The 286,026-nt window shown below is 41.4% G+C and overlaps 11 protein-coding genes across 20 annotated transcripts; 6 read left to right on the forward strand and 5 right to left on the reverse strand.

Annotated features, from left to right (window-relative positions):
• Positions 1 to 6,890: 6,890 nt before the first annotated feature.
• IMPG2 (interphotoreceptor matrix proteoglycan 2) lies at positions 6,891 to 61,958 on the reverse strand. The gene is made up of 21 exons (XM_032208020.1): positions 61,880 to 61,958; positions 60,337 to 60,588; positions 49,336 to 49,502; positions 40,710 to 40,741; positions 40,576 to 40,599; positions 31,256 to 31,302; positions 30,740 to 30,831; positions 27,863 to 28,024; positions 24,917 to 24,975; positions 23,178 to 23,195; positions 20,904 to 21,148; positions 20,269 to 20,351; positions 16,157 to 16,481; positions 14,759 to 15,628; positions 13,698 to 14,635; positions 12,637 to 12,856; positions 11,258 to 11,468; positions 9,297 to 9,485; positions 8,939 to 9,137; positions 8,077 to 8,156; positions 6,891 to 7,218 (listed from the first exon to the last, which is right to left on the reverse strand). Exons 1-21 carry the CDS (start codon positions 61,956 to 61,958, stop codon positions 7,206 to 7,208), a joined length of 4,305 nt encoding a protein of 1,434 aa, XP_032063911.1. The 3' UTR covers positions 6,891 to 7,205.
• Positions 61,959 to 66,989: 5,031 nt separating this feature from the next.
• On the reverse strand, positions 66,990 to 107,252 carry SENP7 (SUMO specific peptidase 7). 5 transcript variants are annotated; one of them, XM_032204193.1, is made up of 24 exons: positions 107,229 to 107,252; positions 106,265 to 106,309; positions 102,786 to 102,893; positions 100,066 to 100,160; positions 94,392 to 94,589; positions 92,650 to 92,847; positions 88,554 to 88,669; positions 86,959 to 87,128; positions 85,987 to 86,344; positions 85,270 to 85,448; positions 84,380 to 84,526; positions 83,205 to 83,238; positions 82,249 to 82,416; positions 80,484 to 80,746; positions 79,291 to 79,424; positions 78,284 to 78,400; positions 76,629 to 76,748; positions 75,255 to 75,347; positions 74,279 to 74,457; positions 73,795 to 73,847; positions 73,423 to 73,460; positions 73,118 to 73,186; positions 71,108 to 71,258; positions 66,990 to 68,647 (listed from the first exon to the last, which is right to left on the reverse strand). In XM_032204193.1, the coding sequence occupies exons 2-24, from the start codon at positions 106,298 to 106,300 to the stop codon at positions 68,510 to 68,512; spliced, it is 3,162 nt and encodes a 1,053-aa protein (XP_032060084.1). In that variant the 5' UTR covers positions 106,301 to 106,309; positions 107,229 to 107,252; the 3' UTR covers positions 66,990 to 68,509. The 5 variants fall into 5 exon arrangements, with proteins under 5 accessions (XP_032060084.1, XP_032060092.1, XP_032060101.1 ...); XM_032204201.1 differs by lacking the exon at positions 102,786 to 102,893; XM_032204210.1 differs by lacking the exon at positions 94,392 to 94,589.
• A 42-nt stretch (positions 107,253 to 107,294) lies between these two features.
• Positions 107,295 to 111,658, forward strand: LOC116492740 (putative protein FAM172B). The gene is made up of 3 exons (XM_032193734.1): positions 107,295 to 107,325; positions 108,373 to 108,425; positions 110,597 to 111,658. The coding sequence occupies exons 1-3, from the start codon at positions 107,295 to 107,297 to the stop codon at positions 111,656 to 111,658; spliced, it is 1,146 nt and encodes a 381-aa protein (XP_032049625.1).
• On the reverse strand, positions 111,617 to 114,125 carry TXNL4B (thioredoxin like 4B). Its single transcript, XM_032194196.1, has 3 exons — positions 113,941 to 114,125; positions 113,436 to 113,587; positions 111,617 to 112,983 (listed from the first exon to the last, which is right to left on the reverse strand). The coding sequence occupies exons 1-3, from the start codon at positions 114,070 to 114,072 to the stop codon at positions 112,818 to 112,820; spliced, it is 450 nt and encodes a 149-aa protein (XP_032050087.1). The 5' UTR covers positions 114,073 to 114,125; the 3' UTR covers positions 111,617 to 112,817.
• Positions 114,126 to 114,238: 113 nt separating this feature from the next.
• Positions 114,239 to 117,764, forward strand: TRMT10C (tRNA methyltransferase 10C, mitochondrial RNase P subunit). The gene is made up of 2 exons (XM_032192459.1): positions 114,239 to 114,299; positions 116,251 to 117,764. The coding sequence occupies exon 2, from the start codon at positions 116,282 to 116,284 to the stop codon at positions 117,524 to 117,526; it is 1,245 nt and encodes a 414-aa protein (XP_032048350.1). The 5' UTR covers positions 114,239 to 114,299; positions 116,251 to 116,281; the 3' UTR covers positions 117,527 to 117,764.
• Positions 117,765 to 117,996: 232 nt separating this feature from the next.
• Positions 117,997 to 127,301, forward strand: PCNP (PEST proteolytic signal containing nuclear protein). The gene is made up of 5 exons (XM_032190947.1): positions 117,997 to 118,060; positions 121,643 to 121,863; positions 123,891 to 123,965; positions 124,486 to 124,541; positions 125,499 to 127,301. The coding sequence occupies exons 1-5, from the start codon at positions 118,003 to 118,005 to the stop codon at positions 125,626 to 125,628; spliced, it is 540 nt and encodes a 179-aa protein (XP_032046838.1). The 5' UTR covers positions 117,997 to 118,002; the 3' UTR covers positions 125,629 to 127,301.
• A 3,691-nt stretch (positions 127,302 to 130,992) lies between these two features.
• ZBTB11 (zinc finger and BTB domain containing 11) lies at positions 130,993 to 149,338 on the reverse strand. Its single transcript, XM_032187159.1, has 11 exons — positions 149,029 to 149,338; positions 146,926 to 147,161; positions 146,036 to 146,267; positions 144,070 to 144,887; positions 141,601 to 141,780; positions 140,902 to 141,138; positions 140,340 to 140,484; positions 138,892 to 139,009; positions 136,196 to 136,354; positions 135,553 to 135,728; positions 130,993 to 134,193 (listed from the first exon to the last, which is right to left on the reverse strand). The coding sequence occupies exons 1-11, from the start codon at positions 149,336 to 149,338 to the stop codon at positions 133,667 to 133,669; spliced, it is 3,138 nt and encodes a 1,045-aa protein (XP_032043050.1). The 3' UTR covers positions 130,993 to 133,666.
• Positions 149,339 to 152,902: 3,564 nt separating this feature from the next.
• RPL24 (ribosomal protein L24) lies at positions 152,903 to 156,123 on the reverse strand. Its single transcript, XM_032187171.1, has 6 exons — positions 156,071 to 156,123; positions 155,869 to 155,944; positions 155,034 to 155,144; positions 154,033 to 154,169; positions 153,571 to 153,634; positions 152,903 to 153,030 (listed from the first exon to the last, which is right to left on the reverse strand). The coding sequence occupies exons 1-6, from the start codon at positions 156,073 to 156,075 to the stop codon at positions 152,950 to 152,952; spliced, it is 474 nt and encodes a 157-aa protein (XP_032043062.1). The 5' UTR covers positions 156,076 to 156,123; the 3' UTR covers positions 152,903 to 152,949.
• A 104-nt stretch (positions 156,124 to 156,227) lies between these two features.
• On the forward strand, positions 156,228 to 168,474 carry CEP97 (centrosomal protein 97). Its single transcript, XM_032205248.1, has 11 exons — positions 156,228 to 156,273; positions 157,846 to 157,988; positions 159,356 to 159,514; positions 159,916 to 160,017; positions 160,599 to 160,712; positions 161,641 to 161,807; positions 163,056 to 163,220; positions 164,668 to 164,801; positions 165,338 to 166,094; positions 166,871 to 166,946; positions 167,667 to 168,474. Exons 1-11 carry the CDS (start codon positions 156,243 to 156,245, stop codon positions 168,381 to 168,383), a joined length of 2,565 nt encoding a protein of 854 aa, XP_032061139.1. The 5' UTR covers positions 156,228 to 156,242; the 3' UTR covers positions 168,384 to 168,474.
• A 9,027-nt stretch (positions 168,475 to 177,501) lies between these two features.
• Positions 177,502 to 199,971, forward strand: NXPE3 (neurexophilin and PC-esterase domain family member 3). Of its 4 annotated transcripts, none has more exons than XM_032187765.1 (8): positions 177,502 to 177,767; positions 178,221 to 178,388; positions 182,393 to 182,484; positions 182,817 to 183,029; positions 190,119 to 190,879; positions 192,826 to 192,899; positions 196,727 to 196,933; positions 197,874 to 199,971. In XM_032187765.1, exons 4-8 carry the CDS (start codon positions 182,937 to 182,939, stop codon positions 198,422 to 198,424), a joined length of 1,686 nt encoding a protein of 561 aa, XP_032043656.1. In that variant the 5' UTR covers positions 177,502 to 177,767; positions 178,221 to 178,388; positions 182,393 to 182,484; positions 182,817 to 182,936; the 3' UTR covers positions 198,425 to 199,971. The 4 variants fall into 4 exon arrangements, with proteins under 4 accessions (XP_032043656.1, XP_032043646.1, XP_032043638.1 ...); XM_032187755.1 differs by having other exon boundaries at positions 182,396 to 182,484; XM_032187747.1 differs by lacking the exon at positions 178,221 to 178,388.
• Positions 199,972 to 217,217: 17,246 nt separating this feature from the next.
• On the forward strand, positions 217,218 to 225,283 carry NFKBIZ (NFKB inhibitor zeta). 3 transcript variants are annotated; one of them, XM_032207787.1, is made up of 12 exons: positions 217,218 to 217,297; positions 217,678 to 217,817; positions 218,719 to 218,755; positions 218,860 to 218,966; positions 219,084 to 219,847; positions 220,284 to 220,389; positions 220,721 to 220,867; positions 221,197 to 221,260; positions 221,861 to 222,030; positions 222,648 to 222,758; positions 222,872 to 223,039; positions 223,740 to 225,283. In XM_032207787.1, the coding sequence occupies exons 2-12, from the start codon at positions 217,689 to 217,691 to the stop codon at positions 223,791 to 223,793; spliced, it is 1,857 nt and encodes a 618-aa protein (XP_032063678.1). In that variant the 5' UTR covers positions 217,218 to 217,297; positions 217,678 to 217,688; the 3' UTR covers positions 223,794 to 225,283. The 3 variants fall into 3 exon arrangements, with proteins under 3 accessions (XP_032063678.1, XP_032063680.1, XP_032063679.1); XM_032207789.1 differs by having other exon boundaries at positions 217,219 to 217,297; positions 218,863 to 218,966; XM_032207788.1 differs by lacking the exons at positions 217,218 to 217,297; positions 222,872 to 223,039; positions 223,740 to 225,283 and having other exon boundaries at positions 217,452 to 217,817; positions 222,648 to 222,833.
• The last annotated feature ends 60,743 nt before the right edge of the window (positions 225,284 to 286,026 follow it).

A 286,026-nucleotide genomic window follows, 5' to 3' on the forward strand; every position in this document is an offset into this window, starting at 1 on the left:
GAGGGTTGGAGTTGGGCAGTAAGTGTCTGAGTATTGCGTAATTATGAATAAGGAGCAAGAAAAATAGAAAAGCTCATTATGGAAATTAGAGGACAGCCTGTAATAACAGAAAGAAAAAAAAATGGAAGTGTTTTCTTTTTCTCCACATCTTAGTGGAAAAAATGTGGAAAGGTAGAGAGATTTCAAATTGTGACTTTTGGCACCAGCAAGGAACTTGAGTGCTCTTCCCCTCAGCCCTCCCTCCCCCAGTTTGAAGGTATTCTTTGGCTTGGCTCTCGTTCATTCCATAGTTCATTTCAGAGGTTAGATTGTTAACTCTGGTTTTACCGTGCTCTGAGTGTGGAAAACCAGAGCAGATGTTTCAGTGCACATGCCAAACAGAGTTGAAATGAGTATTTCCTAGAGCACCTTGTGTTCTCCAGTGCAAATGTCCCTGCAGGCTTCTTCTGAAGTTGGAGGAATTGTGCTCCTGTCACTGCTGTTGTGAAAACAGATCTGGCATTTCTCCTATCCCTAGAAATTGTCTTTAAAAGAAAACAGGGGTGGATTTGGGGGACAGAGGGGTGAGCAGGGCTGCTTTGCTTTCTTGCTGTAGTGTGCCTAAGGCTGCAGTTTCACTTAAGCTTTCGTTTCTGATTTGCAGTTGCTGACCCAGGCATAGCCAAGCTTCGTCTTCTGTCTGGTTTTCTTCCATTCTTCCGTCTCTTCCTCCCGCCCTCTCAGAAGCATCCTGAAGCAAGGTCCAGTGGACACAGGTGTAGAGCAGTAAGTACCACTGTTGCAAGTGGGCTGGGTTGAACACTTCTTTAATTAGAACCAAGTTCTAGATCAGGCCTCTCCAAGCTGAAGCCCGGTGCCATTTTTTCCCACTAACTAGGGGGAAGAAAGCTCGCAAGGTGTTGAAGCAAGTGCTGTGTAGGCAGCAGAAGTCCTGAAATGAGCAAATAACTCCAGCTGTGTGAGACAGTTGATGGTCTTAGAGAATCCCATCTGAGCAGGTAATTGTATTTTGCTTTACCAGCTCTGTTTTTCAGAATTAATTGCATGTAATTTTCTAGTGTGGTCTGACATTTAAAACTGGATAAATACTCTTGGTTTTCAAATTTGGTCCCCAAATGTGTCCTCCATTTGCTGGCTGGTCTTGGCTAGATTTGAGGGTTCCCATTTCCCAGAGTGGAATGAGGGCTGTATGCAACCCTGTGGACAACATCCTGCAAGAGACTGGAGCTGTTTTGAAAAACATTCATGAGAGACTCATACGGAGGCTGAGTGGGGTTGGACAATTCACATCTCTGGCTTCCTATATCACAGGAATGAATCTCTTCTTTTTTTTTTTTTCTTTTTTTTTTGTTTTCTTGTGGGTGTTTTCCCCCTCCCCCATGATCTGCCAGCTCAAGTTTTTCATTTTATAAAATCATCTGCTTTTTGCACACAAATAACTCAACAATGGCAAGTTTTGTTATATGTTTATGGAACATACCGATCAGCATAGCTCATCAGGTTTTTAGATCATGATGTGGAACACTGCTTGCAATGCTGCATCTGGAGAGGAACAGCTGATGGCTTACAAGTCTATTAGCAGACTGCTGAGGGCACTTGATACGAGACAGTTCTTAAATAGGTGCTGAGCAGTGAAACTGCAGAACTTCTGCTGTACGCGGTTGTGCATGCCCCTCACTGATAGTTCAGACATAAAATTTTGGCCTTGTCCAGTTAAGCTCGTTTGCCAGATGCACGTTTGGTGGTTCATCCTTCCTTCCTGCTTATCCCTGGATGTGGCAGCTGCAGGCTGCAGAGGGTTCTTCCCTCTCCTCTGCAAATCAATATTACGTACACGTAGCCAGGAGCAGCTTATTGACTGGAATGGGTATCAACCTATAGCAATTATGGGATAATTCTCTTCTTCCTTGTATAGAAAACAAGTTAAAATAATAACCTTAATTTACTGGATAGCACCTAACCCTTCTTTCTTCCTTCTTTCCAAGCCAAACAATCCCTTTTTGGAGACTGGTTTGTGCTGCCTGAAAATTGTGGACTGGTTCTCTACTTCGAATGCCTTACCATGAACTTCATTTTTCTTGGCAGGTAAGTGCAATGCTCTTCTGTGGTTAGCCTTTCTAAAAAGTCAGTGGAGTCATGTGGTGTCTTAACAGATGGCCCCAAACCACTGAACATCAGCCTGCTCAATGTCATCTGTCCACTGATTCTGCCTTCTGTTAGCTCAGTGTATTTGGTGTTGGCATTAGCCACAACAGCTCCTATCAGGAGCTGTGTGCGTAACCCAGGAGATTGGGCTCTTCTGAAAAGTCAGTCTCTGCATGTGTGAGGCTCACAGTTGCATTCACTGCAAGCCCTGGGAGGGCATTTCTCTGTGGGCTGGGTTGTTGGTTTGCTGTCTGTAATGTGGGCAAGCATGAGCTGAAATTATAGATGCTGGTGTGGTGGGGAGAGAGGAGCTCTCTAGCACCACGCTGCATTGTTACGAGGGCTGGTTGTGGGTTTCCATCCATACTTCAGAGGAGCTGATGGAAAGCAAACACTAAAAAAGTAGTTGTGGGAAGGTGGGGTGTGGCGGTGGTGGTTTTGTTAGTTTTAACCAGAACTTTAAGAAACAACACACATTGTGCATTTTTGCAGATCAAAGACCTCTAATACTCCACTCTGGAGATTAGGAAGGGAACAGCAGCCGCTCCCTAACCGAGCAGATGACTGGAACTGTGAAGGGCAAAGCACAGCCAGCAGTTACCTGTATCTCAGGCTAGGAGACTGGAACCCTGTGCTGCTACTCGAAGTGTTTTGCATTCCCCTTCCTCTCTGGTATGTGAGATCATTTAGTCACTGCATGATCCTTTTTTAGGTGGAGGTGAGTAAATTCCCTTGGAGCTGTCTCCCCTGAGTGGGTGGAGGTCTTTCAGTCTGGGGACTATTTGTATACTCTCTACTGAGAGACCGCTCCTTCTCTTGCCCTCTTTCAACCAGTCACATGCCCACATAAAGTCTTGATGTATGGCCGTATCCATTGTTGTTGCTGCTTTCAGTTTTGTTCAAACTAGGTCAGCCTTTCCAGAAAGGCATAGTTTCCCCATCTGGTAATCAGCTGTGGAGATGCAATCACAACTGCAGTTAACACTAACTCTGATTTGTGTTTAATATAAGACTTTTGGCTAACATTTCAGCCTTCTATGATTCAAGACAGATTGTATTTTGTATTTGTTGTTTGGGTTGTGTAAATGAGACCTGGTGAGGGGATCTCCCGAAAAAAAGAAAAAAAATCGGGAAGGCTTTAACTGTAGCTGACTGCAACTTTTATCTTTAATGAATACGTTAATGTAGTCATTAGATGTGCTAACAGTAGAATTGATTTAAAAAATCAATTGGCATGTGTACAACAAAATTCCGGTACTGTGGGCATTTTTCATTCTGAAAGAGGGCTTTCCTGTGTTTTCAATGCAACATGAAGACAGATCTCAACGAAGAGCACACGTTTTGAACTGCTCCTGAGATGGCTCCTAAACAACCGTAGCACCTCAGGTGAGCTGTTATTTTAAGTCCTGCAGCCTGCTGGCATTCTCCAGCCAGAGCTGCCTGCCTGCTGAAGGTGTTTCCTCCTGCAAAGTGTTGTGAGTGAACCAGCAAGGAGGGTGAGGCGCAGCAGGGGGGAGTATAAGAGGACAGGAACTGAACTAAAATTCCTGGGGCCATTAATAATCCGGAGCAGGGGAGCCAACTAGTGTTGAATGTGGCAAAACAAAATTTCCCAGCTTGGACTGACAGATGAAAAAAAAATCCTTTCCTGGCCCAGAAATAGCTTTGGATTTGTTGATTTATTTTTATTTTTTTAATTTGAGAAACCAAAGCAAATAGATGGGTATTACGTAGAACATAATAAGGCTTCTGTTCTCAACCTGGATCAAGTAGTGAAAAGATAAGAGAGCAATGCTGCTGGGGTTATAGGACATTTGGAGTAGAAAAAGTACCATGAAACTGCTGGGCGTAACTATTAATGTTTAAATGGCAATAATACTCTGTTGGATTTCATATACTGTGCAAAGTCAGTTTGTGTTTGTCCAAGAGTGCTTACAGATAGAAATTGGCATTGCTGAGTGTTTTCACAGGATGAGGTGTCTGTCCCTGCTCTGGAGCTGTAGCACCGTGGCATCCCCGCTGTCCACAGACCCCATGTGGAAGAGTTGTCCCATGCTCCCTCTGCTGCCTTACATCAAGGACCAATTCCAGCAGCTCTGACCAGGAACGTGAGTGAAAGTCTAAATTGTTAAAGGCTGAATTGTACCCAGTGGTTTTTGCAGTACAGTGTGGTCCAAAACGTGTTGTTATGCGGCTGAGAGCCTCTGTTAAAGGGGCAGCTGACAGTGTCTTTCAGGGCCTCATTTTCATCTTTTTCAAGCCTGGGGGTGGCAAGCAATCAGACCTGTCAGTGTTCAGCAAACAGTAACTGCTTTTGTAGGTGTTCTCAAATTAATCCATCATTCAAACCTGTGCTTTTTACTTGAAGCAAGTGAAAAACTGCATCTTGACTATTAACAAGTACTGGTAGATGTATATAAAGAGCCTGTTGTGATTTCTATTAGGATATTTAGAGGTTTTTCAGTAAGTCCTTCTTGCCATGTTGTAAGTTTATGTGAAGACATTTGGAGGAGGGGTCAGGTTTTTTATGTCATCAAGATCACCAAAGTAACAGCACATTTTGCCCATTTTGAGGCTCTAATCAAAGAATCAAAGAGCATTAATAGAAGTCAAAGCACTCAGTTGCATGCTTTCCAGCATGAATTTTCAGAATATAACCATGCAAGTGATAAAGACCTACACTTGGCACGTGCTAAAAATGAGTTCAACAGCTCAACCCAATTCATTAAAAAAAAACCTAAAACGTTTCTGATACTAAATTCATGTGTCTGTGCCTAAGATAGATTTCTTCATATCAAATAGTCTCTACATGAATTTTCTAGGAAAAAAATATTTTGGAAATTGTATTTTTATTGTAGTGAAAATAAGATAGCATTATGTTTATATGTATACACAAAGAAAGGAACAATACACTGTATATACAACAAAATGCCTCGTGCTCAGCATAACCAATAATTTCCTCAGTTTGTGCCCAGCAAATACCTGAATACCCTGTAGCAGGTGCCTGGTCCCAGCTGCCGTACCCAGCTTAGCAGAGGCAGCGCAGAAGCTCCCCGGGCCAACAGCCCAGCTGCACAGAAGCGAACCCCAAGCCCGGCGTCTCCCCCCGCTGTGCAGTGGTGGTGACCACGAGGCCTCAGTGTCCCAGGACGGCTCACCCGTGTCCCTGCAAGAGTGGGGCTGTGCCTTACGAAGTCCGGACCAGCACTGCACTGCTCTAAGAGCCCAGGGTCACACAGCACAAGGTAAGCTCTGCCTGATAACATCACATCCCAACAACATGAAGCTGCACTGTATTGCTTTCAGCTGTCTGGTGTTATTTGGACTTACAGTGGTTTATGTACGCATTTGTTTGACAGATTCATGGCTCTGATGACCATCCCTGCTACTCAAGGCAAGAAGACACCAAGACACCATGCAAATGATCCACCGAGGCTCTCCAGAAGAGGAAGAGGAATCACACTGAAATCTTTACTGGTTTAGATATGCAGCCTATAGACAAGTAAGTAAGTCTCACTATTGTTGAATTCTAATAAGTATCGTTTGGCTGTTGGCACACATGGGCTGAGAACTACAAATAATTATCTTGGTAAAGATAACAATTACCTTGGCCTTCTTTGTAGGTAGAGGCTGATTTGAGACTCTTTGTGCCTTAATCCTGACTGCAATGTTAATGCCGTAACAACAGATTTGGTGACTGAGCACAGGTCCCACAGACCTTAACATGCAGTCAAAACTCTTTTCTTAACTTCAAGATAAAATTCAGTTTCTGTACCTCAGGACACACAGTTCAGTTCAGCTATTTTAAAATGCTTGAGGCTGGCTGCTCCTGCTAGAGAAATTCTACCCTGACTTCCATGTAGCTGAGATTACCAGAGCTGGGGTGTTTTGCTTGTTTGTTTTTCCCAATAAAAAAAATATTGCCGTCTACCAAATATGCATCCATTTAAACACCACAGCCTGATTTTGAAACACAGCCCACAGCAGGCTATTGCCCAGTTCAGTAAAGAAAATTTAACTATTAGTTGGCTGAATTCAACGTGGAGTAAACACTAAATAAAATTTTTAAAACAATGGGCACCAATGCCACTAGTATGTCGTCATTAAACTATTAATCGTTCTATTTCAACAATTAAGTGCACTCTGAAAATAAGCTGTCAGGGAAATAAATAACAGATAAACAACTCATATTAACAACAAATTGTCTATGTACAACAAAAGTCTATGTTAGTCACTTAACCTTTACAGAATATTGTTATAATGGAAGCCCTTCTGCGCCCCAGCTTGTGTCTCTGTCAGGAGCAGCTGGAGAGCCAACTATCTCGACTTAACAACACGATGCTGCAGAATTACAGCCCTGCCTTGCTCAGGCACCAGATGTGGTGACTGAATATCAGCGGTGATGCTTAGTGTTTGGGGAGAGTACTGAGAACCTCAGTACTGGGTTCTGTTTTGCTAATGCCAGCTGACAAAAGTTAAAGCAGGCAGCCATAGAAAATAACAGCCTCTGCAGTGAGGTTAGGGTTGTATATATAACAGGAATGCTTTACAATAATGCTGACACCATCTTATCATCATGGTTCTCTCCTACAAACCATTCATGTGCAAACCAAAGAGCTCTTCCCACTACTGCTTTATACCTGCTACAGTAGGCTCCAGTGAAGGGGATAAATGCCAGACAGGAATTGTAAGGGTGCATTTTATTTTTAGTTTGTGCATGTATCTTCTCTTTTTTTTTTTTTTTTTTTTTTTTTTTTTTGCATTGGTATACAAACTCACATTGTCCATTTCAGAGTTAAAGAAAAATGAACTTTCATAACCTCTGCCACTTCGGATCACCTCTTTAAAATGTCACTTTACGCAGAAAAGCCAGAGGTAATTGAGATAAACAGACATCTGTACATTTCAGCCAGTCATTTAGAAAACATCTGTATCCATCCATGCAATGTTAAGACTATAAGTAACTTTGCAGTTACATCTGAGCCCATTGCTATGGCAACAAGGTAGTCTTTATCTCCCACATGCTTTCTACTGATTCCTTTTTTTTTTTTTTTTTTTTCTTAAAGCAGCTTCCTGAAATGAAAAACAGAGAAGCAATGATTAAGTTAGTCTCTTTCAAACTTTGGATTCAAGGCTCATATGAGGCAGCCCTTTCTATTTTCCAGCTGTGGAAAATTTAGAAGCTGATCTGTCTCAAGATGAAAAAATGAACAACTGACATGGAAAAATGTGAACTGCAGTTATTTTCAATTAAAAGAAGTGGAGTTGGTGATCTTGGAACACAAGGGTTTTGCTACTGCAGTTAATTTTAATCTGATCCCAAGGAATTGTACTGCAGTATCTTTCAAACTAACAGAGCTATCTGTAATTTGCTGTTTGCTACAGTGAGAAACCAGTTCAATTCTGCGATAGCCTTTTCCTTGCTTAACTTGCATCAAAGCACACAGCTCAGCTTGACTAACTGTTTGGAACTGTAAGCTTTTTATTCTGATAATGACTTCACAATATCAGACAGTACTGTGCTAGTGGCCTGCTAGTTTTTGGTTAGCTGCCAAGTCTTGAGCATGGAAGATCAATTAGTATGCTTTTAAAATTTGTATTTAACACCAGGTAATATTAACGATGCTAAAAAGAGTTAAGAAGGTTCTATTTGTACTTTAAGGGCCTAATTGTTGTCCGTCAGCGCTCCTCTGACACCCATTAACTTCAGAATTCTTCAGTACTTTGAACGTAGCTGCTGGGGATACCTACTTTTGACGGTGATTATTTTAAGTGCTCTAGAAGGGTCAAACCTCTTCAGCAATAATGCTGAAATCTTAACTTCTAGTGCCCTAGCATTTCTAGACCCTTCATATGAAGAACATAGCGATGTAGTGAAGGCTTCATGAGAAAACATTAAAAGGAATTAGCCAGACAAGATATTTTACTCACATTTGATGCTGCCTAACGAACTCTGCAAACTGACGGTCTTTAGCGTAGAGCTCTATAATTCGAATTCTGTCCTGAATTTCCTAGAATACAAGGAAGATAAATTTAGGTACGTAACAGAAATTAGAATACTCCTGAAATAACTAAGTTCTTTTTCTTGGAAAATGAAACTCATATGCTTTGTTATTTCAATAAGATCTCGAAATGGGGCAGCCCAGAACTAAAATTCTTTATGCTATTTTTAAAAGTGAAGCACTTCATTTTTGGAGGCCAGTAGTACTTAGCTGTTAAATCAAAACCAGGGCTTGGAGGGAATGTGGCATTTAAAAGGCTTTAACAAAACCATTTCTCTCTCACAGATACTTTTCCCTACACCCAAGCTGGATTCACACCTCTCACCATTGCTTAAGGATTTGCGGTTAGCTCGTGGATGTAAATCCCTTCTCTTCAGCCTGCTAGAGTGAACGCTGGATACCATGTACACATAAAGGAAGGAGAACAATATGATCCATCTCACAGGTCAGAAAGATCTAAACTTCAAAACCCCTGTATTAAAGGCCTGGAGGCTCTGGATTTTCACCATCTCACTGCAACTGTCTTACATGTGGTAGTTGGCATTAAAAGCTAAAGACTATATCTAGCACTAAAGCAAACCACTCCAGTCCTCATGCAGCTACTTAGGCAGTCAGCTCTCTTATCATGTGAAATTCATTACTCCTCCAAGCACACCCATTCCTTTCCATACACTTAATAGCAAGCAGGTCAAGAAAGCCTTTCTCTCTCCTCCTATGTAGTTGCAGCAGCCATAGCTGTGACTTATTTAGCTATTGTACATCTCTGCCAGTATAAAAGCCATGTCACTTACCTCCTTTGTAAGCTCACTGTTTTCATAAATGTGCCTTATCTCTTCACTGCTGTAGTCGGTGGACGTGTCTGCGCTGGTGGAACTGTAGGATGTTAGCTGAGGGTACCTGCGGTAGTAGTGGCTGTAGCCGGTCGTATCACTTTCGTACATGGGGTTGTACTTAACGGCATTCTCAATGGACGAGAGGCTGTCACCCTGCCTGGGGGAGCAACAAACAAACCGTGAGCTCTGCAGCCTGGCATTGGGAGGTGCGTATATATACAGCTTGTCACTTGTCAATGACATGCTAAGACTTATGACAGAATTATTATCCTCATAGTGACAGATGTTCTTTAAAATATTAGGTGGCGTCACTTACCCCTGAGAGTCCTCGGTGTCGCTCTTCGTATATTGGTCTCGAAGGGTCCTGGCCAAGAAGAAGATGACAGCAGATGCCACAAGAAGGAACCCTGCCACAGAAGCAATGGCGATACCCACAACTAGAGGCTCAGACACGTATTCCTCACAGTGCTCCCCTCTGTACCACCAGTTCTCTCCTACACGACACCTGCAAAAAGGAAACACTGGGAATTCAAACACCAGCCAAAAACTATGACTTCAGTTAATGCAGATGTATTTAATTTCTTCTTATGACAGTGCCTTAGTTATCTTAAAAATATATTTATATGCTTAAGCACTAACATTTTATTATTATTGTGAACAGCCTCTTTTGTTATTGAGGAGTTTAGTGAAAAGAGACAGAAAAATAATAAAAGGACAAAACGTTAGTAATGGCAAAAAGCCTGTGGTTTTTGCTATTTAGAGTATCCTGCAACATGTTAAAACTGTAAGGTGTTTAGACCAAGTAAAAAGTTTGGCAGTGATAGAGCCTTGCACATGATGTAGTAAACACTGTAAATGTAGTCTTAATGATATTGTAATGCAAATACACATGAAGGTGTGTTAATGAACAGCATGTTTCTTATATGTAAACTCCACAATGATTAAATACACAAAATAAGTGACTAGAAAGATGGGGGTGCCTAAAAGTGTATCTTTGCAACTGCTCCCTTAATCAGCAATCATTATTTCTGCCTCGCCGTGGTACTGAATATGACTGCTATAGCTAATATCACCTTTAAAACATATCAGTAAAAATAATATAGCCCCATTATAGGTGTTGGGGCCTTTTTGCTATTTAAAAAAAAAAATCAAGGAATTGTAAGGTATTACAAGCACTCACCGCACTGAGCCTTATTAATACTACACATTAGATATTTATGTCAAAAGACTTAATTTACTAAGATAGTTAACTAAATTAGTAACCAGTATTTGAATTTCTTCAACCTGCTTTTTTCAAAAAAATATTTCACAAATATTTTTCAAAGTATTTTTCAAAAATACTGGCCAGAGCATGCTTGAGCTCAGATACTTGTTTCTTATTCATCTATTATATAAAGAAGATAAAATTTATACTATGTCTGTGAAAGTATCCATCCTCACAGCATTAAAAAACATCATATTGTTTTCCTGTTAGAAGCCAGGACTGTAAGATTGACTTTAAAATTTAGAAGTAAGTTTTTTAAAAAAAAAGGACCTGAACTAATAAACAATAACCAGTAGTAGCTATCATACCTTTTTTGTAATCATTTTCCTACCTTTTGTGGAGGGCTGTACTTAGTTTCTAAAAATAGACGGTTACATTGCTGGAAAGGGAAAAAAATAAGTGCAGTATTGGAGTGCACATCAATTTATCTGTGTCTTGTAGAATCATTTCACCTACCTGTAAAATATAGGCATCCCAGTCACATTCATCTGTATCTTAAAAATCACAAAATTTAAACCAGGAGGCCTGTGTCTTGAAACCACACATTTTTTCTCAGGTTGCCAATGCTTTACTTTTATGATGTTTTTCTTAATCAAAAGCACCATTTTTAATACATATAAGGATGCTTTTCAAATCTGAATTTTTGCAACAGAATCAACTCATAGATGCTTTATGACATTATCTAACACTTTGCTACTTAAGGAAACTGCCAGAGAGAAGTTCCGTCTCAAAAGGTCAATGAAGGTGATTTTAACAACTGAATACATTCATTGCTATTATTTTCCCTAGATAGTTTTGCTGACTGGCATTTCTGTTCTACTAAAATACGTTTGTTACTGTCTCATTTCCAAACTTTACATAAGCAAACTAACCCTTCAGCAGTATTACATGGCCGATAACCATTGGCATCTCACCTGTTATGCGTTACCCTGGGGAATTTTGCACAACTCTCATGGAAGGCTAGGACAGAGGAGGCAGCACGGCTTCGCCTTGTGTTGAACAGGATGACCTACCTGCATATGGCGCCTTGCCCGGGGCTGATGTCGCACTTGCCATCGTTCAGGCAGAAGTTGGGCTGCAGATCACAGATGCTGTTGCACGGCAGCCCATCGATGCTCAGGTAGCCAGGATTGCAGACACACTCAGCCTCCCCACTCCAGCGATTCACCAAGCACTCGGAGAACTCATTGCAGGCCTGGAACTTGCAGGGATCTGCTTGCTCACCTGAGAACACACAAAGCAGAAAACGTTAATAGTCGATGAGAGAGTTAACTGAGGCAAAGCACTGTTGCCATTTTCTCTAATGACCTGGTTAAAATAATCTGCAGAAACCCAGCGTGTGTCTTTCCTAAGTCTCAAAGGGTTCTGCTAAGGTGAACAAGCGCTACAAAGTGTTCCTGTCTGCACAGCGCATGTGAATGGTATGGCTAAGACCACCCAACAAGCCAATTGAAAAAGCAAGCATAAAATGTTATTTTTCTTACTGGAACAGGCAGTACCTCAGATGTTCTCTGTCTGCTGGAACTGTATTTTGCAAATGAATAAAACACAGTTGATCTCCAGTATTTCTTGTTACAGAAAACCTAGGCAGCACACAGGGAAGGGCAAGGGGACTTGGGACACAGCGCCCACTGTGAGGTGATTTGCTTTTGTCTGCAAGGAACACAAGCTTGTAGCATTTGTGGCATTTCAAGCTTGAGAGGGCTGGCATACAATCACACGATCAATATCAGAAGATTTTTCATGCTAAAAATGACTATCTTCATAACAGAGCTACCTCAGAAGGACAGCTACCACTTGCCATCAGCTCAGCACTGTTATTTTCCTTAACTTTAAAACAGGAAATATTTCCAGGCTGCTTATATGGTAAACTGCTGGCTAACTTGGGCAGCAAAGAAACTTCCCCGTATCAGAAGAGTAAATTAAGAGGGCCAGTAATGTTTTACTGCAATCAAGCCCTAACCACAAGAATAAGGCAGCAGAAAGTATCACTGCAGACTCCTCACAGCTAAACGGGCTGCCACCTGTGGGAATAGACCCATGGAGCAACTCCAAACCATACATGAAGATAAGCTCAAGAGAGAAGGACACCACTGCCCTTGCTGACCAATCTTCCTCCAACTCCTTGGTAAAAGCACAGTGACAATTACATAAGCAAGTTTTTTTCCCGTATTTGTATACAGGCCCTCATACAGTTTGCTCAGTCTGTGTCCCATTTTGCTTTTCATATCTTCAGTCCCATAACAGACTTCTGTTTGCGTACTTCAACTCTGTGAAAGTCTGTCCTAAACTCCAGTGGTCAATCTGAGCTGCCAGGATCCTAAGCAAGTTCTTAAAGCAAAAGTAGCTCTAAATCCCTTGCCCCAAAACTGCATTTTTCTGCCATCCTTACCTGATTCCACATCCAGGGAATATTTATCGATGGCCAGGTTCATGGTGTGATATGCAGTGTTGCAGAAGTCTTCCAGGATCATGTACACAGCATTGGTGACATTCCGAGGCACGGGTTTGGCGAATTTCATTCGACTGTTCACCACGATGCTGCCATTTCTGAAGTTCAGGATCTCCAGATTCTGGAAGCCCGTTAGGTTTGACTGAAGGTACGGCACCAGCTGCAGCACAGGGACAAGGACAGAAAAGCTGAAACTTCAAGTCTCTGCTCAAGCCAGTTGCACTGGTATTGCATCAGGCAGCGGGGATCTGAATCGGTTTATCCAAATCTCACAGTAAGAGTATTAAAATTTTTCCCAAATATCAATTTGCAGATGGTTTCTTAGCCTGCAAGTTATATGCACAGTTCTTGTGACACACACGGTGCTCTCCCCTTGCTCTAAGCACTAGGCATACTTGTCATTTCAAAGGACATTTCTGTCGAGCCCCTTCCCCTTCTGTCTCTCTCCTTTACTCCCTCCATCTCCCATAGCAAAATACTGATTTCAGTCAGGAGATGGGAACTGTCAGGTTAAAATTTGGTAATTGTTGCTGTATTACTCCTATGAAGCTTAGCTAGCTAATGGCTTTTTAAAAGATCAGTCAAACTGCCTCTTCCTTAGGGTGGGTTGAACATGTTGCAGAAAGGTTATCTCCTGACAGGCCCAATTTATTTACTTCTCTCTCCCCATAGACTAAATCCAGAGCACTCCAGAAGCAACTGAATGGAATGCTGTACTGGCTTCAGCTACCCTGCTGCATCTACTGACACCAGCAGAGCATCTGGCACGTATCACAGTTAAGATAATAAGCTTTGGAGAGACAGAATTCTGACTGAATAAAAACAAAACAAAAAACTCCCCTCTCCCCCATGTTCCCAGACAGCACTTTCCTGTAGAAAGACACACATAATATCTGGACACACCTGTCTTGTGTTTGTCTCTGCAAAAGAGAGCATACCAACTGGGACTGACCAACAATTTCTACCTGGCAATGGATATTTAGCAGAGAAGCGCTTCTTACCAGTTCCAAGAATCGTTGCTCCAATGCTTTATATTCAGGGGAATTTTTGTTGAACAGGTCCTCTGAAAACATCATGTTGGTAACCCGAAGACTGAAGAACACGACCAGAGCTCGTGATGGGACAGGAGTGCTGTTGTGGTTCTCACGCGTGGCCCACGCCACGCTGGCCATCTCTGTGGATTGGGCATGGGTGGTGAGCTCCACGTGACTGTCAGTCAGGCTCCTTCCCTCCTCACTTGGCTCAGGAGAAAAGCTGACAACGCTGACGTGATCCAGCCCCACCGACACATCCAGGACCCTGGCTGTTTCATCTCCCACCTTTGCTGAGGTAACCACCGATGGTGACGCTGTGGATCCCATCGGTGGGAGATCGGATGGAAGCTCGGCGATGTTTGCTGTGATGCTCACAGTTACGTAGGAGTTCCTAACAGTGCTGATGCTCGTAGAAACAAGCGTGCTGTGGTCTGTACCACCCTGTCCAGCAACACCCTCTAGAACAGTGGCTTGCTCTGTTACAGAAGGAACCGTAGTTGCAGCTTCAACTGCAGTTGGTGTTGCTGATTTTACTGTCTGATCTAATATATTTTCTAGCACTCTGTCAGTAGGCCAAACATCAGCTGGTTTCTTTATTGCTGAGCCAGTGTTTTGGCCTGCCAAAGATGTGTCCAGGGCTTGCTGCTCTTCAGTGGAAGTATCAGTGTTCACCACAAAAGGATCTGCAGTCAGAATAGTTTCTGAACTGCTTGTGTCCAAGTAGCCTATCGTAGCAGATTCAGTCAGATCTGACTGCCCTGCTGTGAACAGTTCTGATGTTGGCCTGCCTTCGTTCTGGTGTTCAACTGCCTCAGAAACGATCTCCTGACCTACACTGGACTCTTCAGGTTGCTCCACGCTGAGGCTTACAGTAGATGTGAGACTATTGTCTGTACTGAGGGTTACTGTAGGCATAAGACCATTGTCCACACTGAGGGTTACAGTAGATACTAGACTACTGTCCATATCGAGGGTTACTGTAGATGTAAGACTACTGTCCGTACTGAGTGCTGCAGTAGATGTAGGACTATTGTCCGTACTGAGAGTTACTGCAGGTGTAAGGAGACTATCATCTTCAACAGACAGATCTGTGTTGTGTGTTGAGACAGGGGCTTCTCCAGTTGGCATGTCTACAGAGGAATAGTCCTCTGATGGCTCCAAGACGAGGGCTGGTTTAACAAAAGAAGAATCGTATGTGCTCGATGCTTCTGTCTGTGTAGATGGCTCCACAGGTAATGGCTCCTCCGTCTGAAGCAGAGATACGTGCTGAGTTGTAGTCTCTGGAAAGACAAATATTTCAGATTCATCAAGAAAATTTTCTTCTATGTCAGCCATACCTTCATTTTCATCTTTGGAAGGATCATCATCTAATTTATTCTGAGAGTTAAGAATATAATCTAAGATCAGGCCTTCAGGAATATCCTCAGTTCTGATTAACAAGGACTCATTATCATCATCAAGCCAGCTATCAGGACCAGGGTAGAAAACAGGTTCCAGCGTTGCTTCTTCCCAAGGCCAAATACTTGATTCCATTTCTTTTCCTGAACCATCAAAAGCTGAACCAGACCCATCTTCATATGTAATTCTATCTCCGAGATAAATATCAGTTTCAGCTTCCACGGGGTGTAATTCTGAGGGAAAAGGATTTTCTTCCACAGAATTATGCAACACAGAGTCTGCGTTGCTGCTGTCTGCAGGACTACCCTGAGTTACTTCTTCCACCTCAGCAGAGGCTGTTGCTTTAGTGTCAGTCTCCGTGACTGACGAGGAGGCCACTGTTGATGCAGGAAACAGGGGAACTACGTAATCATCTGTAGATGGAGGTTCTTCAGGCACGAGGTGAGAAGGGGCACTCGAAGGCAGAATAAAGTCTTCTGATAGTCCAGTATCTTCAAACCCTAAAAATATAAATGAGTTTCCACTCAGTTTTTGTTTATACCAAAAAAGAGTCAAATGTAGTTCATTTTGTTGGCTGTGGATCTGCATTCAGCATGTTTCCTGTGATATATACTGACCTTTGTATGCTGAAGTTGGAAGGACCCCTGTTAACCTCTCCACTTTTCCTTATGATATTCTATGAGCCAAATCAGGGCTGCAGAGTATGCAATAAAACAATTACTGTGTAGTATGTCCTTAGGCTAATTAGTCTGCTTCAATTACCTCTGCATGGTATCATGCCCTATATGAAAATATTTCTGTGCAATTAAAGAAGCATTGTACATGTAATTTCCTGGAGAGGCAAACAGGCATTATCACCTGTTACCAGCATTTGATCAAAATGAGTAGGTAAAAACAATCAGAGAAATATATAGGTCTACTATATTTGTAGACCTTTCTGAAAAGCCATTTTGGTAAACTACCCTTTTGGGGAGTGTCACAGGACACTTGTGTCCAAATTTAAACTTCAGTCAATGGCATGAACTTACCATCTGAAGAATCAGGGGCTGACAGCCATTCCAGGGAGTCCACAGAATCACGCTTTAATGCTGGTGCAGTGACCAAAGGAGGAGTCTGATTCCCATCTTCTAATTTCAGCCTGTCAGGCGAAGAAGTGACATCAGCGTCTGAGGAAAGTGAAGCTTCAGGTGTCCAGCTGGCCTCAGAGTCCTGATGTGCTGGTCTTTGGTGGATTTCATTGTCATCGGACTCTTCACTATCTGGAGTGGAATCTGGTTTGGTGGAATCAAAGGGCAAGGTATTGCTGACCGTTGATTCATCTGCTGAAGGCCGTTCAGCTAAAAAGGTGTTATCCTGAAACAAAACCACAGCCATTATTACAGGGGCAGTACGGTCTGTCCACGTTGGGCTGAACGTATCAAAGGTGTTAACCAGCAGCAAAATCTGGTAGTATTGCCTCTGTGAGGAAGTAACAATAACAACAGGAGGGGCCCAGCTGGAAGGATTGGCAAATGTGCCCTTTGCTAATAATGTTCAAAGTACATGTACAGTGCACGTCCTTGCGACATGCATTTTGTGTCCAGTCATGGCCACTTCTAAAGGAAAACAGCCCTTCCAGTTCTTTGGAGTGCAGCTTCAGTTAGCGTATTAAGAGACTTGCCATCAATACCCAAACCATGTCCTTTCCTTTTCCTTACTGAAAAACTGAACTATTTCTAATTAAATGGAAGATACACACAATACTGCCTTCCTTCCTAAAAGCATGAAGAGGTCGTAGCAGCTATTACTCATCAACTACATAATCAATGCAGTAATTATAACATTATAGTTATTATCATACATAAAAACAGTTTATAAACTGAACTCAAATGCACATAGGTATGTATGGTTGGTAGTCATTTATGTTTTGGTATGTGAACCTGGGAGGGAAACTATAACCATAATGTAACTTAGAACGCAGAACAACTTCAGTCTCAAAGCTGAAATACTTCTGTGGAAAGAAAACTTTTTGTTCAGCAGTAATGATGAACAAAGAGTATACAAAATGAAATTTGCAAATTATATGAACTGTGAAAAAAGAATGTCTTTTTAAGCCTCTAATCTGCACACTATGTACTTATGTGCCATGCTCCAGTCACTATTTGGTTTACAGCTAGAATACCAAACACGTTTTATCTTTGAATATTAATCTACTCCCACAGTGTCTCATGAGGTAATGATATTGCAGAATATCAGTGAAGAGATTAAGTTACTTGATCAAGACTACAAAAGCAAGCTCACTGCCTACAACTCAGGGATTAGCGCTTTGCACGGCTACCTGTCCAGCTATCAATGCTGTGCAACAGTCAGAAATGGGGGAAAAAAAGCCTTGAGGTATGAAAAACTGTCAAGTGAAGAAAGAAGGATTAATTTACTAAGAACTAATTGCTGATGGTGGCTAGTAAAGCAGACACTAGACAAAGGTTTCAGTAGTACGTATTACAGTTCAAAAAAACTATTGATTTAATCATTCTGTAGCTCACTGTTCCTTTCAAATCCCTCTCTTTTACTTTAGAATGAATAATAGGAAAACTCCAAATACTTTTCAGATTGAAATTTTACTCCTGGTAGAAACATGAGTGAATTAAATTTTCAACTTCATTCAAACTGTATCTGAACATTTTAGAAACAACTAAGTTATTTTCATCTGATTATTTGTCTACCTGAATTGACCATGGTTTTTATAGCTGGTTGTTCTATCACCACAGTCTTCTCATATTTCTGAATGTATATGGTAACAATCAGTTGAGAAGTATATATACCATACAGACATGTGCTCCAGCAATTATCTTTTTTGGCAAAGTTGGCTATTATAAATAAACCTGTGAAAAAAGTTACTGTGCAAGATTAGAAACAAATTACACATATAAATTCCATAAAGAATGAAAAAGGACTACCAGCAATAGCTTCTCAATACATTTTTTATGTGAGCATTTAGTTGCCAGGAATTGCACCTCATCATTTATTTTAATGTGGATAGATGTTCCTATGACAACTAACATTATTCAAAGATTCTTGTTACAGTGTTATATATTATATTAACAAGTTTAATATCATATTGGCAAGTGCTGTTTTTTTGCTAATGTCTTGAAAGGCTTACAAATATGACAGATGACTGCAAACACAGAACACCCTCCCTGATTTTCCATTTTCTGCTGCCAGAAATACATTGTGCTCAATAAGCTAAGGCATTCTACCTGTTAGAGCTCAACAGAAATAACAAGAAAATACAGATTTCAAAAGCTACACTTCCATTTTTTCTTCATTTTTAAGAGATCTGTAAAACTCAAAGAAAGGAATTAATGATTAGTTGGTACCATCTGCTAGCAATAAGATGGTGAAGTAATGATAGTTCCACATTATGTCATGACCCTGTACGATAATACAAATCCAACTCATTCCCAAATCAACTGCAAAAAATAATAGCAAAACTCTTTCTCACAGGTAATGGTTCTACTTAACAGCATCTACTTGAACCGTGAAGGTTTGATATCTCTGCAAATAACTGACTAATCATTTTGGCCTTCTTTACTGTTTTAGCAGCTTATGATTTTCTTAAATTTATCTGAAATTACTTCCCAAATTATCTGTGTATTGCAGATTGTACACAGCTGTTTTCTTGGATATACTCAGTATATTTGTATATACTTTGTATATAACCACAATTTTTGACTGAAGACAGAGATAACATTATTATTCATAGGCCATGATTAGAAAAATGTAACATCCAGTATTTTTTCCTGTACATACTATTCCCTAAAAATGATTTAAAATGGAGTAACATTGCAAAGCTATCTCTACTCTGAAACCTTCTTGCCTGTATATGTCCAAGTATCCACAGAAGAGAATGTGAAAATGGCAGAATTATCTTACTAAAATAAACATATGTAACATTGTAATCCTATTAGATAGTTCTTGAAAATAGAAAAAATCCCTTCCTGAAAGTTACATTAAATTCCTATTTATTCACATCATGATGAAACCATTTATGGCAAATGAATGAATTTGCATTTTAGATACTAATGGTTAATTTTTAAAACTCTGGGAAAACTGGCATGAAGTTAAGGATATTGTACCTATGACCATTAGAACAGGAATCGTTGGCTTCTGTGAAGTCACTGAAAATTTTGCTTCTATAAAGATTTTAGAGGTTGGCCTGAAATAAAGCATGTTTTTTTTCACAACAGTATCTCGTAATGAGCTTTGTGAAAACCTACCATCAAACTTAGCTGGATCTGGGTTTTGTGGCATGAACTGAACTCATTTCTTTTTGGAAGGCACGTCTGTGTTACTCAACAGAGCAGAAACCTACTGGATAAATTCTTAAGCCCAGACAATGTTCCACCATCCAGAAATTCTAGCTGTCAGCAAAACTCACTCAATCTTAGCACTGCTGGCACCTAACATGGCACCTCTGCTTGAAGCCCCACTGCATGGTACAAATATGTTCCGGGATACTAACTCCTCCTGTCCAATGAAGAGCCTGATTCTATGTCCGGGGCACATGAGATGAATGCACACTTTTAAAAATGGAATACAATAAACCAGTGGCTATTATTTTTTTTCTGTTTTTCCTTTGCTGGCATCAAGGGGATGGACATCTAAAACCTGAAGTAAGAACTTGCAGGGAAAATGAAACATTTACAAAAGGAGCATGTGAAATTTACCCTTTTATCTCTTCTCATACGCCGCCTTTACTGCTTATGTTTATTTCTCACTTTCCAAAGAAAGGCAGTATTGTGGAACAAATTATGTTTTTAGAGCAATTTACAGTCTAATTAAACATTATGAAAAAAAAACAGACAAAGGAAGCCTAAAGAACAAGACACGGCTGCACAGCCAGGAACACAACAATGTGCCAGGTAATACAAGATGATCACAGAAAAGTATTGTGCACAGGTAACAAATTATCAGGTGAGAGATTTCACCAGAGGTTTTTTTCCACTATATGGTGTGCCTTTCCTGACTCTATTCTGCATGATCAATAGGACAGAGAAGCTCTGGGTGCTGGCTTTAATTCCATTTTGCTGAATTAAGCTGTTCAAATGCGTGCAAAGGACATACCTCAAATTAAAAGGTCATTGCTCAGAACCATACTCACATCAAACTCCGCACGCTCCAACACACCTGGATGCTCAGTAATCCATGATGGATCTGCTTGGGTAGGGTGTAGTATTTCTTTCACTGGGAAAATATAAGTACATAGGTTCAAAATGCTGCAGTAGCAGTGCAAAGAAACTGTTTTAGAACAATTTGTTTAGGCTGAAAAAACCTTCCTCATCTCAGATCTGTGAGACCTGTTCAGCAAGTTTGCCAGAAAGATTTTGTCTCTGGAAATACCCACAGATTACACACAAGTGCAGAGAAAAGATGGGAACAGGGGAGTGGGACGGCACTGCTCTACCAACTATGGTAGGATCTTTGAATATTCAACAATAAGCCAAGTATTTTTTTTGTGCTGCTCAAGGCCAAGGCAGAGGTGCTAAGCTAAAGTGCTGAAAGCAAACTGCATCACGTGAAACACATTTCCCCTTCTCTTCCTGTTAATTGCTGATAATATTACAGCACACCACAAACCAAAGGAAAAAAAAGAGACAAATCTAAGGGATTGACAATGGGATGCTACTGCTATTGACTTGACCTGGTTAAAATCAGAGCAAAACCAACTGCAACACCATCGTGTTTGTGATTTTTTTTAGTTATTCAGAGGGCAGATGAATCATAAGTAATACTCACCATTAATAAGTTGGAGAGAGTTTGGGTCTAAAATCAAGGAAGTGTTTTCAAGCAAGGCATTTTTCTGGAGAATTTCAGCAATATAATCTTGGAAATCGCTGATGGTGTAAACAACTGTTGGATTATCCTCTATGTCCATAAAGGAGTTGTCCTCCACCTTGTTGGAGTGAAGGTTAATCAGGTCCCAGGTGGCATTGCTGATGGCTTCTCCATCAAAAGTAACAGCATAGTGCACTTCCACCCCACTTTGGTTTCGCAAAGAGAGAAAACACACATGAGAGATGTAAGGCTTTCCATGGCAAATGCTATGATTTTTTTTTCCAAAAACCTGTGTCCCTACCCTTTCTTTAAAAATACAAATACATTGCTTTTAAGGATTCTAGGTAAAATTAATTAATTAAATTACTTTTCACACTTGTGTCTGCCTGCCTGTGCTTTCTCATGGAAAAGGTTACCAGAACACAACATCTGGCCTGGTCACAGCCCTGTATTTCTACTTCTGAAGGGCAGAAGGACTGCCAGGAGACCAAACTAATGGCTTTTTGCCTGTATTATCAGTAGACCCGCCAACATGCAGTGGTGTGAGTGATGCTTTTAAGGTCGTCATGCCCATGATGGGAATGGATCTGTGGTAAGAAAGGAGCCTGGGAAAAAAGGTTGTGTATAGTAGCAATACCGTAGCAAGCGGGAGCCCTGATCACTGTCACTGTGCAGTGTCCATCTGCTTGAAATAATGCCTCTAGCAGAACTCAAATAGTATTTCATACACCTTATAATTAGAAGCATTTATTCTAGTCTCATTTGATCATTAATTCTCTAACAAAGCTTCGTATCTATGTACAGCTTAGCTTCTTCATATTAAGTCTCCTCCGTTTGGTCCATGCTCTTCTCCAACCTATGTCTGGATGTCCTCTTCCACGTGACAGAGTTGGTAGCAACCAGATTTGCCGCACACTGGGCATAAGCACAAGGGAGTCTTAGAAAATAGAGCATACTTTGGCTGTACATGGGGCACAGCAAGAAATGAAGTAATCTATGAAGTGCTAGGAAAACGTGCTCCAAAGATGGGTTTCCTTCATTCCACAAAGCTGGACTAAAAGTAAAATTACCAAATCAGTGGCTCTGTTCAGAGAAGGCTCTAACGCCCCAGTGCTAGGTACAACAAAGACACAATCAGCAAGCACATGAACTAAAACCTGGAACCTGCTGGAGTTTTGCTGCTGGCCCTATTATTGAAATGAGCCCACTGCAGGCTCATCATGAGCACTGAGTGTCAGTAGAGGAAATGAAGAAGGACAGCAGTAGCAAAAAGGCACGGCAAAGATGCCATACAGCATGCTAGTCAGAAAGTAACATTTACATTTAACACAACTTTGCTGTCAGTTGCAGTTAATAATTGCTAAGTAATAACAATGACACCACCATCTGTCTGGAAAGGGCTATAACATCTGGTATTTGGGACATAACCTCTCCGAATTGCTGCACGCATCTTAGTCCGCAGAAGTGCAGAGTAACAGAGGTTGGCTGTCAGTCACAGTTGCTTGTGAACAGATTTGTTCAGAAACGTTCTAAAATTAAAACGCTCATTCTCTGTACAACTGTTTGTGGACACTGGCTAGGGCTTTACTGAGAAATATACAAAATAAAATAATACTTCCAGTAATTTAAAGGCCACAGATCTTTTTTGTTTGTTTGTGAAATTCTTCAAATAATATTGAAAGAGGAAAATTTAGGATGCTTAACTCGCATATATATGCCAAAAAAACAAGTCAAGACTGATGTCATCTTCTGCTAAGAAATGTTTGTAAAATTACTGCTAAGATGCACAGCAAATCCAGCCTTGAAGGAGCTTAAGCCAGTTGCCTTTGCTGGATAACTATGGTTTTCTTACTTATTTTAATTTATCTAATAATAATCATATCTATCCAACATTGTGCTGCTAATTAGAAAGACCTTGAGTCATCATTAAACAATTTTGTTTTCTTCACAGAAGAGGCTCCTATACACAAGCTAGCCCAGTAGCTGACTTGCGTTTAGGATGGCTTTCCTCAAGAAGTTTCTTATCAGCAGCATTTAAATGAGCAATATAAGTGTATTCATAACCAGAACAGATGAGTTACTTGCAGTTGCTGGTAGAACCCCCTCACATAGTATTTATGCTGGATAACTATCTCGCTGTGGAGCCAAAACCACAAATCCCCGAGACAGTCAGTGTCATCCAGCTAAGGCGCTTTTCCATCTGCTTTATAACAATGTGTATAAAAATGTCTTTACCTGTCCTCCTCAGGAGAGCTGAATACAAAAACAAAACACAACAGCAAAACCTGTTAAATCAACGTCACCAGTTCCTTAAAGTCCAGCTTTACCAAATTTGCTTTTATATTCTACAGGGCACACAAATTTCAAAATCCATACAGCAAAATGTTTATAAATTGCAAAGTCGATCTGCTGCATAACCAATTGTTCAGCTTTTACTGAACTGAAATACTTCCTATTGGTCACAAGGAACCAGCAGAGCAGAGCCACTGCACAGTACTGCAAGTAAGGCAGTTAAATTGCCATCAGTACCAAGAGAAACAAGGCTCACTAATTCTACCTGAAGGTCAGTTTACAAACACATTTTTTCTTCATGCGCAGCAGAGCACAGAAAGAATCTCTGGAATTTTCCAGGAATACCAACCTTTTATTTCACTTCTGAAATGAACGGAGGGCTCTCAAACGTATTAGACTGCAAATACTGAGAAGGAAGGTTTTGCTACCTCCCAGGCAGAGCTTCAGCAGAGTTTCCCCATGTCATTACCCCAGTTTGCTGTGGTTCTAGACAGAAGTCAAAGTAGAAACTGAAAAGCCAAACCTGCCTCTGGGCTACTGTGAGGGCTGAAGACAGTGTCATTCTGTTTTCCTTGCTGATGCAGGGATAACTTACATATCTATCAATCAGTCTTATCAGGCCAGGTAATTATTCTACTACAGTGGTCCACAACAAAGTGGAGTTTATCAGTCCATTTGGGCAATTAGCACGGGGAACATTCCTGCCTCGTTGTTTCAGGCATTTCATAATTTGATTTCTGTACCATCCTTTTTTGGTACTTCTGACAATGTTGCTGGAACAGTGCCCAACTGTATGGTTCCACACATAAAACCTTCCTCACTATAACTGCTTTGTTACCCGGAAGTATCCTGGCTCAAATTTATTGACTGGAATATTTTAAGAAATACAGCTTACAAAGTCCCAATAGAAAACATTATTTAGATTGACCCATGAAAAGCCTGACTGGATTTTGAAAGTCATATCCAGTCCATTCAAGTCCAGTCATAATTTGTGATCCACGTATACAAAAACTCACAGATCATGTTTGATACATAACACGCAGAATCTCCCCCTTTTCTTCTGAAATTAACATAAAATGCCATTTTGAAGTAGAAACTGATTTGAGGAAACTATTCCTTTAAGCAGTATTTATGAGACTGCAGAGAGTTAAAGTTTTCAGATCATTTATCAAACATTTATCAAACATTTATCACACCTTTGGTTTGAGCAAAAGGAGAAAAACCTTTACATACCTCAAATGCCAACCAAATTAACAACCAAATTAAGTCATCCCATTAAGAAGTTGCAAAGAGATGAAAATATATCATATTTTTCCCAACAGATTCCCATGTTCTTCCTTGTTTAATACTAGGACTGTCTAAAGTATTGAGGAAGTATCAGATAGTGATTTTCAGTTAGAAAACACCTCTTATAATTTTAGGTCAGAATCTTAAACTGAAGGCAAACGTGTCATGGGAGCTTCTCTGACGGGTGCCAGCAGCAGCCAACTACATTTATATGCATTTCTGTATTTCTATTTTGATTTCTGTACACATGAAGGTACCAGCCTGAAAGCACTTGTTCTTTGATTAACACATCCTGGAAATCCCTTGCACTGACATTCTTCCAGGTGTGGTGCTAGCACATCGCACCTTCAACAGGATAAGTTTCAACCACCACATATGCACCAGTATCTTTTTACCTGAATTCCAGGACACGGATGCTTTTGTATCCAGGTAGTCCTTCAAATACCTTCTGGATCTATTTTGAGGGGAAAAAAATATTAACACAAATTTCCTCCACCCTCCTCCTTAGAGTGAAAAAAGCAAGAAGATTTTTCATCATTTTCTAAAATTCTAAAAATGCATCTGAGCTGCTATTTCTGTTAGGAAAAATATGGTTAAATATTCTCTGTCTTTAGAGAAGAAGAGTTTTGATGACGTTTCATTATTGCAAAAGGAAAAGAGAAAATATGAAGCACAATATATAGCATTCCCCAAGAGGTGTATATAAATATTCATAGGGAAAATTAAAACAGAAAAATGCGGAGATCTGTACAACATCTGTGATGAGCAGATGATATTCTCTCTCTTATATATGCGGCATAAACCCCTTTTTTTTCCCCAAAGGTTTCCATTACTTCCCAAACTTCTTCAGATTAAAACAAATTCAGGAAAAATGCTTCAGACCTTAGCAACCTAAACAAGTGAAGCAGCAACAGCCACCTTAGGAACTGGGGCCTCAGACTCCTAAGATGCCCTAATCCATTACCTAGTGCAAAACACGGCCCATCTCCTCTGCCCTAAACATACAGAAGGTGCAGGAGTGACTGGCACTGCTACTCAGAAATGAAGACCGGGGGCAGCAGAATGGTGGTATGTCCAGGCCCAATTCAATACTCAACTGTGTTGACAAAAACAAGAAATAGAATACTGCAGGTTCATGCCAGTTTCGTATTTTTCCTCCCAAAAGATCCTTGCCAGTTGAGGATTATTTTTTACTCCTCAAATTCCCCTTCCCCTCTCCAGTCTCCCTATTTTTAAACCGTCTCTGGTGAGAGTTAAACAATTTGAGTGCTGCCGGCTGACTTTTTTTTTTTTGAAGAGCTTCTTTATCCAAGCAGAGAGAAAACCAGGCGAGGGATCAAAGGAGTGGAACATCCATGTGCCAGGTGGACTCCATCCCATCTGACATTTCTTCCACACACACACTCTATGGCATTGCTACTTGGCCACACAACTAGGAAAATTAAGATGTCTAGCCTATGCTAGCAACTTGTGACAGTTGTGGTGATGCTTTTTGGCTCCAGGGGTGAGTACATCTCTTTCCCATCTGGCCCAGGATCTGGCACAGGGTTAGCACCAGTTAAAGGGATTCAACAGAGAACCCCAACTAAATGGGATGAAGAAGGAAGCAAAGCTAGAAAAAAAGACGACCCTACCATTTGGCACCCTAGATGCTTCTCCCAAGAGAAAGGAAAGACAAACTTTCTGCCCCAAGAAAATTATGGTTGTAAGATTACCATGATAAATGAAAAGTAAAATAAAATAAATGAATGGGAACAGTAGGGAGAGGAAAGACATTAAAACATTCAATTTAATTCAGATCAAGTTAACTTGAAATGAAGATTTAATAAATCATGCATATATGCATATGTATAGATATGCTTTATATATATATATATATATATATATATATATATATATAAATATATATATATATATGTGCACACATACAATTTTTCTTTGAAGTTGGTGCCTAACAGTCTCAACCGTAGTTCATTCCCACTGACTCCAGTGGGATTAAAGGATGTGCTTAAGAATTTTTCTGAAGTTGGAGGGTTTTAAAATGTTCTCATAGGCACTGCTGATTCTGGACATAAATGATGATCGAGAATTGTCTTAGCAGCCTAGATTTCAAAGAGTATCTCCCTGCAGTACGCAGTGATTCTTTCAACGAAATGCTGCTCCTGAGTGGAAATCATGGACAAGTTCTGTTGTTTGTGACTTCCCCACCTGTCACCTACTCTGCACAGACAGATGCTCTTGCTTGAAGCTGGAGTCTCTTCTACAATCAGAAATCTGGATACTGTGTAACCACCAAGATTTCCTAAATCCCACTGAAGTGCTCAGCTCCTGCAGGAAACCCAAGCCATGCCCACATGAGCAGATGCTGACAGACCTGAATGCCTTCTGCCTGCCCTGCACACGATGCTGCACTGTACCTGACCTGCCAGAGCTGTCTTCCAGCACTGCCCCAGCTTAGGCTGATGGTTCTGAACTGCTGCTGATTCACGTCCTGCCTTTTGGGAGAGTGCAGGCAGCCTGGTTTGCAAAGACCTTCAAATAATCTTTTTCACTCCCCGGTTTCAAAGCAACAACATTATGGAAGAATTCAAAACTAAACAAGATGGAAAAGCTCTGAAAAAAACTCTAGGCAGACTGGTCACCAGAGAGATGTTAAATACATCTTAAAAATTAAAGAGTTTTAAGACCCAGAACTTTAAGAACTGACGGAGTTGCACCAAAAGACAAATGAGAAACTTGTCACTTCTTTGTGACTTTTAAACCTCTACTGCTGTAACGCTGATAGGGAGAAAGACTTAAAAGTTCTGCAAGGATGGTAAGGCCAAAGTTAGCCCTGGTAAAAGCAAGTCTTTAAAAGAACTAAATGAAGAGCAATTTTCTTTCATTTATTAATAACACCTGGCTTAGTTTCTTCTGCTAACATAAGGCAAAATAAATACGAGCAGAAAGGGGCAGGAGCAGGGGAAGTGCCTCAGAAAGGTCTCTTCCTTGAGTAAATATGCAGGAGCTTAGCATAATTTTCTCATCTCCCCAAAACCATATGTCTACCTCTGCAAAAACCGATAGCAGGCTATTTCATAAGAAACACAGTAAGAAAACTGGATTCGTTGGCAACTGGTATGTTGCACAGAGCCCCACTATCTCAAAAAGGCAGCATGTCAAACAAAAGAGGGTGTTCTCACAGTGAATATTTTCCAGCCTGCCTCAAGCAACAAAAGCCCTAAGCTGGTTCTGCAGAGCAGTCCTGGTACAGGTGCTACTATTGCTTTGCAGAGAGAGTAAAAAGAAAGAGACAAAGAGAGTAAAAAAATAAAGAGAGTAAAAAGAAAGAGGTAAGTCACCTGAGAAACAAATTGTTCAGAGAGCAGCTGACGCTTCACAGTGTCTGGGTCACTCAGCTCCTCGCTGTACTTTTCTCCAACGATCACAATGCTGAACTCAATCATCCGCTCAGTTACAGGCCTCATGAGATTCTCATCCTCCTTCTTTATCTCATTATTGATCTGGAAGAAAAGGAGAGAAGGGAGAAAACAAGAGGTGATTTAGTGACTTTTTCCCTCTGTTTTTTTTTTTTTTTTTTTCCTGAAGAAATAAATCCACTTTACTCACTGCAGACCAGATTCCTACCTAACCTGGATTTACTCCATGTAGAAAGCATCCCCAGATATATTTGCATGTAGAAATGGTCCTGTCAGCAATCAGCACACTCCATTACTCAGCCTGGGTCCAAACATCCTCTTTTACGCGGGCCAGGAACTTCTCCAGCCACTGCAGACCTGGAGTTTTCTCTGGCCCATGATGTGGCAAAAACCCTGAGCTTCCTCCATAAATGCTATAAGGACAGCAACACACTGGGGGATGACTGGTGGGCCAAACAGATGGCCTGATGAATTTTTTTAATGATGTGGGAACTGCCATCCAAAGCACAGCATGTTTCCTTGAGTCCCCAGCACACCTTTTGCCTTACGCTGGAATGGAGTGCTCAGGGAGCCTCAGGCACAGAGATGCCAACTAATGAGACAACCTGGTGAGCAAGACAATTTTATAGTATTCTCATGTTGCTGTTAGTGCTGTTCTCCCTTTGCACATCTAAGTGCAAGGTTATCTAGTTGAATGGAGTTACAAACAGAAAATCAGCTGGGTGGGACATTCGTCAGGCAATTTCAAGTGTGAATGTGGATACACCAACAGGTCACCTGAGCCTAATCAGCAGGGGGCTGACTTAACCAAAATGTACCTGTTTATCACAAGGTTCCTGTTTCCTGTCCCACTTGGAAGATGAACCTCTGCCAAGTTCTACATTCCACATGTCCAGGGTGTACAAACACCCTGGGATGTTCAGCTTTGGCAACTGCCACGGCTGCTGCGAGCAGCAGTGAATTCCAGTCCAATTTTCATCTAACTTCAGTCAGTGAGCAACACAGGAAGAGCATTTCCTGCTTAGTTCCCTGGCATTTTACAACCAGGATACTATATTTTTGTGGTGTACTGAAAGGCAAGAAAAAACAGATCTTGTTTCATGGCTTTATTCTAGAACAAAAATTTGGAATTTGCAATTTGAGAGGGAAGGCTGGTGTAAGTTAACAAGAATGTCTTTGGCTATTTACATGCAACTGTTGCTTTTTCCCTATTAAAAAAGGAAAAAAAATGAGCCAGCAAAACACACTTTTTCAGCAAAACTGCAGTCTGTATTATGTATGGAGCCTGAAATGGAGCTCCACAAAATTTAGCTGCCACCTGTGAGCAACTTGTATACCATTTAGGGCCCCTCCAATTTTATTTATTTATTTATTTACTTACTTACTTACTTAAGTAAAGTTTAAGTTTTACTTAAATTCTCTTCTTCCCCACACCCTTTTTTGACTAATCAACTTCGTTAAGAACCAGAATGATTGGCACCCTGCTTAAAGCTGGTTACTATTTGGCAAATATATAATCAGCTTGCATGTATCTGCTGCTCCTACATGACTGTTTGCAACTCCACGTAGTTTGAATCATTTATCAGTCCCTCAGAAACAAAAGTCCAGTCAACACGTGAGTGCAGAAGATGAGCTTTGCTCGCTCTTGGTCTTGTAACCTGCAGTGCATTTTGGCTGTTCGGAGCAATGATGAGGTGTGAGGTAACTGTAGAGAGTGAAAACACTGTAGGCAGCAGCAATCAAATTCTGGGTTCTTTCTGATTTACTGAGTGGTCTTACTCTCTGCTCAGGCAGTTCTGTTTCAAAAAAAAAAAATAATGGTGTACATGGGACCAAACCACTCGTTTGTGGTACATAAATATAAAATCAGACCCTGGACTTGAGTCAGAAGCTGTCTGCCTATTTCATACTCAGTGTTTATTCCTGGAATCACAATATCAGATCTCAGCAGTCAGCTGTGAAAGCTCTAGCAAAAAGCACAGAGTTTGGCCCAGCTTTGTTTCATGGCTGTGCTAGGTTACAGAACAGTGCACAGTTTAACTCAGTACCATAAATCAGCTTCTACTTATATGCAGCATGTGCAGTTTTGTAAGCTTATCACTAAATCCAGTGAGAGTTTCACACTTACATTAAAAAAAAAGTGCCAGCTGATGCATACTATTCGTTTGAAAAATTTTCTTCAGGGGGCATGTAGGCTGACAAATATCGCAGTTGGAATCTAGAGTTTGGGCTTAAGTTTTAATCCCGAGGAGCTGTCTCCTGGAAGCAAATACTTCCCTGGGACCTATTTGGTGGTCAGCACTTTTGAAAGCCAGCTCACTTTTACAGAGGCACTTCAAGTACTTGCTCTAGGCTTCCCTGTGTTAGAGTTTTGTTTTAGGTATCAAGGCGAGGGTGACTGTAAGACAATAAATAAAAATTCATCTATGTCAGCAGGGGAGAAGAAGCAGGGAATCAGAAGGAATCTTCCAGGCTATCCAAGCTACCTCTGCTGCCTTAGCAACTGTACCACTCGGACCCTTCTAACACTAGGGCAGCAATTTAAGGGGCATTGTGTTTCCATAGGAATAACAACAATTCACATTCTTCATGGAGCTTTCAAAAGCCCTAGACATTCACTGTCTAGTTCTACATCACTATCAAAATCTTCATTTGACAGCTCAGCTGATTTGCTCTCTCATTGAGGGGGAAGCTACACTGCAAAGCCACTGCAAATGAAAGAACACCTACCTAGGAAATTATTTAAAAGTTTCTAAGGCTCATGCCCTGCTTTTATGAAATCTTAATACAAGCACTCACAGTTGTGTCTGCGTCTTCAGTTTCAGGGATGGTACCACCTGCAGGACTCTCAATGGACACCTCATGAGGGGGAGGAACGTTGGCAGCTGCATCTGAGTTTGCAAGAGAGCAGTAGTATTATTTTTTTCTCATGTACACGTAGATACGCACGAGTTCAGCAAGTGTAAGCTGACAGTAACACTTGATTCCCATCATCATGACAGAAATACCACAGAAAACACCTGAAGAGCCTCAGAAAAAGCATCAAATATGCTAGTCAGAATCAAATGCTAATGTTCTAAGAGAATGTATTCTGGCGAACATGAAGTAAGTGCAGTAAAAACTGCACAGAAGTAATTTTTCAAGTAGCATTTTCAATTAATTTCATGACAAAATAACAGCAACATATAACCTGATCACCAGATCACAAACAGCATTATTTGGAGATGGAAGAATTCACAGCTCTCAAATCCACAAGCCATCAGGTTGGTCCATTTTCAAGTAATCAGTCTTGACATAATTTAGCTGAAAACTGACCTCTCAGCGTGGTAACATCAGCATCCGAAGCTGGAGTTGGAGTCCCACTCCTGTTAAATAAAAGTAAAACCAAAAATTGAAGTTGGACATTGTAAGATAGATCCATTCGTTTTTTATTTCCCTGTGATTCTGCTGTAACACCAAAAAAGCACATTGGCAGTAGAAGTTTCTCATGGTACTACTTTGCTGATAACTTCATAAAAATTAGGCTTTGCAGTATTTTAGCTTTCTTTTGCAACTCAGATACCGGGTCATGTGCATCTCTGGGGATGCAAACTTCCTTTCATTCCAAGTGACTCGGAGTCCCCTCCAAAAGTATACATTTGGCCTTCTAGTGGTTCTGTAAATGAAGTAAATGCAAAGACCACAGAGATACAGCAAAAAGATACCTGTAATGTTCTATAAACCCCCCAGTTTTAAAAGTACCCTACAGCGCCCCAAAACATCCTAGCTGTACTGAAATCACTGCAACAAGGTTGGGCCATCATGAGTTTTACCCTGCTCATTTGGAAAACTTCAAAAGCATCAGTTTCCAATTATTATTATCATCCAATTACTACATTCACACACATATAAAACAATGCCAGGCTAAATGTGAAAAAGAAAAACATTTCAAATAAAAATCAAATGTAGACTGTTAGCCTGAGGAAAAAACAACAGCTCTGACATGGCTCTAACAGTAAACCCAAGCTCCTTGGAGCCAATTCTGTGAGCCCTGAGTCAAGTTACCAGGAACAGGAGACACACACTGTCAGCAAGGAGTCTTTCCTGAATAAATTAAAAATGATTTTTAAGGTTTGTTATATTTTCAGTATATACTGCCCAATATGTGAGATAGGAAACTTCAGTGCTGCAGAGAAATCAAACGCTAAATTCAGAACTCCAAAAATCATCAAAGTTCACTGCACTGAGATATTTCTCCCATTTCTACAGGAACTCTTTCTGTTATTTGTGGACATACTCTACTATAAAATAAACATGGCAGCAAGTAGTCTTCACTGTAATGTATGCAAGTGCTTATATTAACAGAGCCGTGCTTTCCTAGCCTTGCCAGGTTTTTGATTCACATACTAGGTCTTGCTGTCTGCCTTCAAACAAAACTCAAACCAAAGTTGATGGGTATTTTGCCTTGTTCAGGATTTATAATGAGTCTCTGTAGAACTCCAAAAAACAAAGGGTTCCAGCACCAGCCAGACAAACAAGTTAGATACTGAGATAGATACCTGGACGTGAGCATATGACAAAACACATGACAGTGAATTCACGTCTCAAATTTTGTTTCACCCCCCGCCTCTCTCAGACATGCAACACTTAACAATAAACAGATTTAAGATCAATCTGGTTTATTTTTCTATTTAAACCAAGAAACTTTTCACCCATCCTTTCCCAGGAGGCATAGGCTAGTGTGCACATAATGACTACCAATGCCAAACGACAGCAAGTTCAGAGAAAATTAAACTGCCAGGGTGAAATCTACATAACAATGAGAAAATATTAATGAAAAATAAAATAAATAATCTCCAGGTGAACACAGCAGAAAATACTGATTCAAGAGTTTAAACAGTACCTTCATATATTTGCTTAAACAACAAAAGTCTACGAGCTCTATGCAGGCTTTGAAATGTCCAGTTATTTGTGTCTGCTTCCATCTCGTGGACACTGCTACCTGTTTTCAGCCAGGCACAAGGTAACTCCCTACCAATTCCTCAGGAACTCGTGGAGAGATTCTCACGAATGGTAAGGCAAATTTTACTAGAAAGCAAGCAGAATTCAGACAACATACTCTCTCTGCTGCTGCCATCACAGGTACAGTCACACGTAACTCATTCAGAAAACCTCAGTTGCTTTCTGCTAGCAACAAGTAATCAGTAAAAGGATTTACATTTTCTTAAGAATGCTGATTTAATTTTAGAGTTTCCTTATTTATTTATCATATTAGAACCAGATTCAAAACTGTTGCTTAATTTTCATTCGTCTGATGAAATATTTTCCAGTTCAACTCACTTAGCTCTGAAAGACACACCACTCTTACAAATTACAATAGCTTTTAGATTATGTAATATATAAGCTATACTAGTTTTATTTATTTTACAGCATCAGTAATTAAAGCATTTTAGTGTATTGTATTTAATGACGATACGTTCAGAAATAAATATGCCACTGCTTGTCAGAAGAGGTGAAACACTGGGAATTCACTTAACACAGACTCTTAATGTAACTAACGAAGGTTACAGAATAAAAACTCAACAAAAGCAAAGTGATGTGCAGTAAAATAATGCTGTGACAAGACTTGTGGTGGTCTGATCCACTGAAGGGCTCAAACTCACATAAGCACATCAGCTAAGGCTTTTATAAACCCCCTTTTCTTCAGAAACAGACAGACAGAAACCTGACTTGCTGTGGCAGATCTAATCATGTTCTGAGCTCGGCCTGAGGCTCACAGGACTCAATTCGGCTGCCCACATGTTGGTCAGTGCCTCGTACAATTCATGGGGCCTCCAGGTTCTCCTGACCTGTCCCAGAAGGCACAGATCCCACCATGTTATACCTGTCAGCTCTCTGCAATGCACGTGCTGTCTCAAAGAGACTTGAATGGCTGTTTAACCCAAGCGAGCACCTAACTTCATGCAGGGTTAGGCCTGGCTAAGGGCCAAATGCCCACTCAGCCATTTTCTCACTCCCCTTCCTCACCAAGACTGGGCGGGAAACCAAGATGAGAAAGCTCACGGGTTGAGACAAAAACAGGAAGACCATTTGCCAGTTGCCAATACAAGCAAAACTGACTTGGTTTGGGAAACTTAAGTCATCTTAATGCCAATTACAACAGAAATGGGTAGTGAGGAACAGACAGACATTAAAACAACACCTTTCCACAGGGAGGCACGGGATGGCCCCGGCCTTGCCTCACACAGGAGCACCACAGCCCCTCAGCGACCACCCGGTATAATTTCACCTGCTTATGTACCACAAGATCAATTTTAACAAAGTTGGTTTTTGAGTGAAACACCCTCAAAGTAAGCAAGAAAAAAACAGGGAGAATTCTGTGGTATAAATTACACTTCAGATAGAGGAACAGTTTGTAAATGGAAAAGCCTAAAAGAAATGTTCTAGAGTAGCGTACTACTTCCTGAGTAGATTACTGGTTTTAGACATATTATAACAAATTTTTCCTATTTTCAAAGGTCCCAGAGCACTCTCCCAGTCACTGACTTGAATGATACTTAGAGAAGCTCAACAGGAAAACTCAGCCTGCTCCAGTGCACCCAGCAGCAAAGCTCAGGCAGGTGAGCGTGTCGGTCAGCCACACCGACTTGTGCGCTGGGTTAGCCATGGGCTGGGAACCACCAACAAAGCTGGGCCATTCAGCAACTGTGAAAGTGACAAAAATCCAGGGAAGAATATGGCCTTTATCTTTTAGAGCGTAGCAAAGCCATCACCTAAAGCAGTAACAGGTCACATGCTTTGTCAGCACCAAAGAATACATTCTTACTGAGCTTTTAAATACAGGCCTCCAAAGCCCAGCCGTTTTTTGGCAAACTTCTGCCTCATAACAGGCTGAAAATTAAAAGCCAAAGACTTAAATAAAGCCCCACAAAACACTAATCAATCTAATCAAGCAAGACCAGTCAAGAACTGCATTTGGTCATGTTAACAGTTACCACTTTCACTGTTTTAAGTAACCCTGCTATAACCAGCCTCACTTTATGCACTAATTTGTTTTTTCTTTTTGCCTTCTACTTCCCCTTAGCATTTTAATGTTTCAAATTAATTAATCTCCTCAAAAACGGCACTAATACTACTTATCTCTTAGGAAGCCACTCAAAATACTTATCACAGCACACACACTGATCCCCAGGCTTTACTTTTGGTCATACTTTAAACAAGCAAGCCACACCAACTGAGGAACTATATTCCAGCAAAAGCTTATGGTGAATTTGAGAAAAATAGGTATGAAATGTAATTTCTATTGTCCTACCTGCATAAGTGTTGCTCTGGACCACCTTGGCTGAGCAGTAAGCAAAATACAAGCGTATATACATATAAGTATGGAGAGGCAGGAGAGAATATGCACAAGCAGATGTCTAACCAGCAAAATGCACAACACCACACTACATTTCGCTAGTTGGCAGAAATGACTAGTTTCAGATCACACAGGTGTGCTAGACACCTGGATCTAGGCAAATTTAGGACATTGCTTGTAAGGATCTCAAGTTGATTTGAAACAAATGGTGCTTATGGATAGCCCATACATTTCAGTACAGCAAACACAGCATGCAGATACAGCCTATATTGCCTCTTTTCAAATCCCCTTGCAAGAACTTTTGCATGACATCAGTCATGTCACAAAAAGACTCAGCAGTTTCCAAGTCCACCAAAGAAGAGTCTTGTTGACCCGCAAGCAATTGAAGAGCCTCAGAAAGTCCTTATATGCAGCCATGTCATGTTATTAAGGACAAGCACCACTCCGGACCTGTCAAATGGTGCATCAGCAATACCATTCTCCCTCATGAAAATTTTTTAAGTGTATTAGTTATGATCGTCTCTGCATTTTTCTCTATATTTTTCCTCCAGGCTTAACTATCACCTCAACTCCACTGCTGAAGGTACCATCTTCAGATCTATACTACAGGTTACAGATATTCATCAGCTTATTTAACAATTTGAAAGTCCTATGATTTGCTATGTCAAGCATTTAATTTTCTTAAACATTATTATTTCAATGCTTATATTGAAAAACCTTGCTCAAAGAAGGGAAAAAATAACTTCATGGTCTGATTTTCTTCTTTTTAAAACTTTTAATCGCAGGTCCTTGAACTAAGTAAGTATGCAGTTTCAGAAGTATTTTTATCTAAGTATAGAATGGAAGACTGAGCCTTGTATTTAGATTCCTTTTCTTTTAAATTCTACTTGCACTTATCTTAATTTTTATTTAGGTTGTTCTTTAATTTTTACCTCTTTTGTTTTTAACTAAAGCAGGACAAATCTTTCATATTGCTATCTGACAGTAGGGAGCACAAAAGAAAATACACAACTACAGAGAAGCAGCCTGGAAATCTTCACATAGGGTAAAGCTGTGCAGATGCTCAAAAATTTTTGAGACAAGCAATATTGTTGCCAAGTCCGAATGCAGGCAGAAAAGGAGTTCAAGTATGTTTCTACCCCACTGAAGGCAGTTGAAATGATTCCGGCATGAAAGACAAACACTTTTTCTTTCATGAAGCCCACTTAGAGGAAAAGGCTCAATACTTGAGTTGATATGCTATCAACCATTGCTGCTACTGCCAATGAAGTATGGATCCTAAATTTGAAATATGGATCCTATTTCAGATCAGACAACACAGACAGAAAGGAGGAGGTCTGGACATGATTTATCATGCCTAATTTCACTAAGTCCACAATCAGCAAGTACCCCTCAGAAACGACAAATGTTTCCATTTATTTCATTTTATTTGACATTAATAGCCACTTCTGAGGAACTGAAAAATAGCACATTATTACATTCAACCTTTCCAACTATCCCATACTCCTTGTATTTTCTTCCTTATGTTATTATTCATACAGCATTCACGAAACATCCTGACATAAAAGGTATGGTTTTCTACTGCAGCTTTTTTGTGCTACTCCTTTGCCTTCAGTTGATTCTCAAGATCCAGCTTTTGACTTTGCATGAATGAGACTGTCCTGACTGTCCTATTGTCACGGGGCATCCTCCAATATTATAACACAGCAAAATCCATTATGCAAAGTTACAGTGGCCTAATGAATAAAGAAATCATTAAAAGCCTTTTGCTGATGCAGTGCTCCCACATTTCCGACCTAGGCAAGACTCCATGATTTCCATTGGGCTGCTCTATACAAATCTAGATTGTGTCCCGTATGTTACTTTTCCTTTGAGGTTTTCTCCTCCCTGGTACTTAGTTTAATCTCTCAACTCCTTAAAAGGCCAGGCTAGCTGAGTGTTTAACCTACGTGGATGCAAGTGCAAGTCTTACAGGAACAAACTCCCATCCTGCTGTTACGTAATTGTCAGTAATGCCGGATTGTGAGTTATTCTGGGAAGTGAACCACGCGAGTACAAGACACCTTCCTGTAGGCTACACTGGAACTAGCTTAGCATTTAACTAGCTGAAACCAGCTTTTGACACCTAGACAGAGGCACAGCACTGACATCATGGTAGGATATTATGAGATATATTAAATTATTTAAGTCACAGCTTCAATTCTACAGCTGATGATAGCTTTCAGCACAGTTACACTTTGATCTAGAAAGGCAGTGTAGCTAAAATAAGTGATAGATATCAAGGCCCTGTCTTCAGTTCCAGATCAGCTCTAAATTAAGGAAATGAACCCAAAGTTCTTTTACAGAAAAAACATGGTCAAGGCTCATAAAAAGGAAACACTCTTTGTAGTCTTGTGTGCCTGACCTACGCTCTAGAAGAGAAAACAATCCTACTGCAAAAATTCCTATGTTCTTATCAGTGGGAAAACAGACTGAAATCTAGGTCCCCAAACTAGTACTTGTTTCTACACAGTAATTCAAAAAAAATTGAGTTCATCAGAGGACCTCTGTTATTCTTCCACTGTAGGCATCTTCTGGAAGCCCGTTGTCCCTGGCAATATACAAGCCTCATCCAAGCATTTCATCTAGATACTGAAAACTGGTGCTTTAGGGTAGGCCCTCCATCCCTTGAGACATGAGACCAGGTCAATTCCCCATTCTGACGGTGATGTCACAGCCAGGTTGTGAGACAGCCAGGTTCAATTTAATGTCCAGCCCTGCACACATCTGCAGGACCAGTCTCTCTGCACATGTAGGTCAGACCCCAGCCTCAATGAGATCTGCTGCAGAAAAGCCCATGGGCAGGTAGTTTATCACTGCATTGCCCAGGAAACAGCAGGACTGCACTCACATTTCTTCCTGTGCAGGAGGGACTTGAGGCTAGACTTCCCTCACCATGCATGACTGAGTGATCCTGGGTTGCAAACTTACTCTGATGTCTTACAGAAAAAAAAAAATAAAAAAAATTTAAATTTAAAATTAAAAAATCAAAATAATTCAAAATTTTCAGTATATTCTGATGTGTACTGGAAGGTCTAGCATATTTTTGCAGGAAGTAGTATGTTGGCTGGTGGTGATGCTCAGATGACTCCCTCACTCCTCTTGATGGAGAATACCTGAGGTATCTTCTACCCATGGCAGCCCATAATGGCTTTGTTTTTGCATGACCCTGGCTTACAAACTTGACATCTTAAACCTTATGGTGCAGAGGTGTCCAGAATGCTCTTAGAATTATATATATTTTATATAAAATATATATATATTATATAATATATTTTTATATATATATAAATATATATTATATATAATATACTGTATATATAAATATTACATAATATACATGTATATATATAATATATTTATGTAATATTTATATATATACACTATATTATACATATATATTTTTATATATATATATAATTATATATATATAATTATATATAAAACGTTGCCAAACTAAATTATACCAATTTCTTTCTGATGCTCCATTATCTGGAGTAAACCTACCTGTTTCTAACTCACTATTTCTGTCCTTTATCACTCTGTGCTATAGAAACTACCATATACAAGCACAAGTCAAACAAAAATTTTAACAGGAAAAAGATACAGCAAAACTTAAGTTTAAATTGGCAGTGATAACAAAGATCCCATCCTAAAGCTATGAGCAACCTGAAGGTATATATATTTGGATAAAAGCAGTATTTTTGAGGGAGAAGCAATATAGCTCCACAAGTAATTGATTTGGGTAAAATTGCCAATTGTTTGCTGGAGCCCCTTTAATGTCTGTCACAAGGCACTCGATGGATGGCTTTTACATGAGAGCAACATTAATCACTCCAACACACCTTTCAATCAAATGCTGGCCTTTTTGCATGGTTAGGATGTTTAGCCCAGTGCACGTAATGACTCTAGATATATTCGTGTTGACTAATTCATCTCATATAGCTCTACATTTACTAGTTTTCCTGAACAATCACAGTGAGGGATATAATGGCTTTTCAAATTCAATTTATTTTTTTTTTTCAAATTGAGGTAACTGCAACTCTGAATTCAGATTTACTGATAAATGAGATCTAGTTCCATTCACTTAAGGAGCCGGTCTAGAGAACAACTGACGCTAATGGGAAAGAAATCATCCCATTAAGTTTACAAGAACAAGATTTTTATTTTTGTTATTATCTCTTTGAGAAAAAAAGCATATACAAGTTTGGTCAATGTTACATTCTCAATGGAACAAGTTCTGTACAGATTTATACTACTCAATTGACCAGTGGGCTTAGGGGGGTCCTCATGTCAGAGGAAACTTCAGCTTAATAGGACAGAGAAAAAAATCTTTTAGGCATTGCCTTTGCCCTTACCATCTTATGTTATTAATTTTAATTTATAATATTGCGGTTAAAAAAAATCATTTTAAGAATAATTACTTTGGGATGTCAGATGTTTTTTTAAGAACTGTTAAGTGACTACCCTTTCCAGTAAATGAATTACTCATTTGTCATAGCTTCACAGGGTCTGTAAAGCAGGGAACTGAAGCTGCTTATTTTTCAGACAAGTTCAGCACTAGGTTGTTTGGGTTTGAGTTGCTCTAAAAATAACCGGTTAGATTAAGTTCTGAGAATGGAGTAATAATAGTTTGAACTGGTTTGCCTTCCAGTTCAAAAAGACAAAAATAACAGTTCAAGTTCAGGTTTGCTTTGGTAAAAACAAGTCAAAATTCAGACTAGTTTTCCTTTTTATTCCCTTCTTAAAAATGTGAGAAGCCCACACAGACAACTTCCTTGTGTTTTTAGAGCACCTCTTTCAAACGTTTTCTGAAAAAGCATTTCAGAAACATTCCCTTTTTTCTTGCTTTTTGTAGCAGTGACAAGGTCTACCTTTACAAAAGGTTCACAAGATAACCAGAACACTAACACAATTACTGGGGACACATCTCTTTCCTGAAATAGATTTTCCCCACTAAACCTCTTCAGGTAAATAGCCTGCACACGCGCCTGACTGCCAACAAGGTGATGACATACTTAAGCAAAAGTACAAGCCCCAGATTGACTGAGTTATTTTCAGCACATCAAGCTTGCTAGGATAGCCTGTGAGAAGTTAACATACATGACAGGATTCCTCCAACATACTGAATACTTTTCTATAAGCCCTTTTGCACAGAGGTGAATTTTGTTCATCTTCAGTTCGTTAATCAACTCCAGCTGCAGCAAGAACTGGAGAAAGGACTGACCAAGAGGCTATTTAAAAAGGGAGAATGACTTACCCACAAGACCAATCATTGCAGGAGCTGACAAGAAAGAAAAAAAATAAAAAAGAGAAAGGGGTTACAAAATGTCACAATCAACTCTGCTATTATCTCCAAACAGAATAAAACGCAAAACAAATGTAGATACTCACCCAGCCATTGCTTCCTTTGTATAGGACAGTTTCTGGAAAACAAAGAAACAGACCCTTATTACATTTGAGAATCAAAAAGTGGAAGGAAGAAGTCAAATACAGTTTCTTTCCTCCTCTATGATGTAAGAATGTTTTTTTCTTTGTTTTATATTCATTTGCTAGGTTCAAAATTTATTAATGAAGCTTTTGCTGAAAATATAATGCATTTCCAAGATACAACTGAAACACAGCAACAGACGCTGTAAAGAGCTTTAGGTTTGTCAGAAGATGCACTACATTTCTACATTTTCCTGCAGAAACAATGTTCTCTCAACCCCATGGAGGCTAGGAATGAAAACTTTTTCAGTGAGAGCTCTTAAGAAATACATTATTTCTGCTACTCATCTATTGATTTAAAACCATCTTTTTCTAAGTACAGTTACAGCTTAAATTAATGTAGTAGGATTAATCTGAACACTTTGGTGAGGATTATACAAGTGACAGGGGTGACATTTTTTCATAAATTGATGTATAAAGGCTAAGGCAGGGCTACACAGTTGACAATTTTTCACCAAAATCCTCATAGCAGTGGTGAAATTGATTCCAGAAAGAGGTCACAGGAGTTTCTGTGGGGTCCCCACAAGAAGTGGAGGAGATCCTGAGCATTCTGCAGTGTAGAGTGCTGCTGAGGAACAATGCTGTGTCCTAACGCTGTAACGATGTAAACAAAACATAAAATACTTACATGAGCGTTGTCCACACAGAATTTGTGTTTCTCACTGCTTTCTGGGGAAAATGGATTGTTTGGTGATTTATTGGGCTGGCTTTCTTTACACAATCAATGCAGGGCTAGTAAATCTACTGGAGTTTTGATATTTTCAAGGAATATGCATGGTGCCTGCATTCAGCTTCAGTGCACTGGGATATGCAAGGAAAAGAGAGACTGATTCCCTCTCTCCAAGCTTTTGGAAATGTATACACAAGAAGCAAGTTTTTTAGTAAAAGGTATTTGTTCATTAAAAAATGCAGTTCTTAAGTGCTACTAAAACCAAACCCAGTTATTAGGGTCCCCCATTTTTTTAATACCAACAGGTAGTCTGTACTCAATGGCTGTGCTCCATAGGCCACAAAGGCCACTGACAGCAGAGGTCAGTATAACCCTGATCATTTTGTCATTTTGTAGAACAAGGAGACTCCCCAGCAAGGGGTATAATTGGCCAAAACTCTGTTGTGGGGTTGCCTGAGGAACTGGTGGCACCCAGCTTTCTCAAGCCCAGGTCGCAGGACCTACCCAGTACATCCTGCTATTGCAAAATCTTCTATCTGATAAATTGTAAGAAGAACTGACCAAACCTGAAATGCCTCATTATTATTTTATAACAAACATAACACATTTTGTCTCCGCATCTATATTAAAAAAAAAAAGCATCAAATTCTTCAGTCCTCACCCAGTTTTGTAGTATACTAGGAAAGCCTAATACTGCATGAATCGAATTACAGCCTCTTCATGTGGCTGGATTATCCCTTAATTCACCTCATTCAGGACAGAATATTCACTCCATGGCAAATCACCTCTTTTGTGAAATAAAGTAACTTTGATGGATTACATGCTTTAAATGACTAAATGACCTGTCTTCTCGTCATTCTTGCTCAGACAAAATCTCCCATTGGACTTAACAACAGCTTTGTTTGAGAAATAAAGGTAAAGATTGTCACCCTTTGATTTGCTTCCTACCTGTGCTGTGCAGCTTTATGAAAACAACAAAAAAAACGCACGAACTGTAAGTTAGAGATGAGTTGATCAATGAAATATCAGGCATCCATTAGAATCCATATGCCACTACAAAACTTCTAGAGAGTTTATCATCTTGCAAATTATGTCACAGGTAAAATCTCATGGTTTACTGTAAGTTAAAAAAAATATATATTATTTCAATACTCACTCTGAAACATAAGACTTTTTGTATAACATTAAATGTATGTGTTTTTTTTTGTTGGTGGTGGTGTGTTTTTTTGTTTTGTTTTGTTTTCAGCTGGAAATGTGCAAATGAAAACGAAGCATCCCCTGTGGCTAAACTAGCACAGTCTGCAACACGTTGTAGTGATTGCCTTCCTCTCCCTTAAATCTCTAATTTGCATTCCAGTCTGGGGTGAGGGCAAGCACTGATACACTTGAGTTTTAAGGCAAATAGGCACCTTTTCCCTCTAATTAGAATCCAAGAGCTCCAGAGTTCTAGTTTGGGCTTGGTTTCTCACTTAGTACAGAAGAGCCTTTGCCAAATTACCTCGCCTCTCTGACTCAGTTCCATCATCTGCAAGATGAAGTTACAAACATGCTCCTACCTACCGCAAAAGGATCTGCAGGGATTAATTAACATCTCTACCCTTCGAGTACTTGAAGTCATCTATAAATAGTTCCACATAGCAGCGGTAGCCACACCACAGCTTGAAGGCTTGGCTTTTACTCAGTGAAGCTGCCTCTGGCAGATGCTTTGCATAAAATCAGTTCTCCTGAGACACTTGTAACATAATCATACGTGTACCAATTCTTCTAAAGCTGGGAGCTGAGTTTTGTGTCAGTTGCACTCGTGCTTACCCTTCTCAACACATTGCAGTTAGTTTTATTTAACGCAAAACTATCACAAAATTATTTAGAGTCCCTAGCATTAAATACAGACTAGCATAAACTCGCATGCAGTACTGACCATATGGATGAGCTTCTCTTATGAACCTGCAGAAAAGCAGCTGTATCAGATACTCTTGCCTGATCCTAAGAGGCAAACCTTATGCACAGGAGATAAGATATCTTTCTTGGAGGCAATTCCAGGCAGGAGAAAAGGGTGGAGGAAATGTCAAGGAGATCTTTGATAATCTCATATTAGTTTAATCCCATCTATGCAGGACTGTAGCAAGCATGTTTGATTTAACCCACCTGTTCACATCATTTGCCTTAGGAACGTCATACCAAGAAATGATTCTTTGCCTGCCCTGGTCCTCCCCACAGTGTGCTGCAGAATCGTGCTCTCACAGAGGCAAGGCCAAGGCATTAGTTGGGGATTCAAGGAGGTAGATAAAGTCCAGAACTGAAGCTGGTGTGAAAGAGCAGAATGGATAGCAGTACTCTGCAACACAGTCCTGACAGATAATGAGAAAATATTGTTTACATTGAGCAAAAAAGAAGAGAGAGCTGGAAAGCCTTAGTGTAAGAGAAGTAGTTTTAGTCACATCCAACTTGAAGTGAAAGCTAGAGACCCACGGTAAGGTGTCAGGAGCTAGCTAAAGGTCCAGTCTGTCCAGGAGGAATCAACTGCACAGCAGAGGTGAACTCCCAGCACAGAAATGATTCCTCAGCATGTCTTTGGGAACGCTGCCTAGAAACAGGATGCAAAACAGGGAAAACAACAACTCCAGATTTGCAAAGGAAAGGAGCTGATCAGACAAGGCTGATGAGGATGAAGTATTGTTTTTGAGCTCTGCACGCAGAGATAAGCATAGACCTCATGGCTGACAGTTTCTGAACTGTGTCAGCAGTCAAGGGAGACTGAACAGCAAGATGTATGCTGGAACTAGATGAGAGTGGCCACAGAGAGAATTTACACAGAAACAGTTTTTACTACAGAGTTTAAGAAGTGGAAAGGAGATGAGGCAAGATTTGCAGAAAGAACTAGGGTTTATAAATTTGCATATGTGGGAAGTTTTGTGTTTTGCTGTCATTGTTTTATTTAAAAGTTAGATAAGCCTACATTTTGCAATGCAAGAAGAGCCAAAGTCAATAGGAGAATAGGACAACAGTAAGTGTGAGGGTAAGAAAAAGGTGAAGGGAATATGAAAGAATCACTCAAAGGAGGGTGATGGAGGAAAATTGTATCCTTAAGCAGGCAGGGAGAGAGGAAGAAAGGGTGTTGAAAGAACGGAAGAGATCTGCTTTTTTTCAGATTTAGAAGAACTTGGAGATACAATATATAAAGAAAAAAATATTATTGTATCTCAGTCAGTGATCGAAAAGATCCTGGAAACTAATTAAGACATTTGATTAAACTGTAAGAGACACATGGTTAGCAAGGAGGATCAGGCAGAACACAAACAGGCAGAGGAGAGACAGCAGAAGAGGTCTTTCTGCCTCACAGAAACCATAGGCAGACAAAAGCACCTACTGCATGAGAAGGTCAGAAACTACAGCAGCACTGGAAGACAGCAGTTAAAAATGACTGGGATCAATGCGGTGCTGCCTCCTGGCTTTAACACAGCTCAGAATCCAGGCAGGATCAGATGCTGTTGCTACGTGCCCACTTCAGCGTGCTAAAGGAGGCGTTTTGCTGTGGTAGCCAGGAGCATTTAGTCGGTGCTCCAAACACAGACTGAAACATACAGGGCTGCTGATGGACTGGAAAGTCAATACCGAACAAATGCACTGCTGAGTCAACACAACTGCAGTGTTTGTTTCCTGGCCCAGGAGCTGTCTGAGCTGACCTTTAGCAGCTCAGTGCCTCCTGTCACTGCTTAGGGGATTCGTTGCTTTCTTGTCTGCCTTTTGGCTTTCAGACAAAGCTGTATTACAAACTTCACTGTCTGTAAATACTAGAAGAAAACAGAAGTAAAAAAAAAAAAAAAAAACAAACAAACAAACAAACAAACAAAAAAAAAACACCAGTTTGGTGTTTTGCTCAACCCTAACGCCTTAAAGATAAAGAAGTTTGTGTTGTCCTGCTGAGCATCTTGTCTGTGAAGGCAGGGCACTGGCGGAGCCTAGCTTGGGAGCTCACCGCACACCCAGGCCACCTCGTGATTGCACTCCTGGTGAGCAGGCACCAGCAGTTAAAAGACACCATGGAAGCACCAACAACTGGCTCACCGTTAATCCTATTTACTACAATAGGCTGCATATGAAAATTCAGACCCCCCATTTTCCTTCCATGACAAAGGTTGCACAGAATTAAATAAAAACTGTTCAGAGAAATAGCCAGGGAAGCCAATTCTTATAGATGAAAGTCCTTCCTTGAAGAATCCCCAGAACACACAAATTCCTCCCTCCCCTAAGAACAGGGAAAGGAGGTGTCAAAACAGTCCCCAGCTACTCCAGAACTGTTGCATTATTTCTGTAATTTATAAAGCCAAAAAACGTGCCCAGCACCTCCGTGGGTACCTCATGAAGAGATACCATAGCCCAGCTGTAGATGTTCCTATGAATGGCATGCGGATTGCTCATTGGGCTGCAGTGCCTCAATCTCACAGCAAAAAGCACGTGGCCCTTGGGAAATCCATAGATACTTCTGCTCGCTTTTCTCCCCTCTGAGATCTTTCAAAAACTATCTGGGCTTTTTTTTATTAAAGAGTAGCAGAAGCACTGCCTTCTGAGGCACACCTCCCTTACCATAGAAACCACCTGATGACCGATGAGTGTATCCAGCTATGTAAGCCTTCACCTCTACCAAATTAGTCAAGCTTCTTTGACTACTAGAGATTGAACATCTTCCTGGGGAAAAAAAAAAAAAAAAAAAACCAACAAAAAAAAAAAAAAAAACATGTGAACTGGGACCAGAGCTGCTCTGAGAGCTTGAACTGGAGTTCAGGCTGATACCAGTAAGAATGTGCATCAAAAGTAAGAGAAATAGAATTGTTCTTTACCTGAACTAACCCACACTGCAGAGGATATTGCAATACCTGTAGGTGCAATTATCAGGGATTCGAGGAAAGGATAAGGAATAAAACCACAAAGGAAGGCTAACAAAGTGTCATTTAATTGCACCACTCAACACAGAAAGCCTTCACCACAACAAAGTTACCATGAAAGCAATCATTTTGCTGAACTGCTGTTTATTAAAAGCAAACTCTATTGATTTTTTTTTTTTGCCTAATTTTCAGATATGCTGAACTCATTTTGAGAGGGAAAATTCATGGCATGCAGCACTTCTGAAAACTGATCTTGTTACTATCTACCAAAAAGCAATAATACTTAGAATAAGATTTAAGTCTTAGAATAAGACTGCCAGAAACTGCCAGCATACAGAATACAAAAAAAAATTGCAGATCAATGCTGGGGCAATAATAGCCAATATACAACACGAAAAAAAAAAAAAAAAAAAAAAAAAAAAAGCAGAAATACTTTGATCAATTGCAGGCTTTAAACTAAACTGTTGAAATTAACTACAGATGATTCACAAGACACAAGAGAGCAAAGGAAGATTAGAAAGCAGTAGGCATTTAATGAAGCACCTAATGGCCAGATGAAGAATTTACAGGCTGAAGTGCCACCAACCACGTACGCTGCCTTCCTTCAGTGCAATGCAGAAGTGATTCTTCTTTCAAGCAACCGAACTGGTGGGCTATTCACACACATCACCCTACAGGGTACTGTGCGTGCTGTGAAATGGCAGCCCTTAGGGGAGAAGTGCTTGGTGCTTTGTAGAATCAAGCCTAAGGAATGGAAAAGTATATTTGGCAACAGCTGACTAAGCAAATGAATGAACATGCTGTAATGAAAGGATAAAAATTCCCACAAATATGGCAATGGCTTAGCCATGCAATGTGGTCAACTCAGCTGGTGAAAGAGGCAAGAAGAGGATAGGACACAGGGCTTTAGAAAGTGCACCCGGTCCCACAGGCTGAGCTGGACCCCAGCTCTTAGCAACGCATTAAACTGGAGCAAGCAACTAGCAGGAGGAAGGATATTCTGAAAAGCAAGTCATAAGTGCTTTGGACTTAATATTCTGTTTGGACTGAATATTCTCAGAGCTGCTTTGAAGAGGTTTCCACACACTGCCAAGCATGTTATGCATAACTGCCTATGAGAAAGAGTGACTCAGTACTACAGAGAGAAATTAAATGCACGCTCTGACCTATATATTAAAAAATACACCGTGAGACCTTTTGAAGTTGGCTGACCTTGGATGGGACACAGCACCCTCACCTTCAATCTGGCTCAAATTTACATTGAGTGAGGGTGGTTGTTCTGTTTGTTTTTATTTGTTTTCAAAAAAGTCACCTGGTAGATTTGTGACATTTTGTGTGAAACACACTAGTGATAACATCAAATTCCCATTCGTGCAGACTAGCGTCCCATCAGATCAGCCCATATAACAGTCACCTTTTACTGACTGTGCTGAAAGCAAATAAAAGGATGAGCAGTCTTTTTCCAGAATATTGCAAAGCAGAGGGGAATGTGTTAATCTACAGGAGAAAGGAAACCTAAATTACATGGAAATATCTGAATAAATCATCAAATGCAGACCACTTTTACCTGCTTTCCACCATAACATTGCAGGGCAATATCCAAATAGGAAAAACAGGAGCAGAAAATTAGATGCCTCATTCTACATCCAAGAATCATCCTAATTTCTTTTAGTAAATTCTCACTATAGATCACCTCTTTACCAAAATCTTACAGAAAGCAATGATACGCTTACTGGGCACATAAAAAGTTCACATGAATTTTACGTGTCTACATCTTTTTGCAGTCTTCTAAGGACAACAGTACCATGGGACATCACAGAAGCAAAGTTTGGCTAGCATCAACCTGTGAAGACTAGCAAGCAGGCTCAGGAAAAAAAAATCTCTTCCCATTAGCCACAGCAGTTTACATACTCACATCCTCAGTGCTCATTCCTAGCACAACAGTCCACAAGAAAGCAGAAAGGAAAACGTCAGCACATCCATACTAGCAGAACGTTACTGATTCTACAGGATCATACATTTAAGAGATCTCAGAACTTTCATAAAACTACTCATTCATTAGCTTCCAAATATAGGAGAAATTGTAATTTTAAAGAAGATCCATAAACCACCATACACATTAAGACAGCCTTTTATCCAAAGAAATTAAGATATCTACTTTATCTTAGATGTGTACAAAATTAAGTGTTTAAATTTGTAGTAAGGACTTAACTTTAAAATTTAATTAATTTTAATTCATACAAACTCCTGAACAGACATCTTCATATTGAGATAGGACTCTTTAATTTAGCTTAATGCTCCTTTTATTTTCTTTAACGTAAAATAAGCTTGCTTCAACTGAAAAAACAGAATACACCAAGATACCCAGCAATTTATTAAATTATTTTACACTTGTGCTCTGCTTTTAATTTCTGCAGCTCCTCATGGTGACAGTGCTATTCACTGCCTCCATAGGACATCAAAGTTTTTTGTATGTTTAGCCACAGTCAGGCTGCAGTGCACAGACATCACAAACCTAAAGCAACATAAAACATCACACAGGTAATCTCTCCATACATCTTAACAGCATCAGAAATTTAGCTCTGAACCTCTGGCTTTGAAGCACCACTTGAACTGAAGGCATCCTCATGTGCAGTTCACAGCAGGGAGCCAGCTACATGCTGCAGAGGGCAATGTGCCACAGCCTGCCTGAGGCCGTGCTGCCTTTTCAGACAAGGATCTGGACATCCTCTGCTTGTAAGAAACACCTATTGAAAGCAACGTTCTCTGCATCACTGTTACTTTTCCATCCATCAGATCAGCTACAACTTTGTGTTTGGAACTGATCTCTGAACTACAGACCCAAAAGATGGGAATATTTATGCCTGTGTATTTCCAGTGCTCCACACATTGCTGCCTGCCATAAGCCAAGCAGCTTTGTGCAATGGGACAGCGTGCCCTTGCTCCTGAGAAAATGCCAACGTGGTGCTGCACCTACCTTCACAATCAGACTTCGGTGCTCCTCAGATTGACTGAAGTTCCTGCCCATTTCAAAGATGCTCATCGTTCCTTCCTCACAGAGGCTCATCCAGGTGTGATACTCCTCACGCTCTGGCAGTCTATCCCAGAACGTCTTGAAGACCTCCCAGACTGTTTCCTGACACACTGAAGGCACAAGAAAGGTCTGGTGTTAGTAAAACAGGAGTGCTTCTGGGGCACAGGTGGTCAGGATAATACGGTCCAAATGCTGTCTGCTTTTCAGTACATTAATATATACAATACAGTGACTATATCAACAACTTGTAAATGTGTTAGACATTAAATGCACCAATGATGATCTGGCAGATCTTCCACACTCGTACTACTTCCCTCCTTGATTTTTTACTGAAGTACTTATTTTATTAAAGACAAAGAGAAGCGAAGCGAGCAAGAGAGAGCAACTTGCCTCCTGACAGCCATCAAGAACAGCAGTAGTTTGACTGAGTGAAACTGCCTTTGATCAATCAGGCAAAATTTTAGAAAATTCAGAAATCCAAAATAGTAAGGCAAACGTCCTCATGGAAAGGAGAGCTGAATCTTAACTTGTAAGAGCAGTAGTTGCACTCAACAAAACTTTAGAAGCTCAGTCAGTAACAATTCCTTTAGACTCAACTTCACATAGAATTTAAAATGGATTTCAGAAAGTATAATTGCAGTAATCATTGAAAACTGAGGCATTATGATGACAAAACTATATAATATGCTAAACTATAAGTCAATCTCTAACCCTATTGCATATATGCACTGAGAAAGAACTGGGTATCCGTGGCCGACCAGACAGCCTGTGAATTAAGGGTTAAATTATCTTGTATGCCAGCTGCTTTAATCTCCCTCTTGAACGTGCTCTTCGTCGATCAGAGCACTTGGTCACATACCACTTGCTTAAGCAAAAGCCTCTCCCTGACCCAGGATAATTGGGAGAGATGAAGATTTATAGGATTTTCCTTGTGTCCTGGAAGAGAACAACGTTGAAAGGCGAAAAACTCTACAAATCGCTTGCAGCAGACGCCAGCTTGGAGTAACAGCAGACAACCCTGCTTTTCAGCCCTAATCTGATTTCACTAGTTATATATATACAGTTTGGCAGAGGAGCACTTTGCATTAGGAGAAAGTCTTGACATCATAGGCAAGACCCTAGAGGAGAGTGACCGCGAATCTATATTCGGAAAGTCATTTTCGTCAATCAGCTTAAAAATGTGCTCCAGGCTGCCAGAAGCAGTACCTTACTACCATTTCTTTTTGGTACTCTGTATGCTGAATTCCAAACTGGATTAAATGTACTTGTGTAAAATTTAACACACAGATCGCATGGAAACATCCCTTCCTTCAGCCACGAGAAGGACATTTTTCTTACATCCAATGCTTTTATAAGTAACAACTTTAAGGAACTGTTTCATGTGTGCTTACACCCCTTAAAGCTTAGCTGATTCTGGTGCTGGATGGCACCAGGCAGAAAAAACTCTTTTCTCCACTCCAAATTTCAGTTTATCAGAGAAGTTAAGACCATTTCTCCCCTGCAGAGTATTGGAGATACTTTCAGTTTTGCATATGCATCTTTATTAACCAGAAATAAATACCCAATGTACAAGCATGGGACCCTCTCACATCCCCCCTCAAGCTGTACCGGCTGCCTCAGCAGCTGAGGAAGCAAAGGCCACGTTTCCGTACAAGTTTCCACAGACCTCAAGCAATGAACCCATAATCCTGCTCAGGGATTTCTCGATCCTGCTGTAGTATTAATAAGCTCCCTGAAGCAGAAGGACATCTGCAGTATCCCCTCTACCATCCCACTCCTAAGAGCTGGGTGTCCAGGAAAAGACAGAAGGCTAGTTTCAAATCCAGAAGCCTATTCCAGGCGACACCACCCTCTTTAATTTCTTTGTGGGGAACTTGTGTCCTGCATTCTGACTAACGGGCCTTTTACTCCAGGTGTAATGATGTACAGCAACAACCCTGAAATGAGATTATTCCCTGTGGCTGGGATAAGTCTTCAGCGCACTATCAGCGAGAGATGAAGCCATGGCAATGCCTTGTGAATACACCGCAGTGGCACTAACCCTACAGTTTTCAAACTGCAATAGGCAAAGGATTGCTCTTCCAGTCACAAATAATAACTGGCAGTAAATAATTGGCAATAAAAGTTTTCCTTAATGCTCTTAAGTAAATTTAATTTCTCTTTTTCTTTTTCTTTTTTTTTTAGTGGGTGTGGTGAGACAGTACCTTGCCTGAATATAAGCTACTGCTGTATGAGCAGTTGCCCCAATCAGCTCCCAGTAGATTAAGGATTTGTTGTGTGTCCATTTGCCTGGAATTAGATGCTCTGCTCAATTCCAATCCCAAAGACTTCTGTGACATCTGTGGGGTCCGAGCCCACTAATCAGACATAAGCTGTCAGAATAGGGTCATATTTTCAGGGGATGGATAGGGGATGGCAGATAAGGGGTCCTCTCTGGCCTTTGCCCTGCCTTGGTGTCTCCACTGCAGCAAACGGTAACACACCAGACCACAAGGTGCCACCTGAGCTGCTTGTCACACAGTCACACTGCAGCCTTGCTGACATTGAGTTCATTTTGTCATTGTCCCCTTTATTCCATATGGCCAGGCTGTACAGCAGGGGACTGCTTTGCAGGACAAGTTTGGGTTGCATGCAGCAAAACCCAAGAACCATCCCCTAGTGTGCTTACCTATATGGTGTTCAAGAGCAAACCCATAGCCTGGCTGAGGAAAGGACCAACTTTGTTTCAGTCTCTCTTTCTCATATACTTTTCTCATGTTTTGTAGTCCGAGCACAGAAAAAGAACAGCGGGGCCCAAATCATGCTCATATAAAGAAACAACCAGACACAGCTCCATCTCCCATCTCTCCTCAAAGAGGGAGCCAGTTCTTATCATGACATAACTGACGTGGCCACCCAGGGAACTGAAGAGACACCGGCCTCATGCTGTGTTCAGTTCCATAATAAAAGTTTATATCCTTCTTTCGACTTAAAGCCAGAGCCCACCCCTGCGGTAGGTGTTGAACTATCTGCCAGCCAGGGAGGTTTATTCAACCTTTCTTGTTGACGAATGCCTGAGAACTCCCACAAAAGAAAAACATGTTCTTCATAAGTAGATTATAAGCATGCTGAAACTATGTAGACAAAGCTTAGAGTTATAAAATTGCAAAGTTTAAGAGACTTAAATGGAAGCTTCATCAAGTAACTACATTTTACTGTATTAAAAAAAAATCACCGTTTTTCCTCTCTGACCTTCCAGCAACTTGTCATTACCTGTGCCACATATACCATCTATACATTCTCATAATAAATGAAGCAATTTTTAGCTAAAATTTAAAATAGCAACTCTGTCAAGCCAAAACAGAAAATAAAATAAAATGGGCATCTAGGAAAAACACAGATTTACCAGTACGCTTTTAGACTCGCAACATAACTTTGAATTTAAAGTGTAAAATTTTTTAAGAAAATAGGGAATGGAAAAAAACTCCACAGCATCAGAGCTTACAGTGAATGGACAGCAAACCAACAGCTCATAATTATGACTGAAGTTGCTTGCTTAATGAGATACACTCTATTAGCATTCTGCAACTATTAAGAAAAAAAATAATTTAAAAAAAAAAAAAGCCTATTGTACAGGCCTAGATTTTCCCAGGAATTAGGTTTTGAAGACTAGCTGCAAAACCCTTGAAAACAAACCAGCCAGCCCTGCCAGGATAACAGGGGAACAGCTGAGCAGACCCAGCACTTCAATAGAAGACTCAGGGCAGCCTGAGGCCATGGGACAAGAGCTCGTTTTTACTGGTAGATCTCACTTAAAACTTTCTCTGGTCTGCTACAGGGGTAGCCACAGTCACAGACTACGTGGGACAGCAGCAGCAACATCAGGCCCTGGAGGAACCAGGATCAGGCCTCTAATCCAGGCAAACGATACCGATTAAATCATCATCAAATCGAGATCAATCTTTTAAGGCAGCGGGCTTAGAGCCTTGAAGTTCCACGTGGGTGGGAAGGTAAGCTCCTCTACAAAATGACTTCCTGCAGCCCATGGCCACGGTAATAAATAACTTGCATTTTAGTGCTAACCTGATTGCTCGGCTACTTTACAATTGTCCTCTGAAGAATCCTAAAAATTAGGTTTAGAAGATAAATTCTCCCTGCTATAGAGATGTGATCATCCTGGTCTACAGGAAAGAAAGCAGGTACACAGGTGATGCGTGACTGATCGACACGACAAACTGCAATTCAATCCAAGACCAGAAAACAGATGGCTTGTTCTGCAATTCTTCCCCAGAATACATTTTGCATACAATTCCTCAGAAATTAGAAGTCACTTAACTCATCACTGAAATGCAATCATCTTCAAGATGAGAGAGAGAGCCAAGGCAGGAAAAATGGAAAGAATGACATGTTTGGCCCATGCCCTTGTGCAAATTTCCACAAAGTGTCATAGGCACATAAAGTAGGCAAGGTCTTCATTCTTGAAGGCCATAACGGGTTTCAATGGCTACCTCAGAAAGCTGGACATGTACTAAGACCATGTGAGTCTCAGCATACCTGTTCTGAAAGCCTAAAAGCCAAGCCCTGGGAGCTTACCTGCTTTAAATGTAGTGTTTACACTCAGGTAAAAACTTACAAATGATACAGAATAATATTCTGAAAAGCTAAAGACAAATTGTGTTTCAGCCAAAAAGAAAATCCACACAGGCAGGCTCTTTTCAGTCCTACAAATATGTACAAAGGGGTGAAAAAAGAGCTTATTTGAAGTTTCCTTTCCTAAAGACATTATTGCTCTTTTCAAAGTCTCCAGGTAAGATGTGTGATGAGATGATCCTTCTGTCTGAAATTCTCTGGTACAGCTACCTCGTATGCACCTGGGCAGGATGCAGCATTGCTCTGGCTCTAGCTTCACCACCCAGGACACATTTATCTCTCTCAAAGGAGAAACAATTAGCCTATTACATCTCAGCCCGTGCTCAGGGATTTCTGAGGTTAATAGGAGGGGCAGCACATGACAGCACCGGGCACCTAGCGGGGGGTAGGGTGGCTTTCTGGCCATTTGTCTAAGTGGGGACTGCTGGAGTTTAATCCCAGTTAAATCCCATTAGCGCTTCTTAAGAGTTGAGTTGTGTACAGGGGCTAGGAGCACTGCATCAGGCAGAATCTTCTATTTTGAGGCAACGTGAGGACAATTCCTACTCCTCTCTAACGTCTCCACAACTGAGTGGCCTAAAGGCAGTGGGTTTTGAGGACTATGGTGACAGGGAGACTGAAGACACCTCCTGAGAGACCTTCCTTGCAAAGATTTCACTAGAACTTGCTAAACAAACTAATAAAGACGTACGCAGAGCAATCACCTCATCTCCTGGTGAAATGCTGCTGTGTAAGGGCTAAAACACAGCAGACCTTAAACAACACTTGCAGAAATCCAGGATTTTAAATTAAAAGAGTTGAATGCCAATTAGCTAATCCACATGAAAGGTTTTTTCCTTGAATGCTGACATATTAAACTCTAGCACAAACTATTCTCACTGGTAATATTTCAGTAATACAAAGGATTCTCTTTCATGAGAAAAGTCAAGCTTTTTAGAAGCAGAGCTGACATCTAATCATTCAAATGTAGAGGGAGGCAGAACTAGAGGTTTTACAAATAAACTTCAGAAATTTATCAGCTGAGTATGAGCTATGCACAACGTGTGCCAGGGGAGAGAGGGAAAGAAGCAGAGATGGCTCACGCAGCCAGACTCTGATTTATTGCTTGCTCCTCTGGCCAGGTAGTTGTCATGAATTTTGACTGGTTACTTTCATCATTATTCAGTACGATTTGAATAATTTGTAACGTGTAAGGTTTCAGCATCAGATTGAAACTTCTCTCTCAACTCTGTCCATGTGCGGAACATAACATTATTTCTGCTGCTTCAGTAAATACATCTGAACCAACCCAGGAAATGGGGAGAAAATCTGGATTCTGACTTTAATGTTAGGAGCTCGGTGCTACGCCCAAGATTACCAAATTGAGGGATTATAATCATGCACACAACTTAATTCCTCAGAAATTAATTTTATTCTTTCCAAGTACCAAAATGTCCTTGGCTCCCATTAGCTATGACACGCGAGAATACCATCCATCTCCTTCTTTGGTCAGCATCTTTAAATAGAATCTTTAGGTCTTCAGCTTCATCTGAAGCTCTGGCTGACAAAAACAGGTCTGGCAGAGAGAATATCAGACCTACTCACCTGAAAATACGATGTTAAACAATACACCCAATTGTTTAAGGGAATGGATGACAGCAGGAAAAAAGGCAAATGCAATTTAGGAATGGTAGCCACCGGAGTAGTTACATCTCAGACATACCCAGAACAGCAGCAGTGTAACCCTGAACCATCGTGCCAAAACCCCAATCCTTTGTTTTACTACACATGGAGGGGACAACAGCACAAGCCATGCAACCTCACAATTCTTATTTTGTTTCTGTTTTACTACTAAATCTGTTTTTCAAGTCTATTAAAATCCTCAGCCATCTACTGGCAACTTATACCAAAGGAAATGGACAGTCAGCGTGGGGTGACTGGTCAATCCCATAGCCAGGAGTGGAAGAGGCAGGCTTTTGGGCTGAGGAAGCGTGGCTATCTTTCAAATAATAATTTTTATTTAACAGAGGACTGAGCCACTGTCTCTCTGTGAGCAGTAAAACCATCATTCAAACTCAACATTACCATACCCCGCACACTCAATATCTGAAATCCACGCTGTTAGACTTGCACTAAATCTGATTCGTGAAACCTCCAGCTGCCTGTCGGACACCCTTTGTGTTCATCACAACAGTCCAGCTACCAACCACCGCTAGATTGACATGATTCTTCCAGCAGCAGCAATAGCACTGCTACAATTCAAAAGGAATTAATGATTTATTATATATTGTTGCATCTTGCTTTTTTTTTTTAAGGCTACAAAAATCCAGATGTTGTAGGCTGAAAAGAAGGAGCATGCTGCTAAGCATACTGCTATATGGCGTAAGCACTTGGCTTAAAGCCTATGACAGAAATGTTCGTCAGTCTCTAATAAAGGTTTTAGCAAGCTAGCAAAAGTAAATAAAGCTATGAGCTACAGCTAGATAATTATATTTCCACCTGTTTCCTTCTAAGGTAGACGGAACAAATGTACCCCAGATGACCAGCACATGCAAATCTTTTTTTTTTCCCCCAACAAGCTCTTATGTCAAAAAAGAAAAGAACATTCCTTCCATGAGAGCTGCCTTTTTTTGGTTGATAATAAAACTAAGGAAAGAATAGATTTTATTAAAGCCACACTTTCAGAGAAAAACATCTTCTCAGACAAAGTATGGGATATTAAAGTCATTCCTTACTTCAACAGGTACAGATTAAAAGATTCTAAATATGCAGACTGAAGTTGGAAAAATCAATAGATTCTGGGTACCATCATACTTATCCCCCTACAGAGCTGTTTTTCTAATCACCGATACTAACTGGTCCCTAAGAGACAAACTGTGACCACACTTTTGCCTAGGACTGTTTTGTTGACAGTGCAAACAAAGTCCGTCTTATTTTTTTGTTCACTGTACTGATTTAGCTAGCTAGGAAAAATGTATTTCCAAGAAAAAGCTGGTATATAATTTGAGAACACCCAAGAAACAGCTTTGTTGTCTATCTGGACTTGTGCACAGTATTTGACACTGTCCCATATGACATCCGTGTCTCTAAAATGAAGAACCATGGATTTGACAGATGGACAACTCAGTGGGTAACGACTTGGTGGGCTGGTCTCACTCCAAGACTCGCAGGCAATGGCTCCATGTCCAGGTGGAGACCAGTGACGAGCAGTGTTCCTCAGGGGTCAGTCTGGGGCAGGCGCTGTTTAACACCTTTGTCAGTGACATGGGCAGTGGGACTGAGCGCACCCTCAGCAAGTTTATGGGTGAGGGAGGTGACTGCCCCCCTCTGCTCTGCTCTCCTGAGACCCCACCAAGAGTGCTGTGTTCAGATCTAGGGCCCCCAGCATGAGAAAGAGATAGACCTATTAGAGCAGGTCCAGAGGTGGGCCATGAAGATGATCAGGGCTGGACCAGCTCTCCCGGGAAGACAGGCTGATTGAAGCTGAATTGAAGCCAATTCCCAACAATTCGGAATTGGGGTTGTTCAGCCTGGAGAAGAGAAGGCTCTTCAGAAACCTTATAGCAACCTTCTAGTACCTAAAGGGGGCCTGCAGGAGAGCTGGGGAGGGACTCTTTGTCAGGGGGTGTAGTGATAGGACAAGGGCTAATGGCTTTAAATTCAAAGAGGGGAGCTTTAGATCAAACAAAATTCTTCACTGTGAGTGTGATGGAGCTTTGGAACAGGCTGTCCAAAGAAGCTGTGGATACCTCATCCCTGGAGGTGTCCAAAGCCAGGCCGGATGGGGCTTTAGGCAGCCTGGGCTGGTGGGAGGGGTCCCTGCCCATGGCAGGGGGCTGGAACTGGATGGGCTTTGAGGTCCCTTCCAACTCAAACCATTCTGTGATCTTATGAAAAAAAGTAACAGCACCATCAGCTCTCACTTACCTCAGGTGCATTTACTCAGGATGTGATTAACCAAATAGCTATGATGCAGTGTATTGCTGCTAACAGAATGAATATGACAGGTTGCTTGAACCAGGCCTTGCCAGACTTGTTGCTAATTATAATTCTCTCTCTTGTAGAGATCTTTTTCAAAAGTTTAACATGCTAAGGGTGAACAAAGCATCTCTGCTCAAGAAGTCATTGAGGACTGTGGAAGCCAGAAGTCCCGTAGGAAAGCAGAAAGAAAGCCTAGGTGGACCTTTGGTTCAACCTAGGATCATTAAGTTTTAAATAAGCTTTTACAACCTAATTTACAGATTTTTTTTCTTTACTATCATTCAGACTTTTGCTTACTTGGTATTTGCCTACACTCCTATATCACATATAATTGAGGGGTGACTGCAGTCAAAGTACATTGCAGGGATCCACTTGGAGCAAAACAACAGCTGAGTGCTACTGAACAGACATAAACAAGACGCTTGCAAAACCTGTCAAGCTGCATGATCAATGTCAATGTCTCACTCAGGCTGGGCACAAGTCGATCTTTGGATGCGGCTCTGATCCCACATAATTCCACTTTGCTCTCCAAATACGTTCTTTATGTTTACTTTTACACAGACACTCAGTAACTCCTGGTTTTAATTGTTTTTGACTGCTCTGAAGGGAGGAGAAATACAGAATGCATGATTCAAACTACATGAAGCCAAACCTCCCATCTCTAACAGGCCTCAGAAGAAGACGTGTCTTAAAAGACAAAAAGAAAACAAAAAGCCCAACTGACTCAAATATACTTCAAATACCTTTGCTAGGCCTAGATGCATATATACTGTGGCTCAAGGGAGACTTTACCAGAGCAAAGTAAAACTAATTCCTAGACAGTGGCAATAAAAGAAGCTAGGAATTTGCTTCTTTTTGCACTGGACCGTAAACAGACCTCTCTACAGACATCATTTTCTGTCACTTTAGTCCAGCTGTAATTTTAAATGCCCAACATGATCAAAGCAATGCAATATCATTAATCCAAATAAGAATACAATACAAATGTCCCAGAGCTGTAAAGATCAGCCCATTTGCTCAAAACTGTCTCTTTAAGTCCCTGTATGGTAGCACACTGACACTAATACAGGCCTCCGGAACTTTATTTGGAAAGAGGAATTTTCACTCAGAGCGTAGCATCATTACCACAGCTCATGCTGAAAAGACAAGTCTGCAAACGGGGCTCCCACAGCCCCGGAGTGATAGAATGGCTTTCATCTTGTGACGGCTGAGAGAGAGAGGCATTCATCTAGTGAGCAGAAAGGCTGATCCAGCACTCATGGTGGAGGTGTGGGACACAGAGATTACAGGCTGAACACCCTGCCTCATCTCAGGCTTTGCGGAAGGCCTTAGGCAAGTCGTGTAGGGTAGAATTATTGGTCAAAGTGATTTAGTCATCGATGATCAGTGATTTAATGTCATCGATGACATTAGTATGATGACATAAACATAACAGCAATGGGGGCACAAAAGGCAGTATGACCTTTTTCAATTTTTTCTTAAAAAACAAAACAAAACAAAAAACTAAGTTACATCTATTACATTGTAATAAATGTTAATTAGAAATGCAAAAACACATCTCTGAAGGTGTTTCCTCCACCTTTAAGTGAGCGCAGCTCTTCCCTGTTTAACCAATAGACTACGGGAGAACATTGTAAGATGCAGTAATGTGTTTGAATACTACTCTGCAGAGATCCACAAATGCCAGAAAGCACTTTATTCCAATCATCTCAGACAGGACTGTTAAGATACATCACGCCGCTGTAATATCCCAACTCACGAAAGAGGCTGTTACTGAGAATATTTCAGATTTTCAGAACAAACTCTTTCACACCAGCTTCTGTATCTTAAAACAAAGGCCTCAGCTCTGTTACACCACAGCCTGACACACGAGATTGGCTTTCTAGGCAAGAGAACAGCCAGCCACAGCCAAAAGTCACGTGCATGAGAGACCAATGTCTCTGACTTGACTCTTTTCTGAAAGATCCCTTTCTGAGTTCTACTAGCACTTCAAAAACACTAAATAAAAACTATCAGCTTTGCCATTTAGCTGACTTGTACCTAGTGCCCATTTTTCTGAGCGTTCAAATTGTTCTATGAGAAAGGTTGAACAACTATTAACAACAATTAAATGTTAACTGATATCAGGAACTGAGAGTTTTTATGATATGAGTGTAGCCAGAAAGTGATTTAAAAAAAAATAGCTCAGAACAGCTGTCATAAGGAAGATTGTCACAGAAGATTTTTTTTATTTTTTTTGTGTGTAATAATGCATTTCCTATTGCATGGCATTATGTTTAAAAGTTTCATCTATTTTTTATTACAAATAAATGCTATCAGTTTCCAAAGAGCTGTATGATCTTCATGCTCACTTACCTCTGAGTCTGAAGTATTTCAGGTGGTTGGCAATAGCCTGTTCAATAGATTCATCGGGGCAGATCTTAACTCCGCTGGGAAACAGAATGGACCGCTTCCTTCGAAACAGCAAACGCTTGTTGACCTGTTCAGCCTCCACCATGCCATTAAGCTTTTTCAACTCAGGAGGCAGAGAAGGGCTCGCTAACTGCCAGACACTGAGCTGAGGGGTTGGTGAAGCTTGATTTCCATCTTTAGCTTGTTTTTCTTCTGCTGTAAAATTGAAACCACATACAAATTTCTCAGATGCAATCATACGTATCTTAATGCCATCGCTCCGATCTCTGAAGGACATAACTGTTTTTTTCTGTTAACAAGCCAAAAGCTATCCATATGACCGCACTATTATAAACAAACTTCACTTCTTTTACAGTATCCCATCAAACAATAACACGCCCTAACCCTGTGAATGCTGATGTTTTGTGTTTAACTTCCCTTTTGCGATTTGGCTTAAGCCAGTGGGACTATACGTGTCAATAAGCATGTGCTTGAAAGTTTCAGGGCGGGGAATGGAAGATATAGTTAATGTAAAAGCCCCCTTATTCCATACATTCTTTCCACACTTATAACCTATGCATGAAGAAAGCTGCCTGAACTGACAGAAAGCAAGTTCACCTTCTATCATCATTTGACAGGTGCCTACTTGACAGCAGAGGAGGGAGTGGGAGAAGAAAAAAAGGGGTTTAGCTTTTTAGCTCTTTTAAAATTTCCTCTCATGGGAATTGTTCCACGTCACTTCAAAGGAAACTTTAGAGCACAGGGGAGAATGTGTCTATTTAGTTTTAGTCTGACCATCTAATTATCTAACCTCCACAGACAGCTGATCTGAAATTAGTGAATGCAACCTTTCTACTTCAACTGTTTCCCCAGAAAACAACTGAAAAAGAATCAAAATTAATCATTAATTACAGAAAGAACAGTAGCAATTGTACACCATTTTTCACCCTACAGATTATGACTTCATTCTGCAACTTCAAAGTCAATAGCACCTTTGACTCTGATGACCAAAAGATGATGATTATTTTGATGCTAAATTAATAATCAGCTCTAAAGCAGAAGGTCACCACCAGATGGTATGTTGGAGGGAGAAGGAAACATCAAACAAGGTCACTAAGGCAGAACTCCAATCTTTACCCAAACTGACACATCTTCATTGTCCACGTAGAGGAAATAGAAGATTTGTTGTTGTTGTTGTTTTTGGTTTAATACAAAATTACTAAAGAAAAAAGCACCAAATAGAAAACTCGCTTATCATTATTAAAGTCTCTCAAAGTTGGGAAAACTTGCATCCTGTACCTACACTCTGCTCTTAAAACAACAGTCATCTCTTTTGGAAATCACTCTAACAACTCCGTATCTACATCGATATCACAGCACAGATTTGAACAAATGTTTTTCTGTATTATCCTCCTTCAGTTCAATTAAGAGACATTTTTATTTCTACACACTGCTATATTAGGGTAGAACCTTGAAAACAAGCATATAAAGAAGATTTCTGCATTACCTGCAACTGTTTGAAGATCTCCTTTAATCACTCCCAAAACCAAAAGAAAGAGAGAGATTTTCCAAATGAAGGCAAACATAGTTATTTGTGTCCAAAAACCAATAGGCAAAGATGAAAATAAAATCCCTTTTAGCAAAGAGCTGTTGTCTTTAACGTCTCCTTGAAACAACCAAGCACATTGCCCTTCTTGAAAATGTCTTGATGTCACATATAGTTAGTTATCTTTGGAAAAAACATTAGGTAAAAAAAGAAGACATCCTGGGAATGATCTTTTCAAGGAGAGTATTCCACTTCAGTGAAGAAACAAGGAAAGGTGATGGAAGTAAATGCCTTGGAGCTAGCAGATGGACTGAGACAATTTTTTAATTTTAATCTGGCCAGCTAAGCTCTTTACCAGAGCTTGTCATACCATTAACCGACAGTCCAAACAAGGACAGCACCTTTCACACTTAATTAACCATGTTTTTGCCTTGGCCCTTCAATTTCTGTCCATTTTTAAAATCCAGCTGACCACAAAACATCAATGTGAGCACACTACTCTCCAGCAGGTCTCAGTGAGCTTTATCTTTTGCTTGTACAATTATATATATCTAAAAATGCAGCAACTGGCTTTAGCAATGATGCGTATGTGGGTAAGACTGAAACAATCTTTCCGTAGGTTTCTGCTGGTGACAGAGGTAACACAGCCCTGCTGCCTGAGTCCATGCTAAAGCAGGCAATCTTGTGCTGCTACCCCACTGCTTTTTGCATCCCACAACATCTGCTTCCCCCAGGATAAAATCAGGGCAAATCGCGACTCTTTCATTTCTGTTCAGATATAATCTGAGATGAGCATTAAGAACAGATTTGTGCTGATACCTGAAGAGGCGATCAGTTAAGAAGAGCTGCAGAGAGGACACAGGGTGTAGGAAAGCAGCAGCTCTCTCAGTTCCCTCTTGTCCAGGCGTCAGCTCCTTGTGGAAACGTGTACTGAGGCCAACCCGCAATGGCAGGCAGCATTCACACCACTACAAAAAACGTGTCAGGGCTGCCTCCTGGGTGGCATTACCTGGAACTAGCTGGATACTGCATTCAGATGTATCTGAGCTAACAGCTGGTTTCACTGAGGTGACTTTTGGGCAGTGGTTTTGCATAAATATTCCCAAGGCTTCCCAGATGATGGTCTGCTGAGCAATAGCACAGGGCTCCTGAGGTATACAGTGCTGACTCCTCTGTTCTGGCTGCTCTGCTGAACTCTTAATGATTCAGGTAACACTGATAATCCCCGACATTACAAACAGGACACTCACAGGAATCAAAGGAAACCACCCTTTTAAACTCTGTCTTATGACATCTAACAGACTTTAGCTGGTATTTTCGATACCAAAAAGAATGCTTTTCCTTTTTCCACAGAACTACTAAACTACACTTTATATTAAACCACTGAGCTGCTCCGACACCCTTGAACAGTTTTCTTAGAATCAGACATTTCAGATACATCAAGACCAGCACTCTTTACCCTGGCTGGCTCTTTTAAGCTAGCTACACAACTGGCAGCAGCAGTACACGCACACTACACCACACCAAAACTGTAAATTGAACAGTCCCTCTGAGGTGAGGCACAGGAACAATACTGCTTTCCTGCCCATAAACTTTTGAGGCTAGCTTGGGTACCTGTACTACAATGTTGGATTCAGCAACACACACCAGCCCTTCTTTAATCCTCTGCAGATGTAGGTGCTTTCGATGTCATGACTGCCATTGCTTCCATTACCCTGAGAAAATGCAAATGATCAAGACTAGAATTACTTTACATATTTACAAAGGCAGAGGCTAACTCATCTAAAGAAAGCATGGTAACTAATCCATTTAGAAAACATTCTCAGAATGTGTGAGCTTGAGTAAGAGTATGAAAAATAGTACAAAGCTTTCCTGGAGAGTTTTCATATTTAGTGTTGCTGGCTTTTTCAAGTACTCAAACGCAATCAGAATTTGGATAGTATAAAAACTACCTGCTTTATCTCTCTGTCAAAATGTAATAGCTTTTCATGGTACGGCTATGTCAGCCTCTGCGTGACAAAGTATTCTAAACATTTAATTTCATTTTTTTTTGTATTAGTTCAAAGCATCAATTTTATATTCAATGCTGATTTCAGCACTGCAATTTGAATTTGCAACAGCTACAAATCTCCTTCTAAGCCTTTATGACAGCAAAATGCATAGCTAAGAAAGCATAATCACCATTTAAAGTTTATTAAAAAAAACAAAACAACTCCTGGAATAAATTTCTCAAAGTAACCCTCAAAAATGAATGCCTCCCTTGATTTGGCTAGGACCTTTAGAGAAATATGTTGCATAAGAATACTGTTAATTCTTCATTTCCATCAGCCAGATTGCATCTGTTCAAAAGTATTTAGGAAAAGTATATTCTTGCTGGTAAAAAGAGGGGAAAGTAAAGACCAAGGTCCTGTCAACACCTCTGATAATAAAAAGCCAATTTTCTAACACTGTATTTCTGAAAAGGATATGTAACAGATGTGATTATCCAATTCATAGTACTTTACAGGATAACAGTCCTGAAATTCTGCTATAATGCACATAATTTAAATTTTAGTTTTTCAGATACACTTTATTCAAAAAGCTAAATCCATCCATCTGTAGCTAAACAATGCAACATAGAAGTATACCTTAATTAAATACTTCTAACAAGGGGTTGCATGATGGCTTAAAAGCTCCCTGTTTTTCAGGAAAACAGCATGACACCAAGATTACAAATTGTCTCCTGTGCCTGCACTACAGCAAGCGACTTCATGGTATGTGACAGGATTCTCCAGCAAAATTCCTGATCAGTTTAGCCGAGACAATCAGGTTAGACTAAGTCTTTTCACTCATTAGGTTTCTGTGCTTGCTGTTGCCAGCATTTCTCCATGACTGCCTTTTGCTTGTGTCCCTGGTAGCAGGAGCTCTCTGGTGAACCATGTCCCAAGAATAAGCACAGCCTGAAGCTGCTTAGCCTTCCAGCTGAGCAGATCAGCCCAGCACAGCTTGTCCTACTACCACCTCCTTCCATCATCTAGTATTGTAAAATATTTAGACAAGAAAAATCAGGAAGTGAGGTCAACTGAAGTAATCTAACACTTCATTATTTACTCTGGCCATAATATATAAACTTATTTCTAGCATTCCTCCTTTTCTGAATCAGGTGAATACATCTTACCTTATTCGACAGTCTAAGGTGATCCCCATGCCTGTGCTTCATCTTCGGTGTTTCCCATTTCAATCCTCCTGGACAGATTTATTGCTGTTCGTCTTGGTTTTATTTGACCATCAACAGAAGCATTTTCTGCTCTTTTGAGATCTTCCATGTCTCATTCTACAATTCTTGCTTTTAAATCTAGAAGCCTATGAGTCCTTCTATTTTTATTTTTTTTTGGAAGGGGTTGCCAGAGGAAATATTACAACTCCCTTCACAACCAAGACAAGCGTGTTGCCACTGTAACTTTTGAGTCTTCGTAATTTTGTAAGGTATAGTACTTACTGAGTATTGTGACCTCATTTCAGGGTCAAATCCCAGGAGGGGAGTCCCAGAAAGAGAGAGATTGCTGTGAATCTATGTCTGCCAGTTGACAGATACCTTTTAAAGTACACTCATGTTTTCATGATTCAGTCCTCCAGTGCTTGATGAAAAGCAGTTGTTGTGTTTTTTTTTTTTTTTTTTTTTTTTGTATATATATTTTTCCTGGAAGATTTATTTCCTACAAGTTATTTCTCTTCAGCCTTGTTTCTTGTGTCACGCTTGCCAACAGTACCCTAAATCAAACTCCATGAGTCAGATCTCTTTATGGAAGCCAGTTTCAGGTCCCACACAGCCAGATCGTAGCAGTTTCTTTTAGCTATGTTTAACATTTCATGAGTACAATTGAAAACAAATTGCAAAGTATACATTAAAGAGCCCTACAAAGATTGGTTTGCTTTTAAGTATCACACCACTCTACCATTTCAGTTAAACAGGGATTGATACAGGAAATGGAGACACAGATGTGTACAAAGAGCCCTGAGTCTGTCCAGTACTCCGCATAAAAGAGCACTGCCAGAAGTTATCTCTAGAGAGTTCTAGCAATTAAAAAGAAACAAACAAGCAAACAAAAAAGCAAACAAACAAACAAAAGCCACCAACAAAGGTACATGGAGTACAACTTGTCCCATGAACGCTTCTAGTATTCACCACGTTATCTGTTAAATGCTTATGGCTGGAACAATGTGGGCTGAGGCTGTTGGATCCAGGCATTTCCCCAACTATCACTCAGGCTGTCCACACTGTTAAGCAGAAAACTGAAAAGACTACAGAAAACTATGTCTGACAAGCCAAAAAGCAGACTTACTTGCCACAAACACTGTGAACTAGCTGTGTGCCTTTTTAGAAACATATTTGAATTAAGAGAGACATACTAAGTACATACCTTAAATGCAGTAAGATGAACTATCTTACGCTTAGCTCACCAGTTATTTGTGGCAGAAGGGAAAAGAATGGTTGACAGTCGTGTTCAGCAACTTCTGGAGATTTTAATATCAAATGTATTGGCATTCGCATAGCACGTATCTAACATCAATCTACAAAGGTAATCCTTTACTGTTACAAAATCAATTTAGAAAAGTGTATACATAACTTTTGTTTTTAAATATCTATAAAACAGTCAATCTAAAAGAGAACAAATATTGCTTCATGATATAAACTAATTATACCGTAAGAAAAGTCCAAAGTATTTGTAGTAAGGGAACATTGAATATATTCATCAATTGAAAAGGTGTAGAGAAAGGGTACACATTTCTGCATTTTATCATTTATCTCTTTATAATAAATACAAAGATTATCCGTGTAAGTAATGGTGGTGATGAGATTTATTGGATCTAAGTCACAAAAACTCTGGGATGAGAGGGACAGATATTGGTGGGGGGTAGTGATAAGGATACAGAATTAAAGCAAAAACTAAGTCAAAAACACAAGGTAATTGAACTAGGCTGCCCACAGTTATACATAAAGTAACTGCACTCAGCAAATTAGGTTTTAAAATTGTTTCTATTCTCCAGAAGGAATGCTTCCTGGTTTGAGAAACAATGCTGGTTTTTGTCCTTTTTTTTTTTTTTTTTTTTTTTTTTGGATGACAGTACAGAACCTGAAATAATGACTGGATTTTCCAAACATTAGGTATCGGAGTTGCCGTGAGGGAAAGGGCCCTGAGAATTCTGTGATACCATAAAATTGTCCACACCTTTGGGTTGCCCTAAATTTTTATTTTTACTCTCTAGCCTACCTCCAGCTTTAACATCTCTGGTTTTGAAGATACGCTTATGACACAAGGTGGTTTTGGTGGTTCTCTGCAACATGGTTCTTCTGAAGCTTACTATGATACAAAGTTACTTACAGTGAGGAATAGGAGAAAGCATCCTCTTAAAACAGCCACCTTCTATCGTGTAGTAACTACAGAAAAAAAGCGTGCACATATCAAAATGTTATTAAAGTTTTCCATGATCACTGTCTGAGAAAAACTACGTAAGTCTATATGTAGACCACGATAAACTTGTGCTAGTTTATCAAATCAAGTCCTGAGTTCAAACACTTGAACATTTGGGCATCTTTACTCAATTCTCCTGAGCAAAGTATAAATCCTGTTTGTCTAATACATAAATGTAATGTCGTCAAGATATTATATGTAATAATGTCCTTTCTAAATAAAAACAGGCTTTCAGTGAAGTATCTCAAACTTATTGAGCCACAATCTACTTGCCTTTTTAATGCAAATGATGCCTTGATATTCACACGAATAATTCCCAAAAATAAGGCAAAGAAGAGTAAAAACTATTGCCTACATGTATTGTAACAGCATGTACTTTTAGAGCAAGATTTCTATAATTTGACATAAAAAAAATCACAGAAGACATTCAGAAGAGTCTACTTCTGGCTTTAAAAGATTTCAGATCTCACTCTCAAGCAAATGTCTTCGCTTCACTGAAATCAATTTTTATGATGAAAATGCTCAGGGAGGAAAAAAATCAAAACCCAGCAGTCTCAAATCTCAGCAGAATATTCTGAAACATGCAGACTATTTCTGTATGTAATCAGAAACCAAACTAAAAAAAATACAGCTCTAAAAAGAGTCAATATCAGATACTTAAATTAAAACAATACATAGTATTCATTCTATCTGTACGAACTGCAAAGTAGAGACACAGTCTAATAGGGTCAAAATCCTGTCTTCAGGCCTGACTCCTACGTGCTCATCCAGCTCTGAGCTATGTTTAAGTAGAATTACAAAGAACAGGCTCCAAAAGATCAAAATATTTTTACATCTTTGTGGCACATACCTGTACACATTTTCATACTCCAAGTAAAAAAATCAGTTAACAACTTACATGTATTAGCTTTAACTTACATATTTACACGTATCTACAACATTCTCTTTTCAGCCCACAACTGCATCCAAATTATAATAATTCTTTAAATAAATATACAACAAACAAACAAAATACTTCTTGTGGTAATTTTTTTCTTCCTTGCAAGGGAGAAAGAGCCCAAATTCTGCTATGCAGAGTTCTAGTTACTTCATACAGCAACATCTTTGCCAGGTGAATCAAATCTGACTGATTCGATTATTAGCTACTGCTGCCACTGTGCTGTTGAAAGTGCAGTTGCAAGATCAGGTCTCGGATTTCTTCTCTTTTGCTTCTGATCAGCTGACGAGGAAACCACTTCTCCAGGTGCACTGGCTGTTCAAAGTTAACTATGGGATTCTAGTAACAACAAAAAAAAAAAGAGAGAAATATTTACAGCTTGAATTTCCTAGAGTGACCTTCAAAAACATTTTCAAAGCCTTCCATTACTGCTGAGACCATGCATGCACAAACAAGTTACCACAAGACATAGTAACAGAGCTCAAAGCTAAATTCTCGTTCCCCCACGGTAATCATATACATACAAACAACAAGCTACTCATGGTAAACACAAAACACATCATTTCTCTTAAAGATACTTCAGTTTAAGCTCATATTCAAGACTGATTCCAAGTACTGTAATACAACTGGACATGCACACTTCAGTCACAAGATGTGTACAATCACACTATTAGGAAGGGTCAAGCATACAGCAGCCAAGCAAGAGGAGGTTCTGAGGCCTCACACATGTTTTTTATTGTCATGAGCTGGTCTGTCTGATAGAATGGAACAAAGAAGCAAGAAAACTGCTAGCAGGTCTAGCAGGCCATGAAAGGGGAAAATTCGGAACAAAAGAGGATAGCAAATTTAAATGGATGGAAGAGGTTGTTAGCTCTGGCATTAAGACTGCAATACCACAGCTCAATTGCCAAAGTTGTCTTTTTTTTTTTTTTTTAGCTCCTCTCTCCCCTTGTCATTCTTTTACCATGCTTATATTTCACCTTCTCCTTCCTGTGAATAAAGTATACAATAAATTGAAAAAAAAAAAAAAAAAAGTGAGAAACCACATCATGATGTGCAGTCTATAAGCCATGTTCAGAATGAACTACAACCACCTGGCCTTGCTTCTGCAATGAGAACACAGCCACACTGCTAGAGAACAGGAAGCTCAGTAGCTTCGGTAAAAATAAAAAAATGTCTTCTACCTACACAATAGCTCAACCCCTCTACCAAAGAATAACTGAATGGATGAGGCTGTAAGAAGCTTCTGGAGGTCACCTGGTTCAGACTCCCTCTTCAACAAGGGCCAACTAGAGCAGGTTGCCCAGGACCTCTCTAAAATGAAGAACCATGGATCTGACAGATGGATATCTCAGTGGGTAAGGAACTGGTGGGCTGGTCGCACTCCAAGACTCACAGGAAATGGCTCCATGTCCAGGTGGAGACCAGTGACGAGCAGTGTTCCTCAGGGGTCTGTTTGGGACAGGCGCTGTCTAACACCTTTGTCAGTGACATGGGCAGTGGGACTGAGCGCACTCTCAGCAAGCTACGGATGACACCGAGCTGTGTGGTGCAGTCAACACGCTGGAGGCAAGAGATGCCATCCAGAGGGACCTGGGCAGGCCTGGGAGAACCTCATGAGAGTCAGCAAGGCCAAACACAAGGTCCTGCACCTGGGCTGGTGCAACCCCAAGCACGAATATAGGCAGGGTGATGAGTGGACAGAGATGAGAACCACAGAGAAGGACTGAACTGGTGGATGAAAAGCTCAACATGAGTCAGCAAGATGTGCATGCAGCCCAGAAAAAGCCAACCATATCTTGGGCTGCATCAAAACCAGCGTGGCCAGCAGGGTGAGGGAGCTGATTGTCCGCCTCTGCTCTGCTCTTGTGAGATCTCGCCTCGAGTGCTGTGTTTGGCTAAGGGGCCCCCAGCATAAGAAAGAGATAGACCTGTTAGAGCAGGTCCAGAGGAGGGCCATGGAGGTGATCAGAGGGCTGAAGCACCACTCCTACGACGACAAGCTAGGGGAGCTGGAGTTAACTAGCCTGGAGAAGAAAAGGCTCCAGGTAGATGTTACAGTGGCCTTCAAGTACTTAAAGGTGGCCTACAGGAAAGCTGAGGAGGGACTGTTTATCAGGGAGTGTAATGGTAGGACAGGGGATAACTTGTTTAAAACTAAAGGAGGGTAGGATTTAGATTAAATACACATTAGGAAGAAATTTTTCACATGATTGAGTGATGAGGCACTGGCACAGGCTGCCCAGATGGAAGAAGAGTTGGGGAGATTCTAGAGACAATGTCTGAAGCCCAGTGGCTGCAGATGCTTAAACTTATGTGCTGAACAGGAAAGAGAGGCTCCCTTAGCTCTGTGCATTCTCTCTTAAGGATTCAACCTCCTTGCAGATGCAGTTGCCTGCACAGAGACACTCAAAGGCAAATGGAAAAGCTGAACAAAGTTCAAGAGGCTACAAGAGGACCTGCACAGGAAATATGTCTTTGTACCATCTGTAAGCCAGAAATGTGTAAACTACATAGGATCCAAATACATCCATATAGTTAGAGATCTTACATGTTTCAATGTAAATGCAGTATTAAACCACAGGGTCAGAAAAGCCTGCCTAAGAAACACAGGAGAAATTGTCTGTGCTCCAGATACAAAGACACCCTGCTACTACATGAAGAATGGGTTTTATCTATTCCTCATATGCCTTTGACAATTTTAGAGTCTGAGCATCATGTCTTCTATCTGAGCATTAGCCTAAGAAATAGAGGATTGAGGTAATTTTGGGAAAAAGGGAAGGTAGCTTCCATTAGCACCTGGAAGAAGCTTTCCACATATTGCAGCAAATACACCCCACAATCACTGCTGTTATCTTGTTTAGGCACCCGGGGACAGAAGTCAACCATTGTTGATTTACTGAATTCCCGACGTGTTTTTCGTTTAGCTTCCCATTCCACTTCAAGGTACCTATTGGAAAAAAAAAAAAAAAAAGACTAAGTTCAATGCGTTTTGGGATACTTCTCCGTATTGCCCTGGAGCTGAACAAAATGCTAAAATAGCTTTAATCATTTTCTTTCACAGAATCTGACAAATAAATTGGTGCAACAAAATTTCCAATACTTAGTATTCTATCACACTCAGATGCAGCTTTACCACATAATAATGCAACACACAAAGGAAAGGATGTGTGAATTATTTAAAATCATAAAAAAGTCATTTGCACTGAGTTTATTCAAGCTTTTAGGATACTATGACGTTTTAAAAACTGAGCTTAAGGAAGAACTCAAGTAATCTTTCTTGGCTATCACCCAGATTTTTCTTGGGTTCAACTGAAGAAGCCAGCAGTATTTTTCTACCCTAAAAAAATTAGACCATTAAAAATTTAGAATTCACCTTTCGAGTAACTTCAGTTATAATTGCACCATTATAACCCTTACATAATACCATCGACTGAGTGCATCAACTTCCGCGTTTATTGTCAGTGAAATAAATCATAAGGAACCACTTGTATCAGCTCAATGTTCCTAAGTCCACTGGGCCTAATAGGATTCATCCCTGAATACCGAGGGTGTTGGCAGATGTTATAGCAGGACCTCTCTCAATTATCTACCAAAGGTCCTGAGAGTCTGGGGAGGTCCCCTCAGACTGTAAACTAGCCAATGTTATCCCAGTTTACAAGAAGAACGCAAGAGAAGGCCCTGGAAATTACAGACCTCTTAGATTAACTTTAATACCTGGAAAAATTACAGAGATTATCCTGGTTACCACTGAAAGGCAGTTAAACGATAACACAATCATCAGGCCCAGCAAACACAGGTTCACAAAAGAAAAGTTCTGTCTCACTGATTTGATATCCTTCTATGATAAGATCACCAAGGGAAAGCAGTGGGTGTATTTTTCTGGATTTTACTAAGGCTTTTGATACCGCCACCTCAGGGTATCCTTCTGCACAAATTGTCCAACTGTGAGATGAGCAAGTACACGCTACACTGGATGATGAACTGGCTCCACGTTAGGCCCCAAAGACTCGTAGTGAATGGGGCTGCATCTGGCTGGCAGCTGATCACCAGTGGTGTTCCCCAGGGCTCAATTCTAGGGCTGTTTTTCACATTTTTATCAGTGACCTGGATGCAGGAGTGGCAAGTTTGCCAATCATACTAAACTGGGAGTTGATGTTGACTTTCTGGAGGGAAGAGAGGCCTTGCAAGAGGGATCTGGATAGACTAGACCATTGGGAATCATCAACAGCATAAAGTTCTTGAAAGGTAAATGCCAGATGCTGCACCTGGGACACAGTAATGCCAGACAGAGGTAGAGACTGGGAAACGAGTGGCAGAAAAGCAGTTGTGCAGAGAGGGACCTGGGGGTGCTGGCTGACAGTGGGCTCCATATGAGCCAAGAGGGTGCCCCAGTAGCCAAAGTAAACTACAGGTAACTACAGCCAGGGTAAACGACATTTTGGGATGCATTCAATACAGCATGGCTAGCTGGTCAATAAAGGCGATTATCCCACTGTATTTAGCATTGGTATGGCACCTTAAAAACACTTTCCAATGCTGAACTGGAAGGGAAAAATTACTTTTAATTATTATTTATTCACAATTTCAAAAAGACCGTTCACATTACAATTTTTGCATTATATCTATTGCAGAACAAAGACAGCTTTCTGGCATAAATCTCTGTAATGCTGTTATAATATTGTTGTGGCTGTTTATGGGTTTTCTTTTAGCAACAGAAATATACATCTTTATAGAGGAAAGCAATTTGAACATAGAAATATGACCAGCAGCATCTCTTTCACATTAATAGAAACTGTAGTTACTTACTCTCTCAAAACCTGAACTGTTTTCTGCACGGAACCAGCTTTCAAAGAATCTAAGATCAGTATACAAGGCCTGTAGACAATGACAAAAAAATCAGTTTAGTGTTTCACTACCAACACAAAGATTTTATTTTGAATACGGCTTAACAAGAGCATCAATAGCTGAACAAACCGACAAAAAAAAAAAAAAAGCAAAACCAGACAAGTCCCTACATTTGTAGCTGTATGACAAATAGCTGAATCAATCACTGCAGAATTTCTTAATAAGCCCTTTAATGATACAAAAGTACTATGAAAACAGAAACATACCTTTTACAAATTTGCCTTTTGGAACTACTCAGGGAGATCTGGGAGAAGAGAAAATAAAATTAACCTTACAAAAATTACAACAAGTATAAACCCAAATGTTTTTACAGATTCAAAGGTAAAGCCAGAAAGACTCCCATTTCAGAAAGAGAGAAACTGCTAAGAAATGATTTTTTTAAATGTGAAACCATAGCATAGGCAACATAGATAGGTAAAGGACGATGCCAGGTTAATTCAAAGTGCCTTGGACATGCTGCAAGCCATGCAAATAGCAACAGCAGCTGCAAAAAGGATAATGCAAAATCACTGGTCAAGTCTCAAAGCCTTCAGAAATTGAGTAATATGTTTCCTCTGTCAGCACAGAAAGGCACTTACTTTAGAAATACCTGCATCCAGGACTGAGGCAGAAGCAGCAATTTCATTGCCACCTAGTACAAAAGAACAAATGTATTAAGTCTTAAGAAAAGATTTCCTAACTGAAATATTTTCATTTTCAAATTCATTATTATTAGCATTCAAAAAACACAGTAAAATATAAACTAATTTTGTTTCCCTTCTGAATGTTTCAAAAGCAAAGTTACTGTGGGCATTCCTTCCTGATAAAATTCTTAATGAAATCAAAGAACTTTCTACTCATGATGGGATCTGAGCCACTGCTTTACATGTCCCTTCCATTATTTTCCACACTTGCTGGCAAAAAGAATGCAGTGCAGTCCTTGCTATGCATGGTAATACAAAAACGTATTACATCTGTCTTAACATAAGAGATACTTTTACAGACATTATCTCTCTCCCTCAAGGATTAAGAAACCATTAGAACTATATACAACTTAACGTAATTTTCTTCTAGGTCATTTACCTTTTGAGAATAAATTTCTGTTTGCGTCCATTTCTTCTTCTTCAGGAAAAGCCAACACTGAATCAGTTACAGTGTTCTCACTCCCCTTCTCTGACTGAAGTGAATTCTGATAGGGACACTCCTCATATACAGCTTCTTCTAACCAAGGAAAACAGATAACTGCAATGTACCAATGAGACCTGCCCAGCAATGGGGAGAGGGGGGAAAAACGTCAAAATTCTATAACATTTGGTTCTGAAAAGGATATGAGAAATTTTTATAACATTGAGAACTCATAGATAACTGTTGGACAACACGTAACTGGTGTTGCAATGTTACTTCATGGCATCACACACAAATCCTCTCACTCACTTTTTACTTTTCATTATGGCATAACTGCCAAAATAAATATTAATTCCTTCCACAGCAAATTATAATTCCCTTATCACCCATCCAACTGTAAATAAAGTAAGGTAATAAAATAACCTATGATGGTAATCTCAGCTTTGAATACAGCTGAGGGTATGGCATGCCTCTAGCTTTATCTCTTTCTGCAGATACTTAACATATGCAACTCGCAATTACTATTCATCTTTGCTGGAACTTCCACATGCAGGACAGTTCTTCACCCAGGCCTAGGCACAGTATTCCTCCTGCTCCTTTTACCAATAACACCATGAGCTGCTGGAATTTCTTTATAGAAATATAACTTGCATGGGAATCATCATAATTATATGCAATTTATTTTGAAATATATAAAAGCATTTTGCAGTAAAACCAAGAAAAAAGATTAATAGTTTACTGAAAATGATAATTAATAAGTAACTTTTGGAAAGACTTTAAAATTACTCATCCCACACTTTGTGGTTACTTCTTCAAAATCTAATGTGCTCATTTCCAATTATCCAAGTCTACAGCCATAGATTTTAAATCATTGTAACATTCAAATATTTAACCTTTAAATATCAGAAAAGGTATTTAAAACACAGAGACTTACTCCTCATTCACAGGCACAAAGATATAATCTTTATTGAAGATGTTTATGTGGCGAGTCCATGTTCTTACTCTTTTGTGTCTTCTTTGTGCTGCTCTGCGGAAACCAAATGACAACTACTGTTCAGTTTTGTTCTTTTTAGCTAGACTAAGGTACATGGATTAGCACTCCTACATATTCCCAATGCCTATATGCTTGTTCTATTTGTTCTTGACATTTCTCTGAGTGAAAAAATATACCAGCAGAACATTAAGCCCGTGACTAAACCCAAACAGAAAACCTGAATTTCTACATGTATCTCCTGATTGAGAACGGCTACAGGCCTTGAAATACAGTGAATTAAGTGTCCGTCTAGTTCCATGAGAAGGGTACGGACAGTCCAGCCTTGTAAAAGGAATCAGACCAAGGCACAACAGCTTTCTTAACATGGATCATTTTGTCTTCACCCCAGAACATTCAGGGTCAGAAGACAAGCACTTAAACTGATGGGAGACATTCTTAGAAACACAACTTGTATTTTTGAGACTTCTTTGAAAATACTTGAGAAGTCGCATTTTTCCTTTAACATAGGTTTCATGAGCAATGACTGTGACACAGAAACAAGATGGCACCCCTCTTTCTGCAAGTGGCCTAGTTCACCAAAAAATGAAAAAAATGGGGACTTCATTAATAGAAAAAAAATCAGTTCAGGGATAAAAAAACAACAAAACTTTGACAAGCGGAGTGATGAAAACAATATGAAAATACTTGGCAGATGATCACTCCAAGAAGCTTCACTCTCAAACACCAGTGTTGAGAAGAAACTGCAAGCATGCTACGGACAGTCCCAATGCTTGTATAGACTTAGCTGGAAGCGCAAAGCAATACAGGGTTCTTAAGCTCTTATTGACAACTTTTTGTGAAACTGTCCAACTCCAGGATGTTAGTGTAAAAAAATCCCATGTGTATACAGTTGATGTGCAAGAAAAATTTCTTAGTAAAATATTGGACAGCAATTTATTAGCAATATGTAGCATGAATCATGTGGTAAATCTAAAATTATTTCTAGATGTACAACTTCTTAAAATTATGTGCTACCTTGCAAAACTCTGAGTTTATAATAAAATGATCAAAATCTAAGTAATTGCCTAAAGCGAAGACTCTCAAAGTTGGAGAAAGGTGATTAACACTTTTATTCCTACTCTGTATGAATTGTGTACAGATTTTAATGAAGAACACAAGAATGCTTAAATAGTGAGCAACAACATTTAACCACTAGCCCTTTGGAGAACACTGATTACTGTTTTATGTGCTAATTTGGAGACAATCTGTGGAACGTCTGAATAGCAGCAACAAATAGCTTACTTCTGGTCAGCATGCCATCTGAAATTAACTTACGAAACTTTGGGATCTCCCTCAGAGTTCTTTTCTGTCCTGGTCAGGCACTTATAGAAAAAGCTGCTAAATATGTGTGTACGTTCAGCTAGATGTTTTGGAGCCTTCTCCAACAGCAGGTATCTACCAAAGAAAAAAGAAGGAAATTGTTATATTCCCTTTTTAGAAAGTATTATTACTGATAAAAACAAGAACGATTATTTTAATGATTTAGCAAACTCAGATTATACTTATCAGTTGTCTTCACAGCTGCTAATCATGCCAAACTTTTCTGTCTGCTCTACTTTGAACAGGCACATGGATGGACACCAGCTACTAAGAATACAGGTACATTTATCTCAAGTTTGTGCTCTGGTATCAATGCTGCTACGTTTATCTTCAAAGTTATGTTTCTGGGCTTTTCAACTAAGCCAGGATTAAAAATCTGGCCAAATATAAGCCTATGCAGTGCTATACTTCTGCATTTTCAAAAAGCATTGAACAGGTTAGTAGTACAAATTGTCCATTTTACTTCTACAGACTATGCGCATGAAAGTTGAGACATACATTCAGGAACTCGCTTTTTATGATTTTACTGTTGACCATTTTACTACCAACATTATCTTGAGTGTTTACTCTGTAATCCTAGAAGGCCAAAATTTTAATGATTTCAATGATCTTAAAATTTTAGCCACACTACACAAGGTGCCTCCAGCTTCACCTGATGACTTATGTAACACTGTCATTGATCATACAGTTTGCAGCACGATGAAAACTGAAAACATGGGAAGAAGTCTAAGAAATTTAAAAAGCAGAGGGCTTTCTGCAATAATTGCATTAAATTCCTTATTCAAATCTTTTTCTGGTAAGAAGGAGCTTTAGCTATTACAAGGGTCACGCTATGTGGTTTATTTTAGTTTAGAACAGAATATAGGAGGGCTTCGCTGTAAAACTACATCAAAACACTCTGGTACATGTTTCCTTCTAGCCTAAAGGAATGGGAAAGTTTTATCTGGCTTGTTATTGGTTACAGTTACTACTGACATGCTGGATGCCAAGCTAAATGAAATTCTTGCAGACAGTCCTCAAAAAAGCCAGAATTCTGCTTAGGTTTAAGTCAGCACCAGGAAAATAAATCTCAGCTTTAGGGAATGGTGGCCTACAATGCCAGTTCTCAAGAAGTTACTTTCACAAGTCACTTAAGTAGGATGGCATGAAGCTGCTAAGGCAACCACAACTTCCTCAAAAAGTGTTAGCTATGTTCCTTTCTGCAGGAGCCATGTATCAAAAAAAATCCCTGAACTCTTGCAAAGAAGAGCTGAGAATACTTAATTTCATGCAAACGTAGTAAATAAACTACCTAGTACAGACCCTCTGCTTTGCTCAATTGCCTGATGAAAACTGCTCAGCACTTTCTGTTCTGTGAGGTCCCCATGCAGCCTTTTTTCTTCTCCAGCTTTTCGGTATCACAGCCCTTTTGAGGGCCAATGAGAATGAAATCGAAACAGATAAAACTGCTAAGAGTACACAAGAACTTTTAAAAAAGCCAAACTTACCATGTCATCATACTGTTTCTTTTTAAACTGTTATAGCATATTTAGTGACAGATATTTACAGTTACAGTTAAGTCCAGATCAAGTCCGAGGAAGAAGGAAACAATTAGGTCCCTGATTACTTACTTAAGATAGAAGTCAATGATGACATCATTAAGAAACTCCCCATATTCTAAGCACTCTAGATCTTCTCTTGTGACTCCTAGTCCTCCTTTTGCAGGTGGGGGTGGATAAACAATCAGACTAGAAAATAAAAATCACATTATAACAGCAAAAAACACATGTTTTACTTGACACTTCCTAGTATGGCTGTTCTGCATGGAAAATAATTTCTAGAAAACAAATGGTAGTTCTTAAAGCCATTAACTACCTCAAAAGCCCTTCACCCAATACTAAGAGTGTTTATAGAAGTGTAAGTGTGTTTACACTGCACACTAGAACACAGGAATTTTGAGAAAGCTTTTGAAAAGGAAACTGTTTTTCACCTTCACCTTTTTTTTTTTCTATTGATAGAAGTAATTTACAAATGGTTATACAAAATGAGAAGAAATACTAGGGGAGGTACATACTCAAAAGGTATGAATGAACAGTAATTTTCTGTTCATTAAGACTCTGTTACTAGCTTGCTGCATTACACATTCATGTGCTCATTTTCGCATGTCTTTTGTTAACCAAGGGCCTGTAATAAGTAGTGAACTGTATGACCAACTAGTTATACATAAATCAAATATGACAGAACAGCGAAAGAAAACATTTTTAGAGGAAAAAAAAAAGGACTCAGCTTAAGTTAGCAGTTTTGCTGTGATATGGACTTAGAGGACACTCACGGAGGTCAGAAAGTCCCTACCCTCCCACTGATGCATCCATGATATGACCTAGCAGTCACAGTTCAGGTATTCCCTAACTTCTATGAGATTCTTTTTCCTTTCACCCTGTAATATCCATCTTGTTTGTTAACTATTAAGATTGAAACAGGAATAGTTACATTTACATTTAATGGTATTTTCCATTTCTGTAACAACTTTCACGCAACACTCTCAAATCAACTCAAACATGCCAGGGCTTTCATTCCATCAACTTTTAAAATCAATTTGCTCCATCTTCATCTTCTCATTAAAATGAGAGATACATACTTCGTAACTGCTCCAGTTTCTCTTACTTCTTCCCATTCTTCATTCAGTGCGGAGGACAGAGAGATAGAATAGCAGCCACTACTCTGCTTATTTGCAAGGGCGTAACTGGGCCTGGACACTTTTGGTTTTGATTTCTACCAGAAAAAAAAAAAAAGGCAATAATAAAAAGCATCAAACAACTTGATATGTAACACAGCACACACAAAAATCAAGCCTGAAGCCTGCAGGACTACACTGCATCACTGAAGAGGAACTTTGCTGGAGAGCAGAAGCATACATGAACGAGCATTTAGACAGACGTGCCAGAGCTCAGACAAAAAAAAAAAAAAAAGCCATGCCCCTTTAATATAGTGACAGGTCTTCATCTGTTTCTAACCACTCTCTTAAACTTTTTATATGCATTACTCAGCCAACTGAGGCGGAAGTAGTTTTGGAGAAGAAACAGGGCCTGAAAGGGTGATGGAAGACAAATATCAAACTGCCTTACTAGGAGCTGTGTATCCTTGGAAGCCTTAAAAATCTAGTTAACAATTCGCCTTGAAGCAATACAGATTTGAACTGGAAGCAGAGCAGCTTTACTTTTAAGTTCCAAGTTTCCCACCCAGACTGATGTGTTGTCTCTGTGCTTTTTACTGATGAGAACAAACACATATAATATCTGAAGTGACAATGATGTGGGGTTGTGCTGAGACATCTAACTATTCAGCGGGGGCACGCACAGTCCCAACTCCTTAGCAGGCTTAGGAATCCTTTAACATTTCAAGCTGTGAAGCCCCCACAGGGAAGCCTAGAGGTGTCTGGAATGAGTAAGATACACAGCTCCTCCTCTGCTGCACCCATTCACTTCTGCCTCAACTGAAAAATGGCTCTATTGCTATTGACTCCTGGCTTGCTGCCCTGGAGACAGCACAAGGGCAGGGAATCCCTACTTGTTCTAAGCTTACACAACCATAAGTGAACTGAAAGCTTCAGTATTTGCCACTTACAGATGAGGTCTACACATTATTCCTTCGTGCATACAATCTAGTTCATTGCAAATCTTGCCTCTTGTGAGAAATAACAAACATTGTTGTGTTGTTTTTTTACGCTATGGATAAATAAAACTTATTTTCTGCACCCGACTGATCTAAAACTTACTGGAATATGCAAATGCCAACAAGTAGTGATGAATCAAGCAACAGCTACTCACTAACCTGAAATGCAGGCTCATGAGCATATGAGGTATTCTCTTTTGTGACACATAGCTTTAGTAGGTCTTTACTGGAACTCATAAAAGAGCTTTCTTCAGGAGACAGGTCCTTAAACAAGGGTAAAGCTTGCTTCAAAGATAAAAATTCAGGGAGATCTGGTGCTCTGTTCTTCTTGCTTATGTCTGCAATTAATTCAGACAGACTGGCTTCTTCTTCTTCAGTGAGTGGTCGGGACAACTCAAGAAAAACAAATTCGCTAGATTTGGCTGGAAAAACGAGAGAATGGATATTATTAACAATTAGGTTATGTGATAAATGCTTGCCTGCACACCCACAGAGGAGCACAGAGAGGCAACAGCAGGAGGAGCCCAGGCAGTATCCTTGCTGGGCTCACCATAAGGCCATCAGCCCATCCAGAAGGCCAGAGGAGCAGAAAGCGGACGTCAGGTCACTAGTGGGCCTCCACCCTGCTCACACAGGGAGGGAAACAGGATGAGACTGTTACTGGTGTCTGTCTTTATATGAACACTCCGTGCCTGTCTGTAGTATGCACTGTCAGCTGTGTACATGTGGGCATGCCTGCTGGGACTACGTCTTCAGCCTTGCTACAGATTGAAGCGGGAGACACGGAGCTGCAGCAGCTTTCCTCCCTGAAGTTGTTTGATCTGGCGTGATATATTTTTCTCTAATGTTATCACACTAAGAAAGCGGAGCAGAACTGTGGCAACCATTTACACAATCTGTAAAACTACCACTGATCTGTGTCTACATTCATTTCAGAAGATTTACATTGGTGTGTATTTAAAAGGCTTAAAACATTCAAGCATAGAAATTTAATAATTCCTGAAGGTTTCCACCAGAATAAATACGTAATCAAGATACATAAACCTAATACTAAGAAACGTCCCACAGCTTCATACTTAGATACCGCTCATTTAACTGGTAGCTGTGTCTATAGACACTACCAGTAACTTTAATAAACTCAGATATAGAAAAGTGAAGGTAACTCACTGCTAAAACTTCACTTAATGTCTCATGTTAAAGAACTCCTGCTCCTCAGGTAAAGTTAGCATTACATACATTTTATCTTTATAGAGGTAGTGACTGTACAGGGTAGAAGTACTGTTAAATTTCACAAAGGCAACTCTGACATCATAATTTTGCTAGATGTCATTTTGTAATGACTTTGCTAATGTAAAAACATGGCATGATTCAAACACTCTGAATTAATTGAGCAAAAGTTATACTCAGTTCTTACAGACCTTCACCCTCAAAAAAACAAACAGCTAATCTGTAAGATCCTACACACTAACCATCCCATTTGGCATCTAGTCAAAATTTTCTCCAATAATAATCCAATTGCCTTGGCAGTCTTGTCAAAGAACCAAATCAACATTTATCTGCCATGCCATTCTTCTAGCATATACACTACTCAAGAGTAAGGATACTTACCATATCCCATTTATTTTTGAGAGGGGTACTTCTTACACAAGCCTAGTTTTTAAAGACCTTGACACACAAAATTGAACAATGTTACAAGATCTTTTATTTTATTGATTTATGTAGCAGTGATTTCGAATCACATTATGCTGGGGTTTTCTTCTAAGATGTCTCGTTATGCTCATATTTGGAAAAGCAGAACTGACTGATTTTTGTCTTAAAAAAGCTATCGGTTTTCCTTAAAATTCCAGAAGTGCAAATGTAAAATAACCCCGTTACTGACATGACATGTACTAGACCTTTTCATTTAGGGAAAGTGATTACTCACATGGTTTGCTGATAACCCGCTTTCCTAATTGGGTTTCAATCTTTTCTACATAATCCGCAGACAACCAAAGGAAAATTATTGTTGAACAGCCACCATCACTTCTCCACACGCCAAACCTTCTCAAATCCAGGGTATCCACTGTCAGCTTGGTATTCTTATTAAGTGCCACTGTAGAAAATAAGATTTAAATTAACTTTATTTCGCTACCATAGATAATTGAAGTCATGCATGTCATAGTAATTACATACTAAGACCTCAGTACTATTAGAGTGCATTAAAACTGTATTCACATATTTTATTCCTAGCACTATACTAAATGTGTTGAGAATTTAGTACTTAAATCACTTATATCAAACCAGGTAAAACAAAGATACCAAACAATAACACCAAAAGTTAAACATAATCTTCATGGAAGAGAAATCTTATTCTTGCTCAGAATAACCACAATTAATACATACACATTTCATAAATTTGCAAGTCATGAACTCTTATTTTCTTTTGGTCAATCCACCTTAGAAATGCTATGAGATATAGTAAACCATACATCACCTTTGGATAACAGACTGATAGCAAATCCATACTTATGTTCCTCTTGGCTTTAATCAATCCATACATTTTTAATAAACCTTAGGGTCTAAAAACCCTAATCTGAAAGGATTAATGTTTCACCTCAAAAACATGGTTTGGTACATTAAATACAGTTCAGCACTTCATATACGCAGGAATGTACAAGCAAGCCATTAAAACTAAAAGTTACCTTAAAAATGTAAAAACCTGCTGTTATTAATGCTTACACTGTAGACACCAACACTTTCATTTACTGAAAAATGTGCATTTTAAAAATGAATCAGTGTTTTTGCGAAAGTAAGATTATAAACTATTCACAATATAAATATATGCTGTGTTGTACTCTAAAGATATGGTTAAGAGAAGGCTAAATAAAAAAAATTTCTTACCTTGAAATGGTATCGTAATATACTTGGTCATAAACTGAAATAAGATTAAAAAGAATATAGGTGAGTTTGCTTTTTACAAATTGTTTAAAACTAAGTAAGAATATTTTATTATCTCCACATCTTTTACTGCTTATAGCCAAATAAACTGAAAACAACAGACCTAATTTGAGACTTAACATTGTCTATTCCACATAAAACAACACTCTTATATATGTATTACAGAATTCGAATGACACTGAGAATAAGCAGTAAGTTAGAGTTGCCTACAGACTCCTTAAAAAAAAAAATCAACAAAGATCTATGCTTAGACAAAAGGAACTTATTATTAGATGCTCCATGATAAAGACTGTAAGTGTAAGCTGCACTATTTGAACTAATAAATACCACATAAACAGTCGACACTGGACAATGACCTTGGTATTTATACTAAGTTTTGCACTGAAGGCCTCTAAAGTTTCTACTGCGACTATGCTAAGAAGACTTGGCTAAATAAAGAATGCTTTATGATCACTTGGACTGAAGGCTGTCATATACACTCACAGAAGAGGTTGCTCTTACTTTACTGCAACCACTAAGAATGACTTTTTTTTTTCCCCCAAGGAAAAATTTCACTTTCCACCTAAAAGCATTGATTCTAAAATATTTAAACTGGTCCCTGAAATGTTTTTGGCATATTCATTTAAGAGATTTCATTCATTTAAGAGATTTTCATGAGATGTTTTCATTACTGCATAAGAACTGCTGCACAAAATTGCTGCTTTGTGAAAAGCTTAAATTATTATTACAAGTCAGTATTTCGATATGTCTAGCTATGAACAAAAAAAAATACACATGCTTATACTTTTATAACTGCAATAAATACAATGAACATAGTCAAAGGCCTGTGGAAACTTCTGGAGCTGGTACTGCATTTAAAGTACACCTTCACTTACGTTTCTATGCCCTTTTGAGTCACATGTTGCCTATGCACTAATGCTTTTAGTATTGTTTTAACGGTCTTTGAAGCTACAAAACGATGACTTTTCTGTTTAAATGCTAACATCAGTGCATAATAAACATCTCAACTCTGATCACTATGATTATTTTATTCTAAAATTTGTACTATAACCAAATACCATAACCAGAATTTTCATTTTAAAATTTTATCAAGATGACACCATAATACATCAACTTACCCTAGCAGGACCTGTTGATAACCATTTATATTTCCCGATGTACAGATTATCAAATTCAAAATCTAATCTTGGGTTCATCTGTTCACTAGGTTTGCTTCGAGAAGATAAGCTGATGGGACAATTAACTTCATCTGACTCTGTTAAAAGCTGGAAAAAAAAAGTATATGAGTATTAAATGAGGCATTTCCCTTCTGCAGTCTTACAAATTCTGTTTTTAAGAATTTACTCCCAAAGCCAAATTCTAAAATAAAAGCCGTAAGTTTTTATCACAGTCATTACTGATAACCTCCTCAAGGGTTGAATCATATCTTGATCCGAACCTTCTATTATCAAGATACAACCTGCTCTCTTTACTTATTTACAGCCAAGTTTACAGCCAAGTGAAAACTTGTAAAACAGAGCAACAGAAAACACTCCTCTTCTGAGACTGAAGGTACAGGATCCAATTCAATGCTTATGATCAAAATGATGCATCTGTGAGAGGAAGCAACAATGGCTCTCTTGGCCTGTTTCCGGATTAAAGAGATAGCCCAAATCCAGGTCAAACAAGGCAACACAAAGCTCGTCGTTCATTTAAAAAGGGGAAACAACTTTCATGGTTTGTTTTAGATTGTAATTCCACTGCTAGACCCACAGGAAAGGAAACTTGAACCTATCCTGTTCTGGTGTCTACAAAGATGCTTCAACTTCTCCAGGCAATGAAATACAACAGTGGACCAGATAACAAAAGAAACTACCATGAAATATGTTACTACAGCTACGCCTTGGCTGGGGCTAATGGTATCTGCACTAAGCATTTCACACTTGTCCTAATGTGCAAGCAGAAATAAACTCTGTATAAATAAATTAAAGGGAGGGTATAACAATACATAGGCCAAAAACTGGACTACCTGCTCTGTACAGCTTTCCACATTGTCTTCCAATGGCTTTTCTGAGAAAAGGACGTCAGACTCTTGATCTGTTTCTTTAATATCAGTACTATTACCCTGCAGCAGTTCTATACATTTAGGTTCAGAAACTCCATCATTTGGTTCGGAAGATCCATCTTCATCATCACTGGAAAGGACAACTAAAGAGGGGAAAAATAGATACATATACTATAAGATGCCGACTTGAGAATACTTCTTTCGTTGTAGATTTCAGATTAGCAAAATCCTCTCTCTCTTCCAGATGTAATACCAAAAAACATGATCCCAGCCAGCCATGGCCTGTGTGCACAAAACTGTATGTAACAAGATGTACTGTGTTCTATCTTTATTATCGTTTCATACTCAATTTTCAAAATTATTAAAAGACTATTAAAAGAGGTAAGCCACAACATACCTGCTTCAACAAAGAGAGAGTACTTTTCTCAATTTAAAGATCATTAAAAGGCACAATCTTTATTTTCCATAGCCACAAAAGCCAGCTGCAAGATAAGGACTGGAATTTGAAAATCCTGCTCTCTGCCTTCTTTACCTTTTACCATCTGTACTCCAGTAGATTGTACTGGACAGTCTGTTCTCAATCTTTTGTTCCATATATTTCAATTAGTCAGCCATGCGTGAGCTCTCCCAGTACCTAAGCGTATCAATAGTAACAGTCAGCAACACAGACACAGTACATACTTGGGTCAACCGAAACAACTGGCCGATCACCCCTGCAGATTCTGTTCCGGAGCCTGCTCAGGTACTGTGACGGGGCTGCCTTTGATTTCCTGATGGCACTAATTTGTGTTGAAATCACATCCTCGCTAGAGGCAGGAAGCTGTTTCTCTGACATATTTCTGGGAGGAGACTCTGAGCCAGGTTTCACTGTGCAGCTGTGAACAGGGTTTAAATGGTTGTGGGTGAGAGTGTCTAATTTAGAGTCTCTCTCCAATGTCCGGGCAATGCAACCCTGCACCAGGTTAGATCTGTGATCTTGTTCATCCTCACAAGGAGTTCTGCAGCCAGGACGTGGAGTTGAACTCAATCTTTGCTCTTTCTAGAAAATATGAATCAGACAAAAGATATGTATTGTATATTTATTCCTTGACCTTTCTGTGACGGTTCAGATTAGTGATAACTGACTTTGCTATGAGCTAGATAAAATAATTATAGCTGATTCAATAAGTCTTTTTTTTTTTTTTCCTACATAACTGATAAGAATAAAACTTTCGGAAAGGGTATGACAGATGGAGGAGGAAGAAGGAATTCACCATCCACAAGATTTCAGTAACATCAGGTATACTTCACAAATTTTGTACAGAAGTTCCCCAATCAGTTATACCGTCTGTGAAGAGAGCTTCACTTTAGCTAGGTAACTTATTTCCCAAGTTATTTTACTCCATGCTCCTGTCTGAAAGAAACACTGTCATTCCTCTCTCTCAACCTTTCTGCTACAACAGGCATATTCTGATACCGCGAACAGATGTACATACTCGCTCTTCTTGATGCATCACTGAACTCAATAGATGCCACAGTTCTGCTAGATACCCTATTTATCAGTACAATTCTTGAATTTTGGATATTGCTACCGCTACTACAGAAGTGCATGCAAGTGCACAGCATGGGCAAACATGTATACAAATGTATAAATTAAAATTAAATGCAACTTACAGGCTGTAGAAGTGATTTTTCTGGAATGTGTGCATTACAATCATCAGAAATATGGCCACTATATCTTCTTTTCCTTTTCTCAGAATCCAAACAGCTTGATCCCTTCCAACTAAGAGAAGTACTGTTTGTGTTTCTTTTCCTCTTATCCAGTTCATCACAGTTCTTGTTTTCTGTGTTAAAAAAAGAAAAAGTGATTTAATGGGTTACACTTTGTATTTCTTTGCATGTATCTTTGTATTTCTTGGTATCTATTACATTTTATATAAATCACATGGCAGCAGACAACTTCCATGAGAGATAGTTCTTTTCTAATTGTGTGTAGTTGTCAGAACATATTCCCTAAAATAATATGGGAAACATTATCGTCACAAGAATAGATAAGCATATAACCAAAGTCACTACTCCCAAGTATGAATTAGTGCTCTATATTCCGCGGTCTTTCTTTTAGTTTCTCCTGGATGCAACATTCTCCACCTTCCTGTTTGCATCCGCAAATGTTACTAAACGGTATTGTCGTGGTTTAACCCGGCTGGCAGCTAAACACCACGCAGCCGTTCGCTCACCCTCCCCCCTCCCTCTCTGGGACGGGGGAGAGAAATGGAAAGTGAAGCCCGTGAGTTGAGATAAAGACAGTTTAATAAGACAGGAAAATAATAATAATAATAATAATAATAATAATAATAATAATAATAATAATAATAATAATAATAATAATAATAATACAATGATGATAATAGTACTACTACTAATAATATGTACAAACAAGTGATGCACAATGCAATTGCTCACCACCCGCTGACCGATGCCCAGCTTAACCCCGAGCAGTCCGGCCCCCTCCCCCCAGCTAGCCACCCCTATATATTGTTTAGCATGACGTCAGATGGTATGGAATACCCCTTTGGCTAGTTTGGGTCACCTGTCCTGGGTCTGTCCCCTCCCAGCTCTTACTGCACCCCCAGCCTGCCTGTTGGCAGGACAGAGCGAAAGGCTGAGATGTCCTTGGCTTGGTATAAGCACGGCTCTGCAACAATTAAAACATCGGGGTGTTATCAGCACTCTTCTCATCCTAAGCCAAAACACAGCATTCCACCAGCTACTAGGAAGAAAATTAATTCTGTTCTAACTGAAACCAGGACAGGTATTGAGAAGACCGTATGTTCCCCCTATAAAATCAGCTCCTTATTTTCAACAACAAAAAAAAAAATAGTCATGCAGTAGAAATTTCAGCGGGGTTCACAAACCATTTCAGTATTCCTAATATATTCCATTCTTGAGAATAAAGAGATTTATTTTTAAAAAATCAGGATTATAATGATGTAGTGAGGCTTCTCTCAGTTTCTTTTTGTTCACAGATCTGATTCATCATGGCTTTATTCTTATTTAAAAACATAACTACCTGATACATTTCACCATACCTGTAAAAGCTTGGTTTTGAGAAAACATATATACTGCAACATATATTAATAATGCAATGATGCAACGACTATTATTTTATTTCTGTGCTCTGCTTGTAACACTAGACTTCAGAAAAAATATATATTCTCAGCAATCTCAAACCATCATATCTGAACGCTAGGTTATTGCTCATTACAAACCTTTCTTTTGTAGCTCTCGTCTTCTACAGGTGACGACATTACTTCTTTCTGGTTCCTTAGAAGCTTTGGTCAATTCAGACAGATCATCATCTGTCATTCTTGAGCAATATTCTGGCCTGTAAAGAACATTAACCAAGAGTTATCTTTAATTTTGGAAGAATACTTAAAAAAAACCTCAACAGAAACAAGAGTTGGTTAGACAAATTTCTGCCTCTCAAAAGCAGGTGGAGCTCAGCAAATGAAACACAAGCTATTTCAGTTCCCATTATGAAAATATGCAGATGCTCTGACATCACTAATGAAATGAATGTTTATAGAAGACGCAAGGAATGAAAATTTGACATGCTTGATACCAGACACTGAAATATTATTTTGCTGTAAAGCATGACTGCCATGAGAACACAGAACAAAAAAAAAAAAAAAGAGAACAACAGTCAACTAATTGTATCCTTGCCTTTGAATGTAGTAGGAATGAGGCAAAGTAGTATATTTGTTACTTAGATTTAGAACTGCTAATAGAGTCCACAGGGTAAGTTCCTGCAACGAGAAAAGACTTGAAAACGAAGTTCCTGCTCAAAAGAGCCTGAAACAGTAATTTTGAAGGGAGTTGGACAGAGAGGGATCTGAATGAGTAAGAAACGGAAAAGATATAGACAGGGTTTACAGTATGGAAAACTAGTAAACCTACACATGTATTTCTGAGCTTGTACCTTCATTCTAAAAATAAGGACATACAAGAAAGTAATCATCTGGGGTTTTTTATTTGTTTTTGATTTTTGTTTTTAATATATTGGAGAATATATAGATAGGATGCAGTGATAGCCTAAACTGTATGACATCCTTACATTTGAGTCTGATGTTGCAAATGTTAACTTCACTATTTTAACTTCACACATTCTCTGCAGGCTACTTAGAGGTGACAGAAGTCTTACGTAACTGTACTCTGGCTTCCAGTGTATGTATTATGAACATATAACTCAATATGGTAACGTGATATTTTCTCACTGCAACATAATTACATCGAATATACAAGACTTCTCTTCTGAAAATTTACCAGGAAACTAACATTCTTGACCTTTGCTTCATTTGCTGTGAGAGTTGGAAGATAAGAAAAACAAACAAACAAAAAAAAAAAACAGAAGATTTAAAAGATAAATGCTCCTCTGCAAAATCTGTTCCTTTCCTCCTTTTGTTACCTCGCTTAGTACAAAATGATTTTGTGTTAATCTTTTTAATATGTGTTTAACTTGGAATTTTGCAGTCCAATTTGCAAAGATCTAACTGTTGATCATATGGGTCCAAACAGCTGAGCTTGGACCTGTAAAGAATGTCGTGAACCAAGGGAAAGAACACTCTTTGCCATCTTTAACTGGACAACCAAAATTGTTAGACACTTTCTGAACAGCTGCCCAATCTTCAGCACCATATCTGTAAACTGGAGTTTGACTGCTCTTCAGGAATGCTGTGAAGGTAAATAAAGATTTCCAGAGTGCTCTGATATTAGTGATGAACACTACATAAACACCACGAAGGAATTACTAACTCTCTTGCCACTCGCCAAGAACCACAGATGTGCCCATATGCACAAGAAGAGTATATGGAGATAAACTTTATCATTCATTCTAGATATTGAACACGACAGAGTCTTCCAAAGAGCAGGCAGCTCTAGGTAAGGAATGGCTAGCCTTACTGCAGAAAACTTGATTTTGGAACCCACAACTCTACTTAAATGCTTGTATTCAGAACATGTAATCTGACTGCTTTGAATGAAAATACTTAAGTGTTTTTTAGATTTTCTTTTACATCAATATCATAATTGAGACATCTTAACAAGAAATAGGGCACTTTTCTAAGAATGGTTCACTTAGTGGACTTCCCTGAACATATTTACTCTATATATATATGAACTGTGCAGGTTTTATTTTTATTTGCAGTCTGCACAGATAGTTGAATTTAAAATGCACCTCTTAACAGGTATATGCATAACCTAAGAGGCTGTGAAAGTATATTCTGAAGTGTTCTCAAGTGCCACGAGAAACAAGCATAAATTTAGACAGCCCTAAGTTTATTACATTTAAGACCCACCTTAAATTCATTATACCGGTAGATCAGTGGTGACTTAAACAAATGCATTTCATGCTGGGTTGCAGTGAAAAAGCAATGCAAAATCCCCTCTGTAACATCAAAAGCAAGAAAGGAAACAGGGAACTCACAAGTGCTAGCTGATAGAGGACAGTTAACTTACGACCCCCCTGTTTTGATCACACACAATTCTTTTACTTCATTTGTGATTTCCATAGCATACCAAAGGAACAACGTTCAGTACAACAGAACCTGCATTCTAGTTACTCTGATGGTACCAGAGAATCTCAACAGGGCCAAGTGCATACATATGCATATCCATAATAAGGGGGAAGCTTCGGCTGCTCAGAAGAGACTCCAAAATCAGAAACCATGCCAAGTGTATCCTTGCACAGACAGGAACTACAGAGAGGTGACCAGGATCAAACCGTGTCTTTGTTGGAACAAACCCTAAATTCTCCATTTCCCACAGGATATGTAGATATGTATTAGAACTTGCACTAATACCCTGGTCACTGGGAGGGTAAAGTGCAAAATCCTCCTCATGTGCTTTCCTGCTAATAATGAGCTTTTTACTTCATGCATTAGAAAACTGCATTTCAGGAAAGCTAATCCTTCAAGCAACGAACACCACCAAATCTAAAGCAAGTTGAGGAAACCACCTACTAAAAAAAAATATATATATATTACTCAGACCCTTTTTACCTAAAAAGAGAAAATTAACTACAGAAAAATACAGACATTACTTAACCTAAATTAATATAGATTTAGTTCCATACTTTTATTTAAAAAGTCTGAACTTCCCTCTATTGGTATGTCAGTAATGGATTTCTGTCGCTGTTTCTCCTCTTCACAGGGTTACACGGAGCAGAGTGGTTATCAGCTGTTTCAGTACTGGAGAGTTCAAGCCATTCTTGTGCTTAATATACAACAGCCACCCTTCAACTATGAGCTTGAAAAAACACACAAGATGCTTCCTTGGATGTAGAGCATTACATTAAAAAGTTGGTGTTTTCCTCTCTACGAATGCACTACCTCCCATTGTACAAAACAATACAAAGAAGAAAAAAATATAGATCTTAAAGATTTTGTAGTAAAACAAAACAAAGAAAATCCAATCCAAACTCCCCACCTACAATGTTCTCTAACATGTTCATGTATCAGAATGAAGAGTACATGTATAACTTACTTTTCTCAAGATTTTTTAATATTTCTTTAATCTAGAAACTGTTGATTATTCCTGCCCCCACCAATTCTTCTTCTCTTCCTTCCTCATTCTATTTTCTGCCCACAGATACCTAGCTATTTGTTCCTGTGGATACTTTGCTGTTAAGCAAAGAGAAGGCCATAAAAGGCAAGAAGAAACAGCTTACTGTGAATTCAACTCCCATCCTGGACTGGAAAAAAAAAAAACATTATATAATTATAATATCTACTTTCTGCTAGTTTTGTGTGTCAAGCATTACTGTGGTGTTCAATCAATGTAAACACAGGAAGAAAAGAGGAAAAGCAGATGCTAAGCAATGAGTGTGACACACACACAGCCCTTAAACAGTGGTCATCTGTTGATGAGACTTACATCTCTGATGGATTAATGAGAAAAGAAATGAACAAATCACAAAGAGGAGCTTGGCAAAATCCTGTACGGAAGTTACTTGAAACTATGTTAGAACACATTAATAGCAACAGGAAAACAGGACTCATTCTGGACATAAAACCAACTGAACTATGTTTGAATTACATGTCTGTCTTCAAAGATCAAAACCAGCTATCCACTGGAAATGCAGATTCCTCTTCTGAGAGAAGAGTAGCCTCTTGATGTAATGCACAGCTTGAATCAGAATAAATGTGAAGTTAAAATGGCTCATCAGAGAGGGATGTTAGTTTGCACTCTGGAAATTCAACTTCTGCTTCAAGGCAGGAGTATTATAAAAATTGTTCCTGTGCAAATCTTTTCCATTGTGAAGTTATGTCATTTCAGGAAAACCAGTGAAATCAGCACTGAGTAACATACCTTTCGGACAGAAAAGAACTTTCATGAGGAGAACTTAATATTTGACATGTCTGCACGTTGGTAACTGATGATGAAGCTAGTTGACCTGATTGTAATTTGTCAGCATCAGATAAATCAGCATCAATTATTACGTGGCTGTCTATGTATTTTCTTCCAATTCTCGTCCTCAGGACATTCGTCAAGATAACTTGAGGTTGCCTGCCATATATATAACAGTAAATCATAAATACTGCACCAAAATCCAGAGAAAGAAGCTTCATGTTAAATTCATGCATTTTAGGGGCTTGATAATGCCCAGCATCATCAAACTTCATTACTCTTTTCTCAATCCTCTAGAAACAAAATGCCACTAAAAAACTTAAAATCCAAGGTAAGCAGATAAAGCCAAAAAATAAAGGCAAGAATTTGTAAAGGAAAAGGCTAGGGAAATAATTTCACCTTAACAAAGTACTATTCACACTATGTTGCCTCTAATACATAATCTAAGTATTGTTTAATAACACTAAAGCAGCTCTAAAACAATTCAATCAATATCTGTAGATATTTCTCTGAATTATGGAGCAAACAATCTTGATTTTCCTGTGAACAAGAAGCCTCCAGTAAAACAGAACCCCCTCAAGCAGTTAGTCAACAGGTAAAAAGGAGCACATACACAAAAAGTTAGCATTAGATTTTGTTCCCCCTCCACAACTTTCAGGGGAGATTCTACAATATAGAAATAGCGAGGCTCAGAAAAACATCTGCAACTCTAAGAGACTACCACAAAAATAAGCTAGCCAAAAATATGAAGATGTTCACTGAACCACAGATGTATAAGAGCAGCACAACTTATTTTGCAAAATGCAACTGCAGCCAGCTTGTTGTACAGCCTTTGACTTACTCCCCTCCTCTTTCTCAAACTGGGTTTAAATTCTACCACTTCCAGTCCGAGTTATTTTGGATCATGATATATTGTCATGGCCTTTTTCACATCTATTACAAACAATGTTGTCTTTTGGGTATCTCCTGCATAATTCTCCTGATGCCTGTATTCACCCACAAATCACACTCCAGTACAGACTGCGTGATGTCTGGGGAGCACTCAGATCTCCTCCTGCATTGAGATGCAAATCTATTTTTAATCAGGAGGCTACATTAGGGACAGGCTGTTGCAAAGACTCACGGGTAACATGCAATGATTTATCATTATAAATACAATTTAGAGGAAGAGTGATACAGAAGAATACCATAGTCTGGATGCAACCTCCAATAAAGGAAGTCCCTAAACTGTTTATCGTCAGAAGCTCAGAGAGAAACATCAGTGACCACTGGACTTGATATGTCTCTCTTCTGCTCCTTTGTGCCTGTTCTTGTATTTTCATGTGTAGTCTGTAGAACAGTGAAAATACACTTGGTACCTTGCCTGAGAAAGAGGGAAGTTAAATGCAGATGTGCTCTTCTTTTCCCAAGAATTTAAAATTTGTGTATCTTTTTTTGAGAGTCTCATGGCTGAATGAAATTGGTCTTGTCAGTGGTACAGGATCATCTGATCAGAAATCCCATTACAGCGCACCTGGTACCATCTCTCTCGATAATTACCAACAGGAACCAGGAACAACAGAATTCAACCCAGTCAGATAACAGGAGAATGAGAACAAATTTCACAAACAAGACAGCTGTGATACAACATAGAATAGTTACTCATGAAAAATAACTGCAAGGAAAATTATTTTCTTTAGTGACACAAGGCAAAGACAACGTACCTTTTAGACAGAAAAAGACTTTGAAGGGTAGGATTTAAAATTTGCCATATCTTTAGGCTGGCAACAGATGATGAGGGTGGTTGATTTGAGTGCAGCTTGCCAGCATCAGAAAAAATAGCATCAGTTTTAGGTCGCACCTGTGTGTATTTTCTTCCTATTTTCGTCCTCAGGACATTCGTCAAGATAACTTTGGGTTGCCTGCCATGCATATAATAATAAATTAATAATAGGGTGCTGAGAACTTGTTAAGTCACATGAATTCAACACAGCTTTTCCATGAGTTTCCTGTCCCTGCATCATAACTTGTATATTCATTAGAATTAACTTCACTTTCCTGACAATTTACAAAGCAATTCTCTTTGAAGAGGAGGAATAACAACATGATCTGTTGATCGACCCATCCTTCCAGGGTTTCTTCTTCTGGTAATCAATGACTAAACAGATCCATATGTGATTCTAAAGTAGCAAACTTTCAATACAGGGACATGGAAACGTCAGTGCTTATTTGTTATTGCAAAACGTCAGAAGTAGTATCACCATGGCCTTACAAACTATTCTGAAAGCATATCGGGTATTTTCAGGGAATGAAAACAAGCAGTCACTTTGTGGCATCTTATTTTAGAACCACAAAGACTGGCTTCCACGTTAACATTTAGAATACAATCTCACAGTTGTGAAGCTCCAACTGATTACATCTCTTCAATTTCACTGAAGAAATAATAGTCAAATACGAATTACTAAATTAATGAAGACTCACTACTATGATTCCTTAAACAAGTAGCTAAACTTCTGAGTCTGCTAGGTACATACTGAAGTCTTGACCTAAAGAATTAACTCTGCATCAAGGTCAGTATCTTGAACAGCTTTCTTTAAACTGATAAGCATTATGTACCATAGTTGGTTTGTCAGGATTTATCCTAGATTACTAATTTCATTTTCAAACAGGTGGGAGTTGGACTGGTTTTCCCAGGACAGTTGTAAGAGCACACCAAAGCTCAGGCTAGCATGATGGTTTTTAAAAGATTACCAAGGTAAGAACTCCTTTCTCGCTTGTGTGTCTAACCTAAATCACTCACCCTCTAGTGCAAGAATCCTTCTTTCACAGCTACAGAAAGACTTGTACTGTTCACATAGCTTTTACATGTTTCAGCAACATAGCTGAAGCAAACAGATGCTATTCTTCAAAGGGTTGACAACTGCAGACCTGGTGACATGCTTCATTCAGCTCAAGAGCTCAGTTATTTGCTAGGGGGTACTAAACATACACTTGCATGAAAAGCTTTGGAGAACAAGTATGCTTGAGCCTTTAAGCTTTTTTTTTTTTTTTTTTTTTTTTTTAGCATTTGCTATGCTAGTGATAGGTGAACAGGGAAGATATTTCAAAATCCTTCTGTAGTGTTCTTGTGTAAGTTGTTGCATGTTGAGATTTCTTTTCCCTGCTAACGTATTGTATTACCACAACTTCTTACTGAACTTAAAAAGACGGTAAGGTTTCACTGCACAACTGGGAGAACCTGGTTATACACTATGAATGCTTTTCAATTTTAATCAAATCTCTGCATTGCTGAATGCCATGGTTTATGTGCACAATGACCTGCTTTCTCCAAGAGCTCTGCTATGCATTTCCTAGACGAGCGGTCTCCAGACTTTTTTGAGCACGCACCCCATCAGTAGAGACTTTAATCACACAATGTTTATTTAATTATAAGTTATACAAAACACTACTAATACGTAAGTTAATAAACAAATACTGAAAAAAATGATTAATAATGATAAAAACATTTTATTTCTTATTTATTAATGGTACAAAAATTACTTGTTTCCTGCACACCAATGGGTTGTCTTGCAGATCTCCTGGGGGTGTGCACCCCACTCTGGAGTCCAGTGTCCTGCATGACGGACAGTAAACTTAAATGGTTCCAATTCAAAACTAAGTAACTTAAGCTGAAGCATAGACACTGTCCTCCATTCTCTGGGCTTTTCTTACAAGTTTCCAAAGGAAAACTAAATAGAAGAGTACTGGTTTTGGTAGGGAAGGAGTTTATTTTCTTCAGAGCAGCTCTTGAAGTGCTTTGTTTTGGATTTCTGGTGAAAACTGTTGTTGATAACACACCAAAATCATTACAGTAGAGCACCATGAGACAACATAAGTTAATGTATGGAACCTTCCACCCTCCTGACTAGAGTAATGCTAACAGACTATTTGGCAGAACTATTTTTTTTCAGGTTTCATTGTTGTATAAATAACAGGTTTTCTTTTCTTTCTTTCTGACAAAGTTGCCGTAATTAAATTTTACTAAATTTAGCCTGAGTTCACAAGATAATTAGTCCAGTGGGAACATACATGGTCACAGAGTCTTCGGTTTAATTGTATGATCAGGACCTACAAAGCTAACTGAAAAGATTCCAACCCTTAAGGACTTGAACAATATCATAGTGACAAAAGAAAACCTACAGCAGGAGGTAAAGCAGTTAGAAGAATTTCCAGTGCAACTGGACTTCATTACCTATCACTTGTTCTGCTAGATTGGAAGCTTAAATCTGACATCCTTTGCTCTTATTCCTATCAGGTTCGATCCTGACAGGCTCCAGGTCCCTTAGCAATTTGGTTTAGTAATTGTTATTAAGATCTGAAGTGGCAATGTTTGCCACTCCCTTGATTTAAATAGGCTTTATATATTTTAATAAAAATATCTTCACAAAAATCATCTTGCAATTTGAAGTATACACTCATTTAGGCAACTAGCTTTGCACTGGAAACCTGCCTGGTAAGGAAAAAAGCCTCCAACAAATAGCCAAATATGTATCTTTTTCTTCCTTGTTATCTGGACAGGTGACAGCATCAAACTAAGGCATCACTTCCTACATGGAACCAGTTTCTGACTGAAGACATTCATATGAACCATCTATTACAACCTATCTTCAGAGCTGTACAGTGCTTGCAGCTCTCAATGGCTTCCCTTTTTAAAAGGGAATGTGGCACCTGGTGGTATTTCTTGAAAAATCATGCAATTAAGAGTAAGCATCAAAGAAATGCAAGAAAAACACCTACATTTATGCCAAAACCAATCTCTGCTATGAGGACTGGGACACAGATACCTAAATTACCTATTAAATTGTCTGCAAAATGAAGTGAGTAAGTCACACAAAAGGAATTAAAAAAAAAAAAAAAAAGAAAAACTGATGCAAAGCAGGAAAAAAGCAAGCAAAGTATGCACCAAAACCAAGTCCTGCTGACAGAAAGCAACCTTGCACAACACTAAGACTGGAGGCATCTTGGTGAAGGAAAACCAAAACAGTGTTTTTGTTTCTACAGCAAATACCCACCTTATTTATGCCCTCTTCTCCACTTCCACACATATACGTAAAGGTAATGAAAACATACTTAAAATTGTAGGAATGGGAAAGAAAAAAAATGCAATGTGAAAAATGCTGTTAGCTGCTCCTCTCGAGTCTTAAATCACTTCACGGGCAGAAGTATTACGCTAACTTAAGAGTACAGGATGGAAATAATTCATATCAGTTGGCAGAAAATGGCTGACCTCTACTGCACACGAGATACAGAGCTCCTAGATCCAGCTCCTTTCTCAATGCTTGTATTTGGGTACAAATCAATGTCACAACCCTTGGCTCCCATTTGTTCAAAACTATATTACAGTGCGATCAAAAGCAGACCTAGAAGCTACCAACTTCTCTTGGAATAAACAATGGCTTCACAACCATCTCCATTGCCAATATTCTTCTATCAGTAAACCCAGATTTTATACAAATAAGTATTTTAACAGTGAGATCCCATGTATCATGGCAGGGTCCCCTGTCAGCTCCTGTAATAGCTGAATACTTATCCTGGGCTCACAGAATAAGGCCACTGATAGACTTGCTATATATCATCTACGTTTTTGCAGTATGTACACAGACTAGGTGGTCCTCAGCCCTTCAAAGCCCAAGTGAATAAAATGATGCCCAATTAATAATGGGAAACTCTCATTGTCGCATTCATTGACTACATCATGTGGAACAGAAAACCTTTCTGTTGTCCTCATCCTCCTACTCTAAGACCTTGCCCTTCCAGCAATTCATTACAAGTCAATGTTTTAATGGCAAACATTCCAACTAGCCTCACCGTTTTGCTGGAGCAGGAAGTTATTACGACCTGGAAGTGTGCATCAGGGCAAGGGGAAGCACTATGTAACGATTGCCTCAGGGTGGTACTCGATTCAGTTGTGACATATTACAATTAATGTTTAAAATCCCGAGCGGAAAGAATCCCATCTTATTTAAGTACTCCTCCTACCTTCCCCCAAAGAAAACTTAACAGACCAGGACTAGAAGCTTGAATTTCAAAACAACTATTTTGTTGTTGGATTGTGTTTGGTTTTTATTTCCCTCTTAGAGAATACAGGAGTAATACAACTGAGGTACTTGCATGTCCCTTGGCTTTGTTTCCAGTCAGTGATAGTTACCCCTTGGAACAGTGTCATCCCCTTCCCCAACAATAAAAAAAAAAGCTTCATAAGTGGGATTAAAAAAACAAAAACATAAGATGACCAATAAATATCATGCTTAACTTCCTGCAAAAACGCTAATCGGACTATTTGTATTTAACAAACAGTTCTAATCTGTTCTGACACAATCACAAAACATATAAGAGATCGCCATGGTATCAGAGGGACTACGGAACTAACTCACCTTGACACCTTGTCCAGAGATCACAAACAACCCACCTCAGAGTCCCTTTCCACAAGGCCCCGAGTAGGTATTCGAATGTAAGCAGTCACGTTTTATGACCACTTCCAACCCTCATGGTCCTTCCTCTCAGTTGAAGGAACAGAAGCAATGAACTACTACATTTTGTAATCCAGAACTTCAATTAAACCGTGAGCAAATGTGAGTTTGTGCTAACACATCCCTTTAGTCACTTCTGACTAAAAGAAGTGGCAGTAACGATGCTTAGGCAACACTTTAGATGAAATATACCTCCCTAAGGATTTGGTATTAGCTACCATTAATTAAGATCATACTTCAAAAAAAAGTGAGGAGCTAAGAGTTTGCCTTGAAGACTTATTTCCTGGTTTCACAGTAAATGCAAGTGTGACAGAACACCTACTGTCACTATGCATTCTCGTGATCTTTGTTTCTAACAGTCTCTCCTTACAATAAATCATTTATGACCAAGTTAAATTCCAGTCAGAAAACAGGGCAGAGAATGGGGCAAAAATCATGCAATTATTTCCATGATTTATGGAACAATAGTTGCTTCATTAAGATAAATAAAATTAACTCTTTCATGAAGTCACTATGTTTCTTGGCTACTGTCACTGAATCTATTTCTCCATTTTCATTTCCATTTGTCTACAATGACTGTAAAGCTTCAGAGTTTTCTTGGATACTTTTCAAGATTGTAAGCAGGTCAACAAACTGTAATTCCTCCAGTCAGTGTTCCATTCTCATTTTGATGTTGCAACCTTGTGTTGAAGCAAAAAAAGGTATGCTTGCTTCATAATTTAGTGTCATTAAGTCACTGAAACATTATATTCTCTGAAGATGGGCTACCAGCTTGAAAACCATCTCCACATGACCCAATTAACTAGAAACCAACAATACCTGTATTCAAGGAAGATTACAAATTTCAGAAAATACAAACAGAAAAACTAATTTTGAAATGGCTTCTTACCCAATTGATTCTTCATCATTAGAGCTGCATCTGTCACAGTCCCTTTGCCTTTTTCCTTTTGCATAAGTCCCTCTGTTGCTGGCACTTAATCTCCACTGAAATAAAACAAATAAAGTTGGAAAGTTCCAACAGACCCAAGTGTCATAACGGACATTACACCTGAAAAATGAACACCGCCAGACATCGAAACAAGTCAACTGATCAGATAGAGCAGAGATGCAAGGAACATATACAGCAATTTTGTAACATATGAGTTTATTTACTATAAAGAATGTGTGTATTGCCTGATCTTGCTGGGAACTTGCTCTTTTTTCCTCCAGAATTAATACAGGACAATTCAATTACTCCCCTATCTAAAGGGAGCACTATCCCAAAAAGATACTTAAATATTAAGCTTTTTTCACATAGTTGCAGTTTAGTGAAATAACCTCTACTTTAACTCTGTGAATTTAACCAAGTGACATTCCACTCACAGATGCATAATTCTAATTAGGAATTAGCTGAAGGTTTGATATTTGCATAGTGTGACAGAAGCAAGACCTGCCCTTCCCCAGGTCATCTTGCCTTACCAGAATGCATTTATAATTCCAAATTAAATCAATGAAGCCCACAAACATGCTGTTATTTCTGGAATTCCAGAAACCTCTCTACTCTATCCTCACATTTTTCATATAAAAGATAAACCAAACTGAGGTTTGAAAATGATGCCAGTCAGGCTTAAGGCAGACCAAGTTATCATCATTTCTGTTTGAGTGTGGTGTGAAAGGATGCCTGAAAGGTTCATGCCTACACATATTTTGCATGCTTTAGAGATTCAAAGATGTGTACAAAATCATATTTTTTCCTTACCAAACTGACTGTAATGAAAAAAACAAACAAACAAACAAAAAAAGGTCACTGGGCCTGTTCAGCCTGGAGAAGAGGAGGCTGAGGGGAGACCTCATCGCAGTCTACAACTTCCTCGTAAGGGGTTGTCAAGAGGCAGGAGACCTTTTCTCCATTAACACTAGTGACAGGACCCGCGGGAACGGGGTTAAGCTGAGGCAGGGGAAATTTAGGCTGGACGTCAGGAGGGGGTTCTTCACAGAGAGGGTGGTTGCACACTGGAACAGGCTCCCCAGGGAAGTGGTCACTGCACCGAGCCTGTCTGAATTTAAGAAGAGATTGGACTGTGAACTTAGGCACATGGTCTGAACTTTTGGGTAGACCTGTGCGGTGTCGAGAGTTGGACTTGATGATCCTTAAGGGTCCCTTCCAACTCAGGATATTCTATGATTCTATGATTCTATGAAAAAATCAGTTTTACAACAGCTGGAAGCAAGAAGGTGCTTTCCCCTCCTTCTGCCTCCAAACACCATGTAGCTCAACAATCAGTGCTCTGAGGAGAGCATGTGACAAACCTATATGCTCAAAATCAATGAAAGCTACACAACATTTTTTCTAATGATGTTGAGCCAACACTCAATGCTAAATACAGCTTGGATAGATGTTTGGTCCTGTGTATAGAATAAAGATTTAATTACAATAACTCCTGAGTTCTCTCTTTTTACAAGAGAATATAAAAAAGACTCATTTATAGCATATGAAGACCCCTACTGCATGGAAAAATATGAAATACGTAGATGGTAAGGAAAACAAGAAATTGAAGACGAGACAGTATAGAGGAAATAGGAAATGATTTTTCAATTCACCCAGTCCAGTCACCATTTTTGTATAGGCAGAGAGAAAGACAGGAAAAAATCTGTACTGGTGCTACGTGGCTCTGCCTAAGAGGCTGCTGCTGCTTTTAACTCCAGGGTATGACTTCCTAGTTCAAAGCCCTACTACAACTGCATGCTCTGTTTGCTTTATCAGCACAGAACATAACAGGGCCTACCATGAGAACTGGGTCACATTACCAGCACTCCTGTAAGTTACAAGAATTCCTAACTTTCCTTACCAGGTTTTGCCAACTTCTCTGTAGAGGAGCTGTTTTGTCTAGCCACATGGTTCTGAAAGCAATAAAACTGGCAACAAACTCTCAATGTCCTCAGCTGAAGGAGTCAGGAGCAGCAAAACACATTTCTTAAGTATGGCATTTAAAAAAAACTTAGTGAATTTCCAACAGATCTTGTACTTGTTTGCTTCTATGCCTGACCCAGATAATCAAGACAATCATTTATGATAATGCCACTTACAGTCTTAATATGGAAATTAGTTACTTCTGCATTAAGACTTAAAATTCTATGAAAACTCATGTTGTATTTCAACTATTCTCTTAGAGTTTCAGCTCTTAGAGACAAATAATAACCAACTGAAAACCGAATGTGAAAGCAACTTCCATAGCATAATAAAAACAGCTTGGGTAAGTAACCTAAGTCAGAAAACAATGGAACAACAAAAACACGTACGTGCCTTTAAATTCATGGTGTAAGAGAGAACTTCAGCACTTGAGATTGGCTTTAACAAAATGGAAACCTTCTGTCAACTCCATCTGAGGACCAACTCTGCTTTTTTATGATTTAGGCTAGTAACACAGCACAGGCTTCCATTTCTGTAGCTGTACGCTTGCAGATACATTCCAGACCTACCTATACACTTCACTTTCCTAGTTAATCTAGGTCAGTTACTGGTCACATAGGTATAAGGAAGTACAAAAAAAAATATCCAACCTCCGAACCAGAATAAAATACCCATGCAACTTTCCTACATACTTTATGCTCTGAAGAACTTCTGTTTACCTCTTTTAAAGGGTAGTCCCAATGGTGGGAGCCTGGGAGCCTTGTCAAAGGGGACTGAACTTGGACATCCTCTGACTTGGTGTTTGGTTTCTTCTTTGGGATACGAAACTGAAAATAGAGGATGTTACACACATGATAAAACTTAATTATCTGCTGGTGCTATGAGCTGACTTACTGCCAGGTACAAAGTTCTTGTAACCATGAGACAAAAAGTTGCAAGTAAAGCACTGACCTTTGACTTGAATAATACATTCTCATTGATGCTTCATCATAAATCAAGTCATACCACATGAGGAGCTAGTTTTAACAGATGAAATGTCTTAAAAAAAAAACACAGGAAGACTCCTCATATTTCATTAACTTTACAATGACCTCAACTACATGCCCAAGAGGTGAAAACAAATCTACTGGCACTGAGTTTTCTCACTGCCTTCTAGTTTACTTACACTATAGATTAACCCTCACGTATCAGTTTAAAGAACAATAAAGAAAAAACAAAATAGCTGAACCATATGAGGTTTGCTCACTCAAAAAAAAGAGCATTTATATCTTGTAATAGTATCAGTGCTTTAGTATGATCATTTAGCATTGGTACTCAAAATACTATCAGCTGTTGTCATTCCCAACCTCTGCAAAAATGAAACTGATATTTCAAATTTAAGTACTGAAGAGGAAGCATTTATTAATTCTTAGTTTACCAGTTCAAAAAAAAAAAAAAAGTACGTAGGAAATAATTTATTGGCATTCAAAACAAAAATAATCAAGCTGAATTGCTTCAAGTTCATCAAGACAAGAAAAGGGTTACATTTTCTATCAAGTCGATTAAACCCATTAAATAATCTCAGCTAAACACAAGAACGGAAGCCTTGACATTTCTCCAGGTATCCTGAGATGTAAAGCCTTACCACTGCAAATATGACCACATTCATGTGCATCAGCAATGGAACGTAGTGCTGATACCTTTCACAGGATCAGTATGTCAGCCAAGAAAAGGTTGAAGCTACTCTATATGATGGCTACTGCAAAATGCATTTATGAATTGAGTTTGATGGATGCCAGATGTCCTATCTTGCAACATGAAAGTACAAGTAAGGACTTTAGAAGAATAAGGCTAAACTTAATTAACAGAATCTGCATTCATCAGCTCCATATACATATCATAACTTTCAGATCATAACTGAAGTACATGGTATCACCAATGAGATAATCCTTCAATTCTATAATTTGAACTGAAAGTGCTCTTTTTTTTTCCCCTCTGTAACTTCTTTGAAACAAAAACATATATTTTTAGTGAACTTTCAGGCCCGAATTTCTATACTGTATTTCTATACTGTACCTCAACCTGCTTCTTATAGTCAAATACAATACCAGATTCCTCAAATTATGAAGGACATAAGTGTAATAATACACAGGCATCAACTTTAAATAAATGTATCTCCCCTACCCTTCAATGAATTTTTAAGGATGGAAAAGATAATTTTTCATAATCAAGAATCTCTACAGTTAGGGGGGTTGTTTATTTGGAGAAATGGTTTACAAACTTCTCCTCTTCCAACCTGTGTATCAGCAGCAAATTCCTTGCTTCCAAATGCCACAGAAACCACTAGTCAGGCAACAGGTTATAAGCTTTGTGACAGCACATAATTGAAAAAAAATTTAATATACATTTCATGTTACTGAGGTTCGGATGACCACTGTAATAATACAACATTGAGAACAGGTTAAGTCAGACTCAGAAAACAGAAAAAAAAAAAAAAACAGATGGACAGACAGAAAGGAATAAAGAGCACAAGATACGTTCATCAGCAACATTTCCACCTCACTCTATGTTATTTTGTAAATGTTTGCACTTGTTAAGATCTTGGTTAGTCATGGCCACAAATAACTTCTGGAACAAGCACAAAGTGAACAGGTACCCAACACAGGTCTGAATTTATGGCATTTGCAATGTATGCAAGTTGCATCAGCTTTCCTCTACGAGAAAGGGGCTGAATCAATGTATACATGCGCATATGCATTTAGCAGATTGCTCATCCCAACCAGCAGTACTTTTCAGGACGTTCAGAGCAGTAGGAGCAAGGGTCAGGAATCGTGTAAACAGGGCACTGGAAAGGACTTCATTTCCAAGCCACCAGGCAGACCTTACCCGATCAAACCAGCTGCTGTGCCCTACAATTTGTTTTCACGAGTGCTGCCATTACGAGAAACTACTATTAACATAGATATTTTAGAAAACACTAGCATACAGTGTCTCTGAACACATCTCTGCAGAAAACCAGTTACGTGGCTCTTCCTCTTACTTAATATTTTAGATGTTGCTTGGGACTTAACGCTGTCCTGGAGAGCATGATCTGGACGAGGGCATCGAGTGCACCCTCAGTAAGTTCGCAGATGACACCAAGTTAGGTGCGTGTGTCGATCTGCTTGAGGGTAGGAAAGCTCTGCAGGAGGATCTGGATAGGCTGCACCGATGGGCTGAGGTCAACTGCATGAAGTTTAACAAGGCCAAGTGCCGGGTCCTGCACCTGGGGCGCAATAACCCCAAGCAGAGCTACAGGCTGGGAGAGGAATGGTTGGAAAGCTGCCAGGCAGAGAAGGACCTGGGAGTGATGGTGGACAGTCGGCTGAATATGAGCCAGCAGTGTGCTCAGGTGGCCAAGAAGGCCAACGGCATCCTGGCTTGTATTAGGAACAGCGTGACCAGCAGGGCTAGGGAGGTGATCGTCCCCCTGTACTCAGCTCTGGTGAGGCCGCACCTCGAGTGCTGTGTTCAGTTTTGGGCCCCTCGCTACAAGAAGGACATCGAGGTGCTTGAGCGGGTGCAGAGAAGGGCGACGAAGCTGGTGAGGGGCCTGGAGAACAAGTCCTACGAGGAGCGGCTGAGGGAGCTGGGCTTGTTCAGCCTGGAGAAGAGGAGGCTCAGGGGCGACCTTATCGCTCTTTTTAGGTACCTCAAGGGAGGCTGTAGCGAGGTGGGGGTTGGCCTGTTCTCCCACGTGCCTGGTGACAGGACGAGGGGGAATGGGTTTAAGTTGAGCCAGGGGAGTTTTAGGCTAGATGTTAGGAAGAACTTCTTCACTGAAAGGGTTGTGAGGCATTGGAACAGGCTGCCCAGGGAAGTGGTGGAGTCACCATCCTTGGAAGTCTTCAAAAGACGTTTAGATGTAGAGCTTAGGGATATGGTTTAGTGGAGGGCTGTTAGCGTTAGGTTGGAGGTTGGACTCGATGACCTTGAGGTCTCTTCCAACCTAGAAAATTCTGTGATTCTGTGATTCTGTGATTTTGTGTATTAGTATGTTCAGCAGCAGACATTGGTACTGAAGGCCACTACATAAACCGGTTCTCAGGAAAGAGATTCCAGAGAAGTGAAAGCAGGACCACTAGCGAATGAATCTGGTTACACAAACACATCAGGACACACTAGGATAGCCATAGGCTGAAAGCCTATGTTGCATGTTGTAAATTGTACAACAACTTACATTGACTTGACTTGAAGATGACGTTCTTCCATCCATGATTTTCTTCTAAAAAAAAAATAAAATAAAATAAGCTTGGCAAATTTTTTTTTATTTATTCAGAGGGAATTACGATCACAGTAGTAGGTACTAAGCAAAAACGAGAAATTCCTTTTTAAGGAAGCCAGCACAAAGAAATTGACAGGCACTATACAAGAGAGACATGTGCCTGAGGAGTGCTCTGGATTGTAAGTGCAAAAAGATGAGTTAGCAAAGTTTTCTCTAGGATTTATCTTTACTGAATACATTTACTGCTTAAATTCACTTATTAGTTACCCAGAGAATAATTCAGGCTTTGATTACGAAGTGAAAAGGCATCACAGAAAGACATCTGTAATGCTACAACAGCTCTGATAACAATAATAACAAAACTCAAGCGTTTCTGTTAACAGATCAAAGCCTTCATCAAGGGAAGAACACCGCTTCACAACTTCCAGCTCTCCAAAGGGTTTATTCTCCCTGTCAATACTCTACGTGCCTCAAAGACGCATCTAAGACCTTCAAACCTCGCCCCCAGCCTCCAGACCCCCAAAAAGCCGGTAACACCCCTTAAGCCAGGCTGGGGGTGTTTCCCCAGCGGCTTCTCCCAGCCGGCGCCCTGCTGTCAGGCCGGGCGAGCAGGCCGAGCGGTGCCGGCCAGGCGGGGACCCGCTGACAGCCCGGGGGGCACGCGGAGCCCCCAGCCCCCAGCCGTGCCCCCACTCCCCGTTCCCCCCCACAAGCGCGACGGGCTGACACGAGGGGTCGACGGCATTTACTGCGCTCTCCCCTCAGCCTCGCAACCCCTGGCGATTTCGCTTTTGTGGCACAGACAGCCCGCCTCCCCTCCCCTCCCCGTTGATCCTCCCTCCCCCGGCGGCGGTTCAGGGGCTCGGGCGGCCGCAGCTCCCGCCCCAAGACCCCATCGGGCAGCCCCCTCAGCACCCACCACTCTCCTTGCTGCTCACCCAGGCCCCGGCGCCGCCTTGCGCAGCTCCCCCGGCTGCTTCCGGGCATGGCCCCGCCCGACCCGGGAGAACCGCCCCGCAACGGCCGCCCCTTCGCCTCACCGCCCCCTTTCCCCTCATCCCCCCCTTTCCCCTCACAGGCGGCCCCTCAGGGCGGCCCCTTCCCGCCACTTCTCCCTCGCAGCGCTGCCGGCGGCCCCTCTGGGTTTTAACTTTCTGGCTCATAGCCAAGTGTTAAAGGGAAAAATGAAAATAAAAATAAAAACCAACAGTATATAAATGACGTAGAGCAAGTGACAGCTGCGCGGTTGCACAAACCGGCCTCCGTCCGCCGAACCGATCAGTTGTAATAAAATCAGTAGTTCTGGAAATCCGTTACAACAGTTGCAGCACGCGCTGACAAGCATTGAAGGGAGGGAGGCAACGCTAACATTTGTGAAAGTACTATAAAAGATTCCAATATATATATATTTTTAAGTAACATCCAACAAAAAAAAAAAAAAAAAGTTTAAATTGTATTTTGTTTTACTAATTGCACTTACATCTCCATTTTAGTCAGAATCCTGGAGATGGATTGTTCCCGTACTGCCCTTCAATCCGCGCGCCTCCCCTGTCACACACACCGCAACCGCTCTCCTACCTCAGTGCTGAAGCCAAAGAAATCCTACAACTGAACACCACCAACATCAGCATCCAGCAACATAACACCCTCAGCTGATGTCTTTGGAAATCCCTTTACAATAAAAACTTTTTTTTTTTTTTGTTAGCATACCTTCAGAATTGTAACTTTGACATTGTAATTTTTTAAAATAATAGCAGCTATTTCCTCTTGTTATTAATTATTTATATCAAGTAATGGGAAGCTGTGGGGAAAAAAAAATAGTTTTGATGCTTGTTTACTTTCACATCAAGGAGACTTAGCTTTAATTTATGCTCAGGTGTAAAACATGAGATGGTAACTGGTAACCTGGAAACATCTGAAATACTTAACACTTCAGATGGCCTCAATAGTCGACAACTGATGTATTTCATAGGCACACCCCAGAATAACGTATAAAAAGAAAGGAAATGTGAATTCACATGGGCTTCCTTTCATATTATGGAGAAATTATTTACACCCCCCAGAGTCAAAAAGATCTGTATCTATGATGATGACAGATTTTACAGGAGAACTCTTGGTATGTACTGCTGAGCTTTGCTACAAGAATTTTTTTAAATAACAAATTTCATACTGCTTCTATGATTTGTACTCTAGTAGCATTTATAATATGCTAAATGCTGCACAAATATTAACCAAGCTTAATGGTGAAGCATCTTACAGTCTGAGTAGCAAGATAGTGTTTCTTTTTCTTACGCAACAATATTGTTTAAAATCAAAACTTATGATGGCTGCCAGAATACACATCCTTGAATACTATGTTTATATATAAACAATGAAACAAGCAGAAGTCAAAACTGATTTAGAAAATAGATTTAGTAAAAAGAAACTCATTTTGCAACTACAACTAAAACAATTACTGTTGTGGCTTAACTCTGTGATATTGCGAGAATAAAACATTAATCTAGAGAAAACAGTAAGGTTCTAAGGTGCTGTTCATCAAATGAATGCTCTTAAGCAATAACCTAGTTATTGATATTACTAATTGCTTCATATCACTTCAGTTCACACCTTGAATGTAATCTGAGGAAGGCAAGTCATACCTACGCTTGATGTAAAAGTGTATTTTTGTGTACTTCTTGAAATCTTCTGAAAGCTTTTACAATACTCTGTAAAACAGATTTAAGTAGGTGTCCAGTGTTACATACACAGGGCTTAATTTGGCATCATATGTTGTTGTTTTGCTTTGGAATTGGAAAAGCATTGCTGTCAAGAGTGGCTTGAAGAGTGTAGTAACTTGGTATTTGTAGTATGCTGGAAAAATATGCCCTATAGCCTCCTACAGAGGAGGAGAGAAACACAGCCTGTGAGGAAACTGCATTTACCAATTCTTATTTGTTTTAGGATGTTTTCTTTGTGATTATCTCTTCCCCACAGACATCTTTCCTTAAGCCATGTGCATTTTTCTTACACTTAATTTTTAGGGAAAACAACACGAATACGTCCTTACTAAATATATTTTTATGTATGATATGTCATACACATAAATAATATGTATAATCACATTTATATGGTATAGTTTATATATTATTGAATCTGCTTTTTATCCTTTTCTAAGTGTATTTTTAATAATATATATATATAACAAAGGGGAGGGTAGCATTTTCTAGCTTATTCTCTATTAATTAAAGACTGAAATGCCCCTAAAGGGATGGCTTAACACCTCAAACCCTTACGGAAATGACTTAAAGGGAGAATGTATACATGCTGTTTTGTGAAGAAGTGCACTTTTTTTTTTCTTAAATTTGGAAGCGTAAGAGCTAATTTTTAATGTGCTAAGCAGCTTACTGAAGGGAACTTACATTCTGTAAAGGAGTTGAGCTCCAACACAAGCCATTTAAACAAAAGTTTTCAGATCACTTTCTGTCCTAGTAATCACCAATACCAAATGTTGTAGTCTTAACATAATCCATATGATTTATTGCATTCTCAGTGATCCTGGTAGTTCAAGAAAAACTGAAAGATATATTGTCTTGTACCGATGTATTTGCCAAATATAACTTCTTACAAACCATTTGGCAAAATCCAATCAGTGTGTTAAATGCTAGACACAGCTTAAAAATGCTTGTATTTGTGGGAATTGAATGCTAGCAAATCTCTATTAAACAAAAAAAGAAAAATCTATAGAAGGAGTCTAAGCACACCAAAGGTAACCTCATGTTTGCAATTTTACATGCACAACAACAGTCAGTAGTAGATTGAACAGATTTGAAGAGTTATTGGGAAAATAGAAAGCTATGATAGACTAGAATGTTCTCTTGTATGCAAACTTCTTCCTGGTATAATTCTTATCTGTTGATCAGTCACATGAACTGAAAAATTACTTTAGTTGAAACCAGAGGCCATAGTATAACCTCATGAAAAACTGCTGTATGGATTTGTATGTCTTCTCCTTGATCCTGGGTCACAGTGGCTGTTTCATTCTGTCATTGATTCCACAATTTCCATGTGGCAAATGCTTACGAAGATAACTAATAACCAGAGAGATTAACATCAGTGTACTGCTGTTGAAATTTAGCAACTGCAATTTGTAAGAGTCTTTACAAGCAGCTGGTTTACTACAGACCACCAAAAGCAATGAATGCTTGGTATGTAACTGTTTTTAAATGTGAATTACAACAGGTCATCTTTATGTAACTGTTGTATGGAGACCTATCCTCCTTACGTTGACATAGTTTTCTTAATTTGCAGTGGTTAAAAACAGAGCATGAACTAAGCTTGTGGAAACTAGTAGAGGGTTCAGAGTACCAAGAGCAACTGAAGTATGACTTCAATACAAAAGGGGAACTGAGGCATCTGGACACAAATGAGTCCTTTGTTTTCAATTATTACAAGAATTCACATGAGAAGAATCATGAACGCTATCAAGTCTTGGGACATCTGATTACTCAATATGTTTATGAGCTCCTAGAAAGAGTCTGCACACTGCAGAAAGTTTATATTCCTACCAATGCTACAGAGGATGAACCAAGAAGCTTCTTTTTTATGAGTGAGAAAGCACTAACAAGTTCCTCTAGCATAATTGTGCTTCTTCAGGACCGTGGAGTTTTCCATGCTGGGCAGTGGGGGCAAAAGGCCATCATCAGGGAGGGTCTGAACCACGGAACTCAGATACAATTCATCAAAATGGCCCTCCAGAGCCACGGGGGGGTGATTGTACTGAATCCCAATGACAACCTTGTTGACCTGAAGATGGAAAGGGAGAGGCAAAGTTTTTCTGCCAGAGAAGAATCGCTGACTTCTACCCAGTCCTGCCAGTGGATCCCCAAGCGGTGCAGCAGCAGCCCTGAGGAGCACACCATGTATGTATGGGATCACTTCATTTCAAAGAGTGCAGCCAAGCACGTGGCCTTCATTGCCCACGGCTACGGTGGCTTGGTGTTCGTTGACCTGCTTGTGCAGAGAAAATGGGAAGTCATGAATAAAGTCTACTCTGTGGCATTCATTGACTCCTTGCACAACATACAGCATCAGACTGGAAGTGATCCCCAAATACAAGAATGGATACTGAAACACTGCCGTGAATGGGTATCAAACAGTAAGCCTCTGGATAAAGCTGTGGGGTCCCTCCTGAAAGTGAATTGTACTACTGTCTCTGCTGGAACTGAGAAGTATGGCTTAGCACCTTCCTACTGCCTGCATTCTGTCTTTAAGTACCTGAAGAGCACGCTGAAAGCTAAGACCACAACAGCCTTCACACGTTCACCTATTGCAACCAGAGGCAGCACGAGTAAGAAGAGAGACAATAAATAAAGGTGTCCTGGTTTGGCTTTGATAGTAGTTTCTTCCTTCATAACCACCCCTGCACCTATGGCTCTTGGCAGGGGAGAACCTTGAAGTTGTACATTTGAAGCTAGTTTGTTTTTTGAGAAACATGCAAGTTAACAATTATGGAAAAAAAAGAGTGCTGTGTTGAAAGTTCCAGGTTACGTTCCTTTAGCTATCTGTGAAACTGCAAGTTGCACGAAATAAAGATGTTAAGATATCAACTCTTATCTGTATCTTCTTTTAAATAAACTTCCTGCAGTTTTAGCTCTATAATTAGATGAAACTATCAGCAAAACTGATTTGTTAAGTACATAGCTTTCAGTAAAAGTACAGTTCTGGAGTATACAAGGCATGCAAAGGAACTAGCACTCTGAATTATCCTATTGCCTACAGCAAGATTACTTCTTAGTGCATGTCATACGGTGTTTAAAAATCTTTCCAGAGCTGTAAGATCCACCTTCCTCCTTGAAATGTTCACTTGTTAAATCTTGTGGGAACTGAACATGGTCCATGTCTGCAAAAGAACTCTGAAGGGCGACAAAAGCTTTTCCTACAGCATCAGTTCCCATCTCAGTCAAAAAAAAAATTACTGAACAATAACATTGGTTACAGAGAAGAGTCAAATTCCCTTTCATATTTATACCTATTTGCAATTTTAGTCATGCTTACTAACATAGAAAGAAGTTTCCACCCCATTATTCAAGAACAGATGGAAATGTGAACAGTCAGATAAACACTTCCAATAGCAACCACAGCTTTTTAAATTAAGCTAGATGGGCTGATGTTACATTTGAATGAAAGTTGAAGTAAATAAGCTATTATTAGAATACACTGTTTAGTTCCTTCAAGAAAATGGCACTGGAGATGCTGTCATAGTGCATGCATGCAACAAGTCTGTTCTATAGCTGCCAGTCAGTGTGCAACTCAAAGAATAGCCACTTACATGCATTCTACATGTTGAACACGTAGCTTTATTTACAAGAGAAGTATTAGGTGACAGAACATCTGTCTTCAGAAGGAGACCAATATGATCCTTCAATGCAAATGCTTGAAATGTCCCACGGTGTCGGAGGTTGTTAAAAATGCTCAAAAAGTTATCTAGAATATCTGTCAGTTCCACAGTTCTTTCTCTCAGGCCAGCTCATTAAATTCCTTGGTAGAGAAGGTCATATTTAGGAATGTTATTAGGATCGATAGGACTTCTTACAATGAGCTTTCCACGCATTGCTCCACGGTAAATCACTTCAATCAGATCTATAAAGTCTTGCTTTGTTTTGAAGCTTCCTACAAATTTGGTGTGATCTGGAGACCTAAAGATAAGCATAAGATAAAGGCAGAATTGTAACGTTAAAGTGTTCAAAGCAAAAACACTTGAAGGTAAGAAAAGCTGTATAATGAAATTAAGGATTCTGACTTGGTCATTCCGAAAGAAACCCACAGCAGTAGTAATGTCAGAGCCAAATCTGGAATATGCTGACACTTGACATCCTAAATCCAAGAAGGTACAGCATTGTGTCAAAGATTTTACCCATGCTATTTCTTGTAGAGTCAGATAAATTTCACGACTGACATATACTTATTGAATTACAGCATATTTCAAAATACTTTTTAGCTTTATGTCCTTCTGCCTTTTCTCACAGTTATCTAAAGCAGATGTTGTCAAGAACAGTTTTCAAACATTATGTCCTGTAGACAAGGTAACCCAGAGAGAGACTGCTGATTATTACAGACGTAACAGATAACATCAGGTAGGATGACATACCCATAGTCAACCTTCATGTGCTGTCCATTGAAGAAAAATACTGTAGAAGGAATATAACTGATGTCAAAATACTGGGTGTACACAGGAACGTTGTTCACATCCACCAGGTAGATGACTGCCATTTTACTTAGGTCATGAGCTGTCTTTGCAAGCTAAAAAAAGTGAGAAAGGTGACAAATGGGTTAAGACACAAGATGGAAAGAAGTGGAAAGCTTCATAAAGCCCATTTCCATTACACCTTATCACTTAAAGCAGGGCTAGAATGTCACCTTTTTGACTTCAAACGCTTTGTACGCCCATTACAATAACATAAACATCTTCTTAACTTTCAAATGGTTTATGGCATTATTTCGTTTAACACCTAATTGTCAGCATGCAATCACCCTCTTCGTAAGGCCCCATCTTATCCAAAAGCAACACGACGTTCTCCTGTGCACAACAGGTATACCCGTAGAGTTTATTTATTTAAAAAAGGGGGGGGGGGGGGGGGGGGAAACGCTCTTACAATATCATCGAGCTGCAGACAAACAGCATCGTTATCTCTTCCAAACCGGAGCACCAAAACCTTCTCCGCCACGCTTTTTATCGCCTGATCCACCTCCCTCTTACAGCTCAGCTTGGGCAGCAGAAAACTCATCGTGACAGACCGCAGCTTCCGCTGAAGCCCCCCACCGAAGGATTAACAATTAAAAAAAAAAAAAAAAGCGTCAAAAATTAAAGCAGCGAGCCAGCCCCTAACGGGAGGTTGAGGAGAGGGACGGAGCCTAGCTCCTCCCCGGGCATGCTCTGCCCTTTCCGCTGACGGCGAGCACAAAATGGCGGCGGGCGGCGGCGGCGGCCCTTAGCGACGCGGGGAGGAGGCAGGTGCGGGTACGGGGCGCTGAGGGGAGGAGGAGGCCTCATGGCGCCCTCATGGCGCCCTGGAAGGCTCCCGGGAGGGCTCTGGGGACGCTCTGCGGTGCTCGGGGGAGCGTTAGGGGTTTGGCGTGGTCCGCGTTGGAAGTTAGGGGGAAATCGTGTTTTAAAAAAAAATAAAATGAGAAAAGCGGTTGTGGTGCTGCAGCTCTAGGTTCTCCAGGAGGTGGTTCAAACGCTGCAGGTTGGCTGCGTAGAAAAATAACTTGGTTGTTATCAAAAGCTGCGATCAGGTGTTCAGATTGTGGAAATCTGTCTTTCAGTTTCACTGGAGCTCCAGTAATAGAAGTTATTTGAGGAGTCTGTCCCTTGGCTTCTCCAGTTGGATGGCAGACATTCTCAGATTATTAATTTTGTTGGGATATTTAATACTTAGATCTCAAATTACAAATATTTCTATTGTAACACTTAAGCATTTTCTCTTGGCTTCACACTGTTAGGTATTTTTGTTAGTTTTATCTTAATGAAAGGAAAAAATGAAAACTCGGTCACAAATTTTGATGAGTTACGGTATCACAGAATCATGAATGTTGGAAAAGCCTCCAAGATCATCTGGTTCAACTGTCCCCCTACTGCCAGTATCACCCACTGTGTTTAAATGCACTTCATTTTTATATAAATGTTTATTAATAATTTACCTGCCCAGATGCAGAGCCACAGAAAGAGTATGTTAATTATATGTTAATTCCAAAATAAGTTTAATTTGTTCTTCTGTACATCTGATTATTTTCAGGTGGTAAGTTATTGGGGGAGATTCTGAATTATATTTTTAGAATCTTAAGCCAATTTTTATGTTTCGGCCAAATCATTTTTTTTTCCTTTAACATTCACTGAATCTTCAGATCTTCCTTAAGTAGATTTGCATTGGATAAGGAAAATACTAAACATTCTTTGGTATTTTTCTTTCTACAAACCTCTTACATTTAAGTACAAATGTGTGTGAGATTAATGGTTTCCTGTCCTTAACTTTATGCAGTGATACTGGTTTCACAGGCAGTCTAGCAAAAAGAAAGAAGATGGTCATTTCCTGTACTAGTTCTTTGTTGCTTCATTTTGTTTTTGTTCCAGGAGCTGTCTAGCAAATCAGGTATGGAATCTCATTTGGCTGGGATGATCACACTTTTTTTTCCCTGTTTTCTTCTTTTCCACCACCTGGTTAGTTGACTGTAGGATCAATTCACTGACTTGGTTCATCGTGTGGCCATGTGAATGTTTGCACTGCTGAGAGAGCCAGGAACAAGGGCTTCAAGGGATATAAGTGTGTCTTTACTGGCAGTAGCGTTGGTTTAGCAAAACTATAGCACTGGTAGCTCCACTACTTCAGTGACCTGCAATGTGGAAATGCATGCAAGAATTAAAAAGCAAGTATTAAAGTAAAAAGGAAAAACTTGAGTACCAGAGTTTGCTAATAGACCTTTCTAACACAATAGAGAACAAAAATGTGATCTTCTTTAATACAAAGTTATTCCAGAAAATGTTACTAGGTGAAGCACCTTATCAATTTTCACAGTGTAGGCAAATTAGACCAGGTTGTGTTTTTAAAATAATTTCAGATTATATGCGGCATTTTGCTTACGTTTGTTGCAAAGGCTCTTCTTTGTCAAATGATGGGAGTAATGGAAATAGATCTCAGCCAATACTTAAAGGCTGACTGCATTTTGAAGTGCAGTAAGTGCCACTGTTTGAAGTAGTAGAGATAACCACGTCTATTCGTGACAGCAATACATACATCATTTTTATTTAGAAAGAGTAGTAAACCAATAGTGGAAGCGGGAATTCCTAGTGTTCCCCAAGAAGCAACTTACTGTCTGTTGACATTAATAAAGATGATTATCTGTGTGTGTTTTCTTCATGACAAGTTTTCTGACAAGTTTTCTTCACCTCTTATGCTGTTTTGCAGATAAGCGTTTTACCACAGCACGTGTCCAAGTATGCAGTCTGCTAACATGCTTCTGAAAAAGCTCGTAAGATATTCTGTCTTTCCATTTGCTGCACAACATGGGATGAAAAAGGATTTGTTTTCACTCAGTAGGACTCTGATTTTATCACATTGCCTGAAGGAGGGCAGTTCACGCAGTCCCTCAGAAAAACTAGATTTAGATGCGTGGAAGGAAGTAATGAAATCTGGGTCGCAAGAAGTCAGTGCGACAGCCTCAGAGCCTAAGGAAACTTCCACTTTGGCTGCTGCACGTGAGATTCTGGAGATGTGGAGACTAGCTGGTAGATTGGTTCCAGAAAATGTCACTGAAGAACAGCTAAAAACGTTTATAGAATGTCCTTCCAAGTCAGCCAAAAAGAAGTTCTTAAAATTTTTGTATCTTAAAGAACTTTACAAAAAAAGTGAGAAAAGGAAGACAGAGGAGAGAAAGGAAAGGAGGCTAGAAATGCAGGAGAGCGCTTCAAAAACTGAAGAGCCCAAGAGGAATCCGTTTTTATGTTTGTGGACCAGCTCTATGGACAAAATATACAACTGGAGGGTAGCTCAGTCAATGATCTTTGGCCAACCTCTAGTATTTGACATGTCTTATGAAAAGGATATGTCAGACAGAGAAGTAGCAAATACAGTGAGACAGTTAGTATTGAGTGAAAGTTGTAATCGAAGATCCATGGATCCATTCCACATTCACTTCTGTAACTTCAAAGATGACAGCCTGTATCACAAGGAACTTATCAAACATTATAGAGAAGCGTGGGGCAAACTGCTTATAACTGTGACAGACCAGTGCTACACAGATATCTTTCCGAAGAATAAACTTATATATCTGACTGCAGATTCTCCCAAAGTCATGAAAACTTTCGATCACGACAAAATCTACATTGTCGGGTCTATGGTTGACAAGAGTATAAGAACAGGAGTCTCTTTAGCACAGGCAAAACGTCTGGGGCTGGAGACTGCAGCCCTTCCGCTGGAGAAATACTTGCTTTGGAGTAGGGGTGCCAAAAATCTCACACTGGATCAGATGATGCATATTTTATTAACCCTGAAGGATACCGGGGACTGGAAGAAGGCTCTGGAATTTGTTCCCAAGAGGAAGTACACAGGCTTTGTAAACAAGCCTGTGCATGAATTGAAAACGGCCTTAAACCTGGTCAACGCGCTTAAACTTCGGAAGAGGCAAGGTGAATTACGAAAGCAATTTGCAAAGAACTACTCCAAGAAGCTAACACAAAAGTAGAGTGCTGAGGAAGAATACGGTATTTGCGGGCAGGCTGTACCCTCGAACGCTCCAGTTTCTGTGGACTTGCAGAACTGTATTTGAGTCTTTGTCACTAAAAATGCAATTGTTAGTCCAACTGAGATGACCTTTGTGAGGGGTGATTTTGTAAATTGACCGTGTCATGGGGCAGACGGGATTTATTTGTGCGTTGTTGGAATTAACGTGCGAGGAAGGAGATAAAATTGGCTGTTCACAGCGCCTGGCTCCGTGCAGTTGTGTGTTTGGGGGGGGGGGGAAGGCGGACCTGCTCGTCAGGGGCTGCCGTGAGGCGCCCGCGCTCCCTGAGGCGCGGTGGCGCCGGAAGTGCGTCACGCCCGCCGCGCCTCGGGGAAGAAGGCGGGGAAGGAGGAAGGGAGGAACGGGGCCGCCCCGCCCCTGTGGCTGCGCGGGGGGCGGTGCGCATGCGCGGCGCGGCAGGCGGAGGCGGGGACAAAATGGCGGACGGCCGGGCGGAGGGCGACAAGGCGCGGCGGCCGCAGCAGCCCGCAGGAGGTGAACACGCAGCGCCTCGCCCCGGGAGGGAACGGGAACGGGGAGGGGAAAGGAAGGGGGCTCAGCGGCGGCCACGGGGGGTGGGGGGAGCCGGGGGAGCTGCCCCCGGCCGGGCCGTGAGGGGACGGGGCCTGGGCCCGCCTCAGGGCTGGCCGCGGCCCCTCAGGAGCGGGGCGGCCGCAGCGCTGCTGGCGCCTCAGGATCTGCTTTTAGCAGCTGCGGGACTTGTACAAGTAGAGATAGATGGAACGTTCCTCGTGTGCCATTTTAAGCACCTTGGTGGCCTTCTTTTTCCCCCCCTTTTTTTTTTTTTTCTTTCAATTTCATCAATCCTCAAGTTTTCAGTCTGATTTTATGTTATTCCAACCTTAACTCGGATATTCCTGTCTTCTTGTGTATTGCTTATCATCAGTTCTCTTCAAATCTGTAATCGTGCTTCTTTCTTTCCTTCTCTCCTTTTTTTTTTTTTTTTTCCCCCTCATGACTTAAAATTGAGAAAATAGTGGCCTTGCAAATCTAGAGCTTCCCTTTGCTGTTTTTGGTTTAAGCATATCTAGAAACTGGTGGCACTTCTTTGATCAGTTAAAAGATTAAATTAAGCTTGTAAACCAATTAGCGTAGCCTCAACAGTGAATGTCATTTCTGATGATCACCAAAATATGAACAGTAACACGTGATCTGGGGTAGTTCCTAGACTCTTGAAACCCTGGTGTTTTGTCTTTGTTTTTTTTTAATTTGGTTTTATACCTTCTAAATTCTAGTAATATAACCACTGGACGGCACCGCTATATCAGGTGTTCATGCTGTCCTGTGCACTTCTTCGGTGTGCTGGAACGAGCTATGGTGCATTGGCCCTAATGAAAGGTGTCGTTCACTGATGACATTTTAAAGCAATTTAGTTTTTCTTTTGGCAAGTTTTTTCCCCTTAAAGTTAACTTAATTATGACTCTTTAATGTTTTTATCCCCACTGCACAGCAGTCACAATCCCACGGACAACATATCCTGTGATGCTCTGCACCAAGCCCTCTTGGTCCTGTCACTTGGACCACCTAGGCAGTGGAGGTTGTCCACTTGCTTAGCTTGATACTTATGAGGAGAACTCATCTGTGAAGCAGCTTCTGATTACTATGATCCATTAAAGAGCAGTGGTCAGACTAGATCTCAGAATAGTGGTGCTCGTAGTAGGTGAAAAATGACCACCTGAGATTTCTAGGAAATAATTAAAAAGCCTTAATTAAAAAAAAAGTCTACCTTGGCTTGAGAAATTAGACTGGTTTAATGAACAATATACGTGTGCATTTATAACTGTTTGCTCTAGGAATATAATTTTTCTAGACACAACTGTTCCCACACTCTCCCAATTGTCGTGAGCTCTTTATAGCACCTTCAGCAAGTTGAGTTTTTTGTAAGGAAGCAATTTCTTCCATCAGTCTACAGTTTGTCCTAAGCAGAGCCTGTCAAAAGTAGTATTTATAGTTCAGTGGTGATAGAACCTAATTTTGAGACCAGGGTTGTTTAACATTTCATAGAGAAGGGTGAGAAAACAGGTGTGGGAGTTGATACAGCCAACCCTAGATTGTCTTAGACATGATGTTTTTTGCTTAGCAGTACTGCAGAATTCACAGCCAAAGCAGTGAGCTGCAGTCTAGTGCAGTTCAACTTCGCTTCAAGGTGGCCTGGCTCAGGAACCTGGACTGGGCCAGTGTGCCCTGACATCTGGGCTGCTGCGATTGTCGTATCTTACAAAGAGGCAAACTTCTAGACCCACAGTTCCCAAACTTTTCAGTCCAGTGTAACTTTTCCCTCCCTTCAAATCACCTTACATGCTATGGTGTAAACTAGATTAGTCTAATAACTTAATATTCTGCTTAATGTGATTTCATGGACAAGCTGTAACCAGCTTCTCAAAGCACTGCAGAGTGGTGTTTGTAAAACGCTGCTAAGACAGCAGCCAGTACCCAAGGTCACTCGTGTAAATGTTGCCTCTTCTCTTTCGTCTTTATTCGTCACTTCTGTATCTAGAGTCAAATTTCTAGTGGTGCAGACTAATACTGTTTTTGAATAGAGTGAAGTTAGAGATTTTTATTTCTCTGTGTGTTGTATATATGTTATATAGTGATCTGTCATCTTCCCAAAGGTGAATAATAAATGAATTTTTATTCCAATCACTTATTATCGTGATAACTAGAATAGTGAGGTAGAAAGGGTATATTCTGCTAATATGACAATACCAATGATTTGGGAAATAGCAGAAATATATATATACGTATATATAGATGTATATATAGATGTGGATAGGCAGTAAATGCACTGTGAATGGATGCCTGAAAAAATGCAATATTGAGCAGTTACAAGCTTAAACTGCAAATTGAGGCAATGTTAAGAAAAATTATATACACTAAATTGAAGGATACTTCTATTTTTCTCATTTCAGTTTCCTCATGTCCCTGGTTTTCCTTTCTCCTGACATTGTGTGCCTCCTTTTTTTTCCCCTCAAAACTGAAATCTTGTTGACCCCAAATTCAGACTAGCTTCTCTCGCATTGCTCTGCCCTCTTTATCTGCTTTTTGCTGTTAGAGAGCAGTGCTAAGAAATTTCTTCCCTGGTGGCCTGCTTTTGCACCATGTGGAGGGTCCTTTTTTCCATTCCAGATGATGAGAAACTGGTGCTAGTTAGAGTTTTTCTTATTCTGATAGTATGAATGCTTTCCTGTCCTTTCTCCAATGCATGCTTTTTTTTTTTTTTTTTTTTTTTTTTTCCTCCCATCTGCTACTGCAGTGATTTGCTTATTGCAGCAGCAGAGAAATGTATTTTTGCTGAAGTGTTTACTATGTTCACCATGAGTCTTCCAAGGACACCTTTGTGCCTTGGTGTAGCTGAAGAAGCCGTGTCTATAGGAGATGCAAATGTGATTCGAGTCCTTTTTCCTCTGTGAATCATTGTTCAGCTACTATGTTTTCTGTGACATTGTACAAAACCAGAAAAGATGAAATCTCTATATATGTTTTTCTAGTGCTGATTCCTTCCTCAAGCAGAGCTTGGCAGATTTAATACAGATGAGATGTGGACAAGCAGTGACTTGAAACATGGTTGAGACAGACGGCCTCACTCTAGTCACTTCCATGGTCTTAGAGTTGTGCCAGACAAGCCTAGAGACTGGCATGGACACGTTTTTGTAAAAGTTGGGTAGAATTAAATTTATCTTAAATTATCTGCTGTAGATTTGGAATTGGGATTCTGATTGTGAAACCTTATCTGTTGCAACTTAAACCCTAAAAAGATTTAGTCATCTACATTTAATTTACTACATGAACTTTGACTTCCATACTAAATAAAGAGATGGTGCTTCAAGATTGTTTTCCTGGCTCGTACACAAGAAGTTCTTTACAAGTAGTGGAGTGCTTGTGGTTTCTTCTACTCGTTGTATTTTGCTGTCTACTAAATGTACATTGGTGACAACTGCTGTCACTAAAAACACCTAACCTATTGCACTCAAAGTATAATGCTTTATGAGGTTGCTGCTCCCATCAATCTGCTCAGTAAAAATAGCTCATCTTGGTAAGTTGTTTCGACTTCACCAGGACCTGAAGAAGAGGCAGAAAAACCTGTGAAAACTAAGACTGTTTCTTCCAGTAATGGAGGGGAAAGTTCGAGTCGCAGCGCAGAGAAACGGGCAGCTAATGAAGAAGCTGAAGACTTCACCACAAAGCCTGCCCCTGCCAAAATGTCCAAGTTTGGATTTTCCATAGGCAATCAGACAGCAAAGAAGACATCTGCAATATCCATCAAACTAGCAGCAAATGTAAGTTGTCTGAGGACTTTTAATTCTCAGGAAAGTGAGGTGAAGGGGAAGTACTGTGGGGAGGCTTCCTTGCAGAAGGAGTCTTGAATTAAATGCGGGTGACTTCACCTAAGTTAAAGACAGCACTGCGGGGCTGCATACTTTTGCATATGTAAGAACTTGCAGGCGATTAATCCCGGGTCAGTTGTCTCAGGAAGCGTAAGACTTGATGGAAATTAACTGCAGATCTTTGAACATACAGAATAATTTTGTAATGAGATTGGATAGTGGAATAATTTCCTGAGGGAAATGAGGAGACTCATTAAACTGTTCAAGCCACTTCAAAATGAGAGCTGGGAGCTCCGTTGCATGGGATGGTTAAAGGTGCACAAAAGCAAGTCCTCTCTGAGATGCCTAATAGGTCATCTTCACTCCAAAGATCATATTTTTGCATGGGAAAGGCTAGCTTGTTCTTCATAATTTTGCTTGTTACTTGCAAGGTCAGTGTGATTCATTTATCCTAGTGCACTCTTTTTTTTAACCTTGTTGAAGGACTTTTTGGGAAGCCTATTGAAATAATGTGAAAGAGATGAGACCTCTCTTAAGAATTTTTATGCCCCGTGTTGTCCAGTAAAGGTTATCCCTGTGCTTGTTTTAATGTGAATCTGATGCTTCTCTTTATTATCGAAGTAGACCTGTACTAGCTCAGGCACGGACAAGCCAGGTGCTGCCTCTCTTTAACAAAGTTTATTTATACTTTCCACATCCCACTGTGCTGAATAGGTTATAAACCCTTGTCTGGATTCAGTTTGGACTGTAATCATGAAAGGCTTGCACCTGCAGTGCCAGGATTTTACAGATCTGCAAAAAATGAAAAGAGTGGTTTGTTACATCTCCACATGGGAGGGAGATGTGGGCTGGCAGCATTCTGGGGTATAAATGCAATCAGGTCAATCAGACTTTGGAAAAATCAACAGAGCTGCCTTCTGAGCTACTAGCAAGCTTGGATTTCTCATGTAGGAGGCTATTTCCAGTGGCAGTAAATTTGGCTCAGGATTTTTGGCTTCCTGCATTTAGTGGGTGACTGACAGTGCAGCAGGTTTGACAGTGCTGTAACTCAACCGGTTTCCTTTTAGTCATTTCTGTACTTTCTTAGTATGCTACCTGTTCCTGTGGAGTCGAAGCTGTAAAAAATGACAGAATATTTACATGTTATAGGCTGTTGGATGAGCTGCAGGCAGTTGCCTAAGGACTCGTCTGCAGTATCAGGTTCCAAAATACGAATGTATACAGAATGATAACCAATGAAGTCAAAATGGAGGATGCACTGTGTATGACTGATTTAGATAAGTGGTAGTACTGTCGCAGCAAACTGTTAATGATGATTCAACACTTTTAGTAGTCTTACAGCAAAGACAGAAAGTAACTCAGATGTAAGTAGCCTGATACACTTGAAATAGAGGAGGGTATTTCTGGAAGTCTAAAAATACGCTTTTCAAGGGGCCTTATATTTATCAGGCCTCCATGGTGTGATGTGCAGTGATACTAGTTAAAAAGTATTGGATTGTTTTAAGCCAGAGAGCTGTTAAATTGTTAAAAGATGGGAAAGTAAACATATTCAGCTACCTGGCATTAATGGATAAGAAAACTCCAAAAGAATAATGTACAATAATAACAGTAGCGTAGTAAAACTCTGAACACCATGACTTAATGAAGTCCTGGTTTAATTGTTCATGTCATGCAGCAGAGGCTGTGTACCCCTGCAGTGTGCTAGGAAGTTGAGATTCACTTGTTTTCTTGTAATCTGAGAAGGCTCAGCTAGCTTTTCAGAGAGTATCTTGCACAAATGAGAAGCCATTTTCCCTTTCATTGGAGAGAAACCTTCACCTGTTTGATTAAAGCAAAAATACTTTTCCTCCTTGTTGCCCCCATCAGTTTAAATGAAAATGCTTGACTTTGTTTTACCAGATTATTTAAAATGAAAAGGGGAGTGTTTTTTTTTTTTGAGTTGGTAGACTTACTTTCCTTGTGCATTTCATCTCTTTCAGAAGCCTAAAGAGCCCGTTCCAACCCTTGCTCCAAAAACGCTTTCTGTAGCAGCGGCTTTCAATGAAGATGAAGATGTGAGTAATAAGGCAGTGACTGACACAACTTTGAGTCCTGTTGGTGTAGGTTAGAGTTAGGCAGAGACCAGTGGATTATTCAAGGTTTTTACATAATTGTGAAAACTTTCAGCTTAGAAACATCTCTCGTTTTTCTGCTTGAGTATGTACAATTTTGCAGCACTGTGTTGTTTCAAGAAATCATTAAACCTAAATTAACTTCTCCCTGAAAGTGAAATATACATAATTTGAATTAATGGTTGCTTTCTCTGGGTTTATTTTATTTATTCTTTTTTTTTTTAAAGGAGCCAAAGAGAAGTTGTGCTCCTTTTAGTTTGAGTATTTTGTCGTCGTGTTGCTGCTCCATCTTGAACAGAGATGATCAAAGGAAATTGTACTTGTTACTTTCTGTAACCTTGTAGAACCTGTGTTTTTGTTCTAAATCAAATCGCTTTCCCGTGGGACAGCATTCCCCATATTATCACTGAAATGTTCAAAAGATGACAGCCAGCCACGCTCTAAACTCCTTTTTCCTTTGTAGAGTGAACCAGAAGAAATGCCTCCAGAAGCTAAGATGCGCATGAAGAATATTGGAAGGTAGGTCAGCTGTGGTTTGCAGAAGGGTGAGCACATAAGAGTTTCTTCAGCTCAGGTCAGGTCTTTCAGATGGTTTACAAATACAGAAAGATGGATTAGGTTCAAAAGTTTTTCTTCAGACATCAGAACATTTTATCTAAAATTTCAGCTGTAGATTGAATTGTACATTTATATTTGCACTTTGGATCATACTTGCTGCCTTCTTTCTGAAGAATAAATTGATTCTGTATTGAATAGAAACTAGTTTGCGTCTCAAAAAGTATTATTCAAGAGCTACAAATTGCAAGTCTTCATGCTTGCAAACTAAACTTTATATCTTTCTAGTTCCCCGTTTTATGAATTGCCCTGAAATAATGTAGTCTGCTCAGATTTTTTTAAACCCATGCAAGAAAAAGATGAAGATTATGTCTTTCAGAGGGAAGAACAATAGCTGGTGTACTTTTGAAATAAATGTATGTTATTCTTTTTCTTGACACACATTTGAGACACAGTAGGGTCAATCTTAAAGTAAACATGGATACTTCCAGAGAAGGCTTCACTTAAATGAGGGATGAATTTGGGCATATATATTTTAAAGAGTCTACCATAATAGACTGCTTTTAAAGGCACTCCCCTGAAGGCTTACTGCTGCTCAGTGGATATTTTTTTCTACAGTAGCAGACTTGGATTTTTATTTTTGTAGCCCTTAAAACAGATTCTTCACTGCTAGCAGCAGTTACTGCCACTTCCTCTGCTGCCGCATCTCCTCGCTCTCTTGGTGTACCACAGACAGATGAGTTCTGTGGCCAATGAACTGTTGCCAAGCCAAGGGCTCCTGATGTAACTGAAAGAAAGATATGTGTGGTAGCTCCTGGCAGCAGGATGCGCCAGGAAAATCAATGTTTTCCCTTGTCCTGTTGCACCAATTAGTACAGTTAAATTGACTTTCTCAGCTGATACTGTTTTTGCTTTTCACAGGGATACACCAACCTCAGCAGGACCAAATTCCTTCAATAAAGGAAAGCATGGGTTTTCTGACAACCAGAAGCTATGGGAACGAAATATAAAATCTCATCTTGGAAATATCCATGACCAAGAAAATAACTAAATGATGTGGATTGAGGTTTGGGGGGAGGGAAGGGGATAACATTAAAGGAACAGTTTCCTTTTTTAAGAATGGTATAAGACTATCTTTGGAGCCACTTTTTTAAGATTTTGAGTGGTACACTAATAACTGAGTTTGAAATTAGAGGTAATTTATGTTTTGTATACAGATTTCAAGGCATTTGCTAATTTTGTAGTTTCATGTGATTAGTTTCAAAAGGTTACAGATAATAAAGAAATTGGAGTGGTACCTTTTTAAGATTTTTTTTTTTTTTGTCAGCGATTAAGGTGGATGAAAAAGGTTACTGTCTCTTTAATCAGGTTAACATTGAATGCTCTTGCATTCTCACTTCTGGCTCCCTCTTCCTAACAGGAGAAACAGTTGGCTCCTGGGAATACTGCTAAAGAGTGAGCATTGTTTGTGCTAGAAGTGTTACTGGACTATTAATTTGAATATGAATTTAAACAGGAAACATTAAGAACCTAGACTTTTTTTTTCTCCCTACAGTTAACTTTTTGTTTAGTCTCTGCAAACTAGGAATTACGTTGCTCTGAGTGGCTCTGGTAACTTAGCTCTAATTTTGTTTAAAACTTCATGTAGGATGTGTTACATTCTGTGGCTTGTTTCATCCTAAGGAAATGGGCCTTGTCTGTATATTAGATACAGTCTGTAAAGAATATTCACTACAAAGATAAATCAGTATTTTCAGTGTGCTCCTCTTAAATCATTAGCCTTGAGTAGTGCTTGTTAGCATTTCCTTGTGAATTAAATAGAGACTAATATTAAAAGCAGTAATAAGTGATACACAAAAGCCACCACCAAAAAGACAAGATAATGTACATTAAGTTTCCCATTTGGTTGAAATATTTTTCTTTACTATGCCTAGAAGGAATAAAAGCCACACCAAAAATCAGTAACTCACTGCTTAAGTATGAAAAATCGAAGATGCACTTTCCCTGTCTTGCTATTTAAAACAAAATGCCTTGATGCCTGTGACTTCAGTGGACACTATCAGGTTAAAAAAAAAAATGTTGTTTTTTCAGTCCTAATGCTCCTAGGAAGTGTCAACTTCAGAAATAACTTGCTCTCTTTCTGTCTGTCTGCCTTGTGCAGTAATTCTGAACAACGATACTGACATGGTCAGTGTAATTTCCTAGCTCGTGTACTTCAGAACAGTGCTGAAAGACTTTAAATCTGGTAAGGACCGTCTAAACTTCGGTCTGCTTTGGATTTAATAGTTTTAAAACATCTTCCTAGCAGAACTGTTTACTTAGAAATAATGAAAACTGACAGCAATGACAACAGACACCTGCAGAAACTGAAGGTTCTTTCTAGACTCAAATACCTGATAGTGTCAACCACTCAATTCATTTCAGCCAGGATCTGGTTGTAGAATTCAGTATGTTAATTGCTTTCATTCTGTCTCTAAAGCCTCTCTTCATGCTAGAGTTAAAACTGCAAGAGCAGAAGGGAAAGTGCATCTTCAAGTGTATTTTTTTATTTCATTTTAGGAAAGCTCTGACCACTTAGACTTTTGAGTTTGTACGTTCTAAAAAATATTTTTTGTATTTTTGTATTGTATGTGTAATCTTTTTTCTTTTGAAGTCTGATGCAGTTGAATACCTGTAACTATTTTCTTTAAAAGCCTTGTTATAAACGTAACATAAAAATGTATACATTATTTTTTTTTCCATAGCAGAAATCTTTGGTTTATTTAAAAAAACAAAAACAAAACAACAACAACAACAAAAATACACTAAAACTGACCTGGGGATTATTGGAGCTAGGCAAGACAAAATGAAGTGTTTTGCTTTTTGACTTATTATTATATGTGGTTCTGCTTGTCCGAAGAAATGCCCATCAGGTAGTAGTAAGTCACGGTGAATAGCTAGTTTAACTTGCTCCTTAGCAGTTACTTGCTACCTTCTCAGTCACTTGTGTTGGGAGAAAGCAAAAGGGGGCTTGTGGTAAGAGGATGACTGAGACCTATTCATTCTTATTTAACTTACTGTCAACCATGTCTTCCACATCCTTGGCTGAAGTAGACGTTGATTTCAGGTTTCGTGGTACTTCAGCTTAGAATCCTTTAAGAGACTGCTAGGCAGAACAGCAGACGTGCTAGGATATAGCTTTCACGTAAGTCACATAGCAAGAGTTATATTTATCTTATTTACTTGCATGGTCAATGAACGTAATCCTACCCCCTGTGAGAGACTGCAGCAACTTCTAGATCTGAGTTGGAGGTAAGCAGAGATCCTGTCTCACTCCAGGTATGAGTTCTACTTCCTTCTCAGTGTTGCGTGGAAGAAAATCAAGTCAGGATTGCCTAAATCCACTCAGGAGAATGAGTGCCTAACATGTTTGATCTTGTAATGACAAAGGTGTCTGTTTAATGTAGGGCCTGATGCAGGAAAGAACTAACCTCACAAGAATTGTCAAGGAAAATGTTAGCTAGAACTTCGCTTGAAGTTCTGCGCTTCTATTATGACAGTCGTAGTCTTTGAATGAATATAGTAGTATTGGGGAAATATTTTCAGTTTTTTTTTTTAATTTAGAAATTCAGGAATTGTAAAACTCATTGTAAGCTACCTGATTTAGCTATCTTAAGTGCTTCCAGGGCATTTGCAGAGACAGCTGCCTGGTATAGCGAGGTATGTATGCCTGTGAGTGGTTGAAACGTGTATCCATGCAACTTGTGCAGTTTTAACTCAGAAAGCTTTTGCTTGCTTATCAGTAAAGCTTTACTTAGCACCTGAGCAGCTTGTATCTTCAGCTAACATCCTGAATATTTTGCAAGTAGTGCAAACTGCCATGGCAACTGTCATATTGTAGATTACCTAATTACAATATTCAGCCAATTTTGACCAAAAAACTATCGTGTTGTAGTGTGTCCACTGGGGCATTAGCCACTGATGCATTCAGGCATTCGGGTGTGCTGAATTCCATATGCTGTGGGTAGTTTTATCGAAGCTTTCCTTGGGAGGAGACTCTAAGAAAAGTCAGCATTGGTGGAAAATAGTTGCTTCTGCTTCCTGAAGAGGCAAACCAAGTTTTTAAGTTACTGGAAATCACTGGGGTCACTAGAACTCATTTTAGGCTGCTGCAAGATAAGAACATAAATCTGTTTGGAGGAGCAACTGAATTTCGGGAAGGCTTTGTGGCTGCATATTTAGTAGCCTTAAAAGGTGTTCTGCAAATGTGTGTTCGTTTTTTCTTTTTTAATTATGTTTTTTAACACCCTGTGAACTGGGAAATGCCATGAAGGTCCTACAGAAGGGAAGGTTACATTCCAAAATCAGTGTGATTTGTCTAGTTCCCATGCCATGAGATGCTAGAATAACATAAAAATTGGACAACTAGCAACTTGCTTTTTACTTGATCCTATTAATACAGTCCTTATTTTTTCTTTTTTATTAATAAAGGGATCTTCTACTGTTCTTTAACTGCTGCATATTCACATCTTAAAAATTACATAGTGTTTACTTAGGAAAGGTGCTTGTTTAATAACTTTGAGCTGTTGTCTCAGGGCAGAGGCATAGGTATCTGTATAATTAGAAGCATAAACCTCGAGCTATTACACTTTAACTGCATATAACCTTGTTAAGTTTCTGTCTATGAATTTCCATTTAAAAGTTGGGCATGATAAGAGTCCAAGCAAGGGATTTAGTTACCAAAGTCAACCTTTAAACTCTACAGTGCATGCTTTTTGCAGTACAGGTCTGTATATGCAAGCTACCCTTTAGGGTAGGGTGACTAAGTAGGAGTGGTTGTCGCAGCTAGCAATTAAAATATGAACTTTCTGATCCAGTTACGTACAGTGAGATTTTTAAAAACCCTTGCTAATCTTGTGACAGCGGTTTTGGTTGTTGGTTTTTTTTTGGATTTCCAAATGAAACAGATGCACAGATGAAGTGCTTGTGTTTTTGTAGTGAGAGCTTTGCTGAAGCTTGAAGTCCTGAGCCTGTGTTAATACTTTCCCTGAAGTATGAACGTAATAATCTAAAGTAATGCAAGTTATAATAAAGGCATAACTATCACTCCTCCTCTCCCCCAGCTTTCCGTAATTTGTAGTCATAGTCATTATGTGTAAGTGTTGGTTGATTCCTAATAGGGTGTTATAAAATGCTAATTCTGCCTTTGCTGTTGTGAAAGAAGTCTAACTGTAGTAGCCTTTCGTGTTCATACATACACCTTAGCATTGCAAACAAAGAACAGTAATCATGAAGCTGGCAGATAGCTTAGGATATTAACACTAACTTGCACTACTGCACAGATAGATAGTAACACTTAATGCGGATGCTTGTATTTATAAAGCAGAGCCCTGTTACTAAGAATAGTACCCTTAAATAAAACCTTTCAAATGGGGGCAAGATTGAACAGCATTACTGAGCTTGCTGAAGAGCCACAGTAGACTTGTAAAGATATTTGACAATAACCTGAGAGTGAGGGTAGTGACTGAAGTCATTCCAGGCCTTTGACCATCTTATAGTTTAAAAAAAAAAAAAACACAAAACCACCCAGACAGTAGCTAGCATGCTGTCATGGGAACAGGTCTCAATGGAGAAGTGCTTAATAGGCACTAGGTTCCCAACAGCCAGTGGTAGCAGCAGCTGCCCTAACCTATGGTTAGTCCGTTACATGCATACTAGTAGGCCACATCACTTCTTCAGTACACAGCCTTTTGAATCCCCCCTTTTGACTGAATTATGTATTTCTAGTGTAGCCTAGTTACCTGTATAGGTCTGCAGAAGAGTTAATATGCTAAAATGCTAACCATTAATATCCCTAAGTCTTACCATTTCTCTTAAGCGATCGGGATACACCATAAACCAACAAAACAATGACTAACAAAAAAAAAAAAAAAAGGCTTTTCTGCAATGCCAATGTTGCCTTAGCGGTGCTCCTAAGAGGAGAGGCCAGGAGGCACCTGTACAGCTCAGCCTTCAGGCAGGTGGGTGACAGGACAACTGCCCAGAGCAGAGGCCAAGACAGAAGTGCTGTGTGATGCTGCCTTCTGTGTGTCAGTGTTGTACAGAGAAGTAACTTCTTAACTAAAAGTGGTAGAACTAATGGTAGAACTGTGTTTTAAGTGAATGAGAAAAGTCCCCTTTACTATGTGTTGCAGCCAGATTAATCCAAATATGAACATACAGTGTTTTGTTAACATCATACTCGAGTAGATTGATGTTCTAACACAGTGGAGGTTTTCCTTTCCTTGTACAAGTTAATTTAAGTAAAATTTTAAAAGTAGGGAGTAGATGTAGAAAGTCTCTGCCTATAATATAGAAGGGGAAATACTGAAGAGGAATGAACAACATTGTAACACTTTCCCAACCCCCCCGGAAAAAATGTTGTTTGTAAGAGGAATTCATGGCAAAGCTTAGTTTATTTAATGACAGAAACCGTAACTTTATACATCTAACACTAAATAAAAACAGCATCATGTACAGATCAAATTATATACAAGAGTTCATCACTATACTTTATAAATGGACAGGTCTCATGAACTTCATTAAAAAAATCAAATTACATAATATCAACTGCATAGTTGCAGTCTGACATCAAAGAGGTTGCGGAAGCATAGTAAGCATCTTAAATTAATAGCTTAGGATATCTAAGGAAAAACTTAAGGCAACCTCTGAAATACAGGAACAGCAAAGCTAACAATGATACTCCCTACTAACCTCATGCCCTTCTGAAAGATGAGGCACAGTATTCAGTGTTCCGCTTTGATATTCCTGGTTGAGTTCTGTTTATGAAACAAACTTATTTCCTTGTTTTTAAGTAAGTGACAGGCTATCAAGTCAGTTAAAGTATTTCTACAGTGGGGAACAAGGCTCTGAAATTCATTTTCACTTGTTTCCTACCATGTATTGGGCAAATAAATAAATGCACCAAAGATTAAACTGAGGTGCTAATAATATTCTTTGTAAGTAACACACTAAATATACAAATAATGTTCTAGCACTATTTACAGCTGTTTTCCCTTGCGATTTCATCACTCAATACATAATTACTTGTAAGATACAAACACTGGAATAAGTTTTAAAGGTTACCTAGCAGTCTATTAAATCTTTTTCCATCATAGTGGCAGTAAGAACAGTTAATTTACCTATGTGTTTGTGTGTTTTTTGTTTGTTTGTTTGTTTTAAGCAGGATGGCTGTCTCAAGATTCTTGACCATACAGATATTCAGAAGTTACAGCTAGCAGTTTGTGTTTTTTTTTTTCCTTCAAGTATTCATTTTAGCTTTACTCAGTTGGGTAACTAGAAAAAAAAACACAGTTGCAGGATGTATAAATAATGACATGACTTCTGTGCAGGACAACATTCATTTTTGAAAGAGTCATCCACAAATTCAAATCTGAGGCAGAAACTCAAGCTACCTTAAAATTTCAACAACTCCTTATCTACATGTTTGCAAAATCTAAAAAGAACAGTTCATTCTGTAGCTTAGTAGGCAGATATTCAAGTAGTTAAGTATGATTGAAGGCAGATTCAAATGAGGTGGTTACTTCATCATGGATTTTGCTTAAATTTTGCTTCATAAATCAGTTTTAAGGGTTACAGCATTATATGCATACGATTTTAGTGACTGCAGCATTTACAGGCTTCTGGCTCCTTGGATACCCTGCTGCTGTCAAAGTTGGAAAGCATTTAATAGTGCTATAGAAACTGAAAATAGTTTAAAAGAACACAGTTCTGGTTCTTCCTGTGTCTAGGACATTCCATGATCTCCTGAAAGACACTTATTAAAAAAAATAAAAATAAAAAAACCAAGAACAATTAAAGAACCCACACCTTGATGCGTGCACTGTACATAGTATTAAATCAGCTTGGTCAAGCATGGCTGTGATTCATGCTTACTAGCAGGAAAGCCTAGGAAGAAAATCCTTCCATCAATGTGATACAACACTGAGTAATTAGCTTGCCTTAGAAGTATTTGTTAGAGCATCCGTAGTAAGGTCTTCTGGAGACTCTTGTAATTTTGAGACTAATTCTTACCTGATGCTAAGACTTTCATAGTTGTTTCCTTTGACGTGGCTATGTGTCCCATTTGGGAATTATCAGAGCTCTTCTCGTCAACAATATAACACAAGATCAGTTCCTAACTAGTGGGACTTCAGCATACTTATATGCCCCTTCTCACAAAAAAAATGCCACTATACTCCTTTCAATTGAATGTTTCTGCATCACATTTAATGCAAGAGTATAAGCATCCAGCATTAGGTTGCCTGCTTTGGATATGTATAACGCAAACCGTAGGTTCCTCTACACAACTGACCACCATTAACCTAAATATAGCTGTGCACGCAGGATGAAGTGTAAGCTCCTCTCACAAATAAGAAGCAGTTTACTTAGAGAAGTTGTTTCCCCTCATTAGGATATCCTCTAGAGAATTTCAGTTCCTGATCTCAGGGTACCACATGCTCAGACCTCATTGGAACCCCTTCCCTCATTGTTTTGCTGAACCATGAACCTGCCCCCAGTGATCTGGAATTTAAACAAGTTCTTCAGAACTAGGATTCACTAATTGCAGATGGTGCACCTGCCTGAAGACAAAAGCCTCAGATTTTGTCACATAAAGCACGCACTGCATGGAACACTCCACCATTGCCTTGTTTTAGGGAGTAAAGAGATGAAACCCTATGATGGTCATTCACTCACAAACTTGATTAAATGCACGTAAAAATAAGTAAAAAATGCTACCAATTGTACATTTCTAGATTTTAGTGCAGCCACTTTATAGATACTTTAATTTACAGCATGATACTCCATGACACAGGAAACAATATTATTCCAACATTTTTTTAAAAATAGTTATGACCAGTGCAGATATCTTAGCCATCAAAGCCTTGGACTACACTGAAGCATCTTAACTTCTGCCCTGTAATGCGTCGTGCAATATTTCGTAACCAAGAAATTCAGTACTGGAGATTAACAGTGCGAGTAGGTATCTGTAAGCCTCAGATACCCAGTTCATATTTAGCTGTCATGTATCGTAAGACCTCAGTCTCCTTCCTCTTTCTTATGTTCTGTATTCACTCTTTCTCTGCAACTTGGGCTACTTCTACCTCTACAGTTTCCATGGCCTGTGTGACTTCTGCCATTTTCTGTCCTTGCTGTTGTGCCAGTACATAATTTACCACCTGCATGATGCTTTGGTCAGAAAGAGTGGAGACTGATGTACATTCTTCAGTAGCTGCAACAGCTTCAATTGCTTCAAGTGTGTCTCCTGTCACTACCAGAGTCTCCACCTCCTCACCACCGACACTAATTTCAGTTTCTTGTTCCTGCACATCTGCTGCTAAAATGCTGATGGCATGCTCCACCTGCGTCCCCTGGTTATGAAACTGAAGAGTATCTTTTTCCAACATAATTTTGCAGGGTACGTAGTCTCTGTGGAACTTGGTCATGTGCTTCCGCAGCGTCCGGGCATCTATGTAAGCCTCGTTGCAGACTGGGCAGACATACGGCCGTTCTCCAGTATGCGTCCTTACGTGACGCTTCAGGGAACGCGCGTCAGCCCAGGCTACTCCACAAGTTAGACATTCAAATGGCTTCACACCTGTTTTCAAATGGAAAGCAAAGAAAAAAATGACTATCAGTATTTATAATTATGTATGCACGATGGTGAGAAACGACAGGGAGGACAGTAGTATAAAAGCACAATGAAATGGTACAAGTAGTTCAAATTTTTCCAAACAAGAAAAAGATCTTACCATTTCTGTATTACAGTATAACGTAAGGATAATGCATTAAATGGTAAGATTATCATTTCCACAAGTGCTCTTGCAAACTAATGTCTTCTCATTCTTTTTTAAACATTCCTTTTCATGCAGATGCACGATCTTAAGTGCATACAGCTTAATGTAAAATGAAGGCATCACAAGCAAAAACAATTTACTTCTGAAACCATGTTTTACTTATTAGAATATGTCACTTGCATTCCTAGTCACACCTCGTTTCTCTAAGTCTTTCTATATACCTCTCAACAAATCAGCACCTATTCTAGTTGGTTGATAAGGCCATCTACAGCTTTTTTTTTCTTCCTCCTCCATACCACATATGTTCAAATTCTGCACATGGTGTTCGTATAATCTTATTCTCCCTTATAATGTGCAAACTCTGTGGCCTGTATTATCTAATGGAGCATGTGGGTGGTGACAAGCACTATTTTAACTGGCTTTTTCTCCATAGCAGTCACTGTAAGTTTAGGCTAGGTATCCAGTATCCAGGACTCACTGTACTTAGAATGAATCTCTATTCCAGTAGTTAGAGATGTAACAGCTTTTTAAAAGGAGATAAGCTTCAAAAAAGTTTTTTGTTTTTTTTTTAATTATTTTTCCCCTGAAGATGCATCTCTGTATTATAGACTTCAAACACAGCTGGAATAACCAAATACTGAAGATCACACTTCACCGCTGAAGTAAAAAATGCATATACTTCTAAAATTATGAAGTATTTTTATAGTTTCCCCCAAAATTATAAAGCTTACTACTAGTTATACATCAAGAAGTTAATCAATCTCCAGTGGTCCTTCTTCTAAATTCAAGCCAATCACTCTCCTGTTGAGGAATATTTTACTAGCCACATGCAACTTTCAAAGCACTACATGCAATTCTTTCTTTGCCAGATACATATTTTTTTTCCTATTGCTTCTAAAATAATTTTTCCATTACAGTTTGAGAAAGACAAATGGTACTGGGACTGTGTGGCTACAGTTTTAGAAAGATGCCAGCAGCGCCTCTAGGAATCACCAGAAGAAAGTTAATTAATCAGGATAAGCATAAAACTGGACAATCTGTAAGAACTTGTGTGTTCTGCATCACAAGACACACAGATTCCAAGATAACCCATAATAACCCTTCTCTCCACAATGCTTTTAAGGGTAGGAGAATGCCATAACTATTTGCTTTCTACATACCTTCATGATTGTTCATGTGCCTCCTATATTCCCGGAGCTGCGTGAATTTTCTTCCACAATGCTCACAAACTCGTTCCAGATTTTGTTTTGCTCTTCCTTTTTTACCATGTGTGGCTTTCTTTACATGCCTTCTGTACAAGGCTTTCTCATAAAATTCTTTACCACATACATTACACCTAGAGCATGTAAAATGAGAGTTAAAACCATTATCCTACACTTATCTTAAAGTTTTTAAAATAAAAGTGTACTTGAATTGATGTAGGTAAAGTTTAATGGGTATATTTCTTCATGACAGCTATTTCCATAACTAAAAATGCCACTGGACTGTAAAAGCCACATTTTCTCTTATTAATAGCCACAGAACTTCCACTTACCATTCTAGAGAAGCAAGATTGCATACAAAGCATAACTTTACTAATTATACTTATCCTCTTATGACTTCACATGCGTTAGTCCCAGGATTGTGCCAGCAGATTACCAGTTTGACCACACTATTTGAAGTCACCCATCCACATTCTCAAGAACTCAACGCCCCAGTCAAGGTCAATCAATCAGTACTTGAACCACGGATTAGGCAGTTCCTTGGTGACTAATCTAGGGCTGTGGCATTATAATTTCTTACATTTCAATTATTTCCTCTTACCTATAAGGGTCTGTGACAGAGTGAGACTTTACATGAGAATACCAGTCTTTCTTCCAACTGTAACATTTTCCACAGAACTGGCACTGAAATGGCTTCACACCTAAGTGTTTATTCATATGCTGCCGGAGATCTCGAGCTTCGTAGAAACTCTTTTCACACCTGTAACAGCAAAGGTTGTAGCATTCTATATCAGCAAGATCTTGGTAATCCTGATTTCCAAGGCACAGAAATCCCCTTCTGTAACAGCAATTGAACACTTGAAGACCTGTAGTGTCATAAACTCTTTCCAAACCAGGGGAAATTAAAAGGAAGAGCATCCTATCTGAAAATCTGGAATACCATTTGAGGACATCATTCTGAAACATTTTTGTCTATTATTGATGATTATATTCCTTCTGTTTTTATTACGAGGATTAATCAAAGGCAGACTGGCTGAAAGACATCAAAAAGGTATATTAGATCTTAGGAATTACTATGAGGGTTCTAACAGTTGGTAATCCTCTTTGGTAAGGGAGGAAACAAAGAGGATTAAATAATAAAACAAAGATAACATATCTGTTTTTTTTTTTTTTCTGTAATGCTGAAGTATACTTTTTTTTTAAGAAATTAAAAAACAAATTCAGGATTCTACAAGAATGTATCTAAGATTAGTGATGTTCATTCTTTAGTGTGAAGTTTGAATATGTCTAAAACTAAATTCCTAGAGTTTTTCTTCGTTTATATCTTCCCATAGTGTGACTACATAAAATAACAAATGTATCTTGGTGTAAAAACTACAGGGGTAGTCCAGCCAAAAACATGCTTTATCTTTGAAAGATATTTTGCCTTACAGACCTCTTCTTCTACATCTCTTCCTCATGTATCATGACACACTGTACGACTTGAGAAAGGACAGAGTGCAGAGAAAGGCCAACAAGCAAAGTTATTCATGGACTTCCAAGTCCACTGTAGAGGATTTACATTTTGTAGCTCAACCACCTCTGGAAAGAGGGAATCTCGGAATTCTAACGAAGTGGAATCTGAAGAGAAAAAAGCTTCCATACAAGAACAAAACTTGTAATATCACACTTCACAAAGATTGGGTACCCTGGAAAGGTAAGAAAAAAGCCTTCTATGCTTTAGAGAAATTAAGTAGGGTATAGTCCCTGAGTTGCCTGAACAACCTTCTCCTAGGCTAGAACAAACAACAACAAAACCACCAACAGCTCAATTTCAAATGGGATTCTCAGGGATTCTGGGTTTCCACATCCCTAAGGGTCTTCACAGATGTTGGTACTTGGTGTTCTCATGGACGGCGTATTTAGAAAATCCCTTAGAGAAGTATTAATTTCAGAAGTAAAAAAATGAACCACGACCACCACCCTCTGACACTCACACACTGCTGTGATTTAATCTAATACCTACTTCTACTTTTAGCAAAGTACCTTGTGTGAAGCTTTATTTAACTGGGCCAGAAGCTCAAACTCAAGCATGGCTGGACGATTTACATACCAAGCCAATGTAGTAGAAAAATGAAGCCTACTTGTAGCTTAGTGAAGCTCTCTAAACCACTTGTGACATGAATTATATTCCTAGAATAGATCTAAATTCTAGAAGAAACAAAGGTTGTGTCTGTTTTGAAGGAGTTGAGGAATCAAAATACATTTTCATTCGAAGTGATGTTGCATCCATGACTACTGCCTTGAATATCTATTTTTAATATAACTCTTTCAAAACCAAAATTGTCTTCCCTGTTATGTTTCATTAACTAATTCTGTCCTGATGTGGATCCTATTAGCTTTCTTCTTGGAATTTTTGAGATCTACATTTTTAGTACTACAAACCACTCAACAAGAACACTGCAGACAGAATTAAAATGAGTTTTCAGCAGTTAGGAAATATTTGTACAGCTGTACTACCAGAGATATATTACAAATATTTTTGATACAGGTTTTCATTAATACCACAAGCTACATACAGGCAATCATAAATAGTACAGCCCCATTAAATACCTGTCAGTTTTCCAAAGACCTAACTGAGAGTTTGGAAATTAAGTACCACTTGTGCTCCTACAGGTTAATTGAAAGGTTCTCCTATAGTCTGCTTGGTCATATGAAAAACATCATGATTTGTAAACACCCTATGAAACACATTTTTACTGACTTTCAAGTAGTCATATAAGTTTTATAATCAGGTTAAAAATAGCCGGTGAGCCTTAATCTGTATCTGTAATCTAGATACTCCTGCACAGCTGTTTGCCAAACATAGTGTATATTGCAGTGCACACAAGTACATTACATCACAGACTTTAATAGGACATTTTCATATGCAACCAAAACTAACTATCAGATTAAAGAAAGACAAAAGCAGGCTGAAGACCCTTTGTCTCCGACAAGCTTACCGCTCTATCTGTCCTACAGGGGAGCTTTAAAACCACAGGGCTACTTACTACAGCTCCAAGTGCAAACATACTCATTAAAACATAACTATATGAAAGTACGTAACAATTAAAAATCCCAAGGTGTCGCTCTCCAATTCATATATTAACAGAAGTCCCATTATTTTTTATAACACTCGTGTTTTACAAATCTCATTGCAGGCCAATGAACTTTTGTTCTATAACCAGGATCTGCTTTTCATCTTGAAGCAAAATAAGGACAAAAACCACCCCAACAACAAACCAAAAGAACAAAACACCATAATAACTAACAACTTACTGAGTACACTGATATCCACGAACTTCAGGTTTTGGCTGGTGTTTCTTTATGTGTTTACTGAGTCCTGAAGCCCTGTGAAAAGACTTTCCACAGATGGAGCAAAGGTACTTGGATTCTCCTGACAAAAAAACACAAGCAAACAAGTTACAAAGCCAGGCCTCCATCTCTCTGGGATGCTTTGTGAGTGTTTTTTCTTCCTATGTAGTTTATCTGAAGTAAGCAGAGCAGTGCTACAAAAAGAAGTTAGTTTAATTACACACAGATGGAATTTTCAAGTGTATTCTTTAATGCGCCAATGTAGTCATAGATGGAAGGGAGAGTAACAACTCCCAGTGACTTCACTGCATGTTTCTAAACACAGGGTACAACAGTATAGCTGATTAGCCATGAAATGTGAACAGTTTAAAAAAAACTGCCCTCGTGTGAAAAACAATTGCCTGTTTTCATACAATACGCAATTTCTCCAACAATGCGCAGCATTGCCTGTGGGTGACTCACACCTTGAATTTGTGGAACACCACTTCAAAAGAGGAGCTTTCAGCTCCAATTCATCTCTTCATGATTCTTGAGTACTAACATAAATTCCTCCACTTTTGGTACAGGCTCTTTCTTCTGATTCCTCCCAACTCAGGAAACAGACAACTTCTACATATTACAACGCAGTTAAAAACTGCTTATCTTGGACAAAAGAAACATCATCTGTTACATGCCAAGATCTTTCAAGATGCCAGTTTTTATAAAATTTCAGTATAAAACTTCTGAAATTAGAATACAAGTCCTGTATTTCTTAGTTAGAAGTACAGCTTTTAAACTGCTGTCCTACTGAAGAAGTTTTGAAGAAAAAGATTTTATTCCTTTGAAATGAGAGCTCTTACAGAAAATAACTAGTTCATAGATCACACAAACAGTATCCCATGAGAAAGTACACAATCTTAAAGAGCATATAACCTATTAAAATAGGAATAAATCCTGAAGCATTGCTCATGTTTAAAAATATCTTTCACTCAATCATTTAAAATAGCTGTGCAACAAATAATACATTCTTGCTTTAGAAATGTTTTTTTTAGTACAAGCAGAAATCTTGAAACAACACCCGGAGTTTCTCAGAGTTTCAATTTAGCAAGTTCTCCTCTGAAAGGACAGACTGAAAGTATAATTGCTCAGAAATGTTCTAGACTCTTGCTTATCTTTGTTGAATTCACATGACACAGGCATAAAAAAGTAGGAACAGACTAACCACAACTCCCTGTTCTAGTATAGAATATTTGCATAATAATCTTAAGCTATGATAAAACAAGCCCAAAGGAGAAATATAAATGAATAGTTATGTCTAAGTCAAAACCAGGATGAAAAACTACTTTATTTTTAAATGGTTCCTTTGGCATTAAAGAACAATGTTAAAGTTCACCAGCACACAAAAGCCATCCAAAGCAATTCTGACTACTTACCAGTATGAATGCTCATATGTTCCTGAAGACTTCTTTTAGTGACAAAGGACTTCTCGCACAAGTCACACTGGAACTGTTTCTGTACTTCATGGAGAGCTAAGTGCATTTTTAATCCATGCTTATATGTAAAGGTCTTTCCACAAACCTAAAAAAAAAAAAATCCAGATCCAATCAAAGAGGACAAAAAAAACCCCACAGAATATTTCAACAGATCAGTTTTGAAAACCTGTTAGCTCCAAACACGATATCAACTCCTGTATTTCTTAGTAACAAGGATGACCAAGCCTATGATTCCTCACCAGTAGCAAAAATGGTCTGTTAAAAAAGAACACTCAAGCGAAGACATTTTCTAGACATAGGAGTATTAAATTCCATGATTCAAGCTTCCAGTTGAATTCTAGATTACAGTCTCCAACTACAAGAACTTTCATCAGCAATTTTATGTTATTTTTTCCCATTGTGAAATGACCTAAATTAACCTAACTTGTAGGACAGAGGGTCAATACTAAAGTATCAAATACATTACTGACGTGATTACCAAGTAAAAGAACTTTCTCTTTACCTTGCATGCATGTGGTTTTACACCTGTATGTTTGAGCATATGTATCCTGAGAGAATAGAGCTTAGGTAGAGTTCTGCCACAGATATCACATACAAATTCCCGTTTAGTTCTCCCTTTCACTGAAGACATGCCTGTCTCTTCTACACTAGAAGCTGCAGTGTTCACTTCAGTCTTCCGTGTGTGTCGGACAAGATGAGCTCGCAGGGAGGCACCATACTGGAATTCTTTTTTACACAACTAGGAAAGAAAACATAACTTCAATCTTCATGCAGTATTTCAAAGCTATTTCAAAAAAGGTAAATCAAAGATTTTAAATGTAGTAATCTGATTACATAGGTCTGTAATTTGACTCCGACAGACTTTTTTTTCAGGTTAATTAATAGAATTAAGCGTTGGCTTTTTAAGGCTACTGACAGAGCTGTTGATCACTTCCCAGTAAGAAGTAACTCCCAGGATAATCTAAATACAACTGTAAATTTACCAGTAAGGTTAAAAGTAAAGCCCACCCAGTACCATGAGCAGTGCAGGCACTCTCGTGCCACACGATGCTGTCAGGCCATGTGGCTGCACTACATTTTACCCATTTTAGATCAAGGCTCTGTCTGTCTCTGAAGTCTGTAAAGAAAATAAATGCAAAATACTAAAAGAGACGAGAAAAATAATTTTAATAGCAAGGTTTACAGACAAAAAAAGACTTACTGGGCATTTATAATCTTTAGATCTTTCGTGTTTTAGTGTGTGCATTATAAGTGCATAGCGCCGCTGGAACACCATTCCACACTCCGTGCATTTGTGCTGAGCTTCTACTTCATTATTTTCTGTGGTCTCTCTTTTGGGCTGTTTCATTTTTTTCCCTCTCTGTACCAGCTTCATGGCAACCTAAATTGGAAAAACATAACCAGTGGATGAACTTAACTTTCAGAAGTATGAAACACAATGTAGCCAGTGATAAAAGCTTATGTTTCTTCACGTTACAGTAACATCACCCAATCTCACTTAGTTTATGTAGCCACTGGAAAATTAAGCTTTTTCAGATCACTGAAAATCCAGAGAGATTATGGTAGAAAAAATTGTCTTCTTTCACAACCACAAGCTAACTGTAATTACAGATAGACAACTTACCACTTCGGATCCAACCAGCCCTCCCTGAGTAACTGACTAAATGCAAGCTAAGTGATAGTTAGAGAGGAACCACAAATACTTCCAGTCATAACTTCTGTAAAATGTTTCCAACCATGTCCTTCACTTCAGCTTTCCTTTTCAAGACTTACTTCAGAAGTTATCAAATTAGACATAAAAAGAGTGGCCTAATACATTCTTACCAGCCAGCAAGAACAGAGTTATTAATAACGTGTAAAAAATTTGACAGTATTTGAGCAAAGCTCTTTCCAGTTAAGGGCATTCCAGCTTGAATGTTTGTGTGAGGTATTGGCACTGCTACCTTGAGCTGGCAATCTCATTTTCCTTTGCAGAAACTTGATGTCAAGTTCTTTAAAATCCATAGCTTAAGTGATCAGGCTGAAATTTCTTGTATCGAGTATCTCCCCTTCAGGTTTCTGAGAATAAGGCAAGGGGAAAAAACAGTACATTGCATCCCCATTTCTTCTCCCCATTCCTCCAACAAGTGAAATACCTAGAAATTTTTGAAAATACACTAGCCTTTCCTTGTCTCACACAAATAAACTCAACACAGGGACAACATTTTCAGATTCTTTTATGTCTTGCTGTTGCTCTGAAAAGTTATGCAAACTTGGCCAAATTAGGAAGCCACAAAAATCATTTTGTCCAGTTGATGATTAATAAGAGCTTGGAAAATAACCCATTCATACAAAGCATGCTTTTATCCATGCCAACTGCAATTATGCTAGTTCAAGTCAGCAGCATTTCCTTGCAATTTCTCTTTACTGTTATTCTTTCAGGATCAAAACTAAGAACTTGAGAAGGAGCGTCTATTTTCAAATGCTTATACAACATCCAGTGTCATGGTGGGAGTTGAGGAAAGCATAAGACATAAAGTGAAAAATTATGAGATCAGGTATTAAAGCAGAAACCTATTCCTAATTCCAATTCTGAGCAATTATCTAAAACTTTTTTTTTTTTTTCCATATGTGGATGTTGTCTGGAGACCTTCTCTATCACAGGAAGGGACTTAAAAACTGTGAAGTAAGTTAACAGGACCTGCTCCTGAAAGAGCTCCCCCTCCGCAAACAGAGAAACAGAAATCACAAATTGGGTGCTAAAATATTTGGACTGTGCTAGTTTTAACATCTGGTCTTCATAATGATCAGAGGTAAGAGGAGACTAATGCTACAACTTCCATCGACAAGGGTAACAATTTATACCTCTTGGAGCAGACAGGTGGATCTCCTATTTAAATGCTTCACAGAACACCTCTGGAAAGCAACAGTTCTTTGTAACCTTTGCTGCCTCTGGAAGGAGTAAAGCAAAGCCTACTCACAAAATTGAGTGAACTAGTGCTCTGTGTGGTGAATGCCACCCATCTATGGGCACTAGAAGGGGAAAGGCTCCTGAAAGGCAAATAGTAAGACTGCTGTTTCATTAAGAAGAACAAGAAAAAAAATCAATTACTAAGCTTTTACTACATCTGAGTGCTTTTAATATCAGTAATCTTTGGACATTTTTTTTTTCATTAAACAAACTAATCCCAACCTAAGGGTAGCAGGACTGGATTGTTCTAATTTATGACTATGTCTTAAGATCTACCCAGGATGCCAGGCTCCATTTTCAAGTCCTAATAAACATAGAGCCTCAGTTCTATAATTGAACAAGATATTTTTGTATTTGTCTGTCACTGACATACAGACATACAGCTAAGAAATAGCCAGATCATTAAGAATTTTAGGGAACAGGTATCACCTGCTGTCCAGACACGAAAAGCTACGATGGAGATACTCACACGAGGCTAAAAATACCAAACGTCGTAAATGTCTCCAGTCTGGAAAGAATTTTGATTTCCCATCCCCCTCACCCCTCCCCCAAGTGTCACATCTTAGATGTTACTTTGGTTTGCAGTAACGTTGATTTCTCAGAAGAAGAAAACATTTAAAGCATTTGCCAGACAATGCTTGGAAATTGGAAACGGTCTTTTCAACTGGTGTGGAAACACAGGATGATTACCGCCAACAGGCTTAAACAGAGATAGAATACCTGCTGTATTGCAGATTTCGGATTTGTCTTTCTGTTTTGCAGCTTTTTTTCGATTCCTTTATGCAATCTGATATATCCACCTTCGCTAACAGAACGCTGGCGAAGCTTGCTTTTATAAGTATCATCCTGGCTGGAAGCCATGCTTTCTGGTTGTGAAGCCAAAACGCTCTCTTCTTTACTTTGCCTGCCATCTTTTTCCTTGAGCATTTCCGAGGAGTCTTCCGGAACCATCTCTACATTTGCTTGACAGCTTTCATTTAGCTCCATTTCCACTTGACCGTCTGCGTCCATGGCTTCCGCAACCGATGGCTCAGCCTGTCTGACAACCACAGTGCTGTTTGAAACGTTCTCCACCAGCTCTATTTTGATAAAATGTTCAGTTGTTTCACACTGCTCCAAAGGCTTTGAAAGGCCGTCAGGAGTGGCTTCTGCAGGCTGTGGGGGCAGGAGGTGAGGCTGGGGTGCTGCTGCCTCCTCGGGCCCAGCAGAGGAAGGAGCTCCGTTCACAACTGCTGTCACTTCATGGGCCGCCAGCTCTGCTGGCAGAGGCTGCTCAGCACCATGCAGGAGGGGCATCTCCACTCCGATCTGCTCTGCTAAACTTTGTGTTGACTCTACTGTGTGAATGTCTCCCTTTTGGTACACTGTAATTTGTTTCTCTTCCATCTGTTTGTGCACGTTCTCACAGATTTCAAGAACCTCTGACATGAAGAGGTGCCGGGCAAGCATGGCCACTTCTGCCATACTACAGAAGTCGAAAGTTAATTCTGAAGTATAAGCAAATTCCAAGAGTGGGAGGAAGCTCGACTTGCAAAACCCTATCAGAAATAAAACAAGAGATTAGATCAAACACTGACGACCCCCTTGTTACACCAAAATACCCCAGGAAGGATACAACAGTTCGTCTTTGATACAGTTAAGTCTGAAATTAAGAGTGAAACACACTCAGGAATACCATTGAAGCCCCTCCATTCAGACTCAGTTCATTGTCATTTACACAAAAAAATCCTCCTTGTGTATATTGCGGAAGTCAAACTCAAGACAACTTTTTTTTTTAATAAGTAAAATTGAGGTAGTTTCACAATAAAATTCTGAAAAAGATTGTTTCAAGATGCTAGGAGGGCCACAATGTTTTTGCAGCAGATTAGTCCTAATTTAGCTGAAGTCTTTCTGGGCTGCTACATTCAGAAAGCAGTCTGGAGTTAAGTGACAATTGATGCTGCAGAAAAATAAGTCAAGGAAGTGGCTACTGAAAAAAATATGTATTTATAGATATAAATGCTTCCAATGAAGCATTCGTTATAATTTTCCACAGTTCAAAAAATCATAAATGAAATAATGAATTTGGGGGACCTTCTGCACCATCATAATAGAAATCCATTGCTCATGCAAAGACAGCTAAGAAAGTAACAGGAAAGCAACAGAACATTTAAATTCTGTACAATATGCTTCACCACTTCAAAGTTATTTTTGGAACACTGATTTTAGGATTATCTCCCATCTTAAAGGTAACAGAAGGTTTGACAAATAGGCAGAAACACGTATAGCAATGTTTTCCAGACATGAGACAATGTAGTATTTGCTCAGCAAAACAGTTCTCTGTGAGAAGCCAGTGAACACCTCTTGACGTATTCAAACAGTTGGATTATGCCCCCTTTTTTTAAGGTCTGTGACTAATACAAGGAGAAAACACACCTAAGCAAGCTAAAAAAAAATAAATCCAAAGCTTCTCAGAAATTATGAGATGGAATTCCATGGTCAATTCAGTATGGGAGATCAAATTATGCAAAAACAGGAGCGATCATTTTAGCATTAAAAACCATACAAAATACTTTTAGATTAAAAGAAAAAAAAAAAAACAAGAAAATATTTGGTTGTCTTGAACACTCAAAAGAGACTGAATCAAACACTGTACACCTTACTTCAGATATTAAGATTTCTATCTTCAAAACCCACAACAATTCACCTGACAGATCCACTACAGCTTCATGACTAGTGACAGCTCCCTTTTCAATGAAGAGCTCTCGGAAGTACTCGCTGTTGGCTGCCAAGACAGATTTGTGAGCTTTGTACTCCTCTCCTTCAATCAGCAGAGTCACATCACAGAACTGATTGGAAAGCCTCTGCTGATTCAGTTGGTTTAAGACTGACAGACAATGTTTGGAAGATGACTGCTTCACAAGGCCCTTACTGTCAACCTGTCATAAACAACATTACGAGAACTTCATTACATTTAGACTCTGCCTTTGTAAGCATTCACACTGAAACACAGAAAAGGATTATTTGCTGAAAACATAAAAGCAGTTCAAGCCTGTACCATCTTACTATTATTCTCTCTTTTCGCCCCCCCCCCCCCCCCCCAAAATGTGCCAACTCTTACCCTCCCCCAAAAAAGTTTAAACAGACAACTGGAAAAACGGGAGGACATATTCAAACAGTGCTTTGGACTGTATCTTTCAATGCTACAACGTGAAACAATTTCTAGATTCAAGTCTTTACACGTCTATGAGCCCCCAGTTACCACCATCAAGAATTTTATATATATAAATACAGCAAATTTATTAAGGAACAGATAGAGATTCCATGAGAATCTTGTAAGTGATGCTTTTCTTATACTTTTGCAATCAAATTTCCCTTGGATCCTAAACACATATATATAGAAATAGGGGCAATTTTATTTTCTGAAGACTGTATATTATCACTGATTTCATGTAATATGTACCAGTCACCTGCTTTCACACACCAAATATATTTATAAAAATGTCAGATCATGCAGGATTATCACAGCAATGGAAAGTAAGTCTACTTTTAAGAATGCACGAACATTTACGTTCAGATGTGAACAGCAGTACTTACAAATACAAGCTCATGCTTTGCTACTGGCTTCTTTTTCACAGGCTTTGGGGATGCAGCTGGGATTGATGCCGCATTACTCGATTCATCATCTGTTTCATTACTATCTTCATGAGATTTTGTATCCAGTCCAAGTTCCTCCAGCATTTCAGAAGGATCCGACAGAGATCTAGAGCGATCTAGCTTTTCCTGGCACTTGCTGCATTCTTTAATGTAATCTTTAACCTGCTTAAGAATACCTAAGGAAAATTAATGAAGCTTAATTAGGCTTCCAATCCTCATTCAATTTACCTTAAATTCACAATTAAATATGTAGGTGATTAGCCACAAGATACTAAGTGATTATTCAAGAAAAATGAAGTCAGCCACCTACACTTTCTTTTTACTGTCCTTACTGTAATCGACAGTTCATTTGCAATCAAATATTTAAGATCCCTATATGAAGCAGAACCATCCCAGAAGGACTATTTTAAGCTAGAAAAAAAAAAAAAAATTTACACATTCACTATAAGAATCCCAAGACAATGAAAGCTGTAAATTGATCCTGCAATTAGCTCCACACAAGTGGATCTTGGTTTGTCCTCACTAAACAGGACAAGAATGGGAAGGCTTACGTAAAAGGCTTGTGCCAACTGGAACCGACTGAATTATAGGCAATGACACTGACTTGTATCGTTAACACTGATTTAAATCAGCTGTTTGGGATTTTTGGAGTTTAAAGAAACTGCATTCCCCTCCGGTACTTGATCAAGCATAACTAAATAATTTTAGATACTCAACAGTTCCTAAGCTTAAGGTTCTATGAGATACCAAGGCATTTTCAGCGTATAAAAGCTTTCAACTCAAACTCATTTCCATCACTAGGACGATATAAAAGCCTACAGAACCTGTGCCTCTATGCTTCAAAATCTATCACACCTCAAGAGACTCGTTCTGCTTGCAGCATTTTGTACTGTGCTATGTCCCATCATTGCATATGCATCTGTGGAAGGATCGGGAAAACAAAGACTTTAGGCAATGTGAGACTTGCCAACCCAAGACATCTGTGCCTGTTCCAGACATGTTTTACGCTTCCTTGATTCCAGCTGAAACCAGGCCTAGTTCTCAGGGTCTGCTGCCTGCAGACCCCACTGCCAACACCCTTCTCGACCCTGGGCCCCATTCCAGCTCCCTGGTTCCCAGCTACGGCCACAACAGATCGGCACCTCAAATCCATGAGAGCTGGACTGGAAGGATGGGCTGCAGCTAGAGCAAGCAGCCTACGCATTGAGATAGAAAATAGAAATACTATTTTTTCTATACTAGTTTTCTAATACTAAATAGAAAACTAGCTGAAAACGACAGATTTCTTACCAGTGGTTGGAAAAAAAGGCAGGATAAACAGAAATTGGGCCCCAGGCAACTGAAAAGCTGGAGATTCGTTTAATGGATGCCTAAGAGTAAAAATGGAGCGCCAAATCCAGAGGGAACACAGGTACCAAGTTATTGGCTCAGCCAAAAGAAGGCCACAACTGGGAATTTTGGTTGTTACACACTACTGGTTTCCAACAACTGCTGTGACATGACTCTGGTCCCAGCTGAGGATTGGTTCTGTGTTTTTATCCTCTCATGGGAGGCAATAGGGAAATGTAATGATTAGCGCAAAACTACAGTTAATAGCGGGTCTGCTGTTTTAAATGTGCACGCCTTCAACAAGCTGGTTGAAAAAGGATTATTATCAGGCTAAAGGTGGAACTGGATCGCATGAAACGGATTACCATCCTACACCAAGGGTAGGAATGGAGAAATCCCCTTCAGCAGGCCGTACGCAACACCTGGATTGGGACGGCTGCTCTGTGCTTCCCTACAGCTAGGATCACAGAATTGCAGAATCATTAAGGTTGGAAAAGACCTCCAGGATCACGCGGTTTAACTATCCTCCTACTATCAGCATCACCCACTAGAACTTGTCCCTAAGCACCACGTCCAGCCTCTCCTTGCACCCCCCAGGGACGGTGACCCCACCACCTCCCCGTGCGACCCGTCCCAACGCCCGACCGCTCCTCCTGCGCAGAAACGCCTCCTTGTTCCCAACCTGACCCTATTACCCCCGCGGCCGCCGCTCACCTCTCCACCAGTACTTCTGCGAGAGGCCCTGCCAGGTCTGCAGCCGGGTGCGGTGGGCGCCGTCGGGGGCCAGGTGCGCGGCGCGGATGAGGCGTGCGCGGCGCTCGGCCTGCAGCACCACCTCCAGCTCGGCGAAGCGCTGCTGGTCGCGCTGCCGCCGCTGGTAGTAGAGGGTGCCGCCGCGCACCACGTAGCAGGCGGCCGCCTTGCGGATCTTCCTCTTGGCGTTGCCCTCCGTGCCGGGCGCGTAGGGCTCCCGCTCGTTGGTGAGGTAGCGCAGGATGGCCAGGTAGCTCTCCTCGCTCGACATGGCCGGCGCCGGGCCGCGGGGCGGGGGGCATGCGGCAGGGGGGGCCCCCGCGGGGGGAACGGGAGTTGCGCGGCCCGCGGCGGCGGGAGGGAGGGAGAAGCGCGGGCAGCGGCGGCGGCGGAGAGACAAAATGGCTGCTGCACACCGGGAAGTGAAGTCACGGCCACACGCGTGGGGATGGGGAGAGGGGGAGGAGGGAGAGAAGAAGGAGGGAGGGAGGAGGGCGGCGCCGCCATCTTGGAGGCGGGCGCGGGGAGGGGCGGCCATCTTAGAGGCGGGCAAGGGCTGAGGGGAGGGGGCGCAGGGGGTGATCCCCTCAAAACTGAGCCGTGAGGGGCACGGCCACACACACACACACAGCCCTCTGTCTCTTCCCCTGTCACGCTTACTCATCCAGTCTCTTCTCCATTATGAGATATGTTCATCTGATTCCTGTCAGTATGGACCAGTGCTAGGGCCGCACGGTGTGATGAATGTGACCTTCTGTCCTACAGACCCTTGTATAACCACGAGTCTCAGAAAAACAGAGTGGTTAATGTATGTAGCTCTTGTATCTTGCAAAGGAATGTTTTAGCAATTCCTGTCAATAGAGAGCTTGAAGGGAAATGTAGTTGTAGGTTTTTCCTTGAAGTCTCTGATATCTGGGGGGTTCAGAAGAACTGCTAACTATTATGACTAGTGCATGGGACACTATGCAAGTCTCTGCTGTCTGGCCAGGAGCTTAAGGAGACAGGGAAAGCTGAAGAACAACTAAAAGATAAAGCTTGCAGGGGACGCTGCACAAGTCTCCGACATACAGCCAAGTTGGACAAAGGAGAAGAACAAGAGGGAGGAAGACTATGAGCCTTCAGCACGAGAGACCCCCAGAGACCCCCAGAGGGACCACCGGGGACTGATACGCATGCTCCAGTAGGAGGGTTTGCATTCCAGAAACTAATTATAATAACCCTGCTTTTTTTTAGAAGTAGAAATGAATATGTATCAGCCCAGGAGCATAAAAATCAGCTGCTTGATGTAACTGGTGTGCGTCTTGGTGGAGCAGAGACTCCCAGCACACCCAGCGCTGTTTGCTTACCTCCATTCCTTTAATAAATTGTAAACTTTGATTATAGTCCTATTTTGAAGACTGAGCCATTTATTACACCATTGAGTGCTGTGAGCACCTCCCACTCCTCAAGTACGAAGGATGTCGCCTCAGGTCCCTCAGCCTCCAGGGCTGTGGTGCCTTGGTCTGAGCCCCCTCCCTGTGGGCCTCGTTGTCCTCAGCTGCCTCACCAGAACAGGCAGAGAAAGCTGAGACCCACCCCTCTAAGTTGCATAACCGTCAGACACAGATAAGAGCACAGAAAATTACAGTTACACACTTTATTTTTTTATTTTTTAAACCGTGGTGGACAAATGTTGGAGCATCTTTTCCTGAGGCTGCAGTTGTTTCAGGACTGAGCTGGGTACAGCCCAAGCAGCCACATCTAATTCAACACGCCTTCAGCTAAGGGTTGGGCTACGTGGCCTCTAGAGGCCCTTTTCAGGTTAAATTATTCCACAGGCCTATGAAAAATTTAGGCATTCAATTTTTAGTGATAAATATTTAATAGCAGATCAATTAAGTTGCATTAGGTAAGTGCAAGGATTTCTATTTATGCATTTCTGTTGAATTCATTGCATTATATCTATGTTTGAGCTGACTATCAGGTGTTAATGAGTGAGGCACACTATATGTAACTGTATATCTCATGGACAGTGTTACCTGCAAGCTTCAAGGCATTAACAAATACTAATTCCTTGTATTTGACTATCAATTCATTTCTATCCTTACTGGTATTTCAAACAGATTGTTTGTAAAAGCTTCTCTCTGCTTTTCAACTGAGGAACTTCATATGCAAGATATTAAGACTAACATATGTTAAGACTAACTTTCACAAGCATGTATGTAGTGTCCCAGCTACTCAATACCACTATCAAATCCTGTAAAATTGTACCAGTCTTGTGTATAGTCATCACTAACGTAGGCAACTTTCAGTGGTATATTCAGCCTTCATAAATTTCTAAAAAATCCTTTCCCTAAAGGGAAAGTAAAAACATGGAACACTTTTCCTTCCCTTGTTTCTAGCTTCTTCCAAGGCTGTTAACCAGTTTAGAAAGTATCTTCAATTTATTTCAAAATAATGAGCAGCTCCTGTGCTCTTGATAGTAAAAAGAATAATTGTTCAAAAAGATACCAGTGCATATTCCACTGATGCAATCATGCTGAAACTACTTAATTGGGTTGCAAGCTCCATCTGACTGGAACTTAGTTTATTAACGAAAACCAAGCATGATAGAACTCAAAATGTAACCCATAACCTAAAGCACGTTGCTTTCGTTGTATTTTTTAAGCCCAAATGAACCACAGGAAGCACAAGTATGATAAAGAGCTTCTTCCTTAGTGTAGTAACATCAACAAAGCCCTCAAAGGAGCTGTAAGCTAGCAACAGTGTTGAAAGCCAAACAGTAGTCAGCTTTTATTTTCAAAAGCTGTAACAGCTGAACTTTCTGTAGGAAAGGCCTCCTCCTTACAGGCCCCGAAGTGGGTATTTGCCAAGTGGAATACTGTTTTAGATTAAGTGCACGTAGGTTTTACATGTGGCATCAGTTGAGATCCAAAACAGAGAAGGTTCATTTTCTCCTTACTTCCAGTAAGTCAAAGAACATTCCTTTGCTAAGGCTATTACTGCCCGGCAAAGCTAAGGGAAAGGCTGGGAACACTGCCTACCTGGCCTAACTACTGGATTGGGGAGCTGCATCCTTTACATGGAACATTTAACAAATGGCCACACCTTCTAGAAGTGGAAGAGAATGACTAAGGGAACCCGTGTCTGCATTCCAGATGTTAATTATGAGACCAAATGAGTTAGAAGTAATGCATACCGTCAGCTCCATTTTAAGCTCAGTCAACCTGCTATCAGTGTTTTTAGTACAACTAACTAGAACGTGTTTGCAGAATGGTCATACTAGGTCAAACAACCCATTTAACTCAGGCAGAGCGTGAGGCAGGACCTTAGAAACTATCCTGTTCCTGACAGAGGCTTCCAGCACCTCAGTGGTTTTAGTTCCGGACCCAGGAATTGCATCTCAACATTTGCGTTTGAGAGCAATGTGATGTGTGAAACATCCGTTTGATTTCTGAAACTATTTCTCCTTTTATCCTCTACATCTTGAAATGATCTGCTTCACAATGCAAGAAGCATATTGACCTTTTTACGTAACTTACAAGATTGTACAGCTTCACAACCATTTAGTTTGCCTCATCAAACTTAAAACCTTATTTTTAAGACATTTGGTGTTGATGCTTGCGCTCGTGCTGTTTTTTCCTTAGGCAAGAAACAGCTCCTCAAACAGCTCAATCTTCCCTGCCACCTGAATCACTGCATTCATTTAAAGACTTATTTTCTAGTACAACAGATCCTCTAAAAACCTGAATGTTTTATAGCACAGGTGTATTTATCAGTCTGCAGAAGCATACATTGTTATTCCTTAATTCCTTCAGTATCTATCACACAGTTGAAGAGAACATGGCACAACTGATAAAAGTTGGTCAGGTGTTTATTCAGCACAGGTAACAGTTTGGCAAGTTAGCGCTTTCCACCAACACGGGGAGCAGAAACTTTGACTGGCTTCACAATCTTCTGCTTCGGCGCCGCCTTTGTTGGAGCCTGTAGAGAAATAGTATAACATGAGTGAGATGCAGTTTATCTGCATTCTTGAAAGGGTCCCTGTGTTACACTTAAGAATTTTTACAGAAATTAGGCAATTTAACAATCAGATTAGAATTAGAGTTAACAGATTGTTATCCAACACTGGAAGCCTCCAATATGTATGATGCCAACATTTGGTATTACAAGTAGTAATGAAGCGTATGGTAGCTCTCATCAATATTTTGCTACCAAGTTTCTAGTGTAACATCTTGGCAAGTTTTTAAGCCACTGGGCATCTCTGACATCTAATCAGAAAGTGGTTTTACTGTAACTTTTACATTTTCTGGAAAAATCATTTTGTTCTATTCAGCTGTTCATACAGCTGTAACTCCCAGTACAAAAATTTGATCCATGTGCTTCCAGATCCAAATAGGTGAGCAAATGCTTCTTCCAAACACAACTGAGAATTTCCAGTGAAGTGCAGGAAGAGTGCTGCATTACAACCTGGTATATTCCAGATAAATACTTTGTGGTTTCTGTCCGTCTACTGCATCTTACCTTTGCAGCAGAAACAGCTGTTTTCTTGGTGGCCTGCTTAGCCTTCTTGGCTTCTTTTGCAGCCCTGTTAATTAACAGAAAAAGTGACAGTTAGTCATGCCTGCCATTCCCTGCTTTCTTGTTTCAACCACGCAGAGAGCTCACCAAGATCAAGAACGGAATGCGTTATTTCAGGTTTATACTCTATAGTCAGTACCTCTTGAAAGACTACCACGTAGACAGAACTGTGTGACAACAGCAGTATTTTCACAGAGGGAGAGGGCAAGAAGAGACCCCTCTGCTGATACGAATTTTCTGCTGAGATTACACAGTATTACTTCCAAATATACTGCTCCCCCTCACCCTCTTAATGCTTATGATACACAGAGTTCAGCTACAGTTCAAGATCTTGTACACCTCTTGTAGTTACATCAATAATCTCCAAAATGCCTGGGATAGCTCCAGTCATCCCTGCTGCCTCACCGAATAGCTTGTTCCCTCTGTGCCTTCCGTACTTCAGGCTTCTGATTTCTTTTAGCCATAATCTCAGCTAAAGATGCACCAGTAATAGCCCTTTGAAACTTAACCGCACGGCGGGTACGCTTCTTTTGTATCTCTTCCTAAAGTGACAGAACATGAAGACAATTAGCATCACAAGACATGAAGTAAAAGGCTAAATACAATTACAGAAACAAGCTGCAGGTAAGCATGAAGCTATTACAGAATCGCATACATCCAAAATGAGGAATAAAATTATTCTGTACATAATTTCTTGATTTGCCAAAGCAGACTAATAAGCCATTGAGCATCATCTTTCTTTCTCTAAGTGAACTGGTCGGTGTTAAAGAGTCAATGCAAGCATTTCTAACTGCTCTTCTGTTGTGTAAGTTTCAGCATGAGCACTGAAAATACCTCATACTAACATGCCATATTTCTTCTATCCAATGACAATTCCATAGCAGAGATATCCTACTAGTTATAACACAAAGTTTTCAAAAAAAAGTTGATGTGAACAGTTCTTCTACCCATCATCCCCCAAATCATCTGTCCTGGAATATGATTTACCAGATTAGCAGCTCTCTACGCTATCACCACTCTGAAAGTTTACAAGTCCAAATAATTAAACAGTCCACTGATAAAACAGCATTGCCTGTTTCATGTAAAGCTTTTTAAGAAAAATTTTTGACCACACACCATTCATACAATTATTATACAAATACTCCCATTCTGAAAAAGCCTTCAAAGATGTGATAAAATACACATATAGTGCTATTCCTGAAGTATTTACCTTCCAAGTATAAAACAATATATAAATCTGTATAAATACATCCACACTTTCACCATTATTGACCACTTTATTCTGGTCATATGGGTCATCCTTCTGCTACCACCAGCATAGTGAAGTTACCTCTATTCTAACAGATGTGTGACCGCACTTTTTGGGGGGGAACACTTCAGAGTAGAGTTCGATGGTATATACTTACTGACTGCCCCTTCTTGTGCTTGCGCCTGTAGAGGACAGTCCAATTGATTTGACGGGGGTTTCTCTTGGAAAGGAATGCAGACTCGCATTTTGCATTCAAGAATTGAAAAACCTAGAGAGAGGAGAAAAAAAAAAAGAGTATTTTGTGTAAGTGTTACATGTATGAGAAATACCGTCACTTATGTTGGAATATGAAATAATTATTTCATTTAGTGCTTTACAACACTGATGCTTTTTTATTTCTTCACACATCTAACAATCCTAAATCTTAGAACACAATTTAATAGCTTGAATGTGTGGGATTTTATTCCTTAGATTAAGGGACCTCATCCATTAAAAGAAAATTTTCAGGCTTCATTTAGTTTTCTCTCAGTAAGACCTGATATTCTGATGCTTATTCTCGTAACAGAATAAAAAGCTTGTTTTTTCTAAGTGAAACTCACCCTCCGACCTGTGTGCAGTGCCAACACCTGTATCCCCTGGGACACTTTCCAGCTGCCTGCTCTCCACTAGCTACATGCTTCCAGAACGCACGAAGGGAATCAGAAGCTGAGGTAAGCACTGCCCAGAGGCCAACACGCAATCCTTTGTGCGTTTTTACGAAATTAGTGGATTAATTTGTTATGATCTGTTTGACTTTAAGTTTATGTAAGGTCTAAGGAGGCCAGCGGGGGGGTCAGGGAGCCCAGTTCAGCTGTCATTTCCTAGGGGATGCCATACGAGACCGCTGCGTTAGGCTGCTACCCCTTAGGCAATCAATTAGGAGCCCTTTTTAAGGTTCTTTTTAAGGTTATTGTTAATGTTATCTTTAGGTCCGTGCCCGGCGCGGCGCTCACCTTGCCGTCGGTGCGGGCGTATCGGCGGCCGTGCCCGGGGTATATCTTGTACCCGCTGAAGCTGCACAGCTCCACCCTGCAGGGACACAAGAAGCGTTAAGGCCTTACCGGGGCGCGATGGCGGCCGGGGGGCCGCGGCCCGGGCGCCGGATGGCGGCGGATGGGGAGGGGACCGCGGCCCGGGCCCGGCGGCGGCGCTTACTTCATGATGGCGGCGGCGGGCGGCGGCCGGGCGGAAGAGGAGGCAGCGCCGGGCGGAAGGGGCGGGGCGGAAGAGGCAGCGCCGGGCGGGAGCTGCGGGCGGGACGCGGCCCCTCGGCCGTTGGCCCGGCGGGGGCTGAGGCGGAGCGGAGCGAGACGGGACGGGACGGGACATGGCGGCCCCCGGGGCGGCGCCCAGCGGCGGTGAGAGGGGCCCGGGGGGCGGCTGCGGGGGCACGGCCTGGCACAGCGCCTCGGCGGGAGGCCGAGTGGTGCCGGGGGGGGGCATAGCAGGGGGTAAATGTGTGGGGATGGCAATGGGCGGGTGGCAGCGCGGGTAGGTAGCGAGCCCAGGTCCCTGCGGATAGCCAGCGCTGTCCTTTTAGCTCTGTGTTGGAGCAGTCCTGGCAGCCAGCATCTTAATTATGTTTTATCAATTAAACGCCATGCTGGCGTATTTACCGTTTGCTCCTGCCTGAACGTCACCTGTTCTCTAGGATGGCTGTATGCACGGGTTCTGGGTCTGGCTTTTGACTAGGTACCGTGCAGGGATATTAAAAATTTACCTGACCATCATGCATACAAGCACAAAAACCCTTTGGCAAGATGCACTGAATGGTTTGGCCTTTCGAGTCCTGGAGTGGAATCTTTGGCCTCATATTTGGCATGTTCACTACCTGATAAGATAGTTAAATGCTTAAGAGTAGGTTTTGCCATAGCCAAGCTGCTAAAAGGAAGCGTGTCTTGAAATATTTAATGGAGAGTTTTAAAAGAGGAGTTGAATCTTAAGCGTATTTCTTCCACGAGGTTTAAGCGCCCAACTTTTGACAGCAGAGAGGTGCCAATTTTGGTTTCACAGGTTGAAACCTCCTCTTTGAGTTTGTGCCTAGACTACACTTTCAAAAAATGGTGCAGACTAATAATATTTTTGCTTTGAAATAGAGGAAAAAGAGGAAACTGTAGACTTCAATTCACTGCTGTAGCTTTTAGAGGGCCTGTTTGTGATAAGGCTGCCTCTTTGCTTCAAGCTGAGGACTGTCAAGTGGAAATTTCACATAGATGGGTTAGGTGCCGTCATCTTCAGATACAGTAGCGGGGTGTTTGATGAATCTGTCCAGGAAGGAGGAGTTTGTTGGCCTGTATCCTCGTAGGGTTTCCCATGTTCTTAGTGACTAGAGGGTGTAGGCTGCTTACCACTGTGTCAGGCTCCCTCCCTTTTTTGCTTTAATGTACTTATTTTTCTTAGGTGTTGTTGCTGCTGTGGCTGGAGTGTGATCCTACACATGTATTTGGCATGTTCTAGGTTTGTCTGTAAGCAGGAATTTAGGGAGAGAGCTCCTGCATGTAAGAAGTTATCAAGCTGCTCAAAACCTGAAAGCTGACAAAATCCGAGTATAGTTGTCTTTGAAATTTTGGGTTTTGAGGATCACACCTTTAAATATAGCTGCCTAAATTTCACTCTGCATCCCGCTTCAGATAGTCTGAAGCTACTGACTGCCCAAAACTTCACCAGAGATCTTTACTGGAAAAAGGAGTAGAATCCCCATCTTTCAATAACTGGATCAGATTTTCTAACGTATTTAGCCTAAATTAATGTATTTGCTTCAGTTCTAAGTAGAAAAGGTAATTTGTATCCGTGAATTAGCTGCTTATGTTACAAAAACAGATCAGTTTGTCTTGCTTTGCACTTAGAGTACACGTTCTCATATATCAGGTGTTGAGTTTCATTGTGTTCTCTTTTTGTTTGATTTTTTTTTTCATTCTTTTTCCTCTAAGGTTTGGTAGTTAACTGGTCAGGTCAAGGATTGCAAAAGCTGGGTCCAACCTTACCCTGTGATGCGGATACTCACACTCTGATTCTGGACAAGAACCAGATAATTAAATTGGAGCACTTGGAAAAATGCAGGAATCTGATGCAGGTCAGTGTTACTTGAATTCAATTTGCTACAAAATAATGTTACTGAGATGCTACCTAAAGTATTCCTGCTTTAAAGCCACCTTATATAATTGAAGTAAGTCATCGGTTACTGTCTTCATGGAAAAATAAACAGCGGTGAACTGAAATAGAAAGCTTTGTTTTCAGTGTAGCTCTGCAGGTGGTGGTAAGGAAGGCTGTTCTGCTGGTTACTTAGGTAGCTAAAATTAAACTAAATAAATCCTAGTGGGATGGTGTTAACGTTTAGAAAGGTCACTGTGAACTCTGATTTTTGATACTTTTTAGCTTTGGAATGCTTGATCTTTGTAACAAAAACAAACAAACAAACAAAAAAAACCTTTGTAGTTTAAACAAACAAACAAACAAAAAAAGATAAACATGCAGACCTACAGACAGGACTCTCCCTGTTTGGGTTTCAGAACTCTTCACAGAGGAAGAGTATTGGTAACATTTTTGTTATTGAAGAGTATTGGTGACATTTACAGGAAGAAACAAGCCAGGTGGGTTAGGTTAACAATCAAATAGAAAATATAAAAATGTGAAGTGGGAGAGATTTGTTGTCTTGTTACTGTATTGAGTCATGTAAGCCCTGATGTTGCTAGAGCTTATCCCAAACTGTAATATCCTCAATTTTGAAACATTCCTTTTAGGTTCCTGGGGGTATTAGTGGTAACAGTGGTAAGCATGCTTGCAAAAATCAGTGTGTTAATCCCCCTGGGACAAGGCTGTACAAGTCCATGTTAACCAGCACTAAAAGTGCCTCCAAATAGGCTTGAAGTCACCTAAACAGCTTCTACAGCCAAGCTAAACTGACACTGGAGATGTGGGTGTTATTGCTGCAGTAAACCCTCACCAGTCTGCAACTTTATGGCTGTGTTGTTAATGGGTATTTTTAATCTGGATTTATCCTTTTAAAAGTTTGTGATTTACAGTCCTGTTAGCACAGCACTTTTTTTGAGAACAGTGAAATATATTTTGCCCTTTGCTACGGTGACAGTATGATTTTATACCGGGAACATTACAACAGTTTATACAACGATTTAGCAATTCTGATTTTAAAAGCTTATTTTCATATGAGATGTCTCCTTATTTATTCTCCGCTTTTTATTAGCTGTTGTTAGGAGTAAGATTTCATCTAAGTTTGCAGAGTTGGGAGGACTACTTCATTTGATCAGTAATTTGTTGCCTGTCTCTTGTAGTTTCTTGTCTGTATTATTTGCTTGAAATTTGAATATATACATTAGAGTAGCTCCCATTGGATTGGATTTTTAAGCACTAAAAATAAAAGCCTATTCTGTCTGTGCACTTTAATAGTTATTAAGTGTTTATTTTATTTGTGTCAATCTGCAGCTGTCTGTAGCCAACAACCGTTTGGTACGAATGATGGGTGTAGCAAAACTGACAAAGCTCCGGGTGCTAAACTTGCCTCACAATAGCATTGGGTACGTGGAAGGGCTGAAGGAGTTGGTGCATCTGGAATGGCTAAACCTGTCAGGAAATAACCTTAAGGTAAAGTACACAGCCTTTTATACGTTTTCCAGAATGTAATATAGTAGAAATTTGGGAAACACTGAAAAGGCAATCCTTAAAACGTTTCATTTCACTGCAAAGAAATGTTCATTTCTGCTTCTGGTTTTAATGCGAACAAATGTTGAAGCTTTGTGTACCCTGGTCTATGGAAGAAGACAACTTCTGGACAAGAATTGGCAAGTGGATAAAAATAAATAGATGGTTTGAAATTGAAATTTAATGAGAATTGGTAGGTAGCCCCCAAAATAGGAAAAAAAAATCTTTAAAATTCAACTGGTAAAAAAAAATATGTTATTTTTTATAATATATAACTGTTATTTATAATCTATAATTATATATAAAATATATAATTATAGTATATAATCCTGTTATTTTTGTAGGCCATTGAACAAATCAATTCCTGTGTGTCTCTTCAGCATCTTGATTTGTCAGACAACAACATATCTCAATTGGGAGATCTCTCCAAGCTTCTGTCTCTAAAGGTAGTTGTTTTATCTCTGTTCTTCTTAAATTCTTTGTGTAAAGAACTCTGCTTTGAAAACTTTTGCCTTTTAAAAGCATTTCTTATTCAAACACGCTAGCTCTTAAAACAATTTAATTACTGTAACTTCTAGAAGGAAGAATGTTAAGTTCTTGTTGTTTTCAAGCTGCAGAAACCGATGTAGTGCTTCTGTAATTACTCTAATGATTTTGATTAAGATAACATGGTAAGATCTTTTCTACAGCACTCAGTTCTCTTGTCCTGTGATGTGGATCAAGACAAAACATAGTATTAACTCTTTCATCATGTACACTGCATAGAAGAAAATATTTTAAGCTACACTTTTTGTATCCATGGCTATATACTTAATTTCTGCGTTTCATGAGGACATTTTGCTCTAAATATAAAAACAAAATTGCCCTCACTGGGATAAGCAAAAACGATTTTGAAGATGCCAGACAGCCTTTATTATCTTTATTATCTTTTGTTCAGTGTGTATTGTGAACGTATTATCTGGAGGAAAAGTTTTTTGGTTTTTTTTTGATCAAGCATGCATTTTAATACCATATTTTTACTCTATAGACCTTGTTGCTACATGGAAATATTATAACTTCGCTTCGTACTGCCCCTGTTTGCCTACCTCAGAATCTGACTGTTTTTTCTTTGGCAGAAAATGAAATCAGAGATTTAAATGAGGTAAGATGTAGAAGATACCACCTTGTATTCAAGCAGAGTGGTAGGAAATAGCTGGATAATTCTTTTGAGGATATAAGTGAAATGGACTCTCAGCGTAGATTATTTTGAAGAAGATAGGAACCTTTAATACTTTGTGTAGTAACTACGCTTGCTCTAGCTGCACAAGTTGGGTAATTTAACTTTATTAAATTAGTTTTTTAAATAAATTTTGCCTTTTTACATATATCAATCAGGGATGTCAGAATGTCTAAACTTTGAGGAGAAAATTCTCAAAGAGCTTGCCATGATTGTCTGAAGGTTGAAAACTGAGCTGATAAAGTGTTGCAGATGGCTTCTGCAGCTGCTCAGCTGCTCTGTTTAGATTATGGTCTTTTTATCTCTTATTCAAACACCTTGGAAGAGAAATGAATATCCGGACTGTGGTTTTTATCTTTATTGGGTTATTTTTATTGTTTTTTTTTTTTTTTTTGTGTGCGTGGTGTTTTTGTTTCCTTATATAAGGAAAAAAAACATGTCAGTTAGTCTTCCACATGAGAAGAAAAATCTTATTTGGTAATGCATTGCTCTCTTCTTCAAAATAGGACAGTGTTTCTCAGCTCTTCAGCTTGCTGTTGATTTGTTGACATCTCTATACCTGCTGCAGTAAGCTGGAATACTATACCTTTTTTATACGTAAAGCCCAATTCCCAGATTTTAAGAGGAGCTAATGCTTCCCAAGGGCTATACTACTTACAGGAAAGTTAATAGGAAAAGGACAGGTGTTGATGGAAGGTCCTTTTAAAGATGTTCACGTTTAACAAGAAAATGTGATTTTTCAGTGTAATTGTAATGATGTTTTGAGCAAGATGTATAGCTGTAACTAGGCAAATGTGGTACATCTTGTAATCAGTTGGTTCTCTCTAGTTGACAAGTATCTTCTTTTCTCCAGGTTTCTTTCCTGGCTTCTCTTTCTCAACTGGAACAGTTGTCAATAATGAACAATCCTTGTGTGATGGCCACACCATCTATCCCTGGCTTTGACTACAGGCCGTATATTGTCAGCTGGTGTCTGAACCTTAAAGTTCTTGATGGATATGTAATTTCTCAGAAGGAAAGGTAACATCATGTTATTAAATCTCTAAAATTATCAAATCAAGATTTTTGTAAGCTGAAGTTCAATTTTTACATAATAAAAAATAGGAAAGTGCTAATGATCTGAAATTGTCTAGCTAATGGCCATATGAGACCCCAGCCAATTAACACTTTTTTCTTTTTTTTTGGTTTTGGTTACACTAGTGTTGCTATATAAAATCACACGTTCAATTAAATAGAATTATAAAGTTAAGGTTTGGTTTCCTTACTTCACTCACATTAGTACTTCTAAAAAGCAAAATTGTGGTAGCAATTCATTGGTGATGTCTGTTATTCCTCTCAGGTTTACAGGCTTTGATTTTGTAGAATGAGACAATTGGCAAATATTGAAGCCGTTATCTTGGGAGAAGCTCAGGCATGCCCTTTTATAAAGGGTCTGATTTGTATATATTTTTTTTGTCAATTAATTAAATATAATATTACTCACTTTTTTTTTTTTTTTAACTGTATCACTGCAGTCATTATATCACTGATGTCTGTATGACAGTGGAGATGTTTTCTTGAAGTTCTTGATATCAGAATAGTCCAGCCATATAAATATTCCCTGAAAATATCTCCATCATCAAGTATAACATGTTCCAGTTCAATACATTAAGACAGTCCAAGATATTACTATCTTATTCCCAAGTTAGTAAAATAAAAAGCTGCCTTTTTGGTCAGAGGGAAACCACTCCTGTTTGTTTCAGTGCATATTATGAATATTACGAAGTTCCTGAAGAGCTGCCTGTAGCAATTTTAATTTTTTTTCATTATTGATGGGGTTTTCTGTATTATTTTATATCGATATATTATATTGAGTTCTCAGATTGAAGACCATCAGTTTAACTGAGAAACAGATGGCAGCTGGAGACCCTCAGCAAGATTTGCTCTCTGTGGCTATTCTGTGCATTTGTGGGATCTTTCCTTTTTCTGTTAAAGTTGCTGATAAATTCAAAAAATTGAATTTTGGTTATAAAACCAAACTACGTAAAGAGTACACAGATAAAATAGAATGCACAGTGCTTGTCAGAGACTTTTTCATTTCATCAATGTTTATGTGAGGAGTACTTCACTCGTTATTCTGGTAACGAAAATCCCAGTTCCTCCAGCACTGCTCATGTTCCAAGTCTTGGTTAGGTTTGTGGATTAGCTTGTAGAAGAACAGTACTCCAGGACACGTCAGGGGTTCTGTGCTGTACATTAATTGTAACCATCTTCCTCCCTTCCTAACAGTTTAAAAGCAGAATGGCTCTACAGTCAAGGTAAAGGAAGATCGTACCGACCTGGGCAGCATGTCCAGTTAGTCCAGTACTTGGCTACTGTTTGCCCTCTTATATCTACATATGGTCTCCAGACTGAAGAAGATGCCAAACTGGAAAAAATACTAAGTAAGCAAAGGTGAGAACTTCTTGTTTTTCGGCTACAAAATGCAATTGAGAACACAATTGTATGTCTCATTACGTTAGATACAATAGCATTTCCTTTCAAGTGTTCCAAAGCAACAGTTAGGGCAGGAGATGGAAGAGTGGCAGAGGTACAGGATGAGGAGCAAGACAGCATCAGGAGTGTTTTCCTGTTTGCTGGGTGCCCTAGAAGCAGTCTTGAAAGTGGTTTGTGTTAGGACTGTGTTTAAAATAGGCTACCTACTCAGATGTTTGTTGCAGAGACTGTGAGTAAATCCTCAAAAAGGAGCAGATTTGACTGTTGTTCTAATTGTAAATAAAGACTATTGTAGTACATGGGTGAACTAGCCTCCTCTTTTTATTATTAGTGTGTTCTTTTAAGGTTGTCTTTTGAGGGGCAGTGTTCCTGATGATGCTCTTGACAGCTTTTTTATCTGGAACCTTGGCTCTGTCATCAGAGGCCACAATAGGTCCTGCTGGTTCTGCAAGCAGGAACTTATTTTGCTAGGGACTGTGCAAGTAGATGTGGAGAGTTACAGTCATGCACTTTCTTCCTGTGAGAAGGTGAATTAATTGGAATTAAAACCCAGAATACTTAAGAACACAGGCATCACTGTTTGCCAGGACCACTACTGACAATTTTTTTTGCTAAAAGATTAGAGTGGAAGACTCAGTGGAGCAAGCTAAATAAGTCATATAGTATGGATAGAAAGCTGTATAAGGAGAACTGTGTTATTTCATCCAAAAGGGCTGGAAACGTGGGAGCATCTGGAAGGAATTGCTTTGTCAGTATAGATTGATCTTCAGGAGGAAACTGCAGACACATAGGGGCCATTTTAGAGGAGAAATATATACGTGCATAATTTTTAACGCCAGTTGACTTTCTGATGTCTACCTCATGGTCTTTGAATTTAGCTGCACTGAAATTGCGTTTGTGTTTTCTCAGATTGTAAAGGATGATGATATGTTTGTGGCAACACTGTTACTTGATTTTTGTATTCGGGTACAGGGGTACCCTCTACTTGCCTTAGTCATTTTCAAACATAAAAAAATGACCCCCTCTATTCCTCAAACTCTTTGCACGTACAAACATAGCCTGTCCTGCAGCAGACACTTAAAGTATCTGCATACCTTGCTTGTGTGTAGAGATACTTGGTGTTTTTTTTTTCAGTTGATAGTCAGAATTGCATGCTGTTTTTTGTTTGTTTGTTGTAAGTAACAAAGAGGGAGAAGGAAGGGGAACAGAAGCAGCCTGTGCAAACCCTGGCTTTGTGAGTAGTCCTATTGATGTCTAGTAGGTGTAGGAGCCCATATAACTAGCCTCTTGTTTTAGAATGGTTTGATTGCTTGTTTCCTTTCAAGTAGTTGATAGCTTTTTAGATGCCTTCTGTATCAAAGAAAGTTAAAAAGAAACATAAGATCTGTTGGAACTCTGTGTTTAGGCTCCACCAGAGGCAGCTGATGAATCAAAACCAAAATGAAGGACCACCTACATCTCCCACTCCCAACAAGACACAACCAGTTACTCACGAACAGAGCAGTCCAGCACAGCCACCACAGATAGTTCTTGAAAGTGGTAAGATGTAAATCTGCACCTGTGATCTAACCGGTAGAAACAAATGTTTTTTGACCGCAGATAGCTTTCTGGAGAGAATTTTGAAACGAGGCCCTGCTATTAGTTTATTCTATTATTTTTTGGAGATTTTCAACTGAAGCTGTAAGTTGTTCTCTAAAAATACATTCTGTGGTTATTCATGTCTTGAAATGCTAGTAAGATGGCTAGGTAAAAAAACAAACAAACAAACAAAAAAAAAAAACAGTCCAGTAAATGAAAATGTTATTACTTTGGCTGTTCCATCTGATCAAAGAGTAACTGCTCCATGGGAAGGCAGTCTGTGCAGTTCACTCTACTGATTATTTGCGAGGTTCATAGATGTTGCTGAGATGAATAGCTACTATCATTATTGTTATGTAGAAGTAATGCTTGTCATGATTAGCATTTGGGATCTTACACACCCAGTTTCTAACTATCTAAAATAAAATGTAAATCCCTATAAAATAAACTGCTACTGAAGTACTATGACTTCTGAATATGTCTTTCTACCTATCTAGAACGTGTCGTCCAGAAGAATTGTTGGGTTGGACCAAGTGTGAATGATGATCATTCCTATGCAGTGAAGAACACCTTTCTTCTTGAAAGAGATTGTCACAAGGAACTATACCTTGAAGATATACAGACTGATGAAGACAAACTCAACAGCAGCCTGTTATCGTCAGAGTCTACTTTCATGCCAGTTGCTTCAGGATTGTCTCCAGTGTCTCCTACTTCAGACCTGAAGTTACATGGGATCAGTTTGGGCCTAGAAGATGATGGTAGTACACTTACTGAATTTGTGAAAGGTGTTAATAGAGAAGAAACAGCTAACAAGGACAAAAAAACTTCATGGGTTGCAAGAGAGCACTCTAACAAAGTGGTGGGAAGTGTGGAAACTGAAGAGAATATAATAGAGAATGTGCAGGTACCATCTTCTGATCCAGTAAGAGCTAACCAGGCTGACGCTAGCATCTCTTCAGCATCCTCTGAAGACCAAGTTCTGCACGGTCAGCCCAGCACCTCAGTAGGTGTTGAATCAGGATTTACAACTCCCTGTCCTGACCAGACGGCAGGAGAAAAATCAGGTTCTTCACCTGCTGTCGATGAAGGTGCAGCTGAACTGCAAAGAATGACTAAAGCAGCTACCAAGCTTCAAGCCTGCTGGAGGGGATTTTACACAAGGAACTTTCATCCCCGAGCCAAGGAAGTGCGATATGAAATTCGCCTAAGCAGAATGCAAGAGCACATCATTTGCTTAACAAATGAAATACAAACGTAAGTTGCGATCATGCTGTCGGTGTTCATATCTGAATGAATATAAATGTTGCCCCAGGATATTTCAGAAGAGTTATAAATGGGTCTAACTATTCACAGTAGAACCTAGCACTAGTAACATAAAACAATGACGACAGTTAAGGAACATTTCCTGTAAGATGTACATGGTTATGCACATAGCTTTTCGTCCTCTCAGAGTGCTCTCTATGAATGGGTTGGGTTAGAATCAACTTTTTTAACTCCTTTATTGCTCGGACTTGCATGTTTTGCTGCACAATCAAAATAGCAATGGTAAAGAATGGTTTTTTGACTTGTCTTATGCCAATTACGAAGTTTCTTTGTTAAGCGTCCGTATAGAGTCATTTCTCTGTCGATGGCTGGAAGGATTCTCCCTCTGTCTTGTGTGATATGATTATAAATGTGATTGATTTTTTTTTGATGATACGGATCCATGTTTTGAGGAGATCATTGCCAAAGTTTTTAAATATGTAAGATATAAATTTTATATAAATAATACTCCTAAAGTATTAGTAAGTCAATAAATACGCTACAGCAAAAGGGAGGAAAAATCTTAATGTAACTTTGAAAAAGAAATGTGTGCTGGAAATTCGGCAACTGGATATTGATGACAAGGCAGACTGCAATAACGTCTTTAATGTTGGGCTATGTATCTTTCAACAATTCAGTCTTATAACCAGGCATTTCTGTGCATTCTTGTTGATCTTGTTTACTGAATGTTATTTAATCTAGATAACTTTGGATGTATGTTCTTGCAGGCTTAGAAAAGAAAGAGAGGAAGATAAGATTCAAAGGCTTGTACAGGAAGAAGCTGTCAGATTTCTTTGGAACCAGGTAAATAACTTCAATCTTCTTATTTTTCTGCTTACACGAGGATTGAGAAGGTATTATTTCATACTGGAGATCCCAAAGAGACAGTGAATATAGTTCATTCTCCCAGTTATGGCTTATGAGAATCTTGTTGACGTGTTTTTGGCTATACTAGTGTTCTGGGGATAAGTAATATTCAGAAGTTTTAACACAACACAATAAACTGGCTGTGTAAATAAATGCTAAAATACAGCTTGGTATGAGAAGGAGAAAATGGAAAGAAAACTAAGCATTGTGGACTTGAAGAATGATGTGACTGCTAGATGCTCAGGGCAAATAAAACAGCGTCAAGCTGTGTCACTTCTGAGCAACTAATTTCTAAAGTAGGTGAGTTATTAATACATCTCTTAATAAGCCGGTCTTAAAAAACTGACTGTTTTCTTAAGAATGGGTTATTTCCTAAAGGTTCCCTCTCCTCTTTTTAGAGCAGATTCCTTTTTATTCAGGAAAATGAATTCTTTATGTGAAAGAATTACGTGTGTGCTCTGTTGTATTGGGTGTCTAGTTTAAAAGCTATTAACAGCGGGAAGAATATTTTGTCCCAAAAATATAGTGACATGTTGGTCAGTTCACTTGACCTTAAGTTTTATACAAATATTTTGTTGCAGATTGTGAGAAGTACTCTAGAGACCAAAGTACTTTTTAAATTACATTTTATAACAAAACTCTCTTTATACTTAACAGGTTAAATCCCTTCAACAATGGCAGCTTACTGTTACACAAAATGCAGGTGCCGCTTGGCAACCTGGGATCCCTCCAGCCAGTAATTCCTGTCCACCTGAACCATCTGTTCGAGCATCCACCCTTGAGCAAGAAACCCCACCAGATGTTAGTTCTGCTTGGTTAGTTCCAGCTAGTGATGTTCTTCAGGAAAAGTCTTGGTTACAGTTCCCGGATTCTGGTTTTCATTCTTCTATGGCTGATCAAACTCACACTGGTGACTTGTGTAGCTCTGAAAAGAGTTTGACAGAAGGAACTGAGGGTTCTCTTTCGGTGGAAACTGTCAAACGATGTGGCAATAGTAATTCAGAATATTCTTCAGATGTAGAGGAGGGCCATGGGGAATGTGGACAAAGTAGAGAGAGCTCTAATAACGAGCATGACAACAGACTCCTACAACAGTATTTGAAATCTGTTCAGCAGCTGGAAGAGTCAGATGAAGGGACAAATTGCAATGATGAAACAGAGGGTAGCTGGCCACAAATTGCTGTTTCAGCAGAGAGCCAAGATTCTTCATCTGACATGCTCTCTGTAGATCTCCCTCAAAGTACATCTTCACCGGCACGAAGTGAAATGAGTCAGACACCAGAAAGCTGCAAGCTGAATTCAGGAATAGGTGAAGGGAAGCAAACAGACTGTGATTCTTCATTTCAGATGCTGCATGTTGGGATAGCTGTATAGTAGGATCAGTTACACTAAGGGCGGGCTAGGGATTTGATTTCAGTTTCCTTTTTCTTTTTCTTTTTTTTTTTTTCATTTATACAAAATTTATTTTTCATGTGTGCTTAGGTTTGTTTTCTTTTTTTTTTTTTTTTTTGGACTCATGTTAACAATATTTTAATGGCATGTTATTAATGTTGCTGAGGACTGATGTGAACTGTGCTAACATGAAATCACCAAAGTTCTCAGTGACTATCATCATGCACTTTATTTTCAACCACATAACTGATATCGTAGTAACTTGCTTCCTTGAAACTAATTCTGAAGACTGGGGAGCAGAGGGGAGAGTTTACTGTGAATTCACTACAGTGAATGTGTTAGTAAGTCTTTTGATTTTGATTTTTCTAGAAAACAGGACCAAGTCCTTACTTCACAAAAAGAAAGAAACAGCATGGAAACAAACAGTTAACACTGTGTGTGCATTTGTGGATTAAATCTGATGAGAAAGGTGAAAGCAGTTGTTTGACTTTAACGAGAATAATTTAGTCAGGGTTTCAAATATTCATTCCATGAAACCAGTGTCCAAGGCAGTGACTTCTTTTTATCTTTTACTTGAAGTTCCTGGCTTGGAATCTGATCAGTTACATGGATTCTGAAACAAGGACTTAGAGGAGTCAGACCTTAGGAAACTTCAGACAAACTTTGGCCTTTGTTTTCCCTGAGGTTGAATTTCCCTGTTCTTTCTCAGGTAAGATGCAAAGTGGAACCAGTAGCAGCCTTTTACTAAATAAGTGTTTCAAAAGGGCATGTATCTGGGAACATAGTTTCCAAGATTATACTGCTGGTTTACAGCAGCTGACTCGATGACATGTTTTGCCTCCACGAGGCTGCTAATGTCATTTTGGGATTCAAATCTGCATGGCTTTCTAGACATGTATTTGATCACAGCTCCTACCTACAGGTGTAAATATTAAAAGCAAATGTCATGATTTAAAACTACTCTTTGAGTTCTCTTGGTGTTTTTGTTCTTGTTTGTTTTGCTTTGTTTTTCTGCAAGCAATAGGACTTGTATTTTGCCCAAGCCCGTTTAATTTTTTTTTTTTTTTTAATGGAAAAGATCAGGCTTCTCAGTATACAGCAAAAGCGTAAAAGGAAATTTCCTCTGCCAAGCAATTTGTAATGGATGCTAGTAAAATAAAAATTGACATGACTTCTAGGGGTATGTTAGGTTTGCTAATACTGTGTAAGAAAAATCATTATGCAAGAAAAATCAAGTGTTTCAACAATTTGCTGGTGTTAATTTGAGATCGATCGTGCCAATCGTACAAGTACAGATACAAACACGTTTGCATATAACAACACTTTGAATCCACAGATGAACTTCTGGTGCTACTGTGTCCTTGAAATCAACTAGCGCTGTTCTAAAGTGACTCTTCTGGCCATGTTACGGTATCATAATTTAATTTTTGTAAAAGCTTTGATCGCTTGTCTATTTTAGGTTCTGAGCTGAAGTTTACCCCTACTCAGGAGTTTGGCGTGAGGCCAGTATCCACTTGAGGCCTCAAAATAGCCTTTATTTAGAACATAAGTGGTGTATTGGAGTTCTACCAGCCATCGGCCCGGTGGTGCAGTTCACCTTGGAAGAATAAAGCTTGCCTCTGCATATAGAGTAGCCATCATCTTTGTGTGTTTTTTTTTTTTTTTTTTTTTTCTTATTTCCCAGAAGTTCTAGGGCACTGACTTCTCAAGAGAGTTGTCATTGCAGTCTGGCTGACAATTGACTTCATTGGATACGTAACAGCATTAAAAAAAAAAAAAAGTGGTATATTCTTAAATTGCTGTTTTTCTAACTTGATCTAGTTAACAGTGTATTAGTGGCATGACCATATTCATAACTAGGTCTTAGGACATACATGCTTCGCTATTGAAAGCACTATAGGCGCGTGAATGTATCACAGCATTTAATTAGCTGTGCAAAGTAATGTGTAGGCTGCTGGCCATAACCTTGTCCTTGGAAGGTTCTCAAAATGCATTTGCATCTCCCATGCTTGGAGATCTCTGCATTTCATAGGATTTGGCTCCTTGACCATCAGTCTGTTACAAAGATGCCATACGAGCCTTTAAAGATCTCATAACTTTTTTTTTAGAAATTATTTCTGTCTGTGAAGCAAGTTTTGAATTGTAGGTTCTGAAGGCAGTGGCTAGGCATAAAGAACAAGCTCCCTTTTGTGGCAGGGTGCTGGATTAGCATATGCAAGAGCTGGGAGAAGCTAGAGCACTGTTGGATGGAAATGTTTCACTTACTGAAGATACTGATGGACCATAAATATTCTGCTACTTTGTATTAGTGTCACTTTCTCTGTAGCATTAGAGGCGGAACAACTTCAATTTTGCAAGTGTTAAAGAATGCAAACTTGGTGAAACTAACGTTTTATGGAAACCCTAGAATTTCTTGACATGTTCTCTCTATTATTAGGGCTTATAAATGCAAGAAGATTGATTTTAACTAATGCTTAGGTCAGCTGTTGCCTTTTTTTTAACTTGTAACCTCTATAGCCAAAATCAGCTTTTTGAAGAGACAGCAAAATGTGTACCAACATATAATCAGATTTGTCTTACTCTTGAGGAAGCTTTGAAATATCAACAACTTGTACTGATAAGTAAATTTCTTATGTATAAGATCAGTTGCCTAAATGTACATGAATCAAAGAAAGAAGTTTTAGATTAGTATTTATAGAGTTAAAAGTAATTTCTACATGCCTAAAATATTTTCATCCTGGCCATTACAATACATACAGGGAAAGACATTACAAGGGATTCAGTGGAAAAAAAAGTAATCAAATTTGATGTGTACTTAAAAATGGCTTTTTTAAATCCATTTTGTTCTCTCAAAGAATCAGTATATAGAAATGTAGTAGTTTAATGCATAGTTTACATTTACTCTTGTTTGTGTGTGTAAGTTACCTTCATTTAAGCATGTAGTATTTTTCCATGGATAGCAGTGTACAGTTCCCTTTGGACATGATGGAGATTTGATAAAAGAATCAGAAGACCTGGTATATGAAAATCCCTGCCAGAAATTTTCCTGTATTAATATTGTATGTCTTTCAGCATTTTGCTTTTGCAAGGCTTCATGTTCAACAGAAGAATGTACTTTGTAGAAGGAAAGCTTGTGTCTGCCGTGGACTGACTGACCCTCCAGTGCTGATGGAAGAGATTAGTAATGGTTACTTGTCAGGCAATGTCTGCTCTGCCGTGAGTACGGTTTAAGTGCTTCATTAATTTGCTTTGTAAAGATTGGCTAAACGTAGCTCAGACTGACTGTTCAGAATGATAAACTGACCCAACTGATTTTTGTCCCTAATGAGGTAGTTGGCACATACAAACCTCTCTGTTAGTCTGTGGCAGACATGACTCTTTTCTCTCTTGAAGGTGGACACAAGGAGGAAGCTGGAAGTGCATTTATATTTGACTTCAGGTTGAATCTTTATTGATGGTAACATCAACTCTCTTACGATTGTAATTTCAGGTTTCTACCAAGTATGTTTATAGCTTACAGATATTTCAATCTTCCATGTAATGAAGAATGCAATTTTTCTACTGTATGTAATATTTGATAGATACTGTTTAGATGGTAGTTTGAAAAGTAGAACATTAATGAAGAATATTAATGAAGCAGGCATGCTCACATTTTGTATTTCAAATTTGTGTTTAAGGTATTTGGATTGTATTGATTTCTTTGTGTGTTTAAATAACTTCTCAGATGAAAAACACAAGGCGATGCTTCGTTAATGAAAGTAGGTAAACTTCTGTTTCTGCCTTCTTCCATGAAATGTGCTCTAATGGTCACAGCTCTGTTCTTCATACTTCTCATTTAACATTTAGCTGCTGAATGAATGCAGTGACTAACATTTTATTGTGATGACTATTCCTGTGTGGTGCTATTTTGTAAACAACATAAGCATGTGTTGCAAGGATGGGATATTCAGAAGGTTCTGAATGTTGGCCTGATTCTGCTTTTGTTTACTTCAAAGAAGCAGGGTCTTACTTAACTTGAGTGCTTGTGAACTGGCTGTCTAAATCGGGATTTATCATATTTACATCTTCAGAAGTGTTCTTATGCCACAAAGCAAGAAGCAATTAAGATTCCAAATCTGATGTTGTTGCTTCTAGAACACAACTATCTTAAAGCAAATACTTGAGAAAGTCTTTGCTAAACTAAATTGTGGAAGTCTAACAGTTTGTTTATGTTTAAGTTCCTTAAACAACAACCACAGACTCTACTACTTGCATGTGGCAATTTAAATAATGCACTTAGCAGCCAGTCTGTCTGTATATATGATTTTTTTCCCCCGAATAATGTTGTATGTTATTGAACTTGCAAATGTTTTTTTTTTTATGAATTTGTAAACATTGTCTGAAGAATTCCAAGTTTTGTCTCTACTTGTAACAGGTTGTTTGAACAAAAGTAGTAGATACATTCCTTTGAGACTACTTGGGTACTTTTTACCGGATTTGAAGCTATAGTGCATCTCTCACACATACATTTTCCTGAGAGGATAGAATTGTAGCATTTAGTGGGGACTCGCTGAATGGCGAGTTAAACTGGTCACTCACTAAAATGTTAAATTGGTCAGTTCCCCCTACCTTAAGCTAGTGTAAGAGACACTTTATTTTCCCTTGTTTTATTAACTTTCTTCTTTTTATTTTGAGGACTGTGCCACCCAAATAAACAAACATCAAGTGTTCTTGAAGTCTCTCAGAAAGTCTCCTTTTGTAGCTACAGGATCTTGTTTTTCCCAGTTTGGCTTACTAGAATAAGTTACTGGAGGGGAAAAAAAATGTTTGCTTTCTATATGCCTGCCAAAAAGTCAGGACCTTTTCTGCCTATTTTTAAAATGCTTTCATTGTTTCAGTAATGGAAAAAAAAGCACAAGATCTTTGATGGTTATGGAAAACCATAAAACAGTATTCATCAAGAAAGGTGCTTTATCTCTTGGAAAGTGCCACACCAAATTTTATTGTATGAATTAGGAGCTCAAAATAAGAAACTTCTTTTATGGTTTCATTACAATTATAAGTAGATGGGCCAAATTCAGTTGTAGCATAATTCTCCTGAACTAAGTTTTGTTGAGTCTTTCACCAGTAGTACTCTACCTCTAAACTAGAATCTGGGAAAAAAAAAAAAAAAAAAAAAAAAGAAAAGAAAAAGAAAAGAACAATTAGGCATTGATTTGTGTTTCTGCTTCTCACCATTTTCTGTGAAGACCAGTGGGTAGTTAAATTGGTACAGTTAATGTTTTCTACAAGTGTTTAAATTTCTGAACTCTTTGTTTCTTATATATTTTGTTTGTACCTATGAGTTTTGACTTAAATAAATTATTTGTATGTTTACTGAAAATGTTAATTCGTACTTTATCCTGACTCATACATCTACTAGTCGTGTTACAATTGGAGGCCTCTTTTGCAGACTGTTCAGAAATACAAAGTCATGGTGACAAGGTAAGCATTGGCACTTGTGACTGGGTACAGCTGAGGCGTGTAGTGGCCCAATGTGTTGAAAACAGTGAGCGTTGAGGTAGGGTGTTTTGAATTTATACCCAATTTGCTAGTAGATGTCACAGAAATTGGGATTCATTACTTGCAGTCCTTTATTTCTCTTTCATGTTAAAATTCCTACTGTCTTTGAATTAAAAGATGTGGCAGTATTCTGTGCAGAGTGTTCTAGAAAGAGAATTAAGGCTATAAGCTTATTGAGAGAGAGACAATTGCAAAGTATCTTGTTCCCTTTCATGCTAATTTTGTTTGGATGGATGCCTGCTCTTTACTTAAATGCAATGAAGACTGCCTAACTGTCTTTCAGGCTTCAGTAGAAAACAGTTCAGTCCAAGAGCTCAGACATGAAGCCAAGTCATGTTTTCCTGCAGAACAATCACCCCGGTGGTAAAATCTGAAAATAACTTTGCTTAACTCTCATTTCAAGCATAGAGATTAGCAGGTGTTTTTAGTACACATTTCCACTTCATTACACTGAAGAAATTAGCTGAGGGTTTTAAGCAAGACTCTTCTTGTTCTTTTGTGAAGATATTTGAAAGATAGAAATGGGCATAGCTGAGGTGACTTAATTTCAATCCTTAATAAGAGAGCAGCGATATTTTCTCATGGAGTAGGGTTAAGCCTTAAAGCCATACTATGGAATCTAAATACTGTGTGTAGTAGGGCAATATCCATAACGCTTTAGGAGCTTAGGCTGAAGGTCACTCTAAAAACTCTGGTTTTTAGATTCATATCAGTGAGAACATTCAAATTTTCAGCTAGAGCTGAAAATTAAAGGGATAAATAATGTATATCTAGTGGGTAGACAAAGTTATGATCAAATAGGAATAGTTTCTTTGAATTATATCACCTGACATGCCTCACACAGGCTTTTTTTTTTGGTGTGTGTGTATGACAGTGTGGCTTTAAAAACTGTTAATTTTATATAACAGTATGTCCAAGGTGGGGTATTTTTCCCCTTCGCTTAGATGTTATGGTTTAAAAGCTCCTTTTTTTCCTCTACTCTAAGGTTGCAAATCACTTTGTCCAAGCATGGCTTGCATCAGCACATCATTGCTTTCAAAGTATGGTACTGCACATATTGCCTGCTTTTTTCTGATCTTTACAAGATGACATTGACCAAGGGACGAAATGGCATAAAATTGTGTACAGGATGTCCTAATGAAACCAGTCATAGCCTTTGACTTGCACAACACTCTAATTTGTGAAAAGTGGGAAGCCTGGATCATGAAGGATGACCTGGAAAATGTAAAATCCAGCATTATGTTGAAATTGTTCATTGGCTGGACTGAAAGTTTTATTGCTTTCATTACAAAAAATTAACCATTACAGAAACCTAAACAATTCTCATACAATATAGGGTTGTGAGGAGCAACAATCTAGCAGCCAGGGCCATTCTGGTAGCATTGTGCTGCTTGAATGCAGTTCAGCAGTCTTTGTGTTGCCTTTTCCTGTCAATCTTTCCTGTCAAGAGAATTCCAGCTGATACAACAGTGCCTTGACACCATGCAGCATGAATTTCTGTTGTGGGAAGTGCAGGGAAAATGAGCTGAAGAGGTTACTGCCCAAGTGTGAAGAGGCAGTGGGACCTGAGGAGAAACAGGAACTGATGAGAACCATTATGGCCTGAACTCTTTCCTCCCCTCATTAGCTCCTACAACTCCTTCAGCCTGAAGTTAAAGGTCAATGTGTTCAATGTGTGTGCTGTTGTAGCCCACGTTGTTTCAGGATCCACTCTACAGCTATCTTGTAGTGCTGAGCTCTCCAACACAGAGTTCATTCACTTGTCCTCTCCTCATTGCTGATACATTACTGAATATACTGTGTATTATTGGTGAGAGGAGGACAGTAGGGTCAAGGGCCCAGCGTAACTTCACCATTCTGCACGTAATGGGGGAGAAAGAAACAAGCAAATACTATTTTCCATGATTTTTCTGTACTCATCACAACATGCTACACCCTTCCAGGAGGGATGTGAGGTGAAGCAAAGTGGAGTGGCAGCTCCTGAAGCTGTAGGTTTCAGGGCCCAATGAAATCTAGCTGCTGCATGTGGAGCAGCCTTTACCAGAGCCCTTGATGTTCAAATAACTGAAAAGCAAACAGCCTTTACAAGGTCCCAAGAGCATGGGGGCAGATGTTCGGGGATCAATATATGGCCTGTTAGGCACAAGGACTTACCACTTCAGAGATTACAAAAGCACATTTGATTTATTGTTAGGCCTTCATCAAGGCTAATTACAGTAACAACCTAAGAATTTATGGATAAAGTGGGTGTGGGGATCCCTCCTCGTCCCTGAGGGATGGTGAACTGTAAAATGAGGCAGAGAATAGCACAGGAGTATTTATTTCTTCTGAGAAGAGCCCAGATGGTTGTGGTGGTTTCATCTTCCATCCCCTCACCCCTAACATCACTTCAGTTATATTACAGAGAGAGGCTCATGCCTAACATTTAATGCACTAATTAGATAGTTTTGCCTCAGGCCTCACTTTAACCTGAGGAGTCTGTAGGAGATTTAGAAGCACAGTGTGGCTCAGGAAAGAGAGGTGAACAGGTAATGAGACAGCTATAAATGTGGTAGATAATATAAAGGGAAAAAAATACAAAGGATCTTTCAAGATACGATATTTTTTAGCATTTGTTTCTACAGCAAGATAAGTTTCCATATCCTTGAATGGTAGCATATTGTACTAATAAAAGTTGGTGTCTGTTGTGGCTTTGTTTTCCATCTCTACCACATAATCACTGCTGCAATGTGTGGAAAGGAAAAGTAGCAGCCATGTCCCTTAACTCATTCCAAATAGCTATGGCTAATGTGGCAGCATGCAAGAGCAAGTAGTTAAAGTTTATAATAGCTCAAATATTATGCTTGTGGCAGTATTTCAGCTGCGTGTTTTCAACTTAATTGTGAAGAAGTGAGCCAACAATTCCTTAGTAAACTTATAGGTGTGCCTTTAACCTGTACACATGCAAGCAGTAGCTAGTATGTGGATGTTTTGGAAAAAGCTATCCCTAAACTTACAAAGCGATTATGTGTGACGGCAAATCCACTTGTCGGGGTTTTGTTACCAGCCCCAGAGTGCCACATGGCTGTGACACTGGGGCTAGGCTCCACTCTGGCTGCGTGCATGCCCTCAAGCACTGAAGTCCTGCTGCCACCGTGGCTCATTTTTCCCATTTCTCTCCTTAACACCGAGGGCTGACACTGCTGAAATTTGTCCTGCCAGAGCCCTGTCCCTGCGCAGGGCTCGGGGCTCGGGGCTGGTAACGCCACCCCACACAGGCGCTGGCAGGCAGTGCTCCACACCAGCCACCCGCAGGGGCCTGGTGCGGCTCCAAAATACCAGGGGCGCTTCTCAGGCCCCTCTTGGTGCTTTTTCACCCTCATGTTTCCCCTGGGGCTCGCTCTTGTCGGTCGCAGCGCCCGCCGCAGCGCAGGGCCCCTCAGGGGGCGGCCTCTGGCGGCGGGCGGGGCCGGGCGGCGGCGCCATGGCAGCGGCGGATGGGGTCGGGGGCGCCGGGGGAAGGAGGGGCGGCGGCGGGGCGGGCCGAGGGGCAGGGGACGGGGACAGGGGACAGGGACAGGGGACGGGCCGCCGCCGCCTCCTCCTCCTCATGTTCTCCTTCCTCATGGCCCGGTGAGGGCCTGCGGCCGCGGGGCCGCCGTGGGGAAGAGAAACTCCGGCGGGGGGGAAGCCGGGCGGCCTGAGGAGGAAGAGGAGGAGGGAGGAAGAAGAGAAGGAGGAAGAGGAGGAGGAGGAAGAGGAGGAGGGCTGCCGGTGCTGGGTTTCTGTCTGGGCGGCGGAAGGTGCTTCCTGCCGGGGCAGCCGGGATGCGAGCCGCAGGGGAAGGTACGCTCAGGGGGATGCTCGGGGGGATGCTCGGCTCCGGGGGGCAATGCGGCTTAATGACAGCGCTGCCGGCGGCAGCACCGCGGGCTTGCTTGCTTCCCCTGTCCCCGGGTCGGGGGCTTCACGCAGGGGTCGGGCTCGGTGCCGGTGTGCGGCGTTTTCCCCTGCCGGAGCTGCTGCGGGAGCTGCTGCAGCGCTGCCCGGCTCCGGCGGGTGCCGCGCGGTGACCTCTGCCCGCTGCTGCTGCTGCTGCTGCTGCTGAGGCAAGGCTCCGCTCCAAAATCCCTCCCGATGTGCTCTTCCGTGGCCATCGCCACTATTAGAGGCTTTTCTTAGGGATCTTTGCTGCAGGTCTTTGAAGCGGCCGTGCTAGTGTGTGCTACGCTGAGCTTATTTGCTTAGAAAAGTGTTGGGATGCAGCGCTGACAGCGTTTAATGACTTTATTTTCAAAGGCAATTCGCTAACTGCATCAGAGAACTTGAAAACCGGGCATAAAAATGGCATTGGGCTTGTGTTTGCTGCTAACCTTGCGCAAAGTGATGCCTGCCGTCACTTGGAGTGGAGCAAAGCTGACGGGAGTAGCACTTGAAAAGCAGAAAATTCAAAATTATAAGTCTGAAGTGAGAAGCTTTATTTATTTATTTATTTTTACCTTAAAAAAATCCATGGTTTATTGCATAAAATGAAAATTAATTTTACCGTTAACAAGTCTTAACTGTATGTTATTTTGTCTCACTGGAATTGCATCATCAACATATGAGACTTTACTGAAAAAAAAAACTCTGTTTATATATATATATATATACAGCATGTGTATATATAAATATATATGCATTTGTATATGCTGTTTCTTTTTTTTTTTTTTTTCCCCTTTGTTGTTTACAAGGATATTTTCTGCCTCCTAGGTGGATGGATCCAGAAAACACTCCAAGGATAGGATGAGAATTTAAGGCTTTTTGTCATACTTGTGCACTTCTATTATATAAAACATGAACTAGATCTATTATTCATGGCTGGTGGAACTGAAAGTATGCTAGGGCCTTTACTAAAAAAAGCTCTAAAACCATGTAACTGCTTGTTTTAGGAAATATGACGTTTACAGAAATATGATTTTTTTTGAGCAAAAACTATTTTTTCTCAGCAAGACAGCTCTGTTCTCTCATACGTTAAACATGTATGAGCAGGGGAAGAGCATCTTCAGTTACAGGCTTGGCAAGCTGGTGAAGGAGAGCTTTAAAATACAGTTACAAGGGGAGGGGAACCGCAATCCACCCAGCTCAGATTGGTTCAATTCCAGAAATAGTTGCCCAGAGCCAGGAAAGGGATCAGCAGAAGAGCACCTGAAGAACAGCACAAAGGAATTCCAGCCACTTTGTCCAACCAAGCGGTTTAATTAGGAGCCCAACTTAAATTCATCTACCTAAATTCACGCAACGTGGGAAATATTCAAGAGGAACTGGAAGACTTAGATAAGTCTCAGAGCTATGATATGACTGGCCTCAGTGTGATGTGGTAGGGTGACTCACGTGCCTGGAGTGCTGTAGTAGATGGTTATGGGCTCTTCAGGAGAGAGAAGCAGGGAAGGAGAGGAGGTGGGGTAGCCCTGTATGTTAGGGAATGCCTCGACTGTGTGGAGCTGGGTGATGGTGATGAAAGGGATGAGCCTCTCTGGGTAAGAGTCAGGGTAATGGCCCATAAGGCTGATATTCTGTTGGGAGTCTTGTAGACTGACCAACCAGGATGAAGAGGTAGATAAAAAATTCTACAAACAACTAGGAGGAGTCTCATGATCACTAGCCCTCGTTCTCATGAGGGGCTTCAGCTTCCGAGGTGTCTGCCAGAAATACAGCAAAGAGGAAACAGAGCTTGTCGTAGTGTGTGGAGAATAGCTTCTGTATGCAGGTGGTGAGGGAGCCGTTGAGGGAAGGTGCCCCACTTGACCTGTTATTTGCAAACAGGGAAGGGCTTGTGGATGGTGTGGTGGTTGGAGGGTGCCTTGGGCACAGCAATCACAGAGTGATAAGAGTTTTTAATCCTTGATGAAGGTGATGAGCAGAACTGCTACCTTGGATTTCCATTGGGCAGACTTTGACCTATTTAGAGACCTGGTTGACAGAATCCTTTGGGAGTGGTTTTGATAGGTAGAATCTGGGAATGCTGCACTTTCTCAAAGAATGAAATCTTAAAGGTCCTGGAGCAGGCTGTCCCGATGCACTCAAAGTGGAGCAGCCTGGCTGACCAGAGAGCTTCTTCTGGAGCTCGGGAAGAAAAAGAGAGTTTATGAACTCTGGAAGAAGGGGCAGGCAACTCAGGGCTATAGAGCTGTTGTCAAGCTGTGCAGGGAAAAAATTAGAAGAGCCAAAGCTCAGCTGGAACTAAATTTGGCTAGTGTAGCAGAAGACAATAAAAAAATGCTTTTATAAATATATCAGCAGTGAAAGGAGGCTTAAGGAGAGTCTTCGTCCATTGGATATGAAGGGAAATCTAGTGATGAGGATAAGGCTGAGGTACCTGATGCCTTTTCTACCTCAGTCTTTATTAGCAAGGCCAACTGTTCTCAAGATACCCAGCCTTATGAGTTGGTGATGGGGAGTGAGATGATGCCCTGTAGTGTAATGGGAAACTGTGTGACCTCCTACATGTTTTGAATGTCGATAAGTCTATGGGGCCAGATGGGATTTGGCCAAGGGTACTGAAGGAACTGGCGTAAGTGCTCTCCAAGACAATTTCAATGATTTCCCAGCAGTCCTGGCTGACCGAGGAGATTCCAGTTGACTGGAGGTTAGCAAATGTGATTCCTTCTACAAGAAGGGCAAGAAGGAAGATCCAGGGTCTGTCAGTCTGACCTTGGTACCAGGGAAGGTCATGGAGCAGGTCACCTTGACTGCCATCACACAGCAAATTTGGGACACTCGACTGATCAGAAGCAGTCAGCATGGGTTTATGAAGGGCAAACCTTGCCTCACTAACCTGATCACCTTCTATGACAAGGTGGCCCGCTTAGTAGATGAGGGAAAGGCTGTGGATGGTGCTTACATGGATTTTAGTAAAGTGCTTTACCGTCTCCCACAGTATTCTCGTGGAGAAACTGATTGCTCGTGGCTTGGACAGGTATACAATTTGCTGGGTGGAAAACTGGCTGGAAGGTCAGAGAGGGTGGGCATGCGTTGGAACAGGCTGCCCAGGGAGGTGGTGGAGTCCCCGTCCCTGGAGGTATTCAAGGGAATTAAGGATATGGTACTAAGGGACACGGATTAGTGATGACTTGTCAAGGTGATGGTTGGACTTGATGATCTTGAAGGTCTTTTCCAACTTAGATGAGTCTATGAGTCTATTTATGATGTTTGGCAGTTATGATTGATCCAGGCAATATTTAGATGGAGTAACAAAAATATGTGAGAGTAGTCTATATGGCCTTTCCAGGTGCATCAAATGATATACTAATAACTTCCAAAGTTATTAGTCTGGCTTTTCAGTGATTTGAAGAGCATTCTCAGCAACAAAATCTGAAATTACCTTTTTCTGTGTTATGTTTGCTTCTGTTCCTCAAATGGTCATATGTGGTCTTAAATTAGCATTTCAATTTATTTAAGTGTATTCATCATCAGTTACTGTTTAAAACCCTCGTTGATATTTTATGCAAGCTTAATACTTTACATTAGCACAGAATTGCTCCAACAAATCTGCATTTTTGTTGCATTTTGTCAGTTTGATACTTTCATTTTAATGGGTGTCTTGCTCTTTTGATGCTTGTTCATTAGTCAGAGATGCAATCTCTGTAATTCTCAGCAAAGCAACTACAGTTATAATCCATATAATCTTCATAAAGCAATTTCATATATGGTCTCTTTTGAGACTGTCCTGGTTATCTGGTAATATATTTCAGGTTTTTACTCTGTGCTCATCTAGTGAATGATTTAATTAGCTAATTTTGCTATTTAATATATTGTTACGTTTAATTTAAATTTATGCAACATTATTCTTATAGTCTTAATAAATACTATAGCTTTTCAGTTAAACTATTTGCAGAAAGTTCCGTGAAGTTTATCTAATCATTTGATTATGTTGTTGCTCTCAGTGGATGTTTGCATGAGTGCTGAGAATATTGGATTTAAAGAGACTGCTCTCTCCTTGCAATCTCTTGTGTGTTTCCACGTTCAGAGCTTTTCCTTCTGCAAGAATGGAACTCATTTTGCTTGCAAAATGACTACCTTAAGATTGTCACTTTTAAAAAGGAGCAAGATAAAAGATTCAAACTTAAGAAGCATTAAGCTGTGAAAGTGGTTTATCAACAGTTGCTAAGTCTGTGGTTCTGTAACAGACCACCTATCACCTAACATCAAGAAAACATGTTACATGAAAGTTAAGTTTTATAAAAGCATGGGTATTATTATATTTTGTGAAATCAATCTTGTATTCTTCTAGAAGTATTTTGGTTTTGTATTTACCATTAGAGCTGCACAAGAGTACAGGATGCAATAGGGATGATTAAAAAATTAAGAGAGGATAGTCTAACGTTAGAGAAGATTTCTGAAGTTTTCATTCAATTTTAGTGTATCCAGCTCTGGTAGATATCTTCTCTTGAACTGTTAGGTGTTACAGCTATTTTCTTCTCTCTCCCCAGCAGGAAGTTAGAGAAAATACCTTTTATCTTGCTTATCCAGACTTGCTTCACAACTCAGTCCTTAATAACAACTTCTTGGGATCTCCAGTCAGGTAAATGTGGGGGTGCCTAAAACCATAGGTTTCTGCTAAAAGTCTTGGGCTCACAATGGCTGGATGGTCACAGTGTGGTTGCCAGAAAGAAATCTCTCACTCTTTTGATGTTTCTCTGTCAAATGCAGATGAGATTGGCTTTATAATGTTTTGCCTTGATATGCTCAACGGAGTTAGTACTGCTCAGATTGCCACAAATCTGTTTTGATTACCACATCTATTGTAGCCCTTTTTGCACTGCGAAGTTTCACCATTTACATGTTTTTGGTGTTAAAAAGTACGTCTGGCAATATTTTTAGCACTTAATATAATTTTTGCAAATGCGCTTGCAGGAATGAAGTGGAAGTCAGCTGAACTCACTTGCGCACTGCTGAGACGCAATGACAGTCGTGTTTGCGGTGAATGGAAATCATGGCAGCGTCTAACATGGGAGGGAAAGACATGAGTGGACAATGTGGCGTGACTCGTTCAGACTGCAAATCTTCTGCCTGCTTATGGCAGTACTGGCTGTGGTGGTGCTGGTCCATAACTTTTTTCAGTTAGAGGTAAGTGGAGACTGTTTCTTCTGCAAGGGGCTTGAACAATGTTTTTCCTTTCTGCCTGTAACACTGGAGCTGTGACTTTTAGTCTTCTCCAGACTTAAAGTCTGGTTCCCTGAGCGTCTCCTGGTATGTCATGTACTCCAGACCTATAGTCATCTTAGGCGTTCTCAGCTGATCTCTTCAGTTTAATTCTGTTACTAGGTGTCCAAAAACCAGACATAGTGCTCCACATATGGCTTCGCCAAGGTTGAGCTGAGGGGAATTATCACTTCCCTCAGTTGACTGCTTGTGGCCTTGTTAACTCATCGTCACAAGGCTAAGCTGTTGATGCTAGTCAATTTACTGTCCACCAGAACCCCTAGGTTGTTTTCTACAGAGTCATTTGCTAGCTAGCTAGTTGCTCTCCTGCCTGTACTGATGCAACTTCTCTTAGCTTTTTCCTTTTTTCCTCTGCAGTGTCTGACTTGCATATTTATGTGTTTGACTTATCACTTCAGTGCAGGCGTACTTTCAGGCTGCATTAATCAGTAATCATGTATTCCTCTTGCAACGTCTTTTTCTTCCTGGCTAGTGATGCCCAGATAAAGTAATGCAAATGAGGGACTCTAAAAATCCTTTATCTTCACTCCCCTCCCCCCACCCCAAATATAGTTAGATTGGAAAAGGTTCAAATAGACAATAAAAATGTCTGAGAGATCTGCAATCACATGTGGCACAGGAACAATAACTAAAGAACGGATGTTTGTTGCCTTTTCCAGTACTAGTGGAGACATGAAATTAAAATCTGCCAGATAAAATAATGCCTGATTCAAAGGAAGCAGACATTTTTCCCACATACAGTGAAAAGCTGCAGAAGTCCTTGTAGTAAGATTGGATAGCTGATTAAAAACACATATTCAAAAAGTCCGGGTGAATTTGCAGAAAAAACAAAAAACAAAAAACAAAAAACTATTAATAGTTATTAAGTGTAAAGATGTCAACCCTGGTGAAGAAGTCCTTAAATCATACATGGCTAGATGATGGATAAGTCTTCAGAGGAAGTATCACAACATGATCTTTATTTTTCCCCACATACTTGCTGTTGGAAACTACTGGAAGGTAAGGTAACACATTTGAGGGACCTTTAGTCTGAGTTAGTATGGCCATTTCTGTATAGTGTAGAAGGCAGCTGTTCTTTTGTTATCTTGTGCTGCTTTTCTATTTTATTTCATCGAGGTTGTTGAATGAAGAACAGCTTTGATATTTTGAAACCTAGCCTATTTCATTGCTTTTTCTTTTAAAATTGCATTTCTTAGAGAATAGGGCTATGACAGAGCTAAGAGAGCAAAAGGAAAAACACAGTAAAGGCATTCACTCTGTGCTTTTTATTGGAACTGTTCATGACAAGTATCTACATGGCTTTGCTGACCTTTATATGTCTGATATTCCAAACTCAGTTTTGTGTTTCTGGTAAATCTTTACACTGTAACATGCAACTTTAGCCTCTTCAGTTGTCCCGACTTTTCTGAATGGACCTGAACTGGTGTTTGTCTCTATCTTAGGCATAGCTTTCAGGCAGACTACTGTAGGTATCTATGCTGTTTCTTCTCTGGTAGGGATCACAGCCAGAAAAAGTTCTAGAAAGTTTTCACAGATTAACCATTACGAAATCCAGTCAGGCTCTAGAAGGAAGGCTTATTATCGATTATTGTTGAGAACATGTTTGCAAATGTATCAAATATTCTTTTCTTCCCATAGATCATTGAGTTCATCTGACTAAAGCTAAATACTTGAAGGCAATTCTTGGTTAGCCCCCAACTAGTCTCCTTGGCTTTTTTTTTTTTCTTTAGGACTTTACTTTTTTTCATGTTAATAATCTTCCATCTTGAGTCCTTGAGTTACTAATGATAAACTTTCAACAGTCCCATGTCTGTCTGGAACCTTGCTTTTTTTACCTTGTTTTTAAAAAGTGAAAATAAAATCAAGCTGTCCACAAAAAATTTGATAAACTACTTATTTTTTGATTTGCTTCTCAGTATGGAGTCATTACTTCCTTGGCAGCTGACCATTGTATTCTGGCACCAGGAGAAATGTATTTTTGTTTTCTTCTTAATTTTTTTTTTCAAACATGGAAAAACTTGCAAATGGAAAATGTTCAATAATTACAAAATATCAAGTTATTGATCAAAGTATTGAGGAGCAACATCTTGGTTTTAGGTTACAAGGGTGGTTGTATTTGTGTACCCATCACCTCTGGAGCGATAGAACCACTTCAGGGTTGGTTGTGAGCATTATTTTATTTAAAAATACTTAGAAAAGAGACAGTGTGTAGGAACAGGGAAGTGTCTTGCAAGAACAAATGAATGGTTGAGTGTGAACGGCTGGAACTGAACAAAAGAACTATACAACAAAGCTTTTTATTGTTTCTGGTGAATGCAGATGCCTACAGGAGATAAATGCATCATCTTATTCTGATTATTGCTGGAACACTTGTCTGTCAGATGGTGGCTTTTTAGGTTTGGCTTTGACATTTGGAGAAACTTAACACCCACTCAGTGCTGTGAGACAGTAAAGGCAATGAACTGATCTCATGCCTGTCTTAGAAAACATCTAGGGATAAAGTCCTTGGTAAAAATACATAAAATAAGATGACTGGCCTTTCAGTAAATGGGGTTTTTTCAGTTTCAAACATTGTCTGCTGCATTAATTAAGATTCTCTATTGGATGAACTACTTTTTAAACTGCCATGCCTGTCATCTGAGAATCTCCTGTGATGTTTCCTGCTCTGATGTTAATTGGGACACACTCAGGTTTATGGCAATTGCTCCTGATGTACTAGGCCAAACCAACAGTTATGGCTGATGGAGGATACAGGACTTTGAAATGTAGATGGAGTTACACCTTTTCAGCAGCAATTGAAATATTCATCGCTTTCTTTTTTTTATAATCAGCCACCTACGTTCTTGCACTTAACAAGGACAAGTGTTCATTGCAGGTCTAAACAAGTCCCCGGTAACTGTTCTAGAATATGATAAAATCATAGAGTTGTTTGACTTGGAAGACCAAGATCATCTTTAAATCAAAGATTTAAAGATCTTTAAATCTTTAAATCTTTAAATCTTTAAATCTTTAAATCAAAGATTTAAAGATCATCTACTCCAACTCCCCTGCCATGAGCAGGGTCAACATGGCAGGGACATAACTCTGAGAGTGTGATTGTCAGGCTGGGCTTATACATCATACTTAGTTTTTGCTTAGTTGGCAGCAAGAATGCTGAAAGTTGAATAGTTGAGGTGAAAATTTCATTAGCTCTTCTGAAAATGCAGCTTCCTTTTTCCCCTGCTTATGGCATATCTCTTGTGCGCCAGGAACAGCTTGTGGATTTGTTTGTGCTTAATTAAAGTGTAATCTATTCTGTCCTGCCTGTTTACTCAGTAGACATCCATTAAATTACTCTGTGATTACATTTGTGTTCTGGTTAACTTTAGGATGCAGCAAATAAACAGATGCTAGGAACTGCACTCAAAACCAAGACATTTTGAATGGAGTGCATATGAAAATAAAGCAGGGCAAGTGTTATTCAATATGGAGATTGCATTAAAAAGTAAAAGAGTCTATATAAGATAAAGGAAGAGGACTCCTGAGAAATCTTGAGCAATGCTTTTTATCTGCCGTACCGCAAGAAATATGATTGTGTTTTTACTGCTGATTAGAGTAGAGAGCCCACAGCTCGGCATGGCAGGCTTCTGACTGGACTCAGTATCACTTCTTACCATGCAGGAGTCAGAGAGCTTTGTAAATGCCAGTGAAAGAGGGGATAGGGAATGGAGTGGGGGTAAACTGAGCTATCAATCCACTTCAGGGCAAGCCATGCCATAGAGAAAGGAGAGTTTGAGTTCTTGTTTGGAAATGAGCCTGAGAAGCACTCCCAAAAGGAAGGTGGTTTGCAAAGCTTCTCTCTTCCAGTCAAGGATTTTCAGTATATGAACTGATGCTGAAGCTTTCCCCGCCTTCACTGGAAAAGTGAATCTCTGTAATATCTTCTCCAGTGAATACTGTACATAGTATAGCTTGTTTTCACACATTAGCATATAATTCTGCAATAATACAGCCTTGTTTGGGCTTGGAAGAGAACTGTAAGGATGAAAAAGGATGGCACAGAAAGAACGGTCCTTCAGGATATGGAAAAGGTTTGGATTTACCTTTGTGGAGAGGGTGTGGTGTAGGTTGTTTGTTTGTTTTTCTTTGCCTCCCTTCCTCCTTGAAGACTGACTGAGGAAGTTATTTGTGGTGTGGTCAATTCTGCTTTACCATAACCTGAAGATGCTTGAGTTGAGGTGACAGTGCTTGTCTGGGACCTCAGCTGCATACAAGTGAGGAGCTTTGGCCTGGTGCCGTGATAGAAAGTCTGTGTAGGAGACTGTTTGAGAAACATTGATTTACATTCTCTGCTTTGTTTTGTGACTGTGTGAGTTGGCTCAGTGTTCTCTGCACTATTTTCTACTGAAAGATTTAGATACGCCCTTGGAGAGACTTCAGAAAGGCTAGCTAGGTCATAAACAACATCTTGCAAATCTTGGACAGAAAGAATAGGTTAAAAACTATGAATACATTTATACAAAGTTAAAATGGCGATAGGTCTGTTTTTTAAGGGTTTCTTAGATAGCTGTGTCTCTGCTGTTCATTTGGAAGCATATATATATACATCTTTTCCACCCCTTCCCACTCCCACCTCTTGAAGAACCAGCTTAAAATATTTAAACTTTCTCTTGAGCGTGTACACTGAACCTGAGTTATGCAGACATACCTATTCTCCCACATCCCTCCTTGGCTGACTCAGACATACTTACCAGCCTGTTGGATGTGTTTAAATATATGCTTATTTTTTAAAAATCTTTCCATGTAGTATTATCTATGCCATGTATACACTTGAACAAAAGAAAGGAAGACAACGGGAAGGTATCCAAAGACAGAAACTGGGCTTAATTCAAGAATGCATGTAGGCGAGATGTGAAGTTGATCTGTCTTTAAGATTCATTCTCAGCTTTGCCTACAATTTACTGGGTTAGTAAAAGTAACATGCAGAGATGTTTGTATTTGTGTGTGGTTCTGTTATAAACCATAATTAAAACCAAACCAACAAAACAAACAAGAAAAACAACAAAAAATCCACACCGTGTATATGCATGGGTACTTGTTAATTTATCTCTTATAGCTAAAACATAAATAAAATATAACAGTTTACAATTTCATGTTTAGCTGTTAATGTGGAAATCAAACAGAAACTTCTCTATATCTGCCCTACATTAGAATGTACTCAATATCCTCTTACTCTAAGCTGGTCAAAACCAACTTCCTATGTAACTGGCTTCAAAAGCCTGTTAGTTTGTTCCTTGTTACGTTTGCCTTTCCTCTATTAAAAAAAAAAAAGACATTTGAACAACTCAGAGATTCAATTATTTTTATTTCAATAAGTCAGTCGTCAGTATAGTAAATATACTAGGGGGAGCTACTCAGTATGTACATGTGCTACTTGATGTGAATGTGATACTTGATATGGATTAAGAAAGGTTTGTACTAATGAAGAGGTTTAATATAAGTGCTGGGGATTTTAGTATGTTACTGAGCAGTAAGTTGTGGAGGAAGGGAACAGAAGAGAGTAGGATATGGGTAAGTACAATCAGCTTTTGAAGCTTTGCAAATAATGCAGTTTAAAAAAAAAAAAAAAACCAACAAACTTTAAAGTCTAAACTAGCATAATATCTGATGTCATATGAATGATACTTTGTATAGTTTTCATCTTTGCTTGTAAAAAGATCTGTCATATTTTGTTTCTATATGAAATATGGATAACTTCTGTTACATATACCTGATAATTAAATACTTACTAACTGTTGATGTTGTGTATATTCAAGGTGCAAGTTTAGCTAACTAGATGAGAAGTGATGGGAATGTGACCACAGAAATGACCACAGCTGCTACATGCAGCAGGCTTCCCTTGACAGCATGACCAAAGGGTGTATTGAATTAATTTGCAGCGTAGTGTCTCAAAGAAAGCCTATTTCCTTGCATTATGTTGGGCAGCTATTAGACCTCATTGTGCTCATTGTGGTTTAACCCTGCTAGGTAGCTAAGCACCATGCAGCTGCTTGCTCACTTCCTTATCCCCAGTGGGATGGAGAAGAGAATCAGAAGGGCAAAAGTTTAATTAAAAGAAGAACAAACAACAAGCAGCTTGTGGGTTAAGATAAAGATAATTTAAAGGCTTTTTTTTTTTTTTTTTTTTTTTTTTGGTTTTCTTTTGCCACCAATGTGTTTTTAAAAGAAGTGTGATGCAAAATGTAATTGCTTCCTACCAGCTGACTGATGCCCAGCCAGTCCCCTGAGCAGCAGCAGCCCTGGCAAACTTCTTTCCCCACCTCCAGTTTTTACTGCTGAGTGCAGTCCCGTGTGGTATGGGGCCTCCCTCTGATCAGCTGGGGGTCAGCAGTCCTGGTTGTGTCCCCTCACAGCTCCCTTGGCACCCCCAGCCTACTTGCTAGCAGGCAGCTTAAGAAAGAGAGAAGACCTTGATTGTATGTAAGCGCTGCTCAGCAACAACTGAAACACTGGTGTGTTGTCACTGCTATTTTCATCACAAATCTAAAACATAAAACACTATATGAGCTACTATGAAGAAAACTAACTCTATCCAAGGCAAAACCAGCATAGTGCTTTAAGACTAAAGCATTATTACAGTAAGAAAATTAGATTTGAGTTATTTAACTGTTTAATCATATGATCTTCCATAATTTTTTCACAGTGCTGATATTTACAGCATGCACTAGTAGCAACAATACTACTCAAGAAATACTCAATATCCTTTATATAAAAGCCTTTTTGCTAGAGAAGGATAAAATTATCTTCGAGTAACCACAGGTCACACAACTGTTTCTTTAGATATTCACAGTCAAAGTAATAGATTTGTGTGTTCTAGTAAAGCTGCTTCATTTGATCAGCTTCAAAACTATGTAAAACAAACTCCAATTCTGAGGGTTATGTCTTGAGAAAACATCTGTTATTCACAGTGTTTTATTTAATAGAACAGTTTCAGGTATTCTTTTCCCTTCCCAGCACCTGGATGATGACACGGTTTCAGGATCAAATTGGATAACAGAAAACAATGACCAGCCTTCTCTATCACAGACAACTAAAGTTACCAGGAAGCCTTACTGTGGTTACGAGCAGCAGACTTTGTCCAAAAGAGAACAAGTGGAACAGGACTCGTTGCTTGCTGCAATACAATGGCCAAAACCCCCCGATGACAAAATTGCTTTTTTACAAAGCACTGATCCAGTACATAGCGATTTTGTGATTGTGAAGCCTAGGGGGTTCTTCAAGGTGGGTGATCAGCTAGAGGTGCTCGTTCGCATGAAGGATTTCCAAGGAAAACCCAAGCAATACGGTGGAGACTATCTACAGGCACGAATCCACTCTCCTCTGCTGAAAGCTGGAGCGACAGGAAGGATTGTAGATTGCCATAATGGCCTTTACAAAGTCTTTTTTACATTGCTTTGGCCAGGAGAGGTCAAAGTATCTGTGACACTTGTCCATCCAAGTGAAGCGATCCAAGTACTCCTGCGTTTACGAGAAGAAAGGCCTGACAGGGTCTATTTCAAAAGCTCATTCAAGTCTGGGAGGTATTCAGAAACTACTGAGTGTAACGTATGCTTGCCTGGAGATCTTCCAGTCTGTAACTTCACAGATCTATACACGGGTGAGCCATGGTTCTGTTACAAGCCACGAAAACTCCCTTGTGCCAGCCGAATCAGTCATGCCAAGGGTGGATATCAGAAAGGTCTTCTGACACACGAGGAAAGCCTTTTTTTCCAAAGGTATGTATGTTATTGATTTTATAGGTATTCAGTCAAGTATTTATTTTTTTCAAGAGAAACTTTAGGTTACTGGACAAATATAATAGATTGCCAGCCTTAGAGGGGGAGTGTACCTGAAGGAGCAGGTGTTTGATGTGAGTAGTTGAATAGTCTCTTCCCCTCCATCCAGCCGTGCAAGAGTACAGTAATGTTAAACTAAAGAAACTTGAGTGTAGCCCTCTCCGTATGCTTTGTGTTCAGTCCTGGGCACACCTGCTAAATTTCACACGAGTATGCTGTCTAAATCTGGTGGTGGTTTTGGGGACTGTTTCCTTATATTTGTTTCCACACCTATGCTTGAAATACTGATAACAATGCTTTAAGAGTTATTTTTGGCAGAGTCTGAACTACCTAAAAAAAGGTCCAGGTTTTAAGCTTATTTTTGCACAAAGTATCAATTGTTTTTATCCTCAGCAAAGGACATCCTTAAATGTAAGGCAACGTAATGCTCAGTACAACTTTCAAGTGTTAGACATAACTCTAAGTCTGTCATGAAGAAAACACCTGGCAGAACAAACTGCTGAACAATAAGTTTGTAAGTAAGTGGAAATGATTTGTGCATGTTATGTAAGGTATCAAATTAGATTAATTTCAGTCATCTCTTTCCTCTGGATTCTGATTTTTTTTCAAAATACCTTTAGTGCATGGATGCACATGAGGCAACTCCTTTGGCCTCTACCCTCAGCTGAGATTAGACAGCTACTGTGCTGTGTCAGAATTGTAGTTGTAGGCTACTGCCTTGCTCTCCAAAAAAGGTGGGGAAGTGAAGTGTTTCGTCCGTATGTCAACTTGAGGCTTGGATTGGGAAAGACTTTAGGGGAGCAGCTCTGTATTGTTGAATTAGGAGAGGGACAGGACTGTTCCTTACCAAGTCTCTAAGTGGATCTTTTGGCTTGCTGTGGCTCAGATGTATCACCTGTAAAATATGGCTGATATTTATATTGATTGGTGATGCTTACAAATGGGAATGTGACATTTCCTTAGCTTGTTTTTGGTTTGTTCAGCTCTGAGATTCTTGACTGAAATGGCTTATAGAAATTCCAAATAGTTCTTTCTTAAATGAAGAAAAATATCAGAAGAGTGTTCTCTGTGTAACAGCATCAAAAGTTGAAACAGGATCTTCGTATTAAAACTCTGCCTTTATCACAGTTCTACGGTAGGGATCTGGATGCAACACAAAATCATCAGAATTCTTTGATGTCCACAAACAAGCACTTCTGATGGCTCTTGGTGTTTAGGGGAATGGATGAGCTTTGTCTCCATGTTCAGCAAATTACAGTGCTGCTGGAAGGCCTTGCTGAAGTGGGTTGGATGTTGACTGGTACTACTGTTATCCCCAGAGGCAGGTCACACCACTGATAGCGCAGCCTAGAGCTAAAATTGCAGGTGGTGATTGTGCTGGACTGCCGCAAGCTCCGCTATGTGCTTTGGGATTACGGAGGCTCAAAGTGGTAGCCGCCTTGATTTGAGGTATTTACTGTGGTAAGCAGCTACAGAGATCAGGCAGAGCTGGGAGCTGCTTATGCAGCATAACCTTGCAAGTGGTTTGCCTCCAGGCAGTGGTACACACACCACAAGCTGGGAACTTCCCGTCCTTGTGGTTAATCCCTCAAAGCATATAACATACTTCTAATAGCTTGATAGCTTTATCTAGGTTTGTACCAGTGAAAATGTTCATGAGATTTGTGTCCTAGTGCTCTTAAATCTTGAATGCTGCCTCAGAACAGTGGTAGTGGTCTTAAAGACATTGATACATGATGCATTCAGCTAGATGGAGTAAACTTAAATAGAAAAAAATCTTATTGTGAGCCCTGTGTGCTTATTTGAAGTGGATTAAGAAAAAGTGATAGTGATATTAACTTCAATTTTACAGCCTAATAATATTAGTATTTTATTTTGCATTCAAGTGATGTGAACATCAAAAGGCCGATACTCTCCAGTGGACCTGATTCAGTGATTGTAAAGCCCAGGCCGTTTACAGGTAAAGTGAATTTCATAATGTTCTTGTTTCTAATTGATAATTAAACCTATAATTAAATCTATAAAAAGAAGTAGAAGCATGAGTAGTAATGGATATCTTTGTTTTCATAGCACGGAATGGAAATATACTTTAAAATTTGTGTGTTGAAGATTAACATTTTTGGGTGTTACTGTAAGGTAAGCTCAGGGCTAATAGCAAATTTGTCTAAAATTACATACATAAGTGTGATTTTTAGAAAAAAAAAAAAGCAAAAAGAAAAGCAGTTTTCTGTTCTTTTGCCAACAGTGTCTTTTTTGGCATTTACTGAGAGGGAAAATGTCTTAAAGTAGCTGCCCTCCAAACACTCTGGTTAATCTAGCAAAACTGGCTGTGAGGCATTTCCTGTTTATTTTTCTTCGTTAAGAACTTAATGTAATAGATTTTAGACTATTTGCATTTAATTATTACTATCACTGGTGTTACCACAGGTTTTCATAACCTAAAGCTGTGGAACAGAACCTCAGTTTTCTGTATGGTGTGTAAACACAGAACAAAAACACAGTCTATGCTAAGTTAAAGGATTTATCTCATTCATATTCATATGTGTGCTTTTTATGCCTCTAAAAACCCTGCATAAAATGTGATACGCAGAGAATTACTTTGTAATTGAAAGGTTTTCAGATGTTTTTCTATAAGGCTGTAGGAGATTTTAAAGGTAGAGTTCATGACTTGAGCAATCAAGTCTTAAAAGAAAGCAGCCTACAGCATTTCTTGATTTTTAGTTCGGCTGTTCACTTAAAAAAAATCTGCTATTAGGCCAGCGGTATTTCCCCCCTTCTTTCTCCAGACCCTTTAGATGAGATGGCTTTTGTTTAATTCTGTGTTTTCTCAGAGAAACTGCTTCACATCTGAAAGTTGATTATGTTACCCTTCTTGCAGGATACAGATGATCAAAGCCTGTCTGCGCTTCCTGAGGATTAATGATGGGTTAGAAAGGGTAGATAGGAACGACACAATATTCCTCAGGGAAATTCATTCTACCAGGATCAGGCTCTGAATAAGTCAATTCAATACATTGCAATAAAGATTGCTGGTGTATGACTCTTAGGACCGATGCATACTTAAATGCCTTGTACTGTTGTTTTTGCACATACATTTCTGTTTGCGGGTGAATGTAGATCAAGTTTATTTTTAAAATTTCATTTTTCTGAAATATAAGCTGCTGTCTATTCTTGATTTCTAACTATTCAGAACAGAGCTTTTACCTTCCTCCTTAAAATCCCAAAGTAATGTCACTTTGAATTCTGGAGCAAAACTGGTATGATACTGAACACAGATTTCAAATGTCAGAGTTAGGTTTACTGTGATTTTACAGGTTGTTCTAATATCTTATTTTATGTATTTTTTGTATGCCTAATTTTAAAATTAATTAAAAAGGTAAAAAAAAAAATGCAAAATGTTTACACCAAAACTTAAGAAGCAAAAGAATTGAAGTTGTGAATTTGCATAATGAATTCATCTTTAATTACATGACCATATGATGGGGTTGGTTTTTTCTTTTTTTTTTTCTCCTTTGTACGATTCTTATTCCATGCAGATTAGATGAGTCAATGTTATTAGTTGGTTGCTTTTGTGTCTCTTTTTTTTTTTTTTTTCTTTCTTCATCAGCACTGTTGCCTTATTTGCTATGTGTTATTTAAGAAATTATCCAAAGATAAGATTTTAGAACCACAGAATGGTTTGGGTTGGAAGGAGCCTCAAAAATCACCTCTTTTGAACCCCCTGCCGTGGGCAGGGATACCTCCCACCAGCCCAGGCTGCTCAAGCCCCATCCAGCCTGGTCTTGAACATCCCCAGGGATGGGGCATCCACAGCTTCTCTGGGCAGCCTGTGCCAGAGCCTCGCTGCCCTCTGAGTAAAGAATCTCTTCCCTATATCTAATTTAAATCTCCCCTCTTTTCATTTAAAGCCATTATCCCTTGTGCTATCCCTACACCCCCTGACACAGAGTCCCTCCCCAGCTTTCCTGCAGGCCCCCTTTAGGCACTGGAAGACTGCTACAAGGTCTCCCCGGAGCCTTCTCTTCTCCAGGCTGAACAATCCCAACTCCCTCCTTCATAGGAGGGGGGCTCCAGCCCTCTGATCATCCTCTGATCATCATTTTCTAACTGCTTTTTCTGTAGTAATCAATGCTATAGGCTTTGTGTTACGCAAACACAGTGGTTTGCTTTTTACTGTGTTCCTGTAAGGTTTAACTAGCCTCTACTGATGTAAGACACAGAATTTTGCGTAGAAACAGCAAGGCCCCAAAATTACAAGTAGGGATGGGTGTTCAAAGATGCCTGTGGCCTGCTTTATTTATTCATTAATTTTTGTTTTGTTTGGATTTTGAGTGTGTAAATAGTTTGCACCTGTGTTATAATGAAGCATCCACCAGAAGATGACTCTGGGCGCTGGAACTCCCCTGCCAGTCCTCTACGTAGTTACCGTGGGCCCTGGCATGATTTTGGCCACGTTGTCGTGTGTATTCCCAAACAGCTGCAAGCTGTGACAGGCCAGGGGCTTTTCTTAGCCAGGTAATCTCCACGCCAAGGTGTGGAAAAGTGTTTTAACAGATGGATGTGGCTGGTCCCTGCTACTGGTTTTGGTGCCAGAGAGCAGCTCTGTGCTTGCTCAGTTTACTCCCATAGAAAACTTCTCTGTTCAGGCAGTGGCCTTGGGATTCTCTGTGTGCCACTGTGAGTCAGCACATTCCCAGGCCCTTAGGTATTAGAACAGATGTGTGGTAAAGGAGGAACATGTTCTTAATGACCTCAAGAAAGTTCAGTGTGCTTGTATCGCACTGGACACTAAGAAAAATAAGGCCATTTTTGACTGACGTAACCATGAGATTGCAGCTTCTCTTCCTGTAACCTCTGGCCCTTGATTGCAGCATGTTGTCCAGCTTCTGCAAGGTGAGCAGGAGTCCTGGAGAACAGATTTTCCCTGGTGTAGTCTAATTGCTCCTTAGAGGGCAACCTACCCCAGGCACCGAAAGAGGAAGGGGCTAGATAGCAGAGAGAAAATACGAAACCCTTGGAATTAAAAATTAACATAATTTATATATTCAAAGGGCAAATAAAATTATTGCCAATAACTAATTCTGGCATTTCCTAGTTTTGGAGGCCTTATGATTTGGGATTTCATCCTTACAGCATATGTGGTTGGGGCAGGCATAGTGTCAGTGTGGGGGCTCCTCAGTAGAAGGATTTATTTATTTTAAGCAAATATGAGCGGAATCAAGTTGTCCCCTTCGTGTTTTCACCTTGGGGTTGGGGTCTGGTGCTGCAGTGGGAGAGGCTGCTCCTGTAGAGCAGTGTCAGTAATGCACAGCAGCTGCTCATCCTCTCTGGTCGGCAGGCTGGCCACTAGAGGGGAGGAGTGCACTTTGGCGCAGAGGATTGCAGATGTTGGCGGGGGAGGAATAGTGGGGCTTCTGAGTTCTGGGATTCTGTCCAGACTAGAAGAATCATGTACTCTGCTGATCTTTCTACCTATATTCCCCTAAACCTTCTGCATGCATCCAAGTTCGAGCATTTCTGTCCAAATATGAAAAATGTCAGATACTCTTCTTTTTTTTTTTTTTTTTAAATCGTTGTCAAAAATATAGTTCGACTATAAGTGGTCAAGCATCAGTAGGTTTCGCTGCAGAAATAGCGGGGAAAATATTTGGGCTTACAGGAATGTGTTGCATTGAGGTTTTTGATGTTATATATCATATTACTTCGCTTTAAACTGTATATATGGCCATGACAGTTATGGAGGCTTTGTTTGTTGTATGTTAATTTAAGAGAAATTTTCTCTTCCAGATTCAAGCACTATGGACAGAGCTGAAGATCCCACAGTTTCCCCTTCTGGTTATTACTATGAAGATCACTGGAGGCCAAGAACACACTGGATCCATCATTTTAACAAGTCAGATGATATAAGCAAGTGCTTACAAGGGAAAGTAATCCACTTGTTTGGAGACTCTACAATAAGGCAGTGGTTTGAATATCTGACATCAGTTGTTCCAGGTTAATATTTTTTTTTAGTTTGATTTTGTCCTTAAAGACCTTTGCAAAGCTTTATTTCTCCCATCTCAGACACAGTTGATCTTACTGGATGATGACAAATCATTAGGAAGAGGGAAGGCCAAACATGGTCAGAAGTGCTGACAGAAAGTCAATCAGTTGTACATTTGAGCAAACATTGGAAATTTGTAGGTCTTTGGGGAAAAAGAGCCACAAGTTAAACTGTCTACAGAATGTTTCACCAGTTAAGGACAGTACTGCTCTTGTGAGTTAGTATGTGGCCATGAGGGGGCACAACAAAACTCATGTAGGGTGCTTGTATAAGGCTTTGCAGGAGCCCAGTAACTTAAGTAATTTTGGAATGAAGTGAAGTAACAGAATGACTTCAGGAAGCAGATGACTTCCGTTACTGTTGATTGGTTTTGAGCTCTTTTTTCCGTTTCCCTTATTTTAACTTTTCCTTAAATAACAGAATTTCAGTAGCCAAGTAAGTATTCCTCTTTCACTCCCACCCCAAAGTAGTTCAATTGCATTGAAATGCAGACTTTGAGACTCCTTAATGTTGACCAGTTGAATTCTTCTTTAAATTTAATGGAGTCCTGAAGTTGCCAGAAAGGTTGCCAAGAACTCTAGACTCATAGGGCAGCGGTGACTGAAGGGGTCTATTCAGAAATTTCCCCTTTTACAGGAGAGAAACAGTTTGGGAAAGCTAAAAAAAACATTGACAGCCTTTTGAAGGTATAGTGTGCTGTCGTGCAGATTTCAATACTGACAAGCTCCACTTTAGAATACACTTACAATGCTCATCTTCAGTTTCATTCTGGGATTCTTAGAATTAAGTACTCGCTCGTATACCGCTACTGTTGCCTTGTGATCCTAGTCTCTTGTTGATAGTTTGATCTTTTATGCCATCTTTTGCTAATGTTTGCTCTTGGGTTTTCAGATCTAGTGGAATTTAATCTGGGGAGCCCTAAGAACGTGGGCCCTTTCATGTCTGTGGACCTGAAGCACAATATCCTACTGAAATTCCGCTGTCACGGGCCACCCATTCGCTTTACAACCGTCTTTAGCAGTGAACTGCGCTACATTGCCAACGAGCTGAATGGCATCGTGGGTGGGAGAAACACCGTGATAGCCATAACTATATGGTCCCACTTCAGCACTTTCCCCGTGGAAGTGTACATTCGGCGGCTGAGGAACATTCGGAGGTCAGTCATTCAACTGCTGGATCGTAGCCCCAAGACTTTAATCATCATCAGAACCGCAAACGTTCAGGAGCTTGGTCCAGAAGTGAGCCTCTTTAACAGTGACTGGTATTCCCTTCAGCTTGATTCTGTCATGAGGAAAATGTTCTCAGGAATTGCTGTGCACTTTGTGGATGCTTGGGAGATGTCTCTGGCTCATTACTTGCCACATAACTTGCACCCAAAAGAAGTAATTGTTAGGAATCAAATAGATGCATTTCTATCTTATGTGTGCCCTCTGCAAACTTAGCACAAGTAGGTATCCTATGTCACACTTTGCTGCGGCTGAAGTAAAGCTGGTCTTTGTCAGAGCTATGGAGTTTTTGCTGGATGGTGTGGAAGAGCTCTGGTTACTGTATTTGCGTGCAGTAAGAGTGGCTGGCCGTAACTCTGGTAGCTCTGAAAGATTGGAAAGAAGAGCTGGGCGCTCAGGCTGTATCTTCCTGTAAGGCTGATTCCCTTCAGCCTTACCCTTTTTATCTCAGATTATTACAGAGCACCTTAAATTAAATTGACAAGATTTGCTAGGGAACTGCGTGGGTTATTAGCTTTACGAGTTGTCTGCACTGTATGCTTAATCCGTACAACACGAAGTCTGTTGCATGGGCCTCGCTGCTCAGAACTGCCTAGAACCTCGGGAATGAGATTTTGGGATCAGTCTTTCCCCATGTTCCAGAGTTTGAGGGGCATCTCCTGCAGTCTGCTGTCAGCCAGAGAAGCACAATGTCTGTTCTCGTTTTCCTAATTAGAAATATGAAGTGGGTGTCCTAAAGCCACTAATATCAGTCAAGGAAGCACAATCAAAATGCCTGTAGTATTAAGCCATCAATAATGGGCTGAAATTCAATAGAGCACACTAGTTAGGCACCCTTGGTGTTTACAGATAGCTGCTAAATAATGCAAGTAGCCAATATTTTGGTTTGGTTTCCTGTACTACTGAATCTCTTCTGAGCTTTGATACACTGTCTACTTCTTGATTTATCTGTGACAGAGAAATGTGTATGTTATGATCTCAGTGAAGACGCTGTCTCAGGCAATTTCTGCAAGTTGTGTTAAAATTGCAGGCTTGCCTACTTGAAGCTTGAGACATTTCCTAATGAAAATGATTCCCTTCCCTGTTAGATAAACATTATGCTCCTGCAAAGCTGAGCTTCTGTTCCGTGCTTTTGTACATACAGATGTCCATTGCGCTTGTATGGAAAAGCCAAGCTACTTGAATGCACTTGATGATGTTTTGCAAATGGGTACCAGCGTAAGCCTGGCACACGCTAGTATCATGGCCGAGCGATGACGTCCTCCTTTCCTTCTTCTGTTTGACCATTTTGTCACTTCATCAGCTTCACTGCTGCCAGTATAAAGAGTGGAAAAAAAAATTCCCACCCAAAAGCCAAACACACACAGGATTGCCGTTCATACAGATGCTTGGTAAATGTTTACTTTTTTTTGCCAGTGTGAAAGCAGGTGGCTCTTGGGCCTCTCGCAGCGGTGTTTGCTGGTGCTAATTTGACTGAACTTGTCTACAGCTGTAATCAGTAACACTTTGTTTCAGTGTTTTGATTAAATTCAAGCCCCAAATTATGTCACAGAGGTGTGTTCAGTGTTGTCTTATTTCTGGTCCCACTCAAGCCAAAGGAGGGCTTTCTCAGTGGCTTTACTGAGAGATACGTCAAGACACATGGAGCGTTTCGCAAGAAATCTGTAATGCTTAAAGAGAATATGGCAGTTGATTCTTTGTGAGCAAACTGTGAAGATGAAAATTAATAAATGGGCTGGTTGCACATAGTGCAGTAATTGAAATAATCTTCGTATCAGAAGTGTTTTACTCTCCGCCAGGTTTGGTGCTATGTGTAGGAAGATTGTGCTGTTATTGCTGGAACATGAAGAGAGCTAATGCTACTAGCTAGAGGAACAGTGTTTTGATGTTTCGTTCATTTTAAAGGACAGCTGAGGACTGTTTTAAAACCAAATGTAAAGGCATCTAGCATGTAAAAGTCAGTAGTGTCTATATATAAACTTAATTTTTTTTAAATGTTTAAAAATGACTGGAGGAGTTGCATACGCCAAAAATGCATTTATTCTTAGCTTTTCAGATCAGAATTAAGGCGGTCCAATTTGCCAGTTACTGCTGACAGCTGTCTCACATAGTATCTGCCCATGTATTAGCTTTAGGTAAGTGTTTCTTACTTTAATATGTTAATGGCAATTTATCCGCAGCTAAAAGGAGACCATTCAGGTCTGGGAAGGTAAGCCACCACAATGCAAAATGACCACTTTCATCTTTTCTAGGTGTGTTTTTTAAAATGGGGAGAGTATAAGGCTTTCATCCTGAATAACAAATCTATCCAAATAATGTTAAAATAATGTTAATGAAAATAAGACTGCAAACTTTTACTTTGAAGGATACTATTTAATTTGTGGACTAACCATTTGGTTTTCCTCAAAAAGCCATATCATCTGTGAAAGTGTTCTGGCAACGTGTTTCTTCCCTGAATGTTTTAGTGTTCACTGGTGCTTTTCAACAGCAATGTTTCATCACTGTTAGCTATCAAAAAGAGAAAAGAATGAATCTCTTCGGATGTTACAACTGAAAGAAAGAGAACTGGCTTGCTGTTAGCAAATATCTAATCACAGTCTGATAGAACCTCTACCTTTTAGCTTAATTAGATATTATTATTATTTTTTTTAATAACAGATTAACTTATAGTTCATGAACTTGAGGGAAATTGCCAGTTAATTCTTTGGGCTCTGGGACAAAGGGAGAAAAAAGGGAGAAACTGAGGAGTGAGTAATGTTAAAAGACAAAGACTGGGGTCACACTGCTTCTGTCATTCAGTTGAGCTGGAAGCTTGTTTTCATTTCTATACTCCTTTTAGCCATTGCACCAGTTGTATATGCACTGTGTGTAGAAACATAATCAGAAGCAATAAAATATTTTTAAATCATTTCCTTGAAACCTTTAAACTTCTAAATGGATTTTAATGAGGACTTAAGAGGTTGGTTATTTTTTTCAAGTTACTTAATAGGATACAGGACTGGAATGGAATTTCTCTGTTGTCAGTTAAGTGTTTTAATTTACGTGAAAAAAAAATATTTCATGAGACTTTCAAAGCCCTTTTCATTCTCTTCAGTTGAAGGGAACAAACTATTAATTTTGATATTTTCATTCCCATCCTGAGCCATTTGATTATTAACCTTTCAAAATGGAGGGTTTTTGGTTATTAATTTAATTATTCCACATGCAACTCAAATACTGGTGGAAAAGGCCTTGTATTTTAATGAAGTTTATCAGAAGACTTCCGAGAAATTTATAAAATAAGCATTCTCTATTTTACAGAGTAGACTGATACCCAGTGATTTTCTGGTATTGGTAGTTTGAGAATCTTGTTTTTCATATCTCATGTTAGGCAGATTTCATGATTCCAGAAGTTTAGTCAAAATGTTATTCAAGTTCTTGATAAAAGAGGATAAAAAGCAGTAGCTGCTATTGTTTTTTTCAATTTCAATTGCTTCTAGTTTCTTCTGCTACACAGCATTATTGCACATCTTATTTAAGATTCAAATTAGCATTCTTCATTATTCTTACTTGTTAAAGGTAGGCATTTCAAGAACAGGAACTTTCCTTACTAGAAGGGTCTGTATGGCTTTTTACATGTATGTACTACAGATGATGCTTCCAGGCATATGTTACAAAAACAAAGGGTTGAGGTTGTCCTCTGGGAAAAGTAAGAGTATTGTGTTTTTTTTTTTTGCATTGTTTTTTGTTGCAGAAGTGTGGGTTTAAACATCTTTTCACTCAAGTAAAAGCAAAAAAAAAAAATGCCTGTCACAAAATGCGTATTTAATTTATAAAGCTCTTGTTCAGGTCACTTCTTCCTGCTTAGATTACATTCATATTTAGACTGTTTGGAAGGCTCTTCTTATCTCTTGGCAGCAGTGCATGGCTTCTGTGTATTAGAAAAATAACTTGTTTTCAAAGTTTTTTGTTCCATTATATGTATATTATTGAAATGCTTACAATGCAGAGAAGGCTGCAATGCATTTTATTTCCTGATGTGATCAGAAAAGCAATTCAAATAGCCCAAAAGCTCAAAGAATAAAAAGTTCCTAGTAAAGAGGGCAAGTTTGTGCACTAAAATTGTTTTATCTGATTTAGCATCAGTTTATCTTTTTGCCCAAACCCCACATAACTTTCCTTTTTGTTTTTATAGCTGCTCTAGAAATGTGTCATATTTCCCTTAGTTTTACCTACTACATTTTGTGTTGCGTGTTGGTTAGAAGTTTTATACAGTGGTTTATAGATTAAAATCACTTGAAATGTTTTTTTTTTTTCTTTTCTTTTTTTTTCTTTTTTTTTTTCTGATGATGTATATTTGGAGGGGATTGATCTGCGCAAGTGGCACAAGCCTGGCATGAGACCTAGTGCTGAAACACGGTGTTTCCCTCTTGTCAGCATAGCGGTCCTGACACGTATGAAAGCTTTGTACGTAACAGAGGTTTCTTTCTTGGAGGGCATTTAAAGGCCAGATGGCCAATGGAAAATGCTGAAGCCATTTCATTTTAAAAAAGCAATGTGAAGAGCAGAGGAGATGCAGTGTGCTCATGGCTTCTATAGCTTACAAACAGTTTTTACTCCAAGTAATGGAAGAAGTCCTGTAGTGCCTGGCTGCATGCCTGCTCCATGGCAGGACAAGAGGTGTGCTTGCAGGGTCACAGGGGAGAGGGAAGGAGCTGCTGCACAGCACAGACCTGAGAGCTGCTGGGGTGGCTTGAGGGCCAGGATGGAGGCGATGGGGGCACTGCTGTCGAGTTGCCTTGGGGTTACATTGCAGCCAGGATCGACAAATGTGAAACAAGTCAGCAGGGTGCATTGCCCTGTGCACTGATTTCCTGTGTGCACAGCCAGTAATGCCCTGCTTGACTTGGAAAAATCCCTCACCTGCATGTTCATGGATGCTGTAAGAGAGTATGCTGAGACAGGATTGCAAAGCGTTTGCACTGTTTTTCTGTTCCCCTTCTTGTTTGACGCTCACCACTGAAGGAAGCAGGGTATGATGCCATGTCCTGTGGTGTGATTTAGGGTGCTGCTCTTATGTGAGGTTGTTCCTCTAAACAGAAGCAAGTTCAAGCACCAGCCTGCTGCTGGCAATGCCACCTGACAGCCACTAAGGGGGTGACAAGGCAGTGGCAAAGTAGCTTCCCCTGTGTTTTGCTCTGGAAACTGAAAGCAAAGCGTACTGCCATTGTATCCCACCTGCTCTCTTAGCCAAAAAAGGAGCAGAGGGGCTGTAAAGCCTAAGATGTTTTTCAGTGTGGGGTGAGATCAAGCAATGGACATGCTTAGAGAGACAGTGGGAGTGAGAGATAGGAAAGAAGGGAAGTAAAGAGGATAAGAAGGAGGGAAAGGAAGGACATCATGCAAAGGTCTTGTCCTTTGACACTAAGGAGGTGACCAAATCTCTAACTTCCCTAATGTGAACGTTTTAAAAGGCAATGCTAATTGTGTGGGATGGAGTCACTCCTTGGATATAACACTCTGAAATATGTATTTATATATATATATTTCTCCACATGCAACAAAATGGAACAATTCTTCTCACCCAGGCTGCTTTTTCTCTATTCTACCTCCCATAGTGCTCGTTTGTTAGGTGTAGGCATCGCTGCAAGCCTTTCTGCCTGCAGCTTGTTTACACAGCCACGTATACTAGGTTTTCACGTGTACGTAGACATGGCAGATAACAGAGGTGGGGAACTTTCTAAAATAGAACCAAAACATTTATAACCAGAGTAAGGAGCAGTCCGCAGACAGGCTTTCATCATGTGTCATGTGCTGCTCTGTGACTCAGAGGAGGTGAATAACTTGCCTCACATGACACAAGTGCCTGGCACTGAAGGGACTGGAACCTGCATGGCCGAGAGTGAGACTGGAGCCCTGCAATGCCAGGCAGATCAGTAGGAGGCTCACCGGGAATGGCAAAGAGCTGAGACCTTAGGGTTTTTGATCCAGTTGAAATGGGTCTTGTGTTCATCCTGTGGTTTAACACTGCATCCTGAGTTAGCAAGATTTTGGATAATTTCCAACACATTCACTTTTCTATTTACAACACAAGACCAATGTATTTGAAATGAGGGAAATGTTTCGTTATCTCCCTGAATCTGGACCTGAGTCTCACCTGAAATGTTAACTCCGGTGCTGGTCACCCAGGTCTGAGCTCTCTTGTCAGGTAACGTAGCCGTGGCAGTGCCCCTCGGAACTTAGCGGTGATGAAAATGCTGTCCAAGTTACTGCATCCTCCTTCTCTGTTGGCTTTGCTAGCCTCTGGTGGGCATATTACATACTTTTTGAGGGATGAAATAAGCTGGTGTGCTTTCTGGTTCTGTCATGGAGAATTGCACAGGAATCTCTGCCTGGAGTGGAGCAGAGGGAGACTGTGGGAGGCTGCTAGTGAATTAAGAGTGTTTGAGTTGTTTTCTATGAGCCTCACATGCGGATAGAGCACATACTAAACCCAAGTGAAAGTACACCATGCACTGCCCCGCGTCCCAGCTCTGTCAGCTGGTATGGGCTTAACAGATTAGTGAATCATTAATGCATGGAGTCAGAAGAGGGTTTTGAGGCACTGAAAAAGAGCCGGGGATGACTCTCAGATGAAAAATATGAGCCACAATGTAGTAGTCTTAAAGCTGATGCTCATTCGTTTTCTTCTAATTCCAGAGTAGCTGCGTCTTGAAAATGAATGGCACAAACACCACTGGATGAACCTCTTTTATTTGGAGCTCAGTTTAGAATGAAATTCAGTTGATAATATAGATGTTGATAGAGAGCCCATCTCAAATCTCTTTTTCCTGCAATGGGGAAGAACGTGTCAGACTGTGTGATCTGACAGCAGGTCCATGCTATGGCTGTCTGCATTCCTCGCTTCAGCCATCCATTAAAAATTTTGTCTGGCCTCTCCACTTGCTGTTCTCTCCTTTCCCTGGCTGGCCCTGAAAATAGACAAGTGTCTATGAGCTGCCCTCATGCTTGGGCCTTCTGCACATCTGCACGAGCCTGGGTTTTGTGTTTTGTTTGTTTATTTATTTATTTAGGTCCAGCTTGATAAAGGGCTCTTCCTTTTCACTTTGTCTAAATATCCATCACTGTTTTTTTTTTTTTTTTTTTTTTTTGCAATGATGGGGACTAGGTTTGTGACAAGCACTACTGCTCTGCCACAGCGGGGCAGCTTGCTCTGAAAGATCTCCCAAAAGAGCTTCAAGGTGGGACCTGCATATTTAGAGCTCAACACGTGGGAGGCATCACAAAAGTACCTGAAGTAAAAGGCAGAAGAACCAGGACACGCTGAAACTTTTTTTTTCTTTTTTTCCTCACCATCCTGCACTCAGTTCTTTCCACTCCTTCCTACCCTCTGTTTTTCCCTGGGACAGGTGAGTCACGCTTTCCAGTCCTGTCTGCCCTTTTTCTCTGCCTGAATCAGATTCTCTCAGGGAATTGTCACTTGCCACTGGTAAGGCAGGTATTTCTGTCTTAGCTGTTTCTTCCTTCTAATTTTTTTCTTCCCTTTCTGTTTCATCTTTATCGATAGTTTTTGCCCTCTGTGCTTGTATTATTATTTGTTTCTGCTCTCTTCTTTTTCCCTTCGCAGCAATGAGTAAAGTTAGAAATAAAAGATTATTTTTATAAGGAAAGATACTGTCTTAAAAATCTAATAAACAAATCAAGAACTCCAATAACAAGCAAACATTACAATTATTTTCATTGTAAAATACATCCAACATATGTGTGTTTTCCAAAAATTTCATATCCACTCTTTGAAATGTACATTCTGAGTCAACAAATTTATTGCTAACATCCTGCTGTTCTTCTATCCTGATTCTTTTGTCCAACAAGTACTGCTACAAGTAGATATTTTGATTTCTGACCGAAATCATGACTCTTCCTGCTGTGGTACACATCAGCTGTTTGTCCATGGCTTTGTCACTCTGCCCTTCTGCGCCCCAGTTTCTATTTCTTGTCCCATTTGTTTTTTCCTTTTCTTTGCAGCAAGGACCGCCTGTTTGTCCAGGTGAAAGGCAATCCTCCTAACGCTGACCTCTGCGTTTGCAGCTGATGATGAGTGTCTTCCGTGGCTTCAGGAGACAGAGCTCCCGAGCTGCCCTGGTTCAGGAGGCTGCCACACCTGGGGAGAAAGGGTTAGAGAAGGTGGATGAGCAGAGCGATGCTCCATGTGCTTCTGCCATTGGTGGTGTAGGTCCATCTGTGCCCTCTCTTTGCAAAGAGGTGTCTCGGTACCTTGTGAAGGCACTGCGAGGCCAGTCGGGTCTCCAACTGCAGCTCCAGGAGAGAGCTGGGCGAGGGTTGGCCTGGGGCACTGCCCTACCACGCGTTATACAAGACTGAGGGCACCATGGCCCTTCAGCTACCAGTCAGCCAAATTGCAGCCCTGGCTGGAACAAAATCGCCTTATTTCAAAGAAAAGTATTATCTATTGAACATGTTCCAGTGATATAATGCATCTGAGAACAGGAAGGTGGAGCCCACGCAGCATTTCCTGCCTGCAGGCGGAAGGTTTCAGAATGATCACCTTTGGGAAGGAGTTGTACGTCTTTCAGCTTGGTGAGGCAGGAGGAAGGTGGGGGTAGTGCCTGATGGTGGTTTTTATTCTTATTTTTTTTTGAACACTGACATTCCAGTACAGCAGGCACTGGGGATGCACAGGGCAGAGGGATAAGTGGTTAAGTGTTTTTACCTTGTTGGTAACAGTATGTGCTAACTGCTTGGGAAAGGTTCATGAAAAGCACTGAAGCCAGGGAATGTTTGCCCTCAGATCTGGATGTCCTCCCCTTGCTTGCCCTGTTTAATAGCCATGAGACATCCTGGCATGTGCCACTGGTGAAAGGAGTCAAAAGGCGAGGGTGAGTCATGTGGAGCCCCCATCCTTCTAAAAAAATCCTGGAACTTTTCCCATTCTGAGGGTTGGTGTATCTACTGAATCAAATGACTGTTTTACATCTGATGCATCTATGACTAAGTTAAATACTTTGTTGTTGTTGTTTTTAATCAGGCTTCTGATTGTGTAGTTTGCACAGTGTAGGTGATGCTAGCTTCTGTGAAACTCATCCCAGCTTTTCCGAAGGCAAAATCCCACTGAAATCCAGGCAGTGTCCAAAGTGAGATGTTTTTCTGGGCTCTGACTAATGAAGGCTGAAGTTGTTTTTTGTTTGTTTGTCCTAAACCCACAGGACACTCTCTTGCTTTCTTTGTGACTGCTGCACAGGCACTCCCTTGTCCAGATCACCCTGTAGTGCCGTGACAGGAAAGAGTTATAAAAACTCTTCTTGCGGATGTACCCGCAGTACTGCAAACAGAAGCTGGTCAGGGAAGAGAACCCAACTATACCAGGAAAGAAATCCTGCAGGGCTGCACGCTGTGAATTTCTGTTCACCCCGTTGTTGTCTAGACCTCTTTCACTGCGCTTGCCGTAAAGCTCGCATCAGCATTTTTCTAGCCCCTATTTGGCAGCATTACGCCAGCCTGGGGTTTCCTGCCAGCCTCTTTGGCAGGGGAATGTCCCTGACAGGGCTCACCCTGCCTGGGAAATTCCACCCTGCACAAAAAGTCCAGGGAGCCACTCTCACACCGCCCTCCTCCACCCTCCCGCTTCCCCTCACATGTCATAACATTCCCCCCGGCCCTCCCCAGTCAGCCGCGGCCAAAAGATAAATGGTGCCTGAGCCGCTGCCATAAAAACCAACCCCGTGGGCACCCAGCCTGGAGGTGCAATAAACTTGGGACAACTTGGGGTGTCTTTTTTTTTTTTTTTTTTTTTCTTTTTTGTTTCGTGACCAGAAAGCCAGAGTAAGCAGGACATTTGTGAAGTGGGAGGGAAAAAAAAAAGTTTCCCTGCTGCTGCTTCTCTGTTTCATACCGTTAAACCTCAGAGGAACTTTTCAGTCATTCACACAGATGGGGCCATAAGGGACGATCAGTTGCCAGTGGGGTGCAAGGAGCTGCCTTGTTTTCTATAGAGCTAACTCTAACTTCGCTCGTCAGACATGAAGGTACACTATTACTCTACTTGCCTTATTCTTTAAAAAATGTCATTATTGGAACTACATGGGTTTCTTTTTATTGTTTTCACTCCTAATAGCCTTGCAAGTGGCTTGTGCTCTGTCTGCTGATGTGTGCTTTGGGGTTGGGTGTGGAAGAATGGCTGTTTTTTGGGAAGGTAACGGGCAATAAACGTGAGGGGAGAAACCACAAGGAGTGGTGAGATTGTTGAAAGCCCGCAATGGAGCTAGGGATGAAATGCAAGTGGGACTAGCTACAGGTTTTATCTCTAACCAACCTGGATGTTTTGGGCGATTCTCTCTGAAATAAACTCTTTTTCATGGGATGGTTTAAAGCTCTGAAGAGTTAGGGTGGATGGGAAGCGAAGCTGTGAGGGCATTAAATGGAAGAAACATTCAGTGGAAGCAGGTGTTTTGTGTATCTGGATTACAGTTTCTTTTCTGGCTGCTAAATGGTAATTTGGGGATAGCACAGCATCACCAGCACACCACCCTGCCCAGACTCAATGGGACAGGAGTAAAATTGTTGTGGTGCATTCAGAGGGTGACAGCACAGCAAAATGTGTATTAAAAATAGGGATCTATGCCTGCCTCCTTGTAATTTAGCAAAACTCTGTGGGAATGAAAAGAAGTTTAACGAACCCAAACTTCACTTCAGAATTTGTTACGCTAAGCGGTTCAATAAACCAAACCGTGAACTCCTTTTCACCCTATGAGGGTTTCTCTGGCTTACCACGTGGGGCCGATTATCGCAGCGTCCCCATCCGTTACCTGGGCCTGCACCTGCCGGGATGGGAGGCAGCTTGGTGCTACACTTCTGGCACAGAACAGGACGTGGTCTGCATTTCAGACTACCGTAATTTGGGGTATGGCTGTACCACAGCATCACATGAGGCTGGTGTATGGCATGTGGGTATTTTCAGCTGGGACATTGTGGCTTGCCTGGAGGCACACAGGGAGCAGGGAAAGGGCTGTACCCTGGACACTCCGTCAGCCAGTCTGGAGGCAAACATCACCTAGGGACATGGGGAATAAGGCCGTGTTCCTGCTCCAAGTTACACTCTGGTATCAGCTTTGATCCTGGGGCAATCGATTTCTTTTTGGCTGCCTTTTATTGACTTTCTTTACGGAAAGCCACGTGTTTCGCTTTGCATTTAATGGAAGTCGAAAGGAGGAGGGTGCGTGTGTGTGTGGGAAATGCCCTTGGGTGCCTGGGGCTGGCCACCGGTGAAGCTCTGGGCTGCTTTGGGCCATGGAGCAGCCTGGCCCTGCACACTGCTCTCCTGGCACATCCCTCCTGTCCCTGGCCTCCTGGAGCATCAGGGTGGCACGGGTGGCCCCAGCCCTCCTGTCTGCTCTGGGCCTGGCCTCGCTGCTAGCCTGGGATATAGGGAGCAGCAAAATTCAGGTCTGATGATGCTGCCAAAAAAAATGGGCCTGATTTTTGCCTTCCCAGTCACATGCTCGTGAGACAAAATGGGTGGTAAGGCAGAAACTAGAGCTGCCTTTAGTTCTGCTTTCTTTGTAAGAAATTGGCAGGAAATTAAAAGGAAATATAAAAATCCACGGCTTAGCTTCTGTGAAAAAGCAATGTTCTGTAGGACAGGATGTGTCTGGCTTCGGTCGGTGCGTCTCCCCAGCTGAGAACCGAAGGAGAGAGCCAAGGTGTGGGAAGACAATTTTGCATGATGCCCCACTGAATCAAAGGGTTCATTTTCAAATTTCTTGATATTTTATGCTAAGTGCTGCACCATTTAAATATTACTGTTTTTTGTCTTTACTGTCCATTGACATGGATTTCTTTCTAAATGTGTAGCAACTGGCTTTCAAGCATGTAGAAGCAAGAAGGGCATGGCATTAGTATCCTTTTCATGATATTTATTTTTCATATTTATGTTGTTTATGCAAGTGTAGGACATATGATGCTGAGACATGCGGTAGCAAATTCTGACCCATAGATAGCGGTGATGTCCTGGTTGAAGATGATTGCACACATGTATCTCAGGATAAAACCTGCCCTAGAATCTGCAATTCATCCCAAGCACCAGGAGTTTTTATACTGCTGCTTGGAATAAACCTAACAATTTTCCTTACCATAGTCAAATTTGACTTATCTGCCTTGGTTTAGGTGCTTTCTGAAGTGAAAATATTTCCTGTTTATTGAATTTTTGTCTGACTAATGGAGGACAACTCCACAGCTGAGTTTCAGGACTTTCCTGAGGTCAGATAGCCATGTGATTTGAAAGCCGGGATTTCTCTAGTAACTGGAAGTCTGAACAAAGGGCATTTAAAATCTGTAGAATGAAAACCATAGTGAAACAAGGTCGTGACACAAGATGCGAATAGCAAGGGCACGTGCTCCAATAAGCTTTGCATTGTTAACACTCGTCTTTCACTCAGTGTTGCCCTGTTTCTGCCTGGGATTTCCTGCACACCCATACGCTCTCTAGGGCTGAGTAGATGCTCGTGTGTGTAAGCTGTGTAGGGCTGTGCAAATCAATGCTGAGGCTCCCTGCAGGTGTTGACCTTGCAGCACAACTACAGCACGGCTGACTTGCATGCATGCTGTCGGTATGCCTGGGATGTTTGGCCAGGTGTCAGCCCAGTTGGACCTACTGTGCTGTAGGTGTGACTGGTTGCTGCATCCAAGAAGTGGACAAAGTTTCAAAATCTGCCTGGACGACATTTTTTTGAGCAGAAAAACGTGTTTGGGAAGCCTAGTTGTATGGTAACCTTAGCCTCGGATAGCCTACCCATTACTATCTAAAAACTGAGAGACTAGAAATGCAGGGTCCTGGGTAAACTGAGGTTTGAAAAATGTTATTTTTCTGGGTTCAAGTCTCACTAAGATAAAGCGGTTTTTCCTGTACTAAAGAGTTGAATGGCGATGCTGCATTCTGGGAGACATCTCTGCATTCCCTGTGAGAACATGATTTTGTTTTACTGGGGATTGAAGTGGTCCTAGTTTGTGGAAGGTACAAAGACTGAAACTGAAGTCCGCTGGAGACAAACCCACTGTCGTGGCTGTAGCAAAAGCTCCTGTCTCTGAGAGCAGACAATAAACATTACTGTGGGGTTATAATGATAGATTTTGGCCCAGGTTGGTCACCTGAGTTAGAAGGGAAAAGACCTTCAGCATGACACATAAGGGAAGCTCATGCTTGCATCTTTAGACCTGTGATGAGGCTCCTCAACAGCACCGAGAAACAGCACTAACTCCCTTTCTAACTGGGATACTGTAAGAAGCAAAATATTTTGAGGCAAGAACATGCATTTATTTACCTCATCTATGTACACACCAGTATCCTTTCCAGCTGACATGTGACGTTGTCCTTTGCTATGGGGAAAAAGCATCCTGCTCCATATTTATACGCTGTGACATCAGCAGTGCGTGTATTTCTTAGCAATGAGTTCCTACTGCAAGGTGGTAATGAGCTAATGAGATAGAGCAGCTTATGAGAAAACATGACTAACCAGGGCAGTGAGTATGTTGAGAGGAATGTCCACAAATATAAGGTGTAAAGGGAGACTGTTTACTGGTAGAGAAATCAGATCAACTTGTGCAGCTTTGTAGTACTCGCTGTGTTTGGCATTTATTTTTCTCCGTACTGATTTCAGCTGCTTTATATACACAGTATGGAAGAATCTATTTAAGAACAACTAAGTTTTTTTTTTGTTTTGTTTTGTTTTTTTTTTTTGAATATCAAACAACCTGGGAGAAAACAGCCGAAGTGAGGGCATTCTTTGGATCAAAGCAGCAAGCCCCAAAAGATACATGGTAAATAAATAGTCTGAATTTTCCTTTAATATGAAGAATTATACATGCTCCCTTTTGAAGTTCAGGCTAATCCTAGAACAGTAGTCTTGGAGACCAACATTGAGGAAAAATGTAGCAATACAAGTATAGCGAACAGGTTACAGACACAGGCTCCTCTGTACTAGCTTTTAGAGCAAAAATGTGTCATGGACCACTTCCAGTTTGCTGACAGGTAGTCTCTTAAGCTGTTAAAGCAAACACACTTATTGATCCTACAGAGCAGTCTTTAGTATTGAAATAGTTATGAAGCTTTTATCTCCAGTTTTCTTGATGCTGTTCTAAAAGCAAGTTCGATGTTGTGTTGGACTGGAATCTGTGTGCTGCATGGAAATGCTTCTAGCACACAGAGGTGTGGCAGCTGTGCTCACACACCTTGACTCAAAGTCTGCAGCAGGAGGCTAATTATACCAATTTGAGAAGAAGCAACATTTGACATCCATACAGTAAATATTCACTTGCATTAAGCAACTGGATTATAAACTACCATTTTTATTTTCAGTTTAAGAAATACCACAAAGGTCATACAATTCCAGAAGTGTGTTGCAAAACCAAATTTTTGTTACTAGTAGTTTGTGCTCTGCCACTTTACCTAAAGGCTCGCCCTTGTTCTGTGCTGCCACTTAGGACAGACTGAAGAGAGTTTAGCCCACTCCCACACCCACCAAACTGGGGTCTGCTCTGAGAGCTGTCACGCTCCTGGTGCTCCTTGCTCTGTTGGGAGTCACGGAGGCAACTTACACACAGTAAAGGCAAAGCTCTGCTTTTGGGGCTTCATTTATTCACTTATGGGTTTATTTATTTGAAGACCACATCGGTTGCTGCATTCAGCCCAGTACGTGCCCCAGGACCAAGCAGTGCAGGCATACCGATGCTATACAGGCTAGCCCTTTCCCTGCAGCAGGCTGGCCAAATATATAAAGCGTAACCCTTTGCTGTGGTCTCTTTCAGAGTCCTCCTCAGGACATGTTTTCCTTTTTTTTTTTTCAACTCTGCCTGCTTGAAATAATGTGTCATGGCCAATGCTGTGCTGCTTTTAAAACAAGATGTTGTTGCATGTGTGACCTGGAGCTACAGCTCCGAGGGGATTTTTCTGAGGGGGAAGATGAGGAAGGACATCTTTTTGGAAAGTAATATAAAATAGAGGAAGGCAACCGGCACAGCCTTGCCCACACTAACTCTAGGGAGCAGTCCCAGAGCAAACCATGCCCAGGTTTCAACCACGGGAGCTGGTGTCTTTGCTTTGTAAGAGATCCCAGAACTGAGCTCATATAAGTGCACTGTTACCAATCCTGGGACTGGGATATGAGAGTAAACTGTGGGGCCGCATCATTTGACCATACAGAAGTAGAGGCTAGCTTCATTAGATTGGCCATTTGAAGCTATAGCGGGTGATGCAGGGTGTTGAGAGGAAGTATTTGCAAGCATGCTCAAACCTCTGCCTAAATTTTGAAGCCTAGATGTTTCAGAGCAGAGAGTGCGCAGTACCTCCTCTGTTACCTGTGCCGCGGGGCTTTGCAGGGCTCATCACGCCTGTTTCTCTGTGTGACGTTAAGGCAGTTCTGTGGGAGTTTTCTTTCCATCTTTTTTCCTGCCACTTCGCAATATGGCCTGGAAGTCCCCTTCCCCTTCTGGCTCAGGCAGTAAAGCTTGTGTCAGAAAGCATAAACCAGAGATGGTTGAAAGCTGGACAGAAAAGTTTCTCCCTCAGTCTCAATTTATGTTATCGTTATTAAAATGCTGTTCCCAGCATGAGGACCCAGAAATGAGAGAATACCTCATGGTTATAGTAAAAAAAGGTGTTGAAAATAATGAAAGTGTGTTTTAACAGAAAATCCCCAAAGCACTGAAGAGGCTTTTTGATTTTACTTCAACTTAAGGCAGCAGCTCAGCTGTTTCCTTGTGCCAAGGATACAGTTATTTCAGGCCTAATGGATGGAAGAGCCCAGTACAGCATCTCTGTTGCATATTTGCTCAGTGCTGGCTCTCAACAGGATAGCAAAATGGAGACCTAACTGATTAATCTAGATGTTTAGTTGGTAGCAAAACTCAAAGGTGTCTTTCAACCGTTACGACTTTTGCAATGAAGGGAGAGGCCCCAGACAAATGACTGCGAATTTTGAGACAGTAGTGTTTTTTTTTGTTGTTTTAATCTGAATTTTCAGATCCTTCCGAAGTAGCTCCTGGGTGTGCACAAGTCATACACCCAAAAGCAGTGATAAAAGTTGTTCCAGTTATCAAGTGTACTGGTATAACCTAACCAAGACTGATTAGATTTAATTCAACAATACTTGTTCAGGCTTTATTCTGCAGTGAGCTAACAAGCTGAGGCTTTGGTCTGAAAACAAATACATTTTGTGTCTCATTTTTGCAGTGGTCTGAGATATGGATATAAACATATGTCACCATTTGCAGGTGTATTTAAGACAGGTTTCAGGACAAATGTTGCTCATATTGGCCACTAGTTGGCATTATTGATACATCGCAGTATATGTAATGGCGCAATAAAAACCTGCGAGGCCAGTGCTTGGCAAGCTGAGGCATCCTCCTCTGTGCAGGCCTCTCAGACATCAGCTCTGGAGCTTGCCGGGTTATGCTGCATTACCCTCAGCCAAAAGAGGATGAAACTGCCTGCTTTGCTGCGCCCTTGCAGCTCCTTCCCAGCCGACATCCCTCCTCCCTGGCTTGTGGCTGTCTGTACAGGCTCTGCCAGCTCTCCCGGCAGGAGAAGAGGTGACGAGCACTTCTGGTCGCTACCCTGCCCGGGAGGAATTTTCTTAGGCTGAAAACGTCTGCCGGGCTTTTGGTCACTGTGGATGTTACGTGGTGTTTGGGCCAAAAGAAACGTTCGAGGTCTGCAGCATTAATAATTACAATTTGTAAATGTAGCAATAATTTGCCAGTAACTTGCACGGAATACTTTGAGAGTTATGAGGTTGCTGGGAGCCAGCTCATCTTGTGCAACATGGGCGTGTGTATTTTTGAAAGAGCCTTTTGTTACAGAGTTTGGTGGAATTAGACTTGTCCTAATCTGCTTTGACTGGGAGTAAGATTTATGTCAAAAGACCTGATAAATAAGATTTTGCTGATGAAACAACCATGAGTTAAGGTATCAGAGTGTTGCCTGAAGTGGATTTTGCTTAGTAAAATGAAAGCAAGTCAACAGTTCAGCCTTCAGTAGAGTTGAAACTTCAGAACAGAAAAGAAATTCCACACCCCCTTTGCATTAAGGTAAAAACCTCATTAAATTGTTTTACAGAATATTTTCTATTTATATGTAGAGGCTAATCTTCAATTAATCAGTTCCAAAATGATTACGGAATAGCAACGATAAAGATGTTGCTCATCCCTGCCTGTATGTGTTCTGAGGGCCTTCCATGACCTAGTAGAATTAAAATGCGTGGAATACACTTTTGGTTTGACATTCATTTTTACCCTTGGCATTTTTAAGGGAATTACAGACAGCTACAGCACTAAATCTAATTCTTTCAATTACATACTTCTCGGATTCGTGTTGTTGTTTGGTTGTAAGAAGACAAGATCCAGACGGATCTGCCTGCAGAAAGCTGTGTTACAGATCCTCCTATCAGTCACCGAGGGCACAAAGCGCATTCAAGGGCTAAGGCATCTCTGATCAGCAAGTGCTTTTTAACAAGGAAATGCTTAAAGTATCTACCTAAGGCTAAGGTATCGTAATTGAGATCTAAGGTTTGGAGAACAACGGAGAACAATCTTCTCGCATGTTTAAAACATACTGCCTGATTTCACAGATCCTTGCTTGCATAAAGAGGTTCACTGAAATCAGTGAGAACACTCAGTTAGGAGATAGCTGCTGATTAGGTAACAAAGGAATTTTTACCTTTATTAGACTATGCTATTTCTGGCACAATGAAGTGTTTGACTTGCCTTCATACGTCACATTTGCAAGTTTTACTGTGACTGCATAAATTTGTTCTATGGCTTAAAAGCACACACAGCTTTCTGGAGTAGGAAGCTGTAGATAACTCCAAGTGAAACCCTGTCTTCACCTGACAAGGGAAGAAATGTTTGAATAATACAAAATAATTCCCTCCTGCCTCCTCATGGCTGATTAATATAATTTCACGTTGCACCTGTCCCATGTTTTTTAGCACAATTAAAACATGTATAATAATCTAAATTATAGACCTCCAATCTACATAATATGCTTTAGAAATACAGTGTTGTTTTACTGCATATTTTTGGGGGCAGCCACTGTGCTAACAACATCCTAATCACAATGTCGTGCGGACAAACACACAAGCTTGTTTTTTAGAAGACGATGACCTTGGTGGTAGATGAGAAAGGAGAAACGTGTTTTTTGGGAGATGGGGGGAAGCCTCCCTGGTGAATGCGGGTCAGAAGTCACCGGTGCTGTTGACATTTGTCACTGGCGCACAGTTTCACCGCCTTTAGTTTCGGCACCGTGCGCCTTGCCCACTCCTCTCTGCCGGGCTCCGGCTGCCTCACGGCAGCCTGCTGCAACCTGAAAAACAAACATTTTCCGGGCCTGCCCGATGCCTGCTCCACGCTCGGCGGCGGCCCAGGGCTGAATCCCCCGAGCTGTACCAGAGAATGGGGTTGGGGTTGGGGTCGGGGGGGGCCGCCTCGTCTACCCGCTGCCCACCCCCTGGGGGCCGCCTCGTCTACCCGCTGCCCACCCCCTGGGGGCCGCCTCGTCTACCCGCTGCCCGCCCCCCTCCCTCGGGGCCGCCTCGTCTACCCGCTGCCTGCCCGTCCCCGCCCCGGGCGCGGCCGCGTCCCGCCTCCCCCCGCCGCCCTTACGGGAAGCGCGGCCCCTCCCGGCCCCGGCCCCGCCTCCGCCGGCGGGGAGGAGCCGCTATAAGCCCGGCCGCCGCGGCCGCCGCCCCCCAGTCCTCGCCGTGCCGCCCTGCCGTCCAGCCCTGGCCGTGCCCGCGCCCGCCGCCGCCGCCGCCCCGCTGCCCGCCGCCCTTCTCCGCCGCCGCCGCCCGCCGCCCCGCGGCACCGCCATGATCGTGGACAGCAGCCGCGACGCGGCGCCCGATGGCGGCGACGCCGGCGCCCTCAGCAGCCCCATCAACCTGGCGTACTTCTACGGGGCCTCGCCGCACTCCAGCGAGGGCAGCTGCTCGCCGGCTCACTCCGCCCCGGGCTCGCCGGGCTCCGACTCGGACCTGTCGGTCAGCAGCCGCGGCGGCGGCCGCCGGGACTCCTCGCGGGGTGCCGCCCGCCCCGCTCTGCAAGGTGCGGCCGGGCGGGGGGCGAGCAAATGGCGGCCGGGGGGCGGGCGGGGGGCGAGCAAATGGCGGCCGCCGTCGGGGGTGGTGTTGGGGTGGGCTGAAGGAGACCCCCGCGTCTGAGAGGGCCTGGGAGGGTGACGGGAGGGAGCGGTGACCTCAGGGCCGGTTTTTGGGGTGGTTTCCAGCCTTTCGACAGCTGGCGCTGCGATGGGGAGGTTCCGGCGTGATTCAGCCGGAGGAAGTGGCACGGAGGGGAGTGCGCTGCCGCGGACGGGACGCAGGGCTCTACCTCGCCTTCCATCACTGTGTCTCCTCCTGTCTTTATTTCTCCCCTGTTTTACTTCTTAACCACTAATCTCGGCGTTTCGGTTCGTGTCCCAGCAGTGGAGCAGCACATGGGGGGAGGAAAGCAGCACAGGGGCCCCTTCCAGGGGGTCCGCGTGAAGAACTCGGTGAAGGAGCTCCTGCTGCACTTCAGGAGCAGCAAGCAGATGTCCTCGGGCACCGCCGCGGAGGACTGCAAGGTAACGAAGAGCATGTGCCAGGGCTGACATAATCGGGCTTAATGATTGCTGAAGCTGGCAAAAAAGAAAAGGAAAAAAAAAAAAAAAGCATGTGATAACAGTAAGAATGTGGTAGAAGTAACTTTACGGCTTTATCTGATGTGGATGAAGTCATTGTTTTTCCCTTTCAATACACGGTGGAAGAACAGAGCCGGAGGAAATTAGTGAGGCTGTTTACTGTAGAAGAGGGAGGCACTTAAATGTTCTTATTCAGCTTTATTTTCCAAAGGGAGTTCGGACCAAGATGTGTTCGTGTTGTGAGACGGTGATAATCCCCTGTTAACTCTGAAGTCATGAATTTTAAGAGCAGGGAGTCTTTCCAGAAGAGAATCACTTGGCAGCTTGTGGTGCTGCTGCATTCCTCTAGCATAAAGGCGTATCCCAATCTGGAAAGATAGGAACAGAAAGGTGTAAGAAATGTTTGTAAAGAAAACCCTCTTTAATCTTCCAATATCCTGTTTGAGCTTCCTAGCTGAGTGTTGCCACAGGAAATTTCTTGCATAGGAAGCTTTACAGCATTTGAGAGAGGTAAACTTGGCAGGTTTACGTTAAGAAAAATCCTGACACCTCACTAAGGACGTTGTCTGTCTCTAGATTTTCTTGAGTTCTGCGGTATTTTAACAAATAGCTTAAAAAGCCTAAAGAAAAATGGCGGTTTTCATTTCAGTTCCATAAAACTCTTTACGTTTTCTAACCTTAATTAAAGCAATTAAATTAGGGTTACATTGCCATGTTACTAGGTTTATTCTAAGGTATATTCTCTATTTATAGAAGCAAGCCTCTGTTTTTGTCTTCTTTTATTTTCCCACTGAAATAACATTATAATAATGGGATAATTTGGATTTTTTTTTTTCCTCAAAAGGCACAAGGAGGATTGGTGAACTACGAACAGTACACAGGTAAGAAAAAAATACATGTATATATTATATATTCTACAATTATATTTTAAAAGTAGATAGTAGGAGTAATCTCCATGTGGATTGTAAATTCCTTTTCTTTTCAGCAGAGCTGAAGAGCATCCTGGGTCACGGTGGCAAAAGAAAGGCTCCTGAGCTCCTTTCTGATGGACCTTCTTTCAAACGCCAAGCTAATATTCACCCACACCTCCTGGTAAGCTTGGACTATTTTTTTTCTAGTGCTTTTTGTTTTCTTTTGGGTAATCAAAAACTGCTAGCTAAAATAATGCCTCTAACTTGCTGGTACTTGTTTGGCTTCTTTTTCTGACAGACGCCACCCCAGACACCGACTTCAATGGATAGCATGGAGGAGACGCATAAAAACGAACCAAAGCATGACAGCAGTTCTGATCTGCTCCAGAACATTATAAACATTAAGAATGAGTCGAGCCCCGTTTCTCTGAATACAGTGCAGGTTAGCTGGTTGCACGGTGTCTCCAGTCACAGTTCGCCTGGTGAGCAATACCATGACAGTCCAGGAACACAGACTTTTTCCCCGTCCCAGAAGTACCAAGCATTCCAGGATCACACCTCCCAGAATATGCTTGATCCTCCCCAGCATTACCCGTTTCCTTCATCGCAGAACCAGGAGTTGTCACAGAGCTATACTTCGGATGCATCTCTGGAGTACAGGCCCTTTTCTGCCAGTGACCAGTCTCCCAGCTACCAGCCAAATACCTTTGAGAGCCATGAACTGCAGTATTGCCCTCCACAAAGTTTCTCCTCCCTCCTCAATGATTCTGAAGGCTCGGAGAACATCTCTGCCCCCCTCCAGCCGCTGACGAGTGCCCACCCGCAGTCTGATGTCAGCTCCCATGCTCAGAATTTCAGCTTGGCTCCCAATAATATCTGTGGTAGTCTTGAGCGCAGCATCTCTTTGGCTGCTTTGAATGTCTCGCTACCACACCAAAATGTTGCCAGAAACACAACGCAGCTGGGCAAGTCATTTTTTCAGTGGCAAGTGGAGCAGGAGGAAAACAAATTGGCTAACATCTCTCAAGACCAGTTTCTCGCAAAAGACTCTGATGGAGACACGTGAGTGCTGTTTATCTCAGTGTTTCCCAAGTAGAAGGTTGGGGAATACTTCTGTTCAGGTTTTGGTGGACTACTGGGTTTTAATGAAAGCTGTTTGATAGCAGTGCTTGTGTCATGAGCGCAGGGGTTTCGGTAATCATGGTCTCACTGATGGGCTGTGATGCATGCAGTTGCAGCACATTTGGTAGATAAGGTAGTTGTATCATCTAATTTCAGGTACTTATTGTTAGATTTTTATCTAGTAAATTGAGAGAAAAAGATTCTAATTTAGATGTTTGAAATTACCGTGGGAGGAAGGTGCTTGTGTTCCCGTCTTAGTCACCCAGAAGTCTGAAGCTGGCAGTATAGCACCCTTCCCATAACGATCTCTGGATCTCTGTAGTGATTTGAGCCCCAGGTTGTATGGTTGTGTAACTGTTTTCCCTCTTTCCTGCAGCTTCCTTCACATCGCTGTTGCCCAGGGCAGACGAGCACTCTCCTACGTTCTCGCAAGGAAAATGGCTGCTCTGCATATGCTGGATATTAAAGAGCACAATGGCCAGGTGAGGTTCCCAATGTCTGTGCGCCTGATCTGTGCACCTGAGTGCTCTGCATGTCTGGACCTTGAGGAAAATGTGGTGAAATGCTTATTTAATATTAACCCCGAGATTTAGTCTGAATACTAATACTAACCTTGAGCTATTAATACTTCTTGGGATCACCTTGAGCTGGGAAAACTATACGCTCAACTTCATTTGTCCTGGCTTCCTGGTATTCATAATCACTGCTTAAATAGTACCATGTAGCTAGCTAGGCTTTGTGTTTGTTTTAGTTGCTCCTTCCTGTTAGAGATCATATGACTAATAGTTGAAATTTTCTTCTCAATGTTTGCAGAGTGCTTTTCAGGTTGCTGTGGCGGCCAATCAGCATCTCATTGTGCAGGACTTGGTTAGCTTGGGGGCTCAAGTCAACACCACAGACTGCTGGGGTAGAACACCATTGCATGTTTGTGCTGAGAAGGGACATGCCCAGGTCCTTCAGGTGAGAAGCCCTACTGTAGCTCTTAACTTGGTATTAGCTGTTAAAGAAAATTCCGAAAACACCACGCTTCCCCTTATCTTTCTGTAGCCTTGTAGATATGTCTCAGGGCTCGACAGGTGTGATTTAAAGTGAGCTTGAATTTGACTTTTAAGGTTCTTGCCAATGTTTTTGGAGTAATGTGGTGGAATCCTCTGCTATGTGAAATCAGTAAAAAGTTTCTTTTTAATGCTTTTATTTATTGCAACTTTGCAACAAGGCTGTATACAAGCTTGAGGAAGCAGTATGTGGTTTGGGTAGACCTAAACATATGCCTGTTCCCACTTCTGTAGGCAATCCAAAAGGGAGCCATGGGAAGCAATCAGTATGTGGACCTTGAGGCAACGAACTACGATGGTAAGTAGTTTGGAGCTTATGACTTACAAAGTTACTGGACGTTACAGTGTTTTATATGTGAATCTAGTTCTGGGTGAAAAGCAATAAAATGGGGTATAGCTTTGCCAGGTTGAAATTGGCAATTACACTCGAAATTGCGTTATGATTGGCATATTTGTCAGATAAAAGCATGGTTATCCTCTGCCTGTTGGGATCTTTCCTTCTTCCCTCTGACTGACTGACACATTTGGCGCAGAGACTCTAGATGATAATGGGTTATTGTTTAAAATCTGTGAGTGCCAGTGGTGTGTTAGTGGATAGAGAATGCAGAATCTCTGGCACCAGAGAGCTGCTTTAATTGATCGTCTTTTCCATGCAGTAACTTGTTCTGAAATAGATTTTTTTTTTTTTTTTTTTTAACAAAGTATATGAGAAGAGATTCTTTACTTACCTGCTAGCTGATTGCTTCCCATAAGTTGGTACTTAACTCTTTGACTCACAACCCAAATCCTGAGCCATGCAGGAGCAGTCCTTATCGCTTGGAAATGTGGAAACAAGCAGCCAATTACTAATTCTATATTGCACTCATTTGCTAATGATGATTTTATTTTTCAAATTAAGGTTTGACAGCGCTGCACTGTGCTGTTCTGGCCCATAATGCTGTGCTGCATGAGCTGCAAAACAGTCAACCACCTCACTCTCCTGAGGTTCAGGAGCTTCTGCTGAGAAACAAGAGCCTGGTAGAAACCATTAAGACTCTGATACAAATGGGAGCTTCTGTTGAAGCAAAAGTGAGTAAAACAGCTTTCTGTAAGGTGTCAGATCCCAAGAAAATAGGGAAGCAGATCACGTCCCTTTATCCCATGCCACATCTCAGCCCACTTATTACAGAGGAAGTAGACTGATTTGAAAGCTTCCTAAGCAGCTTATATTTTAATTTACTCAAGTGGAATGAAAATGTTGCGTTTATTAAGAACAAGATATTATCAATGCAAATGAACCATGGGAAAAGGGAGGTCACAGTCTAATTTCTGGATTAAGAATGATGCTACACCAGTTGCAATTGGTTGTGTCTTAAAAGTAAGAATATGTTTGGAGCATTTTGAGGTATCTGTAGTAATAGGGTGCTGATGATACCCTGTTCTTAAACTGTACATTCTAATTACATGCTGCTACCTGTCCAGTTTAGATCAGTGTTGGGCAGATCATTAGTTGGTATAACACTTGTTTTTTTGGCTATGTAAGTTTATTGCTAGATGAGGTGTGGTCTGTTGTTCATTAGATGATAAAATATATATTCAGACTGACTTTGAGTATAAATACTTCTGTTCAACACTCTCGTTACTCTGTTTTGTTTATCTGCATGCTCAACCTGGATAGGTGAAACTAAAAGTTCCTTTCTTGATAGGATCGCAAAAGTGGTCGCTCAGCTTTACATTTGGCAGCAGAAGAAGCAAACCTGGAGCTCATTCGTCTCTTTTTGGAGCTGCCCAACTGCCTGTCTTTCGTTAATGCGAAGGTATGGTGATTTTCCTGAGTGCAGATATAATCTGGAATGTATGCGAGCTGGTCACTATAAGTGTCCTGAAACTCTTGCCCCTGCCATTTCTTCATGGTATTTGTCTTCTACAGGCTTACAATGGCAACACAGCACTTCATGTGGCTGCTAGCCTGCAGTATCGGGTGAGTCAGTTGGATGCGGTTCGCCTGCTAATGCGAAAGGGAGCTGATCCAAGTGCCAGAAATTTGGAAAATGAGCAGCCAGTTCACCTGGTTCCCGATGGCCTTGTAGGAGAACAGGTAAACAAAAAAGAAAGCACAACACACTAAAATAACAAGAACCAAAAAAAAAAACCACAAAACCCTCCTCTCCCATCCTCCCACTGCCAACCCAAAAGCTATATTCTTCTCAACATTTTTCAGGTTTTGAGTTGCAACTTAAGGAAAAGATTTAGCAAACGGCTTTTTCTTCAGAGGTTTTTGGTTTTAATGTTAGGATCAGAAAGAATGTGCAAAGACCTGAAACTGTAGATTTCATTTGTAGCTTCTTCTGTCCCACCTCAAAAGCTTTTTATGTCAAACTAGTATTGAGAGTTTATTTTTCTCAGTAACCTTGAGGAATATGGGAGGTAATGTGCCTTTTCATGTTGATCTCAGTATGGCTTAAGATCATGTTATGAATTATGATCAGCAACAAAAATAAAAATTTTGAGGCCTGAATAACAGATGAAGAAGATAGCTCTTTCCTAGGAGCTGTTGAAGTACATGAAAGAAGATAGCCCTTGAGCTAAGGAGCTAATAACCTAAGCAACTCAGTAATTCTATTTTATTTACTTGGTTCAAGTCTTGCAGAATTGGATCAATTCTTGTGTAACTGAATTCAGAATCTAGTCTCAGATAAATGAGGAAAGCAGAACTAGAAATTATTTTTTAATTTGTTTTTAAGTTTCTGACTTCAGGATGATAAATGCTAATGCTTTTGTCTTTTTTTCTCCTCTAGATAAGACGTATCCTGAAAGGGAAGGCGATTCAGCAGAGAGCGTCGCCATTTTAAACTCCATGTTTCTTGGAGTTTATCTACTTTACACTCACTGTCAGTCAGGCAGTCCTAATGTATCTGTAAATAGACCATTTGCCTAGTGTTGGCAAATGTTAGTTGTTTCTATGAAACAAAAGTACTTTGTTCACTATCATATAGTGGGTTATGTACAAGTTTAAAAAAAAATCAAAAAAAAATCAACAAAACAAATCAACAATCAAATTCTTCCGATCAAATGGGAATGTTTTCTTCCCATATATGTGGAAACTTTGCATGGATATCTGAATTTCATAGCTACAGCAAGACTGATTTATTTTAAACAGCCATACAGCTAAGTTCTAGACAAGGATAATTCTACAGTAGTAAATCTTTGTCTGGAGAGGGCTGATACATGACAGCATTGCAGAGTTTTTTGTTTGTGTTTTTAATAACACTTAAATACTAAGTGCAAGAGAAATCAAGTATTTTTGAAGAGAAAATTTTATTTATATACATTTGTGGCTTTCTTCCAATGTGTTGTGCAGGATTGTACATAGTCCTTGGTGTTTTTATACAGCTGTATAGTTCTGAGTATCTATTGATAGCTTGGGAATGATCTGAAGAAGAAAAATCTTCTCTGATCTCAAACTTGCAAGTTGCATATGGAGTTTTAATACTGGTGCAAATCGGGTGAATTCTGTTATTTTTAAAGACTGAAGACCAAAATTGCATTTAAGATGGATTGTCCCTAGCACTGATTTGTGCATGCTTTTGGACTTGTTAATAAGACATGAAAAGCCATGCTTACTCAGGGGACGGTATCAGCTTTTTTTGTATGCAGTAGAGGGCTTTTGTTTTGAGAGGACAGTAGATTGAGGGAGAAATGTTGTGACTTACATAGTGTATATAATTTTGTCATACTTTAAGGAATATGATCCTGATTCAGTGAAAATATTTAGCATGTACTTAACTCTTGATGCATGTTGAAATCACTCCATGTTCCTTATACTTAAATACGTGCAAGCCTCACTAGTGTCAGTAGGACTTCAGCACATGCCTACGTAGCTTGCTGAATTGGGCTCTAGTTAATTCTAGAGACTTAGTGTTTCTCACCTCCTAAGCAGAGTTAGTCCATTCACGGTTTTACCTTATAGGTACAGTAGATAGCAAAGCAAATATTTGAAGTTAATGTTTTTCTATTTTTAATAATTACTGGGTTTTAATGCAAAATGTGTTCTAATGATGCTGTATACTTGTATTCTGTTGGATAAAACTGCCTCCCATCACTTAGTCAACAATCCACACGGCTGTAATCCAGCAGGATGTTCTTTGTATGGTCTTTGCTCTTAACTTGTTCTTGCATCACACGCAGTTCTCTTCCATAACAAATTAATTAGTCTGATTTTGCTGTCTTGACAAGGTATGTCTTGTAGACAAGCTAAGTGGAAAAAATCTAATATTCTGAGGCCTGGTTGTGATGTATTTCTTGAAGGGTCTCCTGTATCTTGTGTTTGAATAAACATGTTACTTAAACACCATTGTGGTTACTGTCTGTGATTAATAATGATGATGAAATCAAGATTGAGATAAAACTGATACAGCACAGTGATATGCGAGACTGGTGAAGGTTCATTTGTGAAGTATGAGATGGAGTTTCCTTTCCATCCCCCCTGTTGTTTACTCCTTGTTTTATGCTTTTTTTTTTTTTTTTTTTTTGTAGCTGGTGCTGGGGCATTTCAGGTCATTCATTGTATGGTTGTATTGCCTCTGTATTTGGTAGCTGTGTCCCAAATGGAATTAATAGTCACTAAATCGTCCAATTTGTAGGTTTTTACCTGACCAATTGATTCCTCTCTCTTAGAGGATCCTCTCTGGGCGGTGCTACTTTTGTCCCTATGTACTTGAAAGAACAGCAGTTCTGACAATCTCAGCTTTTCCCTATCATTTCTTTGCTCTTTGTTCTGACAGCTCAGATTCGAGCAGTAAACATAGCGCTGATGGAAGTCTGTACAAGTAAAGCTATATGCATTAAAAGTGTACATATAAGTGGTAGGCCATTTAAAAGTAAGTGAAAGCTGTACACATTGGAAAGACTGCCCTTGTTTCATGAGTAAAAGGGTGGGCTCTGAGTTGACCATGACCTTTCAGGAGAAGAAATGTCATGACAGACAGTGCTTGCTGAGCATTGAGCTAGTGAGATAGCAACACACAAAAAGCAGATGAGGTACGTAGTCCCTAGGAAAGGGACTGAGAGGAAAAAAAAATACTTCCATGCTACTTGTATAAGCCCTGCCCCCTCCTTAATTGTTGCATGCAGGTAGGGTGTCCCCTCAGGTAAAAGTGTGTTGGAATTGGAAGAGGCCCAGAGGTGTGGAAGAGCTTCTCTACAGGGAGGAGCAGAGTAGCTGAGGACACTTCAGCTGCAAGAGCAGTGACTGACAGCAGATAAAACATATCAGGCCAGAGAAACTGGATTGGGATTAACTGCTTGCTGTGCCTTCCAGTATAAGAGCCAGAGGCTATTAATGAAGGCACCAAGTGTACAACAGACAAAAGGATGTGATTTGTTGAGATAGTTGAAGAATGTTGTAGAAGCAACATATCTGCTGATCCGGGGAGGGACTGGGTGGATACCTAAAAGAAAAACCTTTTTGTGAAGGGCTTCTAAACAGTCCTCCTTCTGTTGAAGGGTGCTGGGGGGGTACCTGAGGGGTACCTGAGGTACTCTATGATCATACAGGCTTTCTGTGTGCTTAATTCCCCTGGGGATTTGTTAATGGACGCTCTTTTGGATGAGATAGTGCAGCGAACTATGAACTTTTGCTCTAGTTATGCTTTTAGTGGTTGACAGTTTCAGTCTGGCTCCACTGATAGCAGTCACACCTTTAATAAGAAGAAAATCTGGGGAATTCATCTTGTGGTCAGTTGAGTGCTTCAGGTTAAAGCTAGCAGATCTTTTGGTCTGCCCCTGTTCTGTGTAAAAAGTGGTCCCTGGAGGCCTCAAAAATGGCCTCTGGTGCTGAGGTAAGGTGATGGAGAAAAGAGGCTGTACAATGTTTAGCAGATAAGACTATGAAATGATGATGGAGAGTGGAAATGGGATTGCATTTCTAGTTACAGTATGCAAAGAAGAAATGGCACCTGTTGATGTGAACAACTAATTGGGCCTAGATTGTGTTGAATATGCTGTCATCTGAATGTACCTCTCACTGTTCGTGAACTCAAGTCCTTTTTTGTATGAGGAGCCCAATAGCACAGTTCTCACTTCATTTCCCTTTTATTTATAAAAGGTGATTACACAAAAAAAAAAAAAAAAAAAAAAAAAATTGCTGATGAGATGCTGGCCTTCATATCAGCTGGATCTGACTGCCTGGCACTCCTTTCTGGGTGTTGTTTACTGAGTCATCTAACAAAGGCTAAAGTACCTTGGGCTCTTAAGGGTGGCAGAGCATAAGCATGCACTCAGTCTGTGCTAGGGCATAGAAAAGGGGCTGCTGGTGAGAGGTGTTTAGCAAATGGTGCTGTTCTTTCAGTGACACTTGTGCTGCAGATCTGTTCTTGAAGGCATTTAAAAGGCATGTTTAAAAAATAATAATCCTGAGGGGAGACTGAAGTGTTTGGAACATATTTAACCTGCCTAGAGCTTAATTTCATTGTCTCAAACTCAGTAGGCAATTTCACAAGAAAGCATACTTAGCCTAACTGACTCACTTTTTTTCTACCCTATAATACTGGGAAGTTTTGGTGTGTATCTAATATGATATGAATAGTTATTAGAAATGATCTTTTTTTAGTGAAGGGCAAGTGGCATTAGATATTTAGCAGGCTAGTGGTATTTACCTGAAAACCTGCGGTGCTGGGAAAGTGCTGAATGGCTTTTATTGACTTGGATGCAAGCATGTCATTTATTTCTCTGTTTGGAACGGAGGCAAAAGAGACTCTGGCTTTGGTCCGAGTAGGGATATTAAAACATACAGAGCTTTGTTCCCAGGATGTTTCTGATTTGTTTGTCTAAGTAAGCCAAACCTCAGGAAAGGGTTCCTTTTTGATATTTGTGGATGGCTCATCTGGCTGGAGTTGGGGAAGGTAGCAATTCATGATTTCCAAGAAATGCGTTCTGCTTTTGGGGATGGAAAAAAGTACATTTCCCACATCTATTGCTTATTTTATATATTTATTAGAAAAAGAAGACATATCCAGGAAGTGCATTCTTAGAGAGGTTGGGTGTGGTGGAAGTAACTTCAAAGGTACAACACGAAGTGCTTGTTCTTCTCGCCTGACAGTTTGCTTATCTGGTTGCCTTTCTTTTAAAAATATATATGCTGTCCTCTGTAAGACAGGAGCTGAGGATGATTAAAGTGCCCTGAAAATGGAAGTTAAAGAACAGGTTCCTGCAATTAGATACCTGGCAAAAATTGATCTGATCTTTCCGTGCATTCAAAACAAATCCTCCTATTGTTATCTACTACGTTTCTTGGGTGTTTGTTGGAGATAATGGCCCTCAGATACTGATGGCTTGTAGCCCTGACTTCTCATCAGGTTGATTAAGCATCAGTCAGTGTCCAGCACTGTTACCTATCACTTTTAAAGACTAGGACAAGGACCAACAATGCTGGTGACAAGAATGATCTATGTCTGGGAAAAGCAAGTAGCACCTCTGAAAGTTGAGGCACCTCTTAACAAGCATCCGACCTCTCTTCCCCACTCCCTCCAGGATGGCAGTGAGGGCTCACCTGGCTGTGTTTTGCCACTTTGAGAGGAGACCTCTTTAAAAATCTTTGAATTTCTGGAAAATTAAATACTATTTTGAGAGGAGAAAGGTTTGGTTTGCTCAAGGGATGGACTTGCTGATATTTCTGCTTCTAAAGGAGGCAGAACTAGCCCCTAATTGAAGTAGTTCCTTACAGCCAGCTTACAGCCAGCCTTGGTACCTGGGAATGCTCATCTACCTATGTGGCCAGCTGTATTTCTTGGCAAAACGTACCACTGTTGTTAGCTAATGGATATGTCTAATCTTTATTTATTTATTTATCTATTTATTAGGATTGGTCCACTGTTAGCAAAAACTCAAAAAAGCACTAATGAAATTGGGAATTTCACTAGCTCAAAAACACTATGTGAGAGGTTGTCTCTTTTCAGATGCTTTGATTTGGGGATTGGTTCCTCCTTTAGGCACTCATTTTGGTCCTGTGGGGGAAAGATGGTGTATCCTGGGCTGTGCTTGTTGACTGTGTATTTGTTTCCAGCTGTTATGATTGATTAAGAGGCTGACTCAGTAACTCTTTGGGTTTTACTTGATAAACCTTCCTCTTAACTCTGAAAACTTGATCTAGGCTGTTTTGAGAAAGTGGTTGTTGCACTAACCAATCTAGACTTCACACGTGGTTTTCCTCTTAGTTTCTGGTGAAATTTCTCCCCTCCCTTGCTAGTCAGAGAGCCTGAGGGAAAGATGACTAAGGTGGTGCTTTAGAGCTAGGAGTGGGAGCAGATAATTGAAAGCAGTTGCCCATTGCTTCTGTAAACTTGTCTGGGCTGTGATTTTGACTGGTGATGAGTCTGAGTGAAATGTTTACATCAGTGCAGTGCAGAGATGTGTTCACATATGCTTCATGAAACCTTGTAGCCCTGTTCAGATGGTCTCAGATGGTATATGTAGCTCACAGTACCAAGTGCTGCATGGGGCTGGTTTATAGGCCTCAGCTCAAAGATCTCCTGGCCAGTGCTGAGCTCTTTCCATTGACTTGGCCTTTGAGAGAGGTAGACCTTGATTAACCTTTGGTCATGGCTCCTTGGGATGGCATTCAGTCACTGCCCATGTATCTCTTGGAGCCTTTCTTGGAAGGCCCAGAGCTGCCTTGTAGCTTCTGGGGTGCCACCAAGCCTGCGGGGAGAGACAGGAGGATGTTTGCACTTGGTGAGCATCAAACTCAGGCTCACCCAGTTTAGACTGGGACTAAACATAAACACTGCAGTTCGTGGCCAACCAATGAACCCTGCTGAGCTGGGAAGGTATGTCTTGTTATTATCCTCAGGCAGACCACAGGCCCTTGCCCAAGGACTTTCATTCTACCAAAACCAACCCAGTAAACGATGCCAATAAACTTGGGGTTTTAGGGGTGAGAACTGGAAATTTGAGGTCACAACAATGAAAGATCTTGCGAGATGCTTGAGATGCTTACAGTGCCACCTGTGACCTTGTCCTTTGCAATGTGCTGCATTTTGGTGTAGCATGTAGGAGTAAGAACTGAGTCACCAGTTGTAGCCCGCATACATTTTGAGGGGAAGGGCCTTAGCGGCAATTCGAGGAAAAGCCTCAGTATGGTAGCATGCTATTATCATTATTCATCAGCAGATTTCCAGGTGGCTTCAAAGGACAGTCAGTCATTAATTGTATCAGCTAGATAAGAAACCAGAGGTAGAGAGAAGCTTGTCTGAAGAGTACCACAAGAGCCTCATCCGAAGGCAGCAAAGGCTTCCAATTACTCCTGCAGTTGCCTGCTCTTTCTAAATTTACTGAATAATGAAGTGAGCAATGACTGAGCTGTAGGTCATTGACAATCATTTTGTAAATCATTCATGTCATTTGTACACTCACTTTGGGAGACCCTGCATGTGATACTGCTAGGCTTGCCAGACTGTTCCTGGTCAAAAGCTCAAGAATGAGCTGCAAACTTTTCAGGAAAAAGTTTCACCTTTCACCTTTCGAAACCCAGACTGCTAGAAAAGGAAGAAGGAAAGCAGACCTGGACCAGGAAAAAGTAGACCTAAGCAAATTCAGTGTTACTGCTCTAGTGAGCTCTAAGCTATGCCCATGTCTCTAGTTACTGCGTTATGTGAACATCGAAGGCAAAACTGTGATGGCTTTTTTTCTTATGTAAGGTGCATACATATTTGGACATCTCACTACAAGAAGGATAGTAAGTTGCTCCAGTGTGTGCAGAGGGGAGCAACAAAGCTGGTGAAGGGGCTGGAGAACAAGACGTGTGAGGAGCACCTGAGGGATCTGGGGTTGTTTAGTCTGGAGAAGAGCAGGCTGAGGGGAGACCTCATGGCTTACTACAGCTACCTGGGAGGAAGTTGCAGCGAGGAGGGTGTTGGTCTCTTTTCTCAGGTGACAAATGATAGGATGTGAGGCAACAACTTCAAGTTGCACCAAGGGAAGTTTAGATTGGACCTTATGAAGAGCTTCATGGAGAAAGGTGGTCATGGGTTGCAACAGGCTGCCCATGGAGGTGGTGGAGTGCCCATCCCTGGAGGTATTGAAGAGATATGCGGCCATGGTGCTTAGAGACATTGTTTAGCAGCAGACTCATAGTGTTATGTGGATGGTTGGACTTTGTGATCTTAAGGGTCTTTTCCAACCAAAATGAGTCTATGATTTTAAAAGCTGGTCATAAAGCGTGCTTAGTCATTAATGGATTTCTCAGAAAAGAATAGCTATGATTCAAACTGAGAAATAAACATTTAAGTTACTGGTATGAGCTTTTAAAAGTGCTTTATATATTGCCATGAATATTCTGACAGCTATATGAAACAAGTCTTGCTTTTGGGATGGGGTAGCAAGATTCAGCTCAGGATGTGAATGATGCACTAAAAGTTATTATGCTATCAGATTAGCTATTCTGTTGTTCAGGATAGAGTACTCTTAAAGATAGTTAAGATAAATAATATAAGTGTCTTTAAAGTTAACAGATAAGAGAGGATGCTTTACTGCCTAGGAATATACAGCTTTTATCCAGCTCTGTCCTTGCCCATCGCCCTCGTTGCAGGCTGGTACAGCTTTTCAAACTTTCTCACATATGTCTGAAGAAGAAAAATGCATATGTAGAGTAGGTTTAGAATATAGATCACTTTATTTTTGTACTCTGTAGGAGAATTGTATGTATATATGCATGCAAAATGTAAGTATGTAAAATGTATTGTGTGGGAGTACATAAGGCTGCAAAACTCTTTCAAGAAGATTAATCTTTTAATCCAGGAATACTTCATTACTTCAGAAGTTTTTATTTTCTTTTGTTAAAAATAGAAACTTTTCCCATACTATTCCCTTGAATTTGCAAATGGAATACACTAGTAAAAACATGTAGTAAAAAAAAAATTCTACGCGGAATAAAATTCAGGTTTCTAATGGTTTTCTGTCCTGAGAATGAACACAAACATAGACTCTCTCCCATGCCTAACACGGATGAAGCATGTCCTCAGCAGCTGGTGAGGACCCTCGCGTGCTCCCTGCTTCTATCTTGGCTGTCTCTGTACATGCAGAACATCCACATGTCCATGTGGGCTGGCAAACCCTGCAGTCTCCTCTTTCTGTTCCAGTGAGGAGGACCCCAGGAAAGGTGTTTTTTGTGCAAATTTTGGTATGGGGGGTGGGAGCGAAGTGGGATGGCTAAGTCAACATTGCAAAGGGCTGATGTTCTGCTTGGAAAGTGTCACACAGCGCACCAGCAACTTCAGCCCACATCCAGGACTGCAACCTGCCCATGCAACCAGTAGTGCAAAGGCAGATACCTTTGTACTTTATTACAGACACAGTGAACAAAGAATTTTTTTTTTCTTCCTTAGCTGTCATAATGTAATTCTGTTACTGAAGTGGTTTTATCTGTCTACTGATGAGCATGAATGTCGTTAGCCTCTTTCCCACGGTTTCTGCATTGGTGTCTCAGGACACGTCCCTTGATTTCGGAGCAGCCCTTCCTTTCCACACCCAGCGTCCTCAGCTGTACATTCAGGCTGGGCCATGGCAGAGCCCAGGGAAGGGAGATCTGGAGAAAACCTGACCACAGGTGTGAGGTCACTGGGCACTGACCAGCTCCACAGCTTGCTTGGGGGCAGCACGAGCTGGTGTTCGAGCTTGGGATGCTCAAGCTGGGACACAGTGCAACTGTTCCCTGTCAATCTGGACTTTATGGAGTAGAAGCACTACTAATAAACCTTTCTAAAAATCTTTTTGCTTCTAGGAAGCTGTCAGAAAGATGCAGTAAGAGCTCTAGGGAAGGCAGCATGCTCCTTGTGTCCTCCTGCTCCCAAATTGGTGCCCAGGCTCCTGCTTCCCAGCTACAATGGGAGGACGGACCTGTGCTCTCCCAAGAGGTACCTGGCTGGCACTTCCTAGCTAAGGCTGCGAACATCAAGCCTTCTTGCCCCTTCCTCGTGCTGCCTTTGCTCATCAGGCCCAGGGTTGGCACCTTCCTTCAGGGGCTTACTAGTGGCTGTTGACCCCTGCAAATCCCCCCATTGCCCCTTGGAGCCATCAGGGGCTCGTGACAGCCTCTGCCCTGAGAGCTCTCAGTCTAGACGCTGGGTGCGGAAATGAGGACGCTGTGGGTCCCTACTTCAAACAGATGAGTCTTCCCTGGTCGCTTGCTTGTCGTCTTCCAGAAGCCTCCTGGCACGCTTGGGGAAGATTTGAATAAGGAGAGGGAGGAGGCCCGGCAGCCCCATGGGGGGCCTCTATCAGCTTCTTGCTGGGTTTGTGCACAGCCTGTACGCTGCTGCGCTGTGGTCCTCGTTATCATGCTGATGGCTCCAGTTCTTGCTCTGCCTGTTTGGTTTTGCCCTATTGTTGAATTTATTGCTCCTGGACTCTTTACTCTTGTTGGCTCCTGATAAATTGCTGCCTCTTATTAGCCTTAAATTACTGCCTCTTACCAACCTTTAATTACTTGCCATCATATCTTGGTGCCACATCCTCTTAATTACTGCTCCCATGCTTCTGAAGACTCCTCCTTGCCTTTGCTAAACTTGCCTTGCTTTCAGCTTGCTTTGGCCACATCTCTCTCTGTCCCTGCCTTCCCTATCTCTCTGTGTCTTGCATGGATCCTATGTGGAGTACCATGGAGCCCCATCCTTTCCTGGGAGCATTTCTGGTCTTACTGCATCCTCCCTCTCTTGTCCTGTGCTCCCAGATTCCTGCTGCGTAGCTCCTCCATGGCCTGCACCCCACTGCCATTTTTAGGGCTGGTGCTGATGGATTTCTTTTGCTCTGTCTTCCCTCTCTCCCTCTGCTTTTTTACATCCTCGGGTGTCCCCTGTCAAATTTCACCCATCCCTCCCATTTCTCAATTAGCCGGTGTTTTTTCTTTTCTTTGTCGCTTTTGTGGGAAATACTTTGCAAACTTCTCTTTTGCTGCCAAACTTCACTTTGAGACCTGATTTTCTACTCAGAGCTGCTGACAGTTCTTTGGTGCCTCTTCTTCTAGGCAGCTCCCAAGGGCCTCTCTCTCCTATTGCATGTGGTCCACCACATTTAACTGTGCTCCTTGTATGTCTCCTACTTGATCTCTTCCTTGGAGTGCCATGCTTGAGCTCATATGGGTAGATCCTGCCTCTCCTGTTGTCTCCACCCCTGTCCCTCACGGTGCCCGTGGCACCCCCTTGCTGGTTCCAGCTGCTGGGTGCCAGTCAGACCCATTTTTCCAGCCTTTACCTATGTTCCTCACCAGATCAGGCTTTCTGCCTTGTCACAGCATTCAGTTTGCAGTCACGCTCTCTCTCTCATGCTCTGTGTTGCTGCTCCCCAAGTTGTTTCCTTTCCCAGCCTCACCTTTGAAGCCATTGTCTTCCTTGCCCATTTTCCCACTTGTGCAAATCCTGTTGGCTCAAGTTTTCCTTTTTAACCCCATCAATGCATTTTCTTATATGTGTCTGCTCATGCCAAAATGTTGGCTGTGGAGAAGAGAAATTGAAACTTGGGAAGACAACAAGAAGAAAGCAAAGTGGTCAAAGCTAAAAGTAGCCAAACCTTGCTGATTTGCCTAGAATTAGCCTATTTGACCATCTTACTCTCCTCTTTGAGTACCTCTGGTCATAACCCATTGCTAGAACATCAAGTGCCTGATTCTGTCCCCCATGTGTGGGTCCCAGGGCCTGTGAAGCCCTACAGCCTCTGTCCTTTTTGGCTCAGCCATGCTGTAGGCTAGCTATAGCCTGCAGATCACCTCCTGCATGCCCTTCACATGGGACTTCACTGTTATCTACAGTGTCCACTTGGGCCTGCTTTGCATCCTGCCTCTCAACACAGGGCCCAGCAATTGCCTGGATGTTGCCATTTCTTTCCCTAGTGATTACCTGTGAAAATTTCCAGCTACTTCCTCTGTGCACCCAAAAGAGTTTTCTTTGCCATGTCACATCTTCAGACTAGCTTCATCGATGCTGTTGATGGAGTCTGGGATCAGGGAGTCCCCTGAGGTGCCCTCCTCCTTCAAGAGCTTGGCTGGAGCTGTCAGTTCTCAGGACCTGTCTGCTTGATCCAAGTGTTTGGTGAGATTGAGGGAATGATTCTGCCTATGTAAGTCATTAGTTTAACTAATATTGTATCTCTTCATTGTAAAAATGCTCTTTGAGGTCGATTAATGAGGAGTGGGTGGAGATAAAATGAACTCTGGTTTTACAGGTGAAACACCATTCCTTTAAAACAAAATACTTGTAATGTTACAAAAAATAAACCCACTTAAAACAAACCTCCACTTCTTCCTGTGGGGAGACTATGTCTCCCACAGAAAATTGTATTTTCTCCTGTTCTTTTCTTTCTTTCTTTTTTTTTTTTTTTTTTCTTTTTTGGGTGAACAATGTATTCCCTGCATGTTTTTATTTGCCTGCCTTTGGTCTCCCTCTTTCCCAAGTGCTAACACCTTGGGTCACCAGGAAGTAGCCTGGTGCCTTTGAAGTGCATCTGTTGCATGGCATGAGGTATAGAAATGCTGTGATATCTCTCCTTATCAGAAAGCCATTAGGAAAGTCTACATTGGGATGGTCTCCTGAATATAAGTTTGTCTTCCAGGTCTATCAGTGCAGCTGGGAGCTTTTATCTAAGCAGAGGTGCCTTGTGGGAAGCCAGCATGGGGAAACATTGCATCATTTGCAGCCATCCCCATACCCCGTTTGTGAAGCCACCATCATCTTTTGATGCGGTACGTGTAATGCCGTGGCTATAAGGGTGGCAGGGGGCAGGGATTGCCCATCTGCTCTCCCGGACCTCGCAGCCACAGAGCTCTGTGCTGCAGTGGTGTCAGGCTGCCTCCTGCTTTTTCTCCCTGATTTACCAGAAAGGAAGGCTTACGGGGCAGTTCTGGAAGCACCTGGTCGCGCTGTACAACCCACAACCCCCTTAATAAAAAACACTTGTGAGCAGCATGGTAAGGTGCCTTTTTTGCAGCCCCATGTGTGCCTCCTTGGGGTGAGGACAGGCTGCGATGCCAAGGCTGGTGCCTCAGCTGTAGATGAGGAGCCGAGCAGAAGATGGGTGAGCCAAGCTAAAAAAACCTATCATCTGTGTCTGGCCTCGGCCCAGAGCCCGTCTGCCTTGGCATGCTCTGTGCTGGGATGGGTGAGGAGCAGGATGGGTATGCGTGGGGGAAGACGCCTTGGCACCGTGGCCTGTGCCTGTGGAAGCGGGTGGGAGGTGATCTGCGCCCGGCAGCTCTCGGCGGCATGGCTCGGCTTGCTGGGCCATGCTGTGCCAGGCCGGGGCCTGGCTCTCTGTGCTGCTCCTCTCCCATTTCCCCTTCTCTGTGTTGCTTTTCTTTGGTTCCCTGCGAGCTAAGCCTTGTTTTGGAGTTGGTGCTGAGGAGACTGGTGTGAGATCCCAGCAAAGGGGAGAGAGGAGAGTTGCTCTTAAACCCTCTTGTTCCTTTCCAGCACTGCAGCACCTGCCTGGGGTGCTGGTGCCAGAGATGCCAGAGAGCAGGGATGGCTGGGGCTGATGAGCAACTGTGTGCTGCTTGTCCTGCTGGGGAAGTGTGGCTGTCACACGTGGCCGAGAGGTCTGCGTGCTGGGGACCGAGCATGGTGCTAGTTGTCATAATGCTGTGCTGGACTACTGGCGTCTCCCAAGTGAAGGCTTGGAAAAAGCGACTATCCAGGCGCTATCAGGAGACATGCAAACGCATGTAGAGCCAGCTCACGCACGGGGCAGGGAACAAGCGTTCCCCCAAGGCAGGAGTGGGTGGGCTGCTGGCTGCCTGCGCCTGTGGGAGGAAACACCCCGGCGTCTGCCCTGGCTTGAGAAGCAGGCGAGGAGATTGGCTTTGTAATCACGAACTGTGTGGGGGCTTCTGGCAGCCCTGCCCCACGCTGGCTCATTCCTCTCTGTGAGGATGCTTTGCTACACTGGATGAGGGGGAGAGGGAACGGGAACTGCCATCTCCTCTCCCTTTCAGTCCAGTTCACAGCATGGAGACTGATGCTGGCACAGCTGGCTGGTGGGACAAGATGCCTTAGAACAGTTTTATTGACTTCTTACTACACCAACCATTGCTTCAGCCACAAGAAGATAGTCACTTACCTCCCCAGTGGTAAATAACAAGCAACAGGGGGTAGCTCAGGGCCAGGCATAGGGCTCTGCCAGCCCCGCTCTGCCCCGGTGGGAAAGGTTGAGAGGTGCTGGGAGCCAGCAGCACCCTCTGCCTTGGGCACCAGGCCCTCGGGCTTGTCTGCTGCTCTTGGCGGGAGTTTGGGTGACTCCTCACCGCTGTCCCTCCTCCAGCTACATGCAGCTGCCTGCGTGCCCTCAGGTGCCAGTGGGCTGGGGGTTAGTGGTGCTGAATGGGGATGGTCTGGGGAGGGATGTTGGGGCAATACGCCCCAGTCAGGGACAAAATCCTTACTTCAATGAAGGCTGTTTCTCTGGACAAAGCACTTCGAAAAATCTCTGTTTTCATCTGGGAGAGCTTGGTATTGACATCTGCAGGGTTCCAAGCACCAACAACTCCTTTTTCAGGACAGGAGACATCATGAAGCAGTGTGAATGGACCCAGCTCCGACTCCTCTAGGGATTTGTTTTGAGATACTGGGTTTTTCCTCATTCTTCCTCATGACCATTCCCACCAATTGCTACCACCTTAGCTCAAACAAATGTTGCATGGCCTCAGTAACTCTTCCTCTGTACTTTCATATTTTTTTTACAAGGTTATTTTCAATGTGGACACCTTCACTGACTGCTCACAAGTTCTGATCATCTGGGAACCTCCTGCCATCATAAGAGATGAGTGCCTGCACTGCAGGATGGGCATGGATGAGAGACAGCGTTGGGAGGAAACTGGCTACCATACTCATCATCTTCTCCCAGAATTTCACAGTGAGGGTTTTGCTGGAAATGAGTTGGCCTAATGTAGCAAAGTGACACTGGCTGGAGGAGTGGTGTAGCCTGCTGCATCTGGGACATGATTGGAGATCTGCTCCTGATTTGGTGAAATCTTGAGGGAGCCATGTGTCTTCTCTGGGATGTGGAAGGAGTTGAGGCTTTGGACTTGCTGTAGGAAGGCACAGAGGTCTTTCCTCGTGCTTCTGAGGGGTTATGGCAAGTGCAAGGAGTGAATAATGCTAGTTGGATAGCAAGATGAGGTTGTAATTAAAGCTTCTGACCTCCTTGCCTTGCCTAATTTCTCTTAAATCGAACCTTAAATCTATTTTTCTTTTCCTTACCTAAGGATAAATGCAAAGTGATGCAATTAGATCCGGTGGAGAAACAAATTGTAGAAAACTGATCAGAGATAAGAATCCAATCTCATCTTCCGTAAAATGGTGGTCTTTCAGCTGCTTCCTTGCCCTGGCAAAACCTCAATTGCCAAGGGGACCATTTCTTTATCATTGCAAAATATTGTTCCTCCTTAATTTTAATGCCCAGAACCTCTATCCAAGCAAATATTTAGCATGTGCAAAGCTTGCACCCAACAAACTGGGACAACTTCCCCACTGCTGTAATCATCCCCTAGCAAAGCTCCTTGCTCTTGGGTATATGGGATGCTCTGGCGGGGAGGCAGCAGCTCACCAGAGCCCCAGGGCATCATCCAGGGCTGCCCAGGCTGCTTTTCCCACAGCAAGTCACCCCCATGAAAAGCTGTCCAGTTGCAGTGTGGGCACACAGCTGCTCATATTCCCCAGATGAAAGCAGAGGTGAAAGCAGCTTGTGTCTCTCTTCCACACCTGCACGTGCAGGCAGGCACAAGCTCTGCCTTGGCTCTGCCTCTGCGAGCAATTGCTGTCTGTGAGGGCCAGGCACCTGGCAGGGACCAGGCAGCCTTGACAACATGGCCACATGTCCCAAAAACCCACCACAAAAGGTTGATGTCCCCTAAAGAGCCCTTGGCTGTGCAAGAGTAGCTTAGATTGCTTGAGTTGTGCCCTGGTGTCTGGGGACTGAATTAGCTCCCTGCCTGCAGACAGGAGATGTTTTACACCTGGGTTTTGGGAACCTGGCTGTGAAGGGGAGACTTACCTGCCTGCTCTGTTGGAGGCTCTTGGGGAAGCCTTGGCTCAGAGCTAAAGAGAACAAAAATTGGCAGGGTATGGCTTATGGTCCCTGTGCATGGAGGGGGAAATGAAATCTTTGTGCAAAGATATTGCAGCTTTATTGTAAGGCTGTTTTTGGCAGCCTTCTGCAAAAGTCCCCTTGATTTGTGTTTCCACTTTCCATTAAGCAATTTAATTGAATTTTGGGAAAAGTTTAATCTTTAATGCTGCGTGAGTAACTGTAGTTAGCTCTGGTCAGAGCACTGCTGCTGGATTCCAGCCCTTAGTGGATGTGCGCAGGCTGACAGAAACAGCCTGCAAATTCCAGTGAAGAGTCAGACTTTTTATCCTGGTGCTTTGTTGCAAGTGTGTTGTTCTAAAGATATCAGCTGGATGAGATTTGTAGGTAGAGGTAACATCTTTTATCAGACCAACTGTTATAACTGCAAAAAAAAATTAAGACAATCTTTTGGGAACAGAGTCATTCTTTGCTTTGGGGTAGCAGGCATGAAAACTTTTTTTTTTTTTTTTTTTTTTTTAATCCACCTGTACCGATTAGTTGAATAAAAGATAGATTTGTAATCGTGCACTCCTGGCAGGTAGCTGCGTCTGTGCGATTAGGACTACAACAGAGCACAAAGTATAAAAGTAGCACCTCACCAGAAGAAGCTCTGCAAGTGCACAGCCAGTGTATAAATCAGATCAAAGCAATAAATTAACCTGTCAAATTCAATAACTCAACAAAGCACACAGTCCAAAGTTCAAGTTTGTTTAGGCTTTTATTGCCTTCTCAAGACCAACCATTCCGGTAAGTTGCTGCTGTTTGGGTTTCTTTTGTGAGTGTGTGTTTTATAGCAGTGTTATTTCAAAGAAGTAATAAAACTTCAAAACCGGACTTTGAGTTACACAGCTGGTGCTTGGGAACCGAAATTTTCGAAACAGAATTTGTCTTTATCACCTGGATGGTGTGCGCAAGAGAGGGAGCAGGAGGGAGATCTTTACATATCTACATCATCTTGAATTTCAAAGGGCTTTACAAATCTTAGTCTTCCAAAATCTACAAAAATGCTGTGCTTTGCATATGATTATGTGGAGCTCATTAGTAAGGGTACTAATGAGCCTCACACACCCGAGGCAGATAAATGAGGTTCCAGAGTAAAATGATTTGCTTAAGGTCAGACTCCTGTGAGCTGACAGCAGAGCTGGAAATAGAAACCATTGTTTCCCAGTGTCTTGTACCATATTCCCACGGAGGGAATGTTGTTTTAAAAGATGAAAACATTGCTGTTTGTTCATGCTCTTTCACTTCTTGTGCTTTCAGTGTAATCTTCATAAACGCAAATGTGCTGACCTAGAGCTATATAAGGCCTTCATTAAAACCTCTCTACAGTATCAGGCTTCATGCAATTGTATGAAGCAGAAGGGATAGCACGATCTAACAATTCCCACGCCTTATAAAATGATTGGCCTAGTTTCTTTAAAGTGGGTTTAAACCATAGCCCCTGATGTGATTTAAGGCGGAAGCCACGCTATTAATTGCCTATCTTCTGCCATTAAGGCAATGAGTTATGGGAAACTGGGGGAAACAGTTGTTTATCTTCCCTGTGCTAATAGACAGTTTTGCTTGGTTTTTATCTTTATGTTTAGGCTGTGACAGAGCACTCTGACCTCATGCCTCCCCTTTGCCTTGAGGAGCTGTGTTTGGGGTGGTGCAGGGTGGGTGCTGCGCCTGAGGAGCCCCATGGTGGGCACTGGGGACACGGACACCTGCTGAGATGCCCCCCAGCCAGAAAAGGGGGATTTTGTTCCCATTTGGGATCAGAGACAGGTGGTATGAGGGAGATGCTGAGGAACTCCTGGTTACTCCCTCCCAAGGGCACCATGCCCCCATTGCTCTGAGTTTTACCCATGGATGATGAAACCTCCTCCATACACTTGCCCTTCTCTTTACGACCTCCTCTCCTTTCCCTCTTTACGTACAGCATGCCTGCTCCTCGTTTCCCTGTTATTTCTGGAACACAACCGGTTGCTGGTCCTGTCAACCATTTGGATTGAGTCCAGCAAAAGGGTTTTTGGCAATTCTAGGCTTGCAGGGAAGAGTTGTGGCCCAGAGAAAAATAAAAAGATATATATACACATACATATATATACATATATACATACACATATGTATGCGTTTATACATATACATGTGAGAGAGAGAGAGAGTCTGCCCACAAGCCTAATGTGAGTGTGTGTCTGCATTTTTTTGGCAGGGCGCATGTGACTGTGCATGCACATTTTGTGCTCCCGTTCCAGGCCCAATTCCTCCATCCTCTTGTACTCCTGAGCTTATCTAAAGCTTGGATATTTGGGACACAAAATCATTCCTGCAGAATGGGTGGAAGGGCTGAGGAAGCCATCCGTCTGTCTGTCCATGTTGCACCAACCCTCGCCAGGCAGATGCTGTTTTCTTTGCAAGCAATCACGTTGGCGTGGGGATTGCTGGCAAGGGGAGCACAGTGAGCACGAGCAAACAGTTTCCTTGCTGCTTGTATAAACTGAGCAGACGAACGCATAAGAGCTCATTCTCCTGCTTATCTCACTGTGGCTGAAGCAAATGGTGGCTGTGGAGTTCAAATACCCCGCGTTTGATTAAAATAGTTTTTTTTTTTTTTTTTTTTTTTTTTTTTTTTTTTCCTCAATACACTGAAACAATAGCAATAAAAGCTGTAAAATTGTGTTCTTCTTTTGGCACCAGCCCACTGTAAACAGCAAGCTACCGGGCTTAATTAGGCAATTCTGTACCGTCGCTTTTAATAACTGAATGTTTGTCTCCCGGCTATTCAGGTGGGCTATTAGTGATATTTAATATTACTGGCAGTGTTGTTGCACGCTCTGTGCCAGTGCTGGCAAGGAACAGTGCGATTCTTCCAGATAACAGAACTGCACCAGCATTTTTCTGGATTTAACTGAGAGAAAGGCCACGCACAGAGACTGCACGCTCTTCTTTGGCTCTCCCTTTTTTCTTGTAAATGTTTTTCCAGACACCAAAAGGGTTAAGCAAAATAATTGCAAGAATAAGCGTGTCGCTTCTAGTTGCTGTTATGGCAAACATCAAAATGTATTGACCTAAAAGGCAAATGTTGATTGAAGCAAAAAACTGACGTCAAACTCCAAAGCGCTCTGTATCTTGATGTTTGGCACGTGAATACCATACTGTTTGCATCGTGTGAAATACTTAGGTTGCTTTTAATTAGATGAGTGATAATCTGGTGATTGTGGTTCTCATTTCAAGTGTAACAATTTACTGCATGACTAATTCTTCTGAAAAAATGAAATTGTCAGCGACAATCCAGAGGGCTGAGCAAATTGTTAAATGACGGCAGTTTATTCCACAAATGACACCAACGGGTTTTTCAGAGGAAAAGATTTGTATGCTCTTCTCTTCCTAGTCTGCCCAAATTCTTGGGGTGATTTTTCTGTGTGTTTGTACCCATATTTCCTCCCCCTTTCCCCAGATCTGGCCATGGAGAGCTGTTGGTGGCTGAAGATTTGGACATCTGGTCCCAGTGGCATCCTTTCCTCCTGCAGGCATGCTGCTGTAGCAAAACCCTGCCTCTCCTCTGTCGCTGGTGAGTCTTAGCTGGGGCATGAATTTCAAAACAACCATGGAGCTGCAGGTTGTACAAATGTCCAAGGTGCTCAACACCATGTGAGTGCTCCAGGTTATTTTTCTCTTTCCAAAACATGCTGGGCTGACCGGAGGGTACTGGCCGTACGAGTGATGCCTGGCACCAAGCAGGAGGGTTGTGTGAGGGATGCAGAAGTCCTGCATGGGGATTTTGGTACCAAAGTGGGCTGCCTGTCCTTGTTGGGAAGCTGATGGTGAGTGAGCTGCTCTCTAGATCTGGTTGAGTGGGCACTAATCACAGGCTGGTGCTGGCTTCTGCCTGGGGCAGGCCCATGTTACTGACCCCATGGTGGTTTCTGTGGGGGCTTTGGCCGTCCGGGAGGAGGGCGGCTGAAATGGCTGCTGGGTGATTGCTCTTGGAATTTCCTAGAACTGCTTGGGAAACTGGAAAACATTTCTTAGAAACTATGAGCTGCGATGAAAGCAAGCCGCCTTCTGCTGGGAAATTTGGTTTTCTATGAAAAAGCTTGACTGCAGCAAGAATTTTGTGGGAGGGGGCAAAGCCAGCGTGCTTTGTGGCTGCTCTGAGAGGAAGGCATGGGCTGGGCTGTCCACGTGGGACGTGGTGCACATGTACCTGCATTGCTGGTGCTGGCCCAGGCTGCATCCCTTGTGCTGACACCCCACTGCTGCCTGCCTTTCTTAGCACAAACTAATGCTCCTCAGCTCCTCACTCTTTTCTTCTGTCCTCAGGTTTGCACAGCACTGAATTCTCACCCAGGAGCTGGGCAGCTCTGGGCAAGCTGGCTGGCTGAGAAGAGAGTGGAAGCGAGGTTCAGACCCTTCCAAGCATCATGGATGCTTCAGAGAGGTTTTGGTGTAAGAGGATGTTTTTTGACTGGGGCCTTGATGGGGAGGGAAGGGAGATGTGAGCAGGAGCCATTACTGCTTTCCAGTAGTGTGCTAACTGGTAGATCCAGCAACCGGTAACTGGTAGATCCAACGCTCCCAAAGGTGAGAGATGGGGCTGGATCCCAGACAGTGGAGGTGGACGAGAGCGTTTGGTTGGAGCTGCAGGTTGTGAGTGTCTGGGGACAAGAGATGGCCGAGAGCTGGGACGTTTGCTCGGGGGGTACGAGGGTGGTGCGTGAGGGGGTGGTGTGCCTGCAGCTCCTGCCAGCGGCCATGCTGGAGCAAGCTACGATTAGGATTAGACTTGCAAATCTCCTGAGAAACCCTTGGGAAAGCACACACTGTGATTCATAGGGCTTCTCCCTGCATGCACCACACAGAGGGCAAATCCCAACCGAAGCCCTCGCTCCTGCTCTGATGGGGATGGATTCTCCAACCGGGAAATCTGCACCTTCAGCGTCTGGCTCTGCTGCTCAGCCTGGTGTTGCATCTCTGCACGTCAAAGCCCTTGTCCTTGGGCCTTGTCTTTACTCAGCCTTTGTGTGCTGACTAAAGCTTGTTTTCATTTTTATGGGCCCCTAAGTGTGGATAATTGAATTGTGAGCGTGTCCTCCAAAGAAGCAGCGAAGCAGGGAAAGGTCTGGTGGAAGATGTAAAAAAAATTGGGTGTTGATTTCTTAAGATGGGTCTGACCACGTAAACGGGCCTGGGTTGGTTCCCCTCCTTTTTCTTCACCCTGATTTGGAAGTGGAGACTGACTGCTCTCACAGAGTGCTGCTCTTGCCAGCCCAGTGCTAACCCAGGGTTAGCGTGAACTGAGGGGCTTGGAAGAATGACTTCGTCTGAAGGCAGTTTGGAGCTCTGCTTTTTCTCCTCTGTGTTTAGGGTGTTCCCATGTCCCACTTCCAAGGTCCTCTTCTCTTTCAAACTCTAAAGGGAAGAAAAGTTAATTAGGAATTTTTAATTAAATATAAAAGATGACATTCTCAAGCTTCAGCCTACTTCTGACAGGTTATGTGTTAAAACAGAGATTATCAGGCTACATTAAAAATACATGGGGTGTGTTGGAAAATCCTCAAGGCCTTAATGAAGAATTTAGGCACAATGACTAGTTTTCTTTGGCTTTGAAGGGTAATCTGCAGGTTTTTCTTTTAAAACAAGGATTAAGCATTTTTCCAAGTATTTTCAGGCATTTGAGCTATGTGGTAAAACAAGATCTCCAACAAACATTTTCTTCTGTTTTGCAGTGTTTCTCTCTGCGTTAGGTCTATTGCCTTCAGGGAAAAGTGTGGCAGATGAGACGTGTTTAACAGCAAAAGCTAGATGGAGAATCCCAGTGCCTTCTCTGGAGGGGAATAGTGAAAAGGACATTCAATGCAAAAAGAAGCAAACAGGAATACCTGCATTTTCCCTCCTTTTTCAAGTGACTTCAAGTGTGACACATTTCTGTGATACTAACCTGTTGTTTCAGGCTACTGTCCATGCTTGTGAGTCTGGAGGGGACCAAAATGTGATGCTTCAGAGGAGGAAATTTTGTAATCCACGGTAACCCAGTTCTGTAACGTGGCACGCACAGGGTGAAGAAAATGGGAGAGCTTGTTTCCAAACCTACCACATCTCTCATTCGAGTACTGAACATCCATTTTGTTAAGAAATCGTGGTGACGTATTATTATAATTTCCTAGTGTTGTGCAAAGCAGAAATTGGGTCTATGGCAATTTAATGGCAGGCTTTTGGTGATTGCTTTTGTGTTTAATATTGCAAGGTAAAATGCAACTGGAGGCAATAAAAAGAGGTGCTTAAATACAATGCAGTAAAAAATGAAAGGCTCCTTGCAGGAGATGTGGCTTTTGCTGTGTCACTGGGATCATGAGGCATGAGTCCTTGCCTGGTGTGGGAGGGGGTGATCTCGGTCCCAGGCTCTCCAAATCTCAACACCTGGCTGCAAGTAGCCCAGGTGGCTTTGCTTCGTGCCCTGCTGGGACAAAATGGGGTGTCATGCTATCTCTGTGCCTGGGAAATCTCTGGGGTGTCCCACTGACTTGTGCTGCATGAGGTAAACAGCCTGGCTGAGGATGCAGAGCACGCCTGGATCGTAGCCCAGGTCTGTCCCTGCAAACTTATCTCGGTCACCGAAGGCATCTATTAAACTCTGACTCACCTCGCAGAGGCACAGTCCGCGGAGGAAAGGTAACTTTGCATTGCAGTCACTCTTTGCTGTAAAACTGCTCTTCAAGAAACCCGGTCCTTCCCACTGATGAGCTCATGAGCTCTGCGCTGGCACTTCTTCACCTCACAAATGATGTGTGGGGTTCTGGCCCCGATAGCAAGCACCTTAGTAAGAGAACCAAGAAAACGTCACAATTTACCACTAAACCAGGGTTTCAAATATTTTGTTTACAGAGGGAGGAAGAGGTGACTCATCCTTCTCTGGGTAGGTGGGTGATGCTCCTGCTGCCAGCCTGGGTATTCCCCAGCCCCCACCTACTTGTGCTGTGAGAAAGGCATTGCTCTCACAGCTCCTCTTCTTGCCCATGCTGCCAGCACATGGAGGGCGAGTGTTTGGGTGCCTCGGGGTGTCACAGGTCAAGTTTGGGTGCCGCAGGTGGTGGGGATGGCAGGCAGCAGTATGGCAGTGTGCTTTGTGCCACCCCTGGTGTGGCTTTGTAAGGATTCAGGGCTCTGCTTTGCTTCTTGCACAAAGCCTAGGTGCCAGATTTCGGCTTGGTCAGCAGGCCTTCCCCTTCTCTGCTCTTGTAGGAAAAATTTGGGAAAGCTGCCATGTACGGGTTAGGTAGAGGCCTCAGAAAGATGTGTCAGAAACACGAACTGGCTGACCAGTGAAACGGCAGGCTGCTTCACTGCGTTGCAATGCTGGCTCTGCCATTGACTGCACGTCATGGTTTTGTTTGGTGTGCTGGAATAGTTTGGATGGAGCCAACATTATTCGTAGGTGGGGTGAATCATGGAACATGGGATCTCGAGCTGTGTCTTGCAGGGTGAGATTTTTACATTTTGAGCAACTGAGATGTGATCTTGTTCCAGGTTCTTTCCACACTGTCAAAATCAGTGTTGCTGGATGAATCTGCAAACAAGGATAGTTGATGGCTTGACCTTATTCTCCAGCTTTAGAGCAAAGTGGTGACTTATAAGAATTCTCACCCTAGTGTAAGTCAAATTAATTTCTGCCTGTTCCAAATAATTCCCTATTAACCTTAGGAGTTTGTGCACTGTTGACTTGCTGCACATCCATTTACTAGACTGATTCTCAATGTTTGGTTTTGCAGCTGGACAACATATGGGATCTGTCCAGGGGAGGAAAAAAACAAACAAACAAAAAAAACACTCTTGTATGATTTAGGAATAAGCCCCATATGTGCTCTGCAGTGGATGCTTCTGTCAACTGTTTAGCTGAAACAATGTGCAGTCAGTTAAATATTTGGGTTCTGCATAACAGCTGGAATGGCAAAGGAACGTTATTATACAATGAATCCAAGCTACACCCAGACCTTGAGTAATGTCAATTAATGTGAGTAAGTCAACTGAAGACAGTAAAGACAAGGGCAGTGCAGCCAGGTCTGCCAGTGGAGTGCAGCATCAGCTGAGCAAGATGGGGTGCCCAAAATGCTGATGCTCCCCAAAGAGCCCTGAAGGCTGTGCTGCCCCCTGAGGAGAGGCTGAGGCTGCTGCCCCGGGTCGACGGCTGCCTTTCCATCTGGATTGCAGTAGCAAGTTCCTAATAAAAGTAGGACCAGGGTCTGTGCGTTCATGGAAAGTCTTTAACTGAACATTTTTGTTTGTTTTCATTCATTAGGGCAGCTTGCTGGAACGTCAAGTGTTAACTTCAAACCAACGCTTGTCATCATTCTGGGGGTACTCCAGTGTCACTTGCTGATGTAGAGTCCTCTCAGCCCTGTGTACGACACAGATGGAAAACGGAAATGAGAAATGATAGGTTGTAAAACAAATTCTGTCTCTCTTTTTCGCTTCCATCACTTCCTCGAGGCCAGATGCTATGACAATAAAATTGATAAGAAGCAATTTTTAAGGGTCTGTTTCTCTGGTGTCAGTATGCAGCTTTATCTAGAGGAAGAGGAAGCACTGAATGCTTCACTGATACTTGGATTAGTTTAAGATAGCCAGTTGCTCACCATTTCCTTTTTACTTTATTTATTTATTTATTTTTTTAATTTTGAGAGATTTTCTTCTGATTAGAGCCTTCCCCTTCCCAGCATTTCATGCCCTTCTTCATTTCTGGCAGGGATTAATTCCCAGAACTGATGTGGTTTGCTAACGGCTTATGGCCATTGAATGGAAAAAAAAATCTTGGATGGAAAAATATTTGTCTACACTGACTTTAGCTGTAGGCTCACAGCAAGCCGTAAAGGTACACAAGAGCTTTGAGACTGCATGTAGAATGCCTTCTCCCTTGATAATTTGCTTGAACTGAGTGAAACGGGACTTCTTGTCCCTTATGGACAATAGGAACATTGGGTAATTCAAGAGGCCAAGTACACATACTGCTGCATACCGGACCACACCACTCTGCATAAAAAGACAAGATATTGAGGATATCCTGACTAGTAAAATCCAGACAGCTGAAGCCCTGTTCTGATACGCAGAATGAAAGTTTAACTATCCATGCTGACAAATACTATGTCTGAAAATACACATGCAATGTCTGTTTTGTGTTTCTTAACAGGGGCTTACATTTGCTTCAGATGCCTCTGCTGTCTCTAAAACTTTCATATATGCCACAGAAATACTTTTTTTTTTTTTTACCCCCCCTATAATACACCCTGGCTATCTGTTAAAACAAATGGATGTTTGCACGTGTGGCTTATGGATCATCAAGCCTGCTTGGCACAGTCTTCCATCCTGGCTATTTGCTATGGTTGTGCTGCCTTTTGGAATTGCATCTGAATGTTATGACAATATAGCTTAGAGACGGTAAAGCAAGGAAAACAAACAGTTTGTCTTCACGTTCTGGCTCCTGGAAGAGGGATATGCAGAATAGAGGGAAGTCAGGGTTTACCTAAAAACAGGTGGAACCCAAACCACGGTGGGTGTAGCTCCACTCACCTCCAGACTATTACATAAGTAGTGGATTTAATCCATTGAAAACATCTAAGGATTACATGTACAAGGCATCTAGAATTAATATGTGCACATTAATAACAATTATTTTTTTTCTGGTCATGATTACTGGATAATGGTGGTGTTACTAAGTAGTTGGTCTCCCTTCCAGCTCTCTAGTATTTGTATTCCTTTGCCTGTCTTGTTGTTTTAGGAGGATTTTTTTTTTCCTAGTTTTTTTTGTAAACAAGGCAGCAGATGCCAGAATCTATTAGAGATCTAATCCCAAACCCATGAAAGTCAGTGATTATCTTGCCTTTGAGCTCAACCGACTGTCGAACTAATAGTTATGATTATATAAGCCTTGAAACAGAGTTTGACTAGCTCTTCCACACATTTATAGCACTGATTCTGGCTATTTTGGCTGTGATAACGGTATATAATTTTTAATGGGAAGCTGTGGGTTTGGGCTGAAAAATCTTACATGAACTGGAGTTGGTCTCCTCGTGAACTTCTGAAGGTTTGTTGTTGAGGAAAAAAATAGTTCCTGAAAAACTCTTGTTTGTAAGTTCTGGTGCTTTCCATCTGTTGAGAGCTGCTGTCCTTAGGCTGCCTTGTGTGCCCGTGCCCCTTGCATGTCCTTCATGCATGGTGATAGCTCTATATCTGGTGTGGTAACTCACTGCCACACCTGACACCTAAAATCTTGCAAATGGCTCTTCTACACCTCTCTCTACGATGTGTCTTGGTGTGTGTGGCTGTGGGGGTTCCCTTATTGCAGAAAAGTGTAAAATTATTGCAAAACCTGACCCAGCAAAAAGGTTACAAGTATTTGTTGCTAGTGGAGATTGTGAATTCTGATTTGGACTACCAAAGTCTATCTTAAAAGAACTGGTGGAAATGGCAGTAATATTATCTTTTCCTTCTTTATTTTTGAAATTGGATGAAAAATTGTCTATGTATCTGAATTAAAAACACTTGCTTCTGTTTTCAGGCTAAAAGTGGGATCTGCAGCCTTCTTTGAGAGGACAACTGACTTCTGTGGTCATCGATGCATCTATCCACTGATGGAGCAATGAAGCATTGAGAGCTGCTGAGCCAGACAGAGAGGAAACACGTCTCGCAGATGTTATGTGGATCAGCCAATTTTCAACATGTAATAGAAATGTTTCCCTTTGGATACAGGGTGAATCATGAAAACTGTAGAAAATGTCAGAGCACTTTCTGCAATGGCCCCAATTTTGCTATGTTACTGCTCTTCCTACACCAAGACATAGCTTTTTAGCCACTTTGATTGTTGAAGGGCCAAAAATTCGCCTGGATCTGGGAGCAACTCCTGTGCTATTATTCCTACAGACCAGCATGAGCATTGGCAAGCTGTGGGTGCTTCACCCACAGCTGTGCTTTGCCGACTTTACCAGCCTCCTGGGCAGAGAGCCCTGCTGATGTGCCAGAGCTCACCGCAAAGCCACCGTGTTGACACCAGGGATGTGACAGTCCTTATCCGGCCACAAACATGTTCAAAAGCACTGGGGAATGGCCTGAGTTACCTGAAGCATTTACTAATTGTTTGGTGATGACGCAAATAGCAGGGTCCAATTTCAGCCGTGCATTCAGCTCCTGGGCAGGGACGGCCTGCTCAGCTCTTCCTGCTCCCAATATCCTGGTGGCAGACAGGGCTGAAAATCCCCCTGGTGCTGGAGTCCCGTTGTAAGTAGGCTGTATTGAAAGGGACATTTAATCTCTTTTGAAGTGAAATACTCCTGCCTGTGACCCTTGTTCTGATTTAATCCTGTGTGGTTTTTCACCCACGTCTGTGTAGAAACCATGTTTTGGGGATCTGTCTGAGCACCATTTCACATGTGTTCGCTCTACATGCTTTTGTTATTGACCAAAACTATGACATTAAAATCACATTCACTGACTTAAAGTCTCTCTTTACATACTAGCCTAACTCTCAGCACATCCTACATAATCATTTCATCATGAACTATGCTCTCCCTCACCCCGAGTTGAACTGGAATAATTCTCCGCACCGTTGGCAATACTCATGGAAAACTGCTGTAACGGCTGCTTCATAGTGCTCGAGGTGGTTTTATGTGTTTTTCTCAATGTTTTCCTTGAGTTCCCTTCTGGTTTGGTCATTCACAGCAAAGGCCATCCGATGTTATTTATGTGGTGGCTGTACCCTGGGGATGAGCGATGCGGAGGGCTCAGCCACAGCCCACGTCAGGGCCAGGTCTCAGCCTCCCTGAGTGCCAGGTGGCATGGGGCCATGGGTGGGTGGCAAAGCTGGCAGGGTCTGCTGGCCTGGCTTCACCCACGGCCACCCAATTCCTGTCAGGAACAAGGCTGAGGCATGGCCTGCAGGCCTGTGAGGCCCTCAGGGAGTGCACCATGCACGATCGGCTCTCTTGGGGTCGGTCCCCAACAGCCAGTGGCTGAGGAAAGGGGCCCTGGGTGAGAGGCTGAGGCTGGGTCAGTCATCCTGAACAGCTGCAGGAGGAATTGCCTGCACACAACGCTGAGAATATTTTCTGTACGTCTTTTTTCACCCACGTGGTTCTTTGGTTCTGCCCAAGCTCTTTGCAAAACATACAAAGTGGAGGGAAAAGAGAAAAAAAAGTGCCTTGTTTTTAATGGTAGCGCTTAAAAATAATATAAAACCACCCTCAGTGGCCAAACCACAGAAATTGCCATGCAGATCCAAGAGCAGGTGTGCCTCCTCGAGCTACTGGAACAGCATCAGAAACCTGTTGGATCCCGAGTAGAAAGTGTCCTTTTAATTCTGGGTCAAATTCTGCTCCAAATGTGGTTGAAAGCAAAACTCCTATTTACTTTAATGCTCGCCGGCTTTCATCTGTTGCTTTTGGAATAAACTGAGATCAGACGTGAGAAGTGCAATGTACTGCTGTCAGGACGGGAAGTCAGCGCTGCGCTGGGAGAGGTTTGGAACGAGCCACTTAGTACGTCCAGGTCCTAGGGACAGGGCCTGTAGGAGCATAATGTGGCAAAGGACGCTCCTGGTCTTCCAGCATAAAGCTGAGGCTACGGCTTTCCATACTCCTCTCTCATTTTCCTTAATTTCACCTGCAGGACACCGGGGTGGTTGCAGCCAAATGCCTGTCTTGCAAGCAGCAGTGGCCACCGCGGGCGTTTCTGTGGAGCTTTTCCTTACTCTGTCCTGCCAAGCCAGTGGCTCTGTGAGAGCTGTCCCCGTGCCTGCCACTGTGGACGTGACTGAGCCAGCAAAGCAGCTCTGTGCCTGCCTTTGGGTACCTGCACTGCCCCCGGTACTACAGGTGGCCCCCACCTGCATGGGTAGGTACTCCTGCTCGGCTGGGTCCAAGGAGCAGGGCTTTAAGCTCCACCAAAAAAAAAAAAAAAAACACCAAACAACCCTCTGCTTGGGACGTTTGGAATTTCAGGCATCTTTAGCATCCATCCCTTCAAGAGCAGTAGGCTGGCTCAGTGCATTCTTGTATTGCTACAGAAATACAGAGGGAAAGCAGGTTGCATTGTGCACATAGGCTCATACAGGATGTATTTCTTAAATCAATTTCATAACTGTGCAGCCGGTCCAGTTTCTGGGTCAGCGTGGATACGAGGTAGTACCTGACAGTTAACACAAACATCCAAAGAGATTCAGACCTTCCATCATTCTTATTTTCTTTATTCATACCCATCAAAAACTTCCACAGAAATAATTGGCCTATTATTCAGTAGGAGAACTCCTTTCCCTCCCACTTTCCTCCCCCCTATTTCCCAAACCATTCCCTCTCACTTAAAGCCTTCCAAAACATTTGAGACTTGATACTCCAGCATGCCGAGCACCCTGGCCCTGATTCAGTAGAGCACTTAAACATAGGAATAATTTCATTTGAAGTCAATGCAATTATTTGCATGCTTTAGTTGCTTTGCAGCGAATTGCTCCATATTCAATAGGGTGGAGCCCATCGAGTCCTTTCCTGGCTGTGCTGCTCAAATTTGCTAGACAGGGAGGAAAGCTAGAGTAGTCCTTCCCAGTGCTTTTGCTGCTGGTGAACAAAAGGCAGCGGCATCTAGAAAGGGTATTTCTGGGCAGGATGGGGTTGTGGTTCAATAATGCTGCATTGTAAAAGGCTTGTTCTTATTGTACTCTTATCAGAGCCCGGGAGATTATCCTTATCAGAGCCTGTAACATTATTTTTATCAGCGTGAAAGATGATTCTTTTATATCAGGGCAGCTGTGAACCTCTTAAGGCTTTTCCCTTTATTTACCTCTCTGCTGCACTTCTCTGCCTCTCACCCATCAGCGTTGCCCTTTGATACGAAAGCTCAGAGTAGCCCAACTTTTAAATGCGCAGTGCTGGGTTGGAGGTATTTTACGGTGTAAAATGCTTGGGATGTGTGATTCAGAACACTGCCTCTGTTCCCAGCTAAAAGTATGGCTTGAGCTGGGCTCCAGTGTCTGTCTGTCTGAGGAGATTGAGCCCTGTGATGCTTGTTCCAGACAGCACAAGCTGGTGGCAGAACATGAGGACATGCATCAGTGATTTTATCTGTGCTGCTTCGGGCTGCTCGGGTGTGCTCTGGGATGAGCTCAGCAGCTTCTGGGGACTGACACATCTTGCTGTTTGGTGTGGAGTCTGCTGTAAGACTGGAGCTCCTGAATCTTCCTGGAAACACTATTTTTTCAAAAAATAATAAAAATAATAACAACAACAACAGTCTCATTCCACCTTCATTGTAAAAAATACAACCAACCAACCAAACAAACAAAAAACCAGTTTGGCCAATATGCACTCGTATTTTTGGTAATCTGGTCTGGAAACCTCCTCACCTGGTGGCAGGGTGGCACCAGCAGATGCTCCAGCCCTCCTATCAGGTTTGTTTGCCTTTCCAGGAATTTTCCTCTGGCATTAGCAACACAAAGGGCTCGATGGGATTGTTTTTGCTGTGCCTGGTCATGTTAGAAGTATGTGCATTTTGGGCCAATGGTGAGACCACTGCATCAGGGCTGCATAAACAGAACTTGGCTTAAAAATAGCCAAAGAGAGTGACCTTGGCCATTCATGTTTGCATCATATATGAGGCCCAGGAAAATAATGTTAATGCTCAGTGCTCCTCCGTTCACTTTCCCACCAATGTGCAAGGGGATGTGACTGTTGGCGCTGCAGGGAGCTGTCTCTGTGCACAGAAGCAGCTGGACAGGCTCTGTCACCTGTCAGCCATGAGAAAGCTTCAGCTCCTGCCTCATCTCTCTGCTTCCTACCATGTTGCAATCAGAAAAGCATCAGGAGCAGTCACAAGCACAGTGGGTCTGACTGGAAGCTGCATCCAACATGTTTGTGCCCCAAGAGAAAGCAGTGCTGACCCTGATGCCACATGCAGCAAGGATACGGGAGCATAAGTGTGAACATCTGTGGGCTGGGGCTGTTTGTAGCCTTGGCTCTAGACCCAGTGCAGAGCACCCATTTTGGTCACGCTACCATCTCATGGGCAGCACAGATCCCTGGTTTTGCAAGCCGGTTCCACATCTACAGAGGGCAAAAATAAGCTGGGGAGCCCTGCAGGGCTTTGCCAGCCTCTGTGGTTGGGTCACAGGACATGCACCAGGCTATGTTGCTCATCTTCATTCCCTTGCAAGCTGTAGCCCAGGGTGTCAGCTGCAGCGCAGCCTCGTGCACCATCCCACCAGCACGAGGGAGATGAATTGGCCCTTGAGCTTGCGGTGAAATCATGAAAACATTTGGGGTTGTGGCTGGAAAACTCCCCTCACTTAGACACCTGAAGGGAAACCATCCAGATGTTGTTCGGTTTTGTTTTTTTTTTGGTCTTAAAGTCTTGAATTTATAAACTAGCCTTGCGGGGATTGTTTTTTGTTGTTTTTGTTGTTGTTTCCCCCCAGCTGGTATGGGAAAGATTGATGTGGGGGAGAGGGAAGGGGCTGGTTACTAATAATTCCTGAGCACTTACAGCTGGCATAATTGGCAACAGGACTGTGCCATCACCATGATTGTGTCTGATCCTCCTTTTGCGATGGAGGATCATCCTTTTCCCCATAAAAGGATGGGGCCTGAAGTGTTGGGTCTTATTGGAAGAGGCTGATCCTTGTGGGAAACCCTTTTGATGCTGACTTAAGCAGGACGTAGACCAAACTTTTAAGGTAGCTTCTACAGATTTTTAACAGAACCTGAAATCCAGTCTATAAATGATATTGCATGTTGATGCTATCCAAAAAAGAATGATGAAATACTGCAGATAAAAACCCAATACCCATACTTGTTCTATCTTCAGCCCTAACATAGACTTTCTGCACCCCCAGGTTTTGTCAGGGCTGTGTCGTGCTTCACAGCACACTTTGGGTCAGCCAGGCATCCTGGTCCCTGACTAACAGCTCTCCTGGCAAAAGTCTGCAGCATGTATCTGGCCTGTGAGGTGCCTTGTCAGCAGTGTTTTAGGCAGATATTCAGGTCATGGGAGCATTTCACAATCTTGCTGGAAACCCCTGGGCTGGCTGGAGTGCTCCTTGGGTGCTGTGAGGGAGCGTGGTGATGCTCGGCAGCTTGCAGGGTGGAGCTCATCCTCTTACTTTAAAGCAGCTTGTCATGAATGCCCTCGTCTGAGAGAAAAGGGACAGTGACGCTTCCCAGTGCTTGTACCCAGGAGAATAAAGGGAAGTGGGACTAGTGGGAGTCTTCAGAAGCCTCTAACTCACCATAGGAGCATAAATATCTTCAAGGGATTGCCCTGGGGTGCTTCTTAAAAAAGCAGCCGGGTTAAAGTGGCTTTGTTAAGTTTGTTCCCATGAATATGATTTTCCCCAGGCATGCTTTTTACATATACCTGTTAGATAAAAGCTACCACATGGTATAAAAAAAACAACACACAGGCCTCTTAATTAAAGATATGGGGCGAAGGAGGTTCCTCATACAAACAAGAAAGCGATGAGGTGGTTCTGGTTTAAAGATCCCTGAGAAATAAAACTGCCTGTGGCTGCTGTGGTGGTCCACCTAGGCTTCAGCACAGCGCCTGGCCTCTGTGAGTGCTGGTGGCTGAGAGACATTCATGTGGCTCTGTGCCCTCCTCGCTGTTGGCCACCCTGACCGAGCAATGGCAGGCATTGGGAAACCTGATGAGAAAGCTGCTCTTGTTAGTTTGTTCTCTAGGACTGGTCCCTCTGGTGTACCTTGCCCTGGTTGTCTGCTGGCCTGTCCAGCTGGCACTAGGAACACATTTTCCCCAAACTCCTGTATGGTTTTGCAGATATGTGGCACATTTCAGAGGATGGGTTCCTGCCATGCAAGTGATGGTAACATGATCATGTCCCTAGATGCAGTCGTAGTCCTGGGTGTCCCATCCCTGCTCTGTGCTGAGCTTCCTTGTGTTGTCTTTCCTTGGCACCTGGTGAGGGTGGATTTTCAAGTCCCTCTTTTTCAGAGGTGTGGCCCCTGATGTGAGGCAGGGTCATTTTTGCGTAGCTTTTCCCAGCTTGCCCATCATGAGCTGCAGAAATGATCCTGCAGTGCTCAGGGCCTAGCAGCAATGAATAGGTTACTTGCCTACAAAGGTGAGAGCATCATGCACAGGAAATGGGAGCAATGACTTGGGCTGGTGGAAAAGCCATCTGTTGGACATGCCTACTTCGTGCCAGGTAACGCAGTCACGCCAAAGACTCGCTTTGATGTAAATTCACTCCTGTGAACAAGCCTATAATCTTATATTTGAATGCCAAGAAACTCCTGTTGCTGAAGATTTGGAATCTGTAAATGCTTTTGTTGACATGTGATGACAGTAAAGACACATGGGATATGCCTTTCAAAACACATTGGTCTGAGATTTTTGGGAGGGAAGGAAAAGGTGGAAAGGAAGTGGGGAGTGTCTTCACTGGCTGGGGGCTGTGGAACGTTTGGTTTAGAAGACCTATCTGCTGAGCAAGATGGGTGTTTGTGGCCTAATGGAATGGGGCTTCACAGTGCTATCCAGTCTTTGCTACCATAGATTGTGCTTGTGTGGGTGTTTTGGGAGCTCAGCGATGTGCTGAGCCCCCTCCTGAGAGAACAACGTGGTGGTGGGGATGCCAGGAGGAGCTGGGCTGTGTGTAGGGTGGCTGGCTGGTGGGGAAGGATGGTCCTCGTGTGCCTGGATAGTGTGGCCACCAGGTACTGGGCCTTGGCTGGCAAAACCAGGGATGTGATGGCCCAGGGACGAAAACGACCATGCCATTGGCTGCCGGGCTGTGCTCACCCATGGAGGAGCATGCTGCCATGGAGGTGGGCAGACTGGGCCTGATGCTACGTGCTGTATGAACACAGGTTTCAAGGAACAGTCTGAAATAATAATAATGGATAATGGAGCAGTGGAACTGAATGAAAAAAAAAAAAAAAAAAAAAAAGAAAAGAAACTAATACCAATAGAAAACAGTGCTGCAAGAGCGGTGTGTGAGATCTGGAAGATAATCCAGACCTAGCAAACCACTGTGAGAGCGACAGCAGTTTATCTAGCGCTCCATCAGTCTGCTCATGGGAACCCGTGCAGCAAAGTATTTATTCCGAGGGCTAGTTGTGTAGGTGGCCTAGCGTGTTATCGCAGAAACAAAATGTTAGTCATGAGAGCCTACTCGCCAGACATGCCTTCTGCATGCGCCTTCTCGTGCAGCAGCCGGCGTTATCTGCTGGCAGCAGCGGGTCGCTGCCAGCTTGGCATGGGAACGCGGCAGGACGGGGCTTGACTTGACGGGGAGCCTGGAAGCCAAGGCTGCTCCGCCAGCACCGGGCGCTGGGGCTGTATTTCCATGTCTAATCGGCCTAATTCGCATTTGAATTAATGCAGCGTATTTGAAGGAGCTTACAGCTAACAAGTGGTTGTGGTTTTGTTTTTCAAATCGCTATCTCGCCTTCTGATCAATGAAACTAACTCCGCGGCCTACAAACAAAGCTAACGTACTGAGGCTTCCCAACGTACTGAGCTCCTAGGCTGGCTCAGTTTTTGGGTGCCCAGCTTTAGCTAAGCTTTCAGCGTCTTTTTAAAAGTGGATCCAAAGATGATGGAATTAGACTCAACGCAACAGAGGGTCCTAAATTACAAATCCCTAGGTTTTGAGTCCTTAGATCTTGCCTTCCCTTGCTTTTGCAATATTAGCAAGGGGTCACAGAGCTGCGCAGTGCAAGCGTTAGTTTCATACCAGTGTTACTTAATCCAGAAACTTATTCCCCGGTGAGAAATAATGAGCAGTTTTACGTCAATGTAGTTGCACAGTTGCTAAGATCATTTTTCCTTCTTTTGGCCATTCTGATAGAGTTAAAGCAATATAACTCCTAGCATAGACTTTGCTCTTGAATATAAGTGAGCATTTTGTGAAACTTGTTCTGCTTCTGAAGATTTTGTGCTTCAAAACAGTTTTGTTGTATGGTAGAGGTCTCTGGTCAGGTTCTTGGGAGATTATTTCTGCAGTTGCCCATTCCTCAGTTACTCCATTTACAACATGATTCTCTCTCTCTTTTTTTTTTCTACTCAGGTTGTCTTTAATTTTGAAAACAAGATAGAATCAGATGAATACAAAGAAGTTCAAGTGCATTTTTTCATTATACAGTTCAGTCACGGAGGGGACACAGCCACTGAAGGAGGCTTGTCCACAGGAGGCAGGCAATGAACTTTGAGGGGTGCAAGAAGTCGTTGGCCTCAGACTGCAGCTTGGGGCTGTGTTTAGCAGCCTTGCTTCACAACAAAACATCCTTTCATCTCTGTAAAAATCGTGTCTCTGGTTTATATCCTGCAGAATCTGATCTGACAGCAGATGTGGCTGCTCTCTGCGGTCCCTGTCACAGCCTTCCTACTTCAGATGGTGCTTCGCTCAGGGACTGAGGTTTTGGGGAGAGGTGAGCAGCTTGTACTGAGCTCTGTGTGGCATGGCCTGAGATGCCCAGGACATGGTTGCTAATACCTGCTGGGGAGGTTTGGTGCATGTTTTAGGAGGAAGGCAGCAGCTCCACATGTTGTCATTTGTGTATGTTGGTGGAGTCCTCAGTGAGGACTTCGTCTGTGCATACGTGCCATTTCATAGAGATCCTTCCTGCCCCGCACACTGCAGTGCATTAATTACTTCTATGCTGTCTGGGAGGCATTATCAGGTGCTGCAGGGAGACCCAAAGAAGGAGGAGGATGCAGTACCCATGGCAAGGCCTCATGGAGGAAGCAGAGGAGGCTTTGGTGGGCACCACGCAGCTGAGGCCTGGTCCCACCCTCATCCCGACTTTTGAAGGCGTTCCCATCCACCACCATGCTGTTAATTTACATCCCAGCCCAAGTTGCCAGGGTTCTTTAACTATTGTTTTCTTGGTTCATATTGATTTTATTCTGTTGCCTAAAGCCATAGAAATAATTAGCAGAAGAGTCTTCCCATCGCATTTGCCACGTAGTTAATTAGAAGTTTTATCACATAAAGCGTTTGTGTGAGAAAAGCAGACCTTTAGTAACACAAGTCTGCTTTCTCAGCTGGAGTGAAACAGCAGATCTCCATCGACTCCTTCAGGTCCTCATTTCACAATAGCAGCAGAAAAATGGTCCTGAATGTCGTGGCAAACCCTGGTGTCCTCTGTTTCAGGCACACTTGGAGGCCCTGCAGGTGGTCCAGCAACAATCCTACTGTTAAGCGGCTTGTGGGGGGATTAAGCTGACTTGGTGCTCATCAGTGTCAACGCCATGTTCCCACTGGTGTCCTTTCTGTCACGACGAGAGACTCTGGCTCAGATGAGCCAAGCAGTCTCCTTCTGCCCCTCTCTTTCACCCTGCAACCTAGCAGTGTGTGCTGTGTCCTGCTCAGGAGGTGACCAGCCAACCATCCACGCTGTGTCCACCCCTCCTGCACAGCGTGGTGGTGCCAGGCCATGGCTCAGAGAGGGGGAGATGACAGCCTTGCAGATTTGCATGCACGTTTGGAGGTGGCGATGGTGGATCAGTGCGTGCTGAGTATTGCTTGTTGTGACTGCTGACTGCAAGCTCAACCTTCAGGTGCTGCTGGGAGTGGCGGAAAGGTTCTCTGATGGTGTGTCTGTATTTGTGTGTATACAGGGCAGAGATGAAAAAGAGACTTGCACATGCCAGCAGGTAATTTGGATATTGATAATGAATCTTTCCCTTGTAACCAGGTGGCTTAAATGCAGCTGATGGCCTAGAGAGAATAATGTTTATTCCTGAAATGAAGGCTCTTCAGCAGGCTTTTCTGGCTGTAGTCCAATGCTTGATATCCATTACTTAAATCAGAATAGGCAACGTGTGTCCCAGAGAGGAACTGAGGCTGGTGGCTGCCTCAAGGTGTAGGTCAGTCTCACCTCCCATAAAGCAGGGTGGAAGCATGTGCTTGGAGCTCGGTCTCTCTGCAGAGGTGTTGTGCCAGGCGGCTGGTGCTCCTCTGAAGCTGCTCACAATTAAGGGCCTGTTCCTGCTCGTGTAGTGCACAGAGAGGTCGTGCTTTGGTGGGGAGTGCAAGATCAGCTGCAGCTGGCTTTCAGTCCAGTAGCACTGCTTCATGCTGCATTCTTCATGCTGAGACAGGGTCTCAGCACGTGGAAAAGCAGTCAAATACATGGGCTAGTGGTATTCCTTTGGAGGGGTTCCTGGCCAGCAAAGTGGAGTGGGTGGAGGTGCAGAGCAGGACCCTGGGGAGGGCCCTCTCAGCACAGACCTCAGGTCAGTAGGTTCTGCTTTCAGGTCCTCTACTGCAAGCTGCAGTAAGCAGTGTGCCTTTTATTTCTGCAGCCACTGCCCTACTTGCATGGTGAGCTCTTTGGGCCTGGGTGCTATTTGTCTTCCTGTTGTGCCCTGCAGCCTTGGTTGGATGTGATGCTCTGTGGGCACCTGAGGTGGCTGCTGGGCTGGGGGTGCAGGCGGGCAGCCCGCCTGGGGTTACATCCTGAACCCGGGCTCCAGGGATCTGAATTGCCTTCTGTATACTCTGCTTAGCACCCAGGGCTGGTATAAGCACCCAAGTTAGATGCCTAAAGCTAGTCTAAGGTAGTCTGACTATCCTCATCCTCTCTCCATATGTATTTTTTTATGCATATGCTTATATGATTGATTGTTGTGTGGTCATTTCCACCAAAAGGCTCTTCTACACACAGTCAGTGTTGTGGTGGCCTTTGCCTGGATAACCAACATGTGTTGAATATTGTCTTGCAGCTGTATTTATTGGAGTGAGGGCTCATCTATTGCTTGTGTGCCTCCAGACTGCGGTTTGAGATGCATGTTTGGTTCGGTTGATGTTCGAGTGTATTTAAAAATATAATTTCTCTAAGCCTTTTCCAAATGTTTCTGTTGCACCAGTGGAAAAGGAGAAGTTCTGCTTGCTGAAAGCCCCCTTTCTCTTAGATCTCTGTCAATGCCTTGCCCAGCTTAGATAAAATACCCACATCACAGCTCACAGCTTTTTATAATGTTAGAAGTGAACTTCTCATCTGAGTCTTGCACAAAAGAGCCTATAACCTCAAAACAGCTGTAACTGAATGAGCAGCAGCTGGGCTATAAATTGGTTGCTTCTTCAGAGACAGCAGTTTTTTCTTCTCTTTGAGTAGCTGGCCAAGCTATATTACTCGCTCCTTTTTAATTTAAGGCAAGTTTGCTCTCACTCAGCTGTGCTAAAGGAAGACAGCACCATCATTAGGGCTGCTGTGCCCGATGGAGGCAGATGATCAAGTGGTAGACCTTGCTGGTGTCCTGTGGAGAGATCCCTGTGAGCGTTTCCCAGGCACAACCCGCCTGCCTGCAGCAAGCAGCTGCCTCTGGGTGTCTGAGGGTTTGCCTTCAGCACAAATGCTCAGGGCAGGAAGGCAACGCGAAGCCCCGACTAGATCTGCCAGCAAAACGGCTTGTTATCTGCACCCCGCCGGAGATGAAAGGAGCCCCATCTGGCTACTTAAACTCTTTGAATGACTGTGTTGTGACTGAAGTAGATTAAGGAGGAAGGCAGGTTATGAGTATGTAGGGATGCTGACGCAGCAAGATTTGGAAATCCCGTCCACTTGTGACCTCTCATTTAGAGCAGGCTGTTGTGTGTAGCTCTGAAATGAACCCCGATTAGTTCTGGGCTGGATACAAGAGTGGCTGCTTACATTCCCAGCAGTGGGAAGGTGCCTAATGGCATTTTAAATGTTGGAGGATGGAGAGGGCAGCAAATCCCTGAGCGTCTTTTGTGGTTAAGGTAGACTCTGAGCTCCCAGCTACTTAAAGCTGCGTGTGATGAGAAGCAAGACTGAAGTCAATGTTTTGATTTCAGTGGGCTTTGTGACAAGGCTATGTGGCAAGCCCACTGAAGCTATTTCAAGTCTTGCCCATGATCTGTACGTATTAGGGCAATGCCTTGTTTCCACATAAAACGAGACATTTCACAGCTCAGAGTTGCTTATCTCATATGTGGTGAAAGCAGCGATTCTATTGCTGGAGAGCAGGAATCCGTAGTTTCTTATTATCAGATATATCTTTTCTGGGGTTGATCTTTGAGCCTCTCTAAAAAGCTCAGGAACTACTAAAGTCACAGTTGGCATTTATCCCCAAAGTGATTTTCTTGGCAAGGCTTTGACAGGTAGGCTTTAGCAGAAGGAAAGGAGGGGAAGAAATTGGAATTTCCCTCTGCAATTCATTGTGACCAGGAAACAGTGTTCTCCTTGCACACCTGCAGGTAACCTTCAGGTGGGATGCTCCCGGAGTCCTTTCCAATGAGCAGGAGGTGTTGTGTCTGCAGTCTTGTCTTCTACTTAAATGTCATGTATCAAGGGGTTTCCCTTCCAGCAGCTGCCCAGCATTTTGAAGTACACTTTGAGGAAAGCTAATTGTTATCGCTGCAGAAAATTCTCCCACTTGTTAAATGAATTCAAATGAATTTTTCATTCCTTTTCAGACAGCATCTCAGCCCAGACTGAGCTGGCCAAAGCAGATTGCTATCATCCTAACTAGCTCAATGCTGCCCTAATTAATTTCTGGCTTGAGGATGAACTTTCCTCTCAAAACATGCGTGTCTGCAAACACAACTGTGAATGTAGCAGGTGGAGAGGCTGCAGTCCAGCATGTTCCTTCAGATACAGATCTGCCGTGAAACAGCAACCTGGGCCTGATTCCCCTTGCCAGGTCTTTCAGTGGCTTTACTTGTGTGCGAGGCATGGGGCTGTGCCTCGACACAGCAAGAGAAGAGGGAGGAGCAGGAGTTGGCATCGGCAGGGAGCAGGATGGGAAAAGAGGGAGCCTGGTGGGAAACCAAGCTCCTCATCCCTGTGCCATTTCTGATGGGGATGGTGTTTGCAGGGCTGTTGAGGGACACCACGTCCCTCGCTGGGTGCGTATAATGTGAGTTGTGGGAACTACTGATCAGTACAAGATTGGAGGACTTCTCCCTGGTTTGAGTAATCACTTCCACAAATGTTCTGCTGACCTCAGAAGCTGGTGAAAACTGCCCTCATCTAAACCAGATCTGCACAGAAACAGGATCAGGTCTTGCAAAATATTTAGTTATTGCACCCGATATGTCCGGGTAATTCAGCAGACAATAGCTGCTTTCTCCTCTGACAAGAGCTTTGCTGATTGCCCAACTGGGCAGGGAGAAGAAATGTGGAGCAGGGTTCCTGCAACAGCAGCTCTTGGAGCAGTGAGGACAGTGGCTCCAGGGAGGTGTGCAGGGGAGAAGGGCCGGGCATCTGTAATGTGAAGTGAAAACCCAAACCAGGGAGTCAAAGCATTGCTGGCAGCTCCTGTTTGCTTTTCTGATTTGCTTTAGCAGCCAAGCAGGCCTTGCATTTCTCTGGGAACCTGGGCGCCCTGCATGGTGTGGAGTCTGGGATGGCAGCTGTCTCCGGATTGCAGGTGCTGGGGGCTCCCTTTGGGTCTCTGCTTCAATCCTTCAGCTTGCCCTGAAGCTTCTCCCTTCCTCATTTCTTACACAGGAAAGGTTTTTATCCCCTACTTGTCCCTGTGGCAAGGTGCATCAAGGGCAGTGTCTGCCTCCCTGGCAGACTGGTTCTCAAACTTTCCTCTTGTTCACCTCGCTGGCTTGGGACTCTGCTTCTTGCTGCGAGGCTGCCCTTCCACTCCAGTTGCAGTTTCACCCCTCCACCTGTGGTGAGGGGTCCTGGTGCTGCCTTTGGCCCAGGACCTTCCTTGCAGAGAGCAGGACCTTACAGCCTTGACAAATCCTCCTGCACGGGGCTGGAGCTGACGGCTGCTGACTCACGAGAGGAGCTGCGTGCACACTCGAGCAAGGCACTGAGCCAAGGACAGAGAGGGACAGGGCTTGGCACCTGACCGAACATCGCCGTCTCCTTGTGTGGGTGTGCAGAGCCGTTCCTGCGGGGATGTTGAACCAGTCCTGTTTGCAGTGTTTGGCTGCTGGTGAGCCTCTGCCTCAGGGCAGGAGACTGGCGTGGCACACAGGCAGGCACGGCACAGGGGAGCAGCAGGATCGTGGGTATCGCCGTGAGTTACCAGGATCCGCAGGGCTCCTGCAGGAGGAGGACAGGGCTCAGACCCCATGGCCTCTTGCCCTTATGCCTTCCTGGATGCAGCACACCTACTCCTGAGGCAGGCTGGTTCAAGGATATTTGTTCAGTGTTGCCTCTTCCACTGCCTTTTGGTCTCGCTCTTACGCGTGTGTTTGTCCGATGAGCTGGAGAAGCAGGTTGCACCTCTCCTTTCAAGGTGTTTAGGTCACCTAGTGATTCTCTTGTCCTCCTAGCCCCAGCTGGCTTTTCCAACTCCAGCCTGCTGGCAGCTGCTTCAGTTTCAAAACAAGAGGAAAAAAACAACAACAAAAAAACCCACGAAAACTGTGTTTTTCCTTTTTAAATAGGTCTTACGCTATATTTTTAAAATGAGTAAATGCCTCCAAAAGAGGAAGCAACAAGGGAGAAGGGGAAACTAGTGACTGTCAAGATGCTTGGCTCAGTGGAATCACTCAGACTGCCTTTCTGAAGTTAACTTCCTGCACTGCCAAAAACACTTACAATAAATGTGTTTCAGAAAAAAAATGAGAGTGATCTTGTCAGTTTCTCTCTGAAAAAAACAGAAAGTGCTTTTTGACAGTGGATCACCGCATGCTATTACATGAGGTGGGAGTCTCCAGTGAGCCATTTTCCTGCAAACTGATTTGAGGAAGAATTACTCAGCAGAAGTTCCCTTCAAATACATTGCGACATCTGCAGATTTCACCTGCTTCCTAAAAGCAAAGCAAGCCTGCGCCGTGATTTTAAAAAGATTGGGTATATTGATAAGGGCCCCCCCTAGAGATGAGTGACTCTGATTCTTGGGGTTCCTGCTGGAGGGTTACTTTCTTTGCCCAGACCTGGCTCTGGCTGACTGAGGCTGAACTGCCATGGCTGGGATCCCACACAGGGGTTGTGCTTAATGTGAAGAAGGTAGCAATAGCTTTCCTGTCTGATGGACACAAAGAATCTCATGGTGCTTCGGTGCTGCTCAGGAGCAAATGAAGCAAAGAGGAGTCCTCCGATGTAGAAGTCCCATGGCGTGTGGGTGGACTGCAGTCAATGTAGCCTCCACCCCACTTTGGCAGGAGCTGGACTCTCCAGGAACAAGACCGTGGGATTGCAGGCCATGAGCCATCACCCATCCTTTCTTCTGTGCTTCAAGAAGTGAACCTGGGCAGGGCTTGGCTTTTGTTTTCAGGATGAAGGCTGGTTTGGGGTTTGAGTCCTTTAAAGCTATTTTTCGTGGGTTGCTCCCTCACCTGGAGCACCAGGGAGAAGACCATATCAGGACCAAGATGCTGCTGGATATTTACTTCAAGGTCCTGCCACGTGCCTACACACAAGACAAGTAGTACCAGCAGTGCTACCATTTTTGTGCATACTCTTCCTGCTCACAGTCAGTGTGAGCACTTGTTGCACAGTGGCTATGAGAGTGCAGTGGAGCAGAAGGGAGGAATTCAGATTCTCTCTGGTTTCCACTAGCATATGGCATAACAGTGCTACCCGTGAGGTGCTCATGTCTTGAGGTTTCTCAGTATTAGCCCGAAGAGCTGGTGGGAGTGGAGCGTTCCTGAGAAGTGATCAGTGGAACAGCAATTTCCTGCAGATGCTGCTCCGTGTGAGGTGCTGGGAATAAGTCCTTCTCTGATTCACCACCTGCTGTCCCCAGAGCCAGACTGTTCCCAGCCCGAGGGCTCTGTGCTCCCTCACAGTGCAGAGGGGTCAGCAAGTCCCTGCGACTGCCTTGAATGGAATAGGGTGGAAACAGTTCCCAGAAACACATTACAATTGGAATGGAAAGAATCGAGGCTAAATCGGAAACTGAAGAGAGCGTCCCAGGCTCAAATACAAGGAAAACATCCTTCACCTCTCAGAAAGGAGTGTTCACAGTTTACCAGTGGCAAAAAATTATCTGGGTTATCCAGAATGCTTTTCCCTCTTTTCCTTGTAAACCTGATGCACTAGAAGACAGAAGTAAAGGAGTAATGTAGATGCAATGAACATTCACTGTGCTTGCACCAAGCCCCTTACGTTTTATAGGAACACTTTAAGCAGTGAAGGACCTTTGAGAGGAGTCACCAGGTCCAGTAGTATGGGAAGTGGTCCGCATGCAGGACGACTGGGTGGATTATATAGGCAAAAAAACTTTTAAACAATTATTTTATGGTCTTACTGGAGTAAATAATTCCTGTGTGCTGATCCTGTCACTTTTCATTTTTTTCTCTTTGTAAAGTCTTTATAAGGAGATAAAAAAAAACTTTAAACTGAAGTAACCTGTGGTTTCTTTCTTTCTTTTTTTTTTTTTCTTTTAACCCACACAACTATTTTTCCTGCTCAGTTGCTGAATGGTTTATAATGTGACGTATGCTGAATTTCAGGTACCATTGAAATGATCTCAGTGAAACTGCAAATGTAGAAATAAGGCAAAACCTTGCCTTTATGCAAAGGAAAGCAAAGCCTACAAAAAAGGACTTTCCCAGGCTTTTTCTATTTCTTCTTTGATGTCATTTCATCCGATATTTATTTGAAAATCTAAACATGAGAACATGTACTTCCTGTGCCTGACACTGTTTCTATTTCTGAAGTAAAGGAAATGAATATTTTCCTATTCACTTATTTCTTTTGTACTGATTCAGCCACAAATGTTAGTTGACCTCAACTGGATATGGATCTGTCCAGGCTTTTCTGTTTTGCTTCTTGTGAAATCTTGCATCTATGTTTGCATGAGTCCTCTCCCACCTTTTACGTTTCCCAACCTGTATTTTTGTTTACAGTCTGTAGCAGGCAGTCTACTGCTGTGTGCCCAGAAACCACAACTCACACTGAGTGTGGAGTGGTAGCAGACCACACCATACACACACTGATATTTTTATGAAGTCGGGCTGGTCATTTTCAATAACCCTTGCTGGTACAGGAAGATGACGTCTGGTGTTGTGATCATACCAAAAATCCCCCGTTGTTTTTGGCATGAATCAACTTAGAGTTGTTCCTGTTTGAGATGCAAAACCCAAATCCCAACGCCCAAACGCTGCAGTGAGATGAAGCTGTGTGGGCAACTCCAGTGCCCCCAGACCCACAACCCAGCAATCTCTATCTAATGATAAGGGCTTATACTCAAATTCCTGTTTGCGTGATACTTGGTACGCATAAGGCGTACATGGGTGGTCTGATGGTGGCACGCAGTGTATATCTCGTTGTTCGGCTTCCTGACTTGGTGCTTCTAAACACATACTGTAACCTTCAAAGATGTGTATGTGCTTAATGCTCTATTCTGAAACTTGAGTATTTATAACAACAAATAGGTGTTCAAATTACTTTCCGGATTCTATTGTTTACCTAACAGTTTAGGATTTAGTAACACATCTCCAAGGTCTGTCTTAGAGCTGTGGATTTGAAACAAGGACCTATCCTGTTGCTCATTCTGTGCCAAAAGTGAAAATGCTGGCCCATTTCTGTAGGTATCTTGTTGAAGCAAATTCTTCTGTCTAATAAGTTACTACAGGAATGCCTCTTGAAAACATACAGGTACACCTTATTGCGTATCTGTGGGAACAGTTCCTCCTCTCCACAGAAAGCCATGTGTCCCTGCTGACTCACACAGCGTAAGGAGCCATAATTTTGGTGTAAAATCTGTAAGACTGGGTCCGAATCTGGGGAAACGTGATATGCCAATCTTTATGGTTCAGTGAGGACTTTTCCTCTTCTTATTTACTTTGCTGTGGGCCAGATGGGATGGTAAGACTTGTAACGCCTTGTAGCAGTTCCTTCTCTTGTCTTTTATGTAGGATGAGGTAGATGGTGAAGAACTGTTTGATTTCTGGAGGAAAGCTCTTAGGCCTTTTCAGAGCAGACTGCAGTCTCCTTGATGTCAGCATGTTTTGGGAGGCTGTGATGTTTCTTGTTCAGTAAAGGGGTACAAACAAAAGGGGCGTCTAGCTGTGGCCAGGGTTGCTCCTGATGTCCTGTAATGTGGTGCCTTCCTTCAGCATGGCCAACAAGGACCAGGTGTGCACTCAGCTGGTCTGCCAGGGTGCTGAGCACTGGGCCTCCCAACACACAAAGAAAATGCTTAAAACTTCTGCAGAGAAGGATTATGGCAGGCTGCCCAAGGTCACAAAGAAAGTCAGGGCAAAAAAGAGATGTGACTAAATCTTTATGCACTACGCTGTGTCCTTGTCTACCAGACCTGCCTTTCTCCTCTCTATTCTTGGTTTGGGGTAGCTCACTTTTTCCTCTGTAGTTTAAAAAGTCCTCCCTGGCAGCTGGCAGAAAGCATTTAATTCTGCGTAGGGCTTCTGAAATTGAGGTATAGCTGATGCAGATCACTAAGTGATGTCTCTCCCCAGCTGTGTGAGGCTGTTTGTGAGCTCTCTCTTCTCTTCCAGTGTTGGCCATAAGGCTGAGAAACCTCCCAGTTTTGCTTTGTGTCCATTTTGTGGTGAAGCTGATGCCGGCTGAATTATGTCTGTTTCCCCACTGGCATGAGATTTATTTTACTAAATCTTCTAAATGGCTGTGCACAGGAGAAATTGCAGCTGGATTTTTTGGGGAGGTCTTGATGAGCAAGAGCCGTGGAAATGCCACACTGCTTCCCCACAGAAAAAGCTCCTGATGTGCTGAAGCAAAACACGAGCTCAGAGAGGGAGCAGCAGCTTCCCCCCGGAGGCTGATGGAAGATTAGGTGTGCTTACATGACCCACAGAAAGAGATGCTGGTTGCCTGTGTCTGCCTCGCCTGTGACGCAGACCCAGTGGGGCTAAATCTGCATGGGATGAAATTAAGCAGAGCGATATGTGCTTGAGGTACCTCCCCAATAGCAACAGAGCCACCAGAGGCTTGCACTGTGGTTTCAAATCTAAATATTCTCTGCAGTGATGTGGTTGATCAGAAAAGAGAAAGGAGATGGCTTGTAGCCCTCAGGAAGCCATGTCTGCTCAAGAGTGTCCTGAGAAGCTGCCCGCGTTTGCTGATGCCAGGTCAGCTCTCCTGGAGCTACTGCTTGCAGCCAGTGGGATTGCGCAGCGCCAGGTTGGAGGAATGCTATGCCACGCCTGGGGCCTCTAGACATTGTTGTCCTACAGATAAATAACAGGGTTTGAGCTGCTGACGTTGCTTGTAACACTGTGAGTCAGGTTTTCCAAAGAACATGGTGCCTGATGTGCTGAGCTGGGGGAAAAGCTTGCCTCACGTTTTGGTGTCTGCTGGCGTGCTGTGCCCTCGAGAAAGTTCGGTGCTCTGCTGCGGGATCTGCGTTTTCATGGGTTTCGTGGCTCATGTCTTCTGCTCAGCCTTGAGGCTAGCCTAGCCTCACTGGCTCTGTGCTGCTTCCCTTGACAGGATACTCCAGTTCTGGGTGGGATTGTGCTCGCCTGGCCCCTCGTTTTTGAGGACCTCCGGCTGGTCTTATTCCTGGAGAGGCAAAGAAACCCCCTTGCCCTCGCTGGCTATCACAGATGAGGCTGTTCTTGCCCCCTGCAAAGCCTGGGAAGAGTGAGGCGTTGCAAGAGGCATATTTAAAATGAATAGAGAAAGGTGTGTCTTTGCACAAGGTTCTGTTCAGCCTTGGAGCAAAAAAAAAAAAAATCCACCACGGTTATTAAATACACAGAAACTACTTCTGGCTCAGGAAGTACCTGAACTGTATCATGCCAGAGAATGGGTCTGTATTCAGGGGGAAGCGTTATCGTATGTGTGTACTCCTCTTACACTCTTCCAAACTGGAGCCTGGCTGGTTTCAGGGACTGGAGGTGCAGTGCGATGGGTTTGGGTGCCACCCCGTGTCTCCGTGCCCAGGCCTTGCCATGGCACACGGCCCTGCTTGGGGCCAAGGTGGTGCCTGAGGGGAAGCTCCGGCCTGCACTGCCAAGGGAGAGAGACCAGGAGGGCTCCGATCCCCGTGTACCGGGCAATTTCTGCTTAGGACTGTGTTTATTGTTAAAAAAGGAAATACAGCTGTCTGCTTTCCTCACTGCATCGATACCAAGAAAAACCACAGAGATGAAACTGTCACAGGACAAACCCCAGACCTTCTCAAAACGATTCCAGTTGTGCTTCTCTTTTTGCGTAACGTTGAGGGTTTAATATTTTCACTGGTTTTCTCTGTGTGTGTTGTTGGTGGTGGTGGTTTTTGTTTTTGTTGTTTGCCTTAGGCCACAGACCAGACACAGTGTCAGAGGCAAATGTCAGGGTAAACACTGCAAGTCCAGTTGGCTCAGCTATCCTGAAAGGGTCACTCCTTTGGCCTACTGTCTTCCCTATCCCTGTATTATTATTTCCCGTTTTTCCTTTTTTTTTTTTTTTTTTTGGTGTGTGTGTGGTGATTTTTGACATTGTAGTTCAGCTGTGAGACTCCTTGTGCTCCACTTCTGACCCTGATGGAGCTCCTAGTAGACCATATGCATCTGTAGGGAGAGAAATACTAGCATGCCCAGCCCTCCCTTCTAGAGCAGTGGCTGTGCCACCTTGCAAGTTGTCCCATGTGTTTGGCTTTTTGGGCAGCTTATTACTCTTCTGTGAGGAAAAGGCTGAAGCATTGTGAGGACAGCCAACCAGACCATACTATTTAAATTAAATTCCAGTTTGTCTGGCTGCCAGGGCAGCTGTTCCTTTGAGGCTGAAGCTTCTTTTGAAAAACAAAACAAAAACTGACCATAAAAAGGTCAGGAACCATACAAGGTATTGAGCTATTCAGGATACCATCAGCTAGGGATGGAGAGTTGTGTGTGCCTGCCTCCTGCACGCTCAGCAGTCCCTGCCTGGGGCCAGCCTGGATGCTCAAATCCTGCTGTGTGTAAGAATGTTGATTGTTTGGGGTTTCTTTCTCCCCAAAGGTCAAAACTGTCTGAAAAACAGGGCTTCAGACTACTCCCTGAAACCTTTCCTTCCGAGGAAGAAAATAAAGCCCTTTAGTGTTGTTTAGATGGAGTAAATTGATGTGGTTTTGGTTTGTGTCTTAAGAATTTATATTTTACTCTTGTCTATTTCTACAATATTGAATGAAAACATTGAAACCACATCATTTGGAAAGGGGGGTATCCCTGAGCAGTTGGTTTGCTGTGACTGGGTATGGGAACTTTTGCCCCACAGCCATTTTTGCCCCACAGCCAGGGTATTGGCAAAATTGATGCTGAGTAGTCAGATGGAAAAACAATCCCATTGCAGTTTTCCAAAGAAAATCTCATATTTATCTTTGCAATGCAAGAGTGTGAGAAAGTGCACCGTCTTTCATATCTAATATGTGTGTATTAGAAACTGTATGGTCCAGCCTGAATGCCTACTTGAGCACTTAACCCCTGTTGATTTCAATTAAAATGTCATGACCAAGCATCCTTTGAATGCCAGAGCTTGGTCTTAGCTAGCCGGATGCAGAAAGCTTTTGGCAGTGCAAAGAACCAGCCATCCTCCCTGGGGAAGGACTGCAGCCAAGGAATGCCACTTGCCATAACACTTATGATGGACTCTCAAATAGAAGTTGTGGCTAAGGCGAGTGTGCTATGAGAATAGGTCAAACCAATGGGAAGTCATTTGAATTGCAAAAAATACTGCTGAAAGGGAAAAGAGAGTAAAAGGCTTTATAGGTTAAATGAGTGTAACATACTCTATGAAAAGCAAGGTGAGAGTGCAAAATGGTGATGAAAGATGAAATTTGGAAGCTAAAATACTGATCTATCCTATAGGGAAAACAATGGATATGAAATGTTCAGATGCTGGAGTTGCCCCAACTGACCTACAATGTTGCTTCATGAGAACATCGGTGGGAAATGTCGCAGGTCCCCAGTGAATGGTCCTGGGATTACAGCATAGTATTCAAGTAACACTCTGAGTTCCTGCGAATTCAAGCTAATGCTGAAGCTATGGGAAACCATTTGATTTCCTTTGACAAGAGGAATTGTTTGGCAGTGAAACTAAGTATTCTGTTGGTGGTGGGAAAAAAAAAGGCATTTCAGCCATATTTGTACTTTCTTCTTCTCTCTCTCTCTCTCTCTCTTTTTCTTTTTCTTTTTTTTTTCCCTTCAAAAAATGCATAAACAAAGTTTAATTTGCAGATTAGAAGTTAAGGTTTGTGTTGTTTTCACCCTGCTGGACAGCTAAACACCACCACAACTGCATTTTCTCTCCCTTTCCTCAAAGGACGAGGAGGAGAAAATACTGTGGGAAAAGGGCTCAAGCATTGAGGTAAAGACATGGAGATCACTCACCATTTACTGTCACAGGCAAAACAGACACAATTTAGGGAGATTAATATAATTTATTGCCTATTACTAGCAGATTAGAACAGTCAGAAACTAAAAACAAATTAAAAAAACATCTTCCCCCCAACCACCCTCTTCTGTCCTTGGGGAAGTTTATGTCAGAAATTAGGAGACATTTCTTCTCAGAGTAGCCAGGCACTGGAACGGGTTGCCCTGGAAGGTGGTGGAGTCACCGTCCCTGGGGGTGTTTAAGGAAAGGTTGGACCTGGTGCTTAGGGACATGGTTTAGTGGGTGACATTGGTGATGGGGGTTTGGTTGAACCAGATGATCTTGGAGGGCTCTTCCAACCTTAATGATTCTAGGATTCTACCTCCTCCCCATGAGGAGAGGACACAGGAGAACAGGGAATGGAGGCTGTGGTCAGTCCCTGGTGCTTCATCTCCGCAGCTCCTTCTCCATCACTCTCTGCCCCTGCTCCCCGTGGGGTTCCTCCCATGGGATGCCGTCCTCCTGAACTGAGATTGCAGGGGCTGCCCACAGGCAGCAGCTTTTCAGGAACTGCTCCCACATGGCTCTGTACCATGAGTCCATCTGTCAGCAGCAAACTACTACAGCACGGGACCCCATGTGTAGCAGCTTCTGCCAAGTCACCTGTTCTTCTGTGGTCCCCTTTCCATGGGCTGTGGCTCTGGCCCGCAGTCTGTGTTGGTGGGGGTTCTCCACAACCCGCAGCCTCCTCCAGGCCACATCCACCTGCTCCACCGGGGGCTCCTCCACGGGCTGCAGTGTGGAGATCTGCTCCATGTGGGACCCATGGGCTGCAGGGGGACAGCCTGCTCCACCAGGGGCCTCTCCACAGGCCGCAGGGGAACTGCTGCTGCATGCCTGGAGCACCTCCTGCCCTCCTGCTGCACTCACCTGGGGGGCTGCACTCACCTGGTTCTCACTCTTCTCTCCCAGCTGCTGTTTTGCAGAAGTCCTTTTTCCCTTTCTTAAATATTCTCTCACAGAGACACAAACAACCCATTCTGGCCAGCGACAGGTCCTTTTGGAGCCAGCTGGAGCTGGCTCTGGTCTGATATGGGGCAGCTGCTGGACTCTACTCACAGAGGCCACCCCTGCATTTTTGCTGCTACCAAAACCTTGCCACATAAAACCAGTAAAAATTTATGCATCTTTAGGAGGCAAAATGCTCTCAAAGCAAGATACTTGTGAGTTTCAGAGTTTTCACTTATGTTATTCATAATGTTTGCGTTTATCATGACATGATGTCGTTTCTAAGACGCTCAATTGCTCAGCCAAGAGGCTAAATCTAAAATAATCAGTCAGACCCTGCTCAGGAAGTAAGCTCCTCTGCTTCCTGTCAATGTAAATTATGTTAATGTAAAGAGTGTAATTGAATGCAATATATAGACTATTAATGGGAAGAAATGTTAATTTCTTAATTGATTCTATTGTCTTGTTTGCATCTTTTCAACTAAACTGACCTGTCACTCTAATATGCTTATTTTCGTCATGAAAAAAAAAAGTACAATATGAATAAATATAGCGAATACGAAATTGAAATGTCTTTTTTTTTTTTTTTTAAAAAAAAAAAAAGGATCAAAGCTAGAATTTGAAATATTTGATGTTGAGACAGGTTTATGGATGTTAGCCAGAGAGCATAAAAACAGTAGATTTGTTTTCCCTAGCTCTTGTGCAGCTGGAATACTGTATGAGCGAGTACTTACATGGTGACAAGAACCCCATGAAAAGAAGAGTTTTGAAGGATTTGTGCTTCTCAGGGAGTACGTTGTGTGATGCAATGGACAGGATGTTCACACATGGGCAGAAGGGCATACGGTGGTGGTGCGAGTGGGCTTTCATCTGGACTGCAGTATCCTGTTGTGAGGGCATGATCCTCAGAGTTGGCATTGCTTAAATGTGACCCATGTCCTTTTAGTTTCTAATACTCGGTGTTTGGCACTTGAAAATCTGGTTTTAGAGATTTTTTCTTTCCCTGTGGTTCTTGTTCTCATAGCTTCTTAATCATTCTCCTCTGCCTTGGCTTCCTGAAAGGAGTGCATCTGTTCTCTTGTGCTGGTTTCAGTCTGAGCTGAAACCACAAAACTCAGATTAGACTCTTCAAAAGCTTTACCAGGCTTCAGGAACTCCTGAAGCAAATCTGGGCCCGTTTTCATGCAAATCCAAATACCTTTTATGGTTTCGTTTCAACTTGACATTTTGATTTTGAGATTTTGAGTTGCTCAGACCCTAGGGCTTTATGTGAAACCCAAAGGGCGTGAACTTACATGAACTGAAATGGAAAAATATTCAGATGAACCCACTGAAGACTGAAACTATGTTCCCACAACTGTGCTTAATAAACCGCTCTGTTTTTTTCTTAATTGGAGAAGTGGCAGCTTCTGTTCCACAGCTTGAAGCACACGGCAAGGCATAGTTTTCAGTTCATGTATACTAGGTATTAATTAGGTATCCCAGTAAATCATGGATGGTTTATACCCTTCCAATTGGGAAGTCAGTAAATACACATTTTTTTCCATCAAAGTGTGACCTAAGTAGCCAGAAAACAATGTTTTCCCTTGCTGGGGTGTACAGATGTAGGGCTTATGCAGTGGTTCTCGTCATGGTGGGTCACCCGTGCTGTGGCTTCCAGGAAAACTGAAGCTCCTCCTCTGCCTTGACATGGCTGAGATCAGCAGTGGTCAGCCCAGCCCCGGCTGCGGTGGGGAAGTCCTGGCTCTGCTGTATCCTAACACTTCCAGCATCATTTCTGTTTCTTCCGGTGGTGACCCACTGGATCCTGTTGACCCTCTGCTGAATCACTTTTATGGATTGAAGCCCTAACAGCCCTGGGGGCATGTGCTGCTGATAGAAGTAGCTATGCTCAGGCACTGGTGGCTTGGTGCCATGCCTCTTGTCTATCTTTGCCACCCACCTTGGCAAGGTCCAGGAGGCTGTGGGGGTAGTCCTGTAGGGATGGGATGTGGATGGAGATGGGAGGAGGAGGAGGAGGTACTGCCTGACTCAGGTACAGGCAGGGCAGCTCACAGGAGGGAGAGCAGTGTGTGTTCCAGGCAAGCTTTGTCAAATAGCTGGAGACTTGGTTATCATGGTAATAGCCAGTTGGGCCCAAACAGACCCAAAACTGTCTACTTTCAAGAGTGATCCTACGCACAAAATTGCAAGGTCCTAGCATGGCAACAGATTTTATAAGTTACAAACACTCTTAGGGAGCCCTTGTTCCTAAGTCCTTCTCTGAAACTCTGAACGATAGCTCCCCCTTTTAACTCAGCTTGTGAACTCTGTCCATCCACAGAGATGTGAGGACTGGCCCTCTAAGGACACCCCCACCAAGAGGAGAGCTGATGGCTCTTCGCACCCCAAACATCTGCTCTGTCCTTTTGCTGGACCCGCTGCAGCACAGGAAAGCCCACTGTGGGTGTTGCAGTGTGTGGTGCTCCTTCCCCACCCACACCCAGTGGCAGCGGGCTTTCAAAAGGTTTCTAAACACCTGGAACAAAGCTGTGATGTTGAGATGAACCTCTCTTTCTTATCGCTTCAGTGGTCCAAAGTGCTTTCCTGCCAGATCGTGTGCACCAACCATGTCCTCTCTTCAGGAGCAGACCTGTGGGGAGGGCAAGCCTGAGTGGCTCTCCTCGCTTCAGGACCCGTGCTGTTTCTGTCCTTGAGGTTTCAAGCATGAGAGACTACAGTAGGCCCCATTCAAAGAAACAAATGGTAATGGTGGGGCTCTTTTTTATTAATAAAAACCCCAAACTTATTGGCACAGCAGTTTGCAAGCCCTAGGAGGGAAATCCCATAGTCTGTGACAGTTCCACAGACAGATGGATGGCAGCATATGACCTTTTGGCACCATGTTCCCCTTCAGAGGCTTCAACTGAAGAGAATGGAAAAACTTCTGTGGGGCTATGGTTGTGAATGGCTGCCCTCAGCCTCCGCTTTTCTCCTTTTTAACAAAGCGTGTGCTTGGAAGCAAAGGTCTGCTCTTTCAAAGGCTGACTTTGATTTTGGATGTTTGTGTCCATGTGTGAAGTGAGCCATCCACACCTAGGAAAATGAGGCCTTTTGAAATGAAGCTTTCAAAACCATCAGTTAAGACTTTTTATGTTAATTAAAAGATTAATATAATTGATTTAAAGAGCATGCACATCGTGGCATCCTATTAGGGACATGCTATCTGCAGTTTACATTTGGTTTACTCACTGCAAATACCATACATACAGTGAAGCAAAGAGGGTGAGGTTACTCATGGGTGGAGGGAAGCAAGTTGTCCTTGTTTAGGTATCTTGTGGTAAAAAACACAATGATTGTATCTTCATTAGGATTTTACTATGAGCTTGCTAATGCTCAGTAACTAACTTGTTTTTGTGTTCTCTCTGAATCCTTCCCCCAGCTTTTTCTGCACTATGGGCTTCATTTCGGAGTTACCTGATCTCCACAATCATAATTTCTGCACACTTGGAGGTTGCTCGGACCTTTTGCTCTTACAGCTGGTAATGGATGCAAGGACTCAATCACTTCCTCAAGGAGACATGGGAAACTAAGCTGGAAATCAATCCCAGGCATTCCCAGCTAAAAGTTTTTTTGTTTGTTTGTTTTGTTTTTGTTTTGTTTTTAAATCTCTCCTCAACCCTCTGAGGCAGTTTTCCTTTGGCCAAGCAGTTAGTTAATCCACCAGCCCTTTCTTCAGGCTGTTACCACTCTAACACCAAGATTTACATAGTTCCCCAGCAGAAAGGGTTAAAAAAAAAACAGTCTTCCATGGTGTGTAGACGAAATTACTGACCTGTAGTTTTGTAGTTACCTCCAATAACATCTTAGCTTTATTGTGAACAGACTTGAGCAATGATTGTGGCCTGCCTTTCTTTCTGAAAGATTTACAGATTCCTCATTGAGAGTGGGAGCAAGAAAGTTGGTGTTACTTTTACTTTCTGGCAGCCATATGAAAAAGTAAAGGGCTTAAGAATATTTGCTTGTCTTTTGTTCCTATTCCTATGTTCAGCTCTTATGCTGAAAATGTTTTCTTCAAGAATTATTTGTCTGTGGGAAAGCATGTGGAGGATTTATTGGATTGTCATTGATTCTTTATCGTTCAAAGCTTCCTCTAGGCAAGAGGGCCATCAACCTTGGCTGCTTCTCCTTTTACAAATATCATTGTGTTAATCGCGATGCGATGCCTCCTGGAAGCTCACTAAAGAATCAAAGCCCCTCTGAACTTCTATGACCTGCAAATGGCAAGTAGCAGACAGTAGGAGGATTTCAGACATATGTGATTGACATCAGCAGCATCATAGTCATTGCCAGAGCTCAGAATAGCTGAATTACTCCAGGAGGAATTTCATCCAGGGTTTCCAGTCTTTTTCTACCTAGGATCATTTTGCAGGTGCTGTGGTTGGACATCAGGAACAGTATTTGTGCTGCTGCTCAGGGGCTGGCATCCCTTCAGAGGGTATGCTTGGTCCTTCTCCTGGGTCAGCTAGCACAGCCTCTCTAGATGTTTGCCATGGCCAGGCTGGCAGCAGCTTGGAAATCACTGAGGTGTTTTCTGGTGGAGGAGCATCTGTTGAAGAACAGCCAGTCTGTTGGGTTCAATTTAAACAGCTCAGCAGGACAGATCATTTGTTTTTTCTTTAACCAGAACTTACTGAATTTCCTACAGGCTCCTCAGCTACGATATGCTATGGTTTTGCTGATAGACAACATGGTGCTTGGCAGTTTTGAGTGACTCTTAACCCTTCCTTTGGGTGGCTGCAGATATGGGATTAAAACTTCTTAAATCAAAGCTGTGAGTAATGCTTCCTGGCTTCTCTTGCCAGCCAAATCACAGGGATGTTTTTCAGTGTATTGTTCAAAAAAAGACTAAAAAAGTTGTTTAAAGTGATGTGCATATAAAACACCATCTGATCATTTTGCATTTGCATGAATAGTTGCAAAAATGTAGAAAACTGTGCAACAGTTTGAAATGTTTTTGCTTTTTTATGGAGCCTTTTAATAACATTTGGCTGGAGCTTTGTATCTGTTTGGTTAATGAGAGATAATTTGCATAATGAGAAGGCTGTTGGACATCAGAGTGACAGGTCAGGATTGGTCCTGCTGCAAATGAACCAAGTCACTCACAGGACTGTGGCCAGAGGGGAAAGCCACGTAGGGCTGTTTCAGAAGGGTGTGTAATGAGCTGATGAATGTGGCTCTAGTATTTCTTTCTGCCAGTGTAGAAACAATGGTGAATAAGTATCAAAACCAAAATCCATGCACCCACCTTAAAAAAGAACACACAATTTATACTCTTGGTTCACTGTAACTTAGTTTTGAGAGGCAAGACCATGTCCTTTGAAGACTTTAGTCATCTTAAAACAACACTACATGTCCAAGTGACATTTTGTCTGTAGAAAAGGCCGACTGATGTACATGTACTTCTCAACAGTTCTGATGTTTGGTTGTGAGTGACCTCAGAGCTGATGACATCAGTGCATTTGTGAGGCAGGATGCTCTTGATCCTCAGAGTCAGCTGGGAGTTGGATCCAGTCAGTGGTCAGAAAGCACAGGGAGCTGTTTAGATTTGAAAGCAGCTGTCGCCCGCGTGCAGTGGGCTGGTTCCTGTTTAACGTTTCATTTCGATCTTCTTGTTTGTGGGTGCAACAAGAGGCCAGAGAAGTTTACTTCTCATGAATAATTTGTACATCCTGTGACAGTTTATTGTAGCTGGCCTATCTGCGTTCTCTGAGCAAATCAGAAGTAGCTGGAAAATAATAAACCACCGAAACAGTTGCAAGGGCAAGAGATGGAAATCTATAGCCTTCAAAAGTGGAAAACAAAAAAACTTAAGACAGCAATGGAAACCATGCATCAGTTGAAACAGAAAAGAGCATTCGGATTTGCATTGGGTTGAAAAAAGCAGCTTACTTAATACACCTACTGAGTGTTGTTTCTCCCTCTCCCCCCACACCTGAATACTTTGGTTTTCACTAATTGGGTTGTTACAATGGATTGGTGTGCCCTTAGCTTTACCCAGGTCTCTTTGTCTTCTGTACTGTGTTACCAGTGACCCTGGTCTTTTATTTCAGTGTAAATGTTATAACAGGTTTGAAAACCCATATGGATGGTGCAGACTTACCATAGACATTAATTTTTCAATAAACTTTTTATTTATTTAATTTAATTATTTTTTAAATAAATTTAAGTTTTGACATTGGATGGATTTTCTTTCACTTGATGTCTACGAGTACCTCTGTCTCAGATTTCCAGTCACTGCTTTTTTAGGGGATGGATGGGGAGGAGAGAAACCATATGGTTCCCACACTCTGAGGTGGATCGTTGTGCTGCAGCTGCTGGGCGTGATGTGTGGTGGTTTCAGTCTGAGGTGGGTTCCTACCCTCAATTCTATTTTCTCTGTGATCTACGGCATCCACTCACCCTTCAGCATCCTGGTGGCAGCAAGAATTAATGTTCTTCACAGAAAACTGACCTGAAAGTAGATCAGTTCCCTGGAAGGATGAAGGACTGCCCATGGCTTCAAGAACTGCCTGACAATTTGGTATGTCCAGGAGCATGTTCAGGCCCTTCCACTGTCTCGGTTAGCCTTTTGGCCATCCCTGGCAGTGAATTCTTCTCCCAGGCATGGATCCAGCCTCTAGACACTTAGCTGTCACCAGGCTGTAGCCCTCAAACCCCAGCTAACAAAAATGCTTCTGCAGAACAAATATTTTCCTGCTTCCGTGCCCCCCCCCCCTTTTTTTTTTTTTTTTACAACCCAATGCAACTCCATCATAACAGTGTCCAACTGCCAAAGTTACTCAGAGGATTTATGAAAACTACTGGGAAAGGGCCCAGGGGTTTAAAACCCATGGGGTTTTAAACAGTGACTTGGGATTTTTTTTGGAAAACCAGCTCAATGAAGCGTGTGCTGTGTATGGTGGTCACTCAGCCCCTTCCAAAACATTTTCCAGAGTAACCTTGCTCTGTGTAAAACTTTTTTTTTTTTTTTTTTTTTTTTTTTTTTTTTTTTTTTTTTTTTCCCCCAGGACTACCTGGCGCGGCTTGCCCTTCCTTAGGCTGACTCTTTACATCTAATGGGTCTGAAGAGCAGTGGAATGGAAGTGACTGTTTTAATAAGTGCTAGAAACTTGCTTGCTTTTGTTATGCTTCTTTTTGGCAAGTATTTCTTCTTCCCTCACCTTGTGCTTTTTCTTCTTATTAAAACAATTGTACAGCATGTGACAATCATGCAGTTGGGTGGCTTCCTTCTTAGAAGTGGCTGGGCATCCTTCTCGCTGAGTGCTCCATCAGCTAGAGCAGGAAACTGAGCTCTCTGGCCACGGAGCAAACCTAGCCCTTAGTGCTGTGCAAACCCATGGCAGTGTGCTCTCGGCAGCTCCTGCTGCTGCCCCAGTCTACCTGCTTACGGACACAGGCATACGTACAGTGAGTGTGCAACCAGGTCATGATGCGCTTCTCTGTAACCCACTTCCAGAGCGAGCGCTTCCGCAAGTCGGGAGTGGGCGAAACCTGGTTTCCTACAGCTCTGTGCCTTGTGGTTTGCTTCACTGATGCCTGGGACAGAGCAGGTGATGGCTGACGTGGCTTCTGTGCTCGAGAGACATCCTGAAGACCTTGAAGACCTTGCATGAGTGAACCTCTGTGCCCTTTCCCTTGGCTGTGGATGCAGCTCTCCCTTCTGTTGCCAGCTGCCTGCTTGAGAAACTTCTAGGAAATTGCTGCCTTTGAAATCTCAGTATTGGTGAAATTTGGCTCGGTTTGGTGATGGGGCAGTGGGAGGATGGATGAGAACAAATGCATGAAGAAGCCCATGGCTGCATCAACCTCTTTTCTTTAGGAAATTAAAAAAATGGGCTAAATACTTTTTTTTCTCTAATTTTTTTCTTCCCTTTTCTCCTCACCATGTAAGCTATCTCCATTTATAAGAATACCCAATCCTGTCTCTATCAGCACAACTGCATTTTTATGCTGCTAGTCTGAAATTTCTCAGTGAGGATGATCTGTCCAGGGGATGCACTTTCAGACAGGAAGTTGCCACCACCTGAGTTTCAGGGAGGGAATATGTAGCAGCCTCACAAGCTAGGGCAGAAAGTCCTCATATCAGCATCCTACAGCAAGTCCAGCTGCATGCCAGGTGGATGGATGGGACAGAGCCTCCAGTGACCAGCTGAATATTAATATGGGACTTAGGGAAAACCAGGCTGCTCCGTGGCTTCATAGGGTGCCCAGAAGCTGCTATGTAGGCAAGCATAAGGAGAGGTAGCTGCCCCCAGAGGGTCAGGTGTTGCTCGCCTGCATGCTCAGCAAGCTGTCTTTCAAATAAATGCCCGGATTTGTGTGTGGCAGCAAGCATTTATTTCCCTAGTCGCTGAGTGCTGTTATTTGTTGATCATTATTCATATTTTTCCTTTCAAAGGGCCTCAGTCAGAGATTACAAAAGCAGAAGTAATGCTTTCCTGACAAAACAAATTTAATGAACTATAAATAGTTGAACAAAACTGTTTGCAATCAATTGAGGATAAAAGCTGTTTTGACACCCCTATGGTAGAAGGAGCTGAATGCTGAGCACATTCTTAGGAAGCAAGACTGTCTCACAAATGAGCTACAGACAGCAAAATATTTGCAAATTATTTCCTTTCATTCTTCTCAATAATTCATTTCAAAAGTCTCCGGGGCCCTGCTTCTACAGCTTTAGCAGCTGTGAGCCAAACTCTGAGAGTCCTTTTTAAGGATTCAGATGCAGGTGGCTTGGGAGCCTATGATTTATAATTCAGCAAAGGAACCATACAGGTGCATTTCATGTGGTTTGGTAGCCTAGGGCTCATGTAACTGTGCTTTACCTCCATAACTGCTTCTACACCAGCGGTAGTTTAACTGTGTCAGCGCAGCTATAGTAGTACAAAACCTGTGTGGCTCTCAGCAGTGGCTATCTCCCTTTTAGACGTGAGTCAAAAGTTCTTTTGAGCAAGGCCATGATGCTAGGACCACCTGAAACTACAGGTCTCAGACAGCGGTTGCCTATACTGAAGGCTCTGCAGCACAATGTGAAGTTTGCCACTGGAGACAGGGAAACAGATGAGCGTAATACTTTCAGCAGGGAAACATGTATTTGCATCTTATTTATTTATTTATTCATTCATTCATCCATTTATTTATTTATTTTCCTAGTGAAATATCCAAAGGGCTATTCTCACTTCTCTGTCTTAGGAGACAGAAGTTCAGAGAAGAACAAAACACCTTCTGTGGCCCAGGTTTGGCCATCCTCTTGAGCATGTATGTTGGAGGGGGGTGGACAGTTTGCATGCTTGTCTTCAAAAAGCTCTTGTTCAAGGCCTTTGCTGGATTATAGAGACTGTAAACAATGTGATGTTAACAAGGTTTTCTTTGCTGTGAGTGCTCCTTGAAGAGCTGCTTGCTGCCATATTATATCTACAAATGCCATCAGCCCTATCAAGAGGTGTACCTCACCAGTGCTGGGTAGGAAATACGTATGTTTACAGTACCAATAGTTTATTTTGTGGTGCTTTGTCTGTTTGCAAGTCTTCCTTGTCCTTTTCATTTTGCAAGGTGGTTTCCCAGGATGTTGGACTGTATAACAAAAGCCACTTTAGCCATCTTTCACTGCTGTAAGTAATGGAATTAGGATTGGTGTGGGCTGGAAAAAAAAAAAAAAAAAAGTAGGCTAGAAAAAGATTGGTAACTTGCTCTAAATGCAGTTGTTTTTCTTGTAAACTGAAAAAAGGAGGAGGCGGTTGGGATCTCTAGAGCTGCCTATCAGATATGACTCCTTTGTACCTCCTTTGATGTATGTCAAGCAGTGCTAATCTAGTTGAGGATCAGACACAGGGGTCTTTCTTTAGTACAACAATAATCCCATTATTTTATGCTGCTGATGCCTGTGTTGTGGCCTAATTTGACCTCTTGTCAGATATATAACTCTATGAATATCTCATTGTGGTTCTTTTCTCGCACCCTGTTACCTTTTAACAGGGGATAATGGTACAGGTTAAATACTTCTGTACATATTATAATTGTAGGAGATTGTCTGTGTGTACCATTAAGCTTGTATAGTGGTTGATTTGTTTTTTTGGCTTTGCGTAATTCAAATCTATTTTCTTTTCCTCATATGAAAGCTCAAATGGATATTGGCTGGAGCACAGCAAGAAAAAATATTTGGATATTACCTAGGAAAATGAATGACACTGCAAAACTCCTCGCATTTGTAACTGGAATGAAATAGTTTTGGTTTTCACACTTCTTTTAACTTTTCAGAAAAAAAGCAACAAAACAAAACAGCAGCTGCTATTCACATTGCCATGAGTTGCATCAAGCAGAACTGGCAAACGTGTTCCTCAGCATAAAACCACAAATGCCGACCATGTTTTTTTCGCAGGGAGGAATGAAATCAGCTGGTTTTGGGGAAAGCGGTTGGAAAAGACTCTCAGATCTTTTTTTCTTTCTCTGATTATTAGCTAGGCCAGAAGGAAAAAGTACTGTTTGTCCCCAGAGAGCCGGTGGTTTTGGACCTTAACACTCATCTTTATTACTTCCCAGTAGAAGCAGATGCAATTTAGTAGCACAAAATATGAAGCTCCCTACTTGAAGATGAATAGGAGAAACTTTTACTGTGGCTGGTGCACAAAGGAAGAAAGAGACAGGTTTGTACGAGGATGCAATAAGCCACCACTATGACACTGAGTTGGAAGAGAAGATAGTGATAAACCTGGCTTACTGGGTGAGGGCTTTTCTGAGTAGTTCCTGTACAGGAAGGATGCAGGAGCCAGGGAAAAAAACCCCTTTCCCTGCTCCACCCTGGAGGTTGGCTATAGATTGATTGTGGCAGGAGGTACGTCGAAGTGAAAATCTGATGCTGTTCAAACCTCTGCTGGAGGGAAGGACCACCCTGTTTGTGTCACTGGGTTAACTAGTCCCTGGATTTAGAGCTGGGAAAGAAGTTTCCTGCCAGCCGAGAGAGCAGTGCTTCCCTCCTTCCCTTGTCCCATGGGGATAGGTCATGGTCCTCTTCCAAGGTCTGCATGGGCGCTCATGCTGGTAGCTTCCTTCTACCGTGAGTAAGGAGAAAGTGGCATTTTCAGGGCACATTTTCAGTGATGCATCTAACCTATTTCACACATTGACTTCAGGATGACACGAAGAGTGCCCCAGAATTTCATATCCCTTTTTGTTGCCCATACTAGGAGTCAAGATGGGTAGCTATAATCCAGAAGAAACTTTTTGTCCTGAGGACAGGGTATGGCAAGGGGAAGGCTTTTTGTTTCTCAGAATATCTCATTGCTTTGATGAGTTTTCCCAGGGAAACAAGCATTTGTTTAAAATGGGAGGAATTAAGTTCTTCAAATCATCAGTTTCCTTGGCTATTCAAAACTGCCATCAGCTCTCAACTCATCAGTACTTTGATGGGCATCAGGGAGGGCTTTACCACCACCCTTTATGGAAGGAGAACTGAGGTAACATGAAAGCACTTCGGTGTCTGTGTGTCTGCATGTGGTTAGCATTGCAAAACAAGACAACAACGCTCGCAGCTTTCCTGAGATGTACTGATTTACGTCATGATATGCTGCCCAGTTACTATGGGGACCTTTCACAGCACTTTCCTTTTTTGATTATGGTGGATCTTACACATGTGAATGTTTGTTTGTGTGTGTACGTGACATGCATGTATAAGCATCTATTGTGAGATGGGAAGAGGAAATGCAATTTGTCATTTAAAGAGGAGCTTTTTTTTTTTTTTCTTTCTCATAGGAAGTAATCTCGCTTTGCAAGCATATTTCTTTTAAGTGTGCATGCTGGAAATGTTTATACTTTGCTTCCAAAAACTAAGCTACTGAGAATGTAATATCAATTATATGATATCCATGTCTGCATTATCATTTGAACTGTTGTGAAAATTATATATTATATATAAAAATAACTTCAGGTGCAGTAACTTTATTTCAGAGGTGTCTGAGAGGTGCAAGATTGTGTTCTGTCATTATTGAGGTTGAAAGTAACTGGAGTGGAAATAAGAAAATTACTTATATCTCAACTATAGCAATGAAATTATGAATTAAAGCAATCTGGAAACCTCCCAAGGTTCTTTTATTGTCTCTTTGTGTTCATTTCCTATCTTTTCTGGAATAGGAGTAAGCTATATTGTGAGAAAGGTGGCAGAAAGTGGCCTTAGTCAACCATTAGATTAGAAAGGAATTTGTGAATCTAAGGTGCAGAACAGCACATCACTGCCTTCCTTTAAACTTGGAGACAAGGCAGCAAGTACCAAGTAATCTCCTGAGTGACACCATGACTCATATGGACAAGTGTGGGAGATGGTGTTTCTGCCAAGCTCTGTAAGACGTTCTTTCCTACTAGAAAAGATTTCCTTATTTCAGTATTCTTGTTTTGTTTTGTTTAGTACAGCCTGCCAAGGTAGAAAGGAAAAACCTGCCTTCATAAACAATCTACATCCGTGAGTGAAATCCGTCCTTAAGCTGCTGAAGTGTCAGTCACTTCCCCAGAAAAAAATGATTTGTTTGGTGTGTCTGACTGACATCTCTGTCCAGGGTGTCTGACTATGTTTGACATTCTGGGTCATGGGGGGTTCAACCTGTAGAAGGAAGGGTGGAGGAAGAGAAAAGCATGGTTTCAATCCTAGCTCAAGTGACATGCTAAACCAAAAATTCAGCCTTGACTTGAAACCGTTGATGATAGCTGGGGTTGTTAGCAGAAGGGCTATGTTTAATCCCTACAATTTGAAGGTAGGATCAAACCATGTGGACTT

The sequence above is a fragment of the Aythya fuligula genome, chromosome 1 (genome assembly GCF_009819795.1).
Source record: "Aythya fuligula isolate bAytFul2 chromosome 1, bAytFul2.pri, whole genome shotgun sequence".
Lineage (NCBI taxonomy): Eukaryota > Metazoa > Chordata > Aves > Anseriformes > Anatidae > Aythya > Aythya fuligula.

Excerpts from the sequence above, each read along its gene's own strand:
- IMPG2 (XM_032208020.1), bottom strand. The coding sequence starts at position 61,958 with ATGTTTGCCTTCATTTGGAAAATCTCTCTCTTTCTTTTGGTTTTGGGA. Across the intron at positions 60,589-61,879 it reads AGATCTTCAAACAGTTGCAG|CAGAAGAAAAACAAGCTAAA; the intron begins GTAATGCAGAAA and ends TCAATTTTACAG. Across the intron at positions 16,482-20,268 it reads TGGAGCGTGCGGAGTTTGAT|GATAACACCTTTTTAGCTGA; the intron begins GTGAGTATGGTT and ends GTTTTGTTTCAG.
- SENP7 (XM_032204193.1), bottom strand. The coding sequence starts at position 106,300 with ATGGATGGAAGAACGTCATCTTCAAGTCAAGTCAAT. Across the intron at positions 75,348-76,628 it reads GAGGGAGATCCCAAAGTTTC|AGCAGCACAAAGAAGACACA; the intron begins GTAAGTTAATTT and ends TGGTTTCCGCAG. Across the intron at positions 73,187-73,422 it reads AAAAGGCAAATTTGTAAAAG|GCCTTGTATACTGATCTTAG; the intron begins GTATGTTTCTGT and ends CATTGTCTACAG.
- LOC116492740 (XM_032193734.1), top strand. The coding sequence starts at position 107,295 with ATGGCCCCGCCCGACCCGGGAGAACCGCCCC. Across the intron at positions 107,326-108,372 it reads CGACCCGGGAGAACCGCCCC|AGTCAAAAAGATCTGTATCT; the intron begins GCAACGGCCGCC and ends TACACCCCCCAG. Across the intron at positions 108,426-110,596 it reads ATTTTACAGGAGAACTCTTG|TGGTTAAAAACAGAGCATGA; the intron begins GTATGTACTGCT and ends CTTAATTTGCAG.
- TXNL4B (XM_032194196.1), bottom strand. The coding sequence starts at position 114,072 with ATGAGTTTTCTGCTGCCCAAGCTGAGCTGTAAGAGGGAGGTGGATCAG. Across the intron at positions 113,588-113,940 it reads GTCTGCAGCTCGATGATATT|CTTGCAAAGACAGCTCATGA; the intron begins GTAAGAGCGTTT and ends CACTTTTTTTAG. Across the intron at positions 112,984-113,435 it reads CACATGAAGGTTGACTATGG|GTCTCCAGATCACACCAAAT; the intron begins GTATGTCATCCT and ends GCTTATCTTTAG.
- TRMT10C (XM_032192459.1), top strand. The coding sequence starts at position 116,282 with ATGCAGTCTGCTAACATGCTTCTGAAAAAGCTCGTAAGATATTCTGTC.
- PCNP (XM_032190947.1), top strand. The coding sequence starts at position 118,003 with ATGGCGGACGGCCGGGCGGAGGGCGACAAGGCGCGGCGGCCGCAGCAG. Across the intron at positions 118,061-121,642 it reads GCCGCAGCAGCCCGCAGGAG|GACCTGAAGAAGAGGCAGAA; the intron begins GTGAACACGCAG and ends CGACTTCACCAG. Across the intron at positions 124,542-125,498 it reads CGCATGAAGAATATTGGAAG|GGATACACCAACCTCAGCAG; the intron begins GTAGGTCAGCTG and ends TGCTTTTCACAG.
- ZBTB11 (XM_032187159.1), bottom strand. The coding sequence starts at position 149,338 with ATGTCGAGCGAGGAGAGCTACCTGGCCATCCTGCGCTACCTCACCAAC. Across the intron at positions 144,888-146,035 it reads AGCTGTAGTGGATCTGTCAG|GGTTTTGCAAGTCGAGCTTC; the intron begins GTGAATTGTTGT and ends TATTTCTGATAG. Across the intron at positions 141,139-141,600 it reads CTAAAGATTATAAATGCCCA|TTGTGTAAAAAAGAATTCCA; the intron begins GTAAGTCTTTTT and ends TTTCTTTCCTAG.
- RPL24 (XM_032187171.1), bottom strand. Across the intron at positions 154,170-155,033 it reads AGCACAAGAAGGGGCAGTCA|GAAGAGATACAAAAGAAGCG; the intron begins GTAAGTATATAC and ends CTGTCACTTTAG. Across the intron at positions 153,031-153,570 it reads CAGCTGTTTCTGCTGCAAAG|GCTCCAACAAAGGCGGCGCC; the intron begins GTAAGATGCAGT and ends ATTTCTCTACAG.
- CEP97 (XM_032205248.1), top strand. The coding sequence starts at position 156,243 with ATGGCGGCCCCCGGGGCGGCGCCCAGCGGCG. Across the intron at positions 161,808-163,055 it reads GTAATTTCTCAGAAGGAAAG|TTTAAAAGCAGAATGGCTCT; the intron begins GTAACATCATGT and ends CCTTCCTAACAG. Across the intron at positions 166,947-167,666 it reads TCAGATTTCTTTGGAACCAG|GTTAAATCCCTTCAACAATG; the intron begins GTAAATAACTTC and ends TATACTTAACAG.
- NXPE3 (XM_032187765.1), top strand. The coding sequence starts at position 182,937 with ATGTGGCGTGACTCGTTCAGACTGCAAATCTTCTGCCTGCTTATGGCA. Across the intron at positions 183,030-190,118 it reads ATAACTTTTTTCAGTTAGAG|CACCTGGATGATGACACGGT; the intron begins GTAAGTGGAGAC and ends TTCCCTTCCCAG. Across the intron at positions 192,900-196,726 it reads AAAGCCCAGGCCGTTTACAG|ATTCAAGCACTATGGACAGA; the intron begins GTAAAGTGAATT and ends TTTCTCTTCCAG.
- NFKBIZ (XM_032207787.1), top strand. The coding sequence starts at position 217,689 with ATGGGGGGAGGAAAGCAGCACAGGGGCCCCTTCCAGGGGGTCCGCGTG. Across the intron at positions 219,848-220,283 it reads AAAGACTCTGATGGAGACAC|CTTCCTTCACATCGCTGTTG; the intron begins GTGAGTGCTGTT and ends TCTTTCCTGCAG. Across the intron at positions 221,261-221,860 it reads TGAGGCAACGAACTACGATG|GTTTGACAGCGCTGCACTGT; the intron begins GTAAGTAGTTTG and ends TTTCAAATTAAG.